At 37.8% G+C, this 279,520-nt stretch overlaps 3 protein-coding genes and 1 pseudogene across 12 annotated transcripts; 2 read left to right on the forward strand and 2 right to left on the reverse strand.

Moving 5' to 3' along the window:
- Positions 1 to 656: 656 nt before the first annotated feature.
- Positions 657 to 130,689, reverse strand: TBC1D16 (TBC1 domain family member 16). 6 transcript variants are annotated; one of them, XM_072645223.1, is made up of 13 exons: positions 130,355 to 130,689; positions 127,576 to 127,685; positions 84,473 to 84,714; positions 69,325 to 69,952; positions 14,129 to 14,326; positions 12,758 to 12,905; positions 11,483 to 11,647; positions 10,659 to 10,807; positions 9,894 to 10,028; positions 8,791 to 8,977; positions 7,037 to 7,216; positions 3,908 to 4,054; positions 657 to 2,520 (listed from the first exon to the last, which is right to left on the reverse strand). In XM_072645223.1, the coding sequence occupies exons 3-13, from the start codon at positions 84,648 to 84,650 to the stop codon at positions 2,275 to 2,277; spliced, it is 2,361 nt and encodes a 786-aa protein (XP_072501324.1). In that variant the 5' UTR covers positions 84,651 to 84,714; positions 127,576 to 127,685; positions 130,355 to 130,689; the 3' UTR covers positions 657 to 2,274. The 6 variants fall into 6 exon arrangements, with proteins under 6 accessions (XP_072501324.1, XP_072501321.1, XP_072501322.1 ...); XM_072645220.1 differs by having other exon boundaries at positions 11,483 to 11,650; XM_072645221.1 differs by having other exon boundaries at positions 11,483 to 11,650; positions 84,473 to 84,718; positions 130,355 to 130,628.
- LOC140527915 (superoxide dismutase [Cu-Zn] pseudogene) lies at positions 30,203 to 30,832 on the reverse strand (annotated as a pseudogene).
- Positions 130,690 to 132,884: 2,195 nt separating the features above from the next.
- Positions 132,885 to 235,853, forward strand: CCDC40 (coiled-coil domain 40 molecular ruler complex subunit). The gene is made up of 20 exons (XM_072645227.1): positions 132,885 to 132,952; positions 134,104 to 134,167; positions 134,766 to 135,587; positions 137,340 to 137,484; positions 151,483 to 151,628; positions 153,586 to 153,669; positions 153,747 to 153,966; positions 165,139 to 165,296; positions 165,582 to 165,704; positions 169,066 to 169,187; positions 185,615 to 185,858; positions 185,976 to 186,158; positions 187,426 to 187,671; positions 190,480 to 190,693; positions 197,533 to 197,702; positions 197,851 to 197,942; positions 199,710 to 199,830; positions 210,483 to 210,671; positions 226,991 to 227,149; positions 234,614 to 235,853. The coding sequence occupies exons 1-20, from the start codon at positions 132,924 to 132,926 to the stop codon at positions 234,860 to 234,862; spliced, it is 3,780 nt and encodes a 1,259-aa protein (XP_072501328.1). The 5' UTR covers positions 132,885 to 132,923; the 3' UTR covers positions 234,863 to 235,853.
- A 6,234-nt stretch (positions 235,854 to 242,087) lies between these two features.
- On the forward strand, positions 242,088 to 269,325 carry GAA (alpha glucosidase). Of its 5 annotated transcripts, none has more exons than XM_072645232.1 (20): positions 242,088 to 242,209; positions 245,731 to 246,333; positions 246,480 to 246,625; positions 249,472 to 249,637; positions 251,365 to 251,461; positions 252,707 to 252,826; positions 253,413 to 253,531; positions 253,696 to 253,827; positions 256,094 to 256,204; positions 257,266 to 257,379; positions 257,555 to 257,639; positions 258,288 to 258,405; positions 259,061 to 259,194; positions 262,842 to 262,993; positions 263,705 to 263,853; positions 265,122 to 265,263; positions 265,586 to 265,726; positions 266,580 to 266,744; positions 267,326 to 267,478; positions 268,380 to 269,325. In XM_072645232.1, the coding sequence occupies exons 2-20, from the start codon at positions 245,779 to 245,781 to the stop codon at positions 268,437 to 268,439; spliced, it is 2,859 nt and encodes a 952-aa protein (XP_072501333.1). In that variant the 5' UTR covers positions 242,088 to 242,209; positions 245,731 to 245,778; the 3' UTR covers positions 268,440 to 269,325. The 5 variants fall into 5 exon arrangements, with proteins under 5 accessions (XP_072501333.1, XP_072501331.1, XP_072501332.1 ...); XM_072645230.1 differs by lacking the exon at positions 242,088 to 242,209 and adding an exon at positions 242,562 to 242,671; XM_072645231.1 differs by lacking the exon at positions 242,088 to 242,209 and adding an exon at positions 242,689 to 242,754.
- The last annotated feature ends 10,195 nt before the right edge of the window (positions 269,326 to 279,520 follow it).

Here is a 279,520-nt window from a genome sequence, read left to right on the forward strand (position 1 = left end):
GAGAATGGGGTTCTGTGGTTATGGTTGTGGAGAACTTGGCAGAATTCAGAATGAATACTTTCCGTCTGGGCATACCAACAAGCCTCTTCCATCACTGGGTCACTGGTAACCTGCAGCTGCATGAAGGCAGCAGTTTGAAGGCACACGGTACCAATGCAAACAAGTGCTCCTTACGAGGGTAAGGGGAAAGAGGTGGGGAGCCAAATTACGAAGGGAGCCTTTGTGTTTCTTTGTGGGGACATAGGGAAAACCAAAATACTTGGAAGGTGATTCTGAACCAATTTCTGCATGGCCAAGAATTCTCTCTTCTCTGGAGAGTTTCTAAAGGACAATGGCAGTGGAGAAGAATGAATATGGCTGAACAGCTCGTGTTTCCATCTCCCAAACCTCCCTGAGAAGAGATTGGCAGCTAGATTTAAATCGATATTCTTTGGTGGTAACATATCCTAAGGGAATCTTCTTCCAATATAGAATTAAGACCATACGTGTGTTCTCTCTCCTACAATAGAGAAGTTCAACTGCAACCCTATCCAGACTCATATTCCCCAATGCTAATATCAAGAGACAAAGGCCTCAAGAGCTTTATCCAAAGCTGTTTTACTAATGATGATTCTAAGACAGTATGCCCAGAAAAGTTCTGGAAAGAAAACTTGAAATTTGGTTTAATTTCAGCCTTTAATCTTAAGGAGGTCCTCCTACTCCAATGGATTTTGGGTTTAAAGAAGTGTAGAGTGTGATGAAAAGGGAAGAAGCTGGTAACTTAATCTTTATTGCTGATAAATGTCTTTTTAAATGGTACAATTCAGCTTTAACCTTTCAATTCATACAACTGGGAATAGAAAAAAGGTCTTTTATTCAGAGGCTGGAATACCTGAAATGCTTGGAAAGAGGAAGATTTCAGAGGCCTAAAGCATCAGAGGAATGAAGTCTGCTTGTCCACCATTTCAAGCAGGTTTTCAGTAGAAGGGACTTGGCATTCTATCTTTTTTCAGGATGACCAAAAGGATTCTCATGGGTCATACCATTCTATCTCAATTCTAGTATGGATAGCTAACATAATCTCTTCACAGGGATAAATAGGTTGGAAGGACTTAGGTCACCCACAAGAAGTGGAGGCAGCCCTAAATACTGGCTACTTAAGTGTGACAACATGTGGCTCTTTGGAAGCCAGTATCACACAGCAGTAGCTCTCTCTAGATACTTTTGAGGAGGGCTGTCACTTCCCTTAAATGAATCTATCTTTTTTTTGATGACTCAAATATGTAGACACACACACAATCACACAAAATACTCTTACCCATTCAAATACCATTTGGCTACTGTATGTGGTGGGACTAAGCAATGAACCTGGCAGAAAACCCTTATGTAGAAAACCTGTTAGCTCCCAGAAAGAAGCCAAAGGAGATGAATCATACATTCTCCAGAAGCCTATTGCTTAGGCTCAAGAGGAGGCAGTTTCTTTCACATGTGAGGGAGTATAAAAAGCTCGTAGTATCATTGTGAAAAGCCACAAACTCCCCAAATTCTATCCTACCCTGTCCCAGTATCCCCAAATCAACTGGGCTATTTTTAGTGACAACTTTATGGCTCAGGCTGGAAGTCACTTAGGCAGTAGATTTTGGTTTCAAGAGGGAAAATTTGTGCATGATTTTGTGTGTGTGTGTGTTATGTGTGAGAGAGAGAGAGAGAGAGAAAGAGAAAAGGAGAGGAGGGAGGGAGAGAGGGAGGGAAGGGGAGGGAGGGAGAGAGGAAGGGAGAGAGAGAGAGAGAGAGAGAGAGAGAGAGAGAAGCTTGAGGATTTATCTTCAAGATTTCACCTGAGGACTGCTCTTAACCCATATGCTTTCCAACATAGAAAACTGATCTTGGTTGGCCTTCCTTACATGTCTATCTTCCTATGTTTGAAGTTCAGTTGCTAATGACTCTGGGCCAGTGATGAAGATGGAAGGAGATCATCCTGGAAAATTACTCCTTAGTTCAAACAGGCAATAAGAAGGGTCCTTCTGCTACCCTAGGAGTAAGACCCCACTCTGTCATTCTGTCACAAAACTGAATTTTCTTTGGGTTGGTGGTCACATCTTCATTCTGTTTCTCCTGGTTTCTGATGCTGCCACTAAAAAAGAAAAGTTTATTCTCCATTTTTTCAAAAGTATTTTTAGTAAACACTGCTTCTTTTCTTGTACCCTATTACCCTGTCTAATTCTGATACCCTTGAATTAGACAGTCGCCCTGAAAACATTCCTTCCAACCCCTCTCTAGCTCTAGAAACTGGCCCTATTTGCGGAAGTTGAAGACCTCTCTTGTCTTTGGGCCCTTCTTGCCTTCAATGGCAGATTTTGGAGAAGGTGCCTCCACTGTCCCACCATAGGGACAACTCTCAGATTCAGGATGGTGCCCGGTACACTCCACTGCAGGGATATAACCACTATCCCACATGCCTGTCCCACAGAGTTTACAGAGGTCATGTAGACTACATGGGATCCGAGGCAAAAGGCGAAACTGATACAGCAAACTCCTTGCCTGTAGAGAAAGAGAACAAGTGATTTAGCAACACTAAAGCAGAGAAAGTTGAGGAAACCCAGAGGACTAGGAGGATAAAGACTTCTCCATTCAATACTCATGAAACTCTTGGACTGCAAGCAATCTCTGTATGGTTGTGGATACTGGTCAGGCCTTATTTCGGGACAATGGTTCTCAGGTACAGTGCCTGTAAATGATCTACACCAAGTAGGTTTTATTATTATTAGCAATAATAATAATGGTAACCACTCATATTTATGTGGTGCTTTCAGGCTGACAAGGCGCTTTCCTAATAACAGTTCCTTGAGGCAGATGAATGTAAGTATTATGACTCCCGTTTTACAGATAAGGAAGCTGAGGCACAGAGAGACAAAGTAACTTGCCCCAGGACATAGAGCTAGTAAGGCTAATCAGCTTCTGACTCTAAGTCAGGTCTCCTAGCACCAAGAGCTCTTCCTACCATACCATGTGGTCCCTTAAATGCAGTCTTTATTTGCAATGTAAAACGATAAGTTTAAAGCTTTTTTCACTTGAGACAACTTTTCCTCAGCATTTCCTTCTCTCTCCATTCACCGCGATTTCTTCCTTTGGAGCTCTTTCTACAAGGGGTTTTTGGTACCTCTTTCCATGCTATGCCCAGGAATGTTTGCTCATCCATGCTTTCTTATGTCACTAACAGCAGCCAAGGATCCTGGCACCACTGGAAACTTCCAAAGAAAACCAAAGAAGACTGAGAAAATGGTGTCTCTATAGTGTCAGTCTGGGAGGAGGACCAAGAAGGGTATTACCTCCTTTTTTTATTTCTTTCTTAAATTTTGACAAACAAAACATTACTCCTTTGGAGTAGTAATGAGATCAGATTTATATTCGTCTTCTCCTGTCCTGTCTGCCGTTTATAACCATGATAGCGGTACAGGGCTAGCCTAGAATCAGAAGACCTAGGTTCAAATCAGCCTCAGACCTTTGCTACCTATGTGGCCAAGTCATTTATCCTGTTTGCCTCAGTTTCCTCATTTATAAAATGAGGAGAATAGTAACTTTTACTCTCCAGGGTTGTTGTAAGGATAAAATGAGTTAAGCGTAAAGCACTTATTAGCACAGTGCCTGGTACACAGTAATAGCTACGTAAATATTAACTATCAACGTTATTACTATTCTTATAATTGACTATTTTCTCCAGGACCATCTAAAGGTAACTTTCAATTATTTAAAGATCTAACAGGGATTTAACCCTATAGTGAGTAATGGAACAACCATACCAGTTGTTAGAGCCAAGCCAGAGCAGCCTTCGGGTTGATGACTGGTAAAAGCCTTCAGAGCAGAAACAAGCAAGGTTGGTAACAGGGAAGGAAGAAAATATTTTAGATAGCAATAGTTGGAGCCTCACCTTCCTGAGCACAAGCTCCCCATTCATGTGCATGGCCAGGTTTCCAAAGTGCAGAAGCATCTGGTCAGTGGCTAGCTGCTGTTCAATGACATCATCACCATAGATCACCACAATGGCGACACAGATGAAGAGATGGAAGTAGTCTGTCTACAGAGGGAAGGAAGAGAAGGCTGAAGGTGGAACTGGCGTGGCCTGAGCATGACTCGTTGTTGTTTTGTGGGTACCTTAGAGGACATCCTGGTGGCCCCAGGTTTCTGATATGATGAGCCTATGTCAGTTTCAGGTTTCTTGTAAAGAGGCCTTTATTTGGAAAGGTACTGCTGAAACAGTCCCATACCGAAGATCAAGGAATTGAAAGAAGGGATTATCAGAGGCCACCTATTCTGTTTCCCTGCTCTAACCTGACTGTACTTAACTCAAAGTCCACTATGCTCAAAAAGTTTTCCCTTATGACCAATCGAAATCTCTGGTTGCAATATAAGGTATTTTGTTCTGTCCATAATGGAAATGGAGAGCAAGCAGAGATTTAGGAAGTGAACTTTACCTGGTTTAACATTTTTTCTCAAAGGTTCCACTCTGAAAACATTTACCTAGTTTCACTGTCCTTACCTAGGCTATGGGATTATTTAGAGTCAGAAGGGACCCAAGAAGTCATCAAATTCAACCCCTAATTTTACAGATCAAGAAATTAAGGCTGCAGAGACTAAGAGATCTGCCTAAGATTGCATGGGTAGTAAATGGCAGAATAAGAATCTGAACAAGTCTTTATATTCCAGATTCAGTACTTTTCCCACACACCACACTGCCTTACAGAAAGGTCTTATTTATCATATTTGTTCCAGTTGTGTGTGAGGAAACGATCATGGCATCTTAACTATGTCACTTTTCTGCCTGAATGGATGCTTCAAGATCCCAGTTGCTTTGGTATAGACTGGTTTCCTGACCCAAAAGGGAAGATGAAAAGGACAGGAAAATCAGTATTTAGTCTCTTGCTGCTGGCAGTAAACAAGGTAGAACTGATGAGACAAAGCAAGCCAGGCAGGTCCTCAAGTCAGAGAGGTTAAGGGTCTTACAGAGCTAGTTAGTAAGTACCTGGGGCAAGATCCAAGCCCAGGTTTTCCTTGTCTAGCAGTACTCTATCCATTTACTACCTCACTGGTTATGCATGCAAATTTTTGACCAAAGTGAAGTTTCAATTTCAGCTTTGTGTCTGAGGACTCTAATCCAGTCTCCTCATTTTATAAGCTCAGAAGGTGAAGTGTTTTGTCCAAGGCAGTAACTGTCAAGGAGCCACAATTTGAACCCAGGACTGCTGACCTCAAGCAATTGCTGTTGACCCTCTCCCTGCCCTTCTTGACTACTTGACATTTTTCATCTGTCTGTTTCTTCCAAAGAGTATGGCTGATTTTGACTCAATCTGGCATACAAGAACAAGGCATAGGACTCAGGTCCACCATCTTTAATCAAAATGACAGATGATAAAGGTCTGAATGAGTAGCTCTCCTTAAATTCTTTACGGGATTTTACCAAAATTTGATAAATAGCTAGAGGTTAAAAAAAAATTCTCCTCAAGCAGCTGAGGTTAGTGAGGTGAGGTCTACAGTTCATGGAAAGTCTAGTAATGTTAGCTTAAACAAAATAAAATTCTGATGATAAATCTGATGCTGTAAAAATGCCTTTTAAAGATAAGCAAACTATTTTTGGATGCTTCACTGTTTGGGAATATCTATGTCAGCGCTCTTCTTCACTGGTGCAGAAGACTGCAAATTGACTTGACACAGAAAGAATGGATAATCCAGGCATGAAAAAAAATATAAACTCCGAACCATTAAAAAAAAATCAGAATGTGGGCAAAAAAGAGTTATTAGTACATAGCTTAAAGAAGCTATACTAAAGCGTTTTAAGTTCTTTCATAGCAGATATAATCTTTTTCTTGATATTAATAAACCTAAGAAAGAGTAATGAAACTTTTTGGGGGGGAGAGGGGGTAGTTTGGCAAATTAAAAAAAATTATCTGCAAGGCTGGCTTAATGCAGTAATTTTCAAATTTGTTGGTGTCAGGACCCTTTTACAATCTTAAAAAGTACTAAGGACCCCGCTCCCCCAAAGAGCTTTTGTTTATGTGGGTGAAATCTATCAATATTTATTGTATTAGACATGGAAATATGTTTTGCATGACTACACATGTATAACCTATATCAAATTGCTTGCCTTCTCCATTGTGAGGGAAAGGCGAGTGAAGGAGGAGGAGAATTTGGAACTCAAAATTTGAAAAAAAAATGTTAAATTTATTTTTACATGTAATTGAAGGGAGACAATAAAAATGATTTATTGTATTAGAAATTAGAACATCTTACTATTATTATAAAAAATTATATATTAAAAAAGTTTTAACCTCAGAGATTCCCTAAAAGGGTCTCAGAGACCCCCAGGGGTGACCAGAATTGCACTGAGAACCAATGACTTACTGTACGCTTCCAGAGATGCCTCAATGGGAAGCATTTTTCTTATTGAAAAAAGATATACCTAGATCTAGGATCATTGCTTCTTTTCAGATAAGCATTACTGATATTTCTTACAGAAAGATGAATTTAAAGAGACTTGTCTATCCTTTAAAATTCTCATTCTGTCCCTAATTTGGTCATTTGACCAATGTGACAAGGCCCAATAGTAAACTCTTGGGGGAATATATTAAAGAAACACTGACAACTCCAGAAAGTAGGCTGTAAATGATAAACCGGGAAAGGGTACGGAGCCTCTTTTCAGAAAGAGACCCAAACTTTGCTTCCTTCTCTACTGTCCAACAGTAGTACAGAGGATGAAAATTTGGGCTCCTGGTGGCAGTTGCAATGCTTTGCCTAAGGTCAATGCCCTATACAATGGCAGACTGTGACAAGAGTGAGCACAGCTCTAGAATATGGTAATGAGCACAATTTGCATCAATTTCAATTATTTGAAAGGCAAGAGCTGAAGTCAGACTGTGAGACTAGGGAAATCACTCCATAAGGAGTCTGACTTATGTCTTATGGGGTGAGGACAGGTAAGAAGGTGACTGTAGTTCCGAGTAACAGCATGCTGTCTGCCCCATGCACTTCAGCATGTTGTTCCAGTCTCATCTCCCATGCTCACCTGGTAGTGGGCCCAGCATGCTTCCCACATGCGCAGTGCCTCTGCATCTGGAAACTCTCGCTTAAAACACAGAAGGATCCAGCGGTGGCAGAAAAGCATCTGCAGGCCATCCTCCCCCAGAGAAACAAGGTGCTGGTAAAAACGTAGGTGGGTCAGCCGAAGCAGCTCACGAAGGTACAGCTGGAAGCAAGAGGCACCAGGATTCATCATTTCTGGCTCTATTTCTAGCTTGTTCCCAGAAGCCCCTGAGAGAATATACCAATCATACATTTACTCTCGTCTCTTATTCTTGAAATGTACTTATCCTTGAACTCATTTGTGATATGACTATCTTATTGTATATTTATATCAGTTTTCTTTGATTTTTGTATTTAGTGCATAGGCATATCTGTCTCTGTCAGTTTGCTTTTAACATCCTCTAGAGAACAGGGACTGCCTCTGTGTAATTCTCTTTGATTGGCAACTGCCCCAAATTGCCAAACTGGGGGCTTAGCAATTGTTTTCTGAAGAGAAGAAATAGCAACATTTCTGGTATAGAGTAAGCCCTCAACCACCAAAGAAGACGACATTTTAAAACACTACTGCCAATCATCTCTTTCCTCTTAAGGTAAGGATGGATCAAGCACAAGGTGGTTATCCCAATTCATTTCTGCTCTTGATCCATTATTTCAATGTCATGAATGAAGGGAGGACAGGAATCACATCTGAGTATCTGGATTCTCTTTCCCTATGTAGGATGTCAGCTAAGAGCCTCACTGTGACGCAGGACAAGACCAAGGACTATTTTAGGCGGCACTTAGTATTGAGCATGACTAGCTGTGACTGCAGATTTCAAGGACTCCTCTGTAAAACCAATCTCTAGCAAGTGACTGATTACTGGGCCTGTTGAGCAGTAAGCCACGTGCTGCCAGGGGCCCTTTTATAACCTAAGTGCGTCATACCAGATAATTGCCTGGTGAGGTGCTGGTTGTGTGAGGCACCTTGGAAACCTGACATCACCTTAGATGTGTAGGATGATGCAGGAAAATTAAAAAAAAAAATTCTCCATAGTAACACACGTAGTAAAATGTGTCCACAGATGGCAGAAGTGTCGCATTTCCATTCTGTTTCTGACAGTGCTGACTACAAGGTTGGGGAATCCACAGTGGGTGAAGAAAAGCTTGTAAAGAATGAGTCCAGTTGAATTGGGGGGGCCAGGCCAGGAGGAGAGACTGAAAGGACTCACCCCTACCCCAAACCCTGCTATACTGAATGTCAATGGCTTTCTACAAGCAGATAGCTAAGTTTAAGGAGTGGGGAAAGGAGAAGGGAGGCTACTCTATCCAGATGTGCCTAGTACTACAGCTGTTTCTAAACATGTGTAAGTATAGGAAGGAGAGAACAAGGGCTGGAGGGGTGGGGGCTGGTGTGCTATATACAAAGACCAAAAAACACTACCACTTTTGGCTGTAACAAAGAAGGACCCTTACAGGTTATTTAGTCCAATTCTCACCTGAAGCAAAAATCCTCCATATTTGTTATTACTCAATTCAGACTTTCTAGACCTAAGCTCTCATGAATCTACAGATAAATGAGACTAATCATCAGTATGGAAAGGTTACACAGTAGTTTTCCCAGTGGTCCTGATAACACAGATCTGAAGCCACACTATCAACAGGCTCATCTCTAACTAATAACAAAATGAAGCCTGGGGGAAAGAATACACATGCACGTGCACAGACACAAGACTGAGACCCTGCAATTCAGAGCCTCACCAGTTGTTTCTCCATATCCTCATCTCGGGGAGAACTGACAAAGATTGTGTTCTGCATCAAACCTACGAAGCACCAGAAGGTATCTGATTCATCTAGAACCTCAGCCAGGATGGGAGCCACCAGGTCTGACATGCCCTGGGAGTAGCCAATGGTTGGATTGTATACCGCATAGTTCAGCAAAATTCTCCTAGAGGACAATGGAATAGGTAAGAAAAACACATCAGTCAAGAGCAAGTGGTAGGCTGAGTTCAAGTATTGCCTTGTCCCCTTCCTATCCTTAACTTCTCAGAGCACCATTTCAGCAAGTGAAATGAGGAAAGAGCACAATAATTTCTAGTCTTTGATTTCAGGTACTGAGTTTTTAGGAGCTCCCTTAAATCTAAGAGACACAGGACTCATCATCTTTCTGAATTCATGGGTGTGGATATTACCCCGTTCTGCTGGATGATATGCTACTTATGTGACAAGTTATGGGTATTAGAAGCATAAGAAGAACACAGACTTGATTTCATTTTTGCTAATTATAGACCACTTGGGAAAAGGGCAGGCTGGTAGAAATTTTTATGGGCTGGTAATTTTGTCTACTTATCTGCAATGCTGAACTATAACCAAAGCAGGGTGGTCTATTGCTACATACTGATCTATGATGGAATGGGAATATCAACAACAAGACCATGCATTTGACAGATGAGGAAGGAGAGCTAGGGTAGCCAGGAACTACAATTCATGGAGAAAGCTTATAAACGGTCAATTTTCTAAGTAGAAAGCTGCTTTGTGGGAAGTTACTGATTGTCACTGTGAATTTTGGGGAAGGAGCATAGAGGGCTACTTTGACATAGTACTTTATATCTCTTAAAACCTCAACTATAATAAAGCCACCACATTAATAATTCTGCTATTTCTACAATGTTGATTTCCAAGAAAGCTACTGTGTTTGTCCTAACATCCTAGGAAGAGGTCAGCAATATTTTGTTCCACTTTCCAAATGGGGAAATCAAGGAACAAAGCAGTGATGTCACCTTTACCGAATTCTAACCCTGGGAATGAAGTCTAGGAGTCCTGGCTTTCTGTTTGGAAACGAAAGAAAGAAGGAGGTGGATTACCTCATGCTCTCCACATTTGGATTGTCCTCTCCTCGGAAGAACTGATTGCTCCGGTCTGTTCGAACCACATCTTTGTCAACAGTGAACTGCACGTGGCGCCAGAATTCTCTCTGTTCTTCTGGAGTCATTGAAAGCCTCAAAGGGAAAACCTCCATCACATTATAGCAAACATTGGGATATGCCTTTATTCCATGATTTTCCTGTCTCATTAGAAACAAGGAGCTGAGAGTTTCTCTACATCTCCAACTAAGATGATGGCAGTACCTATTAAATTCCTTTTGTGTGGAAGGAGAGGTCTGGTATTGAAGTCTCCAAGGATTATACCGTCACTATCCTGGCTGCTGTTTTATAGTAAGTTCAATGGTAGAGAGGTAATCTTACCTCTGGCAGATCACACAGCTAGACTACAAAACAAAATTCAGCTGCTCTAATTCTCAGTTAATGGTTTAAACCAATGATCCCACCCTACTCTTTAGTTGGGCTCAGAATGTCAGTATCTAGTTAAGTCTGGGGTAAAAATTCCAAAGCCTTGACATGTGAGCTAATGAGACCCGTTTTGAGTCTGAAGTGCTCAGTCTAATAACAGCACTTATTGAGCCCTATCACTCTGATTCTTAGGACATCCATTTTTGAAAGACAAACCATGGTCACAAAACATATTATCGATGCTGAATGGCACCTCAGATTGCCTTTCCAGATTATATTTTCATCTGAGGGACAAGGAAGACTGGTGGGGTGGGGGGGAGGTGAGGCCTCTCCAGGTACCTTTTCTGCTGGATCTCTGAGTATTCCCTCTTCTTCTGCGCCCTCAGTGCCTCTCGTTCCTCCGATGTGGACTCATGGCTGTAATAGCGCAGCAGGAAGGGCCAGACCTCGCCCCGGATTGACACATCAATGCCGCCGAAGAAAATGGCCTGGAGGAAGCGGCAAAAGTTGGGGAGGGGGCGATAAAAGTACAGCGGCTCAAAGAACCCCCAAATCCCCAGAGATTTGTGTTTTGGTGGCTTTGGTGAGTTCTCCTGACAACTGATGCCTTGATTCAAACCTTAGCAATTTGCACATGTTTAGAAGGGGAAAGTGCTGGTCCTCTATTCCCATACGAAACACAAACCGGGCTCATTTCAATGTCAATAACCCCCCCTGGAGCAGCTCTCCGATTAATGTGTCGTTCTCATGTCATAGCCTAATCCCTGATCTTGGAAATGCTGCAGTTCATTGCAAACTTTTCTATAAAGGCGGACACAGTATTCCCCAAACTCTCTAAGTTTTTTTTTTTTAATTTAATGGGAGTTTTCATTGCTTTATTTGGTTTGTTCACACAGATCTCATAGAGTATAAGGCAATCTGGAATGGAAAAGATGAGGGTAGTTTACCTTATGGGTGAAAGCTGGCAACCATACTCTCGGAGTGGAGAGGTCTCCAATCACTTTTTTCTCCCTTAGTTGGTGGACACCCTTGACAGAAACTAACTAAGCTGGTTTCTAGCTCATTCGTTCCTCCTACTGTTCTACCCACCCACTCCCTAACTCTACCCCACGCTGTTCTTCTTCACAAGCAGAACCAACAAACCACCATCTCTGGTTCCTTACCTTACGTAGCTTATATTCCTCTTCCACCTGCCCAGACGCATTCAAGTGGTTAAGCCAGGTGGAGACATCCAGCTTTTTGTACATATTCTCCTCTGGGTGGGTCTCTGAAGAAGGGAGCTTGGGACGTCGGATGGAGAACTGCATACAAGTCTTTTCATTGGAGACCTGCTGGACGGGAGGAAAACTGGGGAAAGATAAGCATCTCAAATACTTGGCTTTTAAAGCCAGCTTTTCCCAGGATTTACAAGCCCCTGTCTTCTGAAAAGAGAAGAGATGTCTCCTGAATGCAAACTCTTAAATGGCAAGTGTAATTAGAATCAATTAAAATAAAAATACCTTCATCTTAAAATAGTCTTCCCCTTTCTGGTTCTCTTTTCCCTCTCCCCATCCGTTTCTCTTCCCCAACCCCCTCCCACCCCATCTTCCCCACTCCCAACCCCAGCCACAAAAACTGAATTAATGCTGCTTACAGCCCACTCTGCCAGGAGTGCCTGCAATAAATTACATATGATTGGCCACATACAAAGGGATCGCTGTTAGGCGAGCAGGGGGCTGGCCTGTCAGGTTTTCTCTGAGGGCAGTCATGATCCTAGTGCAAAACTGCAGCTGACACTTAATTCAAAAATCAAAGGTTGTTCAATGTAGGGAGGAAAAAAAAGCCATGCTACTGTAATAAGGACAAACAGCAGGAGGCTCTGTGGGAAGGAAGGGAATTTTAAAGTCATCACTGTTTCTAATAAGCACATACAGTATCTTAAACAGATAATTAAAGAGCTCTTATTACATTTGTATGTAGATTGAGCAAAATATGGCAGGATGCCTTGTCAAAACAGTATTTTCAAGTGTAGAGTGTAGAATTCACAAAAAGAACTGGGTACATTTTTCAAAACCAAAGTTGCTGATGTATGAGCCACTTCACTAACATTAGCAGGGCAAAACCATTATTGTATATGTGCAATGTGTATATATGTACACATTATACGTACACATACGTTATATGTACACGTATACATGCACACACGTGTACACACACACACACACACACACACACACACACACACACACACACACACACTCTTGTACAGACCCCACAACCCACTAAAGAAATGAAAAAGGCCAGAGAAGCTGTCAGGTGATCCAGTATACCAAGACTATTGAATAAGAATATAATCCTCAAGCCCGGGGGAGAACAGCCTTCCAAAGGCTCTCTCTCTGCAGCTAGAAGATGGAGATTGCTATTGCTTTTCAAAAATCTTTGCTTCCTTGCTGGGTTACCTGGTCTTTGAGATGAGTCTCAGTACAGTGTTTCCATTGCTGAAAAACTTCTGACAGTTTATCCAGGCCACCATGGTGAAAATGGAAGATCTTGTACTGACTTTCTCGGCTAGCAACAACCAGCTGCCCACTGGTACAGGCCTCATCGCTAAAGGGCAGCAGAAAGAGGGGACAAGAAGAGACTGATGAATATGTAAACACGGGTTTTTATTTCCAAGTATAATCAGGGAGCATGGTTAACATCAGAAGCAAAAAACAGTCAGTCCCAGGGGAGTTTGGCTAGGGGGATATAGAAACAATAACCATCTTCCACTTTGCTGAAAAAGGGAAAATATTCTTATTCCATAGGATATGAAAGCTCATGCTGCTCAAGTGACAGGGTACTATTCCTCCTTCTATTCGTTCCTGAAAAACTACCAGTATCCTTTCCTCACTTAGAAATCTTAGTCTGAGGCTCCTCCTTCATTTACAAGGGGAACTGGGAAAACTGTCAGATTTACAGCATGTGGAAGGGAATCCTGCACTCAAGAAAGTGAGGAGGATACCATCAGTCCAAACAAAGCTGATCTCTAAGAGAACTTCCATTAAGCCAGAGAGAACAATTCATAGGAGGGATGCTGGAGTAGATACGCCTTCTCTAGTTTAGATGGTTTTCTGGGAGAACCTTCTGGGGAGACATACATCAGTGATTATCAGATCAATCTTCACTATCCTTAAGATGTAGCTTATTGGCTTTTGACTTTGAAAATTCATTATTAGTAAGATTGCCTGTTTATTCCAATTGCAGGGGTTCATTGGTGAGGTGTTAAGTCAGAAACCTTTGGCCACCTTGATTACTATGCAAAGAAAGAAGAACACCGCTATGTTGTTAGAAAACCATAGACTACTGCCACTCAAATGGGAGAAAAGGAACCCTGATAAAGGAAACCACAGTTCTCAGTCCCATTGTGGGAAATGAGGCTTCTAATACTATGGATTAAAATGTAATAGATAATCCTAGGGTGAAAAACCAAGATTTGACTTTAGTTTTTTATCTCCAGCAGTTTTCCAAGGTTTCCTCCTCAAAACTACAGTCCAAGGAATGCCTGATTGCCATCATTCACTAAAGGCATAAGTTAATTTTGTAGTGAAACTCAACCACATAGCAACCCTGACAATATTAGTGAAAGAGGGCAACAAACATCTGGAAATGCTGGCATCAGTATGACCAGTCAGGACCCTGAATCCAGACCACAAAACTTGAGCACATGCCATAGAGGACAGTCAGTCAACCCAAGAGCTGCAAAAAGGGCAGCTCACACCTGTTTCTGTGCAACATGGAGAAGCCTCCAGGATCTCAAGTTCTGGGAGGAAACTGAGAATCCATCTTACCTAAAGAAAAGGCGGAGAGACCTCATTTGTCCCAAGTCGACCCGAAACACCCCACAGATCTGTTCCAGGGCAAACACCTTTTGTTGTTCATCCCATTTGGAATTCTGCAATTGGCCACTGTTCTCGGGGAACTGAAGGTTGGTGTCAAGGCTGGAGGTGGAGCTGGTGGAACACGTCATGTGATTGTCACATGTCTCTCTACACATGTCAGGGGCCACATGGGGAGGAGAGAGGGGGAAATGTTAAGTCAATTCAGATCACTTCAAAATATCATAGAACCCTATTAGAGAACAGGGACCTGAGCTGAACGTTAGCTTAGTTCAGATAGAAAATACTTTAATATTGACATTTTATACAGGTTGAATTAATAATAATAATAAACCTAACAACACTGCCTTATATTTGACACAATCTGGTTCACTGGTTTAAAAAAATTTTGTTTTGGTTTACAGTTCTGGGGAACATTTTCTAGTGCGAAGAATAGTAACAACAGCAACTCCCTCTGCAGTTACATGCAGCTTTACATCCATACACTTGATTCTATGAGGCAAGTAGTTCAACTACATCCGTTTTAGAGAGGTCTCTTCTTGACTCCATCCCATCAGTCACTGTGAAGATCTGGAGACCAAAGGTCAATGCCTGAATTCTAGAGATGTGGCAGCGACAGGACAGCACAAGCCTGATCTGCTAGGGTCAGCCTAAAAGGTTTAAATCAGTTGTCCTGCCCTCCAATACTAACATAAAAGGAAAGTACTGGAAGCACTTTAACCTCCTTTACTATTTTAAATACAGAAATAAAACACTAAGCACAAGGCCAAGGGGTAAAGGTATCTCCTTTTCTCTCCATCTGACTAACTTGACCTGGGAATAAACTCCAGTGCCCCAGAGCTTAGGAATCCTAGTCCTGGATCTGATATGAAGTAAGGCCAGGGACTTCACGACTCCCTGGTTCTTTTCTCAAATTCATCATCTATAAAATGAGGAGGTTGGATTGGATGACCACTAAGTTTCCTTTTGAATATAATATACCATGAAATTGTGGTTCTGTGATACTTACATTACATTAAGTAGTTCCTGAATATACATATAACTTGAATTCTTTACAAGAACTCAAGAAAACAAAAAAGTCCAAACCTGGTCACAGAAAGACCATGGGCCCATAACATAAAATGGTGGCTCCTAAAAAGGCTGAGAGATTTGACTGTCTTCTCAAGTGAGCCCTGACTGAGCTGCACTGTGAAATTATTGTTTGCAAAACAAGGCAAGTAGCAGGTATAAAGCCAACCCCCCACTATGCCACTTTACGTGCTGTTTTATAATCTGCTTATTGAACAATGTAGGCATTCAGTTGCTGAAAAAGCACATGCTCAGCACACATAACCCAGGCTGGTCCATCTACAGGATTTCTCTCAAACTCTGGCAGGCTCAGGCTAGAGAATTATTTCCAGTGTCACCAAAGGCTTTAAGGTACTATCAGCTTCCTCATCATTATTAATAGTCACTCACTATGCTTTAAAAAGCACCTTTCCTCGGAAGAGATCCAGAGTTCCTAATCCTCTTTATTTTGTTCACCCCGAGAGGGGGGAATATATCAGTTGGATGGAAGGCAAAAAGAATTCCCTCTATCCTGTTGCGCAGGCCTGAAAGACTTTTCGTGTCAAACAAAAGGAAAGATGTGTCATCCGGAAGAAGCATAGAACAGAAATAGACTACCAACCAAGGTCACCGAATGATTCTCTATGCAGAATTTATATTTATATTTATTATATATATTTATATATATATATATATATTATATATATTTATACTTTGTTAGAACTCCAAAATTGATTCACTTAACCGTTGTTTGCTGAGCACCTGCTATGTGTAAGACTCTGGTATTCAGAGGAAAACTTTTATGAGTTAGGAGCAGAATAAAGGAAAAGTCAAGGGGAGGTGGTCTTGTGGTCTATCATGAGGTATTCTGATCTACACAGCAATTCAATCTGATTGTGATTATTATGGAGAGCTAGAAAATTTTAAGCTATGGGAAAAAAATAAACACTTCCTTTCCTCCTCCCTTTTCCATCCCCTTTTTCCTATAGGAAAAAAATTGGAGAGAAAATTGGAAATTGGAGAGAAAATGGAGTTTTTAGAACTTTTCAAACTTTTCAAAGAAAAAAACTATTTTGTTAGTGAACAATACAAAACAAAAAACTACATTAAATATAACTTCATTTAAAAAAACTATTTAACATATGAACAAGTACAACATATCTGGCCAGCAGTTACAAATACACTACTACTTGAACTGACTTAAAAGTTTTTTGTTACAAAACTATTGACTTAACTATAAGGAATTTCACATTTCAGTTTTTGCTATTTATAAAAAGTAGGTGTATTTATAAGAAATAGTCTCAAAAACAGTGGAAATTATTAAGATAATAAAACAAATAACTCTAAAAAAAACTTAATGTCTAGTAAACTGTCAAATATTCACTTTTGGAAAGAGAGGTGAAAGAAAAAATGCTTTAAATAAGTTATCTTATTTAAGTCACAGGGCCTAGAGGTCTTAGGTTCCAAATCCCTTCAATTCTAAGACCTGTATGTATCCTTGCTCTTCTCTTTGTCCTGAGATTTAGTAGGTAGGTCAATAACTTATTTCTTTTAAAAATCATTTTTACTGATACCCTGTTATTAAGTGTATTACATTCATTTAAAAATACATTCCTCCTCTTTCCCAAGTGAATGATCCCTTTGTAAGAAAGGTAAAAAAATAAAGAGAAAAAAGGTAGTTCACCAAGACCAACACAACAACCAATCAATCAAAGCATTTATTCAGTGCTTACTATATACAAAGCATTGTGCAAAACATTGAAGATACAAAAAAAATGGCACTACTTACATTAGAAAGGAAGGTAATTTGAGGAAAGGGGGGATGGGGAAGGACCTGGAGAGAAGCAAGAAATGGTCTCTATAGAAAGCGGTATTTGAACTGAATCTCAAAGGATGCCAGGAATTCTAAGAGATGGAGATGAGGAGAGAAAGCAATTCTAAGTGACAGAACAAGTTACTGGGAGATGAAAGGTTGTGTGTAAGAAAAAGCAAGCAGACCAATATGTGTGAATTGTAGAATGCTTAGAGGCAGGGAAGTGTGTAAGAAGATGAAAAAGATAGGAAGAAACCAAATTATGAATGGTTTTAAATGTCAAACGAGTTTATATTTATCCTAGAGGTAATAAGATGTGAGTAGAGTTTATTGAGGGGATGAGGAATATAACATAATCAGACCAAAAATCATTTTAGTAGTTGGGTGGAGGATAAATTGGAATAGAGAGAGATTTGAGGCAGGAAGACAAATAATGGAGAAAGGGAATACATTGGCAACTGATCAGAAGACTCAGAAACTGACTGGATATGTTGGATGAGTCAAAAAGAGGGTGCAGCTAGTGAACCTGTGTGGGGGTACCAAGGTGGGTCCAGTGAATGTAACACTGGACCTGGAGGCAGGAGGACTTGAGTTCAAATCCAGCCTCAGACACTTGACACCAGCTGTGTGACCTTGGGCAAGTCACTTAACCCCAATTTTGTTGCCTTCTCCTCTCCAAAAAGAAAAAAAAGGAAGGGAACCTAGAACTAGAAGGGAACTAGAAGGCTGGTAGTAGCCCTACCATGTTTGATTATATATAAACTATATTCTATATCCATAGCCCTTCACTTCTGAAATGAAAAGTGAGGTACTTTTTCACATCTTTTCTCCAGAACAAAGCTTGGTTATCACAATGAAAATTTGCAGGTTTGTTTTGTTTGATTTACCTTGTTAGAGTAATTGCGTAGTTTTTTCTTGATTCTACTTTTTTATGCCATCCATATATCAGAATTCTTCATATTTGCTATTTCTTATAGTACATCAATTACAGTTACAGAATCACAGAATTTGAGATTTGTAGGAGGCCTCACTGCCACCTAGTCCAAGTCCAACCCAAAGAAATCCCTGGTATAATTTGCCTGACTGTCTGCTTGATGACCTTGGAGTTCATTCTAGCTCTGGATATGTCAGATGATTGGGAAGTTTTCCCTGACATCATCACATCTAAATTTGCCTCTTTACAAATTATACCAATTGTATCACAACTTCTTATTTAGCCATTGCCCAACTGATGGACTTTGTTTCCAGTTCTTTGCTACCAGAAAAAAAGTGCTATTATAAATATTCTGGTGTATGTGGGACCTTTCTCTTTGTTATTGACCTCTCTAGGGATATAACAGGGGAATGTCTGGGCTGTGGCTCATGAACACGGACACTGACATTTTAATCACTCTCTTTGCAGTTATGGAGTAAACATTTATGTTTACTAAGGGAAAAGACAATCCCTGTCCTCCAAACTGCTTTCCAGGAAGACTGGACAAATTCACGGCTCTCCTGAAACAATATGGGTGTAAGCGTGCCCATCCTTCAACTTCTCTAACAGTTGACTATTTGCAGCTTTGGTCCTCTTTGCCAATTTGCTTAGTGTGTGGTGAAATCTTAGAATTTTATGGGTTTGCCATTCTCTCATTAGTGATCTGGAACACTCACATACTTGTTAACAATTCACAATTCTTCTTTGGAGAATAGTTTGCACATTTCCTCTGACCATTTATCTACTAGACAATGGCTTTTAGTTTATTTCTGCTAGTTGTCTATTTCTCAGATAACAAACCCTTAGAAATATTTGATATAAATTTTTTTCACTGTTGATTACTTCTTTTAAGTTAAAAAAATTAGTTTAAAATACCAGAAAAGGGCAATTCCATATATACATAAGAAAAAACTATGAATTTATTTCATACACTTTTTAAAAAGCATATTATTTTCAAAAAATTTACAAAATTTCAAAAGCAATATTTTCAAAATTCAAAATTTTTTTTTCAAAATTAAAAAATTTATACAGTTAAAAATACTTGTCTGTATTCCCTTCTGAACTTCCTTCTGTTCTTTTCTATGTATTGTAAAAAATGTTTTAGGCTCTCTTTTTTCCATCAGTACTTGATACCTATCCTTACCACCAATAAAAAGCTGGGAGGAAGTAGGGGAAAACCTTTTTTTAACAAATAAGCAATCAAGCAAAACAAATCCAAAGAGTAGTCGTCAAAAAATGTATCTCTGTACCTTAATTCCAACAAATCTCTTTGATGGTTAACATGCTTCATCAAAGTTCTTTTGGAGATATAACTGGTCATTCTCTTAACAGCTAGCATTAACAAGAGTTAAATCAAAGTTGTTTTTCTTTATAATGTTCATTCTTAATAGTTTTCCTGGTGTCTCCTCATTTCATTCTGCATCAAGTACATAATATTCGAGATTCTTTGCCATTATCTTTTAAAAGTTTTATGTTGAAATAATATTCATCCACCATTTATATACTACAGTTTGTTCAGTCACCCCTTAATTGATTGGCAGCCCCTTCCCTAAGATTCCAGCACTTAAAAAATTTTCCCCTACTTTTAATCTCTTCAGGATCAGGAAGTTTGTTTTGCTCATGACAACTCCTTGTCAGGTATTTTACTCCCTCCAACCCTCTACATTTCATCCCTGCTTGTTTCTCTGGTGAGTTTAATGTATCTCTACATCAACTCTTCTTTGCTGAAAGTAAGAAAGAAGCTCATCTGATTACTGCTCCCCTCACTCCTTCCTCTACATGCCTATACTCTTCTCATGTATGTCAATTATGAGAAATAGCAAGTTCCATCTCCCTATTTTTCTTTTTATCTTTTTTATCCCTTCTGTATTCCTTTTCCTTCCCTTTCCCCACTAGAAATACTCAATTCATCCTCAAGTTCTTTGTTTTTCTTATACAAAAGGAAGTTAAACTCAACACCTTTTGAAGACATAAAGGTTATGAAGAAGGGGTCTCTTTCCCCCCTGTTAGAATCATAGCACTAAATCATCATACATTCCCTCCAATTGCTCAAATAATGTTTTCCAGTTTTTCTGGATTTTTATTGTTTGTATTTCAAAATTTCTACTCAACTCTGATCTCTTTCATCAGAAATACTTTAAAGTCCTCTATTCTGTTAAGGATATACTCTCCCCCCCTCCATGTTTCTATGTAGGCTTATACTCAGGTCTGCAGGTTAAGTTATTCTTGGTTGTAAGCCTTTATCTTTCACATTCCTGGGACTTGTCCTTTTAAGGTTCCTTTTGGGAGGTGGTGAGTGGATTCTATTTTCACTTTGCCCTCGGTCTTCTCCCCCTCCTTCAAGCATGGGTCTCCCAATTTTGTTCAGGCTGCAAGTGCAGTAGTCACTCATGTTTTTCCCACCTGGGTTGACTCTCCCTTCTTTAGGCCCTTTTAGTAGGCTTCTGCTCTTCTGGGATCATCACACTAGAGCTGGATTTAATATGGGCACCTGTTCAGCTTTAGAACTACAGCTCAGAACTCCCAAGATCCCAACCTCAGCTTTCCCTGAAACACGAAATACAGAACAAGGTGTGTCACCTTGTTCTAAAAACCTAGACAATTTTCATTAATGATTTTTGAAATTTAGTGCCCCCTACCCCCCAAAAAATGATTTTGAAGTAGTACAATGATTCTCAGAACTACAGTGATTCTTAAATTAACATTCCTTGACCTGTTTTCCTGGTATATGAATGTATGTATATGTATATACTCAGACATATATGTATACAGTATACATACGTATACATATATATACATATACACATCTGATCTTACATTTTCTTTTTTTTTTAAAGAAATCTTTTACCTTGTTCTAGTATTTCTCACTATCTCAGGAAATCATGGATTTCTGTTCTTTAAATTCTAATTTTTAGAGAGTCCATTACCTGGGTAAGGTTTATTACTTTTCTGTTCTAAGCTATTTAATCCCCTCTCAGTCAATTAATTAATAAGAATTTATTATTATGTGCCTAGCAGATTTATTTCATTTTTATATGCCCCTCCCCCCAACCTACTCATACTACCCTGTAATCCTCTATTTTTTCCCCTATGAGTCAGGAATTACACTCTCCTTTTTAGGGATTTCTAGCTTTGTAGTAAATCTGATACTGTGTCTCCTTTGGTTTATTATTCTTCTCTCCAGCTTTAGTTCCTAAACTAGGCATTTCTTCCAGAGCCAGGTTTTGCCTCTTGCTGCACCTTTGGCTGGATACCTGCTTGGTTTTGCCCTGGATGAGTTGGGTTTCTGCGATAACCTCCTTTGAGGGTTAGGTCTCTGAATTTTTGAGGTTTTGAGCACTGGATTCTGGCCTTCTAGTGGTGTTCCAGTGTAAACCTCACTTGCACTGATTGCTGCTTTTTTAAAAGTATCATTATTTGACAGACATTCCCTGCACTAACAGAGTCTCAAATATTTATCTCAATGACTCTTTCCCAGACAGAGAAATTACTTTTTCCCAGCTTCTCAAGAACCTCTGGATTTACAACCATTCTGTCCCTCTTACTAGCCCAGGACTCCAAAGAGTCATGCAGGTTATACATGTCTACAACTGGGCTTGTTTGCCTGTACTGGCATGAGCTTTTCTGGCAGTCCCCCTTTCTATAGCTTATGGGTTGCTCCCCAACTTTTTATACAGAACAGGTATGGAAGAAGTTATTTATCACAGTTTCTCAATCATTATGTGGTCTAGTTCAAATTTCAGAGTTTTGTTGGAATAGAGCTGGCAATCATCCTGACCAACAACTTCCCTGATAATTTATTTACGTTGATTCTGTCCACACAAAAACTCTTCAATTTCATGTAATCCAAATTATACTTTTTATCACCTCTCTTCTTATTTTGATTAAAAAAAATTTTACCCCATAGCCATAAGAAAGAAAGATACATAATCTCCTATCATATCATTTTTAAAACGAAATGATCTTCAATATTCAGGTTAAATATCTGTTCTGAAGGTATCACCATATTTGGTGCAAGTTGGTGGACTAAATCTAATTTCTGTCAAGTCTGCTTTGCAGTTTTCCCCAGAAATTCTTGTCAAATTCTTGTCTTTCCTGCATAATTTATGTTTTCAGTTTTATTAAACATCAGTTTATGGAGTTAAATTATTTCTGATTCTTCCTTATCTGATTTATTACATTGATCTACTTTTTCTTTTTAACGTGTATCCCAAGTAGTTTTGATAATAACTGGCTTCAATTACTTTCTCGTCTTCAAAGAATAATTTGTAACTATACAGGCATCAAGTGTGTGTGTTCATTGGCAGATCAACTCTCAGACATATTATGAATTTTGGCATTATTCTGAATGGGGCTTCCCCTTTCTATTAATGCATTCTGGATTTTATTACTACTATATAAAAATGATAATTTTTATGAGTTTATTTTGTAGCCTGAAACTTTGGGACAGCTAATGTCCTGATTAGTTTTTTTACTGATTCCCTAGAATTGTCTAAGTAAAGCATCATATCTTCAAAAAAGAATAGTCTTGTCTCCCCTTTGCCTATCTTTACAACTTCAATTTTTTTCTCATCTTATAGCTATTGCTAAGATTTCTGGAACTATGTCAAGAGCAGGAGAAAAGCAAGGCAGTATTGCTTTTACTCCTATATTTGTTGGGAAACCTTGTCATGTTTCCCTACTGCAACACAGGTTTTCAGTTTCAGATGGAATACTTTTTGCCATCTTAAAAAAAATACTTCTATGATTATATTTTGTAGTTTTATTTTTTAAAAAGCATAAATGACTGCTATGCTTTAAAGATTAGTATTGTGATGTAAAAGAAAAAAGCATAAAGCATAGAAAACAAGAGGGGTCAAAATAAAATAGACAAACAACATTGTAACAAATGTGTTTTTGGATAAGTGATGTCTACCTTCAAAAAAAAAAAAAGCTGTACCCAATGGAATTCAAAGTTTCATATAAAATTCTCAACTTCCATTTTTCTTTGTATATGGAAATGCTATTAAGTATTGCTATTTGTTAAGTTCAGGATAAAAAAATTTTTTTAAATTCCAAGAGCAAAAGGGTGAACAATATAAAGATTTACTGGGAGGAAAAAAGGAATCAAAGAAGGGAAAGGACCTCTGTTGGGGGTAGATAGGAAGACGATAACTAATTCTTATTTTATGTCAAGGAAAATGAACATGGCACTGCAAATGACAGGAAAAAATGGCTAATAGTGAGTTGATACAAGATAATGAGAGAGAAAATTCACTTGCCTTTGATGAATTCAAGTCACTTGACCCAGATGGACTACATCATCAGGTACTGAAATTAATGGTAATGTGACAGCAACATTTGAAAAGATAATGAAAAATTAGGGAAGTACTACTAGAGATCTGAGAAGGGTAAAAATGACTCTGATTTTCAAAGAAGAGAATAGCATCACACACTATAGGTCAAGATGTGTGATTCCTAAGAAAATCCTAGAATTAACCATTAAGGAAGATGGTCAGTGAACATTTAGAAATGGAAATTCACTCCATTCTGAATTTGCTTTTCTGCCTGGTTTCAATTCCATGAACTAGATGTCCCAGTGCTTATCACAGTGCCTAGTACTTAGTAGGTGCTTGATAAATGTTTACTGGATTAAATTGTATTGGGAAAGAAGGATTACAAAAAGTCAGCATAGCTTCATCAAGAACAGATATAATCCAGAATAAACTTCTTTTTTTGATAGGCCTATTACTAAACTGGTATGAGTAAGATAGTGTAGTTTGCCCAGATTTAAGCCAAGTATTTACTAAAGAATTTTGTGCTGTTCTTGTGCATAAAATGCATAGATATGGAAGAAAATAATACAATTTGATGTATTTAGAATGGATTGACTGGTCGTATTCAAAGAGTAGTTATTATTAATGGTTCAATGTCAATAATAGTCTCTAATACAGCATTCCAGGGATCTGAGAAGGCCCTCATGCTGTTGAATATTTAAAATGTTGAATCTATGATTTGGATAAAGGAACAGATGAAATGTTCATCAAATATATAGAAGACACAAAGCTATAAGGCACAGAGTACTGGGTGACAGAATCAGGCTCCAAAAGGATTTTTATAGACTCAATCAGGGGTGGGGAACCTGCTGCCTCCAATGCCACATGTGGCCCTCTAGATCAAGTGCAGCCCTTTGACTTCAAGACAGAACAAATCCTCTTAATAAAAGGATGTACCCAAAGACCTAAAAGGTCACATGTGGCCTTAAGGCCACAGGTTTCCCACTGCGGGGCTAGATCATTGAGGTGAGTATATTAAGATGCACTAAGGGGTAAATATAAAGTTTTACACACGGAGAACTCACAACAAATAAAGAATAAAGGAAATAATTAGAAACTATTTTCCCTAATTATATAGCAAGATAACTTAAATGTATGAATATTTACTAAAATGTAAAATAACTATATTATTAAGAATAAGAAATAGAAAAAAAGAAATTAATGAAGCATAAAAGAAACTTTAGGGGGCAAAGGGAATAACAGATTTTTTTTTTCAGTTTACCATCTCTTCATTTTGAAGTTAAAAAGTATCAAATAAAATGGGCATTTCCACATATATATTAACAGAAGAACATATACATGAAAGTACAGATCTATATTGTGTAGGTTACTTTTTAAAAAACTATTTAATCAATTCAACAGGCAACTTTCAGTGCTGTTTTTTATTCTTTCTAGACTTCCTTTTGTACTTTTAAACATGCATTTTTACAATAAAAATGCTTCAATGACCCCTCTTTTATTTTTTCCTTTTCATCCTATCCATATCTTCTTTCTCCCACCTATCTTGTCCCTACTGAAAAAGAAAAACAAAGTACTAAGTACTTTTAACAAGTATGTAATGTCAAGTAAAACAAATCTCCCCAGTGTCCATGTCCAAAAAATGTATGTCATATTCTGTCTCTTGAATCCATCATCCCTTAGTAGGTGGGTAGTTTGCTTTATCATCAGTCCTCTCTAATTGTGATGGTACATTGATCTTAATATTTTCAAGTCTTTCGAAGTGGTTTTTCTTTATTATGTTGTTGCTAAAGTATAAATTGTTTTCTTGGTGCACTTCATTTTACTGTGCAGCAGTTCAATTAAGTCTTCCTAGATATCTCTGAAAATATCATTTTCATCATTTCTTATGATGCAATAATATTCCATTATTTATTATTATAACATGATTTGTTTGAGTCACTCCTTAGTTATCAATTCTTTGCTATAACAAAAAGAGCTGCTATAAATAGAGGACCAGATGACTTTACAAGTGAATTCTAGCAAACACTTTTTAAAAATTGCAATAATACATAAATTGTTTGCAAAAACTGGGAAATATAGGATCTTACTAAACTCCTTTTCTGGGCAAATATGGTCCTAATTTCTAAAGCAGAAAGAGATAAAGTAGAAAAAAGAAATACAAAGACTACTATCTCTAATGACTATCAATGCAAAAATACTGAAATTTTCACAAAGAAGTTGCAGAAACCTAAGATTATGCACTATGGGTAAGTTATATTTATACCATTAATATAAAAATGACAATATTAGGATAAATATAAATAATAGGCCACATTAATAACAAAAAATAAAAACCATATCATTACAGCAATAGAAGAAAAAAGTTACTGATAAGATATAATACTTCTTTAAGTAAAAATATTAGAAAAGAATTAATTCTTAATATGGTAAATATCATCTATCTAAAACAAAAAGCCAGCATTATCTGTAATGGAGAAATGCTAGAGATTTTTCCAGTAAAAGAAGGGAAAAAGCAAGGATGCAATTATCCTACTATTTAATATGGTTCTAGAAGTGCCAGCTATAGGAGTAAGATAAGAAAAAGAAATTGAGGGAATAAGTACAGGCAAAGAAAATGATCACTTTTGGTAGATCTGATGATTTACTTAGAAAAATTTTGTAGAATCAAACAAAAATTAGCTAACAAAGTAATAAGACATAATAAAAATTAAGCCATATAAATCATTTCTCTTTTCTCAGTAAGAAGAAAATTGAACAGGAAGAGACAGAGAGATTCCATTCAAATTAATTATTTGGAAGCCTGTCTACTAAGACACACAAGAATTGTAAAAACAGAGCTACAAAATGCTTCTTACTAAGGGAAGATACAAATGGAGAGAGATTAATTGTTCATGATTAGTCTGTACCAATATGAGAAACTTATTTGCTTATTTGGTGTCATAGTACTCAAACTATCCAAGGGTTGGTTACTTAATAGAACTGGAAAAAAAAAAATCACAACAAAATCTCAAGGGAAATAATGAAAAAAAAATGGAAATGAAAGGGGCCTAATAGTACCAGATCTCAAACAAAGCAGCAATCATCAAAAATGTTATAGGGTAAAAAAACTGAGAAGTTGATCTGTGGAACAGATTAGGTACACAAGAACCAGTAATACAGTGTAATATAGTGATATATCTAAGGACCTCTAACTATCGTCACAATTTGACAGAAACTGCAGGAAAAAGTGGAAAGCAAAGCATTCTAGGAAAAAATAGGTTGAGATCAATAGCTTACATTATATAGCACATTAAGCTTCAAATGAATAAGGAACCTAAGTGTAAAGGGTCATATAAATCAGAGTAGCAGTGGAGTTTTTTCCCCTTGTTTTAAAATCTATTTTTATTCTGAACTTAAGAAATACTCCAAAAAAAGGAACTCCAAAAATACTCCAAAAAAATTTTTCAGTTACATGGTAGAAAAGAAACAAACGGATTTTATGTGAAACTGTGGAGTACTTTTCTTATAAAATATATAATAAATAATAAAAACATAAATTTCAAAGTTGTACTGCTTGCCTATGATTCTTGCTAGCCTTCCTATTGTTCTCTAACTACAAAAAAAAAAATTCAATTACTCATCTTTCTATTCTAACCCTATCTCCTTAGGCCATCTCTTCCCTTAGGCCACTGGGGGAAATTTTATCTAGTCATAAACATTCAGTGTAAAGTAAAAAAAGAGAAAAAATTCCCTCTCAGGAGGTGGGTAGTACCCAGCATCATAAGTTTTTAGGAATCATGGTTGACCATTTCCCAGTCAGAGTTCTCAAACCTTTCAAAGTTGTTTTTCTTTTTAAGTTGTTACTGTACAAAATGTTCTCCTGGCTCTGCTCACTTCACTTTGCATCAGTTCAAATAAGTCCTAATAAGTATCTTATAAACTGCCCATTTCTTCTGCTGCAACAGTATTCTGTTACTTTTCTATACTGTAATTTATTTCTCCATTTACCAACTGATAAGCACTCCCTTAGTTTCTAGTTCTTTGCCACTACAAAAAGAGTTATTATAAACATTTTTTGAACTAGAGGTCCATTTGCTATTTATATGTGAATGGAGATACTTAAAAAGAGAAAATTAACAATGGACTGAAAAAATGTGAACATCTATAAGGGGTCTGATCTTCAATAAATCAAACCCCACATATTTATTGACTCTATATTAGTACATACAGAATAAATATAAAGAAAATCAATCCAAGGCATTTCAATACAAGGCAGTGTGTTTGGGAGGGGAGGTACTAGTAGTTGACAAAATCATAATAGATTTCATGTGGAAAGTGGCACTTGAGTTGTCATAAAGAAAGACAAGGATTCAGTGGGGCAGAAGTGAGAATGGTTAGGGTGAGGATTAAAGCATTTAGGATTAGAGAGGTTAGGATATAGGGAACAACAGCCAGTGCAAAGGCATGAAGATGAGACATGAGAGTGTCCTGTGTGAGAAACAGAGAGAGAAAGCTAGGTTGTTTAGATTACACAGAGTGTTCAGAAGGAGTAAATGTACAAAGAAGATGTTGAAGACAATGTCATGGCTACTAAAAACTAGAAGAAAAGTGGCATCTTCAACAGAAATAGGGAAGTTTAGAAGAGACGAAAATTTGGGAAAGATAACTGGTTAAGTTTTATATATACTATGTTTGAGATGTCTCTGGGACATCAAATCTGAAATGAATAATAGGCAATATGGGACTGGAGCTCAAAGTTAAGACTGAAACTGTATATATAGGTTGTCCTTTAAGTTACAGATTAAAAATGCAGTAAGATTTTTACTGCACAGAAATGGTAACTGAACCTATGAGAACTGATGAAGTTACCTGAGAAAGTAGGGGGAGAAGAGTGCCTAAGACACAATCCTGGGGAATACCTACAGTTAGGGGCATTATATGTACTATGAGACATCAAAGGAAATGGTGAAGGAATAAGTAAGGTAAGTTAAAAAAAAAAAACTCAGAGAAAACAGTACCATAAAAACCCAAAGAGAGGGTGCCTAGAAAAAGAAGTTGGTCAATAATGTCCAATGTATCAGAGGGGTCTTAAAAGGAGGCCTGAGAAACGACACATGAAGGTGAGAAATAAAAAAAACACCGGTAACTTTGGAGAACACTTTTAGTTGCATCATGAGGCTGGAAGCAAGAATGGAAAGGGTTGAGAAGACAGGATATGTAGGCAGATATTATGGATACCCTTTTCTAGGAGCATGACTGAGATATAGACAAGATGATAGTTTTAGGAGACCTAATGAAAGTTTTTTTAAAGTTAAAGGAAGACAGGTCTGTCTGAAGGTGGTAGGAAAGGAACAAGTAGGAAGAAAGAGGTTGGAGATTTGGGGAAGAGGATGTAATCTCCTGAAGAAGAGGAGGGGGGAGTGAGAAAGTACATGAGTAGTTAGCAAGTAAAATCCTTAGCAAGGAAAAAATCCATCTAATTATTAGGGGCTAGGGGAAAGGAATAGAGAGTGGGAGATAACATCAAGGAATTTTGATATGAAAAGAAGACAGCTCACTTCAAATGGACCCAGTTACCTCAGTAAAGATTTAAGGTTCTCAGCTGGAGGTGGGAGGAGAAGATGTGGGTGGCAGGAGGAAAGAAGAGATGGTTTGGAATAACTTGTATAGGGAGAAAGAATCAGAGAGGAATAAAGACTGCCTTGCTTCAATGAAAGCCCAATTGAAACTGGATAACATAAATTTAAAATTTAAAAAGTCAAGGACTGCCTTTGAGTGAGAGTGGAGGAAGTGAAGGGTGGGAATAATCTAGGGTTGAGGTTTGGCAAGAGATGAATGTCGATGGGACAAGGATGATGAGGGATTCAAGAGCAGAGAAAAGTATAGAACTGAAATGGCTAACTATAGGGTTGAGGTTAGAAAGGAAGGAAAATGAAGTCAAATTGGGGCTAATGGCCTAAGAAACTGGAGAGGGAGTAAAAGGGGCAGAATTGGAGGTTTAGATGAGGGCAAACTATAGATTTAGGAGGAGTAAGGCCAAGGGAAATATGGCACTATAGTAAGTTATGGTCAAAACAATGTAAGAGTTTCTAATTAAGGAAGCAGAATACTTACAAGTGAGATGTATTATGTGATCATCCCTATCAGAAGATGAGATAAAGTTAAGGAACAGGATTTAAGAAGTCTGTATTGTTTCTGATTCTCCCTTGTTGTCTGTTTCATTGGTCTATTTTTTTAAACCAATACCGGATAGTTTTGAAGACTGACATTTTATAAGAAAATTTAAGCCTTTCAGACAAGGATTTATAATATAATTCAAGTCTTTCAACCAAGGGTAACTTAGCCAGCAAAACTGAGTATAATCCTAGAAAAGAAAAAATGTTCTTTTAATGAGAGAACATTCATGATAAAAGATAAAAAGACCATAGGTAAGTAGAAAAACTGACATACATAGGTGTCAAGAGAAACAAAAAAAGGATAAATGAGGGAGAAATAATAAAGCACTAAACAAAGTTAAACTGTTTACATTCTTAGATGGGAAGGTGCTACAGAGTCAAAATTCTATCAAGGGGTGGGGATGGGGGTGGGGGGGTCATACAGGGAGTCTCATCAGAGGAGAGCCTAAAAGTGATTCAGTTATGTTCTGATGAGGTCAAAAGAAGAATGGAAAGGGTGGGAAGAGGAACACATTGGCAGAAGGGGAAAGGGAAAGGAGGAAAGGGAATTTTCTCACAAAAATGTGATGTGCAAGGGGGAGTTCATACAACAAGCAGGACAGTGGAGTGGGGAGAGAAGCAAGGAATATGAACCTCACTCTCCTTTAAACTGTAAAGAATACACATGTCCAAAAATAGATTAGAAACCAGGATCCAATATTATGTTCTTTTACAAGAAACACATTTGAAACAGATATACAGAGAGTCAAAATAATGGGCTAGATTAGAATTTATTTATTTTTTTGATTTAAGATTAGTGTTTAATGGTCTTGCCAAGTATGTTTCTACATGTAATCATCCACATCTTTGCGTTCCTAGGTACCTGAGCTATATCCTAGTAAAATGGTTTACTTAGCAATCCCAATTATGCCACAAGCCAGGCGAGGTCCAGCATTTCCCGTCTTTTCACTCTCTTCATTTCCCCCTTTGCCCAAGTCATCAGCTTTCTCGTGGACCACCATAGTATGGCCAATGATAGACATTGGTCCTGTAAGTTGAATTAGATTATCTTTGATATACACTTTTGCCACACCATCTTTGTCTGCAGTCACATTGCCAAGGTCTCCAACATGCCTTTCAACATCATTTGGTCCACGTTGTTTTTTGGAATGAGGATTATAGTGAGCACCTGCACTAATACATCCTTGAGAGTTATCACCAAATTCATGGACATGAAATCTATGATTTCCTTCAGCCAATCCTGTAATGTTTCCCTTGATTTCCACAGGGTCCCCAGCCTGCTTCTGTTTGAAGTGGATAGTGCCTTGGACGGGGCCGTCACCCTTCAGAACGCACACGGCCTTCAACATGGCTCATGAGCGTGGCCTTTCCACGTCTGAGATGGATGCTGGCAGAGAAGAACCAGATACCCAGAGAAGGCAGGACGAGCTGAAGAGTGAGGGGGGAAATGCCTGCTAGAGTAGAATTTAGCAGGCTTGAGTTGAAATTAAAAACGCAGAGTTAGCAATCATGCTCTCAGACAAATCAAAAGTAAAAAAAAAGTCTACTTAAAAGAGATAAACAAAAAAACCTAAATTTTTCTAAACAACATTATAGACAATGAATTGGTATAAAATCTAAACATACATGCTACATATGGCAAACCATCTAAATCCTAAAGCAAAAGTGAAATGAGCTACAGGAAGAAACAAGCAACAAAACTACAACAGATGGGGGGGGACACCCCCATTTCTTCCTTCAGAAATAGAAAACTCTAACTTAAAATATATAAGAAAGTTAAGGACCTGAAAATAAATTTAGAAAAGTTACATATGATCAGAATATAACGAATGAGAATAGAAAGAGATATACTTAATCTTGGTTGAGCGTGGTAGTCACAAAAATTGACAATGTACTGGCACATAAAAATACCTCACAAATACAGAAAATCAGAAATACTAAACGCATATTTTTCTGACCATTAATGCAATAAAATTACAATCAATAAAAGGCTTTTGAAGCATAGATTTAAAATTAATTCAAAGAACAAATTTAATAATTTCATTAAAGATAAGGACAACGAGACCACATACCCAAATCTATGGGATGCTGCCAAAGAGGTGGTTAGGGGAAAATTTAGTCGCTAAATGAATCTCTTATGTGAAAGAAGGCATAGATCAACAAATTGGGCATGCAAATTTTTTTTAAAAATCTAAATCCCAACAAATTACCCCTCCCAATTAAACACCAAAACAGAAATCCTGAAAATCAAAGGCAACATTAACAAAATTGAAAGTAAAAAACTACTTAATAAAAATAAATAAAATATGCTCAAATTAATTCCTCTTCAACTCTTCCTTTTTTTCTGTAAAGAGTGTCTGGTCCTTGCATTCATATAATTCCCATTAGTGCCTTGGTAAGTGGACTGCTAGATATTTTATACATTCTGTCTGGGTTTTATTGTTAATGTGATGAGTATCAGACCACTGGACCCACATGACTCAGGAGAAGTAAGTGAGGTTGGTGACCTTGCACAGCCCTCCCTCACTCAAATCAAACTCAACTACAAGTTATGTCATCATTTTGATGTCATGGGCCTCTTCAAGAACGAAGAACAAGCACAACCTGTTGTTAATGTACAAAAAAGCTGTGATTTTTGTGATTTTAATTTGTATCCTACTATTTACTGATGTTTTGTTTTTATTAATTTTTCATTTAACTCCCTAGGATTCCTGAAGTAAACCATCAAATAGCTATAAAAAACAACAATTTTGTCTTTTTATCTATACTTATTTGCTGGTTTTCTTGTCTTCTTGCTATAATTACAATTAAAACTATATGAAAACATTGATAACACTGGACATCCTTGCTTTAATCTCTGATCTTACTTGAATGGCCCTTAGTGGTTGGTTTTCTGTTACATATGAAATTAGTTTTTGGTTTCAGATAGATAAGCATATACCACATATTAAGGAAAGCTACATTTATTCCTATGGTTTCTATTTTTTTTTTTAAATCATAACAGGGATTGTGTTGTCAAAAGCCTATCTGTATGTTCTGATATACTCATGTGATTTTTGGTATTTTTATTAAATTTTTATGCAATCTGGTTATAGTATAAAATATTATGTTGCTGTAGCCGCTTTGCTAATATTGTATTCTCTATATATGTATCAATATTAATTAGATACATTAATCTACAACATTCCCATTTTGAGTATTCAAGACCATATTTGTCTCAGAAGTTTGTTAGGATGCCATCTTCCTATTTTTGCCAAAAAAAAACCCCCAAAACACTACCTATGCAAAAGTGGAGTTAATTATGCAAAATTGAAGCTCTGTTCTTTTTGTTGTAGATGAGTGTTTATAGAGAGTTCATGGGTAGGCCACACCAACATAATAAAAATGACAATGCTGCAAAATTAACATTTTCAATATCATACCAATCCAATTATCAAGGGGACACTTTACAGAATTTGAGAAAATTGAACAAAATTCATTTAGAAAACCAACAAGGGAAATTATGAAAGGAAGGAGACAAGGGGGGAATGATACTTCTAGATTGCATATTATATTGTAAAGCAGTCAGACCTCAAATCATATTATAAAGCAACAGTCATAAGAAAAAAAATTTGGTATTGGTTAAAAAAACCACAGAGCAATGGAACAAATTAGACAAGGGAGAATCAGAAACAAGAGAACTCAATAACTCAGTGTTTTAATAAAGTGGAAAACATAAATTACCTAGGAAACAACTCTTTATTTGATATTTTCTGGGAAAACTGGACAGCAATATGACCAATATTCCCTATACAATATTCCACAATATATAAATGGAAATGCAATCTTACTATTAAAGATCATAGTATAAAAAAATTAGGAAACAAGCAGATTATATACTTTTCACTGCTATAGACAGATGTATTTTTAACCAAACATGAGATAGAGGCAATTACTAAAGATAAAGAACTAATGACATGAAATTGAAAAGCTTTTCCATCGATAAAATTAATATATTATATATTACATGCAAATATATTATATATGAATATACTAAATAGTATAAAAATAAGAACATATACAGGAAAAGAAGGAAAGTGATCAGGATAAGAATGGGAAAAAACTTTTACGTTAAATTTGTATCCAACATATGTCAACAATTAATATGAGTAACTGCCATTTCCCAGTAGATGAGTGTTCAAAGGATGTGAATAGGTCTTTTTTTTAATGTTTATTTCTTTATTTTTAGTTTTCAACATTCATTTCCACAAAATTTTGAGTTCCAAATTTTCTCTCCATCTCTCCCCTTCCCCCACCCCAAAAAATCATGTATTCTGATTACCCCTTCCCCCAATCTGCCCTCTCTTCTATCACACCCCTCTCTTTCCTTCCCTTATCCCCATCTTCTCTCTTTTCTTGTAGGGCAAGATAGATTTCTATATCCCATTACCTGTATTTCTTATTTCCCAGCTGCATGCAAGAACAATTCTCAACATTCGTTCCTAAAACTCTCAGTTCCAACTTTTCTCCCTTCCTCCCTCCCCACCCATCCTCACTGAGAATGGCAAGCAATCCAATATATGTGTAGCTTTGCAAAAGACTTCCATTAGAGTCATGTTGTGTAAGACTATACTTTCCTCCATCTTATCCCGCCTCCCGTTAATTCTATTCTCTCTATGGCCTTATCCCTCCCCGAAATGTTTACTTCTAATTACTCCCTCTTCCCATTTGCTCTCCCTTCTATCATCCCCCAACCCCACTTATCCCCTTCTCTCCTACTTTCCTGTAGTGTAAGATAGATTTTCATACCAAATTGAGTATGCATGTTATTCCCTCCTTAAGTCAAATTTGATAAGAGTAAGCTTCACTTTTTCCCTCTCACCTCCCCCCTTTCCCCTCCATTGAAAAAGCTTTTTCTTGCCTCTTTTATGAGATAGTTTTCCCCATTCCATTTCTCCCTTTCTTCTCCCAATATATTCCTCTCTCTCTCCTTAATTTTATTTTTTTAGATATCATCCCTTCCTATTCAACTCACACTGTGCCCTCTGTCTATACATATTTGTATAATCCCTCTAACTACCCAAATACTGAGAAAAGTTTCAAGAGTTACAAATATGATCTTTCCATGTAGGAATGTAAACAGTTCAACTTTAGTAAGTCCCTTAAGATTTCTCTTTCCTGCTTACCTTTTCATCCTTCTCTTGACTCCTGTGTTTGAAAGTTAAATTTTCTATTCAGCTCTGGCCTTTTCATAAAGAATGCTTGAAAGTCCTCTATTTCATTGAATGACCACTTTTCCCCTGAAGTATTATACTCAGTTTTGCTGGGTAGGTGATTCTTGGTTTTAATCCTAATTCCTTTGACTTCTGGAATATCATATTCCAAGCACTTCGATCCCTTAATGTAGAAACTGCTAGATCTTGTGTTATCCTGATTGTATTTACACAATACTCGAATTGTTTCTTTCTGGCTGCTTATAATATTTTCTCCTTGACCTGGGAACTCTGCAATTTGGCTACAATATTCCTAGCAGTTTTTCTTTTCAAATCTCTTTTAGGAGGTGGTCGTTGGATTCTTTCAATATTTATTTTACCGTCTGGTTCTAGAATATCAGGAAAGTTTTCCTTGATAATTTCATGAAAGATGATGTCTAGGCTCTTTTTTGATCATGGCTTTCAGGTAGTCCCATAATTTTAAATTGTCTCTCCTGGATCTATTTTCCAGGTCAGTTGTTTTTCCAATGAGATATATCACATTATCTTCTATTTTTTCATTGTTTTGGTTTTGTTTCATAATTTCTTGGTTTCTCATAAAGTCATTAGCTTCCATCTGCTCTATTCTAATTTTTAAAGAACTATTTTCTTCAGTAAGCTTTTAAACCTCCTTTTCCATTTGGCTAACTCTGCTTTTTAAAGTAGTCTTCTCCTCATTGGCTTTTTCAACCTCTTTTGCCATTAGTATTAGTCTATTTTTAAGGTGTTATTTTCTTCAGCAATTTTTGGGTCTCCTTTAGCAAGCTGTTGATTGCTTTTCATGATTTTCTTGCATTGCTCTCATTTCTCTTCCCAACTTTTCTTCCATCTCTCTTACTTGATTTTCAAAATCCTTTTTGAGCTCTTCCATGGTCTGAGACCACAGTATACTTATTTTGGAGGCTTTGGATGCACAAGTCTTGACTTTTATGTCTTCCTCTAATGGTATGCACTTCCTCATCCAAATGGATGGAAGAAAATACCTGTTTACCAAGAAAGTAACCTTCTATAGTCTTATTTTTTTCCCCTTTCTGGGGCATTTTTCCAGCCAGTTACTTGACTTTTGAGTCCTTTGACAAGAGGAGGGTATACTCTAGGGACCTGTAAGTTCTCAGTTCCTCCAAGGTGGCACGATCAAGGGAGCATTTACTCCTCTCCTGGCCTATGCTCTGGTCTGAGAGCTACCACAAGCTTTTCTGCCCAGGATCTGCAAGGAGAATTCCCTCTCTAAAGCCTCCACCAGTTCGACCAGCCAGCATTCCTCCTCCTCCTCACCTGAGGGCTGCAATCCAGATCAGCAGCTCAATTCTCCCAGAGTCTTTAGGCAGAGGACTCCAAAATGGCTGCTGCTGCTGCAGTGGCTGCTACCAGCAGGGCCAGACCATGTTCCCTTCTCCCCCAGGTGAAAGGGCTTTCTCATTGACCTTTGAAGCTATCTTTGGTGTTTATGGGTTGAGCAATCTAGGAACTGCAGCTGCTGCTGGAGACTCTATCCCCTGAAGCCTGCTCCGGTCCTGTCATTGCTGTGCTGTGGGGCCAAGGCTGTGCTGCGCTGTGCTCCATGCCCAGTGTGATAGACCTTCCTTGTCGGCCTTCCAGGCTATCTTGGGTTGGAAATCTCTTTCATGTTTTGTGGCTTGTGCTGCTCTAGAATTTGTTTAGAGTCATTTTTTTACAGGTATTTTATGAGCTATGGGGGAGAGCTTTTACAGGTCTGTCCTTCTACTCCGCCCTCAAACACAAATAGCTCTTAAAAGAAGAATTGCCAAGTATTTACAATCATATGAAAAAATGCTCAAAAGTACTGATAGGAGAAATACAAACCAAAAACAACCCTGAAGTTTCACCTTATACACTGAAAATTGGCAAAGATGACACAAAATGTCAATACTCAACATAGGAGGAATTATAGGCATACCAACACACTGTTGGAGCTGTAAAATAATGTTAACATTCTGGAAAACAATTTGAATTTATGCAAATCAAGTGACTAAGATTGTACATAACCTTTGAACTAGAAATTTCATTACTGGATTAACTCTCCAAGGAAGATAATGATAAGAAGAAAGTCCTCACACACACCAAAATATTTATAGCAGCACTTTCTGTGATAACAAAGAATTGGATGAGTAGGCTGAGCTAACTTAATAAAAATGAGAATTCTACCTAAATTAATTTACTTATTCAGTGCCATACCAATCAAACTACCAGATTTTCCAGAGGTAGAAAAAATAATATCAAACTTCATCTGGAAGAACAAAAGGTCCATAATATCAAAGGAATTAATGAAAAAAAATGCTAGGGAAGGTGGCCTAGCAATACCAGATCTCAAATTATATTATAAAGCAGCAATCATCAAATCCACTTGGTACTGGCTAAGAAATGGAGGGGTAGATCAGTGGAATAGGTTAGGTACACAAGACACTAGTCAATGAACACAGCAGTCTACTGTTTGATAAACCCAAGGACCCCAGCTTTTGGGATAAGAACTCATTGTTTGACAAAAACTGCTGGGAAAACTGGAAAATAGTGTAGCAGAAACTGGGCATAGACTAATGTCTGACTCTGTATACCAGAATAAAGTCCAAATGAGTGCACGATCTGGGTATAAAGGCTGATACTATAAAACAATTAGGGGAGCAAGGAATAGTTTACTTGTGAGATTTATGGAGAATAGAAAAATTTATGACCAAACAAGAGATAGACAACATTTTGAAATGTAAAATGGATAATTTTTATTACACTATATTGAAAAGTTTTTGCACAAAGTCAATGCAACCAAGATTAGGAGGGAAGCAGAAATCTGGGAAAGAATTTTTACAACTAATGTCTGTGACAAAGACCTCATTTCTAAAATACTTAGAGGACTGAGTCAAATTTACAAGAATACAAGTCATTTCCTAATTGATAAATGGTCAAAGGATATGAACAAGTAGTTTTTCAGAGGAAAAAATTAAAGTTATCTATATAGTCATGAAAAAATGCTCTAAATCACTACTGATTAGAGAGATGCAAATCAAAACAACTGAGGTACCACATCACACCTATCAGACTGGCTAACATGATAGAACAGGAAAATGATAAATGTTGGATAAGATGTGGGAAAACTGGAACACTAATTCATTGTTGGTGGAACTGTGAGCTGATCTACTGGAGAACAATTCTGGAGAACAATTTGGAACTATGCCCAAAGTGCTATAAAAATGTGCACACCCTTTGACTCAGCAATATTGCTTCTAGGTCTGTATCCTAAAGAGATTATAAAAATTGGAAAAAGTCCCAGCTTTTTGTGGTGGCCAAAACTGGAAATTGAGGGAATGCCCATTAATTGGGGAATGAATGAAGAAGTTGTGGTATATGAATGTAATGGAATACTATTGTGCTATAAGAAATGATAAACAGGCAGACTTCAGAAAAACCTGGAAAGACATATATATGAACTAATGCTGAGTGAAATGAACAGAACCAGGATAACATTATATACAGTAACAGTCACAGGGCTGTTTCTGATAGACTTAGCCCTCCATAGCAATGCAAGGACCTAAAACATTCCCAAAGGATTCTTGTGGCAAAATACCATCCACATCCAGAGAAAGAACTATAGAATCTGAACACAGAATGAAGCAGATTACTTTTTCTTGTGTTATGTTATGTTTTTTCTCATGGTTTCTCCCATTCATTTTAATTCTTCTATTCAACATGACTAATGTGAAAATTTGTTTAATAAGAATGTATGTGTAGAACCCATATAAGATTGCATGCAGTCTTGGGGAGGGAGGGTGAGAAAAATTTTAAACTTGTGGAAGTGATTGTTGAAAACTGAAAACAAATTAATTTTTAAAAAAGTATTTGGACACACAAAAAAGTGGAAACAAAATAGATGCTCATCAATTGGAGAATGTCTAAACAAATTGTGCTGATGGAATATTATTTTACTGTAAGAGAAAAATGTACTGAATGAAATTAACACAGAAAGGCACAGAAAGTTCTATATAACTGATGCAAAGTAAAGTAAGCTGAGCCAAGAAAATATACAAAATAACTACAACAATGTAAATGGAAAGAACTATGTATCAAAAAAGCCAAACTCTCACAGTAAAATTACAAAGATTACATTGCCAGACGCTATGAAATGAGGATTTCTCCAACCCACCCTTCTGTAGTGTTCAGAGAGGGATCTACAAGTGTTACATGTTGCATAGGTTTTCCAACTTTGTTTTTAACATATCTATAAGTTGTGCTGATGTTGTTCCCTCTCAAAAATTACAACCTTATTTGTTATGTGGGAAAGCTTTCTGAAAGGGGCTAGAAGATTACTTAGAGTAACTATACAAGTGTAATAAACATAAATCAGCAATAAAAACATATAAAATAAATAAAACTGGGATAACTGCAAGAAAAAAAGTGTTTCAAGATAAACATTTTCTTCATGGTTCAGCTTTGGCTGCATTCTAAAAGTTTTTTTTTTTTAACGTTGCAGACATTAAAAGTTGTTCAACTTTATATTACAGAATATCTGGACCAGTTTCTTGCATATAATAGGTACTCAATACATTTTTGTGGTTACTTTCTCTTATCAGGGTCTTCCATGCTGGCTCAACAATAGAATGCAAGGTAGCTTGCATTGATCAGAACAGCCCTAAGAAGGGCTTTAGGAGGAAAAGATAGTAAACACAGGTTTATGTGTCCAGATATTGACAGACAGACAGATGGACAGACACACAGACACACAGACACAGTTAATCATTTAATCAGTCAGATCTTCACTATCTCGGTCAGACTGTCCCATTAAGATGGAAGAGTGTTGTATGTATGAGCAACAAATTATGGGAGAAACATCCCATGGAAATATTTTCTTATGTCGTTCTTAAAAACAAAGCCCCCCACCAAAAAAAAAATCTGTAGATATTAAAGAAACAACTCCCCTTGAAAAATGGGTCATGATAAGTAAAGTAGCTAAATCTTCTTCAAGTCACCATAACCAAGCTGGATGCTGAAAAGACTATAGGATTATATAGTTTCTAACCACTGAGTAAAAGTTTGAGAAGAAAATGGAAACAGAGATGGTGGTAGAGTGAAAGGACAAAGGGAAATCCCAATATAACTAAAACCCATGATTCCTTGCTTTAAAGAATTACTTTCCTGAAATTAAAGTTGTCTGTAGTCACATGAAAAATGTTCTAAATCACTATGGATTAGAGAAATGCAAATCAAAACAACTCTGAGGTACCACATCACACCTATCAGACTGGCTAGCATGACAAAACAGTAAAATGATAAATGTAGGAGAAGATGGGGGAAAAATGGAACACTAATGTATTGTTGGTGGAGTGGTGAAATGATCCAACCATTCTGGAGAGCAGTTTCGAACTATGACCAAAAGGCTATAAAAATGTGCATACCCTTTGACCCAGCAATACCACTTCTAGGTCAGTATCCCAAAGAAATCAAAAAAATGGGAAAAGGACACACAGGTACAAAAACATTTATAACAGCACAATGAAGGTGCCTAATAAATGCTTGCCTATTCCCTCCCCACAATAAATTTTACCAAAGTTATTTCAGCTATATCCTCCTGTTGAGAGGGCAATGCCTCAGAGGGCACTCTGGCAACTGAAGAAAATATACCATTATATTAATAACCAATTATTAATTTGTGATCCATCCTTTCTCCTATTTTTGTTGAGACACCCACTCCTGAAAAGTTCTGAAGGTCATGATCAAGTAATGTGATCACTCCTAGCCTAACAAGATACTAGCACACAAGGCATCTGTTGTTAACTAGTTTGGTATGGGTCCCACTCAAATGGGGCCCTGGCTTTTTTGTTTGTTTGTTTGTTTTGTTTACTCCATAAACAGAATCCAAATTGAGCTACTCTACATATAACCTAGAGACACTTGTACGTGCTACATCCCTTCATTAGACTCTGGGGAGGCCTAGCTCATGAAGGAGAAATAAAGTCAGAGATATTCTGATCCAGAAAGGGATTGTTTATTCAGTTTGCTGGAGACTACTGAATGTCACGATCACTCATTTCTTGGCTGACCTTTCCCCTTTGATGATGAAGTAATGGGGAAAGCCTGAGGCCTCCAGGCTCACCTCCTCACTAAATATCTACCATCAGGGTTGCCATTCACATTCACAGTCACTCTATCAGAGGCAGGAGATTTAAGATGACTTGAGACCCTGCTTTTGGTGGGTGAGGATGAGACCACTGACTAATTTATTGAGTAGTAGCTGACCTAATTAATAAATTGATTTTTAATACACAGAAACTTTATCTCTTGGATAAAGCCAGTCAGAGTTAAGAAAAAGAATGATGAGCCAGTTAGAAATACAGAACAAGATTAAAAATTTTTTTTAGTGTATTTTGGACCAGACCAGAATACAGTTATCTATCTTAATATTGTTTGGGGACAGAAAGCTTCTCAAATTTTCACTCAAAAAGTTAGCTAAGTCCATTAAGAAGGTGTTCAAATCTATAGTGCTATTTTCTTTGTTCAAAATAAGTTTTATTGATGCCTTTTGTTTTTATACCACAGTAATTTTTAGATATCTACCCCCTCTAGGAATTGCAATTTCTCCTTTTCATGCTTCTCTTGATTCTTGTATTTGAAAGTTAAATCATCTATTCAGCTCTGGTCTTTTCATCAAGAATGCTTGAAAGTCCACTATTTCAGTGAATGACCATTTTTTTCCCCTGAAGTATTATACTCAGTTTTGCTGGGTAGGTGATTCTTGGTTTTAATTCTACCTCCTTTGACCTCTGGAATATCACATTCCAAGCCCTCTGATCCCTCAGTGTAGAAGCTGCTAGATCCTTGTATTATCCTGATTGTGTTTCCACACTACTCAAAATTGTTTCTTTCTGACTGCTTGTAATATTTTCTCCTTAACTTGAGAACTCTGGAATTTAGCTATAATATTCCTAGGAGTTTTCCTTTGGGGATCTCTTTCAAGAGGCAATTGGTGGATTCTTAATATTCATTTTACCCTCTGGTTCTAAAATATCAGGGCAGTTTTCCTTGATAATTTCTTGAAAGATGATATCAAGGCTCTTTTTTTGATCATGGCTTTCAGGTAGACCAATAATTTTTAAATTGTTTCTCTTGGATCTATTTTCCAGGTCGGTTATTTTTCCAATGAGATATTTCACATTTTCTTTTATTTTTTCATTTTTTTGTTTTGTTTTATAATTTCTTGATTTTTTCATCAAGACATTAGCTTCCATCTGCTTCATTCTAATTCTGAAGGAATTATTTTCTTCAGCAAACTTTTGGACCTCCTTTTCCATTTGGCCAATTCTGTTTTTTAGGGCATTCTTCTCCTTGATGGCTTTTTGGATTGCTTTTGCCATTTAGGACAGTCTATTTTTTAAGGTGTTGCTTTCTTCATCATTTTTTGGGCTCCCTTTTAGCAAGCAGTAGACTTGTTTTTCAGTATTTTCTTGCATTATTTATTTCTCTTCCCAATTTTTCCTCTACTTCTCTTACTTGATTTTCAAAATCCTTTTTGAGCTCTTCCATGGCCTGAGACCAATTCATATTTTTCTTGAAGACTTTGGATGTAGGAGCTTTGACTTTGTTGTCTTCTTCTGGTTGTATGTTTTGATCTCAAAGTCTGATTCTATAGTCTGATTTTTGCTCATTTCTCCACCCAATTATGTGACTTTTAACTGTCAGCCTCGCGATTCCCCACCCCCCAAATCTGTGGGCCTAGAGCTCCAGAAACAGCTGCTGCTGTGGGGGCTGCCACAGGCTCCTCCACCTCCTCCACCCCTTCACTGCCCTGGGGCTAGGGCCTTACCACACTATTTTTTTCTATTGACCTTCCAAGTTATCCTCAACAACTTGGGGTTTTGAGGTTGAGAAGTCTGGAAACTGTCACAGCTTCCAGTAATTCAGTTCCTCACACCCCCCAAGGCCTGCTCAGTTCCCTTCTTGGCCAGCATGGGCCACAATGGACTGCACTCTGCTCCCAGCCTGATGTGATTGAAGCTTCCCATCAATCTTTCAAGATGTCTTGAGCTGGAGATTTGCTTCACTCTGTCATTCTGTGGGTTCTGAAGCTCCAGAATTTATTTATAGACATTTTTTTAACAGATATTTGGCTGGGTTTGGGGGGAGAGCTCAAGGAAGTCCCGCTTTTACTCCACCATCTTGGTTCTGTCCCCTGTAGTGTTATTTTCCACAAAAGCCTGAACGCTTCCTGATAAGCTGCAATAAGGCAAAGGACAGGCATCTAGACAAACTATACTATAACGGCTATCAGAGCTTTAATGGTCTTCAAAGGAGTTTTTGATTTTTAATTTTTTTAAATTAACATCAATTTTCTCTTTCCTCTCTTTAAATCCCAATGAAAAAAGACAAACAAAACCTTTGTAACAAATACGCACTATCAAGCAAAACACATTCTCACACTGGCTATATCCAAAAATATGTTTTATTCTGCACCATGAGTCCATCACCAATCTGTCAGGAGTTTAGCATCCTACTTCATCACTGGTCTTCTGGAATCATGATTGGCTAGAATTCATAAGTCAAAATGGTTTGTTTCTGCAGTGTTGTTATCATATAAATTGTTCAAGTGATTTCACTCACTTACTGTTCTGTTCCAGTTCATACAAATCTTCCCAATCCTCTGACACAGTCCCCTTCATCATTTCTTACAACATAATAGTATTCCATTACTTTTATGCATCATAGTTTGTTTAGTTATTCCCCAATCAATGGGCACCCCTCCTAGTTTCCAGTGGAATTATAAATTTGTCCAGTCATTCTGGAAAGCAATGTGATACTACTATCAGGTTTATCAAAAAAAAAGAGGAAGAATTTAAATATACAAAAATATTAATGGCTTCTTGAGGTGGTAAAGAATCAGAAAGGGAGTTTCCATCAATTGGAGAAGGGCTGACCAAGATATGGCATATGAATATGATGGAACATTATCATACTGTAAAAAAATGAAGGGGATGTTTTCAGAGAAACCTAGGAAAACTTTTCAAGAAGAAGAACTAACCAACAGCATATACTTAAATATCAATCTAAAGTTTGCAAAACACTTCACATCACTGTATCATTTAACCCTCCCAACAACCCTTTGAGTTAATTGTAATTATTATCCCCATTTTAAAGATGAGGTAATAGAGGCTGGAATGACAGAGCAATAAATAAAACTGATGCTGAGGGAAATTAAGTGAACTGCTTAGGGGAACACAGCTTTTGCTATTCAGTTTTCTTGACAAAGATATTAAAATGGTTTGCCATTCCCTCTCCAGTTCATTTTATAGATTGATGAGGAAACTGAAGCAAACAGGGCTAAGTGACTTGCCCAAGGTCACACAGCTAGTAAGTGTCTGAGGCCACATCTGAACTCAGAAGATGAGTTTTCCTGATTTCAGGCCCTGCACTCTTAGCTCCATTTAGCTAACCAGGACAACATATCTACAAAGTGTCTAAAGTAGTATTTGAGTTTAGATCTTCCTGCCTTCAAGTCCTTCAATAGAATCTGCTATTCTACTTAGGCTGCCAGTCATGACATCTAGGAGCTGTATTTAAAACATTTTCACCTGGCCTCCTAAATCAGTTTCACTGCAGCGCTGAAGCAAATCTAGTCCAGTAGTTCCCTAACTTTTTCTGTGAAGTTCCCCTAGGCAATTTTAAAACTGAATGAGTACTGCTAATAATCTGGCTAAATTTAGGCGCTTCCCTTAGGCATCTGATTAAATTCCCAGGATTCCTCAGCAGTCTTTAAACCAAAATTTCCCTTCCTCCACAATGAATAACTGGCAGTGTTTCCTTAGAATCCTACAGAATCATATAAACTCGATCTAACAGGCTGGAAAAATCCAGGATGTCAGACAAGAGGAAGGTTTTGTTTTGTTTTGGTTTTGGGGCGGGGGGAGGGGGGGGGGGCGGGGCACGGGGGAGAGGGTCAGGGTGAACAAGGAATTGAAGGAACTGGAGGTATACTATAGGGGCACATAGTAGGTGATTAATAAATATTTGTTTATTGAATAATTAAAAGAGAACCTCAGTATCTGTTCAGCCATTGGCTGAGAAGAGTAAAGATCAGATTATAAAATTTTAGAGCCAAAAGGGCTCTTATTTTAAGGATAAGAAAAATGAGAGCAGAAGTAATTTGCTTAAGGTCACACAGCTAGTGAGTCAAAGTCAAGAATAAAGAACCCAGACTTTCTGTATTTTTTAGTCTGGTGCTCTTTCCTTTACATCATGCTGCCTCAATTTTATCTTTCACCCAGCTAGAGGAATGTAAGTGCAATTCACCAATGCAAAGCACTAAGTAATTTGGGTAGATAAAAAAGATAAATTAGTAACATTCCTTACCCAGGAGGAGTCTGTTATCTAGTAGGTTCCTACCTTAAATAATTGTTAATTATGTCTTCTTTTTTCTTTCAAATATGCCCACTGTATTCTAATGACTTCTCATCAACTCCCTTTTTATCGATCATTATATTAGTTTCCTTCTTTGTCCCCAGAAATGTCTTCAGTCTCCAGGGATTGAAAGATGAAAATTAGGGGATGATTTATCATGGAATCTCAGAAGTGGAAATTATGAATTGTAACTACTATAAATGAAATTGAGGCCCAACCAGAGAGGTGAATTGACTTGTTCTGAGCAACTGGGAGAGGTAGAACCTAATACCAAGGCTTCTTGCCTTTAGGTCCAATGTTATTCCCTCTAGACTGGGCTTCTCTCATAGACAGGATATTCCCAAATACAGAAAAGGCAAGCACTGACTCAGCTTCCTACAGAAGAAGCTTGTAATCCATCTTTGTGTTCTCTCTCATTCTTCCTTACTCTTTTTACTTTCCATCTTGCTTTTCTCCTATGGCTGAGACTCTAGGTCTCACAATTGTTCAGTCTGACTGGTCACATTCCAGATTAAAAAGGTTTCTAATTCCTCCCTATACAACTAGCTTTTGGAGGTAATAAGGATACTCATCAAACCAGAAGAGACTGGTATTAGAAACCTGTCACCTCATAGACTGCTGCTGTTCCAGTGAAAGAACAGTCCTTATTTGGTAGAGACCCTAGAAACAGAAGGTATATGTGCTAGAGCAACGTTATCATGAACATACAGGGATCTGTCATTTGAAAGAAGTTAAGTACTTGCAAAATTACCTGCTTCAGAACTGTGATTAAAAGGAAAGAATTCTGATGGAAGCTGTTCTCAGCACTAGGTGAAAAAGGGACTACATTTCCAGCAAAACAATTCCAAGATCATGGTTCCAATCATGTTTTTCAAAATCCTATTTCATGCTAATATGGAAATGTTTTACATAATTGCATATGTATAACCTATATCTGATTGCTTATCATCTCAGGAAGGGTGAATGGGAAGGAGGGGATAGAATTTGAAACTCAAAACTTTAATTAAAAATGTTAAAAAATCTGGGTGGGGGGAACCCCACATCATGGCCTCCGTTGTGGATTCATTTTGCTTCACAATATTTAAAAACAAATAAACCAAAAAAAAAAAACCCCACAAAGATTCCATCACCAACGCCCTTCACACATACCTTTCTCTAAGTTTTTAAGGTTGGGAGGGTTAGGAAAAGACTGGAGATTTAGTAAAAGTGACAGCAAAAAAAAAAGAGGGTCATTGAAATATTTTTATTTTAAATTCACAGAAGAAAAGAGAATTTAATTCAAAGAAAAGTTAAGAAGGAAGCAAAGACAAGGAGAATTTTGAAAAGTAACATGGAATTTATTATATGCATTAAAAATGAAATGGTGAGTCATAGTTTCATATACAATCCTCTTTTTGTTATGCATTTGGAAACACTCTGGCATTTAAATTCAGAATTTCAAAAATTAGATTTAACAATGTTATGTCAATAAGAAAGTTAAACTTATATAGAAATATCACACCCAAGGCAGTCTTTATATCTGGGGGGAAATGTAAAAAAGTAGATGTAATAAACATTCCTGAGCCTTGAAATGATGATGCTGATTTTCACCACATATGTGTTGAGTCACTCTCTAGTTATAGAAACTAGAATACATGCTGGGGTATCACCTTTTATCTCACCCCACCAGATCCAACCCTTTGCCAAGGCCTGGGATTTCACCTTAACAACATCTCCTAAATACATTCCCTTCTCTCCTAACATAGCCACCACTCTAGTGCAGGCCATTATTACCTCATGCCTGGCTACTGCAATAGTTTGTTGATGGCTCTGCTTGCCTCAAGTCTCTCTCCACTCCAAACCAAGCTCCATTTAGCCACTAAAGTGATCTTCCTAAAGCAGAGGTCTGATCATGTTCTACTCGATAAACTCTAGGATCAAATACAAAATGCTCCCTCCTCTTTCCAATCTTTCTACCTTACTCTTCAACCCAGTGACACTGGCCTCTTGGCTGTCCACAAGACATTCCATCTCTTAGCTTAGGGAATTCTCTTTGGCTGTCTTCCATGCCTGGAATGCTTTCCCCCCTCTGCTCCTACAGACCTCCCTACCTCCCTTTAAGTTCCAAATAAAATTCCATCTTTTATAGGAAGCCTTCCCCAACACCTCAATTCTAGTGCCCTATGTTAATTATTTCCTTTTTATGCTGTTTATAGTTTGCCGTGTGTGTATTATCTCTCCCACCAGATTGTAAGCAGGGACTATCTATCTTCTGTCTCTTCAGTATCTTGGGCACTTAGCACAGTGCCCAGTACATAGTAAGTGATAAATAAATATTTAACATAATAATAATATTTATTAATAATAAATGTTTACTGATTGATACATATGGTCTCTTAAAATGTTTCCACTAGCTTAGACCAGGTCATCTCTCTAATTATCTGGAGAAAAATTCAAAAATGTCAGTAGAAGGGGTAGATATAAAAAAGTTAGGTAGTTTGATTTAGGTGGGGCCAGTCGTAAAATCGAAGCGTCTGGTTCCCCATCCCACAACTAGTTTACTTTTTGAACAGATGGCCCTCCTCACACTGAGCACCCTACTACATTTCAATCTTTTCTCCAAATACAGGATTCTTTTCCATTTGGACATCAGGTACACATTCATTCCTTTTCATCGTAAGGCTTGGAGCTATACCAAAAGACTAAATGCTTCCAAAAAAAGAAAAGGCACAGATTTCCCCAGACCTTGCACTGCCAGTTTTTCATTGATCTCCTTTTGCTTTTCAGACACAAATTTCCCATCTTGAACATCACTAAATGCTCTTTAGTGGCTAATTAACTTTCTGTGCTGAAGACCTTCTCTAACTGCACTTCTTTCACCTTCTTAGGCCTGGGCCCTCCAGGGATGTACAGCTGTCCTGGGGCATTTGTTGTGCTCACTCTTATCTCCCAGGCACAACTTCCGTTCTGACAACAGACTGCCAATCCAGGTGGAGGAGGTCAACGGGACCAAATTAGGGACTTTCATCTACTGCTTAGCTCCATTAAAACAAAAAGAGAAAAAAGGTTATGAAAAATAATTTCCCCCTTTGAACTCCACATGATAATGGGAGAGTTATATTCTTCTATACTTTGGAATAGCTGATTTATTCTCTGAAAAGCTCACACCAAAACCTGTTTATATTTTGACTGCACTAGCATCTCTCATCCATCAAACAGATAGATAATCAGAAAATAAAAGCTTTTGATTAGCACTTGCATAAATCACTGCAAATGTCAATTATTGCATGAATATCATGCTTAGAGGCAAGTGCAAAAGCACTTGCTTTGATTCCCTCCCACCTCCACTTTGAACCCAAAACTCCTTCACTAACTTCATTAAATAATCACCAGAGTTCCTGTTTATAGGACTTTTTTGCACAAAAGGTTTGTTTAGCACATTTCTTAGCTTAAATTCACTTCACAAAATTGACATACTATTTGATTATACTTTCAGAGCAGAGACTAACCTTGCTATACAAATAAATCTATTTTCAAATCAGATATCCAACAAATAGAATTCTCAAATGTGCTACCACCATCCAAGGAAATTCAAGGCCCACTGAATTCATGACATCATATATCACAAGTACAGAGTAGTGACCTTTAATCCTCAAAAAAAGTTTCATCTGCAAATAGACAACATGGACTTAGTGGGCAGCATTCATTTCCAAAGTAATCACTACTCTTCCTTCCTGCCATTCTAAAATGTGACAAAATTCAGTAGTAGCTCTGACCAGAGGAATTCAAAATAAAAATTTCTGCCAGTTCTAGGACTGCCCCATGCTACCTGAGGTTTTTTTCTTCCTGTGAAAGGTTGGGCTATAGTGTCACAAAGAATGATTGGGTAGGATGGACTTACTGATCTTGAAGATCTATATCCAAAATTTATTTCTATTGAATGGAAAAAGTCTGGTATATCTGACACCGTCACTAAAATCTGCGTACGGTTCTTTATTCAACAGAAGGTGACAAACTTTTAAGGCAACAGTGAGGCACATATGCCTACAAGTTCTATTTGTTTCTGAAGTATTTTCCAGAAGCAGAGTGCACAACTACTGTCTATTGCATCGTATCTAAGGTTTGACGAGTCATCAGCTTAACTTCTGCTGCAGCACAAGATAGTTTAATAAACAGATTAAATGTTTATAGGGACTGATCTATGGGGTTGTATACTAAAAATGCATTGTCCCTCTAGTCATTGCATTTAGGCTGCTTAATTTACCAATTTCCTTTTCTTTAGATACCTTACAGCAAACCATTCTGAAATCATTTGGCTACTAACTAGAGGTAAGGAAGTTCTCCATCGTCTTCACAAGTAACTTCATACATCTATCAGACATCTAAGACCAAGCTGGAATGCACAGGTTTTAGATGATTTTGTATCAAGAAAGAATCTGGCTTCCAAGTAATGCCCAGGCAATTCTTCCAAATCCAACTAACAGAGAAAGATGACTCTCAAGATGTCTTGTTTGAGAGGAAACAACTCACTTCTTCAATAAAGAGTTGTTTCCAAGCAATAGTGCTATACAGATAGTTCTCACTTTATATAAGTGGACCACTCCTCAGATCAATATGTAAAGTGATTTTTACATAGTGCCCTTGGACAAGGGGAAGGGAGAGAGGGAGGCAGCAGCACAGGGTTCAAGGCCACTTGGGGGTAGAGATAGAGAAGTCAGAACAAGAGGAGAGTCATGGTGGGGTTTAGAGGGTGAGAGAGAAGAGAACAGAAACAAGGAAGCTGGACACAGACAAGAGAGGACAGGCAACATAGGGGACAGACATGTGGTACCTGAACTCAGCAACATACAGGAGACAGTCATAGGTGGCCCAATACAGGCCAAAGCAGGGCAAAGGTCTTCACTCTCTTCGATAGTAGTGGTGTCTATTCTTCTGCTTTCATTTGGGGGAATATTTCTTTTTTAGGGTTTTTTGGATGTTCTTTTTTGATGGGGGGCAGGGTGGAGGGTGGGGAAGGCCACAGAGTGCCAAGCAAGGGGCAGGAAGTGACCATAGAGCACAGAACTGAAAAGTAAAGTTAACATATGTGTTTTCTGGGAATACAGATTTCTTTCAGAATTCTTTTTGTAAAGTTGAATTTGCATAATGGTGAATTTATGTAAAGCAAGTACTGTCTGAAGAATGGGCATAGATAGGGAATTCCTCTAGTTGCCAGGTAACTATTATTTTTTCAAAGAGGTAGAAAGAAACTAAGAAGTAGTAAGGAGCCTGATACAGATTTGAGTTGGTAACTATAACTAGGGACCTGGCATTGTGAGAATCCACCTGGTAGCACTATATTGGTGTTATGTAGAACTGGTACCAAAAAGCTAGAAATAAGAAGGAATGGGCTTAAGTTGCAATAGTAACTATTTCATTTATGGCTATAGAAAAATTAGGTTGGTAAAACCATAATTTACTGAAACCCACAGAATTTTCCCCCAAGAGATGTTTTGTTGTTTTATTATTTCTAAAAGGAGAGAGCTGTCTATCTAGCTTGAAATTGAACAATAATTTGAATTAAAGAAGGCCTTGGGTGCCTTGATGATTTGGAAGCCATAGTGAAGAGTCTGGTTGCCTGACATTTGAGTGTGGCTTCAAAAAGGTGAGGGGGGAGAAAGGAGGGGAAAGGGAATAGAGGTGGAACGAATGGGACAATTAAAGGTGAAGTGAAAAGGAAACTGAACATTTTCTCCTTCATAATTTTCTTCTTCTTTATATATGTAAAATATTCCCATGGGGTTTACTTCAGGGATTATTAGCAAGTATCCTTGGAATAACATTTACTCTTGGCTGACGGCCAAGAGTCCCTTATTTTAAAATCACTTTTTAAAAATTTTGAATTCCCTTCTTCAAATTTACCTTGAAACATGTCCCCTCCTACAGCAACAGTTAAATGATCTGCCCATGCTTTCCATTGCTTCACCCTCCTGATGACACTGCTTCCCTTGCGTCCTTTCTACTACTGGTTACATTTTCTCTCATACACTCTAACCTGATCATGGAGGAAAAGTGGAATACTCCTTGTTTCTCACTGCCACTGTCAGACCCTCCACGAACCATCTTCACAAAGTAACCTCTACTCTTGAATAAGGTTCACCCTATCCAAATTTATTACCTAATTTTCCTTCCTGCCTTAATGAGTTTAGCACCTGGCTCGTAATCTTTCTTTCCTCCCCATCTGCTGCTCTCATAATAGTGGTCTTCAACATATAATATTGATGTTCTAACAAATTACCCTAACTTCCCAGTTTTTCCATCTACTTAATCCCCATAACCTATTCCTCCTCACCTCAAACATACACAAAGACCATGGTCTATACATATATACACTTCATCTCAACTATACATATATTGACCATGCCAACATAATGACAAGTGGTCACTGTCATTTTCTTGAAATTCCCTTATCTGACCAAAACCTTTTATAATTCTTTTTCTATGCCTTACAAACCAAATCCTGCCCTTTGCCCTCACTATGACTTTCTTTCCCTCTACGCCTCAGTTCTTTCCCAGAACATCATCCCCTGCAAACTTTCTTCCTTCACTCTCACGACTGCTTAGTGAACCAACTCAACACTACACTATACTCCAGCCTCAACTTTCTTATTCCCTTATTTTGTTTCTGATTAAGCCTTGCCAACCCTGTATTGCTGCTATGATGTCTCTTTTGCTCCTACTTACATGCTGCTGAAAAGAGCTTTAGGAAAACACAAAACAATGTCAATTAAGCCCACTACAAATTTAAGTTTTATCAACTGGGACTTTACCGCAGCTAGGTAAACATTCTATTCCTCCTTAAATGATGTACTATCCCACTTGCTATAGTGGGTATTCCAAATTTTTCATTTTTCCTCAAGCCTTTCCTGCATTCTTCCTCTTATCCTCTCAGCTAAAGACCTCACCTCACTTCACCTCATATATGACAGAATAAACTGAGACCATTCACCAGGAGCTCCCCTATACTCATCATCTCAAACCAATCAGACATCAGTAATATTCATGACCTGCAAACCTCCTCACTACTGCTCAGTAGTCTTGTTGCCATTGTTCAACTTTAAGAAGGATATAGTTGATTTCTCAGGTTGAAAACTAAGTTCTTATATTCTAAACAAAAGAAAGGTAGAGAGAATTCTGTTTGAATGTGAGAGAAATGATTATTAATAACCAATGATTTGGGGAGATCCAGAGTTTCCTCTTTTTCTAAAGCCCTCACTTCAGAAGCTCAGTCTCTGAAGGACATTGCTGATGAGACTGAATTAACTTTTCCCTCAATCTTGTCTAGAACAATCCAACTTTATAAGGAATTTAATCTAGGGTGAAACACCAGTCCATCCCATTATGTTCTGTTTAGGCTTGGGCTGGGGATATAAATTTTTTGATTAGATTGCCCAAGGCTGGGAAGTTTAGAAGTTAATGACATAATCAATTACATTATCAGCCCCTCCTTAGAATAGGTTCAACTCTTATTGTAATATTCATTCTTCTCATTACTTATTAACCAATCAGAGTTGATTTCTACCCTCAGGTACACCCTCTTTTCCAAGGGCATATAAACTGGGAGCCCACCAAAATGAGTCACTTTTGGTACAAGAGAGACAGTCAAATGACCATTCCTTTTATTAATAAAATGATTAATTACCTAAAAACTATGTGTCTCAAACTTTTTAAACATCATAGATGATCCAATGACTTAATAAATCAATTCAATCGTAATACTTTTAACTACAAACTTTATATAATACTATAAACTATAGACTTTAGCTGGAAAAAGGAGTTTCTCAGGAAGGTTATGAAAGTAAAATATTTGCCTTTTAATCTAAGGTTATTCCTCAAGAAAAACTCAGTGACCTACTCCTTTAAATACTCATATTCTCTCTCTCTCTCTGTAATAGTTTACTTTGGCTGGGTTGTGTTTTTTGGTTTTTTTGCAGTTATAGCCATACAAAATAAAAGTCTCAACTAATTATGCTAATTACAATCAAGTCAAGTGAAATCCAAGTCCCTTGAAAGACATAAAGATTGTCTTTGTTTCTACAGTGTGGGTTCCAAGCTGTGAGTTGGGAATTTCATAAAGACTTTTCACACCCCCATCTCCCAAAAGCTTTACCAATTCCCTATATTCTGCTCAGCACTTAAGCAGTAGTCTAGTTGACCTGGACAAGGGAAAGCTCTTTCAGTCATTAAAACATTTTTTTTCCTTACAAGATGTGTTTCTGAATCTAAGAGAGAATAAATGAGATGAAAGGGAGATACTATTATTATTAAAATCAGAAGTTTCCAATTGACTGTAAACAAGGTTATAATGCCAATACCTCCTCCCTCCTTCCATCCAAAAGCATCTATGTGCGAGGCATTGTAAGGAGATACAGTGATTAAGATATGGTCCCTGACCTTAAAAAAAAGTTGACACTTATACAACTAGTTATAAAACAATGTGTAAAAGTAGAATAATAATGTTAACACACATGTGGAAAGAGAGAAAGAAAGAGAGAGAGAGAGAGAGAGAGAGTTATAATAGCTCTAAATCATTCCTTTCTTGAGTCTCAGCAGCCTGGCAAGAGTGTAGCATATACTATTTCAGATGAAGGGGAAATTATTGAGGGCTTGAGCAAGGAGGGGAAGGAACCATTTCAATGTACTTAGATCGGCAATGTGAGACAGTGAGTTGAGTGCTGGCTTTGGAGATAAGAAGACCTAGATCTGAAGCCCAGCTCTGATCCAGGCCAGCTGTGTGATCCTGGGGAAGGTACATCACCTCTCCTTCACTTTAGTCTTCATTTATGAAATGGTGATTATAATACCTCTAGTACAAACCACATGGTTGTTTTTCGGCTTAAATAAGATAATGCATGTAAAATGTTTTGCAAATCTTAAAGAGCTGAGTGTCAGCTATTATTCTACTTTCCTCTGTACAACTGGCATTTTATAATATTTAAAAATTTGCTTATGTGTAAATAGGAGGGCAAATTATAGAAGGTTAAGAGGTTAAGAAAGAAAATGTACAGATCATCTAGTTCAACCACATCATTTTATAGTTCAGGAATAAGACCTAAAGAGAATAAGTGATTTGGCCATCATGACTGGTGAGATTAACTTAAACCTGGATCTTCTGAATGCCAGTTGGATGTGCTTTTTGATGTAATGCATCGCTGATTTTGCCCAAACAGTAAATAGTTCAAAACCATTTTAAAACACCATGACTATTCACTTTGACTTGAGATAACTAGGAAAAAACAAACTAATGCTTTCTTTCTTTCTCCCATCACCTCCCATCACCTTCCAAGGTCAGTTATCCCTTTTATGCAGATAACTTCTAGTATCTAATATCAGTTTTCATGCCACACCGTGAACAAAGGACCTCCACACTGATGTTCCATCAGACATTAGCATTTCAAACTCAACATGTAGAAAATGATACTCATTACCTTCCCCACTTAACTCACTCTACGTCCAAACTTCCTGAGTTCTGCTGAGGCTACCACCATCTTTCCACTCACCAAGGCTTACCACCCTGAAGCCATCTTTATGTGCTTCCCATTTCCCTGGTCCCTCCTCCCCCAAGGTCAATCAAGTGTCAAAGTTTCTTAATTCTCTCACCACTTCCCTCACTCCCACCTCCTTCTCTCCATTCACAATGTCATCATCCTAGTTCAGGTCCTCATTACCTCTTGCATAAACTACTGCAACAGCTTCTGTTTCCAATCCATCTTCCACAGACATGTCAAAAAAATCTTCCAAAAATAATTGCCTGACCCCAGCACTCCCCTGTTAAAGAATCTTCAGTGACTTCCTACTTCCTTAAATGCCTCAGTTTGGCACTTAAAACAATCTGGCTCTAACCTTCCGGAAGAAGAGATCTTATCACTCCCTAAATTTTGTATTCTTGTCCCTCCTGCTCAGAATTTTCTTGTTCCTTACCCCAACTTGTAAAATCTCTAGTTTTCTTCAAAATGATACAGTCCTTGTCCTTAAGAAGTGTATATTCTATCAGGTGAAACAATATGTCCTCCTGTAAGGATGAGTTTCTTTGATACTTTTTCAGTCAAGTTACCCTACCGCTTAAAGTAAATCATAAGATGCTCAATCAATTAACCATAGGTCTTAGACTAAATGTGAAAAGTTTCCGAAAGCTAAAATGATGTCAGATAGGAATGCTGTTCTAAATGACTGATCTTCCCAGGGTCCAACAGAAAGGCACTGGGTTGAAATTGGAGAAATTGGAGTAAGCCTGGTGTTTCTGCTAAAGAAGAAACTATCTCTGTGAAAAGAGCGGATTCACAGCTTGAGCCATGGTCAGATCTCCTTGTCCCCACTCCATCCTGGCTAGAAAAGGACCTTGATAGTTTAGAAGGGTCAGGAAAATTGTAGACTTCCCATAGTCTCATCAACATCTAAACACCATCTGTTTGGGACATGAAAGGATGGCACTACGAGCCAAGGACAAACAGGAAGCAGATTCAACATGCTGAAAGGGAACTTTCTGAGCACCTGAAGGATGATAGAAATAGACTTCCAGTAATTAGGAGCTGTGAGTTGCCCCCTTTGCTGCACGGTGTTCTCTAATTTTGAAACTACTTTCCCCTGGACTCTGTATATACTTATGGGAAACTATGTCACAAACATGGGGGAATGTTTTTTACACACTGCTTTTACTGTACCACCTTTGTAAATACCTCTTTCTAAAAACTATTTAAGGCTGGATGACCAAATTAATCAGTTGACTCTCAACTAATAATTGGGGGAGGAGGAGGAGGAGGAGGAAAGGATGCAAAAAGAGTGCAGGGCTCAAACTAATGACAATATAGAATCACCTGTGATTCAGGTGTACCTTTAGAACCCAGAGTGGGAAAGAAAATCCTGTTCTGGGACTCATCTGTGAGAGCAGAAGTTAGGGAAAGGAAGCTCGGCACTTATATACACCAAAAGATAAAAAAACTTCACAAAGCAAAGCACATTTTAGGAGCAGCAGGGCACTAGCAGTGGACAGTAATCAGGGAAAGGACATTGCATTTGAGCTGGACTTTGAGAACAGTAGGATTTCTAAGAGGCAGAGGTGGGGAAAGAAAGCATTCCAGGTATGGGGATTAGTCTGTGAAAAGGCACAGAAATGAGAGATGGAATGTCATGTGTAAGGAATAGCAAAGAGATCCATACAGATAGACTGAGGCATTCACCTGGGGAAGTAATATGTAATAAATTTAGAAGGAGAGGGAGAGTCAAACTGTAAACTCTATTACACAATTAAAAAAAGTATTGCCACAGTAACAGAATAATCAGTTCAATCACCATTCTAAATCAGGGCTTTAGGGTTTATAAAGCAGAAAAACTTAATTTTCAAGGGTTTTGACATCAGACAAAATTAAAATCACAATATGGTGAATATTTTCATGCTAAAACCTACTCATGGTGTTCAACAGTTATCAGACCTGGTATGAAGTGGAAATTTCTTGTAAAAGGATTTTTTGTCCCTCAAAATAACCAAGAAATATATTATTATATCTTCATTTAATTTGAAGTGAATTTCCCTGATATTCCCCACACTTCAAGAACCATTCTAAGTGCATTGTTTCCCATGGACTTAAAATAGGGATATTTCTAAAGCTCAAGGTTTTATGGACATGAACCTACAGCTGTAAGAGAGTTCATGAAGAATTTTCAGATCACTAAATTCCACCCCTTAATAGCATGAGAACTTTAACTAGTTCTGTTTCTGCCCAGGGCCTGTGTGCCCCTTCTTTAGAGTAGCCTAGTGACCCTTCACCCCAGAGGCTCAACACATTGGTGGACTTGTTGTGGACACCTGACTGATTTAGCCTACTGCAGCTCAGAATCCCCAAGTTCAAGCAATTTATCAGCCTCAGTCTCTCAAGCAGAAATCTATAGTGTTTTGTAAGAGAAAAAAAAATCAGCAAGGGTCAGAGGTTCTAGGAAGTTCATTTTCTTTCAAAAAAAGAGGAAAGGGCCCACAGATTCAAAAGTATTTACAGTAGTTTTCTTTGCAATGGTAAAGAACTAGAAACTAAGGAGGTGTTGATTAACTGGGGAGCAGCGAAACAAGTTATAATACGCAAACATAATGGAATACTATGTGTCATAAGAAATCGTAAAAGAGATGGGTTCAGAGAAACCTTGGAAGACTCTTATGAACTGGTGATGTAGAGTGATGTGAGCAGACCTGGAACAACAAATACATTAAGAACACTGAGTATTGTTTTATGGAAATCACTCTCCCCCACCTGAGGGAGGACTTCAAAAAGCGGAAAGTAGATTCATTTTTTCTCCAAATGACGCCGCAAATTCATACTGACTGTTCCCATATTAATACATATGATTAATATTAATGCATGTGTTCACTGGTGGACTTAGTTAACTAACACTATAGCTCACCTCAGGTTGGGTACAATTACTAGCATTATGTGCCTTAGTCAATGTTTTCACTTTTCCTTAAGTAGGTGATTTTTGCTGCATTCCTAGAGGTTCTTATTAGATACAATTTCAAACTGGTGGTCAGGAGAACCCAGGTGCTTTCACACAAACTAGCAAGTCATACCCTCTATGAGTCTTAGAGAACACCTAGGATTTACTTACTGAGTCACTGACCCTTATTCCCTATATTCCTAAGAGTGATTTCTTTGGATCAAGGAATAGATCAGCTTTGCTCATTTTCAATACCCAGGAAGGGATATGATGTCCTTCATTCAAGCTTTTCCTATCCTTGAAATGCATTCATTCATTCAAAAGCATTTATCAAACTCTTACACTGCACCAAGAGCTAGAGATGCAAAGGTAAAAAACAGTTTCTGCCCTCAACTACGTTACATTCTAATGAGAACATAAAATGAACGCATGTAAATACACGTATGTGTGTGTATACATGTGCACACACCTGTATAAAACAAGGTGTTATGGAAAGAGAAGCAAAGGACAGGACTTGTGTATGATCTAGATTCTAGGATTTTAGTCAAGCCTAGAAGGAAGCTAGGAATTCTAAGAGATGGTATTGAGAACATTTTTGGCATGGGAATAACCTTTTTTTCTTTCTAAGGTTCAACCTGTGTCATTTCCTCTGATCCACCTAGGTTTAAGTGTTTTCTTTCTTAATTTTCCTAGATCACTTTGCTTAGATTTCTCCTTTGGTAACATCACTTCCTATCTATCTGGTATATTATACTTATCTGTAGTAATAATGTCATATCATCACTCTTTTCCCCCTTCTCAATATGTGCTTAATAAATGTTTGTGGAATTGAATTTTATACTTTAATTTATCTTCTTACTCGTAAGTTTATCTTCTGAAAATCCTTGACTTCCTTCAAGACCAGTTCAAAGACCAACATCTGCATGAGGCCTTTTCTTGGTCCTTTCAGATTCTAAAGCCTTTGCAAGTTCCTAAGGTGAGTTCCCATCTACTTTATCTTTTATTTACATCTTGTTTCTCTCACTAGAATGTAAGTTTTTTAAGTTTATGGTATTCTTTGTATCTGCAGCTTTAGTATAGTGTGTGGCAAATAGTGCTTACAAAAAATGTAGACTGACTGATTCCCTAATTCCTAGGAGAAAATGGATGAAAGTCTCAGTGTCTCTCTCTCTCTCTCTCTCTCTCTCTCTCTCTCTCTCTCTCTCTCACTCTCTCTCACTCAATAGTTGGAAAAACAATAATCTGTGGGTCATTCCTAGAGGTGATTTTTTCTGGATTTAAAACCAGGAAATGTGAGTTTACATGAATCAATAACCAATCAAAGTGATCAGTCAATGAACATGAATTTATCAAATCTCTTCTATACTTGACTGTGCTAGGTGCAAAGGATACAAAGACAAAATACTCTCTGTTCCAATCAGAGGCCCTTCCCTTTGATTAGATGGTAGAAGACTCCTCTCAGAACCTCCATTTAAGGGAGGTGCTTGGACAATCATTTCTTTATTTTCCACCAGGATGCACTCCTCTGAATTTCTCCATCTTGCCCCATGCCCCTTCAACATGCAGGCTTTTTACATATTGTTTTCCCTATTAGAAAATAAGGTCTCAAAGAACAAGTACTGTCTTCCTTTCTGTTTGAATTTCCATTCCTAGTGTTCAGCACAGTGCACAGCACATAGTGAGCACTAAATAAATGCTTGATGACTTTAGACAACAATGACTTCAATTTACATTCAATAGAAACAGACAACATATACACAAGCATATTATATACAGCATAAACAATGTAACTATGTATGCTATGTTTACATGTGTACACATGCACATATATGTATGCACATGCACACACGTAATAATGGCGGAGAGGCACTAGCAGTAAGAAAGTCCAATTAGAACTACTACAATAGTCTATTGGTGAGTGGTAATGAGAGCCTAAATTAGGTTAGTGGGATATAAGACCACACATTTCAGATGACTTAAGAGGCAAAATAGATATGTCAATTAATAAAGGGTAAAGGAGGGTTTGTAGTTGAGGTCAATTAATGACTTGAACCTATTTCTTATTTGTAAAACAAGGTTATTATAAAGAAATATTTTGCAAGTCTTAAAACACTATAGAAATGACTTTTAATTATTACAAGATGGTAGTTTTCCTCCAAAGTTCACCTTCACACATAAGGAAAGGTTTTTGCCAGACTAATAGTCTTTTGAATGAGAGAGAAATGAGAAGTTATATCCAGCTTTATAGTCTGCTTAAAGACGCCTTAGTTCCAACTTGGATAAAGGTCACTCTGTAAGGTGCAGAAGTGGCCTGGATTGGCCTACAACCTACATGTCAGAAACTGGTTTTTTTATCTCTTCATTGTGATTTCTCAGGTCCAAGCATGGATGTGCAAATAAGAGCGCACACACACATAACAAACACCCACATCCATGAACACCCACACATCCACACAGTTGCCTGGGCCTACAGAAGCTAAGTCAATTCTAGTCCAGGCTACCTTTTCTGTCTGAACTATGCCTGATCCTTTGGAAAACTTTTTCAGAACAAGATGGGTATAAACTTAGCCTCTGTGGGGAGGCATTGCTGTTCTCAATTCCCATTACTGTCACTTCTGCCACCCAGGGGCAAGAGAAGTAGTCTAAGTTTCTAAGGGGGAACAGTGACCCCAAAGCAGACAGAGATCATCACTAATCAATTTAACACTGGGCCCAGGATTTGCTAATTTATCTCCTGCTTCTAGTATTGGTTTTGTGGCTTTTGTTAAGGGAAGTGAGGTTCCCAAAATGTAATCTCTTGGAGTTCAAGATATAGCTCAAGCATCATCTTCTACATGATGCCTTCCCAAATTACTTTGCAATTAATTATTTTGCATTTATTCTGTATATACTTATTAATGTGTTTGTCTCCCAGTGAGTATGGATTGTATATTTGTATCCCCCGTCCCAGGAAAGTACCTGACATACAGTAAGTGCTCAATAAATGTTTGTTGGTTGAATCACTGATTGGCACTGCCTTTGGGAGTGTGGAATAAAAAGATGTTGGCAACCTTTTAAGTGCCAAAGACCCATGATGAATAGCTAAAAAGTCAATGAGGAAGATTGTAGCTGAGTGAATACAGAAACTGATCACATGGAATGAATATATGCCAAGCCAATGCTGCCCATTGATCCTCATTCTGTCTTTTTCTTATTCCTTTCCCCTCCAGTTTGCGTAACCTCAGCTGCCTTAAAAGTGGTCTCACTTTAATGTTAAGGTTAAAAAGGGGAAAACCTGTTTGGGAAGAAGGACAGTAAGGGATTGTATGGGTGGAAGCAAAAGCAGTACTTTTCTTTCTACAGAATCTGGACTTTGATGCTAATAGAGGGAAGATAGAAGAAGAAAGTTCAAGAGAAAGATAGAGGGAAGAGGTGGCTGACTCAGCAGGCCAGGAGCAGTCCTCAGCCTGTTCTGGGAGTAGCCTGCCATCTGCTGGGCACCCAAAGAATTGCACTGATTGAATGAAGCTCTCCATGGGCACTGATTTTTTTTTTCCTCTCCAAAGGTAACTTTCTCCACCTATCATCTTCTTCAAGATACAGAAGACAAAGTGGATAACATAGCATACATAAATCAAAGTGGAAGTGAGAATGATGCCATAAAAACTAAAAGAAACTAACTAACTTCCTCTTGCAAATAACAAAGGGCTTTTCCACCTGGGTCTAAACAAAGGCACATTATTCAACAGCTCAGGAAAACTAACAAGGAATGAACAAGTATATATGATCTTCATAACCATTATAACATAAGGCTCTCTACCAATGTGCTTCCTTGGAAAGACATTTCCAAAAGTATAAAATGCAACATCTAAAAATAATGTGACATCCAGGAAAGTCACCAAGCTCAAATTTATGGCTACCTGAAGTTGTAAAAAGGAGAGCTTCCACTCTGCTCCACCACTTCCCCTTCCCCCCCAAAAAGGAATCATGGTTAGCAGAGGGTGAAGACAAAAATAAAATCACAGCCTAAGTAATAGTTAACACACTGATCATAAGAGAGATGTGGACTTAACATAGTGTCACTTGATACCCTTTCACAGAAACTTGGAAGCCTGCCAGTCACAGAGAGCTAGCTTAACTACCAAAAATAATCTTCCCAGTATTTAAATATTTACAGAAAGCAAGACAGATCCTGATACCTTCAACTTCTACTCTGTTCCACCCCCAAACCCCTAATTCCTACGGATAGTTCTCTTAGAGCTATCACCTACTACATAGAGGACAAGTTTACTACAAGAACCAGACTACAGGAGAGCCCTTGTATTCCTGCACTTCATGAATCCTCTCTTCTCACCCTCCTTCCACCCCCACCCTGATTCCTGTAAAATATCTCTTGGTGCACCTGTTAGGACACACTATATTACTTCTAACTAACCTTTTAGAAATATTCCCCCCTATTTCTAGTCAAAGGATATGAAATGAGTTATAAAAAAAAGGATGTTAAATTACTAAATACAAGAGAAGGCAAATTAAAACAACTTCGAGTTTTCTTCTCACAATCAACAAATTGGCCAATAAAAAAAATGATAAAGGGACTGTTGCCAGGACTATGGCACACTGATACAATATTAATGGAGCTATAAATTAATACAAACATTTAGGAAAACAATTTGGAATTAAGGTGTGAAAAAAGCAACTAAATTGTTCATACTCACTCATCCATCAAAAATCATAAACCTTATATTGTATTTCTTTCAAAAACAGAACAGCCCATATTAGCAAAATATCAAGCCAGGAAGTGGACCTAACTTTGAATCTTGCCTCACTAACTAACCATGTCACTTTAGGAAAGTTATTGGAGCTCTATAAGCTTCAGTTTCCTCATCTGTAAAATGTGACAGTAGTAACAGCACCAACTCCACAGGACTGTTGTGAAAATCAAATGAGATAATATACATAAAACATTATAGAAATGTTAGCTATTATTATATTCATTACAGTATTTTTTTGTGGTGTTAAAGAACTGGAAACAATTTTGATAGATTGAGCTCTTCTCAGCAGTACAAGGATCTAAGACAATTCCAAAAGACTCGTGATGGAAAATGCTATCTACATCCACAGAAAGTACTGTGTACTCTGAATGCAAATCAAAGCATACTATTTTCTTTTTTTTCCTTTCTAGTGTTTTTACCTTTTGTTCTAATTTTTCTTTCATGACATGACTAATGTGGAAATATGTTTAATATGATTGTACATGTGTAGCCTATATTAGATTGTTTGCTGTCTTGGGGAGAGAGAAGAGAGAGAAGGAAGGAGAAAAAAACTTGGCACTCACAATCTTATAAAAGTGAATATTGAAAAATATCTTTACATGTAATTGGAAAAAAATAAAATACTATTAAGTGAAAATTAAACTGGGAATAAATTGGGTGCTTATTTAGTCCACCCTCCACTAACCTAGCAAATTGATCTTCCTAAAGTGCAGTTATGATCATGTTAATTCCCTATTCGATAAACTCCAGGGGCTCCCTGTCACTTCCAGAATCAAATATAAAATCCTGCTGATGGCAATTAAAGTCCTTCATAATCTGGCCTCCTCCTATCTTTTCAGCCTTCTTACATCTTGCCCTCCTCCCTTTCATTTAGAGATACTGGTCTCCTGGTTGTTCCTCACACAAGACGCTCCACCTCCCCACTTCACCCATTTTCACTGCTGTGAATGCTCTCTCCTTACCTGTGCCTGTTGGCTTCATTCAAAGTCCCAATTAAAATCCCATCTTTTACAAGACGCTTTTCCAAATTCCGCTTAATGCTAATGCCTTCCCTCTAACATGATCTCTGATTCATTCTGTATATATTTTGTTTGTACATAATTGCTTTCATGTTGTCTCTCCCCATTAGACAGTGAGATCCTTGAGAAGAGGGGTTGTTTTCTGGTCTTTCTTTGTATCCTTAGCACAATGCCCAGCACACAGTAAGTGCTGAAGAATAGTTGAAATGGTGTAATTAGAATAATGGAACGTTGTGCAGTACAAAATGACAAATAAGGAATTCAAAGAAACATGGAAAGATTTGTATGAGCTGACACTGAATGTAAGCAGAACTCAGGTATCAGTATATACATAATAGCTACAATAATGTAAATAAACGCATTATTAAAAGGAGGCCAAACTTTGGGCAACAGAATGATCAAATCTTAATCAAATCAAGGAATACACTCTCATGAAAGGACTGGAAACAACACAGATACCACTGAGGAATGGCAAAACAAACTGGCACCTGACTGTAAAGGAAACAGTACTGTGCTATAAGAAATAGTGAATGAGGAATACAGAGAAGCATTAAATGACTTACATAAACTCAATCGAAGTGAAACAAGAAGAATGAAGAAAACAATATACACAATTACCTCTAACAGTGAAAATGGAAAGAATAGCCACTACACAAAACAATCAAAAATGAATACTGTAAGATTCTATAAGCATGGCCCCAAAGACACCTCCCCACACTGCTTTGCATATGCAATATGCATATGCTGGATATATTTTTGATATATTGATCAGATTTGCTTATTTTTTTCTTTTAAAGATTTTTTGTTATAAGGTATGGTTGTCTAGGAGGAGGGAGACAGTTACTGGGAGAAATTTTGATGATGTAAAAATAAGGAACCCATAAAAATTTTAGGAAAAAGAAATGCTCAGAGATGGGTACTTTAGGGTCAGAATATTGCATACACTGTCAGGCAAGATCAATATATTTATTGGTTGTTTTTTGCCGGATTGTTTTTCTTTATTACAAGAGAGGCTGATTTCAATGATGGGAGTCAGGAGTATGTACCCAGAATGCCTATGATGTATAAGCAAAAAGCATCAACTAATTTTTTCTTCAAAAAGAAAACTTCCAACATTTATAAATTTCTTCTCCTATGGCGTTTACTGGTCCTGATGATTTCCTCTTGAGTGGAACATCTTTTCCTCAAAAACCATCCTGGAAACCTAAGCAGCATTTCTTCCTAAATGCAGATAGCAAGGTTTAAATTAGATCACCTCTTAGGTGCTAATTCTATCATTCTCTAGTCTTCTATAATCCTATGGTTATTCCTTTTTTTTCTCTTGACAATGAGATAGGGTGAGGAAGTGGAATGCAAGGTCATATGTGGGCACTAGGACAAAAAAAAATTGGTTTGTCCCACATGCACACAGCCACAAACTTAATCTCCCTAAAGCCTAACTCCAATTAAGTCACTATTCTCCTTAACAGCTTTCTGACTGCCTATCAAATTAAGTCTAGGTTCAGCATGGTTCTCAAGTTCTTCTTTAATATGGTCTCAACTTCTTTTTACATGATTAGCTCTCACTATTTCCCCTCCAAGTGGATTACACTCAGGTGTGTGCTGGAGCCAGCTCCAACTACCTCTCATGAGTCAAATGTTATAATTTTCAGCGTGAGCATTTACACTTCTCAGCAAATGGCATAAATCAGGGCTTGATTTATTGTTTTGCTGATTATATAGACACAAAGTAATGGAGAAAATGTTAATAATGCAGATTAGACTTAAAAATATGTCATACATATATTTTTGAGGATACAGTTATTAAATATTTGTCAGCAGACAAATATGCTTATACTCCAATCAAACTGTTACTTCTTACTGCCTCCTGAACACATCACATACCTTTTTATTTATGCCATTCCTTTGGCCTGGAATGTACCCAGACTCCACCCTAACCCCCCACTTTGTCAGAATCCTAACCATCTTCCAAAACACCTTTTAAAAAGTTGTTCCACCACCCTCCCCTGTCACCAAGTTCTTCCTGATCCCTTCCCAACTGGATACAGCCTATCCCACCAAGGAGCTTACACAGTCCTTCTTCTGTATGTTATGGCACTTGCCACACAAATAATCTCCAGAGGATCAAAGGCTTTTATTATTCTTGCTAGTATGTGGCATAGCTGTAACATCCAGGAGGCACTAAATCTGTTGAACTGATTTCTTCTCTTATATCTGCCTGTCAGAGAAAACATTTTCAAGTTCCTAAAACTTAACTTGGAAAAGACAAAAGGAAGATGCCCTTTATGGTTACTTTTCAGGAAATGCTAAGGTTAACAGAGCAGAATACTATAAAAGGGTACAGATAAATTTCAAATAAAGCACCAAAAAGACACTTCACATTTGCTTCCCTGTAACTTTCAAGAGTGATTTCATCATACGTTGGGCTGCATTACAACAGAAATGCCAAAGGTCCTGGGAGGCAGAATATGAATTCTCAGCTTCCTTTCGGCTCCCCAGGGGCCATTAAGACCAGTTTAGCAGCTCCAACACATCACTCACTTCCATGTTTCCTATAACTGCACCTGTTGTAGAGTCTGTCTAGACCCTCGTTGGACTAGTGCTATTGATAGAAGCAGGTACTGAGGGGGTGCCATGAAGATGGGATTCAAGTGTCCCATAACCTGGGTACAATTCTGGTACTACTGCTCTTGCTTCTGCCCTCCTTTTCCTCAGGACAATTCAATACAAGGCTAATTTATAGATCAGACCCTTGGGGAGGTACCTTACAAAGGTAACATGCAACAGGTTGGCAAAAGTTGCATCAAGATCCCCCAGAGGATCACCCTGGTTTATGAGTTGCAGTGGAAGAGGCTAACAGAACAGCTTCATTTTCCCTACCCTCTCATATTTATTTTATAATGGCAGAAATGAAGCTCCCAGGATTTTCCTCTATAAGCACCTGACCTTCCTGCTTTCTGGGACAGAGAAAATAATCTGTTTATTATTTCAATATCTACACAGATTAAAAAGGAGGCTAGTTGTTTTTGTTTTTTAAGGGCAACTGATATTTAAAAAGAAATAAACAATAATGCTCCTAAAGACAATCCTCCCAACATATCTGATTCAACATTGTCTCTTCAGGATTTTGTGCTTAATTAGTTTGACGCATTTGTCCTCTCAATTTTCCTAGTGCGCTTATTAATAAGAGCTTATTCCTTTCCCTTCCACTTCCCTTTATATTCTAGGTGACTTTGTTCATTAGAAAGAATCTTAAATTTTATTTAATTGGAATTTTGTATTTTATCTAGCTTTCTTGTATGCTGTTCCTTTTTGTGCACTGTTCAGCCCAGTCAGATTGGTCTTGCTGGTCCTCATATATGTCACTCCATTTCCCATGTGCTTGTATGCCTGCTCTGCACTTTCCTCACACCTACCTGTCTGAAGTCTCAGTGAATACACTGCTACCAACATGAAACGTTTCCTGTTCCTCTTAGCTTGCTGGTCCCTTCCTCGAAGGACCTTTCTCCTCCTGAGAAAACGGCCTTCCCCTAAAATCACTTTCTATTCTTCCTACGTAAGTTTCTGAACAATTTTCTGAACAATACTCAATTAAATTGGAAATTATTTCAATTCTCTCTTAAGTAAGCAGTAATGGTATTCTATATGTAGTCCTAATTATACCTTGATTGAATAGGTTTTGAGCTCAACTTAGACATTCACACACCTTGGATAGACCTTGGATATTCTGTGTTCCTCTAGAGCAAGGTCTTTCTTCTATGGCCTGTGCATGTTTTTATCAGTCACTGAAGAAACATTTATTAAGTACCTACTATATGCCAGGCATTATGCTAAGGGCTGGGAATATAAAGGCAATGGGAAAAACAACATGCAAGCAACTATGTTACAAGATACACTCACATACATATACTTGAGATATACTGGAGATAGTTAACAGAGGGAAGGCACTCATAGAATTAAGGAGGATCAGGAAAAGCTCCTTTATAGAAGGTGGGATTTTAACTAGGACTTCAAGGAAGCCAGGAGATAAGAAGGGAGGGAATTTCAAGTACAGGGGACAGCCTGTAAAAATGTCTGGAAGCAGGAGATGGAGTGTCTAGCTCAAGGAAGAGCAAAGAGGTCACTCTCACTGGACTACAGAATACAGGAAGGAGTATAAGGTATAAGAAGTATAAGAAAGTAGAAAAGTGGGCAAGGTATGAAGGGCTTCTGAACAGTAGAAGTGAGAGGGAGTCAATGGAGTTTACCAAATAGGAGGAGGGAGGGAGGGGTGGACATGGTCAGACTTCCACTTTGGGAAGATCATTTTTGCAGCTCAGTGGAGGTTGGCTTGGAACCTGTGGTATACCAACCTGCAGGCTATTGCAGTGTTCTCAGTGTGGAGTGAAAAAGGCCTGATCCAAATCAATTAATAATCCATAAAAATTTATCAAGATCACTATGTGCCAGGCACTGTTATAAGTGCTAAGGATACAAATATGAGAAAAGAAAGACAGTCCCAAGTCTCAAGAAGCTTATAATCTAATGAGGAAAACAAAAGACAAAAACTGAAAAGCCAGGAGGGGGGGAAGGAGGAGGGACCAGATTCTGGGGACATGGTGGAGAAGTCAGGCAGAGTAGTCCCAAAGTAATGGAACCAGGTGAGAATTGAATTCAAACAAACTTGGGAAGCCTTGTATGAGTCAATGTAGACTAGAACCAGGAGAACAATTAACACAATGACCATTATCATGAGGAAGAAAATAATAAGAACTCTGATCAATGCAGAAACTAGTGGTTACTTTAGATGACTAACAATAATGCAGCTGCCACTTCCTATTTGAAAAGTGATAGAATGTAGATGTGGAATGAAATATACAAGCAAAGCCAATGTTGTGATTCATTTTTGCTTAATTCTATTTCTTCATTAAATGAGTATATTCTATTAGGGTGGAGAGAAGTAGTGCAGAGCCACTAGAAAATAACAATAAATTTTTTAAAAGGGTCATCAATAAAACATTAAAAATATTCCTTTCTAAAATAGGAATGTAATTAAGGATCAAAAGTACTCTACGCAGCAATTTTGGGAGTATTTGTAGTAAACAGGCTTAATTTTCTCTATTTTGTTCCAAAATTTCTCCAATACTTAGTCTCCTCCCTCTTATCCCCAGAACATTATAGTACGTATAGTCTAGTATGTGGCACTGTCAGCATTATTAGCCTTAAAATGTTTTATGGTCAAATTCATTTGGAAAAGCCCTGATGGGGACAACGAAGGGGAACAGTGGATAGAGTACCAGGTCTACAGTCAGGAACTCTTCCTGAGTTCAGATCTGGCCTCTGGCACTTGCTAGCTGTGTGACCCTGAACAAGTCACTTATCCCTGTTTACTTCAGTTTCCTCATATGTAAAATGAGTTGGAGGAGGAAATGGCTAATCACTCTAGTATCTTTGCCAAGAAAACCCCAAATGGGGTAAAACAAGTCAGACATGACTGAAATGACTCAACAATAAAGAAAAGAGGTTGGCTCAAAAAGCTTTTCACTCAATACTACAGATTAACTGGGTTTGTGTGGCCCACAGGATAACCTGTACTTTCAGTGGAGGAAACTGGAAACTCTGCCTTGTAGCTTACTTAACATCAGCGAACATCATCATCTTAGTCATGAACACAACTCCTTCTTATTGTGTGTGCTTAATACTCCTCCCTTAACTAGGAACCTAAAGTGAACAGAATATGAGAATAGAAACCATCCTTGATGACATCAATGGTAGTCATACGTGACAAAAGGGTGAAAGAGAAGGAATAATAAGTTACTATTCCTGACAAGTAATGAACTTTTACTTCTATTAAATGTTCCAAGTCTAGGTCTCATAGGTATAATAACAATATTTTCCAAATCAAAAATCAGAACATGTGATGGAATAAAAGATTATTTTGGTCATTTGGTTTATGAGAACAACAGAACATAATATTTGAAATTGAGACTGTCCCAGAAAATCCAGGATATATGGCTGCCATATATACAACCCACCTCCAGAAAATAAAGAGTAGACTTCAAACAACTCACCTATTTTCATCATCCAGAAAAACAGAACTACTGCTCTCTGCAAGGGCTTCACTTATTGGTGAGAGGCAGAAGGGTGAAGAAAAGGCATCAGAATCAGAATCAAAAGTACTATCCCTGCTCACATCATCAGCAGAGAGCTCTAAGGAGCCTTCCTCTTCTCCAGGCTCTGGCCTCAACTCTGGTCCCTCCTCTGTACCATCCACTGACAATTCAGATCTATTTGGCTCATCCTGAGAACTGATAGTAGATAAGATTCCTGAGTCACTATGGACAGGCTGGGTAGCTTGGATGGGACTGTCTGTCCCCAAGCCTTGGGATAGCTTTTCTCCATCTTCTAATGAGGAGCTTACATGGACGGTATCTTGGAAGCTCTGGGCCACCACCAAGATGTCCTCATCCTTAGGGGTCAGAGGACATCTTTGTTCCATGGAGGAGGGCTGATGAGGCTCTCCCGAGCCCTGAGCACGACGGCCTCTTTTGCTGGGGGCCTTGCGCACCGGGGAGCTTTCAGGGGTGATGTAGCGCAGGGCCTCTTCATCTTGCCTTTGGATCCTGGAGTTAGGGACCCAAGCAAGGATAAGTGTTGTCCCCAGAAGTTCATCTTTTTCCATGTACAAACACAAATAACCTTTGAGAGAGCAAGAGCACAAATCAATATTACAGTGAGCTAGAGCAATGGAAAAAAGCATATTAGAAGACCCTTTGTATCACTACTTATGTACAGCACCATGTTAACAAGTATGCTAGCATACTACGATGTGGCTCATCATGTAAAAACAAAGTTCATAAGTGACGTATCGTCTAGCTGTGGTATTTAAAGACATGATTCAAAGTTCATATATTCTTGTAAGGCATATATAACTTGTAAGGCATCAATACCTACACATATTTTAAATAAAAACTAAAGAATGAAAAACAAAAACATGCATAATATTTCACATTCAATGACATGATAGGTGAATCATCACTATGTAGTGGGCAACCAAGAACATGTCTTTTAGACTATAGGGAAACATGCATTTTTCTAAGAAAGGAAGGTTAGAGGCAAGGGCCCTTCAAACCCTGACCACTAGCACAGCAACACGGAAGCCTGCTGAATGGGGTCATTCTACACAAATCCCATCCTATCCCTACACCTTGGGTAGGAAGAACAGATGGAGAAAATATCAGACAGCTCTTAAAAAATTTCTAAAGCTTAACTGAAAGAGTAACTTATTATTATCAGAACAGATCAGAAAAAGAACTTTACATTATTGTCATATATTAAAAAAAAACTCACAGAAGGCACTTATACCACCTGATGCTTTCTACAACCCAATGAGGCAAATAGTACAGGTATCATTATTGTTATTACAGTTTTCTAATAAGGATACTAAGACTCAAATAGGTTAAGCGACTTCATAAGTTTACATAGTATAGTAGATTTAAAGTGTTACTCTTATTTCATAAAAGAATTAAAAGTTAAAATGGGTGTCTTAGTCTGGGCATCAGTCTCTACTATTTTGAATACAAGTCTCTAAGGGAAAGGGAACATTTATTTTGAAAGGCAACTACATAGCAATAGCACACATGGGCAATTACAAATATGAACTGACACATCACAGTGCTGGAAAGGTAACATGACAGGGGGACATCACAGGATTTAGACCTCACGGGTCATCTAGTTGAACCCTCTTATTTTTTTTTAACATAAATTTTATTGATGCTTTTTGGTCATTACATCAGACATTTCCTATCCCCTTCCAGATTGAACCCTCACTTGGAACAATGAGAAACAATTAAGCAAAAATATATATAGAAACCATGTTGAAGACTAACTCTTATATCTTCTCTTAGTAGACCTCTATCTCTCTGCCACAAGGAGGAAAGCAATATTTCATTATCTCTTCTCTCACACCTTCATTGGATTTCCCATTATTCAAAGTTCAATTTCCTTTTAGTGATTTTCTTTAAATTACAGTCACAATGTATATTGTTCTCTTCTGCTAATCTCAGTCTGGATGTTTATATAAATCTCACATGTCTCTGAATTTCTCATTTTTGTCATTTCTTCCTATAATCATATTTTATTACATTCAAGCACCAGTTTTCCATTTTCTCCCAAAAGATGGACACCCACTTTGTTTCTAAGTTCTTTTCAAACAAAAAAGAATGCTGCTATGAATACTTTGGTGTATACTGGGACGTTTGTGTCTATCTTTTACTTCCTTGGAGGTATATGAAAAAGAGTGAGATCACTGTTACTTTTCTTTAAAAATCGCAAATTAAAATCCAGAGTTACATGGATTATTTAGCATTTGGCACGGATTAATAAACCAATATTAGCTTATTCCTACCTATTCTTCACCTTTAACAATTTGTAAGTGTGAAATGAAACTGCACTTGTTTAATGTATATTTATTTCTCTTCCTGTTAGTGAGTTACAGCATGTTTTCACATAGTAATTTTACCTAGTAATTTATTTTTTTGCAATTCTTCTTTTGAAAATGCTTGTATGTTCCATCTCCCTAATGGGAAATGGGTCTTGGTGTTTGTTATATAGTTGTTACTTCCCTGAATATTTTAGATATCAGAATTTCATCAGTAATATCTGATAAAAACATTTTCCACACTATACACCATTAGTTATCTAATTATCTTGACTGGCTTTATTTAAGTGAATACTTTAAAATTAGTGGCCAAAATTAACTTCCTAATTTTATGATTACCTCTATCCCTCATGTAGTTAAGAAATCTGCTCACAGCTGTTATAAATTATAGCTGCTCATTTTTGTGGTGCGACCCCTTGTATTCAGGTTATCGACTTTGATTTTATGTTACAAAATGTCAGACCATAGATGTTGGTGTAAAACTAATTTCTGCCCTTCTGCTTTCTGCTCTTGTGAAAAAGGGAGACACATTTTAGTGCCAATTCATGTTCTTACGTTACCCAAATAGCAGCAAATTATCTTTATTGCTTTTGTTTCTTATTTATTTGGTCTGCCCTGATGGTCTTTCTTTTCCTTTTTTTAACCAGAAATAAAACAGTTCTGAAGAAAATGGCTTCATAATGTTAATTTTAAGGCAGGGTAATGGTATGCCCCTTTCATTCATACATTATTTCATTATTTCTTTCTTTAAGATTCTAGACCTGGTGTTCTTCCAAATGCATAGTGACATTATTAACTGACTGGCATGGTTTATATAAAGAGAAGCAAGAGAATATACACTGTAACTATAATAAGTTAATTTAAGTAACAGTGTCATTTTTTACTATACTGGCAAGTCTTAACCACAAATAGTGACTATCCAAATGTCTGTTTCCACAGATTATTTTATATTTGCAATTACATAAATCTTCTGTATTCGTAAATTAATCATAGATATTTTGTACATTTTGTGGTTGTTTTAAATAGAATTTCTATGAGCATGTCTTTTTTATTTTTTAGTACTGCATAGAAATGCAAATAGCCTCAACTAATTTCTTAGCTGATCCTCTGGAATTTTCTAAGTGCACTATCATACAAATACAATCTACAAATAAGGAATGTGTTTCCTTTTGTATGTTTATTCCTTTGATTTTATTCTTTTAATTTTAGAACTACATGAAATAATCACACATAGGAAGGGGACCATTCTTACTTTACCCCTGTTTGAACTGGGAAACCTAATGTTTTTCCATTGGAAACAATTATGTTGTAGTTTAGTTGCTGCAGTTATGTCTAATTTTTCATTACCCCAAAGGCCTCTGCTATGGGATTTTCTTGGCAAAGATATCAGAGTGGTTTGCTACTTCCTTCTCAAGTGGAAAACTGACTTGCCCAAGGTCACCCAGCTATTAAGTTTCTGAGGCTGAATTTGAACTCAGATCTTCCTGACTCTAAGCCCAGCATTCTATCCATTGTGTATTGGTCCCCTAGTACTGGAAACAACACTAATTTTTTATTTTAAATGTTTTTGATCATATCAAGGAAGGGCCATCAATGCCCATGTATTTTAGAGTTTTTTAAAGTGAAGGCTATGCTTTTTTCTTTATTTTATTGGGAGAAACTTTATTACTTTATTTTTAAAACGTTTATTCTAAACTCACCAAATAAATGAGTATTTTCATATACAAAGTAGACAGAAAGAGAATTGCATATGAAAATGTGAATCTTAATTCAGTAGAGCCTAACTTTTTAAAAAATGTCTACAATAAATTCAACATGAAATATTCAAAGCTGTCCTGTAGTGTTTCTTTCTGAACTTTCTTCTCTTCTATGCATTAAAACATAATTCAATGATCTTTCTTCTGGGCTTTTTTTTTTTGGCCATTGCCGTTCACAAATTCCTAAGTCAGAAAAAAAATTTTTTCTAACAAAAAACCAATTGAAACAAATTCAAATGTTGTGCTTGTCTAAAAATGCATGTCTCATTCTGCATACTTTATCTTAAGTCTACTGGAATCCTACTGGTTATTGCACTGATCAGAGAGAAATCTTAAGTCTTTCAAAATTGTTTCTCTTTTTAATGTTATTCTATAAATTGTTTTCCAGGTTGTTCATTTCATTTTGCATCAGTTCATATAAATCTTCTCAAGTTTCTCTTATATCAACCCATTTCTTATGACACAATAAAATTCCATAACATTGATATACCACAATTTGTTCAGCTATTCTAAAACCGATGGGTACTTCCTCTACTTTTTCAGTTCTTTGCTATAACAAAGTATTGTAGGAAAAATTTTTGTGCACAGGGGTCTGTCTCCCATCCCTCTTTATTGAACTCTTTGGAGTATAGTAGTAGTGGGCCATTAAGTCAAAATATTTGCATAGTTTAGTAATTTTTTTCCTGGATACAGTTTCAAATTGCTTTCTAGAAAAGCTCCATCAAGAATGCCATCATGTGCCTTTCCTCCCTTAGAACTTCCAAGAACTGTCATTTTTGCTAAATTGACTGGTATGTGGTATGTCAGGTATTTTCATTTGCATTTTTCATTATCAGTGATTTGAAGCACTTTCATCACATACTTGAAAGCTATCATAACCTGTCTACTGGAAAACTGCTCTTCTTCTTATGTATTTGAATCAATTCCCTATCAAAAATCCTGATATCTTGGATGACTATTGAGCAATAAAAACTATAATCAATAGTTATTGAAGAAATGATTAAATATTAATGAGGCTAAATAATTTAATCCCAAAGAATTGTTGAAATAAAGCACAAATCCTTGAAAACAGATAATTTCATTTAAAAAGTGAAACATACCAAAATTTTTGGAATGCAAAGTAACTGTTAGTGGAAAATTTCTATCTCTAAACATTTCCATCACTCAAAAAAAGACTAAGAAAAAGAAGCTAAACAAGGGGGAAGGGTAGGGGTGACAGTTCATACCTGAACCTTACTCTCATCTGGAGTGAAGAATATGCTGACCCACAGAGCTGGGTACAAAAATACATTTCCCTCAACAAGAAAACTGGAGGGAAAAGAGAGAAGGAGAATTAAAAGGAAGGTAGAATAAGGGAGGAATTAGTCCTACTCCTAAGTAAACTAAGGACATACAAAAGTCCATACAAAAAGGACATGTTACTAAGGACATACAAAAAATATTTGTAGGGATTGTTTTTAAGTAGTAAAGAAATAGAATTAGGATGTCCAGTAACTAGGGAATATTTTATTTAAATGGATAGAATACTATTGTATTGTAAGAAATTATGAAATGGATGATTTCCAGAGAAATCTGAGATTTGTATGAGCTGATGACTGAAGTAAAGAAAATCAGGAGAACAATTAATACAGTGATTGCAATATTGTAAAGGCAAACAACCATGAAAGACTTAGGAATCCCAATTAGCATAATGGTCAACCATAATTCCAGAGGAGTAATGACAAAAAAAAAAAATACTAACCACCTTCTGTAAGAGGAAAAAAACTCAAGAAGGCAGAATAATGTGCGTGTATATGCACAGGTGCGCATGTATTCCTTTTGGACATGACTAGTGTGGAAATTTGTTTTGCTTGACTATATATAACAGGCTTTGTTTAAAAAAAAACAATGAAAAAACATTCTCAGTTTCTTTCTCATTTCTCCATTCTTAATTGGAGGATGGTAGGGAAAGGAGGTGAATGGGCAGATTTTTGCTGATTGAAAAAAATAAAACAATTAAAAAAAAAGAATGGATCACTGAATTGTGGATGCAACTAAAAAAACCTAGAAAAGCACAAATAACAAGTGAAAATAAAAAACAACACTAAATTAATAAACTAGGAGCTACTTTAAAAAAATTAAAAGATCAAACTAAATTGTCAGTGTCAAAAATGAAAAATAAAATCACAACAAATGAAAAAAAGAAATTATTAGAAATTATCCCTATTTTACAGATGGAGAAATTGGGGCAAAAAGAGGTTAATGACTTGCCCAGACCTGACTCCACAAGTCCAAGGTGCTATCTGCCTCTAATTATTTGATAAATTAGTATTAAATATATATATATATATATATACACATGATATGTACATAATAATATTAATAATCAAATAAAAGTTAAGTATTATTTTGTATACATCAAGTGCTACCTATAAGACAAAAGAGTAATAAAAAAAAAGAATTGGAAAAAAGAACCAAAGTTACAAAAGATTTAAGGCAGAGGTTCTTAACCTGGGATCCATTAACTTGATTTTTTTTTTTAATCTTGACAGTTATTGAAATAATTCAATTCTTTTGTAATGCATTTTATTTTTACTCACTTAAATACATTATCCTGAGAAGTGGTCCATACGCTTCAACAGACCAAAGGGGTTTGTGACATACACAAAAAAAGGTTAAGAATCTCTGATTTAAGGGGAACTTCAGAGAATCAGGAGTAGTAAAAACTACTATGAGTATGAGGCACTATGGACTAAACTCCCTAATACCTTACAGGTGAATCAATGTGTTTTGTGATAGGAAATAGAAGAACTGGAGGTCTTTTAATGGGATAGAGAAACAGAAAGGAACTGCCAATGCATCCCTATTAAAGAGAAAGTAATTCCTAAGAGTCTCTCCCCAAGGAGGAGGTTGTAGAAAAATGAAATGCAGTCAACATAGGGGGAAGGAACTGAGAACAAAAGCCTGGAAAAGGAGGGACTTTCTAGTTGGGGAGGGTTACCATAGAAAAGTTTGTCACTGGAGAGGAGGTATGTGCCTATAGTAGAAGCCAGTGACCAAGTGGTGAGTTTAGTCTGGAGATATTTTGGAAATTGGGAGGTTGCCTTCTCTAAGAGCTGTGCCTTCATGAGCAAGATCACTCCAAAGCTCAAGAACTTTGGTGACCAGGTCAGATAGTGGTACACTCAAAATAAATAAAGACAAAGAAAGACAACTTTGAGGATAAGTGAAGATCAGTTTGGCACTAAGCTTATTAAGTTTTGAGGTGTAATGCCAGCAGGATAACTAGAATGCAACTGGAACGGTGGGGCTGAAAGCACCAGCGAAAACTACATTTTATCTTTTGGCATGCTGTATGAAAGCTATCCATCCTTGCTACAAGTCAAATCCAGTAAGGGACCCCAGTCCACACCCCTACAAGCTAATAAAGTTAGCTGACAAATGTGAAGAAAAATAAGCAAGAATCCTTTTCTCTCTGACTGGACTATACCTATGATCCTTTAGGAACATAAGATCACCTGTATAGCCCCTACCTTTAAAACAAAACCTAGGAATGCTTGAAGAAAAGATGGCTTCTCTCTTTTCCAATAATTCAATGCACGCTGAAAACCTCCAATAAATGAAAGCTATGCTATCATTGTAAAAATCTATCTTAATCAGTATTAATGTTAAAGAGTTTCTTTTGTGCCCTCTGTAAATAATATTTAGTTCTAATACTACACTTATCAATCAACATTCTTCTAAGTATTTTGCCAACATACACATCTTTCCCATCCTTGGAAAGCTGTTTGGTAGCATTTATCCTCAAACTTCCTAATAGGTGAAACTAAGGAACAATGAGACACCAATTTAATTCAAACATTCATTAAAATAACACAATTAAAGGTTTCACTGGAATACTGTACAATCAAAGTCTCCTGACCCCTGGTTAATACTCCTAGACCTTAATTGCTATTTTCAAATAAATTTTTCAGTTGAAAATAAAGAGGAATGGCTGGTAAACAGGAAATGGTGAGGTGGGAGATTTCCAGAGAAAGAAAGAAAATAAAATTTGTGGTTACTGGTAAAGATGCTGCACAAAGTATGCATCTGAGAGAAATATACAAAATATGAGATTAGTATGGTAGCAGAGTCTCAGAAAGTAGGCCTCAGAGTACAACTGAATTGGGTTCACATTATCTGTGTGGCCAAGTTACTTAATCTTAGTGCCCCAGGCAACTTTCCAAGGACAGGTACTACACAGGTGGAAAAAATTTCTTCAACCAAGGGCTTCTTTCTAAATGAATGAAATCATAGGAACAGACAAAAACAATAAACTAGCACTGAGCCTGGCCTGTTTCAACAGAAAACCTATTAGTCTAGAAATCCTAACACCTGAATTTGAGTATTGGTTCCATGACTTGAGCTTGGGAAAGTTATTTAAATTCTATACCTTAGTTTTCTGATCTATAAAAACAGGCATAATTGTATTTGCACTATGTATTTCAGAGAGCTATTTTGAAAATCAAATGAGAATATATATATAAATGAGATTTGATTCTATTTATCTTCCACAAAAGTTTTAGGCTGCTCTTTCACTGTGACCTTGGATCCTGGAAGATTAAACTAGTGTCATCCTATCTCTGGCATGTTCTATCAATCTTAAAGTCACAGCAACAGATTTAATTCCCCCTAAATAAGAAGAGAACCTTATTAAGTAGGCTAGCCAGTAGGTGATGAATTCTTTGGAAATGATTTGCTTAAAACAAAGGACAATTTTAAACAGCCTTCAGTCCTGTGTGGCCCCTTTCTACTTCTGCCATAACAGTGGCAGAGGGGCAGAAAGGTGTCAACAGGTACTAAAAATAACTTCGGTTTTTAAACCATTTATAAACGCTTACAACTTTTATTCCACACGTGGGTTCTTTGCCTATTGGTCAATAAACTGATATACCTTTGGAAGAATTAAGACCACACCAATGTTAATATTCTTACCATAAATGAAAAACAAACAAAAACACCCTGATGGTTCAAATAGAAGGAAAGTTCATGTATCCTTCTTAAAGAGGGAAATAAAAGACCTTGCAAGAGTTAGTTTCATCATGTGTCCAAGGACAATAAGAAATAATGTTTCATTAGACCCTTGGTCCTCTAATGTTACAATGTTCATGATGAATATTAGCTTTTGACAAAAATAACTACAGCCTATGCATCAACATCTGTTTCAGAGAATGAGGCAAATAAATTGTACAAAGAACATGATAAGATCATCCAAGCTTGAAATCACAACAAAAAACCAGAATATAAAATTTTCTCAAAAACTGAGAGGAAAAAAGTATTCTGTGATTTCTTTTATGTGATAAATATAACGTTAATATGTAAACCAGTAAAGGATAAACCATAGAACAATACCATTAGTGAATATAGTTTCAAAAAATTTAAATAAAATTCTATCAAAGATACTACATCAAAGAAATTCATCACAACCAAGCTGGATTTATATATCAGGGATGCAAAGATGTTGTTCAACAATAAGAAAACAATATAATTATATTAAAAACAACAACATATATGATTTATCTGAATAGAAGCAGTAAAAGCCTCGGATTGCTTCAGCCAACAAACATTTCATTTCTTTGCCAAGTTGAAAGATACAACACCCAAAAGCAACCCTGGTTTAGGATAACAACAGATTTGTATAACATTATGGACTATAATGAAGAAGATCACTCTGTAGAAAGCAGAAAGTTGTACAGGTGAAATCAAAGTTAGATGAAGTTTACCACGAGACCCAAGCAAAATCACATCAAAAGATATAACTGGAAGCATATGGAAAATAGATTTGTCAGTATTTCTAAAAACAGTCTTTAAAGAGGTTTCTTTCTTTAAAAAAAGTGGTGTCTTTTATTATATTTACACACACACACACACACATATATAACTATTATTTATAATACAAAGAAAAAGATCAAAGCAAAAGAAGTCAAAACACCTGAGTCAGTGACCACCACTGTAAGGAAGTGATCTCATCCGTTCTTTGAAACTTACTGTTCCTTAACTTACTTAAACTTCTTTTTCCAATATGTTCTTCATGACTTCATATGTATAATTAATATCATATTGTTTACTTTCTCAAAGAGGGAGAGACAAGAAGGACAGAATGTGGAACTCAAAACAATTTTTAAGTGGTAAATTTAAAATTTTTTAAAAATAATTTTTAAAAAAAGGAATGCTATTTCCATCAGCTGAACTCAGTTGCACTGTTTGTTATTATGTATACTGTTCTTTTCATTCTGCTCATATCATACTCTGCACTAGTTCATACAAAACTCATTTCTTTGAATTCCTTCTATTTGTCATTTCTAAATGCCTAGTCCTCAGTACTATTTCCTGACACTGTCAAGATGGCTACCTGAACTGACCCTGGCTGCCCAGCTCTATCACACCTACTCCAGAAAAATCCTCAAGTTCCCACCTGACCAAAAAAGATTGTTAATCGTTACATTCTAAGAAACTATAATGATTATCTTCCCTTCCACAAAAAGGGAAAAAGGAAAGAGGAGTCCTTAAGTTAACTGAGTTCCAGGATGCAACCAGTGATGTGATACACATAGCTTGAGAAGCTCTGTGCTGGAAGCTGGAGTCAAGAAGAACATTTACAAGCTGTGTGATTCTGGGCAAATCATCTAACCTTTATATGCCTTGATTTCCCCATCGGCAGAATGGAAATAACAATACCACCTACCTCTCAGGGTAGTCGGTATAACTACATTATGAGATCAAGATCTTGTTGTTATTGTTATCATTATTACTGTTATCACCATCGCCAAGGAACTACAGTCAGGATAATATAAAACCTGGCAGCTTTTACTAAAAAATGAAAGATCTTAGAATACAATATTTCAAAATGCATAATGTGTAGGCTTAAAACTAAGAATTCTGAGGCAGCTAAGTGATATAGTAGAGTGCTGGAGATTCAGAAAGACTTGAGTTCAAATCGTACTTCAGATGCTTACTAGTTTTGTGACCCTGCTTAGTCACTAATGTCCCTGCCTCAGTTTCCTCATCTGTAAAACAATAATAATAACACCTACCTTTCCATGAGGATCAAAAGAAATAACATATATAAACCATCTATGTGCTATATCCTATTAACAATAAATCATCCTACAAAGGTATGGGGGAAAATGCAGCCTTTAAAGGAAGGGAAGACTTTCAAGCATTTACGATATAAGGAGCAAAGCTGACTATAAACCTTGAAAAGCAAACACAAGAGTGCTGGCATATTCATAGCCACCATAAAAGCTGTGACTATCACAATGGGGCTACACATACACGCGCACACGCACGTGTACACACACACACACACACACACACATACACACTGTTCCTACACTTACAAATTTTCAAACATTTTCATTTTTCTTATTATAATGATCTGAAACATGCAAAATGATCTATTTTCATGGTTGATAACAGTAAAACCACTTTTTTTGATACTCATCTTATTGCTTAGTATGTTATATTAGGAAATACTTAAACACTCAATCGATAAGCATTATTTAAGCACCCATGTACCACTAAGAAGAGTGCCAGGTGCTAGGAATATATGGCCCTCAAGAAGCTTACCATCTACCAGATAAATTTAAATATTATATAGAAATTGTTTCTCTTTTACTCAGGAACCCTGAAGGTCTTCTCCTCTCAGCTTGATTTTTTTTTTTTTTGATTAAAGGGGCCATTCCTTAAGTAACTATTTAAAGAAACCTATTCACTGGATGGGTGTATCTCACTCAAAGTGAGAATGCAACAGGACCTTAGCCTGAAAGGGCCAAGACCTCCCACTGCATCCTGGGCCACCTGCAGGCATCCTGATGAATATCATGCCATTGGACCCAGGGGGCTCAGGAGAAGAAAGTGAGGTTGGTGACCTTGCACAGCCCTTCCTCACTTAAATCAAAGTCAACTGCAAGTCATGTCATTACCTTGATGTCATGGCCCTCTTGGAGAACAAAAGACAAACACCAAGGACAAACACAACAACAACAAAAGAGCACGTACATATTTACATATAGAAAAGTAAATACTCTTATTTTTCTAGCACTTTCCTCCAAGGAAACTCTTCCCAAAAGTATCTTTCAAATACTTTTACTTCTCCATTTTACCCATTCCACTTTAAAGGGATTACTGGCTCTATTTTGTAGATGAGGAAGGAAGAAAATAAAACAAGGGGAATTATAGTGAAATCTGTACAGTGCTTTCAAATTTGCAAAGCACTTAACAAGCATCATTTGATTTGATCTTCCAAAATCACCCTGTAAGGCAGGTATTCCAAGGATTATTCTCATTTTACAGATGATGAAACTGAGGCTTAAGCTTAACCTGAGGGTCAAGAAGTTGCTCTTCTTGAGGAGGGGGAGGAGGGGAGAAAAAGAAAAGGTAGAGAGACCAATTTGAACCCTGGATCTCCTGTTTCCAAGTCCATTGCTCTTTACACTCTATTATACTGCCTCTCTAAAAGTCAGAAAGAATTTTTGATTTAGGACAGAATAGGTTGTAGAATCCTCTTCTTTTATAATTTTTAAGAAATCAGGACCACCTTCTCATCAAGATTTGAATGTGGGTGGCAGAACCAAGGTGGCGGAGTAACAGCATCGACTTTCTAAAGCACTCCCCCCAAGCCCAGCCAAATATCTATTAAAAATGACTCAACAAATTCTGGAGCTGCAGTACCCACAGAATGATGAAGTGAAGCAAATCTCTAGCCCAAGACAGCCTGGAAGGTCACCAGGAAATGTCTGTCATGCCACGTTGGCAGCAAACTGCAGTCTAGTGTGGGCCTCAACAGCACAGAGGGGAACTGAGCAGGATTTGGGGAGACTCACACCTGTGACTCTCCCTCCACCCCGACTGGAAGCAGAGGACTACCTTGACAAAGAGCTCAAAAGTCAAGTAAATGGCTGGGGAAATGAGCAAAAACCAAAAAAGAACCAGATTATAGAATCTTACTTTGGTGACAAGGAAGACCAAAACATGCAAATAGAAGACAACAAAGTCAAAGCTCCTCCATCCAAAGCCTCCAAGAAAAATATAAATTGGTTTCAGGCTATGGAATGGCTTAAAAAAGATTTTGAAAAACAAGAAAGAGAAGTAAAGCAAAAATTGGGAAGAGAAATGAGAGTGATAAAAGAAAATAATGAAAAATGAATCAACTTCTTGCTAAAGGAAACCCCAAAAAATGCTGAAGAAAATAACACTTTAAAAAATAGACTCACTCAAATGGCAAGAGATCCAAAAAGCCAATGAGGAGAAGAATACCCTAAAAAGCAGAACTGGCCATGTGGAAAAGGAGATCCAAAAGCTCACGGAAGAAAATAATTCCTTAAAGATTAGAATGGAGCAGATGGAAGCTAATGACTTTATGAAAATCAAGAAATTATAAAACAAAACCAAAGGAATGGAAAAACAGCAGACAATGTGAATCTCACTGGAAAAACAACTGACCTGGAAAATAGATCCAGGGGAAACAATTTAAAAATTATTGAACTACCTGAAAGCCATGGTCAAAAAAAAGAGCCTAGGGGTCATCTTGCAAGAAATTATCAAGGAAAACTGCTCTGATATCAAGTATTATGGAAATACAATCAGGATAATACAAGATCTAGCAGCTTCTACATTAAGGGATCAAAGGGCTTGGAATATGATATTCCAGAGGTCAAAGGAACTAGGATTAAAACCAAGAATCACCTACCCAGTAAAACTGAGTATAATACTTCAGGGGAAAAAAATGGTCATTCCACGAAATAGAGGGCTTTGTCACATAAAAGAGGCAAGGAAAAGCTTTTTCAATGGAGGGGAAGGGGAAGAGGAAGAGGTTATAAGGAAAAAGTGAACCTTACTCAGCACATTTGGCTTAAGGAGGGAATAACATGCACACTCAATTTGGTATGAAAATCTATCTTACACTACAGGAAAGTAGGGTAGAAGGGGATAAGTGAGATGTGGGGGGGATGATAGAAGGGAGGGCAGATGGGAGGAGGGGGTAATTAGAAATAAACACTTTTGAGGAGGGAGAGGGTCAAAAGAGAGAACAGAATAAATGGAGGGCAGGATAGGATAGAGGGAAATATAGTCTTTCACAACATGACTTTTATGGAAGTCTTTTGCATAACTACACATGTATAACATATATTGAATTACTTGCCTTCTCACTGGGGATAGGTGGGGAGGAAGGGAGAGAAGCTGGAAGTTTTAAAAATATGTTAAAAATTGTTTTTACATGCAATTAGGAAATAAGATATACAGGTAATGGGGTATAGAAATCTATCTTCCCCTACAAAAAAATAGAGGAGATGAAAATAAGGGAAGAGAGGGGTGTGATAGAAGGGAGGGTAGATAGGGGGAAAGGGTAATCAGAATGCACTTTGTTTTGGAGTGGGCAGAGGGGAGAGATGGGGAGAAAATTTGGAACTTAAAATCTTGTGGAAATGAATGCTGAAAACTAAAAATAAATAAATTTCTAAAAATATTTGAATGTATGTAGTCATACCCAGAGGTGGCGGGGTAGGGTTAATGATCTTGGGAGTATCTTACTGTTCTTGGATTCAATGAATCTCAGATGGGAGAATAAATGAACAGGTTAGAGAGTATATAATTATAGAACTAAAAAAGTCAAAAGAATACAGATTTTTGACTTGGAAAGGATCTCAGAGGTTATCCCTCTTGTTTTGCAGATTGGGAAACCAGGCCTAAAAAGATTTAGTAACTTGCTTAGTCATAAAGGCAATAAATAACACAGCCCAGATTAGAATCCAGGTCCACTCACTTCAAGTTCAGCACACTGTCAACTGAACTATATTACATCCTAGAGAACTAGATGATTCTTTCAACTCCTTCATTTTAGAGATGAAAAAAGAAGAGATATGACTTCTCTGAGATCATACGGCAAAGCTAGTAGAAGAGGAAGAAGGAGGACTCAAGTCTATTGAATCATAATCAATTTCTCTTCTCTAATCCAAGACTTGCACCCTCACATACAAAAACTTCTCTCTTCTACCACCTTACCTGGGTGATGCTCCCCAAGCCCTTGTAGAACCTGCAGGGGGTGGACACAGACATTGTTCTTTGAGTAGATGATCTCCCCATCCAGTACAGAGGGAGGGCCACTGCTGCCACTGGGGTTGAGGGTCAGGAGGTCAGAGGCTTTTGAGGAGGCTCGTCGAAGGAGTCGCCCCAGAGACATTGCCAGGGGAATGTTTCCATTATCCAGGAGAGCTTCAACCCAGAACGAGTGCCAAGTAAAAGATCTGCCTCAGGGAGAAGAACAGAGAACAATAAAATAAATTTCAAATATTAAAGACTTTTTTCAAAGGAAAATATTGACAGTCTTCATAATTTAGTAACTGTTCCTTATTCTCTTCAGAAACATCAGTACAAGGTTTTTAAGCCTATCTATTAAGGCTTCCATGAATCAAAGCTATATTTTTTCCTTCCCTGGATAAAAGCTAATCACAGCTGAAGGCATTTTATTTAAAGCTACAGCCCATAAAATTCCCAGGTTTCCCATTTGCTGAATTAGTCTCTCTATGAGTTATTTGTTCTTCTTCTAAACCAGCCTTACAAACAAGTTCCCCTTCTACTTTGAAACTTTTTTCCCTTGATTTCTGATACTATATTAATGTTGGTTTTTATACCTGAAAAAGTATTCTTCTCTTAATCACACAACATTCCCTTCTTCCTCCCATATCCTAGCAATAAGATCTGTCCAAAAGTAAAATGATCTACTTCATGAGACAGTGAGATCTTGCTGAGAAAGCTAAATGAACATTTGTTGGGGATGTTTTTGAAGGGGCTGCCATTTAGAAGTGGGTTGGACTAAAGGGTTGTCCCTTTCAGCTCTGAGATTATGATTATTGTAAACTGTATAAATAATCGTAAATTTTCTCCAAGCCTTAGTCTTTGGTGTTCATGTTTTTCTTTTTACTTTCTCTCAGGGGTCTCATCCATTCTCAAATATCACTTCTATAAAGCTCATTTTTTATCTTTACCTCCAGCCCAGATACCCCTCAGTTGCATCTCTCTAACTGCCTACTGAAATTTTCCCTTGTGCATATTCAGCAGTTCTACCCATCTTTCATTTCGTTAGGTTGATGGAATCATCATTCTCTTTGTTATGTGGAATCAAATTCATGAATTTCTCTTTCTCTCAATTTATGTATCTATCAAATGCAGGGATTGAACTAGACAATTGATAAATTTCATTCTGATCCTAAATCCTATGATTACTCAAACAAATTTAATTCAATACACATTTATTAAAGCACTTACTACATGAAAAAGATTAAAACTATGTTAGGTACTGAGGATACAAAGTAAAAAATGATAACTCCTCAAGGAACTTACAGGGGGTTGGGGGTTGGGGGGTGGGGATATAACACATAACACAGATAAGTATAAAACAATGTAGGAAGATTGATGGATGCAAGAGAGATTCAAAAGTATTTTAGGAAAATTTCATATGACAGAGAATACTTTTAGCTAGGGGCATTAGGGAAGGATTCAAAGATGTGTCACCTGAATCAAGGCTTAAAAAAGGTGATTCTAAAAGGTAGAAATGAGGAGAGAGTACTTTTCAGAATGGGGAAAAGAGGAGGGAATATGTATAAATGCAAAATGGGAGAAAGAATATTTAATTTAGGGAAAGTATATTTCATTTAGTTGACTGGAATATAGAATGTGTAAAGTGAAGCAATGTTAAATAAGACTGGAAAAACAATTTGGAGCTAGACTATGAAGGGTCAGGTGAGAAGTTTGCTTTTTATCCTAGAGGAAACGGAAAGCCAGTCCACATTTTTGAGCAAAGGAGTACTATTAATGATTTGGACAAGATGGGCTGGATAAAGAAGAAAGAAATTTGGAGGCTATTACAAATTGCCCAGGAGAAAGATGATGACATGAAACAAGGGTGAAAGCTGTAAGAATAGAGAGAAGATGACGTAGACATGGTATGTTTGGAGTGAAAGAAAAGCAAGTCAAAGATTTCAAATCTATATCACTGAGAAGGTGGTGATACCATCAACAGAAATAGGAAACCTGGCAGATTCACCTGGGGAGGTGTTATTTCCTAACACCCCAGTTATTATTATTCCTCCTTTCTTAAAGAAATCTGTAGCTGTCTTATAGTCTTCTTCATTCTAATCCATACTCTTTTATTCGGGGATTTAAAAGTTGATGTTTCCTCAAATATCATAGCTTCTCAACTCCCTTGATTTTCATCTTCACTCCACTTCAGTCACATAGAATGCATTCTTGATCTCATTATTAATAAACCATAAAGCATTTATTAAATGCCTATTGTGTGTCACTGAATGGATACAAAAGTACAATAACACAATTCATACTCACAAGTAATTCACATCTTTTAACTAAATTTTTCAACTAAATCAATTTTCTCTCCCTCCCACCCAGCACCAACTACTGAAAAACAAAACAAAAAACTTGTAACAAATGTGCAAAGTCAAAAAACCAAATTCCCACATTTACTAAGTCCAAAAAAATGTTTCTTTTAGAATCCATCACCTCTATGGGGAGGCAGCTAGTTGTGCAGGAAACAGAGTATAGGGCCTAGAGTAAGGAATACCTGAGTTCCAACAGCTTCAGACACTTGCTAGCTGTGTAACCTTGGGCAAGTCATTTAACCTCTTTCTACCTCAGGTCCTTCAACTGTAAAATGGGGATAGTAACAGTACCTACCTCCCAGAGTTGTTGTGAGGATCAAATAAGATAATATGTGTAAAGTACTCAATGAAGTGTCTGGTACATACTAGACATTATATAAATGTTAGCTATTATTATTAGGGAGAACCAGAAAATTGATACCATAAAAGTTCAGAGAGAAGAGAGCATCCTGGGGGAAAGTGGTCAACCTTAATTCCAATGACTGAAAAAAAAAACCCCCATCAGATTTGGTAGTTAGATAATTGGGTTGGCACAGTCAAGATGGTGGAGAAAAAGCAGGAAATTGCTTGCCTGGGCTCTCCAAAAATCTTTTTTTTAAAAAATGCCTCAAAATTAAATATGGACTAGCAAAACCTACAGAAGGGATGGGGTAAACCATTTTTCCAGTCCAAAACAACTGAAAAGGACTGCAGGAAAGGTCTATGTCACTCAGGTGAAAGGAGAGCACACAGCAGCATAGGTGTTATCTGGGAAAGCAAGCAGGAGACCCTTAGGCCCAGCACTGATCAGAAACCCAGGCTGTATTTACTGGCACAGCAAGTTAGTGGCCAGGCCCAGCAGGTCCAGTAGGTCTGGGAGCCCTGGTGCAACAAGCAAGCCATCAGTCCTGGAGGCCTCCATGTAGCAAGTGAGCATCCAGGCCCCTGGTTCCAGGAGCAAGAAGCATGAGATGGTTCCCACTGTATTCCAGGGGCAGGACACAACTTTAGAAGTCACAATATAGGCTGGAAAATGAGAAAAAAAAATAAGAAAAAAGAAAGCTCTCACTATTGAAAGCTACTATGGCAAAAGGGAAGATCAAAACACCAACTCAGAAGAGGGCAACAATATCAAACACCTACATGCAAAGCCTCAAAAAGAAATATGGATTGGTCTCAGGACCAAAAAACTCCTGGAAAAGATCAAAAAGGATATTAAAAATCAAATAAGAGAGGTAGAAGAAAAATTGGGGAAAGAAATGAGAGTTAAGCAAGACAATCATGAAAAATGAATCAACAGTTTGGAAAAGGAAACAAAAAATGGAAGATGTACAAAAGTTCATTGAAGAAAATTCCGTAAAAAGTAGAACTGGCCAAATGGAAAAGGAGATACAAAACCAAACTGAGGAAACTAATTCCTTAAAAATTAGAATTGGGCAAGTGGAAGCTAATGACTACATGAGACAAAAAGAATCAAACAAAATCAAAAGAATGAAAATATAAAAGAAAATGTGAAATATCTCATTGGAAAAACAACTGACCTGGAAAACAGATCAAGGAAAGATAAAATTTAAGAATTATTGGACTACCTGAAAGGCGTGATCAAAAAAAAAAAGAGCCTGGACAGCATCTTTCAATAAAAGTCTTTGAAAGAATTCACCAAACACCTCCTGAAAAAGATGCCAAAATAAAAACTCCCAGGAATATTATATTCAAATTCCAGAACTTGCATGTCAAAAAGAAAATACTGCAAGAAACCAGAAGGTAACATTTGAAATACTGAGGAGCCACAGTCAGGATTACACGAGATTTAGCTGCTTCTATATTAAAGGATCAGACGGCTTAGAGCATAATATTCAAGAAGACAAAGGAGCTTCGATTACAACCAAGAATCATCTGTCCAGCAAAACTGAGCATAATCCTTCAGGGGAAAGAAATAGACATTCAATGACACAGAGAGGACTTTTAAACTTTCCTGATGAAAATACTAGACTGAAATAGAAAACTCTATTTTTAAATATAAGACTCAAAAGAAGCATAAAAAAAAGCATAAACAGAAAAGAGTAAACAAGGTATTCAATAAGGTTAAATTGTTTACATCCCTACAAAGGAAGATGATACTTGTAACTAAGAATTATAACACTATTAGGGCAGTTGGAGTATACATAGAAGGTACAGGAATAAGTTGACTTTGATGGAATGATATTAAAAAAACTAAATGAGAAAGAGAATTGCACTGGGAGAAGAAGAGAAGGGAAAGGTAGAATGGGATAAATCATCTCACATGAATGGATGCAAAAGACCTATTACAGTGGAGGGGGGCAAGTGAACATTATTTTGAAACTCACTCTCATAGGGAGTAACACACACTCAATTGGATAATCTTTCTTACCATATAGGGAAGTAGGAGGGTAGAGGGAGAAGAAAAGAAGGAAGGGGGTTGATAGAAGGAAGGGCAGATTGAGGGAGGCAATGGGCAGAAGCAAAACACTGGTGGGGAAGGATAGGATGAAAAATAAAGATAGAAGCATAAACAGAGGGAAAATAGGATGGAGAGAAATACATAGTAATCATAACTGAATATGAATGGGATAAACTCACCCAATAAAACAGAAGCAGATAACAGGGTAGATTGATAACCTACAATTTTGTTTACAAGAAACACATTTGAAGCACAAAGACACACACAGAGTAAAGGTAAAAGGCTGGGGCAGAATATATTATACTTCAGCTCAAGTAAAAAAAAAGCAGGGGAGGCAATTCTGATTTCAAAGCAAAAGCAAAAATAGATCTATTTAGAGAGTTAAGGAAGGAAACTACCTCCTGCTAAAAGGTACCACAGACAATGAAGTAATATTAATATCAATGCTAAACATATATGCACTAAATGCTACAACATCCAAGTTTCTAAAGAAGTTAAATGAGTTACAGGAGGAAAGAGAAGGTAATACTATACTAGTGAGGGACCTCAACTTTCTCAAAACTGGATTAGATCTAACCACAAAATAAACAAGAAGTTAAGGAGGTGAACAGAATTTTAGAAAAGTTAGACATGATAAACCTTTAGAGAAAACTGAGTGGAGAAAGAAAGGAATATACCTTTTTCTCAGAGTTACATGGAACCTACACAAAAGTTGACTGTGTATTAGGTAGGGCATAAAAACCTCAAAATCAAATGCAGAAAGGTAAATGGATCCTTTCTAGATCATGGTGCAATAAAAATTACATTTAACAAGGGGCTATAGAAAGATAGATTAAAAATTAATTGGAAAGTAAATAATCTAATTCTAAAAAATCAGTGAGTCAAAGAACAAATCATAGAAACAATCAATAATTTCAGTAAAGAGAATAATAACAATGAGATAACATACCAAAATTTATGGGATGCAAACAAAGCAGTACTTAATGGAAATTTTATATTTCTAAATGCTTATGTGAATAAAATACAGAAAGAACAGATCAATGAATTGGCTGTGCAACTAAAAAAAACTAGGAAAAGAACAAATTAAAAATTTCCAATTAAGCATCAAACTGGAAATCCTAAAAATTAAAGGAGAGATTAATAAAACTGAAAGTAAAAAACCACTGAACCAAAAAATAAAACTAATAGATGATTTTATGGAAAAAAACAATAAAACAGATAAGCCATTAGTTAATTTGATTTTAAAAAAGAACTGTATGAAGTAACAGCAATGTTTTAAGAGTGACTTTGAGCAAATAAGTTATTTTGACCATTATAAATACCCAAATTAAGGATAAAGGACATATGAAGAAAGATATTATATGTATTCAGAGAAAAAATTAATAAACAGATCTATAAGATAATTTTATATATATCTATACATATATATTTCTCTGTATCTAATAGTAGCCCTTTAGGGGGAGGGGAGGGAAGAGAAAAAGGTACATGGTAATTTTGTTGTGCATGTGAAAGAAATAGTAAGTTGCACATAGTAGATCTGTGGTTTCATATGCAATCATTTCTTTATTATACTATGTTATGGAAATGCTTGTTTTATTCCATAAGTTAAAATAAAATGTAAAAAAAAGAAAACCATTTTACCAGTATCAAAAATGAAAAGGGTGAAATCATCACCAATGAAGAAATTAAAGCAATACGTAGAAGCTATTTTGCCCAACTGCATGTCAGTAAATATGACAAAGTGAAATGGATTAATTATTTACAAAAATATAAATTGCCTAGATTAACAGAAGAGGAAATAGAATACTTAAACTCCATTTTACAGAATACTTTACTCAATCTTAGAAAAAGAAATTGAAGATGCCATCAATGAACTCACTAAGAAAAAATTCCTAGGATCAGATAAAATCCAAGTGAATTCTACCAAACATTTAAAGAACAATTAATATAAACTGTCTGGAAAAATATGCAAAAAAAGGAAAACCAAATTTTTTTTATGATACAGATATGGTGTTTATAGCTAAACCAGGAAAAGCCAAAACAGAGAAAGGAAACTACAGATTAATTTCCCTAATGAGTATTGATGCAAAAAATGTAAATAAAATACTAGCAAGGAGATTACAGCAATATATCACAAGGCTCATGCACTGTGACTAGGTGCGATTTATATCAGGAATGCAGGGCTAGTTCAATATTAGGGAAACTATCAGCATAATAAACCATATCAATCACAATAACAAATCACATGATCATCTCAATAGATGCAGAAAAAATCCAAAATCTTTGACAAAATACAACACCCATTTCTATTAAAAACACTATGAGCATAGGAAAATATGGAGTTTTCCTTAAAATCTCATCTGGCTACAGTACTTTGGAATTTCTCCAGAACCTCATATTGGGATGATCTCATCAGTCCCATAAGATCTTATCAGCCTTAATACTGACCTCATCACTACCCTCTGCCTTTTTGATTGGAAGGGGTGGGACCATGAGCTTCAACTGCCAATGAAAAAGAGAGCCCAGCTCAAACATTCCACTTCTCACCTGGCTTTAATTTGAGACTTCTATGATTGGTTTCTCTACCATGCCCCAGCACTTAATACATTCTATCTCCTCCCCTTTTCAGCTTCCTTTTGTTTCCTCTTCCCCCATTAAATCATAAGCACCTTGAGGGCAAGGACTGTCCTTTTTTGTATCTGTTCCCCTAGTACCTGGCACATAGTAGGCATTTCATAAATGTGTATTGACTATTGACTAGAAGAACAAAAACTTTTAAAAAACTGAAAATGGTGCTCTTGTGGGGGAAAAAATAAGGAGAATAAACATTAGAACAAGAGGTGCAAAACAAACTCCCTGGAAAAAAGGGGGGAACCAAAAAAGAACCTGAGCCCAAAGATTTGAAGAAATAAGGAAAAGTACATAAAGCCCAAAAAACTGAAAAATTAGAACAAGGTGTGTATGTAGTATAAAAAAAAAAAAACAATTAACCTGGACTTTGCAGAGACAAGATGGTATAATGGCAGACAGCAATTTTTTGCCCAATTCACCAGAGACAACTCTCCTCCACAACAACCTAAGAAAAGTGTCAAAACAAATTCTGATAAGGAAAGCCAAGAAAAAGACAATGCTCCGCAGGGACTATAAGGAGGCTGAGACTTGAACACTGGGCCAGAAAAAAAGAGATCCCAGGGTACCTCTGAATCAGCGCTGAGAAGGGGCAAGGATGGGGGGAGGTGCGGCCAGCTAGCAGTTCTGTCACCCATTACACAGTTCCAAGGTGGAGAGGAGCAGTCATGAGTAAGAAAGGACCTAGCTGTGTACAGAGCAAGGAACAAGTTCCAAAAACTTAGCTAAGTGGCTTCCAGCCCAAGAGCAAAGGGGAGATACAATTCTAATGTTTAGCTCTATGCATAAGGCTACAATGAAATAACCAGGGCAGGAAACCAAAATGGAGCCAAGCAATTCAGTCGCTCTCAACCTTTCCTCCTTGATATTGTCTTCTTTCTAGGTTTTCAGAGTACCACTCTGTCCTGGTACTCCTCCTGCCTATCTGACCTCTTTCTATCTCCTCTGCTGGATCTTCCTCCAGATCACATCCTCTACATGTAGATGTCCCACAGAGTTCTGTCCTAAGGCCTCTTCTCCTCTATACTACTTCACTTAATAATACCATCAGCAGCCATAGATTTAATTACCATCTCTTTGCTGATGATTTTCAAACCTAGCTAACTGGGTAGATTTGGGTAGGGACTGTCTTTTGCCTCTTTTTGTATCCCAGCTCTTAGCATGGTGCCTAGCACATGGTAACTGTTTAATAAATTTTATTGAAATTCAGCAGACATTTCCAGTTCCTTCCTCAATGCCTTTCTCCTAAGACTACATTCCATCTTTCCTGTATATATCTTTCATTATCTCCCTCAGAATGTGAGCAATCTGAGGATAGGGAATAGTTGTAAAGCATGCTGCATAATGTCTGCACTACCTAAATGTTCAGATTGATTGATATGGTCTCTAAAAATGCCCCCACTACCCCAGACCAGGTCATTTCCCATGGAAATGATTTTCATAACCATCTGGAGAAAAATTAAACAGAGTGGTTGGGATTAAAACAGTTAAAATCAAAATAAATTCCAGCTTTGAAGTTGGATCTCTTTTATGAAAGAGAAAAAAAAGCAAAAGAAGTAGTAATCAGGCTGTTAGTAATCAGCTCTCCTCCTCAACTCCATTCCCTCAACTTTTTCCTTACTTCCTCTCCCTCTTCCTTTATCTCTGACCTGGTCCAGTTAGCCCTTCTTTAGGTAGCCTGGTATCCCATAAACCTCCTCCCTGGGGGCTCACAATTTTGGTGCCAGACTTAGAACATACACAACTAGAGTTAAACCTTACTGCAGCACAAATGATTCACCAGACTCATCCTTCCTAGTAGCAGGGTCTATAGGCATGCACAACTATTCCTGGCCATACTTTCTTTTACTCTTTTCTTTGAGATTCTTGATCTATCAGGTAAATGTTAATGGTATTTTGTCTAGTTCTATAACATAATTCCTTGGTAGTTTGATGTGGCATTAATCCATTAATTAATTTAGGTAGTACCATTTTTAGACTAGCATAGCCCAAACAGGAGCAATTAATGCTTTTAATAGAGTTTCCCTTTATTTCTGTAAAGAATGTTTTGGATTTACAGCTATATAAAAATGTGTGTTACTGGGCGAAATTCCAAATTTTTTATGCATTTTACAGTTATTTTGTGTGTTGTTTTTCCCCCCTATCACTTCCTGGTGAGTGTGGTTGGTAATATACCTAAAAGTTCATATTTCAGAATCAGAGACTTTCATATTCTGATCGTTTTGTAGGTAATATACGTAAACACTGATTTTTTTGTGCTTTTATTTTATATTATTCTACTTTATTGAATTTATTGTTTAATTAATTTTAGTAGGATTCTTTAATAATCATATCATCAGCAAAAGTGAAAACTTTATTTCTTTGCTAATGAGTATTCATTCACTCATTTTCTCTCTCTTGTTTTACTGCAATTGCTAGTATTTTTAGAACTGTATTAAATAATAGTGTTGATAACGGATACCCTTGATTTACTCCAATCCTATTAGAAAGATCTTTAGTATTTTTCCATTACAGATAATGGTTTTATTTTGGCTTTAGATAGTGTTAGATAATCCACTTATTCCTGTTTCCTAGTGTCTACAGCAGAGGCATTTAACCTTTTTTTATATCATAGGTCTGTCTGGTGATATCTATGGACCCCTTCTCATAAAAATGTTCTTAAATGCATAAAATACATAGGATTGCAAAAGGAACTAATCATGTTTAAAGATAGTTATCAAAAATTTTTTTTAAATTTTCAAGGATCCAGATGAAAAATCTCGAGTCTAGAGAAAGAGAATTTCCCTTAATGAGTGCTTTTGATGTACCCCAGTCACTGACACATTTCATCTGAAATTACCCGTTTTTTCTGATTTGTTCTTTGATACCTATGTTTATAGTCTCCATTTAAGTCTGAATTCTTTCTTCTTTGTTTGACTGCCAAACATACATTTTCCTAGAAGACTATTTTATAGAGAACTCACAAGGCAAGAGCTCACACAGAGGTCAGAAGCAGCAATTACAAAGATACTGTCAAGGTCTCTCTGAAGAACTTTGGAATCAATTGTGAGACATGAGAGATAGTGGCACAGGACAGATCTAAGAAGGCACTGTGCTCTATGAGCAATTAGAATTGCAGCAGCTCAAAAGATATGTGTGCACAAATTTATAGACATCTCCACTCCAAATGTTCACATGGATTATTTGTGCCCTACCTGTGGTAGAGCCTTCCCAGCTTGTTTGTATTCATCTGATCAGCCACAGACACACTGTACTTTGAGCTCAACATAGCAATGTCATTTTGGTACTCTTCGAGCATGAAGGACAACCAACCAGGTGATGATAATTTTTATTGCATTTTGATCAGTAAAGGATGTATTTAATAGTTCTATGTTTCTGCATTTGATGGGTTCTTATCCCTGAGCACATGATCAATTTCTGTAAAGGTGCCCTACACGGCTGAAATATGGATATTCTTTTCTCTTCCCATTCAGTCATCATCAGATATCTATAGGGTTTTTTCCCCCTAAATTCTACTCATGTTCTTAACTTTTCTGTCTTTTTGGTAGATTTTTTTTTTTTGAGTATGAAAACAGCATGAGATCCTTGACAATTGTGATTTTCCTAACTATTTCTCCTTGTACTTAGATTAATGTTTCTTTTAAGTACTTAGATGCCATGCCATTCAGTGCTTATAGATTAAATACTTATTTTTTTTTTTATGTTACCTTTAAACATAATGCAGTTTCCTTGCTTATCTGGTTTACCTGTATAGTGTTACTGTTGCCTTGTCTAAGATCATGACTGTCACCTCTATTTACTTGAAATAACCTGAGCTGTAATAAATTTTACTCCAGTCTCTCATTTTAACTTTCTGGTATGTGTCAAGCATGTTTCTTATAATAACCTATTGAAGGATTCTACTTTCTAAACCAGTCTTCTACCCTTCTCCATTTGAGCCATAATAAACATGAGGAGAATGAGTAACAGTAACTCTTCAAGTTTTCTATCAGCAGCTCTGCTTGGTTTTGAACCCCAAGAAACATCATACCTCCTTCAAGACAAACCGATCATCTGAAATCTTATCACTGACTGACTGACTGACAGTTTCTGAAAGTAAATACCTTCAACTCTCTCAACTGTCTCTCTCCTCTGACTGAAGGGCTGAAGGGTGGAGCAATAAACTCTTCCCAAAGCCTTCTTTTAGAGAACATTCTTAGAACTTGCCAGGTTCCATTTTCCAGCAACAGCAACACCAGGAGCTCTGCTTGTTTTCTACTGAACGGATAACCCATCAGTCTGGATACCCCCAGGTGGCCATACTTTTCAGCTTCCTTGTATGTGTTGTTCTCTCCCATTAGACAGTAAACTCCTTGAAGGTACATTGTCTTTCTTTTTTTATCACTTAGCACAGTGACAACCTCACAGTAGCACTTAATAAAGGTTTAATGAAACTGAAATTGAGAGAAAAGAAGAGGAAAAAAGGAGCAAGGAAGAAGACATGAGAACATTTTCATTTCTGTCTTTCTATCCCCAAGACCTGGCATATAATAGTCATTTAATGAATACGTACTGACTCATTGATTGATTTGGCACTGGTTAAAAAGAGAAAAGTTAATCAATGGGACAGATCAGGTAAACAAAGCACAGAAGGCAATACTTAACAACTGAGGTAAGGACTCCCTATTCAACAAAAATTGCCAGAAAAACTAGAAAACACTCTAACAAATAGGTTTAGATAATAGATAAATATCTCACATCCTGTTACAACAATTAGGAAGCAGATAGTTGGCTCAATGGTTAGAGCACTAGGCTAGAATCCAGAAGACCTAAGTTCAATGTAGGCCTCAGAAACTTCTAAGCTGTGTGAACCTGAACAGATCACTTAACATCTGTTTCCCTTAATCCAGTGAAGAGGGAAATGGCAAACCACTCCAGTATCTGCCAAGAAAACCCCATGGACAATATGGTCCATGGGGTCCGAAAAAGTTAATTGAACAACAACAAAATTACTACAATTAACTCCAAATAGATAAATCACCTGGATATTAAATGTCACCATAAACAACTTAAAGGAGAAGGGAAGGAGATACTTCCACAGTTATGGATGAGGGAAAAGTTCTTGACCCAATAAGACAAAGATATAATCATGAAAAATCATATCTAATTCTACACTTAGAGCTAGAAAGGATCTCCCCCATCCCATTTTATTGATGAGGAAACTGAGAGCAAAACAAACTATGACTTTCCAGGGTCACCGAGCTAGTAGGTGTTTGAGACAGTATTAAAAAACCTAAGTTTGAAACTTTTCTGACTCCAAATACTAATAACATAGCCAAATAATAGCTAAAGTTTACAATTCTGATTACGCAAAATTGAAAAGATTTCACATAAAATCAATTTTGTTAGAATTAGATGGGAGATAATTGACTAAAGGTACAGAATGAGACATATACTTTCAGACATAGCCAATGTGTTCATTTGTTTTCATAGTTAACAAGGCAGGGGCATGGTAGAATTGTAGTTAGGATTCACAACGAAAAAGAAGACAGTCAATGAAACCTAAAGGGAAGAGTAGAAGGAAGTTGAGAAAAAGACATAGACAAGCAAGCCAAGTTTGATACTACTGTGTTTGGTTTAAGATATATTAAAAAAGCAAGCTTTACGTAACTTTAGTTCAGTTTCATATATGATCTTTCAATTCTTTGTATATTGCAATGTTCATGTCTGCCAATGTTTGTTAAGCCCATAATCCAAATAAGTAAACATTAAGGTTGGATGTACCTGGTGAGTCAAACTGAGTAAAGGCCAAGGGAGTAGTATCACTGAGAAAGAATTAAAAAAAAGGTCCACAACAGAATCATGGACAGTCCATGAGACCATGATCTTTGTAATTTTTTTTTCTGTCCTTTCATTTCTTTCCATTCTGCCAGAATGCAGCAAGATACAGTGGAAAGAGGGATGGATTTGGAGTTAGAGGCCCTGAATCTGACTATCAGTTTAAATTTGCCTTTCATAAGCCATTTGACCTTTCTATGCCTGTTTCCTTATCTGTAAAATAAAGAAGACTGAAATGCTAGGGAAGGTGGCCTAGTGCTACCAGATCTCAAACTGTATTATAAACCAGCAATTATCAAAACCACTTGGTACTGGCTAAGAAACAGAAGGGTAGACAAGTGGAATATGCTAGGTACTCAAGACACTGTAGACAATGAATACAGCAATCTATTGTTTGATAAACCCAAGGACCACAGCTTCTGGGATAAGAACTCACTGTTCGACAAAAATTGCTGGGAAAACTGGATAAAAGTGTGGCGGAAACTAGGCATAGACCAATGCCTGACACCATACACAAGAATAAAATCCAAATGAGTACACGATCTAGGTATAAAGATTGATACTACAGACAAATTGGTGGAGCAAGGAATAGTGTATTTATCAGATTTATGGAGAAGGGAAGAATTTCTGACTAAAGAAGAGATAGAAAGCACTACGAAGTACAAGATGGATAATTTTGATTATATTAAACTAAAAAGGTTTTGCACAACCAAGCCCAATGCAACCAAAATTTGGAGGGATGTAGAAAACTGGGAAAGAATTTTTATAGTTAATATCAATGATAAAAGCCTCATTTCTAGAATATATAGAGAACTGAGTCAAATGTACAAAAATACAAGTCATTCCCCAATTGATAAATGGTCAAAGGATATGAACAGGCAATTTTCAGAGAAGAAATTAAAGATATCTATAATCATATGAAAACAAGCTCTAAATCACTTTTGATTAGAGAGATGCAAATCAAAACAACTCTGAGGCACCACATCATACCTATCAGATTGGCAAACATGATAGAACAGGAAGATGATAAATGTTGGAGAGGATGTGGGAGAGTTGGAACACTAATACACTGTTGTTCTAGCTGTGAGATGATCCAATCATTCTGGAAAGCAATTTGGAAGTATGCCCAAAGGGCTACAAAAATGTGCATACCCTTTGACCCAGCAATATCGCTTCTAGGACTGTATCCCCAAGAGATCATAAAAATGGGAAAGGGTCCCACATTTACAAAAATATTTATAGCAGCACTCTTTGTGGTGGCCAAAAACTGGAAATCAAGGGGATGTCCATCAATTGGGGAATGGCTGAATAAACTATGGTATATGAATGTAATGGAATACTATTGTGCTATAAGAAATGATGAACAGGAAGACTTCAGAGAGGCCTGACAAGACTTATATGATCTGATGCTGAGTAAAAGGAGAAGAATCAGGAGAACTTTGTGCACAGCAATGACCACAGTGTGTGAGAGTTTTTTCTGGTAGACTTAGAACTTCACTGCAAAGCAAAGACTTAAAAAAAATTCCCAATGGTCTTCTAAGGCAAAATGCCTTGCACATGCAGAGAAAGAACTATGGAATTCAATTGCAGAATGTAGCAAATCATTTTTTTGTGTGTGTATTACGTCTTGGTTTGTTATGTGATTTCTCTCATTCATTTTAATTCTTCTATACAGCATGACTATAATGAAAATGTATTTAATAGGAATGTATGTGTAAAACCTATACAAAATTGTACGCCATCTCGGGAAGGGAGGGGAAAATAATAATCTAAGTTATATGGTAGTTATTGTAGAACACTGAAAATAAATAAAATTTATTAAGTAATTAAAAAAAAAAATAAAGAAGACTGGCCCAGGTGACTCTGAGGATAGCCAGTGTGGCCACACACAGCTCTTTAGGGGCAAAAAGGAGATTGGAGAAAACCCAGAAGCACCAACACTGGAAGCTCTTAACTGTTGGTGTGGGGCAAAAGAACTAAGGAATGCAGTGAATGGGACAGGTCATCATTACATGACACTGTGAATGTGGGAAGCTGTGTAGCACTCCATCAAACCTGAGGGAAAGAGCACAGTACCTAGTTGGGGCTAGTACTGACCACCCAAAAGTCACTTGGGGCAGAGACCTAAGCTGGTAAAACATTAATTGCCCAGTACAGGAGGGGGCTGAGGAGACATTTTGGGATCCAGCCCTCAATGAAATCACAGTCAGAAAGGAGTGAGGAAGTAAGCGGTAAGTAAAAGAAAAATGGCTGAAGGGACCAAAGATTTCAAGAAGAAAAATACTAAAAGACATTAAATAAACAGATAAATCAACAGGAAAAACAATAACTGAAGGAAATATGGCTTCCAGATATAGTAAAGGAGTTCACACATTTAGGAATACTACAAAATAAAGGAAAATTAGTTAGCCCTTCATAAGACAGAGGAACCTGTGCAGAACATGGAACCACAACATAGTGTTTCTGAGAGGTTAAAAAGAGAAATGAAAATCCTGAGACCAGAATTTATGTCCTGAACAGCAAAAATAATGAGAACTTAAATCTACAATGACAATGAGTCTTACCAAAGAAATAAAAAAGAGAACAATAAATCAGGAATGTAAATACAGAGGACAACTTAGAAGAGAAGCAAAAAAAAGCAACATTAAAAGAAAACATTCTCACTATGCATGCAAAACACTTATCTCAACAAGATGCAGAGAGACAAAAGTAAGGATCATGGAGTTCCCAGAACTCAACTAGACAAACTTTAACACTATAATTAGGGAAATAACAAAAGAGAACTACCTAGGGCTTCTGAACATAGAAAATGAAATTCCAATTGAAAAGAATTCACAGATCACCACCAGACAAAATCTAAAAGCTACAACCTCTAAGATACATAGTAGTTAAATTTAACAATTCAATTCAGAAACAAAAAGTTCTTTAGTGAATCAAGAGAAAGACCTACAAATAAATACAAAGTACATTTTAATAACACCAGATTATTACAAACACACACACACAAAGGAGGAAGATTTTTGAGTCAATACTCACTAATTGTACCATAGGTTTTTTTTTAAGTCTCTGGTTTAGGATTTATTAGGATTTTATCTCATAAAAGAATTCTGGTAGGGTTTTTTTTTCTCAGTTTTTGAGAATAATTTGTGAAATATGTGTACTAGTTATCTTTAAAAGTTTGATAGAATTCAAATTCAGTAATAAATTCACTAAATCTTTTAAGCATCTATTGTATGCCAGGCATAGTGCTAAAAGCTGGGGAATACAAATTAGAAAGTCCCTGCCCTCAAGGAGTTTACAATCTAATCTGGGAAGAGAGCACACAAATGGAAACTGGAAGGGGTGGAGCTAAAATCTAGCAGAGTTGTAGAAGGAAAATGGTTGCTCTCCTTCCTTCTATTAGAGGACCAAAGTGACATCACCATAAATCAATTTACAATGCATGTGACTGTGACTGATCAGGCCAATACAAGCTTGGAGTACTTTATCATAGGTTAGACATGAATAGTTCATGTGAACATTTGGGGCAGATTCTCTAAGTTTACATTTCTTTTGAGCTACTTCAATTCTGCTTTGCTCATAGGGCACAGCACCTTCTCTGATCTGGGCAAAGTATGCTGGGTGTGCTGTGATCTTGGAGTGCTGTGAACCCTGAAATGCAAGGCAAAGGTACTAGTCTGCCTTGAAAAAATACGACCATTCAAGTCTTCTTTCAGACACAAGATTTATTGTATTGCTTAGAGAAGTGAGTTGGATTTTAACAATCTGCATATTTCTTAGGGACAAGATTATTTTTAATTGTGAAAAGGATTGTGGGAAGATTTAGATGGAATCAAGGAGTGGCAAATAGCTTAGGGTGATCTGTAGGTAACAAGGAAGGGGTCTAGATAGGATTAAGGGTGGGTGTGTTGTGTTGCCAAGGATGCTATTAGAAAAATAATGACATGACTTGCACTTGACTTTGTTTTGAGTGAGGGAGGGCTGTGCAGGTCACCAGTCTCACTTCTCCTCCACAGCCATCTGAATCCAGTGACCTGATATTCCTCAGGATGACTGGAGATGACCCAGGATACACTGGGAGACGTTGGGCCCTTTAGGCCAGGTCTTTGCAGGTACTCACTTAGGGTGAGGCAATGCCCTTTCACTGAATAGGCCTGTTTAAGAAGTAGCCAGGGCATATTCCCTTTAACGAGGTCAAGAAAAAGAAAGACTAAGAAAGGCAGGGGTGTCAAGTGCAAGTCATGTCATCATTTCTCTGATGGCATGGTCTTCTTCGGCAACGGAGGAACACAATCCTGTGAGTAGATGCAGCTGGCTGAATGGGGACCCAGCTAGCTGGGTAACTCAACTCTTCCTCTCCTGTCTGCCTCCACCTCCCCTTCCTTCTCCTCTCCAAAGAAAAGTAAATTTGGATGGCCAAAAGCTGCCCATTGACTTGGGTTTTACTGGCTCCTCTCCTCTCCTCTTCTTTCCTTTCCTGTCCTAAAATCTTAAACCTACAGCACTCTGAAACTGAGACTCCAGTGGGCCCCTGCCTAAGGGCTTCTGTGGACCCTCTTAGCTTTACAGTGATTATCAATAGTAACTGTTGCTGGTTCCCACCCAGTGTGATGAGTTCTCCATAACAGAGTGCTGGACTGATCACAGACTTATCTTCACCAAGCTAAATATTTTCATGCAACAAAAGCCAAGTGCCCTAAGGCAAAATAACTACCAAAAGAATTAACATCTCATCTTTTCTCTGAGCAAGAACTGTTTATTGCTGACTTGAAGGGAAAGTTGAGCCAACACATAGTTGGCAACAGTGGGGCAGAAAAGGAGTGAGAAGCTTTCAGAATTTTGACATTGCATTTGCTCATCTAGGTCAGAACACTTGCAAACATCAAGACTGGTTTGATGAAAATGACAGGAAAATTCAGAAGCTGTTAAATGCAAAAAACAAGAACTCCACAGGGTTTAATTCACAGTTCATCCATCTCTAAGGCTGCATTTAATTCCATCAAAAGTAAAGTACAAGCAAAGCTTAGAAAGATGCAGGATTCTTGGCTCTGTAAGAAGGCATATGAAATCTAGTCTTGCTCTGATAGTAACACTTCAAAGTGCTTTTATGGTGCCCTGAAGGCTATTTATGGGCTGAAGACCCATAGTATATCTCAACTACTCTGTGCTGATGGAGCCACATTGATTAGTAATAAGGACATGATCCTAGAGAGATGGGCTGAACACTTCCATAGAGTTCTCAACAGATTATAATCAATCAGTGCTGAAGCTACTGACCATTTACCTCAGAAGAAATTTGAATGCCATTAGGTTCCTTTTCTGTGGCAAAGTACCTGGTGCTGATGCTATTCCAGATGAAATTTACAAGGTGGGGGGTTCCACTGTTCATACAAATGTTGACTGAAATTTTCTGGGTTATGTGGCAAGAAGAGGTTATTCCCCAGGAGTTCAAGGACGCCTCCACCACTCATCTCTATAAAAACAAAGGGAGTAGATTGTTCTGGGACAACCACAATAGGGTAGGTCTCCCTCTTAGTCATTGCTGGTGAGATTCTTGCCAGGGTCCTCCTTGATAGACTGATCCTTCACCTGGCAAATGGTCATCTACCTGAGAGCCAGTATGGCTTTGGGAAGGGCCGAGGAAAGATCGATATGTTTGCTGCCGGACAACTCCAGGAGAAATGCAAAGAGCAGAACAGAGATCTATACACAGAGTTTGTAAATGGAAAATGGAGTGAACTAGAAGTCCAATTCTTACCTCTATAGAGGAAGGTTTTGGGAAGAGTTAAGTACCCTACTCGACAAGGTGTTGTGTATCCTAGGCTGAGTTAAACCACTGAAGATGATGAGATTAGGAGTCCTGTAAATACAACTGGACTAGGAGTTTTTTCCTTTGGTACTTCCTTTATATACATCTAGATAAATTTCTTTTTCTGAGATTGAATTATTTAAGCTATCTTTCTATTCCGATAATTTACATATTTTATACTTTCATGTTCTCAGTTTTGTTAGCATAAAAATGTGCATAATATGTTCTGATTATTCTTTTCATTTTTTCTGGTTTGCTATGATTTCACCATTATTTCCTAGTCTATTGATTTAATTTTCTGCACTTCTTTTCAATCAGATTTGCTAAGGGTTTACCAATTTTATGTTTTTCAAAGAAGAAGTTTTGGGTAATATCATTTATGTTTTTTCCTCCAATTTCTCTTTTTCCCCCCTCTCATTTTTAATACATCCCCCTTTTGTATTTATTTTAGGTTTATTTGTTGACTTTTTAATTTTAAAAAAATGTATACTCAGTTCATTAATCTTTTCCTATTTTGTTAATATGATTGCAAGGTTTTGACCAATTTTGATATGTTGCTTCGTCATTATCATTTTCCTTTAGATAGTTATTAATTGCTTTTGTGATTTGTTCTTTGACCCACTAATTAGTTAAGATTTCATTCATCTACTTTGATCTGTATCTTTTGTTTGTGGTCCCCAAACTAATTTCAGTTTTTATTGCATTATGGTCTGTACTGAATGCATGATCTATTTCTGCCTTTTTACATTTGTTTGTGCTGTTATGTAGTCAGTTTTTGTGAAAATTCCACTAGTTACAGAGAAATATGTATATTCTTTTACTGTGAAGATGTCTTTAATCTTTTAACTTTAGTTTCACCAGAAATTTATTCAGTTCCTTAGTTTCTCTTTTATTTATCTTTCTGCTAGACTTACCTAAAATGGATAGAGATATCGAAGTCTCTGTTCACTATTGTGTTCTATGTCTTCTTGAAGCTCAAATAATATGTCCTTTATGATTTTGGATGCTTAGGCATTTAGAGCATATAAATTTATTATAGATATTGATTGCTGTCTATGTTTCCTCTCAGCATAACATAATTTCCTTGTGCATCCGTTCTTTAATTTTTTGAATGTTTTTGCATTGTTTGCTAGCAGGCTGGCACCTCCTGCTTTTTTAGATTCAGTTGATGAATAGCAAATTTTTTTCTGTCCCCTCAGTTTTATGTCAGTATGTCTTTTTTTTAAATGTTTTTCTTATAAACAACAGTTTATAGGGTTTTATTTTCTTACCCAGTTGATCTCTCTTTTGTTTTATTGACATGTTTAATCCTTTCACATTTAAAGTTATGAGTTAAGTTTATATTTTCCTTCATTTGTCTCTAATATTGGGTTTTTATTCAAGTTATGATTTTTCCCCCTCTTCTACTGTAAACAGTATAGTATTCCTTTAGTTAGTTTACAGTAATTTCTTTTTTTTTTCCAGTGGCCCTGTTTCCACTGGTTCTTTTCTCCTCACTCCTGATACCCTCTTCTCGTTTGTTAACCCTTGCCTTTTAGGATTTTGCTTTTATCTACTATTCTTCCCCTTCTTTTCCTCATTCAAGTAGATTTCCACATTCTCTTCTTCCCCTTCAGCTAGTTTTTTGTATATTAGTTTTTTAAATTTCTTCTTTTTTGCTCTCCTTCACAAAAAGGAATTTTTTTCATTCTTCATTATCCATTTTCTTTTCTATTTACTCTAGACCCACATTCCCTGTGATTTATGACCCCTATAATCGTATAGTCTCTTTCTTTTCTCTGTATTTTTCATGTAATTTGAACTTCCAAAGTACACTTTTTTGGTTCTCCCTTCTTAATGCCTTTTTACCACTGCCTTGTAGGGCTTACTCTCTGGATTCTTCTTTTCCATCCTCCCTTATTCCCAGAATTGTGCCAACTATTGCAGATATCAGTGTGAGGACACTGCCCTATGGTAGTGCTCCTTCCCCACTAGTGATCTATGCCCTCTTATTGACCTTTCTACATGTGGTTGGAAATCTCCCTGTGTCCATGTTTTCCCACTCTTCCAGGTGCCAATTGCCCCCAGGGACTCCATCTCCCCCATTCTTGGATAAGTAGACTTTTTAAACATCATATCATGCCTCATTCAGTGTAAGGTCCTCATCTCCCTCACCAACCATCTCTTTTATTGCAAAGGAGCATTCATCAGTGGAACTCCCTTCTACCACCAGAGCAAGGCTCTTTTCTTTCCTTCTCTTTTCAGTCTCTTAACCTCCCCCCAACTCCCCTTCTCTTTCTAAGGCCAAAAGGTCATCTTCCCCTCATTTCTAGTCTTTGATTGGATCCTCTGCACATCACCAACTTATCTTTATTTCCCTGTTCCTTTTCCTTTCTTTAATGTACCCTCCCATGTTATAACGTCCCACAAATGAAGCATTCATTTGTAGGCAAGTCATTACCAAGTTCTGTTCATAATGCTTTGTCTGTGTCTTCACTGTTACCTTTACCAGATATCTACCTTTGCCCCTATCTCTCTGAGTATAGAAAGCTGACTCTTACTCTCTCTTGCTGCTCCGTTGCTATTGCTGTACTTGTCTGCTACATTTATTCACTCCTCTTGTATTTCTTTTGTTTGGAGTGTTCAAGAAGCAAATAATCTCTCCAGTTCTAATTTTCTGTCTAAAAGTGTTTCAAACTCTTCTTTGTTATTTGCTGGGTAGGAGACAGGGGCTGCATCCTGTGCTTCATTGCCCATTACAATGCATTATTTCATTCTTCATGTGTGTGTGTGCACGCGCATGCATTTGTAATAATCAGGTGTTATTCAAATGTACTTTGTATTTGTAGGTCTTTCTCTTGGTTCACTAAAGAACTTTTTGTTTCTGAATTGAATTGTTAAATTTAAGTACTCTGTGTCTTAGAGGTGACAGCTTTTAGATTTTGTCTGGTAGTGATCTGTGAATTTTTTTCAGTTGGAATTTAGTAAGTCTATCTTCCCATATATACTTCAAAAATAGCCATGTTCCTCTTTTATTATCTTTGCCAACCTGATAAAACTGAGGTGGGAATCTCAAAGTTGTTTTTATTTGTTGTTGTTCAGTTGTTTTCCAGTCACATCCAATTTTTCATGACCCCCATTTGGGGTTTTCCTGGCAAAACTACTGAAGTGGTTTGCCATTTTCTTCTTTAGCTCATTTTATAGATAAAGAACTGAGGCAAACAGAGTTAAATGACTTGCTCACAGTCACATGGCCCTCTGTGTCTTTGTGTCTCAGACACACATAAGTGTCTGAGGCCAGATTTGAACTCAGGAAATTGAGTCTTCTTGACCCCAGTGTGGGAAACAAGCAAGTTCTGTTCCCACAGTTCTGGGTGGTCAGGTTGTGACCTAGTACAGTAAGGCAAAGGTCAGAAACTACTGTGCAAGCCCAATGAGCTGTTTGAGGGAAAGCCTATCAGAGAGGAGAATATGAAATCACATGGCCAGGAGATGGTGGCCGGTGAGATTCAAAGTTTGGAATTCTATAACAAGCCTGCCTTATTCTGACTTTGTTGTAGTCTCCAGTACTCATGCTGGAGACCACCGTTACAAGACATGGAAAGTTTTTCCTCCTCTTGTGGGGAGTAAGAAAGTTCGGTAGTCCACATTCACAACAGGCATTGTTTTTTATTTAAGGTGAGCATGTTTCTCACTGTTGGGGGCTTGTTACACAAGTTCACTTCTAACAATTCTTGGGGGCTCGTCCGGGTTCTTTAGCTTTAGAAAGGTTAGGATGGAATCTTGCTTGTGGGGGAAGGGAGAATGCACATTGATTTTTTTCAGTGGGCCATAGACCCACAGGCCCTATCCCCGTCTTTTGACTTATAACTTCTCCGGGACTATCTGGAATTGCTGTGAACTCAGGAATGCAGTTAAAATAATGGACTGAATGGCTGGAGGCAGAGTAAGTCAGGGACCTGAGCTACGGCAAGAAAATCAGTGGCTAAGTACTGCCTTGTCTGTCACAGGATCTTAGGCACAACCAGTCCTTTGGGGATTTTCAGAGTATAAATCCTAAAATGGAGAGTGAACGCTCTTAAGATAATGGTACCTAGGAGGGGATGAATAATCCTCTGGGTATATTCCTAACCCTGTCTTCTCTGGAGAGAGAGGAGAGAGAAAGAGGGGGGAAAGAGAATTTAGATTCTGGGAAGGATTCTTTTGAAATTGGCTTGGAATCAGTCAAAGCTGAAATGAATAGTTGAATTTTGACCAGTCTAATCTAAAATTAGTTTATTTCCTAAAAAAAGAGAAACTGTATTGCTCTATCTGTTCTGTGTTTGTGAAGTGTTTTGTTAAATTGCAAATACAGCCAGCCAGAGTAGCAAGAGCTGTGGCTGGACTTTCCCTTGGAATTCTGCTGTCTCTTAATCTCCCCCTTCCTTTCCTCCCTGATTACAGCAGCCTCAGAAGAGTGAGTGGGTTGAAGAGAGAGGAAAAAAAATGCTTTACTGTTTGGCTTAATAATGGTGTTAATAGAGAGTTAGAAAACTTTTTGAAAAGAAAGATTTTTGCTCTTTGCAGATTATTCAACTTTAAAAAAATGTGGCTCTATTGATAAGTTAAATTGTTAGGCTCTTAACCTCTTAAGTTTCTTTTTAAGGAACAAGGAAGCTGGAAGAAACAGTATCTGTTTGAAGGGGAGGATATGGGTGGGATGGCGGGATGTCCATGGGCTCAGGCCATATGGACAAGGGGAAGGTTACCCCCCCCCCATATGATTTAAAGGCTGGAATGAGACTGGGAAAGCTCTTGGTCTGGTGGACCTTGGAGCAGGGAGGAGAGCTGGAAAAGGGAGTTTCAGTTCTTTAAGGAAGCAGAGTAAAAAGAGATTATGAGAAGTTATAAATAAAGTTTTCTTCTAAGTAGCAAGAGTATTTGAAAAAAAAAAAAGGAAGGTTAAAATCATTAGTGATTATAAATCCAGGTTTGATATGATTTCAAGTTAAAATCTGTCCAGAAGGAATAACAAGCAGCATCTGAAAATGCTCTTCCTATCAGGATTAAGCAGAACAAATATATTGTTATTCAGCATTTATTATTGTAAAGTGCTTAACACAAGGATGGGTATATGTTAGATGCAACATTACACAATTTGTAAATTTGGAGTTTGTAATATATAGATTGAGGTTTTAAAAGTATGTGATAGAAATTTAATAATTTGAAACTTATATTTGGTTATAAATAAGCAGTGAAAATGTTGATGTTTGCTATATAATGGTAGATTTCAGCTAGAAAGGGATTCTAGTACAGACAGTTATAGTTAAGATGTGGAGGAACTGGATAATCTGAGTAATGGGATTGAGAGACTTGGAAAGATGAATAAGTTCTGGATGGGTCAGTTTCAGATGGTTTCAGTTAAGTAGGGTGTGAGGAAGTATTTTAAGAAAAATCATGTAACTTGTTATCTCATCCACAGAGGGATTGAGGAAAGAGTCCCAGACTGAGGAGGAGTGGCCCCAGGTGGTCTGGGGGTTTCAGGGATGGTCTTGATGTGAGTGGCCATTAGTGTGGAGATTTATATACATAGAGCATAGTGATACAGAAAAGTTTATGAGCCTCTAGAGAGCCAGTTCACGTGGGGAAAGCCAAGGAGTTTTTAAGGTGAAGTTTTCTAGGCCCTTTTAGATAAATGGGACTAAAACTCTTTTGGATAATGGACAAAGGTCCTAACTTGGAATAAGGTTTTTACATGTTACAAAGACCAATTGGGTAAAAACAATTGACTGAATTAATTACTGATACTAAACCAAAGACATCTTTAGTTTGGGGAAAAGAATTTCAGTCTAAGTTTCTTAGAGGCAGGTAGCCTCTGGTAATATTTGGCACTGATGGAAAAGTTAAATGTTTCTGTTTTGATTCGAATTCATTTCATGAACATAAGTTGAAGTTAGTGTTTGAATTTATCACATGTGTAGCTCATTCTTTTAGGTTAAGCATGGTTAGAAAAGGATAGAGTAGTTTGAGAAACATGTAAAGAGCAATAACTTACGAAGATTGTTAATCAGGAACCAGAACATGTATAGAAAGGCATATAAGCTACTTAAGACGTGCATCAAAAGATGTTCCTTAGCTAATGTGAAGTTATAGTCATATCTGAAACTGATTATTGGAGCTTGCTATTTTAAGATTTTTATGGGACTATTAAATTACTGTTCTTCTGAGTTTAACTCCAAGTGTGAATAGCAAGAGAGACCGTCTGAGCCACTGATCTATGATGCCAGCAAGCCTGTGAGCTGCTATGAACTGCAAAAAGGTGATCTCATGGGAAGGTTGTCCACATTCCTAGGTGATAACGGTTGTGACCTAGCATGGACAGGTTAGAGGTCAGAAACTAATGTGCAGGCCCAAGGAGCTGTGTGAGGAAGGGCCTATCAGAGAGGAAAACATGGAGTCACATGGCCAGGGCACGGTATTGCGAGAGATCCAAAGTTAGGAAAACAGCATAAGAAACCCCATCTTTCTGCACATATTGTAGTCATCCTGTAACCTTTCTGGGGAGGCTACCCATCCATTCAGGGGGAATGGACATAAACATTAATAAAAGTTTTCCTGATTTCACAACAGGTATTGTTCTTTATTTAAGGTGAGCATGTTTCTCACAATTGGGGGCCTGTTAGATGGGCTCACTTGTAACACTCTGAACTCCATTTTTTAAAAATTTTCCTTGATACCTTTTTGTGTGTCCAGTGCATCTCTAACACCAGGTCTAGCACTCTAACTAACTGCTGCTGTACCACACCTAGCTGCCCAGGATCTCATTCATAATACTCTTATTGTTTGCTATTTGGAACATAGTTACATGTGGTTGATTTGAAAACTGCCTGTTCATATCCTTTTACTGATTATCTGTTGGGGTGGTTTTTGTACTTATCAGTTCCCTATAAATTTTGAATAGTAAGCCTTTATCAAAAAATACTTGCTTCCAAGACATTGTCTGCTAACAGCTTCTCTTCAAATTCTAACATTTTTTCTTTTGCAAACCTTTTCAATTTTACATAATCAAAATTTTCCATTTTACCTTCTATCTGGCTATCTCCAAAAATGAAATCTGCCCCAGACAGACAAAGAAATAGTAGGGACTAAAAGAACTCTGGATTTGGATATAGAAGATCTGGGTTTAGACACTGCTATTTATTACTTGGGACATATCTCTCAGGGTCATTTCCTCACCTATAAAATTAGTACGTTAAGCAAGATGATCTCTAAGGCCCTTTCTTTCAAAGTATATGATTCTAGATAGGGGGAGAGAGAAGTTCCTCAACTCCCTCCCACTTTTCACCTCAACTGCCATGGAAGAAAGATTATTTTCCTCTGTCTCATTTCTCAGAATTGTATAGACTCAAGATTACAGTTACCACAGTTACTAAGGCCATGAGAAATGAAGAGAACCACACAACTCCAGCTCCCTTCCCATCTCAACCACAGCTGGGCTTGCATGTAGGAATTTGATGCTGCTACTTGCCACTTCTAGGAGGTTACATTTCTATATAAAAAGATGTTGTTGTTCACTTGTTTTCCAGTATTATACTACTGATCCCATATGGGGTTTTCTTGGCAAAGATACTAGAGTGGTTTCCCATTTCTTTCTCCAACTCATTTTAAAGAAGAGGAAAGTGAAGCAAACAGGGTTAAGTGACTTGGCCAAGGTCATACAGCTATTCCATGTCAGAGTTTAGATTTGAACTCAGGAACATGAGTTTTCCTGACTTCATGCATGGCACTCCATCCACTGACCCACCCACATCTAGACTCTTCTAGATAAAAAGATTTAATAAGCAACCTGGGAAATAATCTGGCTGAATTTTTCAGAAATAATTCTGGGGTCACATTCTATAGTCCCCTAACAGAACAATAATATACAATTCAACTTGTAAAGTTCTTTGAAGCTCTACTGTCTAATGGCTTAAAAGAAAAATAAGTCAAACAACTGGAGGAAAGCTGTGCTTCAGTCATTCAACAAAAATGTTTACTAAATGCCTACTATATGAAAGGTACTGTGCTGTAAATAGTGTGATCCCTGTTTGGCAGATGAAGAAACATGGGTACTATAGGTGTTAATTTATGCCAGATTATTCTATTTTAAAACTCCTTATCTATATATAGTTTCTGCTTTTATACCAGGATTACAACCTTTATGAAAGTTCAATTCTCTGAGTATTTTCCTTTAATGTCAATTGTTTGCCCACTCCAGGCTAACCATTTCTTGGCTCCATTTCATGCTTCTGATCTAACCTGATACTATACTACATAGAAAATGGTGAAGGCTCTCATCAGGTTAGAACTACAGATCTGGCACCTGATTTTGAGCAGGCTAGAGGAAAAGGGACTTGGAACTTGAAGCTTATGATGAAGGGAGGAGAATCTCAAGGTTCAACTACGGTAGGAATATGCAACCTATGACATCGATGCTACTACTTTTTAATTCAAGCAATTTTAACATTCTCCCAATTCTATCGATTAAATATACTGCTTTCTTTTCTTTCCCTCTTTATTTTTACTACCTTTCCTGCCTGTACTTTAGGTCTGCCAATGATATTCAAAGGCATTGCTTAGACCTAGACTAGGGAACAAAATGGTATTAGTTTATTTAGGACATAACCTTTTCCACGAATACAAAAAACAAAACAAAACAAAACAAAGGTGTAACCATCAACTGAAAAACAGCTAAACAAATTGAGGTATATGATTATAATGGAATATTATTGAGCCATAAGAAATCATAAATATAAGAAACTTAGAGAAACATGGGAAGATCTGCATGAAAGAAAATAAGCAGAACCTGGTGAACAATTTACAATACTACAATCATATTAAAACAACACAGAAGAGTGAAATTGAATGGCTACACTGATAAATCTGATGATGAAACACACCTCAGTTCCTTTAGTAGAAAAGCAGGAGACTAAAAATGCAGAATGTATGCACTGTCAAATTTAGTCACTGAGTCTTCATTCTGTTTAAATGATTTTCCTTGTGAGGAAATGAGAGTGGTGTAAAAAATAATAATAATAATAATAAACTAAAAGAATTTTAGAGCGTTTATGTAATTTAAACTGTCCTCCATCTTGCAATTTTGAAAAGGGAGCCCTGGATCTTGCAGAAAGGATTCCCTCTCATATTGCAAATTTTCTATAAGGAAAATGATAAGAGTATGCTAATCTGGCCTTAAATGAGTAAAGGAAAGAGGGTGTGGGGAGGTGTCCTACCTGGGCCCTCTTTATTCCCATAGCATTATAAACTGGTTAGCAAAACAAAGGATAGTCGGGTACACACATCAAGATCAAAAAATGAATCAAAGAAGAGTCCTTGCTGAGAACACTGTATTCCATGTGCTATAGAGTTTACATAATGTGAACTATTATGGGTCCCTACCCTAAAATAGCATACACTGTAGAGGAAATAGAGGATGGACAAATATGTGAATGTACAAATAGTGTGTGTGTGTGTGTTTGTCCTTCGTTGCCGAAGACCATGCCATCAGAGAAATAATGACATGACTTGCACTTGACTTTGTTTTGAGTGAGGGAGGGTTGTATATACAAATACAAACAGGAGTAAGGAGCCATCTGGCCATATTACTTAACCTAAGAGACTTATAGATCTAGTTATGGTGAGTAAGAACTGTTCCCCTGCAAGAGGTAAATTTTGAGCTAATTCTGAAAGGATATACGTAATTTTGTGAACAAAAGAAGGTCATTCAATACTACGGGGCATCCCTAATAAGAGGGGAAGAGGGAAGGACCATATGAAAGAAACTAGCCAGAATGGGTGGAGCTAATTAATAAAAAATGTTGAAACCTATACTGAAGTTCATAACGATTTAAAGAACAACATGGAATATTTAAAAAGTTTTGAAAACAGTAATGTAGTTTAAGTGGTGTTACCCTATGGAAGATAAATGAAGTATGAATTGAGGATAACAAAAACAAAAGAAGATAGAGGAGGAAAGATTTCAAAAGAGATCAGGGCCTGAAATATAGAAATGACCAAATAAATTCTGCTTTGTTAAAAACAACAGACTCTCTGTAAAGCTACAAAAATGACAAGAATACACATTATACCAATATATGAAAATATGTATATGAATAAATGCTAAATGAAAAAGGAGATACTATAAATATATAAATTACAACTCTATAAAGAAAAGTAAGATTATTACCAAATGTTGGAAGAAAATGAAAATGATGTAGACAGTTCAGACTCTGATATTCATCTGAATTTGTTTTTTCTTTTAAAAGTTGCTTAAGTTCAGTTTTTTAAATGAGGACAGCCTGAACAAGACTTCATAGGGATTCCAGGGGGAAAATGTGGGTTATATAAATGAATTCATAATCATCTGTTGGATAATTACATCAAGCAGGCAAAAAAGTAATGTCAAAGATGCTGCTGCACACCAATATCCTGTTGGTGGAGCTGTGAATTAGTACAGCCATTTTGGAAACAAATTTGGAATTATGCAAATAAAAGTGGTTAAAATATTCACACTCTTTGCCTCCCCAGATTCTACTACCAGGCATTGTCTCTGATAAAAAGAAAGGTCCCTTTGACACCAAATATTTATAGCAGAACTTTTTGTGGTGGCAAAGAATTGGAAACAAAAGTGATACCCATTGGAATGGCTAAATAAATTATGGTAGATGAATGTATCACTGTGCTATAAGAAAAAGGATACAAGATAAGAAAGGAAAGAAATACGTAAACTGATACAAAGTAAAGTTAAGCAGAGACAACAAATGACTAAAAAAACATAAAGGGAAAGAATAACAACAAAGTGAAACACTGCAAAATTACAAAGAGCAAGCTTAGCTCAAAAGAAGGGATGAAAAGATAACTCCTACTTCTTTAGAGATGAAGCTGATGGACAAAGGGCTGCTGTTCACAAATGTGGAATGCTTATATATTCTCAGATTTTTTTTTTGATACTGTATTAATAGTATTTTATGATTTTTTTCCTTTTTCCTCTTTGTTTCTAAAAAAAAAAATCTGAGATGGTTCTCTGGGGGAGGGATACAGGATGAAGTTTAGGCAATATAAAAACAAAAGATATACAAAAATAATTTTTTTTAAATTACTCCAAGTAATTGAGGAAAAGAGGGAAGACAGGGACATGGGAGGATCGGGGGCCACCAACAGTGATGGAAGGGTCTGGCAAGGAATGAGTGCTAACCTGTACATTTCTGTGCTTTAGCAAGAAAAACAATAAAAACAAACAATATGGATTAGAATAATGCTCTCTCTCCCAGAAGGCAATGAATACCTCACTTGTTTTCAATATCATTTGAAAAGGACAAGGAGGATACCAGGGTACAATATGGAGAAACTAAGATCCTAAATGGGTATCCACACTTTGACAGCTTGTAGGAGCCAGAACACCCAGGTCTGAAACAAGACATTGTTCTATGGATCTGGTGAGTGATTTTTAATACATGTTCAGAAAAGTGTTTTCAAGAACTCATCTAACAGAGTAAATATCCTCTTAAGAGAGTTTACATCCTCAGAAAAGGTTCATAAGTTAGTACTTGTCAAAGGAAGCAAGATTAAGTCCTATAGCAAGAAATGTGATTCTAAGAAGAAATTAGTTATATGAAACCATAATAAGACAAGCAACTTGATGTACTTTTTAAGTACTATAACAAAGCTTTTCCTCAATCCCTAGGAAATAAGTCACATCAGTACTGTTTTATGAGTTAGTAGCTCTGTTTTAAACCAACAATAAAACTTTACTATTTTCAAAGAGAATCACAGACTATTAGAGTTAAAAGTTCTATCAGTGATCATTTAGCCTGACATCATTTTATCATTTGGCATTTAACTATATGTAATCTTATACTGTTCCATATCTCCCCAAATGAATTATAAGCTTAGTGGGTTTAATGCTTTCTTCCTACTATTAATATGACTATAACTCTGGTGTTTAGATAAAAAATTCTCAAGAAAAGACTGTATTCAAAAAACTTTTAACTTTTTACTATGCAAATGTAAGGTGACAAAGGTTTTATGAACATTTATAAGAGGAGTTGCTTCGCTCAAAAAAATATATGATTGGGGAAGATTATAAAACCGCTCAATCATAATACAAATTATAATAGGGTTATGAGATATAGAAAGGCAACCATGGTATACTGGATAACAGAATTGGCTTCAAAGTCACAAAAACCTGAGTTCAAGACCCAGGTTTGACACATACTGGCTATGTGACCCTTGGCAAGTCATTTAACGTCTTAGTGTTCCCAAATGACTCTCAAAGACTCAATGTAGCAGAACAACTTCAGATCTGTACTGGAATAGGGCATTTCCACACCACAAATTCCTTTTAACTGATGAAATCACAGATCAGGTCACTCTCACCAAAAAAATAAAGGATCTAAAAAAACACTCACTTCAGTTTAGGAAAGATAAGGGAATACATATTGGAGGAGGAGACACTTCAGCTAGGCCTTTAAGAATGGAAACTATTTTCAGTAAAATAAGGTGAGGGCATGACCAGTAACTGAATTCTTTGACATAGTTATGCCATTACCAGGTATCTACACCAAGGGAGTCAAAAAGAAATGCTCCCAAATCTACAAAAATATTTACAATAGTACTTTTTGTAATAGCCAAGAACTAGAAACAAAGTGAGTTCTCATCAACTGGTCAATGGTTGAACTAATTGTAACATGTGAATGTAATATAATATTGAGTCATAAGAAATAACATGAAGCATTAGGAGAAATTTGGGAAGGCTTATATGATCAGAAAACAAAATGAACAGAATAAGGAAAACAAATAAGGAACACAACAATGTTAAGGAAAACAATTCTGAAGGACTTCAGTTCTGATCAATGGAGGGATCAACTATAATTTCAGAAGACTAAGGCAAAGCATGCCTCCCATCTCCTGTAGCTGCAGACTACAACTGCAAAATACATGCATACATTTTCCAGACATGGTCAATGTCTTGATTTGTTTTGCTAAGCTTGTTTATTTATTACATGAGAGAGCTCTACTAGCAGTAACAAGAAGGAATTCAGCAGGAAATGACAGTGATGTTTCTTAAAGTACATCAACAAAACAGATTACCTTTCACAACTACAGACAGTGGAGAAATAGTCATAACTAAACAAGGGATAAAGAATCACACAACATAAAATGGGTAATTTTGATCCTATAAATGTTTTTAAAACTTTACATAAACAAAACCAATTAAATTAAAATTAGAAGAGTTAATTGGGGGAAAATCTTTGCAGAAAGTTTCTCTTATAAGGGTCTCATATATCCAAGAAAGGAATTGATTCAAATCTGTTTGTTACAAATTAACAAAAGTCATTTTCCAATGAAGAAATTGCAATCAAAAACATGAACAAGTAGTTTTCAAAGGAAGAAATGGAAGCTAATAAAATCTATATGAAAAAGTGCTCCAAAATCACTAATAATTAGAAAAAATGCAAATTAAAGCAAATATGAGGTTCCAATTCTTGCCCAACAGAGTAGCAAAGATGGCAAAAAAAGGAAAATTACAATTGCTAAAGAGGTCATAGGGAAACTGGCACACTAATGCATCATTTTGTAGACCTGTAAACTGGTCTACCAGATATTCCTTGGAACTGTGCCCAAAAAAGTTGCTAACCTGTGCATGCCCTTTAGACTAGTAATATCCTGGCTTACCCCTGGAGAAATCAAAGAAAGAAAAAAAGATTTATGAATACAAAAATGCTATAGCAATTTTTTTGGTTACAGTAAATAATTGGAAACAATGGGGGTGTCCATCAATTAGAGAAAGGCTGAGTTAGTTGTGCCTCCTAGTTTTTAACCCAGGGTTAAATTTCAGAGGTTCTCTTAACTTGGATAGGAAATTGTTTTCACTAATCTTTAACTAAAATTTAGCAAATCCTTAAATTATAAATGTAGAAAACAAACATCATTTTTAGATTAATTTATTTTTAGTTTTCAACATTCACTTTTGTAAGATTTTGAGTTCTAAATTTTTCTCCCTTCTTCCCTTCCCCCTTCCCCAAGACAACATGTAATCTAATATAGGCTATATATGTATAATCATATCAAACATATTTCCACATTTATTAGTCATAACAAACATCATCCTTAAGAAGAGGTCCAGAAACTTCACCAGACTGCCAAAGTAGTAGTCCATGACACAAAATAGGTTAAGAACTCCTGCTTTCCTAGATTAGAAGACTTTCAATCATTCTAGTTGAAAAAATAGAGCTGTGTAGACTCTATGAATTGCAAATATAAGAGACAAGAGACACTAAGAAAAGTAAACACATTTGAGCAATCTAAAAGAGCTAAATGATGAGCAAGTTTTTTCATCACAATTGGGAGAAGAGACCTTCAGAATCCCTTCAGAATCCCACCATCTGTAAGGTTAAAACAGGGAGCAAAGAAAGATTAAATCAGGATCTTACTCTAGGTTCGTATTGTTTTACTTGCTTTGAAAGAATAGAAGAAAGGAAAGAGTGGGAGAAAGAAAGGGAATAAACTTACTTTCTCATAACTGGAGTGCAGTAGAAGATTATGCAAACAAGAAGAACGGGCATCTCATGAAACTCACTCTCTTTAAAAAATACAAACACTTTAATGCATAAGTATATCATAGTAAAAGCAACAAGGAAATATCCAGGAAAGGGACAAGAAAGATGAGTTTAAGAGACAAGACAGAGTTGGAGAAGAAATAATCATACGCAAATATGATAAGCAATATCTACATAAAAACAAGAGCCAGTATTATCTATATTGGAGAAATAATAAAGACCTTTCCCGTAAGATCAAGGGTAATGCAAGGATTTCTCCACTACTACTTGATATAGTTCTAAAAAAGTTAGCTATTATACTAAGACAAAATAATGAAATTGTGGGAATATGCTTAAACAAAGAACAAAATTATTACTTTTTGTTGATATGATGGTTTACTTAGAGAATCTAATTGATTCAATTAAAAATCAACTGAAACAATAACGATTAAAGTAGCAGGATATAAAGCTCACAAAACCACCAGGCTTTCTGGTGGAATGATAGAGGAAAAGATAGAAAAACAGAAAAAGACCTTGAGGTGATATATGGTGGGGCTAGTTAAAGGCAAAAGTTAAAAATCTTTCCTTATAATAACTAGGGTTATTATTAGATAGAGATAAACAAATCAACACATTGCTCATTACTGAAAATGTATATCTTATTTTTCACCACTAGTTTATTACCTTTCTGTCAAAAGGTGGGAAGCATGTTCATTATCAGTCTTAAGGAGTCATGATTGGCCACTGAATTCATAAGTCTTTTAAAGCTCTTTTCCTTTAGATTTTTATTTTTTACAACTAACATAAAAAAAGTGCTCCCTTAACTCATGATAAGAGAAATGCAAATTGAAACAACTTGGAGGTTTTTACCTCACATCCATCAGATTGGCAAGAAACAAAAGAGGAAAATGGCATTTATTGGAGGGGCTGTGGGAGGAAAAGTATACTAATACTGTCTTGGTAGAGCTATAAATTGATCCAACCACTCTGGAAAGCAATTTGGAGTTATATTCAAAAAACATCACTGTTAATACCAGTAAGAGGCTTGTACTACCAAAACCATCAAAGACAGAGGGAAATGACTCATCTTTACAAAAATATTTTTAGCAACATTTTCTGTTGTAGGGAAGACCTGGAAACTAAGGGAATGCCCATCCACTAGGAGATGGCTGAACAAATTATGTCATATAAATATAAAGGAATAATACCGTATGGCAGATTCAGAAAAACTTGGAAAGCTATATATGAACAGAAGAGTAAACAGAAAGAAAACAATTTATATAATGAATAAATGACAAAGCATTCATTAAAAGCTTACAATGTGCCAAGCACTGTGTTAATGCCAAGGTTACAAGTAGAAACAAGCAAAATAAGTCTCTGCCTTCAAGAAGTTTGCATTCTAATGGGAGAAGACTACACATAAAGAAGAACCAGAAAGGGAAGGAAGATGGATAAGTAATTCCAGGAAAGATAAGAGAAAAGCAGTGTCTCTCTGTCTTTGTCTCTGCCTCAGTCTCTGTCTCTCTCTCTCCCCTCATCAGCTCCCATAGTTTAATTATCACCTCTATGCAGATAACTTCCACATCTACTCCCCCAAGTTTCAGTCCCTTATCACCAACTTTCTGTTGGCATTTCAAACAAAATGTCCTGGAGACGTCTCAACCTTTCATCTGCTCCAACTGAATTTATTCTCTTTCCAGATTAGCTCTTTCTTTCTCCAAACTTTCCTATTTCTGTTGAAGGTACCATCATATTTTTAGTGTTTCAGGTTCATAATCCAAGCATTATCCTAGCCTCCTAACTCTCCTTCCCTCTACATATTCAATCAACCACCAAATCTTACCATTGCACCTTCACCAATCTCTCCAACCACACAGCTACCCACTTAGTTCAGGTCCACATCTCCTCTCAATTAGATTATTCCAACAGTCTCATAATTGGTCTCTCTACATCAACTCTCTCACCATCTAGTCTACCTTACATAGGTACCAAAGTAATTTTCTTTAAGTACAGATCTAGCCACGTGACACACCTATTTAACCAACCCCTTGGCTTCCTATACCTCTGGACTTTAGAGTCTAAAGCATATACAACCTGGCTTCAATCTGCCTCTCCAGCCTCATTTGATATTACTCGCTTCCCACACTCCATTCAGCCACACTATTCCTTATAATCATGACTCTTTCATTTCGGTGTCTGTGTATCAAACATTCCCCAATGCAGTCGGCAATGCAGTCCCTCACTTCTGCCTCAGGGGATGTATTCAGATGTATTCAGATAAAATCAATGAAGTACCTCCACATCTCTCCACCTGCAAGTACCTTCCCTCCCAAGTAACCATAGCTACTTTGTGTGTGTATCTATATGTGTATTTATACACTTTATATTTATAGTGTATATGTATAATATATATGTACTTGTAATCCCTTCCATTAGTATGTAAGCTCACTGTAAGTAGGAATTATTTTATTATTCATATTTGTAGTCCCAGCATCTGTAACATTGTCTGGGACATAGTAGGTCCTTAATAAATACTTGTTGACTGATTGATTGAATCTTATTTTTTGTCTTTGTATATTGATATGTTTGCATTTGTTGAGTTCATAATAAAAAAGAAAATTTAATTTTCAAAAGCATAAATGCCCTGGGGAGTTAAAGGCCATGCTATTCCAGCCTAAATGTAAACAAGTTCAATATGCATTTACTGAACCATAAAATGTGCCAGCACTATACTTGGCACTGGGGATTCAAAGGCAAAAATGAAAAAGTCCTTGCCCTCAAAGAATTTATATTCTATAGATGACACACCATGTACACATATAAATTTATATAAAATAAATACACAGTGATTTGGATGGCGGAGTAGTAGGTAGCATTTGAGGTAAGCTAGGAAACTAGAGATTCTAGGAAGATTCCTGTCTAAAAATTAAGATGTAACAACCAGAAGGAATGAATGTTTTTGAGGAGGAGATTTTGAACTTGGTAAAAGTAATTGTTTTAATACCAAGTACTGCTTAGGGAAGCCAAGGCTAGAGGCGATATCACAGTGGGATATTTAAGCCAACTAGATAGTGACATAAGGGCACTTGGCATCTATAGAGAGGAAATTGGAAATGAAAAAGTGGACAACAGGAAGAGTGGGATACTGAAAGAAAAATTTCCTTCATTTATTATCTTGCCAAAAAGTGGCTCTGCTGCTAGTCTAAAATAGGTATCACCAGGAAGCAACTAATCTATGAGTTCTTAGTCATTTAAATAAAATTAATACTGATGCAATAAGGCCTATATTTCAATGTCAGTGCAAAACACTGGTTCCAAAAAATATTTACAAGAAGGTCATTTATTGTACAATTTGCCTCAAGGAATTACAATTTCTGTCCCAAGAAGGTTGAGCATTCTAGAAGTTGAGATAAACAACTTCACTCAAGCAGAAATAGCCAAAACAGTTTACCAAGTTTAAAAAAAGCCACAAAATTGAGAGAGAAATCCGTGCTCTCCACATCCCCCAAACATTCTCCTCTCTCTGGTGCCTGTGAGATATACTTACAGCTAGATTTTGGTTTAAGATACCTGGAAATTTAACCTGACACAATGTTTAAGGTGTCCTTAAGGCACTGTGCTAAGTCCTAAGGATACAAATATAAAACAAGTCAGTCATAGGATCATGAGGAAGGACAAAAATAAGTATTTATTAGACAAACTAGTGTCAAGAGACATTGTGAAGATAATAATTAACAGGTACTAACACTAATTGGTTCCAGAGTGAAGGAAAGGAAAGGGTCATAAATGACACAGAAATTTAAAGCTTAAGTAAGTTGGGGAAATGGTGAAGCGAAAGGGCAAGATTCTGGAGTTCAATTTGGGACATGATGACTGAGGTACAAGCAGGACATCTAGGGGGAAATAACCGGCAGACAGCTTAAGAAATGAGACTGGAGACTCACATGGACAAAAATATTTACAGCAGCTCTTTTTGTGGTGGCAAAGAATTGGAAACAGAGGGAATGCCCATCAATCAGGAAATGGTTGAACAAGTTGTGGTATATAAATATAATGGAATACTACTGTGTCATAAGAAATGCTGAGCAGGTTGACTTCAGAAAAACCTGGAAAGACTTATACGAACTGATGCTGAGTGAAGTGAGCAGAACCAGAAGATTGTACACAGTTACAGCCACATTAGGTGATGACTAATTTTGATAAACTTAGCTCTTCTCAGTAATGTAAGATTCTAAGACAAATCCAAAAGGCTCATGACGTAAAATGCTATCCACATCCAGAGAAAAAATTAGAGTCTGAAGCAGACCAAAGCATATTATTGGCTCTCTTTTGTTTCTTTTGGTTATAATTCTTCTTTAGTTTAATATGAATGTTTATGTAGAGCCTATATCAGATTGCATGCCACTTTGGGGAGGAGGGAGAGAGAGAGGGAAGAAATTTAAAACTCAAAAGCCTGTGAAACTGAATGCTGAAAACTAGAAACAATTTTTTTTAAATGTAAAAAATTAACAAAGAAAACATAAAATAAAAAAAAAGTTGTTCTGAGATTTCCACTGCCAGAAAAGAAATGAGACTGGCATTCTAGGGTACAGTCAAGGCTTGAGATACCAATTTGGGAGTTATCTTCATAGAGGTGAAAAATGATTGAGTATAAAGGATCAAGTATAGATTTCTCGATCTGGCATTAAAAGGTCTTTACAATTTGGCCTGTTCCTACTTTTTCACTCTTTTAATACATGAATTCTAATACATGAATCCTAGTTGTCATACTGAACTAACCTACTAGCTATTTATTTCCCATCTAGGTACCTGTGCATTAGATGTCCTTCATGATATGACCATTACTTTCTCTTCACCTCTATTTGTGGAAATCTCTGATTTTCTTCAAAATTTAGCTGAAAATACCTCTATATATGTGAAACCTTTCCTAATTCCCACAGCTACTAGTGCCCTCCCTCCCAAAATTATCTCATATTAATTTCATATACAGAAAATAAACTCCTTGAAGACAGAGACCATTTCATTTCTGTCATTGTATTCCCAGTGTTTAGCACACTGCCTAGCATGAAATATGTGCTTAATAAATAAATGTTTTTTGAATGATTTCTTGATTCACAGATTCAAGATACTTCACCACCATTTTTCTCTTCTGTACGCTTCAGTTTATCAATATCCTTCGTAAACTGTGAAATCCAGAACTGAATATATTATTTCAGATGTGGTATGACAAGGGCAAGAGAACAGTGGAAATATCAGTTCCTTATTTTTGGAAGTCATGCCTTCATTAATGCAGACCAATATCACAGCCAGTCAAGATCTTTTTGGATCCCAATTCTGTTATCCCATGTTAGCTAAACTTCCCATCTGTGCGTCATCTGTGAATCTGATGAGAATGAACTGCACGGCATAGGGCCACTCTCTAGTGGAGATGTTCTGCCAAAGTGACAATGAATCATTAGCAAATACTTTTTGAGTCTATCTCTTCTACCAGTTTTGAATCGATTTATATTATCTTCCAGTCTATATGTCTCTATCTTCTCCACAAGAATAATATAAGATACTTTATAAAATGCTTTGCTAAACTCTAGGTTAACCTGTATCTACAGCATTCTTACATTCTACTAATTTTGTAACCCTGTCAAACTGCAAGTTATCATCCACCCATTCTATCAGAGGAAGAGTTCACATGCTTGAAGTAGATACCTCCCATAACTCACCAATGGGTTTGAGAACCATTGGTTACCCTGAATCTGGTTTGGCCCATCTGCCAAAATAGTTTACTGGGGTGTAGCTACTGCCCATGCTGCAGCTTCTTGGAGGCACAGGTGAGAGTTAGGTGGAACAGGTAGACACCAAAGGTGGAGAGACCCCCCGAAAAGGGTTCAGCAGCCATCACACCAATGGTACTAGTCCTCCCCCTACACACGCAATTTCATGATGGCATGTTTGCCCAGGTTCTGGATAATGGACAATGCTCTCGTGCCTTTCCAGTCACCAATGGAGTGAAAGAGGGCTGTGTGCAACGCTCCCATGCTTTTGAGCATGATGTTTTCAGTCATGTTGACAAATGCTTTCAACGAAGATGAACATAGCATCAAGGTCAACTACCATAATGATAGTAAGTTCTTCAATTTGAAAATTGACCAAAGTGGAGAGAGTGTTGGTGCATGATTTTCTGTTTGCAGACGATTGTGCACTCCATGCAGCCTCTGAAGCTGAGATGCAACAAAGTATGAGATGCAACAAAGTATGGATCAATTCTCTGCTGCCTGTGCTAATTTTGGCCTAATAATAAATAAAACATAGGTGCTCCATCAGTCACCACCACACATCCATACATGGAACCACTGGTTACAAGAAATGGAGAAGTTTTGAATGCTGTGGATAAGTTCACTTACCTTGGTAGTGTACTTTCCAGGGACGTACACATTGACAATGAGGTTGATGCATGCATTGCCAGAGCTGGCTCAGTGTTTGGGAGACTCCAAAAAAAAGTTTGGGAGAGAAGAGATATTACACTGACTACCAAACTGCAGGTCTACAGAGCCATTGTGCTGACCTCATTGTTATATGCTTGTGAAACATGGACAGTCTACCAGCGCCATGCCAAGAAACTGAATCACTTCCACTTGAACTGTCTTAGGAAGATTCTGAGGATCATCAGGCAGGATAAGGTACCAGATACGGAAGTCCTTGCTCGAGCTGAACTGCCAAATAAGTATCTATACTATGCTTCAGAGAGCGCAACTCCATGGGCTGGCCACGTTGTTCAAATGCAAAATGTACGCATGCCAAAAAGATTATTTTATGGAGAAGTTGCATGGGGCAGGCGATCACATGGTGGCCAGAAAAAGCAACACAAGGATACTCTGAAGGTCTCTCTCAAGAACTTTGGATTTGACAGTGCAACATGGGAGAAAGGACAGAGAGAAAATAAGAGAAAGGGAGGCAGAAAACTGAAAAGGCCATTAAATTTGGCCTTATAAGGAAATAAGGTTGAAAAAGTACACTACAACCAGATAGCGGAAGGCCTTAAATGCCAGAGTAAGGAGTCTGTATTTTATCTTATAAGCAATGCCAATTTCCAAAAAAGGCAGGAAAAGTAGACCTAAGAGTATCAAAAATTGTTTTTCTATTCTAAATCCTTCTAGTAAAAAGAAAAAAACTAAGAAAGCCAAGTATACTAATATTGTGGCCTATACCTTAAAAAAGGGTAAGCCTGACACAGGAGGACAAATCACTCAATCTTCTAATAGTACAATGTTCCAGATTCTGGTCACAGTAGTTCAGCCAACAGAAACCAATTCATTGCTTCCAACCTCAGAAGCCCAAGCTATATAGAAGCAGCTAACAAATCACTCCAAGTATAATCAAACATGAGCAGTTTCATTCACACACACAAAGATTTCTTCCCTACCATAGAACATCTGCTGCCACTGAACACCTGTCCTGAAGCCACAGGGGACCCCTGACTGCCTATGGTTAAGGTCTAGGCTACCTACAATAGTATCCCTTGTAGGTAACTAATACCCATGTTTGGTTGTACTTAAGGATGATGAGGAAGTGTTTCCAAACCCCTTTCCTGTTCAGTGTTGAGTAAAAAAGACTAATCTGCAGATAACCCTATCTTGACTGATATCTTTCTCCCAACTTTCCTTTATTCAATTATCTCAGTTAAGAGAAATAAAAGAATTTATTTTCTGCACTGATTATGTTTGCAATTCAGCCAGTAGAAAATGTAACCCAAGGATAGTCAGGACTACTAGTGGTAAGAACTTTTTATAGAATTTGGAGAAGCATGTTCAACTTCTACCATATTTAAAATAACTAAGGGTTAAGGAACAACCCACAGTGAATAACCTTGGATTGTTCATACTGAAGAATGATTCCCATGGCTTCCCTACTACAGTAATTCTCAAAATGTGGTTTGAAAAGACCCTGTTGGGGACTCACAAGGTCAAAATTATTTTCATAGTAATATTAAGATGGTTTAATTTCTAATATGGTAAACTACCGATAGATGTAACACAAAGGAGGGGGGTCCTCAATAATTTCTAAGGGCATAAAGGAAGTTCAGAGACCAAAAAGTTTGAGAACCACTGCCCCACTGTAAGAGGACAACACAATTACAGGGTAACTGCTTCCCTGTACTAACTCTCAACTGGTTCATACCCTAACTCCATGGAAAACTTAAAAATATTCTAGCTGGAGGTGAATCCACCCTTTGTGCAGCCTTGAAAGCTAATATAAAAATCATATTGATGATCACCCTGAAAAATAACAAAAAATCCTCCCTAGGAAAAATATTCTGTTTAAATGGCATAATTTAACATTTGAGAAGCCAAGTCTTCTCTTAACATAATGAAAAATCTAGGTATTAATGACCAAACACGAAACCAGATTACTAAGCTTGACAGTACTGTATAGTTTATAGCTAGTAAAATAAACCAAACATATATAAATTAGCAGGAACTTAAGACAACTGGCTATGTTTCCAGTCATACAAATAAAAATAAGGGAAGTATCATCAGCAATATATTTTAATATTATTTAAATAAATGTGTATAATATACACGTATACATAAACAAAGAGATACTCAAAATTCCAACTGACTACTATTTGGAACCATGTCTTTTTCTTTCCTTATGCTATACAACAGAAACAAGTGAAGACAAGATTCAAACCACATTAGATTTCTTAGCCTTTGAGAAGCTGGGACAAAGGAACTGCTTCAAACAGAGCAGATAATTGGAAAAAGTAGTAATATTAAAGTTCAATACCAGAAATGTTCAGCAAAAAAATATAAAATAAAATAAAACAACTATCACAATCTGGGATAGGGAATGTTTTCCTATATTCTTTTCCTTTACACTTGAGAAAAATACAGGAAATCTTACCAGTTTTCTTCCCATATGTCAAATGAATTCATACCCATTAAGCTGAAGTACATCAAAAAAGTCCTACCCAATACAATGACTTCATGTTCAAGATCAAGCCTCTTATGATTTCTCCAAGGAATCATAAGAGGTAGCTACAGCTAAAGATTAATAAATAATGCTAAATATTAATCACATTGCAAGAATTATGAATTACTAAAAGTCTACTTTTCACCCTAATTCCCTTAACCTGAATGACAAATACAAGTAATAAAAAAAGTGTATGAGGCAATCCAAATCTGGAAAATCCCAACAAATCACTGCACTCAAAGACAAAGAGATTAACAAAGATTTATAGGTCTTTGGCCTCAAGGCCACATATGGCCCTCCAGGTCCTCAAGTGCAGCCCTTTGACTGAACCCAAAATTCATAGAATAAATCCCCTTAATAAAAGGATTTGTTCTGCAAAACGTAGACTCAGTCAAAAGGTTGGACCCAAAGACCTAGAAGACCACATGTGGCCTCAGGGTCGAAGGTTTCCCATCCCCGATACAAGGTAGACTAAGAAAGCTTAAATTTTATGTTTTCCCATACATCTGTATTGTTAAATCATCCATAACCCACTGAGATTAGTGAATTCTTACCAATTTATAGATGAACATTAATTGTCACAAGAACTTGTTGTAGAGGTGGAAGGTCTGATGGTCCCTGAATTTCTATATATAACTTAGCATAGCAAGCCATACTGCTTTGCCTGAAAAACAGAAACATAAAGCAAAGTGCTGGAAAGATTATCTCCTTTAATTTATGTAGGAGCAAATAAATGAACTGTTAACAAAGAAAACCCTCCAAAGTGGCTTTTAAAAGCAAAGGTCATTTAAGAACTATGTTTATTCATGTCCCGAGGTTGGTATCTAGGTTCTGTCCTGAAGTTGGTATCTAGTTTCTGCATCTAGGTAATTCACCTAAAGGTACTTAACAACCAATACAAGCCATAGACAGTCACAAATTCACCTTAGAATTAATAGTAAAAAATACTTCAAAAGCTTTCAACAAAGATCTCAATTATTAATGAACTGAATTTCAACATCAGTATGAGAGAGGACTTACAAAAACTATTCTATACAGTGGACAAAAAAAAGGCATAGGTAAAATAATTCCACATAGGTCACACCTTTAATCTGTGAGTCAGGTGGGAAAAAGGGTCGGATTCTGACTTTCTTCTTCCTCCTACATGATAACATACCCTGTTACATTCAATTTTCCAATGTCTCTTAATTCTAAGTTAGATTATTAAAAGCCTTCAAGTACAAAAGAAATTCAATCTACAGGATCAGATCATGAAAGCCCTGGCATCTAGCCCTGCTTCTCAGATGAACTTGAGGAAGGCAGTAAACATTTATCCATTAAAGGCAAACCCTTCTCTTCTTCACTAGTTTTCTAATTGCAACTCAAATCTGAATCAAATTAGTATCAGGCTAACACATGATGACAACATCTGAAAGTCTCCAGATTTATCTGGGTTCTGGAAGGGCTCCAAAATTATTTTAGGAATTTTAAATTGCTCATAAGGAGGAAAAAAACAGAAAATAACAAGAAAAAGGAGACGACTCAAATGAAGTAAAATTTCTTAAGCGGAGAGCCAAAAAAATTATATCATAGCAGAAAGCTCACCCAGTTCTAACATGAACAGGCCAACTAATGGTGAGAACAAACAACACTGAGAGGGCACAAAAAGAACAATAAAAGCAAAATTATGAAGTGAAAATAATACTTTGTAAATTCTTAAATATGTAACATAGGCTTATACAGAATATATACAGACGTGTTTTCTGCCTTTTTCCATCTGACTACATGAGGGAAAAGGGATGCTTCTAGCCAGGTATGATCTATCAATAGGAGTCCACTAATTGAATACTGAGATTTAAGAGCTGATGGCTTATGGATCTGTCAAAAGAAAAAAATTGACTTTCAGCCTCTTAGCTGAGGCTTGCCAGGTGGCAAAATATGATTCAAGAGAATAACAGAGAACTCATCCTTAAAGGAATATGTCCCCAGGACCCCGTGAATGCAAAAGATCTGAAGGTCCCATTGGAGGTTCCATCAGAACTAAATGGTGGAGGTACTAGCATCCAATGGGAGAAGCAATGACTGGAAATAGATAAGCACTGGAAAGACCACAGGAAAGAAAATCAAGCTTGCTCTATAGATCCAGCAGTGCCCAATTCCAAAGTAAAATGTAAAATGTCTAATTAGCACCATTGCACTACTGCTATATGTTCTGATGAGACAAAATATTAGTCCACTCAAACAACTGTAACAGTAGCTATAAATTATATTACTGAATCAATATAAAGTCTATTAATTCTATTAACGCTCCTTGTGATTCTTCCATAGCATTTTTTTCTCTCTGCATAGGAATAAAATATGTGCAACACGTCATTCAAAACATACATTGGGCATCTCTTTTCTTACTTTCTCCTTCTGGGGAATCCAATACACTTTTGAGCCATAACTAGGACTATAATTAGCAATTTCCACTGAGAAGCTGGGGAAAGGGGGATGATTGAACCACAGAGTGTGAGAAAAGGAAGCCTGCTATCCCCCTAATTGGAGAAAGGCTTCCCCTAGCAACCAACACATGGCTGGATAAAGAAGGGGGAGGGGCAGGTACCCCAGCCCTCGTATTCCCAGCAGCAGTAGTGCCACAAGGCTAGACAGAAATGCCTCCAACTCAGTGCATACGTTCCTATTCCTATATTCTCTATTAGTGCAGCCAAGGAAAAAGATACAGTAACTTCTTCCCTACTCGGGAAAGCCTGGAGGAAGGCTGCCTCCTTCCAAAACTAGCTTCACCCTAAGACCCAAAGAGAACCTCCTATCCCCAAACTGGCCTCCCACCCAAATTCCCTATCCTCCTCCTCCTCCCAGCACCACCTCCCCAGGGACGGCTGGCAGCAATAAGTAAGGGTCTCACACAACTCCCCACACACGGCGCTGCTCTTTTTCTGATTTCTTCCTTCCCAGAGTCCTATTCAACAGTCCAGAGACAGGGGCTCCAAACATGCCTCTGCCCGAAGTAGACTGAGTTCAAATCCAGACATTTAGAGCAGTAAGTCACTTCACCTCTCCTGTCCTCAATTCCTTCATCTGTAAAAGTAGCTTCTACCTCCAAAGGTTGTTATGAGGGTCAACTGTTCGTGAAGCGCGGCGCACACAGTAGGGACTTCAGTGCTTTCCCTTTCTTCTCCTCCTCCACCCCTGAGGCGGCCAAGGCTCCCCGGTGGCGGGCCAGTCTAGGAAGCAGCCCACCTCCCGTGCCCCACCACCTCCCGACCTGGCCCGGCGGCCTCCCATCTCCCCACTTTGGGGCGCTTTCCGTCCGTCCTCGGCCCACCCGGGGCAGCCAGAACCCAGACTCACCCAGGGCCCGGACACGCACGGAGCCGGACTCGTCTCCCTCGGCTCTCGGGTCCCGCCAGCGCAGCCGCCTCCTCCCCGAAGGACGAGGCGGGGCCGGGAGCCAGTCCGGCAGAAGCGAGTCGAGGCCCGGCCCCCCGGCCCGCCCCCTACTCGGCTGCGGTCGTTTCCAGCCGGACTCTGGACCGCCCGCCCGCAGGGCCTGCCTCCCGCGGCTGCGGCCGGCCCAACTCCCGCCCTCCCAGCTCCGGATCCGGCTCCGGATCCGGCTCCGGCTCCGGCTCCGGGAAAGGGAGAAGCGCCAGCCAGGCTGCCCCGCCCCCCCACCCGGCCTCCCACTTCCGGTCCTGTCACACTTCCTTAGCAACCGCCCTGGCAACTGAGGCGGCGGGACGGGGGACAAGGGAGAAGGCGGCCGAAGGGACCCTCGGTCCCTCGGACCCATCCCCCGCGCTTTGCTCTTCCTCCTCTTCCGGTCGCGTCTCTCCCCTTCTACCCCGGCCTTCCTAGCCCGGGGACCTCATCCCGGGTTCCTGGGACTCGGTACTTGGAGTGCTCCAGTGAGTTTGCTTCGGGGCACGATGAGGGAATGAGGAGAGGGGCGCTGACTCCCCTAGAACCCAGCACCCACCTCCACCAGATCGTAGCACTCACATTCCCCGCCTTTTCCCCGACACTTAAAAAATGAAAGAATGATTGGAGGTGGAGTGTCAATTTCCTCCCCCCACCCCCATTCACCTTAAACATGGTTGAAAACAGAATGCCACCTATTCAACTAGTCCCTTAAGAAAAAGGTTGGAAGGAGGAAGGTGACCCATTCCACGGGCGCAAAGTTGCTAGGCACGGGCAACTTGCCGATCCGATCGTGAGAGCGCAGATTCCACCTTTGTTAACCCGCCTTTTTGGTGACAAGAGTTGATAGTCAATAAGCCTTAAGAGCCTAGTGTGTGCCGGATGTGCTCGGGAAAAAGGAAAGAAGTTTATATATGATCTTGAAAGTCAGAGGGAGCTATTTGAATTTATTGAGCAAGGGGGTAAGGGTATTAAATGATCAGACCTATAATTTAGTAAGTCTGGCTAAGTGAAGGATGAATTTGTGTGGCAAAACAGGGAGACCAGTTAGATGGATGTAGTAGTAGTCCAGGCAATAAGTGACAAGGACCTATGGACCTATAAGAGAGATGTTGTTAAGGTAGAAACTACAAGATTTGGCAATAGATTGGATATGAATAAGAGTGAAGAATTGAGATTGTGAGCCTAGGTGCTTGGGAGTATGATGGTACCCTTGGCAATAATAGGGAAGTTCAGAAGAGGGGAAAGTTGGAGGGAAAGATAGTAAGCTGTATTTTGGACATGTTGAGTTTGAGATGCCTAGAGAACATCCAGGGAAATAAGAAAAAAGCCGAAGACAGAGTCTTGAGTGAGACTCCTGTAGTTATCGAGCTTAACACAGATGAAGAACTAACAAAAGAGATTCAAAAATGGGTCCACAGGGCAAGGTAGATTGTTCCTAATCCCAAGCTCCCATCTATACCAGATGATATCCAGAAAGTTGTGAGGCTACCAACTCAACCAGGTCAGTACTGGTCAGATCTGGCTAGGATACTATCCCATTTTTCCCTGTCTGCCACCTGTTCACCAATCACAATCAACAGATGGTGCTAAAAATAGATAGGCAGTATTCACTGATAACTAGAGAATGTCAAGGTCTCAGCCTAGAAGTGTATCCCAACGTAACTTTAATATAAGCAATAAATAGGACTTTCCAAAGTAGCTTTCATGGTGCCTTGACAGGAGTGTCTTATCACACATTTCGTTCCCTTTTGTCTCTTCCGATATAAGAGCTTGTGCATAAAGACAGTAACACTTATTTTCTTGAGCAGCAGTGGCATGGAAGGCTGAGTCTGGAGTCCAGATGACTGAAGTTTAAATCCATCTCAGAACCTTAATAGCTGTGTGTCCCTGGGCAAAGTTCCACTTGCTCCAGTTTCCTCGCCCGTAAAATGAGGGTAATAATATCTACTTCAAATAGTTGTTGTCTCAAATGAGATAACATTTATAAAAATCACTCAGCACAACGCCTGGCAGTAGGACAATAAAATGTAATGTAATATAATTTACATAAATAAATACTTATTTGGTAAACAGAGAAGCCCAGTCAGTACATTTCCCAAATACCATCAAATGTAACCTTTCCCCTAGCAGACCCCTACAGATCAACAAGTTTTGAGTGCTGTGAATCTAGGATCAAGATGAGTTTTTCAAAAGCTTATGGTATTACAGAAATGCTTCTCACAGGCTTCGGTCATGAGCTGTAGCTATCGATAAGTAAGTCCCCAAAGGCAAGGGTTACTGTATATCCACGGGCTCTAGAGATAGTGAAGAACAGACACGATTTCTCTTTCCAGCTGTTTCTGGCTTTGAGGTACGGAGCAAGGAGGTAAGGGTACTGGAGAGCAGACTATTCCATTTCAGGTAAAGGCAAAGGGGTGGACATAAGATCTGCTGAGTTTGGTTCCTTCCAAAGAATACTTAGCCAGCGGATGTTGATTGCGTCTCTTAGCAACGGAAGATGGCTGAGCCTGGGGAAGAAGGTCCAGGGTGAGGGGAGCTACCGGGATACTGATGGAAAATGGGGGAAGGGGCTAGCTGGGTGGAGGGATACCACCGAGAATGAGAGCAGAAAGTTCAGAGAGGGAGCCGCATCTTCCTTCTTCAGCTTTTCTTTCTTTCTTCCAGGGTATGGGCTTCACCCCTTTTGTTCCTTTCCTGTCCCTGAGGCTTCCCTTCTGTCTTCTAGCCTTTTCTTTCAGCTCCCTGTCTCTTTAACTAACTCCCTCTTACTTGCGTTTCTGTTTCTCTTGCTTCACCCCCTTAATCAATATAAGGTAAAAAGTTCCAACAGAATTTGAAATGCAGGCAGTCCTTATTTATATTAAAGCAAATAGGAAAATGATTTATTTCATGTCAGTTCAAGACATATATTTAACTCCTGTCTCCAACACTGGTTTATCTGAGAATATATTCACTAGTAAGAAGAAGGAAAAGGGAATTCTCATCTAACCTTCCTCTTGCCTGGACACTTCCCATTCCTCTCTCCCTCGTTTCCACTTCTCTCTTTTCTTCTACTATCTTTTCCCTTCCTCTTTTCTTCTCCCTTTTTTGCTCTCACTCTTTTCACCTCCATTTACCTCCCCTTTTCCCCATTCCTTCCCTTTTCTCTAAGGAAAAGGCCTTAGAGAACATTTAGTCCAACCTTTTCATTTTAAGGATGAAGAAACTAAATGCTCTTAAAAGTGGAACTGTAGTGAATCGTCTTAAAAATTATAGATTACATAAATGCATACTGGGCATAGAGAAATTCTTTCCCCCTTCTTCTTAGGCCCTACAATGCCTGAAACATCGTAGAAAAATATGACAATTCTAGCCTAGAGGTATGCCTATTCTAGCCCTTAAGGGTAGGAGAGAGATACCATTGGACTTTTTATAATGTTGCACAAGTATCTGCTGACCTAGAAAGGATGTGTGTGTGTGTGTGTGTGAGTGTGATCCCTAAATGCATAAAAAAATAGTTTAAAGAGTCTTGTCTTTTTGGTTTACTTTTGTCTGGCTTTTGTATTTTCTCAATTTTATCACACAAACAAGCATATTTAAGATGATATTTCTGGCCCTACTTTATCCAGAGACATTGCTCTTTTACTTTTCAAATCACTTATTTAAATCTGTTTGTTTAATTGCTTAACTGATACTAGGTCTGAAGCAGAAAGTGAACCAATTTCTCAAGATGTGGAAGAACAGCAAACAGAAGAGGATGGGGTAAAGTTACAGATATTTATGATTCATATAAGAAATTCAAGATAGTAAGAACTTGCTCAAGGATTTTATACATTCCTCTTGCTTTATCCATAGAATACAGATATTAATGTCTTATTCATTAGTATGCTAGGTGCCTAGTTAAGCATATATGAGAAATTCTGCCACTAGCTTTCCTAAATTATTTGAAACCAAGTCCTTTTTTTTTTTTCAAAAGAAAGAAATATAGTTACTAGAATAAACAGGTCATAAAAGGCAGCCTAGTGAATAAAAAACTGGCCTATGTGTCGAGATCCTAGGCCTTAAGTCCCAACTCTCACACTCACTTGCTGTGTAATATTGAGGAAGTCACTTAACATCAGTGTAGATCTAGAAATTATCTATCTGCTTTAGTAAGCAGGGGTTTCCTCAGCTGGAGTTTCATACCCCAAGAAAATTACAGATCTGGTTTAAAAAAAAAAAAACAGCTAGCAAATAAGCTTAAAATAGAGTTGTTTTGCTAATCCTATCATTCTTTCAATATAATTCTTTCATGAGTTAGCATAATTACTGTATTTCCTCATCATTCTGATCTGCCCCATTTTTGCTTCTGTTTATACAGCCAGTGGTCAGTGAGGACCTTGAAGAAAAAAAGCCATCCCAAAAGGAGGCCAGTGAGCCATATCCACTGGAAGAAGAATACAGCTCAACAGAGCCAAGAGAGGAACCCAGCTCAACAGAACCAATGGAGGAGCCCAGCTCAACGGAACCGATGGAGGAGCCCAGTTCAATGGAACCGATGGAGGAGCCCAGTTCAATGGAACCGATGGAGGAGCCCAGTTCAATGGAACCGATGGAGGAGCCCAGTTCAGCAGAATCAAGGGAAGAACAAAGCTCAGTAGAACTCAGAGAGGAATTCAGTTCAGCAGAACCAATGGAGGAGCCCAGTTCAGCAGAATTAAGAGGAGAGCAAAGCTCAACAGAACCAGGAGAGGAGCCCAGCTCAGCAGAACCAAGAGAGGAACCCAGCTCAGCAGAACTATTGGAGGAGCAAAGCTCAATAGAACCAGGAGATGAGCCCAGCTCAACAGAACCAAGAGAGGAGCCCAGCTCAACAGAACCAGGAGAGGAGCCCAGCTCAACAGAACTATTGGAGGAGCAAAGCTCAATAGACCCAGGAGATGAGCCCAGCTCAACAGAACCAAGAAAGGAGCCCAGCTCAACAGAACCAGGAGAGGAGCCCAGCTCAATAGAGCCAAGAGAGGAGCCCAGCTCAGCAGAACCAGGAGAGGAGCCCAACTCAATAGAACCAAGAGACGAAACCAGCTCTGCAGATACAAGAGAAGGGCCCAGTTCAACAGAACCAAGAGAAGAGACAGTCAGTTCCACAGAGCCACCTCAAATTCCAGATATTTCTGAAGCTACTACATCTTCATTTCAATTAGTGAGTGAGCCATTTGTTCCCACATTGGGTGCATCAAGGTGTTCAAGACATAATGTTGCAAAGTATTAAATATATTTTCTGTTAGAAATTATATATGAGGCCTAGGAATAAAAATCTGATATTTAAGGTTTTCAGCTCTTAGATCACACTTTCTATTTCTATTCTATTCTATTCTAAAACCAGGTAGCTTGTTATCAAAGACAGGGGATAAAGACAAGTTTGTATTTTATATATGCGATTGACAAAGGTAAAGTAGGCTTGATAGTGCATATCTATGACCTCTTTTCCTGAAGTTTGTGGATTACTTGAATTTAGGAGGCTTGAACTGCTAATTGGGTATCTACACTAAGTCTGACACCCAGGAGTCATACAAATTCTGTAAAAGAACTGTAAAGAAAAGTTATTTTCTTCACTTACTCAGTTCTCAATGCTAGAAACATAGAAAGTAGAAACAGAAAGGCAGAGCCTAATTAACACACTGTTCTACTTGACAATTTTGATCTCTTATTTTAAAGGAGACCTTTGTAATAAAATCTGAATTTCCCAAATTGCCAACTTTTACCTTGATATTTGAGTCTGAAGCCATCGCATTTTCTAGGATTTTTTAAGAATTCTATATAAGCTAGTAATACTTTATAGACAAGTTTTCTGAGAACAGTCTCTTTCCTCAGGTTTACAATTTGACAAGGGAGATAAAAGAAATATGTAATAAGTGCAAAAGTATTTTTTCTTATGTGTACAATTAAATAATAAATGCAAGGGTAGCTTTATTTTAAGGATAAATAAGGGTCTGGGGATTTGGAGGAAGGTAGTCTGGATAGTGGTTGATGTCAATCAAGGAAAATTTCTTAGAATAATCTTCTTTTTTAGTAGAATTTACCAAAAGTAAAGACAGATAAATGGCTAGTAAGAGAGATTCTGAAATACATAGCAGAAAATAAAAGTACAGAGAGGACCCAAAAAGCAATTTTGTTATTCCTTTGTTAAATTTAATATAAATACATTTCTTTTAAAAAATAAATTCTATATAAGAGACTAGAGAATTCCTAGTTTTTTATATATAATACTCTTTCTAGCTTATCTTTGTATACTGAAATGTTTTTGATGTGCTTTTTGATGATTAAGTTCAAACATTTTTTAAAATTAAATTAGAATAATAAAGGAAAAATATTCTTCCTAAGTGGCCAAAAAGTGGCTTTGAAGTAAATATCTGATCATCTGAAAGCTAAAACAGTAGGAGAGTGGTGCTGCTGAATGGATGTGGCAGAGGGAACAATAAGAGCTCACATTTCTAAAAGGTTTAGGATTTATAAAGCACTTTTCTCTTTTTTGAGGGAGGGAATGTAAGTATCATATCAATAGTTTGATATGTCAGTCAAGGACCTGTGATTTTTATCAATGTGAGAACTCCTTCCACATAACTTGGAAAATTGCATGAGGTTCTGAGAGTTAAGTGACTTATAGAGCTAGTAGAGGCAGGGTTGGATATTCCTGACTCTAAGTTTAGCATTCTTCTTACTGTAGCTTGATGTCTCTTTTGTATAAGCATTATTTTTAATTTTACAAAAGAGGAAGCTGAGACTTAGTGAGATGACATGACTTACCCATAATCATACAGCTATTAAATGTCAGCACTGATGTCAACCTGAATCTCTTCATTCAAAGTCCAAGTCTTTCCATGATAGATAGAGATGTGATAATATTTAAAGATTTCCTAAAAATCATTGGTCAGAAGATTTATTTCTATTGCAGGAAGCGACAGATGAAGATTTCCTTAAAAAATACGAAGAGGTTAACATTGAACATATACCGTTCAGTGACAGAAATTATTTTATTCCATCTTCAGGAGACAGGAGCTCTCCAGGAACACCAGAGGTACCAGACCAGGAGCAATCAGGTAACACACTGGCTAATACTAGGAGTGTCCTTTATTAACATTATGAGTGGTCAATGTTTTGAGCCTCTTAATCATATTTAAATGAAATTTAAACATATTGGGACTTCCAAGAAAATGGTGGAATGAGAGGTTACAAGGGAGCCAGACTTCCTATTATCTCTCTCAAAAGTTTAAAAAAGAAAAGAAAAGAAATTCCAGCAAGATAGCAGAGTGAGGAGCTGCAAAGAGCCTGGTTCTTTAATCCATCCTATGGGTAAATAGATAGGAAGGAAGGAAATAAGTATTTATTAAGCACATACCATGTGCCAGACACTCTGATAATGCCATATAAATATTATCTCACTTAATCCTTACAAGTCTGAGAGGTGGATATTATTATTATCCATATTTTACAGTTAAGGAAACAAAGGCAAATAGAGGTTAAGTTACTTGCCCAGGGTCACACAGCTAACAAGTATCTGTGGTCATATTTGAACTCAGGTATTCCTGACTCCAGGCTTGGTGCTCTATCCACTGTACCACCTAGCTGCTAAAAATACTCAAATAGATCTGTGATCTCATCAATTTGGCACTTCCTTAAAATGATTCAGATGCCAACCCACCTATTTTTGTGAGATTCTTATCTGAGATCTCCCAAACATTTGCCACAAGTGAGTCCTGCCAACATGTGAGAGATCTTTGCTTTTTCCCAACATTTCAAAGGTAATAGTGGAAAGCTGTCATACCTGGCTCTCACCATATAACCAGCCCATTTTTTTCTTTGTCATGCAATCTTTTGATGACATGCTTTACTTCTACTCTTCAGAACTTCTCACATTGCCACCTGCTTGCATCCACCATGCACCTTTCCATTGCCTTCTGTATGATGTTCATTTTTAATTCTTCGGAGACAATTGTGTTCCAAACTACTCTGCCATATAGCAACATCAGGAAAATGTTTAATATTAAAAAGATGGGTATTTGGTATTACAGGAACTGTGGAGTCAGTAAAAGTACATTTTAATATCATGGAAACAATCCAGCTCGCTTTCCAAGAGATGTTTTTCATCTCTTTGGTTCTTCCTAGATGGATAGGCCAACTCCTTTGAACAATTACAAACCTTTTCCAGGAGCCTCTTCAATATCTTTGGTCTTGAAGCAATTAATAAAATATCATCCACAAATAGAATTCTTTATATTCGTGTCTCCAGAATTTATCATAGTGCATGACCCATAAGTATTTAATAAACCTTATTGATTGATATACTTGATCCACTCTGACTCCCTGCGCCCCATCTTTGTGTTCTTTAGTACCATTTCTCCATAAATATGTCAGGTGCTGTGATATGTTAGGGTCTTTATTTGTGTGGTGGCCCCTTTCTCCTTAATAGAAAAGACTACTAGTTGTAAGGCTTTTACCAACCTTTTCTGTTTTTCTTCTGTTCATAGTTCTCTTTCTGTTTTTATCCTTTAATTACTTTGGGATTATTTTGCTTAGTTGGATATCTTATCAGGCTTTTTTAGATTGGTATTACCATCTACTACTTCCCTCTACTTTCTTTTGATTTGTCAGATTTTTACAGATGAGTTTATATTCTAGTCTAGTGTTGTCTTTGGTTGCCATCTCTCTCCATTTGGCAAGTAAGTTAAATGTTTGCTGACTATGGCTTTTTCTGGTTTCTTTTGGTCCCCTTCTTGTAATAGTTAATTTATATTGGTTTAACGTCAGGATGAAATTATGAGTTGATATTGACACAATTTTTTTTATCCTTTTTTATTTTGCTTAATAGATTGTTTAAATAATTTAGAGTTAGATCTTCTTAATTATACACAATATTTTTCTCATCACTGTTCTTTCTTCTTGATTATTATTAATTCTCATATTAGCTCTGATAAGTCAATGGCTTGATCATTGTGTGCTCCCTCAGGGAGGATATCAAATCTATGTCTTTTCTGTCAATTAAGGGATGGAAATGGGGACAGATTAGAAGAGGGCATCAAAATGACAGAAATTTTTCTATCTTGCCCCTACTGGACTATTACAAGAGAAAATCAAAGCAGCAAAGACTTTTTTAAAACTAAATTAACAGTTGTGCAGTAGCTCTCATTTTAATTGAGAAGAGGTTACAAATGGGATCTTATGCTTAATAATGCCAAAAAATAAGCAAAGTTGGGGAGGACCAAAAGAAGAAATTCTTTGACTTTGATCATTACAAATATTGAAAAAGCAAGGAAAAGCTGAAACAAGTCATATAAATACATACAGGGTATGCCACATATGTCGAGGGGGCACACCCAAACATACATATATGTATATGTATATGTATATGTAAAATGTGTGTATACACATATATGTATATGTATATATAAAAATAAATATTTTTTATTTGAATTCCAGGAGCCAAAATGGCTGAGTAAGCTATGTATTCTCACCTCCCCTTGTTGACCCTGAAAAAACCAGAGAATATTTCCCCAGGAAAAATTCTGGAATAGTGGAATCAACAGAAGGGGTACAGCAGTCTTTCAGCTCAGAAGGCTGGGGAGATGGGTGAAAAGAGTCCCTCTTGCTGTGGCTGCAGCCCCACCTCAGAGACCAGGAGGAGATCCTGAGACCTAGGTAGATGGAGCCCATAAGCACCAACAGCAGGACCATAGGCATGCCTTAGCACAGCCAGGGGAATTCGGCAGACACCAGTGCAGACAGGGGTTCACCAGCCACTAAGCCTACCTGTGCTCTAGCTCAGCCCTAGGGGAGGAGAATTCCTATGGCCAGACCATCCCTCCCCCACACCTCACGCTGTGAGCTTCAGTGTAACTCCAAGGAAACTAAGAAAGACTTCACCTGGCCTCAGCCTTGGCACACACCAGCCAGCTCAGCACCAGGTAAGCTATAGCATTATATAGCTTCTAGCTGAAAGAAACAGAGGCCACAACACACAAAGCCTCAAGTTCTTGGCATAGAAAACATGGGATAGAGCTCCCTGGTGCCCCAGAAGCAGAAATCTTTAATAGACAGGATAAAGGTAATCACCGTGAGCAAGAAGCAAATCAAAAAAGCAAAGACTATAGAATCTTACTATGGTAACAGAGAAGACCAAAATACAAATTCAGAAGAAAACCACACTGACAATATACCCACATCTCAAAAGAGAATATGAACTGGTCTCAAGCCCAAAAAGCATTCTTGGAAGAGCACAAGAAGGATTTTAAAAGCCAAATTAGAGAGACAGAAGAAGATTGGTCAATGATTTTAAAAATACAGTTGGCAAAATGAAGAAAGAATTCACTGAAAAGAACAGTTCTTTAAAAAGGAAAATTGGCCAAATAGATAAGGAAGCACAAAAGCTAGCTGTAGAAAACAATTTCTTAAAAATTGGAATTGGGCAAGTAGAAGCTAATGACTCTATGAGACAACCAGAATCAGTCAAACAAAATCTAAAGAATGTAAAGGGGGGCAGCTAGGTGGTGCAGTGGATAAAGCACCAGTGCAGGAGTCAGGAGGACCTGAGTTTAAATCTCACCTCAGACTTGACACTCACTAGCTGTGTGACCTTGGGCGAGTCACTGAACCCCAATTGCCTCATCCTGGGTCATCTCCAGTCATCTGATGAATATCTGGTCACTGGATTCAGATGGCTGTGGAAGAGAAGTGAGATTGGTGACCCGCACAGCCCTCCCTCACTCAAAAACAAAATCAAATGCAAGTTGTGTCATCATTTCTCTGATGGCATGGTCTTATTTGGCAATGAAGGATAAACACACACAAAGAATGAAAAAAATAGAAGAAAATGTAAAATATTTCATTGGAAAAACAACTGACCTAGAAAATAGATCCAGGAAGGAAAATCTAAGAATTATTGGTCTACTGGAAAGTCAAGATAAAAAAAAAGAGCCTGGACAATATCTTTCAAGAAATCATAAAGAAAAACTGCCCTGAGGTCCTAGATCCAGTGGGCAAAATAGTCATTGAAAGAATTCGCCAATCACCTCATGAAAGATATCCCAAATTGAAAATGCCAAGAAATATTGTGGCCAAATTCCAGAACTATCAAGTTAAGGAGAAAACACTGCAAGCAGTCATAAAAAAACAATTCAGATATAGGGGAATTACAGTTAGGATCACACAGGACCTTGCAGCTTCTACATTAAAAGATCAGAGGGATTGGAATATGATATTCCATAAAGCAAAGGAGCTTGGACTGCAACCAAGAATCAATTACCCAGCAAAACTGAGCACAATCTTTCAGGCAAAGAGATAGACATTCAATGAACTAAGGGATTTTAAGACCTTCCTGATGAAAAGGCCAGAGCTCAATAGAAAATTTGATTTTCAAATACAAGACTCAAGAAAGGCATAAAAAGCTAAATGGGGGAAAAAAACTTGTTATTCAATAAGGGCAAACTATTTACATCCCTATATGGAAGGATGATACTTGTTAATCTTGAGAATTGTATATTTATTATGACACTTAAAAGGGATATACATAGATGGAGGCAGTGGGTATAAATTAATGGTTGTGATGATAAAAAAAAATGTATTTAAATTGTGTAAAGGGATTGTATAGGAGAAGAGAAAAGGAGGAGGCAGAAAAAGGTAAATTACACCACAGGAAGAGGCACAAAAACATAGTAGAGGGAAAGAGTGGAGGGAGATGAGCATCGTTTGAACTTTATTCTCATTGGATTTGGTTCAAGGAGGGAATAGCATACTCAGTTAAGTATAGAAATCTAACTTGTCCTACAGGAAGTAGGAGGGGAAAGGAAAAAGAAAAGGGGCTTAGGTATTAAAAGGGAGGGAAGAAGTAGTAAGAAAAAAGGGAAATAAAAGGGAGGGGACTAATAGAAGAGAGGGAAGACTGAGGGAAGTGGTAGTCAAAAGTAAAACTCTATTGAAGAGGAGAAGGGAGAAATAAAAGCATAAATGGGAGGGAGGAAACAGGATTGAACGAAAGATATTAAACATAACTGTGAATGTGAATGGGATGAACTCTCCCATAAAATGGAGGCAGCCAGAAGAATGGATTAAAAATCATAATCCTACAATATGTTGTTTACAAGAAACACATTTGAAATAGGAGGATACATACAGGGTAAAGGTAAAAGGTTGGAACAGAATATATTATGCTTCCGCACAATAAAAAAAAGCAGGGGTAGCAATCCTAATCTCAGACAAAGTAAAAGCAGAAATAGATCTAATCAAAAGAGATAAGGAAGGAAACTATAACCTGCTAAAAGGCACCATAGACAATGAAATAATATCATTACTAAATATATATGCACCAAGTGGTATAGCATCCAGATTCTTGAAGGAGAAGTTAAGGGAGTTACAGGAAGAAACAGACAGCAAAACTATACTAGTGGGGGACCTCAACTTCCCCCTCTTTGAACTTGATAAATCTAACCTCAAAATAAACAAGAAAGAAGTTAAGGAGGTGAGTAGAATTCTGGATAAGGTAGATATAATAGACCTCTGGAGAAAACTGAATGGAGATACAAAGGAATATACCTTTTCTCAACAGTACATGGCACATATACAAAAACTGATCATGTACTAGGGCATAAAAACTTCACAGTCCAGTGCAGAAAAGCAAAGATAGTCAATGCATCCTTTTCAGATCATGATGCAATAAATATTATATGTAACATAGGGCCATGGAAAGATAGAACTAAAATTAATTAGAAACTAAATAATCTCTAATCCTAAAGAATGAGTGAGTCAAACAGCAAATCATAGAAACAATCAATAATTTCATTCAAGAGAATGACAATAATGAGACAACCTACCAAAACTTATAGGACACGGCGAAAGCAGTTCTTAGGAGAAGTTTTATATCATTGAATGTTTACATTAATAAAATAAAGAAAGAGGAGATCAATGAATTGGGCATGCAACAGAGAAAGCTAGAAAAGGAACAAATTGAAAATCCCCAGTTACATACCAAATGTAATGAAAACCAAAGGAGAGATTAAAAAGATTGAATTTTAGAAACTATTGAACTAATAAATAAAACTAAGGGTTGGTTTTATGAAACAACCAATCATATTGATAAATCTTTAGTCAGTTTGATTAAAAAAACAAAGAAGAAAACCAAATTACCAATATCAAAAACGAAAAGGGTGAACTCACCTCCAATGAAGAGGAAATTAAAACAATAATTAGAAATTACTTTACTCAGCTGTATGCCCATAAATTTGACAATCTAAGTGAAATGGATAAATATTTTTTAAAATATAAATTGCCCAGATTAACAGAAGAGGAATTAAAATACTTAAATAACCCCATGTCAGAAAAAGGAATTAAACAAGCCATCAATGAACTCCCTAGGAAAAATTCTCCAGGGCCAGATGGATTTACAAGTGAATTCTATCAAACATTTAAAGAACAGTTAATCTCAATACTATATAGACTATTTGGGAAAATTGATGAAGGAGTCCTACCAAATTCTTTTAAAGATACAAATGTGGTTCTGCTACCTAAACTGGGAAGAGCCAAAGCAGAGAAAGAAAATTATAGACCAATTTCCCTAATGAATGTAGATGCAAAAATTTTAAATAAGATATTAGTAAAAAGATTACAACAACTTCTCATGAGAATAATACACTATGATCAGGTAGGATTTATACTAGGAATGCAGGACTGATTCAATATTAGGAAAACTATCAGCATGACTGATAGTATCAATGACAAAACTAACATTAACTATTTGATTATCTCAATAGATGCAGAAAAGGCTTTTGATGAAATAAACACCCATTCCTATTGAAAACACTGCAGAGCATAGGAATAAATGGAGCCTTCCTTAAAATAATAATTAGTATCTACCTAAAACCATCTGCAAGCATTATATGTAATGGGGATAAGCTAGATGCATTTCCAGTAAGATCAGGGGTGAAACAAGGATGTCCATTATCACCACTGTTATTCAGTATGGTACTAGAAATGTTAGTTTTAGCAATAGAAGAAGAAAAAGAAATTGAAGGAATTAGAACAGGCAAAGAAGAAACTAAGTTATCACTCTTTGTAGACAATATGATGATAGAGAATCCTAGAGAATCAAGTCAAAACCTACTTTGGCAAAGTTACAGGATACAAAATATATCCACAAAATAAACCCACATAAATCATCTGCATTTCTATATTACTAACAAAGCCTAATAGCAAGAGATAGAAAGAGAAATTCCATTTAAAGTTACGGTAGACAATATAAACTATTTGGTAGTCTACCTGCCAAAACAAACCCAGGAACTATATGAACACAATTACAAAGCACTTTTCACACAAAGTCAGATCTAAGTAACTTGAAAAACATTAGTTGCTCATGGGTAGGCCAAGCTAATATAATAAAAATGGCAATTCTTCCTAAATTAATTTACTTCTTTAGCACCATACCAATCAAACTACCAGAAATTTATTTTCTAGAGCTAGAAAAAATAATATCAAAATTCATCTGGAAGAACAAAAGGTCCAGAAAATCAAGGTAATTAAAGAAAAGAAATGCTAGGGAAGGTGGCCTAACCATACCAGATCTCAAATTGTATTATAAAGCAACAATCATCAAAATCACTAGGTACTGGCTAAGAAATTGAGGGGGTAGATCAGTGGAATAGGTTAGGTACACAAGACACAGTACTCAATGAACATAGCAATCTACTGTTTGATAAACCCAAGGACTCCAGCTTCTGGGATAAGAACTCACTGTTTGACAAAAACTGCTGGGAAAAACTGGATATTAGTGTGGTGGAAACTGGGCATGGACCAATGCCTGCTACCATACACCAAAATAAATTCCAAATGGGTACACAATTTAAGTATAAAGGCTGATACTATGAACTAACTAGGGGAGCAAGGAATAGTTTACTTGCCAAATTTATGGAGAATGGAGAACTTTATGACCAAATAAGATATAGAGTGGAGGGCAAAATGGATAATTTTTATTACATTAAATTGAAAAGTTTTTGCACAAACCAAGCCATCACAAACAAGATTAGGAGGGAAGCAGAAAACTGGGAAAGAATTTCTGCAACTAGTATCTGTGATAAAGGCTTCATTTCTAAAATACATAGAGAACTGAGTCAAATTTACAAGAATATGAGCTGTTTCCCAATTGATAAATGATCAAATTATATGAACAGGCAGTTTTCAGAGGAAGAAATTCAAGCTATCTATAGTGATATGAAAAAATGCTCTAAATCACTATTGATTAGAGAGATGCAAATCAAAACAACTGTGAGGTATTACATCACACCTGTCAGATTGACTAACATGACAAAATAGGAAGATGATAAATGTTGGAGAAGATGTGGGAGAGTTGGAACACCATTTCATTGTTGGTGGAGCTGTGAGCTGATCCAACCATTCTGGAGAACAAGTAGGAACCATGCCCAAAGGGCTATAAAAATGTACATACCCTTTGACTCAGCAATATCACTTCTAGGGCTATATCCCAAAGAGATCACAAAAATGGGAAAAGGATCCACATGTACAAAAATATTTGTAGCAGCTCTTTTTGTGGTGGTCAAGAACTGGAAATTGAAGGAATGCCCATCAATTGGGGAATGGATGAATAAGTTGTGGAATATGAATGTAATGGAATACTATTGTGCTATAAGAAATGACAAATAGGTAGACTTCAGAAAAACCTTGAAACACTTTTATAAACTGTGATGCTGAGTGAAATGAGTAGAACCAGAACATTATACACAGTAACAGTCACAGTATTCAAGGCCTGTTTCTGATAGATTTAGCCCTTCACAGCAATGTAAGGACCTAAAATATTTCTTGATGCAAAATGCCGTCCACATTCAGGTAAAGAACTATGGAATCAGAACACAGAATGAAGCAGACTGCTTTCTCTTGTGTTGCATTTTGTTTTGTTTTGGTTTTTCTCATGGTTTCTCCCATTCATTTTAATTCTTCTATGCAACATGACAAATGTGGAAAAGTGTTTAATGAGAATGTATGGGTAGAACCCATATAAGATTGCATGCCATCTCAGGGAGTGAGGGAGAGAAAATTTAAAACTTACAGAAATAATTGTAGAAAACTGAAAATAAATTAACTAATTAAAAAAATAAATATTTTGTGCCTATTTTAAATTAAAGTTTAATTTGTAAAATTGTTTGGGTTTCTTTAGTAATGAATTTAAAATGTCCTTGTATAATTGAATTCTCAATAAATGTCCACTTATAAAAATTAAAAAATTCTCTGACCACTTTAATGAAATGTACTTTCCATGCATCTGGCAGGGAGAAAGGTGAGAGTGAGTAAGCAATAAACCTACAAAGAAAAGTAGAGGGGGAGAGAGAAAATATGTGCAAGGGAAAACTTAGACTCATTGATCCAGTGTGTTGTAGAGAGGATTATTTGGGTCTCTCTCTACCTATTGGCTTCTTCCCTACTACTTACAAATATGTACAGGTTTCCTCACATACCCATTCTGTAACTATTTTCTTTTAATAGGTGAGCTAAATCAATTAACATTCAAAGTTTAATTTGACCCTCCCATCCCACAAACTATTAGTCCATTTGAGAAAGTTTTATTAATGTGTTTACTTTTTATATTATACTTATAGATTATCTCCATATTTGTAACAATATTTGTAACATTTGTAACAAAGTAAAACTAATAATTTGTTGTTAAGTTATTTTTCAGTAGTGTCCAACTCTTCATGACCCCATTTGTGGTTTTCTTGGTAGAGATATTGGAGTAATTTGCCATGTTTTTCTCCAGCTCATTTTATAGAGTCACAGTTAGTAAGTAAGTGTCTGAAGCCAGATTTGAACTCAGGAAGATGAGTTTTTCTTTTTCCGAGCCAGTTCTCTATTCACTGTGTCATCTAGTTGCCCCAAACTAATAATATAATGATATTATCCAAAAGTGAACAAATATTCCAAATCTGTACTATTCCTTCACCTCTTTTTCACTACCTCATCTCCATTTCACAGGTTAATTACTAGGAAAATCTGTCTTTACTCATTGCCTCCACATCTCTCCTGTTACTTCTCAACCCATTCCAATCTAGCTTCCAGACCTTATCACTCAGCTGATACTGCTCTCTCCCGTGTTAATGATGATTTCCTCCTTTTTTATGTGTATTGATATCTGGTTTCTACATTACCTTTATTTACAAATATATTCCTTTTTTTCCCTTCCCTTTGAACTATTGGAACTATCCCTTATAACAAAGAATAAAAAAGAAAAAGAATATTCAGCAAAAGTTAACCAATACATTAAATCAGTTTGACAATTATATGTAAAGTTCCATGCCCTTAGTTCTCCAACTCTGAACAGAAAGGAGAAGTGTACGTTTTTCTCATCTCTTTTTTCTCCCAGGGCCATACTTGATTATTATAATCACACAGGATTCAGTTTCAGTTTTTTTTTATTTCCATTTACATTGTTGTAGTCATTGTGTTTTATTCTGATTACTTCTTTCTACATCAGTTTCTTTAAGTCTTCCTATGTTTCTCTAAATTCTTCATATTGATTATTTTTATTGCATGGTAATAATGTATTGCATTCATATACCAATTGGTTCAGCCAATCCCTCAATTAATGAGCATCTACTTTGCTTCCATTTTTCTCCACCACAAAAAGAGCTGCTATTAATATTTTGATGTAACTTCGACAGTGATCCTTAAAAGCTAAATCCAATAACCTTCTTTTAGTCCTTATTCTTCTTGATCTCTCTATAGAATTTGATACTTTTGGCTACTGTCTCCTCCTATATAATTTCTCACCCCAGGATTTCTGTAACATTGCTCTCTCTTGACGCTTCTACTTTTTTGGTCACTAGTTCCCAGTCGCCTTTGTTGGATAATCATCTTTTTCTGCCCTCTAAACAAAGGTGTTCTCCAAGGTCCTGACCTGGGCCCTTTTCTCTCTGTTCTCCCTCTCCCTTGATGATCAGTTCTTATTGTTCAGTTATCATCTTTGTGAAAGCATAATATCTGGTACATGTGCAGACACTACTGGTTTGTTAAAATGGAACCACACCCATGGAAGATGCTAGGGGGCTCTTTTTGGCAGGCTAGAGGACTGGAGCATATGTCAACATTCAGTATTGGCCAACCATTTCACTGGAAACAGCCTTTATCCACTGACGGTTTATCCAGAATTACTCATGACTTTAAAATGTCATGACGCAGCAACAACCTAAATATGTACATATATAATGAAAAGTTAAGTTAGCCTAATTAGAAAAACATATGCATTTTCTATGACTATACTGAAAACCTAACAGTAACAAAGCTTTATAAATTGTTGAAAAAGAAATCATGAGGACATAGCAAATAAATTATTGTAAAACTATTACCATTTTTTTAAACTTTACATTCTTTTTTTATCAAAATGTAAATAGGATTTTATGTATTTACTTGAGGTCCAACTCCATATTCTCTTTACTTGTATTCACTCAAAGCATTTATAGAAAAAACTTATTTTAGAAAAAAAAAGTAAACAGCTTTTCCTCAGATGAATAATGCTATTAATGAGAAGCAAAATGCCATAGTGCTGAAATTAGAGTCAGGTAAGACCTAGATTCAGATCCTGCCTGTGACACTTACTATGTGACCATAACTCAGGTATGTAATCTCTCTGAGTCTCAGTTTCCTCATCTGTAAAATGGGTTGAAATAATACCTCTTATCTATCTATCTCACATGGTTGTTATGAGGATCAAATGAGATAATATATGTAGTGTTTCGCAAACCATAAAATGCTCTACAAATGGTCAGGTTTTTATTAGCATAATCTTTTTACTATAATTACAATAGCTGCATTTATAGAATGCTTTAAGGTTTGCCAGGTGCTTTGCATGCATTAATTATCGCATTTAATCCTAGAAAAAGCCTTGTAAAGTTTGTACTATGAGTATGATTATCCCCATTGTAAGAACAGGAAATGTTTTGAACTATCTTGCTAGCTTTAGAGAACTAGGAAGAATATAATACCAGTGCATCATTTCATTCTTAAGATCATTAGCTGGAGTTAGTTAAACTTACAAAGCTGTTCCTTATTCCAACTTGACTCCTAGAGGAGACATTATTTAACTGAAGGAAAAATAGGGAAATTTTGTTTTCAGACATTGCTGATGAAAGTTGTCTTTTGTATTTATATGTAATTACTCTTACAACATTGTATGTAATAAAAACATATAGTGGTCCACAAAAAAAAAGATCACTTTGTCTTTTATGCTATTCTTGTGGGCAAAATGGAAAAATTTGGGCTAGATGAAAGTACAGGTAAGTGGATTTAGAACTGGTTAAATCAAGTACGGAAGCAAACATTTCTTAAGCACCTACTCTGTGCCAGGCACTGTGTTAGGCACTGTGGATAAAAAGAAAGACATGAAATAGTCTCTGCCTTCATGGAGCTTACATTCTAATTAGGAAGACATGCATACGTGTGCATGTGCATACACACACACACACACACACACACACACTCGTGTACTGTCTGAGGGGAAGGCATTCACATCTGTGGGATAAGGGAACCTGAAAAAGCCCTATTTAGAGAGAAGCATTTGTACTGATTCTTGAAGGAAACCAAAGATTCCAAGAGGCAGAGGTAAGGAGGGAGAGTATGCCAGTCCCAGGGTCTAGCCTGGACAAAGGAACAGAGATGGAATATGTACTGCCATATGTAAGTAGCAGCAATTCAGCCTCTGTGACAGAATAGAATAATGTATATGAAGACTGGGAAGGTAGGATGGAGTCAGGTTGTGAAGTTTTAAATGCCAAACAAAGTTTATATTTAAGAAGGAGATATTGGAGTTTATTTAAAAAGGATTTATTAACATAGTCATATCTGTACCTTAAAAGAAAAACAACTTTTGGCAGCTATATGGAGGATGGATTAGAGGTGGGAATAGACTTGAGGCAGGGAGACTCAATGACTGAATGACTGGATCCAAAAACCAATCATTAATGATTGGATATCAACTTGGAAAAAAATCTCTAATGCAGTACCCCAGGGATCTTTGTTTCACCCTGTGCTATTTATATCTGTGTCAATGATTTGGATAAATAAAAAGATAGTATGCTTATTCAGTGTGAAGACTATACAAAATTAGGAAGTACAGCTAACACACTGGATTACAGTCAGTATCCAAAAAGATCTTTACAAGCTGGAACACTGGAATGAAGCCCATTAAATAAAAGGCAACACAAGTAAATGCAATGTCTTGTACTTGGCTTTCAAAACATCAACTTCATATGAACAGTATAAGGAAGATGTGACTTGAAGGCAGTTCTCGAAAAACGTATCTAAGTGTCTTATGAGTTTTAGTGTACTGCCTATTGGATACAAGTTGACAGTCTGATATGACAACCATAAAAGCCAATGAATTCTTAGATTGCATTAACAAAGGCATCGGTGTCTGGAACTAGGGAAGTGGAAGTCCTGCTGTACTTACTGGTCTGAACAAATTTAGAATACTGTGTTCAGTTCGAGATACATTTTAGGAAAGACATTTATACGCCACAGAGCATCCAGAGGAAGCTGGCCAGGATGGTAAGAACCTCAAGATCATGCCATAAGAGACAGGTTTAAGTAAATGGGGATATTTGGCTTAATGAAAAAGGTAGCAACTTTACTTCACTGAATTTTTTGCCAAACTTTAAAATCCTAAAGATGACTTTTCTCAAATCCAAAATCAGGAGAACTGAATATTTTGTGGAAGTTGATTTGTCACATGTGAATGTAAATACATACATGAAGCACATTCTTGTCCTCCCATAATTAACTAGTAATGACCCCAGAACCACTAGTTTTGAGACAATCTTTAAAAATTGGATCATAGGATATATGGTGACAAATATGTATATGTAAAATTTATTTTATACTCTACTGCATTAGATTTCTAAGAGAACATGTTTAAATTGCCTTCACTTGATTTTTTTCCCTATCAGAAGAGCTATTAACCCATTGTTATGTTTACTTTTAAATGATTTTTCTTGCTACTCCTACCTGACATTTTTTTATTTCTTCTTTCCTCTGCCCCCTCTCAATCCCAATAGGAACTGGCGTCACAGCAGCTACTCCATTGTTGGATACTATTGGTTTCTTCAGTCCTAGAGAAGTTGAGGTGGAGCATATATCAGAGTCAGATATAAGTGAGGAGGTGGAAGAAGAAAATCAGTTGGTGGTTTTAGATCCAGACCATGTAAGAAAATCTTAAATTTTACTTTTGGTATAAATAGCTGAACATGGATTGAGAAATAACTGAGTTACTCATTGATTAGCAGCTGCATTTTAATCATATTTTCTCCCTCCACTCTACCTAGCCAACTTCTACTTCCCTGAGCATCATAGTCCAATGTACCTCTCCCTCCTCCAAATTCTCACCACACTTGTCTGTGACATTCATTTGACATTTAACATATATTGTCATATTTTGGGGGGGTGTATTTATTTAGTATTCCATTTTTCCCCAGTTATAGGTAAAAAAGCAATTTGTTTTCAAAACCTTGAGTTCCAAATTCTATTCCCTTCTTTCTCTCCACCCTCAATCACTGAGAAAGCAAGCAGTTCCATATAGGTTATACATACAAAACATATCCATAATAGTCATATTGTGAAAGAAAACATAGACAAATAATATTGCCACATATTGTAACTGTACGGTGAAGTTCTTATTTCCCTACCCCTCCTTAAGTACAAGGGCAATTTTTGATAGATTTTTTCCCATTCCTCATAATTCACAGCATGGTTGATAATTTCCAAAATGGTTAAGTATGGCTAATATGAATATATTAGATGTAAGCCAATTTGGTATATTATGGTTCTCAGGCTAATAGGGAGATATAGGGAACTGGGCAGAGTCTACCAAAGTGCCCAAAGGTAATGTGCATGTTTCCACAGCCAAATTTTACCTGATTTTTAATCTTACCTTTAACAATTTGTACCTTTTCCAAAGCGAAGATCTTTATCTCCATTAACTAATATTGGTTTTCTATGATATGGATGTGTAGTATGCCCCTCTACAGGTATCTCTCCAACTTCCACTCACATTTGTGAGCTATAAGTCCTTAGAGGATGACTGACTACTACTCTCCTCAGAGTTGTAGAGGTGCCTTATGGGGTTGAGTTTCTAATTCTGTCACTCATGAATCTGTGCCACTGTGCTTTCCACTAAGATCAGTAAGCCAAGGTCCGTGGGGAGAAGAGGTTCAATCTTAAAGTACAAAGGTAGTGAGACACATATATAGGGATTATGTTAGAAAAAGGAATAGCTCTTCTTTGTGGAGGCCCCATGGAATTCCCCTTAGGTGTAGCCTTTTGATGGACTCCAGGAATTGGTGCCTTTCTAAGGTCCATAGGTAGCATTCTCTCCACCAAAAGAGGTTACATTCCTTGAAGCTATTTTTCTCCCTTAGGTGGCTATCTTTCTGAATCTGTCTGTGTCTGTCCATATTTGTTCTTAGTGTTGCCTTCTCTATTTTCATCTGTATGTGTTGTCTGCTACTGGTCCAAAGTTTCCAGTAACATGATCAATGGGAAGAAGAGAAGAGAAACAGACAGAGATAGAGAAAAACCAAGAGATAGAATCAGAGAGCCAGAGATGAAGAAAGAGACAGAAAAAGAAACAGAAAGATAAATGACCCCAATCCACCTGCCTACCACCAGTGACTCTCAGTGACTTAGCTGGAATCCTTAGCTACAGAAGTTGGAGTCCTCTGGTGATAACTTGTTTTATCAGTTGACTCTTTCACCTCTGAACTCGGTGCTATTTTCATATATATAGGCTGAGAGATGAGTCTAATTCTTTCAGCTAATTATAAGATGTTTCTTCTGAGGGATCATCTGCCTTCATCTAATGGCTCAAAGACCTATGTTACTTTCAAATTAAGGGTTTATTCAAACTTTGTGTTGAAATTGTGGGAAAATTTCTTAATACCTTGTTTATGCCATTGATTGAGTAACTATTGGGGGGGGGGGAGTAGTGGAACCACACTCCTATGTTTTTGTTTCTGATAGTAGGAACTTAATAAATGCTTCCTTATGTATGGATTTATCAATGCACATGTGAATCATGCAGTGTTAAAAGCCAAATATGTAAAACATTCCTATTTCCTACTACTAGATTCTGGGTAATAAAAACTTGTTTTCCTTTATTTCAGCCCTTGATGAAAAGATTCCAAAATGCACTGAAAAATTATCTGGAGAAACAGATAGATAAGATGAAATTGGAGATCCGTGAGCTGGTACAGTATTAGTTTACTTGATCAACCACAAGTTTTGTTCAATGTAGGTGGCACTGACTGATTTATTTTCTGTACAGACTGTGGCTACGAAGCATGGCAAAACTCAAAGGGAGGAGCTGGGTGTACAGCTCTATGGTGTACAGCAGCATTTGGCACATCTACAAATGGAACTGGAGAACCACCATGATCAATATACTGTTCTAGAGGCTGAGAGAAGGCAGACAGAGGAAGAACTCCAAAGCACAAGGGCCCTCTACAACAAAACCATTATGGCAGCCAAGGAGGAACAAAAAAAAGGTAAACAGCAGTATCTTTTTTAACTTGCTTTTTTTTTCAATTTATTGTCTTTCATAACACAGAAGACCCACAGAAATCATGCATGCGCAATTCTCCCCAAGTATACTGAGGCGTGAAAGCGTACAACTCAAAGTATTATAGAGGAAAGTTTTATGAGGGAACCGAAGGAAGGGGACAAATATTTATTAATCATTTTGCTAAGTACTTTGTAAATATTGTTTCATTTATCCTCACAACAACCCTGGGAGGTAGGTGTTCTTGTTCCCATTTTATAGTCGAGGAAACTGAAGCAGATAGGGGTTAAAGGATTTGCCCAGGTTCACATATCTAGGAGTGTCTGAAGCTGGATTTGAACTCAGATCTTTCTCAGTTTTATCCACAATGCTACCTGGTCACCTCTAAGGTGAGAGATATCAAATAGAAGTAAAAGAATAACTAGCCATCAGTTCCCAAAGGCACATAAATTCCTGATTGGCTGGTTTGGGGGTTTTGTGTCTTTTTTTTAAACCCTCTGCTGCTCAAGGTGGGAGAAGTCACAAAGTTAGCAGCTTGTTCTCCTCTTTAATGTCTCTCTTCCTGGTTCCATGGTCTGACCACAGCTTCTCCAGGTTCTCAGATTAACCAGCAAGTTTCTATAGAATTTATTTGTCATCAACATCTTCCCAGTGTAGAACAAAAGAGAAGAACAAAAACTGTTTTTGTATATTCCTTCTTTCCTGGTGGCGAACGGTCCTTACAAGCCTTTTCCTCTTTCCCCTTCCATCACTAGACTTATATCTTGGAGAAGAGACTTTACTTTCTCCAGTGAGTTAAATAATAAAGGTACAGGGAAAGAACAATATTCCATCACTTCCTACAATAACATACAACATATTAAACATCAACCAACAAATACTCATTTTAAAACTAAATTGAACTTTCATTGCTGTCTTTTTTAATGTCACATTCATTTGTGAAAATATGCCTCCCTGCTTTACGCAAAGAGCTATCCCTTTGTAAAATGAATAAAAAAAGAAAAATATCTTCAAAATTAAGGAAACATACTTACAAAAGATCACATTAGGTATGAAAGATATAGAGAAGTGTCAGATGAGGTTCAAGGTATTTATATTCTCATTAGGGAATGAACAAATGAATGAAAAAGCAATTACTAAATATTTAATACGTACCAGGCACCATACTAAGTGCAGGGGATACAAATATGAATAAGGTGGGCATATATTCCCACAAGAGAAGATAACACCTAAAGGGGTGCCCCTAAAACAGGGGGGGTGGCAGGAGTTGTTTTCAGGAAATATAAGGCAAAAGCTCACCCATCAGAAATTGGAATGGAGTTCAGGATTCTGTGGGCAAAGGTTGAGGAGGATGGCTGGAGTGAAAACTGGTGTCATTGAAGACAAGTTTCTGCTGCCAAAATTAAAGACTTAAAGAAAGGAGAGTAGTATTAAATATAACTTAATGAGACATTATTATTTCCTGAATTGGGGCCTTAGAACCATATGAGAGAAAATTTTACCTATTTTATATTTTATAAACTTCCCAAAGCACGGTAAAAGCATTAATGCAATTCGTCTTTTCCCCATATGCAAGATATGAATTCAATAACAGTTGCTGTCACCTCAGAGCTAGGATACTGCTTATGGTCATGTTGCCATCCCTATAGCCCAGGCTCACAGGTCCCTGCTTCACTACAAGGTGGAGCTGAGAATGGTGACTAGATAATAGGTCATGCCTATTGGAAATAGAAAGGGAAGGACTGGAAAAGATGGATAATGTTCACATCCTAAATGGAAGAACCAGAGTGGAGTGAGAATCCTATCTCCTGCAGCAGTTTGGCAGGTGAAGTCTTCATGTCATATAAACAACCCCTCACTAACACACTATTCCAGAAGCAAAATATGTGGTATATAAAGCAATCACTAACAATACAAGCTTGTTAATGTTTAAGTGCTAAATGCATGGTATATGTGAATGTTGGGGGTGTAAGCTCAGTTCCATGTGGACAGTCTCGGGCGGGTAAAGGTGAGGACTTCTAAACCTTAGAGTTCTCATGAGGCCCCCCAGGGAACAGCAGGGAATTGAGGTGTGAGACCAGGCTATCTCGTGCATTTCCACCTCTTCCCGTGGGAAACGTGCTGGGAGAGAGCATCCCTGCCCTTGAGATTGGCCCGGGGTCTGAGCACACCTATTGTTGTCTAACAGGCACAGTATTCAGGTGCAAACTATGCGGCAGGAGAGCTTAAGTAGGGTCAGGAAAGCCTGAAGGCGCTCTTAGCGCTGAGGGGCCCTTAGAGGACAGAAGGCCCCTCTTCCCTCTCTCCTCTCTTCTTTCTTCTTTCTTCCCTCTCCCCTCTCTCCCACTTCCACTTCCGCTTTCATTCTCTTACTGTAAGATCTTTGCCTCCTTGGGAGATTTCTCTCTCCTCAGGAAGAGTTCCCCCTGCACATGTAACCAAGACCCTGAATAAAGCCTAACCCTTGTTCGACTCTGGAAAGTCTCTTCTCTCATACGTTTATCCGGTTTGGCCAGCCGAAGACCTCCGATAGGTAAGGTAAGACTCGGGTAGCCCTTAGGCCTCTAGGCCTGACATGTGAACAATAAATGCTCCAAGAAATCAGAGGAAGAAGAAATATACTAGTTAGGATAGGCTCCAAAGACTAAATAGGATTTGAGCTAGTGAGATTCAGGTATATTTGGAAAAGAAAAGTAATGGCCTTTCAGATGAGAGGAATGGTCTGAACAGAGGAGTGAAGATGTTTCCAAAGAACAATGAGTAGACAAGTTTGGCGTGAAGATATGGAGAGGTGGGAGGGAAAAATTTGAAAATGATGTTGTCATATATATATATATATATATATATATATATATATATATATATATATATATATATATATATATATATATATATGTCTATTTTCTATTTCCAGATAGCAGATATTATACATTTTAGTTATATTAATTAATTTTATTTATATATTATTTTCTTCTCTCTCAACTACTCAGCTTTAATAATGTATATTTTTAAAAGTATTGATGTCTTTTGTTTATTGACATCACAAGTTCCTTCCACTATCCCTTCCTCTTCCTTTATCTGAGAGCCGTCTGTGAAAGATAAAATGACTGACAAAACTAAGGTTCAGGCTTCCAAGCATATCTGTTTAGTGAGCAAATCATACCAACTGCCCAATAAATCAGAACCAGTTGCCTTCCTCACCTTTGACAATGGACCACAAATACAGGAAGAGGCATATTTTTATACATTAAAAACAATCAAATAAATTAAAAATATATTAAAAAATGAAATAAAAAAATTTTCAGTCATTTAATTAAAAGGAAGCAACCAGGATACAATAGGTAATCTGATTTCTAATGGGAGGAAAGATTGAGGACTTTCCAAGTTGAGAGAGGGAAAGCAACAGGTACAATTCTTGAATTCAGAAAAAGATTGATCAGTATGGGGCCAGTTTTTAGATAAATGAGTTGACTGAGATGTACAACTGTTTTCCTTGTATCAGTTTTTGAATCTGACTGGGTTTCTGGTCAGCAAATTGAGATCTTTAGTTAAGGATCTCTAAGCAGCAGGTAGAGGTGGTCTAGCTTTCCAGCCATGCTGGGCTAGATTCAAACAATGCATTGTAGTTTATCTTCACAATTCCCATAACTGAACAAAGTTTCCTTCAGGATAAAATTTGGACTAGGCCCATAATTGAATAGAAATGGAATTGAGACACAATTGAGACACAAGATTGAGGCAGTTTGGTTCACTCAGTTCCCACAATTAACCACTTGCTGCTCCAATTCTGTCAATTCCTTCAAATTACCCCTTTTGATTCATGGGGGAATGGGCAACCCATTCCCCCATGGATCACTTAACTATAAGCCAAATCTATAAGATTTTTCATATATTCATAATTTGAATTATATGTCAGGTTATATATCAAAATAGTTGGAGGACTTACAATGGACTAATTCTGAGAGGGAAGATTTACCTGTCACCAAGGTAACCAAGAAAACTTAAACATAAACACCATGAAACAAAAGGCGAGAGCAATACAATAACGATCATTAATATCTACTAGCATCAAATCTTCTTGTAACCTAGTAACTCATTCCCAATGTCTATTTAATCAGCACATTTTGAGTCCCAGATGTCTCATGTAGTCATCTGGTCCTGGAACATCTTCTCTTGGACATTCTGGAATAGGCTTCATTCTCAAGACAGCTCTGAAAGGGCTCTGCTTCTCTGGTTCCAAATCACTAGATAATTCTGCTAAAATCTGTCAGTAACAAAACTTAATATAATCAGTATTATATTAGTATAACTAGTATAATCTCTTAAATTTGCTTCTCCAAACCTGATATTTCAGAGAATTTCAGTTGCTGTTTCTTTACCTAAACCCTGTACCTGACATGAGAATCTTTTTTAAAAAATTCATGTGGATATAACTTGTAAAATGAATTCCTATCTTTTAAAATTATCAGACATAGTTTAAAAATAGGAAAATAATTTTACTTCCTTTACAATTATCAATACAATATAATCAATTGATTTTTAGTTCTCAACCTTCCCTTCCACAAGATTTTGAGTGCATTTTCTCTCCCACCCTCTCCTCCCCACTCCTCAAGATGTTGTGCAATCTAATATAGACATATATTTATATTCAACATATTTTGACATTAGTTATGATGTAAAGAAGAACTAGAACTAATGGGTAGGAACTATGAGAAAGAAGAAACAAAACAAAACAACAGAAGAAAAGGAGAGCAAATACTACGTTTCTGTCTGCATTCAGACTTCAAAGTTCCTTCTCTGGATGTGGATAGCATTTTCTGTTGTGGGGCTTTTGGAATTATCTTAGATCCTTGTATTTCTGAGAAGAGCTAAGTTTATCAAGGTCAATCATCCCACAATGTGGCTATTACTGTGTGCAATGTTCTCCTGGTTCTGCTCATTTCACTCAGCATCAGTTCATATAAGTCTTTCCAGGTTTTTATGAAGTTTGACTGCTCATCATTTCTTATAGAACAATAGTATTCCATTACATTCATATACTACAACTTGTTCAGCCATTCCCCAATTGATAGACATCCCTTCAATTTCCAGTTCTTTGTTGTCACAAAAAGAGCTGCTATAAATATTTTTCCTGTTTTATGATGTCTTTGGGATACAGATCTATTTACCTATGGTACCTTTTAGCAGGATGTAGTTTCCTTCCTTATCTCTTTTCATTAGAACTACCTTTGCTTTTGCTTTGTCTGAGATTAGGATTGTTATGCCTGCTTTTTTTACTTCAGCTGAAGCATAATATATTCTGCTCCAGCTTTTTACCTTTACTCTGTTTGTATCCCTCTTCAAATGTGTTTCTTGTAAACAACATATTGTAAGATTATGGTCCTTAATCCACTCTGCTATCCACTTCTGTTTTATGGGAGAGTTCATCCCATTCATATTCACAGTTATGATTACTATCTGTCTTTCTTTCCCTCCTGTTTATGCTTTTCTCTTTCCTTTCTCCCTTTCCCTCCTCACTAGAGTTTTTCTGCCTTCCTTCATCTGCCCTACTATCACTCCCCTACCTTTTCTTTGCCTTCACCCTTACTAATTCTTCCCTCCCTTCTATCCACCCCTCCCCTTTGTTTCCCTTTCCCCTCCTACTTCCTGTAAGATAAGTTAGATTTCTATACTAACTGATTATGTTATTCCTTCTCTGAACCAAATCTGATTAGAGTAATGTTCAAACAATACTCACCTCCCTTCTTTCCCTCTACTGTGATAGGTTTTTGTGCTTTTTCATGTAATTTACCTTTCTATGCTTCCTCCTTTCCTCTTCAGTATAATCCCTTTTCATCACTTCATTAGGTTTTTTTATCATCACATCAAAGTCAACCACGTCCTCTTTCTATAATAACAATATAGTTCTCAAGCTTACAAGCGTCATCTTCCCTTGGAGGAATGTAAACAGTTTGCCCTTATTAATAACATATTGTTGTTGTTTTTCCTGTTTACCTTTTTATGCCTTTCTTGAAATTTGTATTTGAAGACTGAATTTTCTGTTGAGCTCTGGTTTTTTCATTAGGAAGGTTTGGAAGTCCCTGTTTCATTGACTATCCATCTGCTCCCCTGAAAGATTATGCTGACTTTTGCTAAGTAGTTGATCCTTGGTTGTAATCCAAGCTCCTTTGCCCTATGGAATATCACATTCCTTGCCCTCCAATCTTTTTAATGTAAAAGCTACAAGGCCCTGTGTAATCCTGACTGTGGTTCCCTGATACTTAAATTGTTTCTTTCTGGATGCTTGCAGTATTTTCTCTTTGGCCTGATAATTTTAGAATTTGGCTACAATATTCCTTGGTGTTTTTAATTTGGGATCTCTTTCAGGAGGTGATTGGTGGATTCTTTCAATGACTATTTTGCCTTCTGGTTCTAGGACTTCAGGGTAGTTTTCCTTAATGATTTCCTGAAAAATGCTGTCCAGGTTCTTTTTTTCATTATGGTTTTCAGGCAGACTAATTATTTTTAAATTATCTCTCCTGCATCTATTTTCCAGGTCAGTTGTTTTACCAGTGAGGTATTTTATGTTTTCTTCTATTTTTTCTTTTTTTTGTTGTTTCTGTTTGACTGATTCTTGATATCTCATAGAGTCATTAGCTTCCACTTGCCCAATTCTAATTTTTTAACAAATTGTTTGCTTCTATTAGATTTTGTACCTCCTTTTTCATTTGGCCCATTTTACTTTTTAAGGAATTCTTCTCTTCAGTGAGTTTTTGTGCCTTCTTTTCCATTTGGTCAATTCTATTCTACAGTCAATTTTTGTCCTTCCTTTTCCAAGTTATTGACTCTCTCTTGCATACCTTTCATTTCTTTTCTCAATTTTTCTTCTGCTTCTCTTATTTGACTTTTAAAATCCTTCTTGAGCTCTTCCAAGAAGGCTTTTTGGACTTGAGAACAGGTCACGTTCCTCTTTGAGTTTTCAGATGTAGCTGTATTGACAATGTTGTTCTCCTCTGAATTTGTGCCTTGATCTTCCTTGTCCCCACAATAAGAATCTATGATCATTGTCCATTACTGCTTTCTGCTCATAGTGTTTGCCTAATTCTTGGCTTTTAGAGTTGAGCTCTCCTGCTCATGGCACTGCAGATCTCCTGCAGATGGCACTGACCCAAGCTTCTTGTGCTAGGAGCCCAGACCATGGTCATTGACTTTGTGTGATGTGGCCTCAGGTGTTGGCAACTGGAGGTTGTAGGGGTCTGGCAGCTTTCCTGGTGCTAGCTGGGATCAGCAACACTGGAGCTCTTGGGGTGGGGTGGGGAATCTGGCCCTGGGGGACACATGCTTGCCCGGGCCTTGCACTTGAATGTTTGGCTGCTGGAGGATGTCTGCCAACCTGGAGCTGTGCCTATTGGAGTTGTGCTGAATCACTGTGAGATTTGGCTGTGGGAGAACACAGAGCATATGGTGGTTTTCCAAGCTGGTGTCTACCAGTTTCCCTGCCTATGCTGAGGCACTCAGGGAAGGGTGGGGGGTGGGGGGATGTCCTGGTGTTGGCACTTGCCTGCTCTATCAACCTGGGGCTCATGACCTCCCCCTGGTGTGCTGAGGTGGGGTTTGCCAGTGGCTTGCTGAGACACCTCCCATCCTATACTTCTCTCTTTCCTCCAGAGTAAGAGAGGCCTTTCCTGTTAATCCCATAACCTTCCTGGGCTATAAGACTGCTGCACACCATCTTTCTACTGACTTAGCTGTTCCAGAGTTTTTCTTGGGGCGATATTTTTCTGGGCTTTCAGAGTTCAGTAAGGGAGGGTGAGAGCAACTATCTTCTTACTCTACCATCTTGCCTTCCAGAAGCCTAATTTACCCTTTTGAAGAGAATTATCATAATTTGACCACAAATACAGATTAAAATTGTAATTTTTTTCATACTTGCAGCCTATTATGGAAATTCAGAGATGTACCAATATCAATTTATTAATTAATAGATTTAGTATTGTACTTAAAAAACATTTCATACTCACCTGCTTTATTATGGAAATTTGCTATGAAAAAAAAAGGAGGGACATAATTTTAACAAAGTCAAGACTCATCCCCTCAAGGGTACAGACTGACTTGACATATACCATAACAGGGGAAAGATTCCCTTAGCACTGTTTGATTCTAGATACAAGTCATAACTAATTGCTACAATTATGTAGTCACAGGGTATCAAAAGCAGGACTCAGGTTTAACCAGGTGGGGAAATTTCCTGTTCAGAAAAGAAATAGTTTTACTATTGGCTTCATGACAATTCAGACAATGAAAATTCAAAACAAGAGTAATATATACCTCAGCAAAACTTCACTAACCACAACTTAGGCAAATAAATATTATTAATTTTCTCATTTCCCTTTATAGTTATATCTCATTTATCTTTTGCTTATATATTAAAACTAACTACATTCTGGGGTTTCAGTAACACAGTGAATACCTGACAATTGAGTCATATTAATATATTACATATTGAGCATATCACTTTATTAAGCAATGAATGTCAATTGCCCAATAAATTGGGACCACATCCCATATGAAAAACAGTATTTTTTAAAGACAGAAAAAAAAGAAAAAAGTCAGCATAATTGATAATTGACATTACAACAAAAAAGTCTGAAAATATGTGCCATGTATGACACTTGTGGACCTCTTACCTCCTCAAAAGGGTTGAGTCAAAGTGTCTTCTTATGCTCCTCTTTTGCAACATGCTCTCTTTTATAATTTTGCATGATTCAGTTTTGGGGGTTTTGGGGTGTCGTTGGTTTTTTTTAGTTTACATTGTTGTAGTTATGAATATATTGTTTTTCTTGGCCTTGCTTACTTCAGTCTGCATCAATTCATATAGCTTCTTTCTATTCATCATATCTGTCATTTCAAGGTAATATTCCATTATAAAAAAATTCCTTTATAGTCACATATTGCAATTTATTTAGCTATTCCCCAACTGATAGACATCTACTTTGTTTCCAGTTCTTTGCTATCATAAAAATGCTGCTAACAATATTCTGGTGTGCATGAGGACTCTCTTCTTATCAATGGCCTCCTTGGGGTATAAACTTAGTAATGGAATCTCTGGGTCAAAGGTATAGATATATTAGTCCCTTTATTTAAATAATTACAAATTGCTTTCCATAATGGTTCTAACAGTATTAAAACAATAATTTTCTATTATCTATTCTTGATTTTTGGTTAATTTTTCTATTAATTGAGTTTGTGAAAATACTAAACACAATTCCCTCTATGCACTGGACAGATGAGTAATTCAGTTGTAGAAATTAAGGATATTAGTTGTTTAAAGGAAACCTTGTCAGAAGTAATCCATCCTAAATATATTTGGAGACAAGTTTCTGATGACAAGTAATATGTCAGTTAGAAAAGTCAACCTAAAATATCAAAATAATAAATAAAATAGAAAATTATGGTATTATGAAAGTGTCAAAATGAAAGATAATATTGTAATGACTAGGTCATATAGAAGTATGGTAATCATCATGGATTCTATGAAAAGTAAAGATGGAGGATGATAATTTCAGTATTTATCTCCACTACCCAAATTAAGAGGTTTATGCTGTGATTTTGAATAATCGGTTCTCTAGAATAGAAAGGCAAATCCTCTAGTTATCATAACTTGATAGAAGTGTTCCCAAAGAATATCCAATTGCTTTGCTCCAATTCATTCTGCAATTTTCTCATTGATAATTTACTTTCTTGAGGATCTCCAACCTATCCATCCAGTTTTGTTGTATATTACTTCCCTTCACACATGCAGTGTCATAAGCTAACAAAGTTACTTGAGGCTCTCTGAGTTTATCCTGTCCTTCTATGCCTCTGTGACCATTATACCCCCTGTCTGGAATGATTTCTCTACACAAACCTTCACCTTCTGAAAACCTTCCCCTCAAGACCCAGTTCAGAATCTACCTCTTTTATGAAATCTTCTGTAATCCTTATAAATAAATGATCTCTTCTTAGCAAATCTGCACACACATTAATTTCATCTTCCCCCATCCCCATTAGATTATATACTATTCAGAGGCAGGAACTATGCCTTGTTTTATATTTATATGTAAATAAATAAATACAATATATAAAATATTTATGACTTTTTTTACAAATTATACACAATGATTTATAATTATATATGCATATATATGTATATGTGTGTGTGTACATACACACACACACATATACATAAATCAGGTATTTCAAATCCAACTTTGTCCATGCTGACCATATCTAGTCCATCCCATTCACTTTATTTTCTTGGTTCCCAAATTGTGGCTCCTTGCTTCTGGTACTAGCTTGCCCAGATAAGGCCAAAGCAAGCACCAAGAGAGCATCCTACCATACCTTAACCCATTCTTCCAGCTTAACTCCTGGTGTGTCCAGGGCCAAACAGACATTATTTGTATTTAAAAATTAATAAATTGACATTGTAGGTTGTAAATCAATCTTCTGTGATTTGGATTAGTGTCAGTACACTCTCCAGGGACTGACCCAGTGTCTTAACCCAGTTCCTGGCCCAGAATAGGCACTTAATGAATTCTTAGTGATGGATCATTTGATCATATCTGGATAAATGGATAATGACACATTTCTGAGTCTGAAACTGAGGTTGAAAGCACAACAGAGATATTAGTCCATATAGAGATATTAGTCAACTTTCTAAAATTATTATACGACCGCATCCTATTTTCTTCAAGATAAATTCACTGTAACTAATCTTACCACTTCATTTCTTTTTATATTTTCTCTTGAAAGCTGTAGATTTGCCAGCATTTCTATGAAGCAGAATGCTGCAAAATTAAAGCATTGTGTCTTTGGACATAAGAAGGAGCTCTTCTGAAACATAGGAAATCGAATGGCTTATTTCATTTTGTGGGGCTAAAATCCCACTTGGTTCTCTTTCATTAGATCATTAGATCTTTGAAGGCTTAGACTGGACTTTTGGATTTAAATAGTGAGATATTACCTCATCTCAGTGGGATTGAAGGGTCAGAGAAACCATTGTTCTTTACTTCTTGACTTAAAAATATCAGGGAAAAGGTGTGTTCTGATAAATAACATTCTCTTTCCCTCTCTCTCCCTCCCTCCCTCTCTCTCTCTCTCTCTCTCTCTCTCTGTCTTTCCCTCCCCCCCCCCCCAGTGGCTTCTCTACAGAGTGATATGGAGAACTTGACATTGCGTCTATTCTACCTGCAAAATATAGACCAGGATGTACGAGACGATATCAGTGTAATGAAACAGGTGGTAAAAAAGGCTGAAGTTGAGAAGCTGAATTCAGAGATTGAGAAGAAAAAACAGGTATTTGGCAAATTGAACATATATGTAACCGTTACTATTTCCTATATGAAATTTACTAATGAAGACTTAAGTTTGCCAATAACACGACTCCTACAGAGAAGAGCTGTTGATCTCACTGGACTGGTCTGGTTTTGAGACCAGTCTGGTTTTGATGGATTTGAGACAAACATCACATACTAGATGTTCTTTCTCACCTGGATTCTAACCTTATTCTGAATCTTAACAATCCAACGTCTCCTCTAGGACATATGTCTGTATTGTATGTCTTCTCTTCTGATTTTTCAGGACCTGTATGTAGACCGGCTCACTAGGAATGCCAACCAGTTAGAAGAGCATATTGCTTTATATGAAGCCCAATTAGCTGCCCAGTGTGAAGACACAAAAACTATAAGAAAAGCAGTGGGTGAGGTAAGAGATCATGCAGCACTTTTAGACTCTAATATGTATCTGGTCCTTATCCTGAGACAATGTGCTTCATAGAAAGAGCACTGGATTTGGACTCAGAGGTCTTAAATTGAAATCCTGGTTCTTCTACTTACTACCTCTGGGACCCTGGACCAATTGCTTAAACCTCTCTGGGCTTTGATTTCCTTCTCTGTAAAATAAAGAGATTGAATTAGATGATCTCTAAAGTCCCTTCTAGCTCTTATGCCATGAGCATGTGTTGTTTTTTTAAAATGTTTTTTATTATTAATTTATTTTAAATTGAAATACTAATAGTTAAATACACAATAAGAAAAGGAAAAGAAACATTATGAACTTAAATACAAAATAAGGAAAAAAAAGCATTGCCATCTTCACAGAGGGGATTCAAAATATGCAGCAGTAAATTTCCATTTCAAGAAAGCCTATATCATACACACTATGCATTGTGTTCAGAGCTGTTCATCTTTTCTTTGCTTCCTTGTAAGTTTTCTTTTGTTCTCTGCTGTGCACTTTTTACTGTGTTCTTTTCTCCCCCTTCCTCCTCCACTCCAGGAAGGCTACAATTAAATGTGGATATGTGTATAAATTATACACACACATACATATGCGCACATACATACATATATACACATGCAAACATATACACAGATATATACATGCATATACACAGACACATATACACTTACATACACATACATATGCTGAGATATCTATAATCATACTCCTATATATAAACATATACATTCATATTCATCTATGTAAAACCATACTCTACTTATTTGTCCTCTGTTTATCTGAGGGTAGGTAACCTCTTCCTTCAAAAGTCCAAGTCTTTCCATATTTTTCTAAGTCCACAACATATATTGTCTTCATAATTTTTTCTTCCCGATCAAATAGTAAGCTCTTATGTGGCAGGAGGTCTGTATTATTTTCTTTGCTGTCACTGCACCTAGCACAGTACTCTATGCATAATAAGAATTCAATAGATATGTGTTAACTATAGAATTACAGAATTTGTGAGTTGGAAGAGTCCTCAGTGGTCACCTCATACAACCCAGACATGAAAGGACTCTCTGCCAAAAGGTTATCCAGTTCCCACTTGAAGACTGGCAAGTAAAGGAACTCAGCCTCTCCCAAAGAGGCTCATTCCTCTTTTGGACAGCTCTAATTATTAGGAAGTTTTTCCCAAAGCAATGGGGTGGACCTTGCAAAGAGGAAAATTATGGGCCACTCAAAACAAGCCAAATTCCTCTTCCATATGACAGCCCTTCAAATACTTCAGTTCAGATATCATCCACTCACTCCCAAATCTCCTCTTCTACAAGCTAAGCATGGCCATGGCTTCAAACAATCCTCCTATGACATGGACTCAAGGGCTATCACTATCCTGCTTGCCCTCCTCTGGATGCTCTCTGGTTGATCCGAAATGAACACAGGATTCAAGAGGAGGCTCCAACAAGGGAAGAGTAGAGAATCTGCAAACTATAAGCCAGTAATCTTGACTTCAATTCCTGGGAAAATTCTAGAATGGAACAGTAAAGAGATTATTGGTGAATATCTAGATAGGTAAGGAAGGATTGCAAAAATCCAGCACAGCTCCATCAAGAAGAAGTCATGCCAGAATTACCTGATCTCCTCTTTTAGCAGTAGGTGAGGGCAAAGCTATTTATATTGTTTGCATTCATTTTAGGAAAGTTTTTGGTAAGTATCTCATACTATTCCTGTGGGGAAATGGAGAGAGGCAGAATTGATGCTAATACTATCAGATGGGTTTGGATGGTTTCAAAAATAGTTGTTAATGCAAGAATTTTTTGATGGAGGAACCCAGAGATCTGTCATGGGTCCTGTGCTGTTTTAACATTTTTATCAGTAACTTGGACAAAGGCATCAATTGCAGATTCATCTAATGCAGATAACACAAAACTTAGGGAGCAAAACACTATTTTTGCTATCTGTCTAGGTGACAGAGTCAGGATTCCAAAGTACCTTGATAGCCACAGAGTACGAGGCAGAGGAACATACTGTATTCTTAGGACATTCCATTTCTTACTGTTTAGAGGAATTTCATTATGTGTTGGGGCTCTGAGTCTACAAACACCAGAAGGGAAATGGTCCTCACTTCCTAAAAGATTTTTGTCTAATGAGGAGGAAAATAAATTTGTACAATAAGTACAAATATATAAAATTAATAAAAAGAGCATAAATACAAAGTAGCTAAATAAAAGGGAGGGAGAGAAAGTGGACATCAGTGGCTAGGGAATCAGAAAAGGGTTCATAAAGAAGATAGAGAAGTTTTCTATGAAGTAGAAGTGGAGTGCATTACAGACATGGGAGATGATCAGTGCAAAGGATGGGAGATGAAGGGTGAGCATCAGAGAGAAGATTAGTTTGGCTGGATCATAGACTGTGGAAGGGGGAAATAATGTCTGGTATGCCTGGCGCCAGGTTATGTAGGGCTTTAAGATCTAAACAAAGGTGTTTAGGTTTTATCCAAAAGGTAATATGAAGCCACTGGAGTTTATTAAGTAGAGGAATAACATGGTCAGATCTGCATTCAAGGAAAATCGCTTTGGCAGCTATGTGGAGGACAGGCTAGAGTGGTGACAGACTAGTCAGAAAGACCAATTAAAAGGCTGTGGCAATAATCTAAGCAAGAGGACCTGAACTAAGGTGGTCATGGAAGTAGATGAGAAGGGGTTAGATTTGAGAGATTTCATGGAGATAGAAATGGTAATCAAGACATGGCAACTGATTGGGTATGTGGAGAAAGAGTGAGAAGGGAAGGGACGTGTCAAAGTTACAAACCTGGGGAAAATAGTGGTGTTCTAAATAGATGTAGGGAAGTTTGGGCAAAGGTTGTAATTTGAAGGAAAGATGATGGATTCTATTTGTATCTGAGTTTGTTCTATTTGAGTTTGTGGTATCTCCAAGACAAACAGTTTAAAATATCCAATAGAAAGGTAGCGATGCCGGACTAAAGCTCAGAGGGGAGACTGGGATTGGATAGACTACCTGTGAGGCATCTGCCAAGAAATGATAATTAAGTCTGTGGGAGCTGATAAGGTCACCTAAAGAAAGTGAAGAGAGAGGAAAGAAGGGGGCCCAGATCAGAACCTTGGGCAATACCCACAGTTAGGGACCATGATAGATTTTGATGAGCCAGAAGAGGATACTGAAGAGTGGTGACACATATAGGAAGAGAAGCAGAAGAGACTGGCATATGTAAGAGTTCGGGATGGTTGTTTATTTATTTATTTATTTTTATTTTATTCTTAGGTAAAGTGAGCATCCCAACTCTATTTGTAAACTAAACTTCCTATCTTCTGATGTTATCTCTTTATAGGCCTGCACAGAAATAGATTCTATCAACTTGGAGAAAAAACAACTGTTACAGAATTGGTCAACCAGTTTGGTAGGAATGAAACACCGAGATGAAGCCTACACTGCCATCTTAGAAGCGGTCAGGTATGGGGATTGGCAACAGGCAGAGGAAGAATACACATCAATCTCTTTATACTATCTTGGTAGGGATTAGGACTAAAAAATGACAGATCTCCTCTATCAAGGTAAGGCACTCACTTCTCCATTAGCCTAGCAAAAACTCCTGTCACACTCAGGGCCAACATTGGCAGTTACTGTTCAGTCATTTTTCAGCTGTATCTGACTGTTTGGGGGTTTTCTTGGCAAAGATACTGGAGTGACTTGTCATTTCCTTCTCTAGCCTATTTTATAGATGAGGAACTGAGGCAAATAGGGTTAAGTGACTTGCCTAAGGTCACACAGCCAGTAAGTGTCCAAGGCCAGATTTGAACTAGGGAAGATGAGTCTTCCTGACTCCAGGCCTGGCATTCTTCCACTATGCCACCTAGCTGCCCTCATACTGACAGTATGATGGTAGAAAAGACACCTTAACTCTGTATCCTGTTCTGTAATTATCACAAAATGGCCTTCTCATGCTGGTGATACCTCCACCCTAGTACCTCCTCCCCCTGTTGGTGAGTTCCTCCATGGAACCTCCATTTTAGCAAATACCCATGCCAACCATGCTCACTTCTAACCCAGTTTAGCCCTTGACCCTTCAGCTTACTTTCCTCCTTGTTCTCTCCTTGCTTTACAGGTTCTGTGTACAGGTCCCACTCCACCCCTACCTTTAGGTAGGATGTAAGCTCCCTAAGGGCAAAGGCTGCCCTTGTTATTCATGCATATATTTCCAGCACTTGGTATAGTGCTTGGCACACAGAAAATGCTAAATGAATACTTTAATCTTATATAAATCTAAAAAAAAATTCTCATCTACCAAACAAAATATTAAGTAATATGGTATAACTAATTAAAACATTTTGAAGATATAAGGTACTCTGTAAATACTAATAAGAATAGGACGTAATTAAAGACCAATCTGAGGTTTCCTTATATGTATAGTCTAGTGACTAGTCAATAGAGGGTACTAACTCTTTGATTACTTCTATAATAGGATCTCCTGAGACAAATGACTGTACATATGGAAGTATTACTGGCTGTTAGGTTGGGAAGTGTGGAGCTGGACAAAGTCTTCCTAAATGCTTCTCTTTATAGGTAGAGTAGGGACAGTAATAAGGTCATCATTACTCAACAGCTTGACATACTCACTTTCCCATGGCAGTGATGTGTTAATCACTATTCATTTTTACTTCTGTCTTTTCCTCCCTTCCTGCTTCCTTCCCTCTCTCCCTCCTTCCCTCAGACTTCCTCTCTCTCTTTCTAGCTCTCTTCCTCTCATTCTGGTTGTCTCTCTGTTTCTCCCTTCCACCCATTTGTGTTTTTTTTCTACATATGCTAATTAGGTAGTTGTACAAAAATAATTATAATATGATGTAATATATTCTTATTCAGGACTATCACTTATTGTAAGAGGAAGAAATGGACAGCTGGCAGAAACACACTATGGATGCTTTCTGTCAGATTCTGGACTATAAAATATGGCCTGACCTTGCACAATTTTTCTGGGCTTAGTCTTTTCAAATTTTAAATTCTAGGTAGAATTTTGAGCCAGTATTTCTAGCTGCAGCCTTCGTCCCTGGCAGTGACGATTTCATCCCAGCTAGCGAGTCCCCACAGAGAAAATCCCTATAATTGGTTTCCAAGATTTCATTCATTCTTGAGTTCTTTAAAAGTACATACTGTGCATAATCAGCACAATGCTTTCATGCTCAAATTTCCTAGGAGGATTCAAGGAGGAAAAAAATACTCATTTGGGGGAATAAAGCTCTTCTTTTGATTTCATTTCCACCATCTGTTTGATACCTTCACATTTATTCATTCTCTTTGTTTTAATCTCTGAACTGAGAGGAATGAAAAAGCCGTATTGTTATTTCTCTTTTCTCCCCAAATCATTGAGTTTCTGATAAAGTTCTATTTGGGGATGTTTGCATTTTTTTTTTTATTTCATGGTTCCAGGGGAGCCTGCCAAAGTATACTTTCGGGGACAAATAATGTGACTATAATCAACTGACATTTGTAAGATAAAGGAACTAGGGCAAATTTTCCACAGAAAAACAGATTCTTATAGTTGGAAAGGACCTCAGGGCAGTACAGTGGTCTCCAAAATTTTTTGATTGTACTCTCCATCAGTAAAAAATTTTTGAGTACATAGCTCCCATTAGTGTATATTTGATTACTTATAAATTATTTACATGTATTATTATACTAATAATCATGTATATTATACAACAAACCAAAATGGACATTAAAAAGGATAATATAAAGATGAAATGATTTTCAAAAATACTCAGCTAAAGCCCTACCTTCTGCAAGAAGCCTTTTCTGGTCCTTCTTAATTTATTGCCTTTCCTCTGAGAATACCCCCAATTTATCCAGTATATACCTTGTTTGCACGTAGTTGTGTACATGGTGTCTTCCTTATTAGAATGTGGACTTCTTGAGAGCAAGGACTATTTTTTTCCCTTTCTTAGCTAATGCCTGAAACACAGTAAGCATTAATAAATTCTATCTTGTTGATTCACTGATAATATTTTATTTATTAATTGTACAAAAAAAGCTTTTGCTTTAAAAAGATTTATCATTAATTTTTTTTTAGTGGGAGAAACATGATTGAATACATTTCATTGTTTTTGAAAATGTTGGTATAATACTTTGTGATAGAATGATTTGAAGGTCAGTTATAAGTTCAGGTTATTTTGAGACTTGGTCTTAATAGTTGGGTATAATATATGTGATTGGGCCATGTTCTATAAAGATAGTTGGCCTGTGTGTACTATGGATAGATATCTGATTTGGAATCCGACCCATTCTGTCTTCAAAGAAAAGGGAAATAGGAAAAATCTTGAAGACAGTATCCAAAACTCATAAGAGTGAAAGATTGCAACAGACATATTGATATGCTCACCGAACCTTAAAATATCCCCAAAGTCAGCTGGACAAAATAGACTCCTGCTGCCTTGTGTGGTGTGACCCTGAGGAAGAAGACAATTCTATTTAACTGTGTCATGCTCTATAAATGAAGTAAATATTCTATGAATCGCAGTATCCATCATTGTGGAGAGTAAGAAGATGAACTATGCTGGTACTACCAGCAGTCTAGCAAAGAGTGGCAGGCAGGACCTAGGATCTTGATGGCTAAGCAATCTCTCCTTCACTCTCCTATCTCCAAGAATAGTATTGTGCTAGAACAACTTCTGTCTACTACACATCAATATCTGTAATCCAGGGATAAGAGAGGTTCAGGATGAAAGCTTTTATCCTTGGTTGTTCTCAAGGTGGGTGGTAGTAGAGGTGGTGGTGGTGATAGTAGTAGGGGTAGTAGTGGTGATGGTGGTAGAAGTGGTGGTAATCCTTAGCTTACTCTTTCCAGTTTTACTCTCTCCCATCAAGTACTAGTTAGAGAAATAAAGATCACCAATACCTCACTTACCTATTCTGTCCTTTCAAACTATATGAAGGCTAGTGAACTCTACCTTGGAGTGTTTAGTCATTAAGAGATACCATTGACCCAGTTTGTTGGTTACTGCTAGCCCAATGTATTGATCATGCTCAGAATGTCTCTCATTTTACCTTAATTTTCAAATACAACGCCTATTTTCCCACATCCCCTTCAACATTTGTCATTTTACTCTTTTGTCATCTTTTCTACTCTAACTTTGAGATGAAACCTCAAAGCTACTTTAATTTGAATGAATGAATGAAAAAATAATTTATTAAGTGTTTACTATGTACCAAATGCTGTGTTAAGCTCTGGGGCACAAAGAGAAAAGTTGGACAGTTCGCTCTCAAGGTGTGCACATTTGAATGGAGAAGATAACACATATGGAAGCTTTCAGTTACAAGTCAAATGGAAAGTTTTCACAATTCTTAGGATATAGCAGCAAATCAGATTTTAATGCCTCTTCTCTAATGTCATTTCTACTGATGAAATTATATTATTTTCTGAAGTTGAACCATTTAATAATTCCAGGGACGTTGGTGACAAGAGCATTGTTTTCTGGGCCTTCAGTAGCAATGGATGTAGCATTTTCAAAAACAGTTACCAGGTTGCATCTCCACAGGGGTTGCTGCCTAAGCTGATGACTAAGGGCACAAGGCTAGAAACATTGCAGTTCTTAAGGCTTTTAGGTTTAAGTTCCTAGACTGTTTCTATCAGAGTCTGAGGGGAGATGATGGTCAAGAAAGGAGTAGTCATTTAAATTGCCTGGCAAATGCTGCCTCTTGTCTCTCCCTCAAAGGTATCTTATTATTTTAACTAGGTTGGTTTGCCTGCCCCCTTTTCCACAAAAATTGCGTCCCCAAATAATGGCTGCAGGGTTGCATTGAAAGCAGGACTAGTGGTCTGGGTAGTGCTGGCACTCACAGGGCTCTTGTGCCTATCTGACTGTTGAGCAGCAGTTATTATTTGTAGCGATGAGGAAGGTAGGCTCCTTCCCACAATGATTCCTTCCCTCAGTGATGCCTGTGGGAGAAGGACTGGGACAGGTCTGATAGTTGAAGGGCCCTGCTATTCTCAAGAATATTGGGTTCAGGGTCATGGGCCCATTAGGGTCTGAGGGGAGATTATGGTGGCAGTGGTTTGACTTTTACTGACATATGCATTTATCTAATTATTAGTGATTTAGAGCATTTTTTTCATGTGATTGTTGATAACCTGGATTTCTTCCTTTGAAAGCTGTCTATTCATATTCTTTGACCACTTATCTACTGAGGAATTCTTCTTAGTCTTACCAATTTAAATTAGTTTCTGATAAATTTGAATGTTCCTTGTTTGCCTTAGAAATGAGAATTTTATTACAGAAATTTGCTGCAAAGATTTTTTTCCCAGTTATCTGTTTTCCTTCTAATTTTTATAATGTTAGATTTGTTTGTGCAAAAACTCATTAGTTTTACATAATCAAAATTGTCCATTTTATCTTGCATCTCTATTATGAATTCTTCCTCTATCCATGGATCCAAAAGGTAATTTCATCCTTGCTCCTCTGATTTTTTATGATGTACCTTTTAAGACATGTCATGTATCCATTTCTAGGGCAACTAGGTGGTACAGTAGATAGAACCTGAAGGCAGGAAGACTCCTCTTCCTGAGTTCAATCTGGCCTTAGACACTTACTAGCTGTATGACTCTGGGCAAGTCACTTAATCTTATTTGCCTCATTTTCCTCATCTGTAAAATGAGCTGAAGAAGGAAACAGCAAACTAACTTCTCCATTATCTTTGCCAATAAAACCCAAAAAAAGGGCATCAGAAAGAATCAGACACAACTGAAAAATAACTGAACAACAACATCCATTTGTGGCTTTTTTTGGTATATGGTGCAAGGTGTTGTTCCAAACCTAAATTAAGTAATTTGCAACTGTCATGAAAGTCCAGTGATTCTTAAATTATCCCTCCTGGACCTGCTTTCAAAGTCATTTTCTTTCAATATCATTTATCTTACATTTTTCTCAATCTTGATTTTTATTTCTAATGTTTCCTATAGTGTCATGGAATTAATGATTTCTGTTTGATCTATTGTTTACTTTCAAGGAGTCCATTACTTGGTTAAGGCTTTTCACTTCTAAACTATTTAATCTCCTTTCAATTCTTTTCTCCTGAGTTTTTAAAAAAACCTGTTTCTTTATTTCTCCCAGATATTTATGTGTTGAAATATAATTTTTTCTGCTTAGAGTTATTATGGAGTTATTTATTCCTTTTCTTTGAGGGAATCTCTCAATCTGCAATGATTTTTATATACTGGTCAATGTCTTTTTTTTGGTTTGCTCGTCTGTCCAGCCTTCGTTCCTAAACTGGGGCTTTAGCCAAGACCAGATTTCACTCATTGCTGTGCTTTTGGATAGTGTTGTAGGCCTTGCTTGGTCTTGCCCTAGATCACCAGTATTCCTCCACTGATCTCTAATCTTCTGGGGTTAGACTCCCCTGGATTCTTGCAATTCAGAGTGCTTGATCTTCAGGGTGTTCCATGGCATTTTAGGACAGAAGACTAAAGACCTTAAAACCCTTAGACTCCTGGGTTGTCCCAGTCTGAGTCTTGCTGCCATGATACCCTGCTCCCTGCAGATACCAGTGGTTTCCAGTTGCCTCCTCTATGGGGATCTCTCACCACCTCAGTGCTTTCTCAGGAAGGCTCTCCACTTTTGTTGCCTCTAAAATAAAGATTTAGCAGATAAATGTCTTTCGCTCATCTCTGGTTGTGCTGGGAAGTTGCCAACATGTTTGCCTATTTTAGTTTTGACTTTGTAGGTATCACTGGTAGCTATAGCAGAAAATAAGGAAAAGAAATTGAGGGAATAAACATAGGCAGAGAAGAAATAAAGCTTTCGCTTTTTCAAGATGAAACAAAAGTATGCTAAGAGAACCTAAGGATTCAACCCAAAATTAATCGAAATAATTACTAAACAGTATAGTTCAAGGATATAAAATAAATCTACCTACATCTTGGTGTTCTTGTATGTATTATGTAACCAGCAAAATCCATCAGGAAGAACTAGAAAGAGAAATTCCATTTGAAATAAATACAAGAAGCTATAAAAAATTGAGATTGTATCTACCATTATGTATTCAGAAACTATATGAATACAACAATAAAACAGTCTACAGAAATAAAGAGAATTTGAGAAACATTAATTGGTTATGGGTAGGTTATAATAAAAATAATACCATCTAAAGTAATTTACCTATTCAATGCTATATCAAATTAAACTCCCCAAAGAATATTTTATAGACCTAGAAAAAAATAACAGAATTCACATGGAAGAACAAGATACCCACAATCTCAAAGGTAATAATGAAAGTGGAAAGGAGGGAAGAATATTAGTACCAGATCTCTAACTATACTACAAAGCAGTACTCATTAAGACAGTTTGCTACTAATTTAAAAAAAGAAAGAAACAGAGAGGTCCATGAGTAGTATTCACTAAATTTAAAGATCACAGTTACTCATAACACAGGTGGAAATGGAATCTATTTTTCACCTCCTTTCTATATAAAAGTTTGTAGCAATGTACTATACAAAATGTAGTAAAGCTATTACAGTGCAGGCTGGTCTTTAGGCCATGTAATGAACAGCAAAGTTCATTAACTTTGCTAAACATTCATTTTTGAGAAAAAGCATGTATTTGCCACATGCTTTTTCCTGTGAGAAGACAGGTTTCCTTTATTATTTCGCATGAGCACTATACTCCATAAGAAGTAAAGAAACTTGAAATGGGTGATTCTGTTTTCTATGTGAATTGATTCAATAATATCTGTATATAAGGAGTAAAGAGCTGGCTCAGTCTTTCCTAGAATTTTTATATTTTCCTTTCTTCTTTAATACTAATAACTAAAGATAATGAAAAATCCAGAGATTTATCTTTCTACCCTATCTACAACACTTGCCTTCATGCTTAGTGATACAGTGGGCGTGATAGCCACGTACATTAACTGTAACATCAGGAGAGGCAAGGAGAACAAGGGAATTATGGTTAAAGGAAGGAGACCTCACTCTCATCTGATCACATGCCAAAAGAAGTGAGAAAGGGGCTCCAGAAGTTGGTGGTATGGATGAAGAATGCAGAAGGACAGTGGAGACTTCAGCTTAACCTGCCACCTGTAACTCCACTGTATTTGCTACAGAAAATTGCTTAAAAACCTTGGCACTGACCTTGTACAGACATAGCAGTAGTGTGCTGATAAATGTTTAACAGCTACTCTCCAAAAGGAGAAGGAAAAGTTAAACAGGATACACTTTTAAATCTAAAATGCATTCTTAATGTTTTCTCCATCACTTTCTCAAGTTTTGTCAATCAGCAAAATAATCAAGCCCTGGTTTGTAGCATTTGCTGTTTTCCAAGGTGTAAATACTCACACTGAAAATTTAACAAGGGCTCATGAGCTGGTAAGATCTCCTTCTAATACCCTCCTCTACCGTATGGGTACCTGGCAACCACAGAGATCAATTATGCTTAAGAATATCAGAGAAAAAGATAATGATAAAGATAATTTTACAATAGTGGACAAAAATATTTTAAAAATAAAAAAGAATATCAGAAAAATAGCTATTTACACAGAACCTCTAACTTCAAAGTACTTGGGTGACTGAAAATTAAATAAGAAATTATTCCAGTATAAGGACACAGAATAGTCTCTTAGGACTTCCTACAGAAAAGCAGCAGGCTCTTGTAGCTTTGGCCTGAGAAGAAGCTAAATGAATGTCTGTCTATTTTTGTTTTTCTGAAGTTTGCTTTGCTATTATCAATATTTGAGTTGCTTTTCTCTTCTTGGCCCCAGAGCTGAAAACACGGACTAAAGTTCATGTGATGGCTGTAAGGTGGAGACTTCAGAGTAGTTTTAATTCATATTTCTCTTAATTTTAGTGATTTGGAGCATTGTTTTATATGGTTAGTATTATGCATTTCTTCATTTGAGAACTGCCTATATATCTACATTTTTTAAAACTTATTAGAGAGTGGCTCTTATTCTTATTCTGATTCTTTTTGTGTCAAATCTTTAAATGTCTTGGATATCAGACCTTAATTATAGAAATTTGTCATGAAGATTTTCCCCCAGTTATTTCCCTTCTAATTCTATTTTGCTTGTGAAAAAAGCTTTTCAATTTTATGTAATTTCAATTTTCATTTTTTTCATGTTCACACTTGTCCCTCATTTAAGAACTCTTCCCCTAGCCATATAGAGTTATAGAGTTCTTTAACTGTTTTTTTAATGATAGGATCTTTTATATTTAAGTCATGTATCCATTTGGAGCAAGAGGTTGAGGAATAAGTGAGAGAACACGAAATGGCAACAGCAACTGTGGGCAACTTTTTCTAGGAGTTTGACTGAGAAAGGGTGGAGAGTTAAAGAAATAGATGCAACACAAATAAAATTTAGAAAACCAAAAAGCCAAGGTTGTTTTTTTTAAAGTATTCTACTCTGTAGCAGAAAAAAGACTAAAAAAGCTTTGGTTTTTTCCCCAAAGACTAGGTTCCAATTTGAAGCCCTGCTTTGTGTCACCAAAGAAATTAATATGGGCTCTTAGATTTTTTTTCTTTTTTAAATCCCAGGGCAGTTGGTCACACAGGTTTCTATTCTTTCCACCTGCTATTTCAATTGGAATTCAGCAAATTTGGAGTCCCCAGACTGGGGAAGAAGTTTTGTTCTTTCCCTAGCCACTAAGCAAGGACTGATTGGCCCCTCTGCTCTATAGTACACTTTGGGGGAAAAATAATCACTGGTAACCACTGTATTTTTTTCCATATAGCAAAAACACTTGTTCATTTCCCCATAAAATTCAGCTTATCTTTATCTGGAGACAAAACTCATTTATAACAATATAAAAAATAAATATACAAAGCTTAAAAAACTCCAAAAAGGTAAGTGATACTGCTTTGCCAGGGCAGGAGAGAGGGGAGGAAAGTCAAGGGTAGATAAATTCATCAATTCACAGTAATGCTCAGAAGCAGGCAGATTCAAACAAACAGCTAATTTTGTCCAATCAAATCACTCCTTAAGTGGATCAATGAGCCAAGAAAGGCTTCCACTGCTCCCGATCATAAGTCAATGTGAACCTTAATTTGCAATCAGTTTCCACCTCTAGCCGGTCTCCACGGCATCACAGAGCTCCAATTATCCTTGAACACATGATTCTGGACTCTTCAACTTCTCTTTCGACCTAGAAAAACTACATTTCCCAGCAGCCCATGGAGCTGACATGGGAATACACCATGTTTTCTTCATTCGTGTTTGTTTCAAAGATTCTACCCAGTTCTAGTTTTCTCAGGAAATTTTTCTATGCATTAGAATTATTTTCAGTTTTACATGATTAGTAATTCTTTCCCTCCCCAACAGGATGCCATTTATTAGTCTATGCACAACTGGAAAGTCAGGAAGATGCATGTGGTCACTTGGAGAATGTGGGCCGGTAGACCTCAGTATCAGTAGTGTTCAGGTTTGAAGCAATCTTCCCTTGGTCAGACCCTAGAAATGGGGCCTGTCAACTTCATGCTAAGCTTGCCAAGAAGAGTTTTGGCTACAGTCTTATCCAGCTTCTTGCAAATGTAGTGTACTCTTGTTGGGCACTTTTCCCAAGGGGTCTACAGCTCAGTCTGGGCCAGCACTTAGTTGCTGAAGGAGTTGACATGAGTTGATGAGCCAGCCCTCAGTCAGCAGGCTTTAGTGTCAGGTGATATTGGTGTACCTCATACCTCACTTTGATTTTCTCAACAGTATTTTCATTTATCACTTCTATGTCCACATCAAAATGTCCAATATTACATATTATGGTATTGATCTTTATCTAATCAAAAGGCCTGCCCAATATGTAGCCTATGCAGTCTGTTGTAGTGACATAGATTCTTCCCTCTTGGCAAATGTCATCCACAATGTTCACCTTGTAGTCTTCCATAGAGGCCTGCAATACACTGATGGGATCTAGTTCTATGATGATGACTCAGGCCCTAAAACCCCAAAGGGTCTGAACACTGCCCTTACCCACATCACAATAGCCTGACACCGTAGTCACTTTGTGTATAGTATTCTTGATGTCCTCACTGGGAAACTAAGGCAGCCATATAGATTGTCAAATTTACTCTGGAGAGAGAATCATTCACATTGATGACTGGCACCTTCAGAATGCCATTGACCTTCATCTTATATTGATTGTGAACTCCTGTAGTAGCCATCTCTTAGATGACTTTCAGGAGTTAAGGGTATTTGGTATGAACAGGATTGATGAAATTCCCCACTATCATCAAGGATCATGTTGACTGGCTTCCTGTCTTTGAAGTACAGGGTCTGCTTAATGTACGAGAGCTGCTTCTTATCTGTCTCCCTTTTCCAGGCATACACAGGAATGTCAGTTTGCGCAGTGATAGCTGCCACATGGTCCTATGTAGCTAAAACGTTATAACTGGATCATTGTATTTCAGTACTCAGGGCCACCACCATCTCGGTGAGGACTTTGGAGTCAGGCAGCCCTGAGTTAGAATCGTGCTGCATATATTTCCTAGCCATCTGACCCTACCTCTCTCTGTGCCTCCATTACTTTATCTATAAAATGGGGATAATGATAGCACCAACCTACTAGGGTTTTGTGAGGATAAAATGACATAACATATGTAAAGCATTTTGCAAACCTTAAAGTGCTATGTAAACGCTATGTATTATTCTTTGGAAGTTTCATCAAGCCCAGCATCTTTAGCGGCTTTGTAGGCAGTTTGTCAGACATGCTAAGTCACCTTTACCTAAAACGCCCCATGGCTGGGAGAGGTAAGGTCAAAGCAAGCTGTGCTGCTCCAGGCTTCTCCATTTTGTGCCAGAAAACTCTCTATCCTGGAAGATCACTTTCAGGCCTGGAATTCATATCTCAGAAGTACCTTTGGCTCCTGGGGCCCTTCCCTCTGACTGTAAGGCTCCTCCATTTAAGGAGGGTACCCAGGCCAGCCATATCTCTATTTCTCATGGAGGAATTCATTCCTTCTTATATTTCCATCATGGCCCTGCTTCTCACCCCACCCCCCAACCTTGCTTCCTTTTATGTTTTGTCTTTCTCCATTGGAATATGAACTCTTGAAGGGGAGGGCCTGCTATCCTTTATTTGTTTGTATTTATATTACCAGCTTTTAGCTTAGTACCTGACACAGTAAATGTTCTTGCTAACCAGTGGCCAAGACAGGAGGCAGGCAGCACCACAAGGAAAGGATAAGTTATTTTTGGCTATATTAAACAATTAATCAGCAAATTTTTATTAAGCACCTACTATGTGTCAGACACTGTGAAGTGCTGATACAAAGAAAAGCAAAAAGAGGCCCTGCCCTCAAGGAGCTTACATTCTAATGGGGAGGAAAACATAGATGGAAGGTAGCCTTAAAGGGAAAAAAAGTATGGGAAGAGTGTTGCACAGAACTTGTTGTTTGAGCTGAGAACTGAAGGAAACTAGAGAGTTTAAGAGATGGAGGATACAAAGAAAAACATTCTAGGCATAGGGAAAGGCATGAGAGATGGGAGATGGAGTGTCACGTACAGGAACAACAAATAGATGAACATGACTGGATTGTAGTTTGAGGAGGATAGTAACGTTTAAAAAACTTGGAAATATATGAAGGGGCCAAGTTGTGAAGAGCTTTAAAGACCGAACAAATGTCTTTATATGTGATCCTAAAGATGATACTGAGGCACTGGAGTTTACTGAACAGAAAGCATGACCTAGGCAGACCTATGCTTTAGGAAAATAACTTCGACAGCTGTATAGAAGAAAGAAGGGAAGGAAGTCAGTTAGAAAACTATTAGAATAAAGGCTGTGAGGGCCTGAGCTAGGGTGGTAACTGAGGATAGAGGAGTCATACTTTTCTAAAAGTGAAATATGGCAAGTGATTGGATATGTGGGGTGAGTGAAAGTGAGAAGTCTGTGATGGCTCCAAGATGGTGGTACTTTTGATAGGAATGTGGAAGTGAGGAAAATGGGAGGATTTGGGGGTAAGATAATTAGTTTTGTTTTGAACATTTTGACCTTGAGATGTTTCTGGGCTATCAAGTTTGAAATGACCAATAGGAAGTTTGTGATATGAACTTGGAGCTCAGTAGAGAGGCTAGGACTAGCTATATAGATTTGTGAATCAGTTACAAGCAAAACCATAGGATGTAATGGGATCACAACATGGGAAAAAGAAAAGAGGTCTGGGATACAGTCTCAAGAGATTAATTAATAGGCAAAGTATAAAGGAAGATTCAGCAAAGGAGACTGAAAATGAGCAACCATATGAGTAAGAAGAGAAACCAAAAAGAACACTTTTATGAAAACTGAGGGAAAAGAGACTTCAGGGAGACAACGCCAAACACCACAGAGAAGGCAGGAAAGAAAATTACCATTTGGTTTGGCAACTTAGAGATCTTCAGTAATTTTGGAGAGAGCTGTTTCAATTGAATGATCGATGGAGGTTGGAAGACAGGTACCAGAAGGTTTAGAGAATGAGAAAAGAATAATAGAAGAGGATGTGGAAGTACTGCACGTAGAAAGTTTTTCCCAAGGATTTAGAAGAGAAGGGAAGGAGTTATATAGGAAAATAGTTGGCAGATAGTAAGCAAGGGTTTTTTTAGGGATGGGAAAGACATGGGCATTTTTGGAGGGAGCAAGGAAGCAGGTAGTAAATATAGAGAAACTGAAGATTAGAGAGAGAAAAGACAGTAATGGAGACAGTCACTTAGAAAAGAGGAAGGCAGAGGGTAAAAGGTGAATATAAAGGGGTTGAACTTGGCAAGAAGAAGGGTTTTCTTTTCATTGGAGACTAAAGAGGAGGAGAAGACAATAAGAGATGATGTCAGAGGAATGTGAAGGTAAAAGGAGGGGAGAAGAAGGAACTGCTGTCACCGAATGCTGTCCATTGAGTAGGGAGTTGCCTTGTTGAGTAGGAATGCCTTGCTGATGAGATTAATAAATATAAATTTTCAACAGACACAATAAGCTTGGGTTTGTTTATTTTTTCCAGCTCTTTTCAGCAACAATGTATAGAAGTACTTGGCAATAGAAGTACTTGCCAAACCTTGTCATTAGCAATAGGAGCAGGGAACAAGGTATTTGAAAAGAGAGGAGAGTATAAAAGTACAACTTATTTGCCAAAGGGCTTAAATGGAGAAGGAAGGAAAGTGTAGCCAATGAGGGACTAATGGCCCCCGAAACTTCTGGGAGGTGCTTGGAGTAAAAGAGAAAAAATTAGGGGAGAGGGAACAAGATGGAAGGATAAAAGATTAAGGTCAGATAAAGGAATTTTGGAGTGAAGAACAAGAATTTACAATACTTGTGGGTAGTAGCAAGATCAAGAGGGTAAACCATAGGTCATGGATTTAATAAAGAACTAGGAAGTTGGGGCATTTGAGGAAACATCAATATGTACACTAAGTCCTATAGGATAAGGGTAAGAATTGGAGTAGAGAGAAACTAAAATAGGACTCATTGAAGAAGCAGGAAGATAACGGCCACCAGTATCTAGATGGGGTGGTAAACTTTATGAGGAGAACCTCCAAGGAGGGAAAAGCTACTGAGTTGTAACAGTAGAAGGAAAGCCTGGAGGAACCTAAAGGAACAAGTGTGTGCTAAGCCTCTATTATGTGCCAGGCACTTTGTTGTCGTTCAGTGATGTCTAACTCTTTGTGACCTCTGTTGGGTTTTCTTGGCAAATATACTGGAGTGGTTTGCCATTTTCTTTTCCAGCTCATTGTACAAGTGAGGAAATTGAGACAAACAGGGTTAAGTGACTTGCCCAGGGTCACACAGTTAGTAAGTATCTGAGGCCAGGTTTGAACTCAGGAAGATGACTCTTCCTGATTCCAGGCCTGGCACTCTATCCACTGTGCTAGCTGCCTATCCAAGCACTTTGCTAAGTGCTAATTGTCTCATAGAGGTAGCTAGTGGTATAGTGGATAGAGGTCTGGACTTGAATCAGAAAGACCTGAACTCAAATCCAGCTTCAGACACTGGGGTCAGGTAAACTGGATTTATTTGTCAAGAAGCGAGACATCAAAGAGGAGATTGGGCCCTTTTTTTTTTAGACTCTCTGCTCATTATGCCTCTATGCTAGAGTCCTGGGGAAAATCTCATAAATAAAGTTCAGTTATGGTTACTGTCTTGGGTCTCCCCTATTAATAAGGTCCATGCTATAAAAACTGTTTTAATGCAAAAATAGTAGGTATTAGGTGCAGGACAGATACTACCACCAAAAAAAATCCTTGAAGAGCAAATGAATTGTAGGTGTGCAATAGTGCATACTTAAACCATGAAACACCTTGTGGGACCACTGAATGGGTGATATGCTTTCACCTGTATCAGTGATACCTGGACAACTCACAAGTCAGTGCTTCCTGATCAGCCAGATATGGCCTTAGCATTGGCCCCTTGGCTATAAAATCTTGCTGACAGTGGTATTCTCTTCTTTCTCCTAGAAGTTATTGTGGAAATTGCCTCCTAAAGTGCTGCTAGCACCTAACTCCAGAACTCTACTGAGGCTGGAAATATCCATTTGTTAGGATCATTGTTCAGTCTCTTATATTGCAAGAAACGTAAAGCAGAAGAGATCACCAAGGATCGTAGATTTAGAGCTGGAAGCAACTGTAGAATTCAAGTCCAGTCCCCTCTCCCCCATTTTATTATATGAGGAAACTAGGAGACTAATAAGTCAGAGATGGAATTAAAGCTTCCTAACTCCAAGTCCAGTTGTCCTATCTACTAGAACATGCTGTCCTGCTGGATTTGAAGTCAAGTACCAGTTTATCTCAGAAAGCTCATGATTATAGCTTTCTAAAGCTGCTCCTAGAGAAGGGAAGGGAAGAGATATAAAGGAGAACTGATATTGTCTGTATCCCAACTAAGGAACTACCTCAAAAGAGACTAGTCCCTGTGTTGGTTCAGCATTTACATTTTGGGTATGAAGTAGAATCAAGATGATTGAGTGAAAGCTCACAACTGTCAAACTTCTCCCAAAATCTCTCCTACAAAATGACCACAGAAAACACCAAATCAAATTCTGAGCAGAAAAGGCAACAAAAAGTCTCAGTGAGTTATTTTTCCAGCACAAGGTACTTTAGGAAGACAGAAAGAGAGACTTACGGACACTGGGGTGGAGGTGGGCTGGGAGTGTGGTACAGGGCATGGTGGAAGTGGCACCGGCTATAGGCACCATGAAGGGGATGTTTTCAGGAAAAAATGGGGCAAACTTCGATGAAGTGAAGCAAACACAACTAGGAGAAAGAACCATGTACACAGTAAGAGCACTATTGTAGTGATAACCAACTATGAAAGGCTTAACAACCCTGATTAATACAATGATCCACGACAATTCTAAAGAACTTATAATGAAACATGCTGTCTACCCCCAGAGAGAACTGATAGACTCTAAAAACAGACTGAAGCATGCTTTTGTTCTGGGGGGGGTTTTAACTCTTTTTTTCCTTGCTTCTTTCACAACACGGCTGTTTGTTTTGTATGACTTCATATGTATAATGGGTATTGTATTTCTTGCCTTCTCAACAAGTAGGAAAAGGGATAGAGGGAAAGAATTTAGAACGTAAAATAAAAATTTTAAAAAAAACTCTCACCATTTATATCCTTGGGAACAAGAGATTATCAGGTTCCCTAGGGAAGGAAATACTGGTCTTGATCAGACACAGAACAGGCTAAACCTCCTGTGCTAATAAGACGGGGGTCTGGCCTATGAGTAACCCCTGAGCTTCCAGCCTAGACAAGATAGGGAGACGCAGTCTTAAAAAGTAATTATTAAAAAGCGGTGAGGGTCTTATGCTAATTGGAGGCATAGACATTTAGTCCTCTAACTAATTGCTATAAAAATGGGTTTTCTTATAGTGGGCTTCCTTCAGGTCAAGTATACATATTAAAAAATTACCTGTTTTGCCATTACTTCATTGCCTTGTCTTCCCTCCCACAGGGACTCCAAGCATCAATCCAAATCCCTAGATGGTGAAATTGAAGCTTACAAGAAATCGATCATGAAAGAGGAAGAAAGGAATGAACTCCTGGCAAACATTTTAAACCGTGCTGAGAATGATGGTAACCTTAACCAGAAGCTGATCAGCCAGTCAATGTCCAAGCATGAAGCCCTGCAAAAGGAGTTTACCACCTATACCCTCACACTGCACAGTACTGAGGAAGCCTTCACCCGAGCCTGTTCGGTATGACCCAAGGCACAGTGCAGGAATATTTGGGTGTCGAGAAATTGTTTATAAATACTTGAAAACCTACATCAGCAACATGTCTCTAACCCTTGCCTTGTCTCTCTCTCTTTCTAGGAGCGGGCAGTGTGCGCAAATGAACTGCAAACTGTCCATCAAAACATGGAAAGTGAGTTGGAGGCCAAGAAGAACAAGGAGAAGACCATCCTAGAGAAGCTACAGGATCAGAAGATGTCTGGCAAGATGACCAAATATTTCCGCCATCTAGCAACTCAGCTTCAGAAGAAAAAGACAGACATGGTGAGACGATTCTTTCCAACTAATCGGCAGCTTAGGGAGTACTCCTTTCATCTTATTCTGGAATTACAGCTTTATAAGCAAGAAGGATGGTACCATCTCCTCTGGACTCTCCTCACTAACATCCTGTCCCATTCAAAAGTGTCGTCTTATGCTTGTAATTAAAAGTGTCTAAATTCCTTCCTTCTTGCTGCATTCCACACCATGCTTCACAGGAGCATTTATTTTTTACTGTCTTTCATGTAACACATTATCTTTTGGGCCATTAGGAAGAGTCAGGGTTAAAGATTTAGTGTTTGCTACAAGGTCTCCAAAGGATCTAGACCTGAAAGCCTATATAGAGATTATCTAGTTCAATTCCCTCATTTTACAAATTGAAAAAACCGAGACCCTGTAAAGTTTAAGTTATACAGGGTGTCCCAAAAGTCTTAGTAAAGTTTTAAACTATAATAGGGCATCCCAAAATTTGTAAGTTTTTAATAGCTTAAAATTACATTGAGACTTTGGGGATACTGTACAGGTAGTAGGATTTAGTAGCAGAAGTAGGATTTAAACCTAGGTCTTTTGACTCCATGCCCCATGCACTTTCTACTGTATCATATTTCAGGCTAACATACAGGTTCATATCGTCACACCCTTTAGTTGATTTTGTCATATCTCTTTTGCTCTTCTATTTTTTATAGGATGATGTTTCCAAGTCTTAGAGTTGTAAATTAAATTCAGGTCTAACTTTAATAAAGTTGACATTGTAGTAATAAAAGTTTGGGCTTGGGATTATTGTTTTAAAACATGTATAAATCAGAGCATTCTAAAACAGGTTGATGAACCATAGACCATGGTAGTAGGGATATATTCTCCAATGTTCTCCTTATAGCCCACAATATTCTAATGGCCCACTTCACAAACTGGTATTGTAGTACTCCTTGAACAAAATGTCAACTATGATTTTTCAATTAATAGTTGCTTTATAGCAAAAGGTCTACTTAGCTGGATATAAACTGGAAGTGGTCCTTGGACTTTTGACAAATTGGGTCTTTCATGAAGCCAAATTTGCTACTCATCCTTGAAATGAACATTATAAAGGAGATGACATTGGTAAACCATATCCTGTTTATTTAGTTGGGATTTCAGTAGCTGAACATCAGATGTAAAGTGAGAAGGTATGTTTATTTACAACATTTTGCAAATAAACTTTTCAGAAGTTGTCACAGAGGAAAGTGGTAAATAGAGCAAATATAATTTTTCTAACTTATTTCTTCAAACTATTTAGGTGACACATCTTTCCAAAATTGATGGTGACATTGCACAGACTGCTCTTGATACCACAAATAGCAATATCCGAAAAAAAGGATATCAAGCCACACTCACGGAGTTGGACAAGGAAGTGGAAAAGATCAATGAGCTCATCACCAACAGTGAAAGTGAAATTGCTAGACGGACGATACTGATTGAGCGCAAGCAAGGCCTCATTAATGTGTTCAACAAGAGAGTAGATCAGATTATTTCTGAATTAGGGGTAAGAAACCATGATTCTGGTCAGGTTAGCCATGATTGGCATTTTCCTTGATATAAGCCCCAATCATTTAAGGGTCTTCTTATACACAGAAAGCAATGCAATAATGAATAAATAAATAAATAAATCAACAAATAATAAATCTTGTCCCTACCTACTTCCCTCAGGGTAAATGTCAATAAAGCATTTATTAAGTGTTTGCTATATACCAGGCAGCAACTATGTAGCACCGTGGATAGAGTGATAGGCCTAGAGACAGGAAGACTTAACTTCCTAAGTTCAAATCTGGCCTCAGACACTTACTAGCTGTGTGATCCTGGGCCAGTCACTTAATGCTATTTGCCCTCCATTTTCTCATCTGTAAAATGAGCTGAAGAAGAAAATGGCAAACCATTCCTGTATCTTTGCCAAGGAAACCCTAAATGGGATCATGAAGAGTCAGATATGACTGAAACAACTCAACAACAGCAAAATATACCAAGCACTGTGCTAGACTCCAGGGGATACAAAGTCAAAACCGAAATAGTCCTTGCCATCTATTCTATTGGGGAAAACAATATATATGCACATAAGGCATATAGAGGCAGTTAGGTGGCACAGTAGATATAGCGCTGGGCTTGAAGTCAGAAACATTTAAGTTCAAATCTAGCCTCAGACTTACTAGTTATGTGACCCTGGGCAGGTCTTCTTCAGTTTCATCAACTGTGAAATGGGAATTATAATATCAAGATTGTTGTGGGAACCAAATGAGATAAATGTGTTGCCTTAACACAGTGCCTGGCACATAGCAAGAGCTTAATAAATGCTTGCTTCCTTCCCGCTATAAGTATACATACATACAAAGTAAATCTCATCTAATTTCTTGGGGAGAGGGAGGCACTAGAAGTTGATGGGATCATATAAGGCTTCTCATAGAAAGTGGCATATGAGCAAGCACTGAAAAAAGTAGTTTTTCTAAGAAGCAAAGATGTGGAGGGAATGCATGCCAGGGACAGTCTATGCAAAGTCACAGAGATGGGAGATGGAATAGTAGCATCTGTGAGGAACTGCAAGACCAGTCTGGCTGGATCACAGGGTACGTGAAGGAGAGATAGGAAATATTCCTGGAAAGGCAGGTTGGAGCCAGGTTATGAGACCAAAGGGAGTCATAACCTGCTCTCTACTCAGAGGGATTCCTCAATAAGAGATTGAAGATAGATGATGTTTATGCGATAGAAGGTCTCAACAGCTAGAAGTGCTGCAGGCAGATAGTTTTGTGCATGTTTGGGAAACTGAGTGCTATTAAAAGATTACATCCCCACCAAATGGCCAAAAGGCTATGTGAGAAGCTTCCCAGATGAAAGCTGTTTCATGAACCTTGTCGACTTGTCCCCATGGCACTGAGTCATGTTAGGTGTTTTAATTTTTATATAGGTACCTATGGAAAAAGAGCATTCTATCATAGAGCGAACTTTGTAAACTCCCATAGTCCCTTCAGAGTGACTGAAAATACCTCTATTGCTTCATACTCAAAAGACGTCAAGGTTTCCTGGAAAATTTCAAACAAGATGTTTCTACAACAGGACTCTTACAGCTCTGGAAAGGCCAGGGAGAAACCTAAATTCTCTTTGAAATCTCTCCAGTAAAAGAGAGGAGGGAAATGATTTTTTCCTCCTTACCATCTCCCCATCAGCTAATGTAATTGCAGAATGTAATGTAATGACAAGTGATGAAGTTTTTTAAAAACAAGTCAGTAAGATGAGTTTAATGATACCTTTATGAGGTGTGAAACTTTTCTACTAGATCAATAAAGGAACAGCTGATCCGCTAACCAAACAAGCCAACCATGCCTCTGGGGGTAGTAAATAACTAGAGGCATTTCAACAGTGTGTCAGTCTAGTGTTGGGACAGTCCAATAGAGGAAAACTCCAAGTTCAGAAGTTGAGAATTCCATTTCCAAGTTGGAGTCAAACCTCTAAGAGGGAACTGGTGCTGGGAAGTTTCTTTTTCTCTCTCCATCTCCTCCTCTGTCTCATTGACTATATCGTTGGAGAGCATCCAGTTGAGATCAGAGAGACTAGACAGCACATTCAGCCAAAATTAGAGTAGCACACTAAAAACAAATAGATTCAGAAAGACAGCCACCCAAGGAAGGAGACAGTTTCAAAGAGCATGATCCCTTCTACAAGAGAAGACTTATAGACCTGAGAAAGGTCAAAAAGCATAAGGACTTGTGAAATATTCCTTTGCCCAATGTATAACTTACCTCACTATCATTGTACATTTAGGTTTGAAGTCCATTCTATCCATAAAACTGTGAGAGAGTGTGTTTGCCCCAGGGCAAATGTTTGTTATCAGCTTCTTACTATACCACCTTAGTAAATGTCTTTGCTAAAGGCTAATTGAAGTCACTGACTGGTTATTAATGGGAAGCACACTGGTAGGGCCTCAAGAGTGATAGTACTAGAAACCTATACTATCAGTATTACCTACAACCCTGAGAGGTAGAAAGCATCTGTCCTCTGGAGACCCCAAACCATGAGCATGATTTTACATTGAGGGGAGTAGCACCAGACAGGTACTGTATATACAATAAAATTTCAGGGAATATAAGTCTGGGGTTCCTGTTAGAAATATGATAAAAATATGCCAAGGTCACAGGTGTAAGTGCTACATTCATTTATCGATTTGGAGTTGCTCAGGATAAAAACACTCTATAACTCTAATGCTATACACCGTTAGGCACTCAGTTTCAAAAGCCTTTGTAACCTACCCCTTAAGGGGAAAACAAAAAGTTTTATGGACACTATCTAAATAACATTCCTTCTATAGGGGGAAGAATTAGGACCAGTTGAAGTAGAAATTAGAAGAATAAACAAGCTGATAGATGAATACAACACAACCCTCGTTCAACAACAAATGAAGTGGCTTCGACTACAGCAAGATCTAGTCAAACTGACCCACGAGAGAGAGGATCAGTTGTCCACAGTGGACATGTTTAAGAAACAGATAACAATCATGGAACAAAAGAAGCTTCGGACAGAGAGTAAGCATTATGTGTAGAACCAGATTTAACATAAGTAATTCCATATTAGAAAACTGCCTTCCATCAGCCCTGGAATCAGTGAACGTGAAGACCTCAGTAACCATGAGGTATCCCGCTTTCTCATTCAGGAAGTTGTAACTTTCATGCATCTTGCTCTCCACTTCTGATGAATGGCCCTGCCAAGTTTAACCATTATACAAGAATCCAAAGTGCTAAGGGAATGACAATACTTTTTTTGACTTCCAATTGGTTTGCTTTCTAATAAAAACTTCCTAAAGTGGAAATCCAAACAGGTTATCCTCCTATTCAATAAATTCCAGTGGTTCCCTATCACCTCCAGGATCAAATACAAAATTCTCTGCTTGGTGTTCAAGGCCTTTCGTGACCTCCTCATACCTTTCCACTCTTCTTCCACCTTACTCCCTACTGTGTACTCTTTGATCCATTGACACTCCATCTCTCAGCTCCAGGCATATCTGTCACACTTGGAATGCTCTCCATCCTCATGTCTGCCTAGTGACTTCCCTGGTTTCTTTCAAATCCCAGTTAAAATTCTATCTTCTATAGGAAGTCTTTCACAATCCCTGTTAATTCTAGTGCCTTTCCTTTGTTCATTATTGGCTATTTATATTATATATAGCTTGTTAGTATGTATTTGTTTGCATATTTTTCCTCCTGCCAGATTGTGAGCTCCTTGAGATCAGGGATTGTCTTTTGCCTCTTTTTGTATCTCTAGTGCTTAGCACAATGCCTGGCTCATGGTAGGTACTTAAAAAATGCTTATCGACTGAATGTTACTTTATTCCACAATTCTTGGAGGTTCTGCTAAGATTTCTAATGCTCATTGACTGCATTCTGTAGTAGGGAGGGCCACCCAATTCCCAAACCCCAGTGGCCACTTGATTTTCCATTTCTTTTAAAGTTCTCTATTTTGGCATTGGAGCACCTAGGTAGCATCCTTATGAGCTATGTGATCAATTTTGCAGAAGGTTAATTTTGCTCATAGATTTGGGTTAATTGAGCTCAGGAAAGACCTTAAAAGTCTTCTATTTTAAGAGTCTACATTGTTTTTTGACCAAGTCTCTGAATAAGTTATTCAGAGAGATTTTGTTAGTTTGGACAGAAATTATTCTATTGGTCTACTATTCTTATTACTGCTAAGTCAGCATCCCTGACGTGGTAACAGATACCTTGGGACTTAGCCCACAAACCATTTCCTCTCAAAATGGCAAGGAAAGCTCCTTGAGTCAGTTCCACACCCAACGTTATCTTAGATAGCCACATCTGAAATTAACCTTTAGAATATTTCACATACCATACAGGGAATCCTGTGACTCTGCAAGGAGGCATTCCTTGTTTTCTCTGGTAATTAATAATTATGAGGATGATTACCCAGACTGGGTCTAGGTGACCAGAACTGGCAAACTATTTAATGGTTCCTCAAGACTAAACACTGTGTCCTTTCACCTGGGCAAATTCCTCAAAGGTAAATAAATGGCTGAGCCCTGACTGACCAAAAAAACAAATTTTGGATTTGAAGAAGTCTGGGTAACTTGTCTGGGATCTAAATTTTGGATTCAGTATATCCAGGTAATTTGTCAAGGATCTAAAATGGTTATTACCTAGAAATAAAGAGGAGTCCATGGAAGGGTGGACTCAAAAATTGGGGCCCAGGTAGAAGAGAAAGATGAGAAGTTAGCAGTCTGAAACTGTCTCTCTTTCCCTAAAGGCACACTGGCTTGTTTCATGTATATCTCAGACATGCAGGCTGTTAAACAAATGGAATATTTATGGTTCAGGTGATTCTAAATTACAGTTTCTCCTTTGCATGCAACTTGGCTCTCCAATGTCAACTGCACTATACAATCTCAGCATGAGAAAAATACCACAGCAACATCCATGCAGTGAAACTATAAGACTTCCATTAATAGAGAGATCATTGCTGAGGGCTACTCTAGCAAATTGTGTCTGCATCTAAACTTTATTTAGAGATACAATCAATTCCTATTAAACCTAGTTATATGTGATTATATTAGAATAAACTACACCATGCAATGTTCTATAAAGAACGCCTTCCCCTTTCTAAGAAGTTTTTCTTCATATTTTCTGTTTCATAATAGTATCCCATGTATTTATACCCTTTCCTCTCCCAGAGAGCCATCCCATGTGATAAATAATATGTTCTGGAAAGGAAAAAGAGAAAAAAATCAGCACAACTTATCAATCTATTGAAAAAGCCCAAAAACATGTGCAGTGTATAATGCCTGTAGACCTTCCACTTCCACAAAGGCATTTGTTGGAGATGTCTTCTCATATCTATTCATTTCCCACTTTTTATTATAATTTTTTTACATTTACTTTTGATTCTTTCCAATTAAATTGTAGTTACTGTGTATGTTGTTTTCTTGACTGTGCTTACTTCACTCTGCATTAATTCATATAAATCTTTCCCTCACACACATCATTTCTTAGAGCACAGTAATGTTTCATTACATTCACATACTACAATTTAGCCATGCCTCAATTGATGGGTATCTACTTTGTTTTCAATTTTTGTTGTTGTTCAGTCATTTATCAGTCATGTCTGATCCTTAGTGACCTCATTTGGTGTTTTCTTGGCAAAGATACTTGTGTGGTTTGCTATTTCCTTCTCCAACTCATTTTATAGATGAGAAACTGAGGCAAAACAGGGTTAAGTGACTTGCCCAGGGTCAGACAGCTAGTGAGTGTCTGAGGACAGATTTGAACTCATGAAGATGTGTCTTCCTGACTCCAGCTATCACAAAAGTGTTGCTATAAATGATTTGGGGTCTACAGAGACTTTTTTTCTTATCAGTGACTCCCATGGGGAATAACCTCAGTCTCTGCTTCAAATTGCATAGACATTTTAGTAACTTTATTTGTATAATTCCAAATTACTTTCCGAAAGGGTTGTTCCATTTCACAGCTCCACCAACAACGTATTAGTGTACCTGTCCTTCCACAACCTCTCCAACATTGAGTATTGTCATTTGTTGTCATCCTTGCCATCCTTGTGAGATGAAGCCTCCAGTTTGTTTGGATTTGCATTTCTCTTATCATTAGTGATTTGGATACTGTTTTCATGTGGTTTTTAATACTTCACAATCCTTCTTTGGAGAATCGTTTGTTCATATACTTTTTCCATTTATCTATTGGAGAATGACTATTAGTTGTGTGTGTGTGTATGTGCGTGTGTGCAAGTGTGTAAATTTGTTACATATCTTAGATCCTAAGCCCTTATCAGAGAAATTAAATACAAATTGTCCCCCATTTAACCACTTTCCTTCATATCCTAGATGCATTTTTGTTGTGTGTGCAGAAGCTTTTCAGCCTCAAGTTCTCCCTTTTGCTTATAAACACAATATTATATTCTTTTGTTTACTTTAATCTTTTTTTAACATGCCTCTGTTTCCACTGGCTCTCTTCCTCTTGCCTCAGATCCCTTCTTCTTGTTGAATATTCTCCCTTCCTCTCCTCCCCTTGAGCTAGTCCTGCTCTTTGGTTTTTAAGTTTCCTTTTTTTGCACCCCCTTACCAAATAGGATATCTCTCATTCTAGTCATTATTCAGCTTCTTTCTGTTTACTACAGACTCTCATTCTCTGATTCATGACTCCTATAATTATCTGGTTTCTCTCTTTTCTCTATATTTTTCATGCTATCAAAGCTTCCAAGGTGTCCATTTGAGGGTCTCTCCTCTAGATGCTTTCTGTCACTCACTTGTAAAGCTTCACTCAATTCCATGGATTCCCGTTTTCCATTGTGCCTCATTTTCAGAACCATGATAATTATAATTATTAGTAATAATAATAATGAATAATAGCAGCTGATATCTATGCTAAACACTTTACAATTACAATCTCATTTGATTCTCACAGCAATCCTGAGGAAAAAGGTAATATTATTATCCCTACTTTACAGATGAGAAAATTGGGATGAATATAGGTTAAGTGACTAGCCCAAGGTCACACAGCTAGTGTCTGAGGCCAGATTTGAACTCAAATCTTTCTGGCTCTGTTCCCAGCATACTGTGCTACCTAGCACTGTCCCATGGCAGGCATGTCCCTCCAATACCAGATTCCTGATTATGTAGTTCACCACTGATCAGTACCATCTTTTGTTGACCTTTTTTCCTACATTTGCCTGGAAATCTCCTTCCTGTGTCTATGCTCCCCCCCTCCTCCAGGTGGCAGTTGACCCCAGAGGTTTCACCTCTGCCCCATCGACCAAGGACAAGTAGACTTGTAGACAAGTAGACGAGCACCAAATCCTCTGGATCTCATCTGGTATAAAGTGCTCATCTCTCTTCACTACCCACCTCTCTTTACTCATAGGAACATTCATCAATAGAACTCTCTTCTACCTCCAAAGTCAAGCCTCCTTCCTGTACCTCTTTTTTCTGTCTCTCTCCTCTCCTCCTTACCCACTACCTTGTAGACTCTTCTCTTGCTGAGACCACAAAGGTCCCCTTCTACCCATTGCTAGTCTTTGATTTGATCCCAGAGCATCACATACTACTGTCTATCCCTTTGCTCTCCTCCCTCCTTTCGTGTACCTTCCCATGTTGAACTATAGTCCCACAAAAGAAGCATTTACCTATAGGCAGGGTATTATTGCCAGATTCTGTCCATAGTACCCTCTAGCTACCTTTTCATTGTTACCTCTACCAGATTTCTGCCTTCACTTCTGTCTCCATAAGTACCTTTAGAAAGAAGTCCCTTGCTGGCCCCTCTGTTCTCCAGTCTGCTGTTTCTGCCCTTGGCCATTATATTTATTCATTCCTACATTTCTGTTGTTTGGGTTTTTTGAGAAGCAAATAATCTCTTCAGTCCTAGTTTACTTTCTAAAACTGTTTCAAAGGCTCCTTTATTATTGAGCATCCATCTTTTTTCTTGTATGTTTAAACTCAGATTTACAGGATAGGTCACCTTGGACTCTGTCATGAACTCTACTACTCTACAAATCACATTTCCATTTCTTCTTCCTTTTTCTAGTGACTGTGGAATAGTGGCATTATTCAAATGTCCTTTCTTTTATGTTTGAAGATCTGTGTTCTGATGGTTCACAGAATTTGTGGTTTCAGAATCAAATTGTTAAATTTAACCACAATAGAGTTTGCAAGGGTGGGTTTTTTTTCCCTGGAAGTGATCTGTGAATTCTTTCAATTGGGATTTCATTTTCTATGTTGAAAAGCCTCAGGCATTTATATTTCTTTCATTATAATGTTAAGGTTTTTTGTCCTGTCATATTCTTCTAGAAAACCTATGATCTTTAGGTTGTCTCTACTCATCTTGTCTTTGAGTTCAATATGTCTTTCTTGAATAGTGAGCATATTTTCTTTTAATGGTATTGTTTTTCTTGTCTTATTGCTATAGTTAGCATTTCTAACACTAAATCAAACATTAGTTCTGACAATGCTTTACATCTAATCTTATTAGAAAAACCTACAGTTTGTCCTCATGCTCATCATGCTGATCCTTGATTGTAGATGTACTCTAGTTACTATGTTAAGAAAAGTTACATTTGTTCCCATGTTTTCTAGTATTTTTTCAAACAGAAATGGGTATTTTGTCAAAAATCTTTTTTTTGCATCTATTGATATAGTCATATTAGTTATGGCCAATTATAATTATAACTTTCCTAATATTGAATCTAGCCTGCATTCCTGATTCAAAACCAACCCATTCAGAATATATAATATTTGTGATATGTTTCTGTAGCCTTGTTGCTAATATTTTATTTTAAATGTGTGTAATTAATATTTTCATTAAGGATATTGGTCTATAGTTTTATTTCTCTGCGTGACTCTCTTTGTTTTATGTATTGATTCCATATTTACATCATAAAAGGAAATTGTCAGGATCCTCTTTTTTGTGTATAATATTGGAATTGTCCTTTGGATATTTGATAGAATTCACCTGTAAAGCTATCTGATCCCAGGGTTTTAATTGGAGAATTCATTATTGACTTAATTTATTTTTCTCAGATTCAGTTGTTTATGTTTAAATTGCATATTTTAAACTGAATATTTTATGTTTTAAATACTCATCTATTTAAGTTGTAGGATTTACTGGCATACATTTAAACAAAATAATTTCAAATATTTTTATTTATTTGTTGTGAATTCTTTTTCATTTTTGATACTGATAAGTTTTTCCCTTTAAGGCAAATTAGTTAATGATTTATCTATTACACTATTTTTTTTAAAACCTAGTTTTATTTATTAATTCAAGTTTTTCAACTTCAATTTTTCATAATTTTCTTTTGATATTTATGTTTTTATAATTTATACAGTTTCCCAAGTTTTTCCATCTCATGAATCTGTTCTTTCTCTCTTTTGCTGATGAAAATCCTTAGAGATATAAATCTTCTCCCAAAGATTGTGCATCCTATAAATTTTGGTTTGTGGTTTCATTGTTGTTATTGTCTTTAATGAAACTATCCCTTCTGAAATTTTCCCAGGAATTGAAGTCAAGTCCAGTGTCCTATAGTTCCCAGACTTTGTTCTCATCCATTTCTTAAAATTGGTATATCTTGTAATGGCTCTCCTCTTTTCTATCCAGGTCAAAGGTTTGTATTTCCATTGTCACCTAGGAGGAAACATTATAGGATGGTATCCTTCCCACCAAGAAAGCAGAGATTCCATTGCTAGGAAAAACCATTAATGGTGATGAGAGTTCAAGGATCACCAAATCATCTTGCTTTGGCTTGGTTTAATTTGCGCTTCCATAGGGGTTGGATTATTTTTCTTTGTTTATTTTGTTTTGTATCAGCTTTGGACCTCTTCTGGGATTTTGCTCTTTTCTTGTTTTGTAAACAGAAAAGATTAACCAGGAGAAGAATGAGATCAAAGAGATTGAATGTCATATGAGGGACATGGACAATGACCTGAAAAAATTTAACACTTTGATCTGCAAGAACAGATGCAGCACTGAGGAGCTACAGCAGGGCAACCTGGTGACGGAGAATGAATTTGTTCGCTCACTCAAGGTACTCCAGGCTAATACCTTCTCTAGAAGGGAATGAAGGAAACTCCATCTCTCTCGCTCTAATTTGAGGAAGATGAGATCTTGGTAAAGGGCTCTGTGTTAAATTCTGCTCTGTTAAAGTAACAGTTGGCTTGGTTTCCCAACTATAGGCATCTGAGAGGGAATCCATTGAACTGCAGGAGAAGCTGGTCTATTTGAATGAAGAGAAACAGAGCCTCCTGAGTAAACTGGTAGAAGCAGAGTGAGTGTGGGGCATTTTCTTTTATCGCTTAGTTGCTAAAAATCTTCTCAGTCCTTTGCTAGAAATTTGACTTTTAAGACCAGAAATGCCCAGCTCCATTCCCTGACTCTCCATAATGTTAACTGGTAGCATTATTATTTTCCCCAACAACTTTTTGATATTGTGTTGTATTACTGTTGTTCCTTAGTACTCCATCTAACTGAACAACATAATTGAGAGCCTAATGATCTAATTAAATAATAAATCTAAGTGAAATAATTTTTAAAAATGAATGAAAGGGAAATAGCACTTCCAGCTCTCTAATTATGTTTCAAGTTAGTTATCATCAAAACTATTTGGCAGGTTTTAAAAAATAGAGAAGTAGATCAGTTGGACAGAATAGACCAGGAAGAATAAAAATAAACTCAGTAACAAAATATTTGATAAATTTTAAAATATAAATTCGGAAAAACCTCTTTTTCACAAGATTTATGAAGAAACTAGATAGCAGCCTGGTAGATACCAGTTTTATATGACATCTTCTACCCTATATTATAATAAAGAAGGAAAGAAAGGGAAAAGGATTCCTATACTGCTCATGCCCAAAAAATGTATGTCTCGTTGTGCATCTTGAGTTCATCTTCTCTCTGTCAGAGGTGAGCAGCATACTTTATTTATCATTAGTCCTCTAGAGACATGGTTGGTCATTGCATTGATCAGAGTTCTGAATCCCTCGAAGTGCTTCATCTTTACAATGTTATGATATAAATTGTTCTGGTTCTGCTCATTTCACACTGCATCAATTCATAAAAGCTTGCTAAATTTCTCTAAAACCATCCCATTCATCACTTAGTATTCTGTTACATTCATATGCCAGCCCTTCCTCAAGTGATAAGTACCCTAGTAAGTTTCCAGTTTTTTGCCACTACTAAAAGAGCTGCTGTAATTTTTTTTTTTTTTTTTTTTTTGCAGATACGACTTCATTTCTTCTTTCTTTAAGCATGGGACACAGGCCTAGTAGTTTTATTTCTGGGACAAAGGATAGCCACACTTTAGTGTCTTTTACAGCATAGTTCTAAATGGCTCTCCAGAATATCTGGACCAATTCTACGAACAGTGATTTAACATGCCAGTTTTCCCACAGCCCCCTCAACATTGCCTATCTGTCTTTTTTGTCATCTTTGCTAATCTGATGGGTATAAGATACAAACCTCAGAGTTACCTTAATTTTCATTTCTCTAATTATTAGTGTTCTGGAGCAGTTTTTTTAAAACATGGTTAATAGCATAGATTTCTTTGTTTGAAAAACTGCCTTTTCACATCCTTTGACTATTTATCAGTTGATGAATGGCCCTTATTCTTGTAAATTTTAAATAATTCCTTATATATCTTGGAAATGAAACTCTTTTTTAGAGAAACTTTCCGCAATATTTTTTATATTGCTTTATAGAATTCTTGTTTCATAACTTGTTTTGTAGAATTCTTGTTTTATTGAGTTTAGAACACAGATCATGTAGAGAATATAGAATAACTTATTTTATAGAATTCTTACTATGATACAAAAAATTTAAACATAGCTATAATTCCTCTATAGTGACAGCAGAATAATAGATACTACATTTAATTACTCCTAAGTTCTCTAATTTTAGCTCTAAAATGTCTTGGTTCTAAATTTGCAATGAGTGCTCCAAATGAAAGGCTTTAAACTCATATCCTTTGAGGTAACTGAGAGAGTACCTTTCAATTTACCTTCTTTTCTCATTCTTTTTTTCCCCCTTACTTTTCAAGACACCAGATTATGCTTTGGGAGAAAAAAATTCAACTGGCAAAAGAGATGCGAGCTGCAGTGGATTCAGAAACTGGCCAGGCTGAGATACGAACCATGAGAGCGGAGATCCATAGGATGCAGGTGAGCATGAACAGAGAGGAGGGGAAAAAATGCACAGATTGATGACTCACCACAAAACAAGGGCCAACTTATTGTCATTTTTCTCCCCAAGGCATCTACATATGTCTTTAAAAGATTTACAGCACCAAAATCTGAGCTGAGCTGAGGATGTAGTCTTCCTTTAATTATATTAAGACCACTACACCTTCATCTTAATCCCTAGCAATGTAATTCAAATAAGACTCTTCTAAGAAAAGAAATGTAGCTTACTCAAATGCAAAAAATGTGGTTTTAATTTACTTCAGACCTAATATAATTGTTTAAAGAATTTACTCACATGCAAGGACACATATTCTTTCCCTTAGAGCCTTATTTTTCTCTCTACTGTCATTTTTTCCAAGTTTATTTGCCTAAATCCTTAAGATTAGCTAGGAAGAGACAACATGAATTTGGCTATTATACTAAAGCTATCAGTCCAAAGTCTCAGTCCCTAAAATAAAAATCATGGACAAGGAAAAAAATAAATGCAAATAAAGGTGCTAGCCCTTGGAATTCTTCTAGTATTTCTTCAGGAACTTACGGTTTACTTCTATCAGAGGATGCACATAACATTGTTGTGACATTGACTTTTAGTTCCACATACCATTTGGATCCAGACAACATTGTGGAGAAAGATACAAGTACTTGACCATAGATTTGTTTTGTTTTTTAAGTATATAGCAGGACTGACTTAAAAAGAATGGTTTAATATTAGGAAAATATACAACACAGTAAATTATATAAAGGAAAAAATTAAAATAATTATATTAATAAACACAAAAAATGCTTTTGATAAATTATCTATTTGTATTTTTTTTAAAAAAAGCTAAAACATGACAGATTTTTTCTTATGTCAAAAAACAAAATTCAGAGTGAATAAAATCATATCAGCCAGGAGATTTTACTTGTTTAAACAAAGGGAAACAGTTTGGACACTGCTTCAATTCTATATAGCACAGCTTTACATTTTTATAGGTTTAAGGGGTAGAATGGATTAAACAATAGTGGAAAGATACTAGAGATATAACATTTTGCAACTTCTGTGTCATTAGCTGAGAGAATGGGAAAGGGTAGCATTGGTGGCTTCATGAGAGAAGAGGTTCAGAACAGTTGCTGAGGGGAGTATGATAGTCAATTAAGAAAGAATAAAGGGTTGTCTTGCAGTAAAGTCCCAGCTGGGATCTGATAATAGGAGTCTGTAGCAGGCTTAGCTGGTGAGATGGAATGACTTCCTCCAGCTATGTTCCCCATTGTCAGAGAAGCAGCAGAGAAGGTGGATACTGGAAACACCACAATGTTGAGAATGAGCAGATTGTAAACAACATAAAGACAAAAGAGATATGGGAAATTAGAGTTTGATAAATCCAAGATCACAAAAACACTTGGAAAGAGATCATTGGGCTATCAAAAGTATTAGGGAAATTGGATAGTGTTTGTAGAGAAACGTAGCAGCCAAAAATGAAACCAGTCTGCAATGCAGACTCAACTGTAAAGTTTTAGGGAAAGGAATGATGGAAGATTTTGAACAGTATAACCACATAAAACAGAAAGAAACAGCAGAGGGTAAAACTTGGCAAGAAATCAAATTGAGTAAAATTGTGTGTATGTGTGCATGTGCGTGTGTATGTGCGTGTGTGTGTGCATGTGTACGTGTGTGTGTGCGTGTGTGTGTAAAATTTGGGACAAAAAATACAAGTAAAAAATGACTTGGGTCCAGAGTTAAAGAGGAAGAGGAGACTGGCCAAACTGCCTTTAGGAATTTGCAAAATTGCTTTCATGACTCTAAACTTCATCCAGACACAAAGGCCTACCTTTTTTAATATCAATATTTTACTAATCTGTTAAATGGCTACCAGTCACTGAAAAGTATAGTTTCTGAAGAACTTTTAAAATATACCACAGAGGTTAACAGAGAGGTACGTAGTTGGTATGAACAAACTATCACACATTACAAACAAGGAATCATGCCAAAGGAAAGTCAGCATAAAGACTGTCATCTATGAAATAAGTGATTGCAAAAGAAGATGGGGTAATGAATGGCTGTCTTCATGATGTCAGGAGAAAGTAAGGAAGGCCCTAACCAAATTGGGTGGATATCGTGGCAAGCTTCTCGATATGGGCAAGAATCCCATAGTTTGGGCCAAAAAGGGTGGGTTGCAATCAGCAGGATTGAAGGGAATGCTCACTTCAATAGGATCACGGAATCATTTGAATATTTGAGTATCTTTCAACTATCGACCAAATACCACTTTTCAATAGTTTTTATATATTTTAGATGTAAAGGTTTTTTTTCAGATATGCTGTAAATATTGTCCCAACCTGTTTTTCTTTTTCATTACTTTTGTTATATAGAAATTTTTGTTTTCATATAGTTAATCTTGTCCCTAATAACTTATGTCTACTTATTGAATTAAAAAGTCCATCTCCTTTCCACAATCAGAATATTTTATTCCTTTCCTTCCATATTTTTATGGTTGATTTTTCTCTAAAATATTTGTCTCTCATCCAGCCAGAATTCTGTGGGAAATATGGTATAAGGCATGAGTTAATATAGTGTAGGGGGTAGAGGGCTGGTTTTGAAGCCAAGAAGACCAGAGTTCAGGTCCTGCCTCTGAACACATATTGGATATGTGACCCTGGGCAGGTAATTTAACCTTTCAATGCTCTAGACAGCTCTCTAAGACTATAACTTATAGAAAAGTGGTGACTTGTATTGGTGATTCCTTTTCCTGCCATGTTGCAAACCAACTTTCCCAAGCACTTTTGTTAAATAACAAATCCTTTCCCCAGGTTTTCTTTTCTATAGATTTATCAAACAGTAATCTTTTCTATGCCTTTGGTTGGTGATCTGGTACATTTATTCTGTTACAGTGATCTATTTCTTCATGTTTTCTCCAGAATTAGATAATTGTGATAACTACAATATAATGTGTTTTTAAGTCTGCAAGTGCAAAATCACTGTTATCAGCCTTTCTCTTCATTATGTTCATTAAGATTTTTCCTGCTTACTTTTCAGTATGAATTTTATAATGATTTTCTTTCATTCTATGAAGAAGTCACAGGATATGATAATTAGCATTACATTAAATATATAAATTAATTTGGGAAGTATTTTCATTTTTTATCACATTAAACTGACCCATCTATGAACATTGAACATCTCTCCAACTTAAAATTTAAGTCCCTTTTTATTGTGGTCATTATATACTAACCCTTCTTAACTGTAAAATAATACCTCTAAAGTCTTTTTCCTGTTTTCCTGCAACTAATTATAATTTTTAATCCTGTGTCAAATAAAAGCAGTGAGAGTGTGTTCCCTTGCTCTCTTTTTACTGTGAATAGTTTTAATGCTTCATCATTGCATTTTATGTGGTTCTTGCCTTTTTTCCATTAAGGAAAAATTCTTGAATATTTATTCTTTTTAGTGTATTTATCATTAGTGAATATTGGATTTGACCAAAGTTTTTCCCCACATCTGTTGGTTTGCCATTTTCTTCTCCAGCTCATTTTGTAGATGCGGAAATTGAGGCAAACACACAGCTAATAAGTCTCCGAGTTATATTTGAATGCCAGGCCTGGCACTCTGTTCACTGTGCCACCTAGCTGCTTCCATTGTAACCTATTTCTCTTTAAAAGTCCCTTTGGAGTATTGCTTTGTTCCTTTTTTAGGGCTTTTGGTTCAGATCTCTGTCCTTTAGTGTACAGATTCTTTTTTCTTTTTTTGAAAACTGGAACACTCATCCTACTCCCTATCTATTTGTGCCAGGCACACCAGTACCTGATAAAGTAGTTCTCTGGGCCAGACAACATAACTATCAAGGGTAACTAGGTGCTGTCTTGTGGCTATTTTTGATCTTTCATTTTCAGGGTAGAGGTCATTCTCCTTGGAAAGAAAACAGAAACAAAATAAATGAGCCACCCTGCCTCCTTCTTATCAGTGTCACCGTCCTATTCATTCAAAGCAGTGGTCTTGTCACTGAAGTGGCACAGTGCATGGAATATTTCCCTTTTCTTCCCTGGCCTAGACTCAGGAAGACCTGCATTCAAATTTGACCTCAGACACCTAACCTAACCTAACCTAACCTCTGTTTGCCTCAGTTTCCTCAACTGTAAAATGAAGATAATAACAGCACCAACCTCCCAGAGATGCTGTCAAGATCAAATAAGATAATATTTGTCAAGAACTTAGCACAGTGCTTGGCATATAGTAAGTGTTAATAAATGCTTGTTCCTTTCTCATTGTTACCTTTACAACCTGGCCCCCCCAAAAGGCTTTTACACACACACATTCATACCCCTATATATATGTGTGTGTATGTATATATATGTATGTATGTGTGTTTGCATGTATGCATGTACATCCTTTAGACATTCTATGGTTAAGCCAAACTGGTTTTCTTGTTGTTTCTCTTACATGACAATATCTACCACCTCTGTGCCTTTGCACTGGCTATCAACCTCATGCTTATAATATACTCATTCCTTACTCTTTTCTCTTTCTTATAATTTCTAGTTTCCTTCAAGACTCAGATCAAGTGTCATCTTCTACATGAAACCTCTACCAATCATCTCCCCTCCCATCTTCTATGTCTTTATCCCCACCCAAATCACCTTGTTTGTATTTTGCATGTATCTATATATGTATATGCTGTCTCACTCATTAGAATGTATGCTCCATGAGGTCAGAGTCTTTTTCATTTTTGTCTTCCTATCTCCTGTGCTTGACAAAGTAGATGGCACATAGTAGATGCATAATAAATGCTTGATTATTGCTTGTCCTGTTCTCTTACCTAATATAACTAAGGGAAAAAAATACCTTTCTGTTATTCGTAGTTTTACTTCCCAGACTCAGTTCATTTTGAGCTCTTAACACATCTAACACTACTTGTATAAACCATACAGATGTTCATCCTTTGTTATGGGCTCTTCTATTTTCTCTTTATCTTTTTTTAATCAACATTGGTTAGAAACACATTCTAGGCACAAATGAGTTCCCTGTGCATATACATTGTTTTCTTCAAACATTTTTTTTTTCTTTGTTCTAATTGTTTTCCTTTGTATCTTTGTAAGTTCATTCTTGAATGTCCCATTTATCCTGAGCTGACTTCCGCTATAGAATTTTAGTCCTATCTGAATCTTGTGAAATCTCTCTTTTCCAAAATCTAGGACCATGGCTGGTTTTCCTCGCTTCTATCACAAATCCTAGAACGCAGTGATCACTTCCATATCAGAATCTCATTATTTCCACTGCAGCACCCAATTCCTCCCTGTTAATAAGAGTAAGATCCAGTTCAGACTTACTCCTTATTGCTTGCTCCATCTTTTGAAGGATAAAAAGTATCATTGAATTGAGTCAGAAAGTAATTAGCTATTCTGCTTATTCAGAGAGCTCCAGTGCCAGAATAACTGATGTCTCTAGTTGCTACTGTATCTGTAGAAAGTGTATATTTTCCCTGATCACTTTTTCATCTATTTTCCTCTTTCTACCCAGTTAGTATAATGCAACATACCTACTCAATAAACTCTCTATTTTGTCTAAGGTCAAATGCAAACTCTTCTAGTATTGTAAATCCTTTTTAAGCTTACTCCAAACTATCCTTCCAATGATACTATACATTACTTTTCTTTATGAACTCTACCGTCGGGCCAAACTAGCCTCCTTAACATTCACACTCCAGTTCTCATCTGTGTCTTTGCATAGGTTATCTGTCCACAGCGTTTGAATGTTCTTCCTATTCCCTCTGTCTATTAGAATCCCTAGTTTTCTTTAATACTCATGAGAACTTTCCTGGTATTACCAACTGTTGACACCTTTCCCCAAAATTATCTTCTATGTATTCTGTGTTGATTATGTGTGTATATGCACATGTTATCTCTCTTTGGTAGAACGTAAATAACTTGAGGGCAAGAACTATTTTATTTAGTTGATGCTTAATACATGTTTGTTGATTGATTGCCAACATCACTTCTCTTTTTGCCTCCATTGATTTTGATCTAAATATCCTCTACCATGCTTCCCCCTCTGGTTCCTTGATTTCTTTACTTGAGTATAAACTTCTTTAATATACAATGCCTCCCCTCTTTATTTATCTTGTTCCTTTTGAGCCATATTCTATTTGTGGGTTTCATTGTAAATCTCAATAATACTCGTGAAGTCAAACTTATGCCCTTCTAACAAAAGGATCTCTCAGTTCTCTCACTCACTGCCTAAAGGACAGGCATTTGTTTTTGAAGCCACAGGTTTTATTACTTGCTTCTTTCTTGGATTTTGTCTTCTTGGATCTTCTGGAGTTTTCAGTTTCTTACCCAAAACTTCATAGATATTGGCAATACTTTTCTGTTTGTTTGTTTGTTTTTTTCTGGTACTTTCATGGATCACCAGAAGGGTGTAGTTGTAATCTGTTTGATAAGTCTTTGGAGGTTCTCTCTTGTGCCTTGGAGATATGCTCCCTTGTTATCAGGTTAGCAAATTGCTGCCTCAGTCCTTCTGAGGAGAGGGTCACCAACCACCCCTTCTTCACTTCTTCTGACTCTCCCAGGATGATCTATTTCTGGGGTTTCCATTTAATAAAACAAGAACAACTACAACCTTAGCTAACATTTATATAGTGCTTACTATGCGCCAGGGACTGGCTAATCACTTTACAATTATTATGTCATTTGACCTCACAGCAACCTAAGGTAGGTGCTATTATTATTCCCATTTTACAGAAGAGGAAACTCAGAGGTACTTCTCCAGTGTCTACGGCCAGATTTGAACTGATGTCTTTCTGAATCCTGGCCTGGTGTTCAATCATTGAACCACCTAGCTGCCCCATTTAGTGGTTTGCAATGCCCAACAATAGTCCAAGGGAACTATTTCACACTAAAAATGCTTCAATAGTATCTTAGGCAATACATAATTGCAGAATATTATGAGTATATTAAATAATTAATATATAATTAATAATAATATAATTAATATATAAATAAATTAAAACCTGGGGGTTCACAACATATTTTTGTTGTTATTATTTGTTGTTATCAAAAGGGGTTTGCTGAACAAAAAAACACTGGGAGTAAATATTTGCTAAAGGCTGCTACGTATATCATTCCTTTAGAGGATAAGTAGCTGCTTCCTCTTCAGAGCATCTAGGTCCTGATTTTTGGGGGGAAGAGCTTCAGATTTGGGGTTTTTTAATTAATTTATTTCTTTTTAGTTTTCAACATTCATTTCCACAAGATTTTGAGTTCCAAATTTTCTCCCCATCTCTCCCCTCCCCCCACCCAAGACATCATGCATTCTGATTATCCCTTCCCCCAGTCTGCCCTCCCTTCTATCACACCCCTCCCTTCCCTTATCCTCATCTCCTCTATTTTCTTGTAGGGCAAGATAGATTTCTGTATACCATTACCTGTATATCTTATATCAAAGTTGCATGAAAAAACAATTCGCAACACTCATTTTTAAAACTTTGAGTTCCAACTTCTCTCCCTTCCTCCCTCTCCACTGAGAAGGCAAGCAATTCAATATAGGTTATACATGTATAGTTATGCAAAAGACTTCCATAAAAGTCATGTTGTGAAAGACTAACTATATTTCCCTCCATCCTATCCTGCCCCCCATTTATTCTATTGTCTTTTGACCTTGTCCCTCCTCAAAAGTGTTTACTTCTAATTGCCCCCTCCTCTCATGTGCCCTCCCTTCTATCATCCCCCCACACTCCTATCCTCTTCTCTCCTACTTTCCTATAGTGTAAGATAGATTTTCATACCAAATTGAGTGTGCATGGTATTCCCTCCTTAAGCCAAATGTGATGAGAGTAAGCTTGACTTTTTCCCGCTCATCTCCCCCCTTTTTCCCTCCATTGAAAAACTTTTTCTTGCCTTTTTTATGGCAGATAATTTGCCTCATTCCATTTTCCTCTTTCTCCTCCCAATATATTCCTCTCCCACCCCTTAATGTTATTTTTTTAGATATCATCCTTTCCTATTCAACTTACCTTGTGCCCTCTGTCTATATGTATATAATCCCTCCAACTACCCAAGTTGGAGGTAGTTGGAGAAAAGTCTCAAGAATTACAAATATTATCTTTCCATGTAGGAATGTAAACAGTTCAACTTTAGTAAGTCCCTTATGATTTATTTTTCCTGTCTACCTTTTCATGCTTCTCTTGATTCTTGTGTGTGAAAGTCAAATTTTCTATTCGGCTCTGGTCTTTTCATGAAGAATGTTTGAAAGTCCTCTATTTCATTGAATAAACATTTTTTCCCTGAAGTATTATACTCAGTTTATCTGGGTAGGTGATTCTTAGTTTTAATTCTAGCTCCTTTGACTTCTGGAATATCATATTCCAAGACCTTCAGTCCCTTAATGTAGAAGCTGCTAGATTTTGTGTTATCCTGATCGTATTTTCCACAGTACTTGTTTTCTTTCTGGCTGCTTGCAACATTTTCTCCTTGACCTGGGAACTCTGAAATTTGGCTACAATATTCCTAGGAGTTTTTCTTTTGGGATTTCTTTCAGGAGGTGATGGGTAGATTCTTTCAATATTTATTTTATCCTCTGGTTCTAGAATATCAGGGCAGTTTTCCTTGATAATTTCATAAAAGATGATGTCTAGGCTCTTTTATTGATCATGGCTTTCAGGTAATCCCATAATTTTTAAATTGTCTCTCCTGGATCTATTTTTCTAGGTCAGTTGTTTTTCCAATGAGATATTTCACATTGTCTGCTATTTTTCCATTACTTTGGTTTTGCTTTAGAATTTCTTGATTTTTTCATAAAGTCATTAGCTTCCATCTGCTCCATTCTAACCTTTAAGGAATTATTTCCTCCAGTGAGCTTTTGGATCTCCTTTTCCATCTGGCCAATTCTGCTTTTTAGGGCATTGTTCTCATTGGCTTTTTGGATCTCTTTTGCTATTTGGGTTCGTCTGTTTTTTAAAGTGTTATTTTCTTCCACATTTTTTTTTGGTCTCCTTTAGCAAGCAGTTGACTTGCTTTTCATGATTTTCTTGCATCATTCTCATTTCTCTTCTCAATTTTTGCTCTACTTCTCTTACTTGATTTTCAAATTCCTTTTTGAGTTCTTCCAATTCATATTTTTTCTTGGAGGCTTTGGAAGGAGGAACTTTGACTTTGTTTTCATCCATTTGTTTGCTTTGGTCTTCCTTGTCACCAAAGTAAGATTCTATAGTCTGATTCTTTTTCTAGTTTTTGCTCATTTCCCCAGCCATTTACTTGACTTTTGAGCTCTTTGTCAAGGTAATTCTCTGCTTCCAGTGGGGGGTGCACTGTCAGCTGCTCAATCCCCCCCCCACAATCTGTTGGCCTACAGCTCCAGAAAGAGTGGCTGCTGCTGCCAGGGAGGTTCCTCTGCCCCCTCCCACCTCAGCCACCCTGGGCCTGGGGCTTGACCACTCCACTCTCTTGCACTAATTCCACAGGCCTTTTCCATTGACTTTCCAATTTGTCCTCAGTGTTTTCGGGTCCTGAAGTCTGGAAACTGCCACAGGTGTGAGAGATTCAGTCTCCCCAGGGCCTGCTCAGGTCCTGTCTGTGCTGGCATGGCCCACACTCTGCTCCCAGCTTGGCACCATAGACACTTCCCTGTGACTTTCCAGGTTGTTTTGGCCTGGAGATTTGCTTCACTCCATCATTCTGTGGGTTCTGCAGCTCTGGAATTTGTTTAGAGCCATTTTTTACAGGTACTTGGCTGGGTTTGGCAGGAGCGCTCTAAAAAGTCAGTGCTGTTACAAAAATCTTGGCTCCGCCCCAGATTTATTTTTTAGTTCTAAATGGACACTTGTCCTTTTTTTCCCCATTCCTTCCCTCCCTTCCCTCTGTGCAACATCTTTTTGTTCTCCCACTTTCTGGTAAAGGTAAAGTTTTCCCTCCTTAACTTTTTCCTCTCCCCCAATTGAAATAGCCCTTCTGTGTTTTGTTGTTGTTTTAACACTTCATTATTCTTGATCATCTGGAGTATGGAAAGATGTTCACATGCTTTTAACTCCTGTCTTAGGAGGGAAACCAGCTTATACTTGGAACCTTTTTTAGTACCAAGTGGGTCTTTTGGAGAGCTCCATCCTGTGCCTCTGGCAGAGATGGAGGAAGGAGGGACAGAATGAAGCTGAAGCATATAGCACAGAGTCCCAGTCACTTTCATCTACTGGCTATTGTCTGATTCAGAGAAGGAGGTGTGGTAGAGGTTATCGGACCCATATGACTCTGAAGGTAGCAGATAGTCTAGGGTCCTCTAATTTTCTATTTTGTGTGTGTGTGTGTTTCCATTCTGAAATCTTTCCTCATTATTCTTAATAGGGTGAAAGAAGGGGTTTGAATGATTTTTCATAATCAGAGAAGAGGTTTTAGATGAGCTGACTTCCCTGGTTTTCTTACTATTCTGCTATGTTTACTGGTTTCTCTTCATGTTATTGTTTTTTACACGTTTCATAAGCTATTCTTTAATTTCTTACATAAGAAAAAATGCACCTTGTGGTTTAATGGTATGGTTTAATACAAGGATGAACTGGAAAGTGAGAAATTCAGGCTGCTATAACCATGGAACCTGGTACCATGTATATTTTACCCGGCTCTACATCTGCATAATTATATGGTATTTGGAAATCCTAGCTGTCTCTCTTGTACCTCAGGTTAAACATGCACAACTGAAGAAGCAGCAAGAGAAAATGATCCGAGAAATGGAAGCAGCTATCAGCCACAGGGACTCCTTTGTGACTCGGGGAGAAGGTCAAAGTAAAATTGACAAGAAACTACTCACCAGAAACAATTTTCACCATCAACAAATGGAGCTTAGGAAGAAAATCAGAGAAACTCAGAAGGTAGGTAAGGAATGCAACTAAAAGAAGGGAGAAAACTTAAATAGTATTTTTATTTTATATGATATTGACTCAGTTTCTTCTGCTAAATTCCTACTGTGATGCTTCATTGTGGCATGACTTTGGGTTCTCAAAGGAAGTTCTAGCTAGTCCCACCAAGATCAAAAGGCTTTAAGTATCAGCCTGATGACAGACTGTTTTTAGTCTTAGGGAAAGCACAGCTGAGTTTGCAGAGTTTTATTTACAAGTTTGATCCCTACGCGATGGTTCATTTTGTTTTAGGTTTGGATTTTTTGTTTGTTTGTTTGTTTTTGGCTACTCAGGAATCCATCTAATAAGAAATGGAGGGGTTGTGATTTGCATCACTGAAAAGAAGGTGCACACAGATACAGTCATGTATCTTCTGAAATATTTACTCAAGATACAGTATTATTCTGAGAAGACTCATTTGCAAAAATCCTATCTATTTTGCAAAAGAAATTCTTAGGGACAAAAATGATTGTAATGGTAATAGTTAACATTTATATAGTAGTGTTTTAAGGTTTGCAAAACACCTTACATATAATCTCATTTAATTTTCACAATAGCTTGTGAGATAGTTATTATTATTACCCCCATTTTATAAATGAAAAAACTATGGCTGACAGAAGTTAATAGACTTAATCAAGGATACAGAGCTAATAAGAATCAGAGGCAGGATTTAATAAATTCAGGTGAGATCTTCCTTACTCCAAGTTCAGCACTCTGTCCACTGCACTACCTGATGGATTACTTACTCAATAAAACATTCCTCTACAACAAAAAACAATATAAAGAAAGAATAAGAAATTGGTGAAAATATCTATATTAAGTATACCAGGTTAAAAATTTTATATCTAAAATCCATAAGAAGCTATTAAAAATATTCAAAGGCAACGACAATCCCTAGTGAACAGAATTCAAAAGATATGAAGAGACAGTTTACAAAGGAGGAAACATTGTAAATAACCTCTAGAAATAATACTAAGCTTTACTAATATTCAAAGAGATCTAAATTAAAACAATTTTGATATACTACCGTATACCCTATAGATTGCCAAAAATAATTAAAAGTACTTTGCGAGGTTTGGGGGAAAGGTATTTTTATTCACTTTTGCTTTGGTTGCAAAGTGGTATAACTTTTTAAGGAAGCAATCTGGCAGGATCCAACCCCATTTGGGGTTTTCTTGGCAAAGTTACTGGAGTAGTTTTCCATTTCCTTCTCCAGTTCATTTTACAGATGAAGAAACTGAGGCAAACAGGGTTAAGTGACTTGCCCAAGGTCACACAACTACTGTCAGGAGTCTGGGGCTAGTTGTAACTCAGGTCCTCCTGACTCCAGGACTGGTGCTCTATCCACTGCGCCACCTAGAGGCCCAATATCCAATCTTTTTAGAAAACAATCTGGCAGGACGCAAGAAAAGTTACAAAAGTAATAATAGCCATGAATCCTATTGAAGCCATTAATTCTGTTGAAGTATTCCTATCCATTATTTCCATTGCTGGGAATGGTTCTTGAGAACAGATCCCAAAATTTGAAATAGTTTTAGAAAGAAATGTATTCGGTCATTTGGTAGAGGAAAGTGAGCCAATAAGGAGGTGGAACTCCCTCTTTCCAGCTCTGAAAGGTTTATATTAGGATTACATTACATTGGAATTTAGACAAGGGTGCCCAGCACAGGGACCACACAAGCTAAAACACAGAGGAATCCCAAACACAAATTTGAATGGATGCATCATAAGTCCTAGGTATGGTAAACCAAAACAAGAATGATTTGGATAAACCCAGGACCTGGAGGACACCTTGTAGTCATTTCCGCCATTCCAAGAGAGTTACTGGGGTCAGGCAACATTCTGGGTGTTGCCTTAATCACATTTAAACAGTGTGATAACTTTTCCAAACAACATAATAAATAATTTCCCCTAGAAATTACTCCTTTGGGGCTTTCCCAAGCCCAACATTCTCATATTAGTGAAAGCATAATTACAGAAACAAAAAGCTGGGTTAAAGTGTGAAAGGGAGTTCATTAAAACAACATGAATCAATGAAGTGTCTTCCTCATTATCCATCTTGTCTAAAGCTTGATATAATTCATTTAAGGAAGGGCAGGGGACACTTTAGTGACAAAGTTTTTCCAGTGTCTCATTGGGGGATCAATCTGAGTTAAGTTTCAGGAGTTGTAAGTCAAGGGACTTAAACTTATAATAGAAAACAAAGTATACTGTAACCATGAGTATCAAAAGAACCACAATCCCATGTTTCCTTCAATATCATAAAAGTTGAACGTAGTTAAGTAGAATCAAACCTTGTTGAACAGACTCTATGGGTAAACTAAGTCAGGTTACAGATTAAACTACATCACAGGGTTCATAATAGATTGATTTAAGAGAGAAAATTTTTATATCATCAAGGTAACCAAGAAAAACTAAGTGTCAGGGAAATCCTCTCATACAGTTAGTTAGGGAGCTTCAAATTTCCCTTTGCTTCTACTTGAGGAACATCAAACAGTTAACACAGTTCATAAGTCAGATTTTGGTAGAGTGAGGTTACTATAAACAGAAGACTTTCAATTAACCAAAAAATTGCAGGAGGAATGGCCTTGATCCCCAAATAATAAATAAAAAGGAATTAAGGCATATCCCTCTTCCAGGCAAACATAAAAACCATGAAATAAAAAAGCCAAGTAATACAATAATGATCATATAGATGAAATAGTATCAAGTCTCCTTGAAGGCCACTTCCAATGTCTCCTCAATCAGCACATTTCATCTTGAGTCACAGAGGTCCCCATGTGTCTGTCTGGTCCCTGGAAACATCTTCACTTGGAAATTCTGAAACAGGTCTTGTTCTCAGGGCAGCTCTGGAGGGCGCTCCTCCTAGTGGATGCGCTTCATTGATTCCAAGTCACTTGCAGAGATTCCCTGGGTAATTCTGCTAAAGTCTTGCAGGAACAAGACTCAATATAATTTTGTATGACATCTTAAATTTAGAAGTTTTGGAAATAGTTATTGGAAAATGAGTTCATGTGGTTAAAAACCATCTCAAACTTTTTAGAGCTAAGCCTATTAACAACAGAGCTATAAGAAAAACATCAGACTGCTGCTGTTATTTACTTGCCTAGTCATGTCTGGCTCCTCATGACACCACTCTGAGGTTTCCTTGGCAAAGATAATGGACTGGTTTGCCATTTCCTTCTCCAGTGGATTAAGGCAAACAGAGGTTAAGTGACTTGCCTGGAGTCAGATTAATTAAGTGTGTGACACTGGATTTGAACTAACTTCTTTGAAGTCTTCCTGACCTCAGTCCCAGGGTTCTGTCCATGAGCCACCTAGCTGCCAAACTAGAAACCTACAATTCACCTCAAAGGTTAGAGAATTTCAGGGGGTTTTTTCCTTAATAGTATTTTATTTTTTTCCAATTGCTTGTAGTTTTCAACATTCATTTTTATAAAATTTTGAGTTCCAAATTTTTCTTCTCTCTCTCCCTTCCCTCTGCCCTCCCTAAGACAGCAAGCAATCTGATATAGGTTATATATGTACAATCATGTTAAACATACTTCTATATTAGTCATATTGTGAAAGAAGAATCAGAACAAAAAGGGAAAACCACAAGAAAGAAAAAAAAACCAAAAACAAGAGAAAATTGTACGTTTCGATGTGCATTCAGACTCCATAGTTCTTCCTCTGGATGTGATTAGCATTTTCCATCGCTAGTCTTTTGGAATTATGTTGAATGCAATGATACTGCCGAGAAGAACTATGTCTGTCATTGTTAATCACCACACAAGGTTTCTGCTACTGTATACAATCTTCTCCTGGTTCTATTCACTTCATTCAGCATGAGTTTATGTAAGTCTTTCCAGGTTTTTCTGAAATCTGCCTGCTCATCACTTCTTATAGCACATATTCCATTACATTTATATACCGCAACCTGTTCAGCCATCCCTCCATTGATGGGCATCCCCTCAATTTCCCACTCTTTGCCAACAGAAAAAGAGTAGCTATAAATATTTTTGTTCATGTGAGTCCTTTTCCCTTTTTTATGGTCTCTTTCGGATACAGACCTAATAGTGATACTGTTAAATCAAAAGAATTTCAGTTTTTACATAAAACTTGTTCTTTCTATTTTCACTTGAACCCTGTACCTGTACCTGATATGGACAATGTCACTGACACATTAAAGGAAGAATCTTGAAAAGGCTGAAAAATAATGGCTACTATAAGTCTCCAGACTAACAGATATCCATTTTGCTGACTAACTCCTAAGGCAGAAATGAAATTTTGGAATGTAAGGTCTATTGTTACTAAGTTGGCTCAAAGCTGTAACTTCAATACATATTATTTATTAATGGGCACAGTTTCATAATTTTCATAACCAATGGCCAAACAATATCATATAAAACTCACTTTTTATTATAAGCAAACTTGTAAGTCACTTTGGCTGGGAGCAGTCCTAGTTTCTCATACTTAAAAATTAGAACTATATTCTGTCAACTGGGTTGATAAGATTTTATGACTGCCCAAATAGAAAGTCCCAACAACTCCACAGATAAGGGCAACTCAAGAGGTCTTTGCTACTTCCCCCCTCAAAAATTGTAAGCTATTGTTATCAATTTTAAAGCAAAGTATAGTCAATTAAATACTTAACAGTTTTCAAACATTGTGACCACATTCTTTAACAGCTCAATTCATAATCTAACAGCTCCAGATTTTAAAAAGAAGTCACTTTTCTAATGAAACAATCACTACACTCTCTGAGTATCATTTTTCAAGTTAACAGCATTTTTTTATACAATGGTTTGCCAAAATTACAATGCAAGAAAAATTAGAAGCCTAATAATAGCATTAAACAATATTATGTATTTTTAAAACATAAACTGAAACTCTTTATCAATCAAATAATATCAATTCATTTGAATGCATTTCTGAATCCTCTCATATAGAAAATCACCTTTTATCCACTTGGCTTTCTATACCAATTATATTAAAATCAGTATAGAGTGATTACACTTAATTAATATAATAATAGTTAATATTTATAAAGTACTTATCATGTGCTAGACACTGTGCTAAGCAGTTTACAACTTATTTCACTGGATCCTTAGGATGTCGGTGCCATTATTATCTTACAGATGAGGGAAATGAGGCAAACAGGTAAAGTAACTTCCTTAAAGTCACGCAGCTAATAAATTTCTGAGACCAAATCTGAACTCAGGTTTTCCTGATCCACGTAGTTTCCAACCATATTGCCTTAATGCCAGCTATTTAATGTATTTTGCATTAAGTTCTGATTTACCACAATTATACTAACAGGAGAACACATTTCACTGTAAATGAGACCACATTATAATTTGGTTTCAGGACAAATTTCAACCAAATCAAATCTGGATTTGTAATTACAAATGGCAATATTCAAAATCTCAATTTTCCCAAGGGCTATTAGCTGCTAGCAGCCCAAATTTCAGAGTCCATTGCTTTCGGTTAGCTCACTTTCAAAGATTCATAGTGATAGTTTCCTATTTCTATCCCCCTCATTTTGGAGTCCATGAGGCTCTGATGATTGGAACATGCCCTTTTAATGGTCCTTCAAGGACAGATTTTTAGTATGCATACTCATATAATTTCACACCACAAATTTATTTCTATTGTTTCCATTTAGTAAATGTTATAACTTGATAGAATATTGTCTATCTAAAATTGCTAATAGGCACTCCCCTTAAAAGTTTGACAAATCTGTCTAATCTTAGTGGAATAAGGAACCTTCTTAAACTTCCTTTCAAAACTTGCAACCTTTGATTTTCAAATCTTCCAATTCACATTAACTTTCCATCCATTGTTCTTCTATCTCTACTTACTTAAACCTTCTCTTGCAAATTTTTTTCCTTTTAGTGGATTTTGATTACAGACTGCCATCATTGAAACTAACCTTTCATTTTACACTGATCCTTCACTTCTCTTTACCTTTGCTACTTTTTTTAAGTCCATCTCATCTTATTTCCCAATCATATTCTAATCTAATATTCCACTGAATCTTTCCTGTACAGATCCCTTTTACAATACCAATTAATTGCTATACTTCCACTTTGGGAATTGAATAGTCTACTTCAATTTAGATGACTTTGCTACTAGTTTACTTTAAAAAATAAATTCTGTTGAATCAATCAAGCTTCAGTTCTGCTTATTCTCTAGTAGGTGAAGTTGCCTTCAACTAGAATAATACATCTATCCCCCTCCAGGAAGAAGAGTGTGAGGTATGTGCTGTTTACATCTTAATCCTACCTGCAAACCTCCAAAACCTCACTAAGATATAATTAGGAAATTTACAGTAAAGATATTACATTTAAGTAACAAATTTTAGTTTGGAATTAGTTTATAATGCCATACATTTGTACAAACCAGGAAAAAGGATTTCTTTCCTTTTCTTGTCTGTCTTTATCTCTACCATCTCCAACCTGGACAGAGTTGTGAAGTCAGAGAGAAAGAAAAAAATCTCCCAATATTCCTCCATATCTCCCACCAAAAGTCTAAACAAAATGTCAGAGTTAGTTCCTGATCAATATTACAGATAGCTGGGAGAGCTGTTTTAAGACTTCATTAGTTTTCCCCACCCTTTCAAGCTCCCTTTCTATGCAGTCTTACAGGAGATTTTTATGGATGAAGAGGTGTTCCCCCTTCAAAGTTCTCCCTGGTAAATGAGACCTTGTATGTCCTAGAGAACTTTCAAAGTAGAAGCCCCAATCAAAACCCACCTCACTCCTGTCAAATTCAAGTTTCCCTCATTAACCTGGGGCCATCTTAAGTGAATGAGTGTATAACTAATGCCCATGTTCACAAGGATATCTAAGTGGTTACTAGCCAGTCACTGACCAGGTATCTAGGGAAAGTTGAGGAGAAAGACAAGAATTAAAAAAAGAAAGAGAAAAAAGGAAAAAGTTCTGCCAAATGACCTCCATCCTAATTTTAACTAAATTTTTCATTTTTAACAGCTGCTTACCAAACCCTTGCATGAAGAAAGGGATTGCTCATTAGGGAGGCCTGGGCAAATTCTAACCCCACTTGAGTCTGTCCATGGGCTAAGGCCAAGTATGATCCCTTAATTTTCTGGACAGTAAGAGTTAGGGTCTGGACTGTGTCCAACCTAAATCTAAAGGGACTTACCAGTTTCTCACTCTATTTTTTGTCATCCTGTGTTGGTCAATTCTGCCCATACTCAAACCTAGAATCACAGAGGCTCAGCTTTCATGGTCTGGGAGAACCTTTGGATTTAGTTCATTTAAGTGACTAAATAAACCACCACTACCACCATTTTGTTGTTTGTGAGAACAAACCCCAAAATCTGAAATAGTTTTAGGAAGAAATTTATTAGGCCATTTGGCAGAGGGAAATGAGCCATTAAGGAGGTGTGACTCCCTCTTGTTCAGCCTCTGGAAGGTTTATATTATATGAAATTTAGGCAAGGGTGCCCAGCATAGGAAAAACATGAACCACACAAGCCAAAACAGAAAGGAACCCCAAACACAAACTTAGGTGTACCCATCACAAGTCCTGAGTGTGATAATCCAAAACCAGAATGATTTGGGCAGATCCAGGACCTGGAGAAACCCAAAATACCTCATAGCCATCTCCAGCATTCCTAGAGAGAGTCACTGTCTGATGAGATTCTGGTTGTGGACAATCTTCAGTCACATAATGTTGGATTTAAACAGTATAATAATTTTCCAAACAATATCTTAAATCATCTTTCTAACCGAATATACCCTGAACGCATTATTTTTAAGGATTATTTGTCCAAAGATATTTACAGTATTAGTATTCAGAATTGGGGGGAAAAAAACTAACTAATCTAATATCCAACAATGGAAAATAGCTAAATAAATTATGGTAGATGGAATAGCATGTAGGAACTTGGATTCAAGTTTCAGCTCTAACATTAGCTAGTTGTGGTCTTAGGCAAATCACCTTTCTGGAACTCAGTTTCCTCATCCATAAAATGAAGAGATTGAACTAGATGTTCGTTGAGATACCTCCACACCTAACATTCTATGATTCTGTAAGCGGGAGGCTCAAGGATTTGAAAATGTCCAAGGTAAACCATTCAATTGTAGTATCACAGCAAATAAAGTCAATCACTCAGTATTGTGTTCAGTACTCATATTAATAAGAAATTATACTATACACACACATTTTTGTTATATCAAACAGTTATTTGGAGGACTATCGACTGATAAAGAGATCTCTATCAATCAAGTGTCCTACTTCAACAAAAGAAGTCTAAGTCTTGATTAGTTTTTTTTAAAAAATATCCTTCTCCTTTTAAATTTTGAGTTCAAAATTCTCTCCCTCCTTCCCACACCCACTGAGAAAGTCAAGCAACATGATGTCAGTTATACTTGTGAATCATGCAAAACATATTTCCATATTAGACATATTTCAAAAAGAAGAAAGAAAATTAAGAGAGAAAATTATACTTCAGTTTGCACTCAGAGTTTACTTTCTGGAGGTGGATGGTATTTTTTAATCACAAGTCCTTTGTAATTGTCTTGGATCATTGTCTTGATCGGAGTAGCTATGCCTTTCACAGCTGATCATCATTACAACATTGCTATTACTGTGCACAATGATCTCCCACTTCTCACTTCACTTTGCATCAGTTCATACAGGTCTCATCATGTTTTTATGAAACCACCCCACTCAATCATTTCTTATAGCACAATAGTACTCCATCACAATCATATGGCACAGCTTGTTCAGCCATTTCCCAATTGATGAGTGTACCCTCAATTTCTTATTCTTTGCAACCACAAAAAGAACTGCTATAAATATTTTTGTACATATAAAACCTTTTCCTTTTTCTTTGATCTCTTTGGGATACAGACCTAGTAGTGGTATTGCTAGTTCAAAGTGTATGCACAGGTTTATAGCCCTTTCAGCATAATTCATGTATACTCTCATGGAAACACTTCCGGAAAGTTCTAGAAATTACCTCACCCTAGAGAGTTTACATTAATGTTACAGATCAAGAACAGAATGTTTCTCAAAGAGAAGGAGAAAACAAGTCAAAAATGCAATTTGTGGTGTTAGATTATAACAGTAAAGTTTCAAGGACTTCTTTGATAAGATAAAGATATTGCAAATCATGACTATTCAGTTAACAGTAGCTTTAAGAGAACAGATTTCATTTTGTCTAGTTGTCTAAAAAGAGTATCATCTGTTATCTTGCTATGCATCCCATTATTTGCACAGACACTTTCGTTTTGAGAAGAAACTAGTAGTTTTTAAAAATGTAACAGTCTAATAAATTTTGGCTAAAGTTTATATATTACTTAATTTCAATTATCTATAAATTTAAGACCATAAGATTTTGCTTCCATAATCTATGACTCTGTGCCATTTGGGTACAATAGAATCTCAAATTTCACTAGGCACTAGTTCTTTAATTTCACTGCCTGCCTCAACTCTCCCTCCACTTTAATCCATTCTCCATTCAGCCACTAAAGTGACTTTTCCCAAAATGAAGCTCTGATCATGGCATCACTACTCCATCCCACCCATCACTCAATAAACTCCAGTTTTGTATTTGCTCCAAGAGCAAATACAAAATGTTCTGTTTGGCATTCGAAATTCTTCATAACTAAGCCACCCTCCTACCTTTCTTATTCCCCTTTAGGCAGCTAGGTGGGCTTAGTGGATAGAATGTTGAGCTTGGAGTCAGGATGAACAGTTCAGATCTGACCTCAAACATGTTAGCTTTGTAATCTTGGGCAAGTCATTTTTAATGTCTCATGGCCTCAGTTTCCATACCTATACTGTTGTGCAGTCGGTTTATTCATGTCCAACTCTTTGCCACCCCATTTGGGGTTTTATTTGCAAAGATACTGGAGAGGCTTGTCATTTACTTCTCCAGCTCATTTTATAGATGAAGGATTTGAGGCATTTTTCTCTGAGGCTTTGCGAAGTTGTTGTCTTCTGTTTATGTCTTGAACTTCTCTGTCATCATAGTAGTTCTTTATGGTGGGGTTCTTTTTTTGTGCTTATTCCTCTAGCCTATTTTTTGACTTTGGACGTTATATTATAGTTGGACTCTATTTACCTCTGGGGAGGTGGTGATGTCTGGCCTGAGTCTTATTCTGACTTTCTGCTGTTTTCATAACTCAGTATGAGGGCCTGAAAGTTTTCAGTGCTTCCATACTAGTGTCATCTGGGGAGAGGTTTGTTCACTGCTAGTAAGAACTAGTTCCTGATCCAGATTTGGGTCTGTTGGGGTTGTATGGGTTGAGTTTCAGTAGACTGCTATTGGACTCATTTACTCTTAGCCTGCTGAGAGATTCTGTAGCTTCAAAGTCACTGAACTGCTTGACTCCCCTTTGGTGTTGGTTTTCCTGACCTGATTATTCTACTACAGGCATTATGTGTTGGGCTAAAGGTTAGAAATGAGTCCGTTCTACTCTTGAGCTCAGTCATACACTTAAATTTTTGGAACTTATTTCTTCCTCTGTAACAGCTAGGACCTCTGGGACATGACTGCTCCTTTCCACACTGAGTAATGGGTGACAGAGTTGCCAGCTGGCACACCTTCCTATTCTCAGTGCTGTTTCAGGAGTCCCTTGGGACCCCATTTCTTCCAGCCTTGATGTTCAGTCTTACTTTCTTTACTGTCCCTGGCTGCTAGAATGTCCCCCCAACACTACCTCTGCTATCTCTGCTGTTGCTGTGCTCCAATTCTGACCAGCACCACCTCAGCTTTTGAAGACCTCTCTGTTTTCCTAAGATGCTATGGGGCTAGAAAATGACTCATTGTGACTTTTTCTTGGCTTTCCCAATCAGAACTTGGTACAACATATTTTTTAGATTGATGTGGAAGAGGTGTGTTGGATGAGCTGGGCAAAAATGATTCCTCTCACTCCACCATCTTGACTCCTCCACCTCTCAGTAACTTTCAAATCAGTTTATCAATCTCTATAATCTCATTTCAAATCTGTCTCTCTCCTCTAGACCACTGCCAATCAAACAACAAGTATCTCTGAAGTATCTTCTATCTGCTGAGTATTGTGTTATGTGCTGTAAATACAAAGGCAAAAATGAAAATGTCACTTTCCTCTCTAGGAGTTTTTATTCTATTGAAGAAATAACTGAAAATAAAGATATAACATATGCATGTCATGCATATGTATATGTAAGGTATACAAAGTAATTTCTAGGAGAGGCACTAGTAACTAGGGTCATCAGGAAAAGTCTTACATCAGAGGTATATTTCTAAGAAAGCTAGAGATTCTAAGAGACAGAGGTGACAGCATTTGGATCATAAGAGGCAACCTGTACAAAGGGGAAGGAATAAACATTTATACAGTGCCTACTATGTGCTAGGCACTTTTCACAAATATTATCTCATTTTATCCGCACAACAACCTTGTGAGGTATGTGTTCTTATTATACCTAATTTATAATTGGGGAAACTGAGGCAGACAAAGGTTAAATGACTTGCCCAGGTTCACATAGCTGGTAAGTACCTGAGGCCAGATTTGAACTCAGGAAGATGAATCTTCCTGACTCCAGACCTGGTACTATATCTACTGTGCTACTTGGCTGCCCCCTCCTAGGTTCGTACTGAATAAAATTCATGCCTACTGAATAAAATTCCAAGTTCATCTGTCTGGCATTCCAAGTTCCTAAAGCAAACATCAATCTACCTCTTCAGGTTTCTCTCTTATTAATCCTTTCCACCTGCTCCACTTTCTACCTATTCAGTCATACTGGATAGTTCTGTCCTTTGAACACATATTGCAATCTCCCAACCCTGTTCCTTTCCCCAAGCACCTATGCCTAGAATGCACTCTCTCCTCATTCTTTAAAGTCCTTCTCAAATGCTACTTCTTTCTCCTCGATGATTTTTACTCCTTTAATGTCATATAGCCCTTTATTTAGCAAACCTCTATTGCATTTATATTATGTATTATGCCCAGTCATAAAATAAGTATTTATTAAGCACCTGTTATGGGCCAGGTACTGTGCTAAGTACTGGTGATACAGAGAAAGGAAAAAGGAAAAAAAAAAGACAGTTCTAGCTCTCAGTAGTTAACTATGCTTAAATCTCATTCTCCTCCAAGACTGAAGATTCCATGAGGGTAAGGATGGCACCCTAATAATAACAACTGACATTTATGGAGTATCCTAAGGTTTGCAAAGTACTTTATATTATTTTATTTAATCCTCATAGCAACTTTATAAAGTAATAACTAGGGGGGCGGAGCCAAGATGGCAGAGTAGAAAGACACACATACACTAGCTCTGAACCCACAGCCCATAAAATATCTGTAAAAAAGAACTCCCAACAAATTCTGGAGCAGCAGAAGCCACAGAACAACAGAGCAGATGAGATTTCTGTTCCAGAGAGCCTGAAAACCTCTCGCAAAAGGCCCTTCGCACTGCGGACCTGGAGCCGAGGCCAGCCCTTCCAAGCGGGCTTCAGGGACGGAATCTCCAGCAGCCACGCAGGTCCCTCCACCCACAGGTGACAAGGGTCGGTGAGAGGGTCTCTTTGGTGGGTCGAGAGGGGAGTGGGGTACCCCCATAACTCAGGCCCCCTTGGGAGGCAGCAGCAGAGGCGGGAGCAGACCAGGGCTCCCCAAGCAGGCAGGAGCCCAGATCCATTGTTGAAGGTCTCTGCATAAACCCCCTGAGGGAACTGAGCCCCTGAGGAGGCCCTGTCCCCACCTGAGCACCTGAACTTGATCTCACACTGAATAGCAGCCCTGCCCCTGCCAAAAGCCCTGAGGCTGGGAAGCAGCATTTGAATCTCAGACCCCAAGCACTGGCTGGGTGGATCTGGAGGCCAAGTGGGTGTGAAGAGAATATTCAGAAGTCAAGTCACTGGCTGGGAAAATGCCCAGAAAAGGGAAAAAAAATAAGACTATAGAAGGTTACTTTCTTGGTGAACAGGTATTTCCTCCTTTCCTTTCTGATGAGGAAGAACAATGCTTACCATCAGGGAAAGACACAGAAGTCAAGGCTTCTGTATCCCACACATCCAAAATAAATATACCATGGGCTCAGGCCATGGAAGAGCTCAAAAAGGATTTTGAAAATCAAGTTAGAGAGGTGGAGGAAAAACTGGGAAGAGCAATGAGAGACGTGCAAGCAAAGCATGAAAAACAAGTAAACACCCTGCTAAAGGAGACCCCAAAAAATGCTGAAGAAAATAACACCTTGAAAAATAGGCTAACTCAACTGGCAAAAGAGGTTCAAAACGCCAATGAGGAGAAGAATGCTTTCAAAAGCAGAATTAGCCAAATGGAAAAGGAGATTCAAAAGCTCACTGAAGAAAATAGTTCTTTCAAAATTAGAATGGAACAGATGGAGGCTAATGATCTTATGAGAAACCAAGAAATCACAAAACAAAACCAAAAGAATGAAAAAATGGAAGATAATGTGAAATATCTCATTGGAAAAACAACTGACCTGGAAAATAGATCCAGGAGAGACAATTTAAAAATTATGCGACTATCTGAAAGCCATGATCAAAAAAAAGAGCCTAGACATCATCTTTCATGAAATTATCAAGGAAAACTGCCCTGAGATTCTAGAACCAGAGGGCAAAATAAGTATTTAAGGAATCCACAGATCACCACCTGAAAGAGATCCAAAAAGAGAAACTCCTAGGAACATTGTGGCCAAATTCCAGAGTTCCCAGGTCAAGGAGAAAATATTGCAAGCAGCTAGAAAGAAACAATTCAAGTATTGTGGAAATACAATCAGGATAACACAAGATCTAGCAGCTTCTACATTAAGGGATCAAAGGGCATGGAACAGGATATTCCAGAAGTCAAAAGAACTAGGATTAAAACCAAGAATCACCTACCCAGCAAAACTGAGTATAATACTTCAGGGGAAAAATTGGTCTTTCAATGAAATAGAGGACTTTCAAGCATTCTTGATGAAAAGAACAGAGCTGAAAAGAAAATTTGACTTTCAAACACAAGAATCAAGAGAAGCATGAAAAGGTAAAAAGCAAAGAGAAGTCATAAGGGACTTACTAAAGTTGAACTGTTTACATTCCTACATGGAAAGACAATATTTGTAACTCTTGAAACTATTCAGTATTTGGGTACTGGGTGGGATTACACACACACACACACACATGCACACGTACACGCACACACACATAGAGACAGAGTGCACAGAGTGAATTGAAAAGGATGGGATCATATCTTAAATAATGAAATCAAGCAGTGAGAGAGAAATATATTGGGACGAGAAAGGGAGAAATGGAATGGGGCAAATTATCTCTCATAAAAGAGGTAAGCAAAAGACTTTTTAGTGGAGGGAAAAAGAGGGGAGGTGAGAGAAAAACATGAAGTTTACTCTCATCACATTCCACTAAAGGAAGGAATAAAATGCACACTCATTTTGGTATGAAAACCTATCTTACAATACAGGAAAGTGGGGGATAAGGGGATAAGCAGGGTGGGGGGGATGATAGAAGGGAGGGCATGGGGAGTAGAGTGCAATTTGAGGTTGACACTCATGGGGAGGGACAGGATCAAAAGAGAGAATAGAAGTAATGGGGGACAGGATAGGATGGAGGGAAATATAGTTAGTCTGATACAACACGACTATTATGGAAGTCATTTGCAAAACTACACAGATTTGGCCTATATTGAATTGCTTGCCTTCCAAAGGGAAGGGGTGGGGAGGGAGGGAGGAAAAGAAGTTGGAACTCAAAGTTTTAGGAACAACTGTCAAGTACTGTTCTTGCCACTAGGAAATAAGAAATACAGGTAAAGGGGTATAGAAAGTTATTTGGCCCTACAGGACAAAAAAGAAGATGGAGACAAGGGCAGAGAGGGATGATAGAAGAGAGAGCAGATTGGTGATAGGGGCAATTAGAATGCTCAGTGTTTTGGGGTGGGGGGAGGGGACAAAAGGGGAGAAAATTTGGAACCCAAAATTTTGTGAAAATGAATGTTAAAAGTTAAATAAATTAATTTAAAAAAATAAAGTAAAATAAAATAATAACTAAAGGTTATATTAGTCCCATATTAAAGTGAAGAAATTGAGTATAGAGTATATTTAACTAACTTGCCCCAAAATCACACAATTAGCATCAGAGTTAGGATTTGAGCCCAGCAAAACTCCAAGTCCAATGCTCTGTCTACTACATCACACTGTCACTCTTTTCTAATTGTATCTCCCCCATCACCTAGCACCAAGTCCTCTGAACACATGCTGAATTAATTGAAGAACATACAGTGGTTCCCTATGACAAGTCTAGACTCCTCGTAGTTTTCAAGGCCTTCCATTATCTGGCCTCACTCTACTGTCTATCCAACCCTATTTCTTATTTCTCTATAACATTACTGCATTCAAATCAATCCAGTTTTCTTGCTATTCTCTATACATGCCATATGCATTACTGCCACCATACTTTTGCCAAGACAAGCGGCATTTATATGGTGCTCTAAGGTTTGGAAAGTGCTTTCTTTGCATCCATTATCTCATCTGATCTTCACCACAATCCTAAGAAATACAGCAGGTTACTGTATAATTCCCATTTTACAGATTAGGAAACAGACTCTGAATAAAAGACTAAGTGATTTGCTCAATGTCATATAGGCAGGATTTGGCTCTCTTCGGCATGTTTTCTACTACCCTACACTGCTTCTTATTTCATTATGCTGCTTCCTACACAGGTATGTCTGACTTTCTTCATCTACCTATTCCTTAAGGTAGTGGTGTTAAACTCAAATAGAAATGGGGTTACTATACCACACATAAGGTTCCTTCTAATTTGCTTATCCCTGTTCTATTTTTTTTTATTTTTAATTTTTAAAATTTTGTTAAATATTTCCCAAGTACATTTTAATCTGGTTTGGCTATACTCAGGAAGTGTTGTGACTCAGTGCAGGTCATGTGTTTGATAACCTCTGTCTTAAGATTTATCCCAACAAGCTTTTTCCAACTACTCCAGCATACAAGGAAATATCTTTCCTTTGAGGTTTCCGTTGCATTTAGAGTTTGCCCTTTATGAAATAACATTATACTTGTTCCCTATTGTTTCATTTTTTAATTTTGTCTCCCTAGGAGAGAAAGGCTATGTTATACATCCTTTGTATCCCTCTTGGTGCCTAGAATTTTATATTCCCATCAAGTTCATCACATGCTATATCAGATATACATTATATACTTAATATTTAATATAGATAATTGATTTATTGATCAATTATTGTGTGACTTTCATATAATTGTCACGAGGTAAGAGAATATCTTTCTCCATAGTTTTCATCTCATAATTCATTTTCTTTTCATAGTTCACTGAAGACTGCAACCAAAGTATCTCTGAGATGGAAGAAAATCAAAAATGTCTAAGTGAGTCTCTTGTAGAAAAGCAGGAAAAGCTTACCAACCTACAGAAAGAATCTGACCAACTTGACATCACTATCACTAAGCTTGCAGACCTTAAGAGACAGGTAAATATAGTCTTTTGTTCAGTCAAACAGATTAACATGGGGTTAGCAGAATCCAAAACAAAGCTTGCTATGGTAAGAGTGCAAGTTCTGTACTTCATACTATTAATACTACCAGGTACTACGCTGCTATGAGTTTTTATTTGATGATAACATCTTATTAGATAGATTAGGTCCCTTCACTATGGCAATTAGAGTGAGGACCCCATGTGTGCCTTTTAAGAATTTTAAATTTAGAAGAGATTCAATCAGTTTCTCCCACTTATTTGAATTCCTACATTTGGCAGCAAAGGCTTCTCCAAATGAATAATTATGTGATAACTCAGTGCCCAGTGAGTTAGGGAAGAAAAAAGGAAAAATAATTTATAGTAAGATTTGCACTTCCAAATGCGCTGACTGAAGTCTCAGGACCAAATCTGTACCCAGACTAGGGTGATGATGTGGCAGCTTCCTAAGATGGCTTTGCAGCTTTCCCTTTCATACACATAGTATCCACTCTGAGCTCTCTCTCCCAACTTGTGCTTGCCAGTTGTGTCATCTGTGGGATGATACCACCTCATAAAACTATAGCTTATGGTCCTCATCAATAGATTTATCTTTACTCTAGTTGGCCAGAGGACACAATTAACTCAAGGGAAAGGCATTTACTAAGTGGCATACTATAGCAGCAATACAAAGCAAAGCATTTCCTTCAAAAACTGGATTTTTCTCACAAACATACATAGGTCTAGAAGCTGGAACTGAGACTCTGCTCTGTTCCTGGTATCTGAACCATACCACTGCTGCTTGCTTCTTTTAGGAAAGTTAGATACTATAGATCTCTAGATAATACTGAATGGGAGTAGAAAGGACCATATCCATTTTTAAGTTGTGTGTGGCATTTAAAAAAAACAACTGACCTTGTATTAAGGCATAAAAACCTCACAAAAATGTAGAAAAGTAGAAGTATTAAAAGCATCCTTTTTGGTTCATAATGCAACAAAAATTACATTCAGTAAAGAGTTTTTGAAGTATGGATTAAAAATTAATTGGAAACTAAGTAATCCAATCCTAAAGAATGAATGGGCCAAAGAATAAATCATAGAAATAATCAATAATTTCATTAAAGATAATGACAGTGATTTAATATGCCAAAATCTGTGGCAAAGCAATATTTAGGGGAAATTTTATATCTCTATATGCTTATGTCAAAAAAAAAGAAAAAAGATAAAGAACAGATCAACAAATTGAGCATGAAACTAAAAGAACTAGAAAAACAACAAATTTAAAATTTAATATATTTATGTATTTAAATGTATTTATTATTAAATACATTATTAAATTATTAAAATGTATTTAAATACCAAAATAGAAATCCTTAAAAATCAAAGGAAAGATTAATAAAAGCGAAAAATTATTAAATTGGACAAATAAAACTAGGAGCTGATTTTATGACAAAAATGATAAAACAGACCAACCATTGGCTAATTTAATTTTAAAAAAGAAAGAAGAATTACCAGTACCAAAAATTAAAAGGGTGAATGCATAACCAATAAAGATGAAGTTAAAACAATTATTATGAGCTATTTTGCCCAACTTCATGCCAATAAAACCATCTAAATTAAGTGGATGAATATTTATAAAAATTTAAATCATCCAGATTAGCAGAGAGGAAAAGGAATATTTAAATAACCCTAACTTAGAAAAAGAAATTGAACAAGCCACAAATGAGCTACCTAAGAAAAATTACATGTGAATTTTTACCAAACATTTGAAGAACAATTAATTCCTATATAAACTGTTTTTAAAAATAAGCAAAGAAGCAGTCCTACCAAATTCTTTTTACAACATAAATATGGTGCTGATACCTAAATCAGGCAGAGGAAAAATAGAATGAAAACTATTGGTTTCCCTAATGAATACTGATGCAGAAATTTTAAATAAAATACTAGCAAAAATATTACAGCAATATATTACAGATATCATACACTATGATCAGGTGGGATGTACACCAGGAATGCAGAGCTGATTCAATATTAGGAAAACTATAAGCATAATTGACTATATCAATAACAAAATCAACAAAAATCATATGATTGTATTAACAGATACAGAAAAAGCTTTTGATGAAATTCAACACCATTCTTACTAAGGTCACTAAAAATCATAGGAATAAATGCAGCTTTAACTCAAAAATGATAATTAGTATCTATCTACAACCAAGAACAAACATTATCTGTAATGGGGATAAACTAGAAGCCTTTCCATTAAGATTAGGGGTGAAGCAAAGATATCCATTATTATTTAATACCACATCCATTATTATTTAATACCATATTAGAATTACTATCTATTACAATAAGACAAGAAAAAGAAATTGAAAAAAATAGCATGGGCAACAAGGAAACAAAACTATCTTTTTTTGCAAATGATATGATGATATACTTAGAGAACCCTATGAAGTCAATTAAAATTCTAGTCAAAACAATTAACAACTTTAGCAAAGATGTAGGATATTAAAAAAAAATTACACAAATCATCAGCACTTCTATATATTACCAAGATAGAGAAATTTCATTTAAAATAATTGAAGAAAGTATAAAATATTTGGGAGTATACTTGCCAAGACACATACAGGTACTATATGAACACAATTACAAAATACTATTCACACAAATAAAGATCTAAACAACTGGAGAAATATTAACTGTACATGGGTAGGCCAAGCCAGTATAATAAAAATGTCAGTAGACTAACCCACATGGCAAAAGAGGTCCAAAAAGTCAATGAGGAGAAAAATGCTTTAAAAAGCAGAATGAGCCAAATGGAAAAGGATTTTCAAAAGCTCACTGAAGAAACTAGTTCTTTAAAAATCAGAATGGAGCAGATGGAAGCTAATGACTTTATGAGAAATCAAGAAATTATAAAACAAAACCAAAAGAATACAAAAATAGCAGACAATGTGAAATATCTCATTGGAAAAACAACTGACCTGGAAAATAGATCCAGGAGAGATAATTTTAAAATTATTGGTCCCTCTGAAAACTATGATCAAAAAAAGAGTCTACACATCATCTTCCAAGAAATTATCAAGGAAAACTCTCCTGATATTCTAGAACCAGAGGATAAAACAGAAATGGAAAGAATTCACTGGTCATCTCCTAAAAAAGACCCCAAAAGGAAAACTCCTAGGAATACTGTAGCCAAGTTCCAGAGTTCCCACGACAAGAAGAAAATATTACAACTGGCCAGAAAGAAACAATTGGAGTACTGTGGAAATACAATCAGGATAACACAGGATTTAGCAGCTTCTACACTAAGGGATCAAAGGGCTTGGAATACAATATTCTGGAGGTCAAAGAAGTTAGGATTAAAACCAAGAACCACCTACCCTGCAGAAATGAATATAATACTTCAGAGGAAAATGGAATTTCAGTGAAATAGAAAACTTCCAAGCATTTTTGTTGAAAAGACCAAAGCTGAATAGAAAATTTGACTTTCAAATACAAGAATCAAGGGAAACATGAAAAAGTAAACCAGAAAGAGAAGCCATAAGGAACTCACTAAAGTTGAACTGTTTACATTCCTACATGGAAAGATGATATTTGTAAGTCATGAGACCTTTTTCAGTATTAGGGTAGTTAGAGGGAATACACACACACACACACACACACACACACATATACACATAGGTGTGTATGGGTATGTATGTATGTATGTGTATATTTTATATGTATATGGGTGTATGTGTGTGTATATATACATGTACATACACACACATGGAGAGAGGACACAGGGTACACACTGAATATGAAGGGAGAATATCTAAAAAATACTATTTACTGTTGAGTGGAATGTACTAGAAGTAAGAAAGAGAGAGATGTAGAATGCAGCAAATCATCTTACATAAAAGAGGCAAGAAAGAGCTTTTACACTGGAGGAGAAGAGAGGGAGATGGAAGGGAATAAGTGAGGCTTACTCTAATGGGATCTGGTTTCAGGAGGGAATAACACACACTCAATTGGATATAGAAATATGCTTTGCCTTGCAGAAAGGCAGGAGGTGAGGGGATAGGAGAGGGAAGATACTAGAAGGGACAGCAAATTGGGGAAAGGAATAATCAGAAGCAAACACTATTATGGGGGGCAGGTCAAGGGAAAGAATGGACTAAATGGAGGGTAGGACAGGACAGAGGGAAATGTGGTTAGTCTTTTGAAACATGACTGTTTTGCATGTGTTTTACATGGCTACACATGTATAACCTGTATTGCTTACTTTCTCAATGAGGGTGAGTGGGGAGGGAAGAAGGGAGAGAATATGGAACTCAAAGCTTTAAAATGTATGTTAAATATAGTTTTTGCATGCAACTGGGAAATAAGATGTACAGGCAATGGGATATAGAAATCTATTTTTCCCTACAGGAAAAAAGAAGGGAGGGGGATAGAAGGGAGAGGAGATAGTAGGAAGGATAGAATGGAGGAAGGGATGGATGGGATGCATGCTGTCCTGGGGTGGGGGATAGGGAGAGATGGGGAGAAAATTTGGAATTCAAATTCTTGTGGAAGTGAACACTGAAACCTAAAAAAATAAATAAATTATATATTTTTTAAAAAATAATGCATAGGGAAAAAAAACTTGAATATTTAATGAAATAGAGGATTTCCAAACATTCCAGATGAAATGACCAAAGCTCCATAGGCATTATAACATTCAAAGAGTTAAGAGAAACATAAAAACAGTAAATATGAATGAATAATCATAAGGGATTTAATGAGGATGAACTGCTTAGGTTCAAATATTGAAGATGACTGAACCCTATTGTGAGAAGGGTCATAAAGGAAGTCTAGTTAGATAAGGCCTGGGGATATTTCTGTTATGTCTTGATGATCTTAAGAGAAGAATGGAAAGAGAGGAGATGACTAGGGGTGCTAGTCCTAGGGTGTTTATACTTGGAATAAAGAGAAAGGAATATTAGAATTAGAAAAGAATATTAGAAAAATTATCTCACATCATCAGTGTGTGCAACAAGACATTTATACAAACAAGTAGTAACAGGTGAGAGGAACTGACCTTTAACCTCCCTCATCTGGTTAAAGGAATAAACAAATACACAAACAGTTGGCTACAGAAATAGATGTCACTCAGGGAAATGGGAGGGAAGGCAAAGAAAATAGGGAGAATTAGAGGGAAGAGAAATAAAAGGATTAGTCCTAAGCAGAATGAACTCTAAGAATATAAAAAAGTATTTCTAGATCTTTTAGAAGAGGCAAAGAATGAGTCTTGAGGGGGTACCCATCAGTTGGGGAATGGCTGAACAAGTTAGGGTATATAAATGTGATAGAATACTATTGTGCTATAAGGAAATATGAAGGAGATGGTTTCAGAGAAACCTGAGAAGACTTGAATGAACTGATCCAGAGTAAAGTGAACAGAAAGCACCAAAAGAACATTTTACCAAGAGAACAATGACAACAACATAGTAAAGACAAACCACTTTAAAAGAATTAGCAACTCTGATCATTGTAAAGACCAGTGATGAAACAAACTACTCAGCTCTTTATAGAGAGGTGAAGGACTCAGTGCAGAATGAGGCATATTTTTTTGGACATGGCCAATGTAGAAAACTGTTTTGTTTAACTATATATGTTTGTAATGGGTTTTGTTTTCCTTTCATTATATATAGGTGGAGAGGGGAAGTGAGGATAGAAAGTGTTGATTGAAAAAAATATATGATTTTTAAGAATATTAAGTTCAGAAAAAAAAACTAATAGGCAATTTAGAGGGACTTCTCTATCATCCCAGATGCTGAGACCATTAGGATACAAATAGATACTTATCTTTGAATTATGTAATTAGAGATGGAGGGATAGATGTTCTCACGGGTTTAGGAGTTAAAAGCAAAAGAAAGAAGCAATTAGAATTATACCAATATTGGGATAATAGCCAATTAATATGGGCATGAATCTTCCCATGTTAGATAGCCAGTATCGGAAGGCCATTTATACTCACAAGTGAGTATAAAGATCCTCTGATGGCAGTGGGATTCTATATTTGAATACTAACTCAGATTATATTTGGTAGAGTTGAACAAATTTTGAATACACAAAGATCTGAACAAAAGGGGAAAAGACCTTAACTATTTATATATTTGTATCTATGTGTTCAAGTAAATAATATCAATGCTTTTTCATTCCCCAGAGTTAAGATGATACCTGCAGTTATAAAATTTTCAGGAGCAAATGTCTTCATATACAGCATAAAAAAGTTCATAGAAACTGCAAGCCAGAGACTATGGAAGTCATAGTTTAATTGGTCCTACAACACTAAAAATGCAATTTTAATTGCCTCATTTCTGGTTCCTTGTTGAAAACCTTCCCCTTGCTTTCACTTTTATCTTCTTTTTAATTTGTGTGCTTCAAGAATAAAATTTCTCCAGTCAGCAAACTGCAGTTTGTCCTCTTGGAGGAGCTGCAATATCTCTCTTCTTAGTTTCATTTGATCATTCCAACTCCCCATGGCTGGTGAAGCTTCAACTTAGTTTGAACCTAATGTTGTTGAATCTATGGTGAATCTTTAGTTCTGCCGTGCTCTGGTCCAGCTGGCTTCATTTTGTCCTAAGACCACAAAGGCACCCCTATCCTTGGTCAGCTTTCATGAAAATACATGGTCATGAAGAGAATGGGCCAAGAGACAGTCGCTAAATCACTAACGTTACTGCAAATTGATCCATGCTATTTACAAAAAATTTAAAAATACATTCTTTCCCAGTGAGTGGTGAGTAGCTATTTATCTTTATATGAAAAAAACAGTAATCACCATTATGCAGAAATCAGCTATTACCTGTTTTCCCTTCTCTTTCCTTGTTCCTTCAAATGTTAATAGATTTATGAAGATAAGGGTGAAGACTTCAAGAAATTTTTAATTTTATTGTTGTGATTCCCCCCCAACCCCCTTTGCCCTCCATATAGATTAAAACACTGGTGATCCTTGGATAGTGAGCTTCTATCACTGGACCAGAGGTGGGAGCATTTCTGGCATAGCCTTTAAGAATCCAGTTTCATCACTATATCACAATGAGACATCAATATAGTAGTAGTAAAAGGAAGTTGAAATGACCATGGAAAAAAACTTGAAAAGTCATGTTAATCTTCTCTAATATTTACAAAGAAGTGTATTTTTTATGGGCCTCTTGCTAAGTCTTGCTTCTGCCTTCTATCTTCTGCCACTTTCTTCACTCTGTGTACTGGATTTCATTGAATCAGATCTGAACCTGTGATAGGATATATTCCTCTTCTTTCATTCTACTTAAGACAATAAGACAAGACCCACTTGGTTTATTAATCTATGGGAACATTTCATTATATATCTTTGTCTAAAGACACTATTTTTCAGTGATCACCCCTTTAATTACTGAGTCCTCTCATGTTTATCATTTGCTGAGGTATTTTATTTTACTCATAGTCTAATATGTCTCTTTTCCTTTCTAAGAACTTCACAGAACTTGTAATGCTTCAGAACCGTGTGAAGTATCTCCAGGCTGCAAAGGAAGGAAAACACGTATGCCTGTTCCGATCCAAACAGTCTCTGCAGAATGAAAGGCAAAAACATGAAGCCCGAATGAACCTAATATCCAGCATTCTCGACCATGTTAAAAAAGAATATCCTCATTTCCAAGCAGCACTCCAAAAGCTCAATCAGGCAATGTCAGCCAAGCCAGAATTACGTCTGCCTTCTTAGAGGACAGGGTGGGCTACATCTCCTGAAGCCAGCATGTCACAGAGGAAATCTGTGGATTTTAACTAAATAGAACCACATTTTAACTATTTCTCTGTAAATAAAGACCACACTTGCATAGTTAGGGTATTTTAAGAAAAATGGCCAGGCTAATAGAAAAAAATTTTTTAAATACCTTTATAATATGCTGACTTTTTTTCCCATAATAAATTCTACCCCTGATCTTTAAAAAACAAAAACAAAAAACCTCTAAAAAAAGCCTTACTCAAGTAATCTATGAATTTTTCACTTCTTTGATTCCAATATATTATCCCCTGAATACAAACCAAAATGTCCAAGTTATAAAAATTAAAACAAAGGAAATCACAGTTTCCTTTGTTTGGCGAGTCCTATACTCTACATCAGAACAGTCCTAAGGAAATGTTATTTATCCTTTTGTCAGTCACCACAGATTTGAAAACCTTACAGCATGGGGGAGAAAAGAAAAACATGTCTTGACAGCAAAGATCTTTTAAAGAAATTTTATCTTTTGCTGATGCAACTTTCTTTACAATATTAGAAAGCATGGGCTTTATTAATGTTCTTGAGAATGAAGACAATGATTTTTACTCCTTGGAGGCCCATATAACAAGTCTGAGAAATCCTTTCTTCCCACAGATGGATTTCCGACAGGCTCTAAAACTATGAAGAATAAAAAAGTCCTCAGTCATATCAAGCTTATACACTAAATTATAATTAAACATATAGTGACTATTTAATGAATACAGGTGAGAACTAAAAAAATACTATACATAGTCTTTACATTAGAAATATTTGTTGTATTTTAGCACATATTCCCATTAATTGTCCCCACATCAAAAGCTATGATGTTTTTCTCTCCTTCTCCAATTTCTAATTGCCTACTACTCTGAATCCCGTGTAACACAAAAAGAAAATGCTGTAAGATATTTTTCCTTAAATCTTTTCTCAGTAAGAAAATAAAAAATTAATGTAGGATGTGTCTTTTGTTTTTGTCATTTTCAGAAGCAACCAATCAATAAGCATTTTAAAATACTTCTTGTATGCCAGGCATTATGCTAGGTACTGGGTGTATAAGAATAATAAGAATCATGATAGCATTTACATAGTACCTACTATGTGTTAGACACAGTACTAAGCACTTTACAAATATTATTTCATTTGATCCTTGTAACAACCCTAGAGGGTAGGTACAATTATTATCCCCATTTTACATTTTAGGAAACCAAGGCGGCCAGTAGTTAACTGACACAGGGTCACACAGCTAGTAAATATCTAAAGCTAGATTTGAACTCAGGTCTTCCTGAGTCCAGGCCCCAGCACTCTTATTAACTGTGCCACCTATCACAAAATTATTTCACAGAAATGAAATAGTTCCTACCCTCAATTCTATCAGTGGAGACATATACATATATAGTTTATTTCATATATGTATATACCATATACTGAGGGAAAGAGGTAAGAAATAACAGCTAAGTGATAAAGGAGGGGCTTTATATAGAAGGTGGGTTTTAAGCTGCACCTTAAAAGAAACTTAGGTTTCTAAGATGGAATGTACTGTAAGGAAGGCCAGTTTACCTTTACCACAGAATACATGAAACATTTCAGTGGGAACAGACAGGTTGAAACCAAGTTGTGAAGGACTTTAAAGGCCAAACAGAAGAGTTTTTATCTGGTCTTAGAGATGACAGGGAGCAGGGGAATGACTTGGTTAGATATTTGCTTCAGTAAAATCACTTTGGCAACAATTTAGGGGAACAATTAGAAAAGGGAGACTTGAGGCATGAAAACCAATTAGATTTTTTCCAATTAGTCCAGACAACAGATGAACCAGGAAAGAGTCTAAGGAAAGAGAAGGCAGAGGATGCAAGAGAGATTGTACAAAAAAGAATCAACATGGATCAACCAAATTTCACAACTTTGGATATGAGGAGTGGGGAAGAGTGAGGAATTGAGGAGAACTCCAGATTCATGCTGCTGGGTGACTAGGATAGAAATAGGGAAGTGTGGAAAGAGAGGTGAGTTTGAGGGAAAAAATGAGTTCTGTTTGGGTTTGAAATGTCTAGTATATCCAGTTTGAAATACTCAGTAGGATGGCCTTCTGGGGGTGGAGCCAAGATGGTGGATTAGAGAAGGAGCCAAGCTCTCCCAATACTCCCCTCCAAACAACTTTAAAATAGTGCCTCAAATAGAGTTCTAGAACAGCAAAGCCAACAAAAGGTCAGAGTGAAACATTTTTCCAGCCCAAGAAAACCTAGAAGGTCAAAGGGATCTGTGACATGGAGGTGGAGATTAGCCTAGATTCATGTAGATAAAACATCACTGATGGAATTAGGTGGTAGTGAGAGAAGCAGCATCGGGTTTGGGAACTCTCAAGCCACAGATGATAAGAGGACCAGGAAAATGGTAAGAGAGAGATTACAAGGGACCCATGTGCTAGCACTGGACATAGGAACAGATTCTGCCTGGCAACTCCATTATCTGTACTCACTTCTGGGTTACAGTTCAAGGGCAGAAAGGAGCAATTTTGGTCAAGAGGGAGTAGAAGCCCTGAGGGGCAGTATCACTTCTAGCTCCAAGGGATCAAGGACTCTGAAGAACAGTATCCTTTCTGGTCCCAAGGGAGGAAAAGCCCTAGGAAATCAGGATTCCTTCCTGGGAAAGGACCAGAGTACAGACCAAGAGAGCAGTGAACACGTCTCCTCAGATCACTACCTTAGAAGTCCAAAAACTTTCAAACCCTCATAACTTTCTCTGAAAATAGTAGTACAGAAAGAGTATGAAGCTTGAGACAGTGCTCCTCCATCCTCCTACACCAGGAACAGAGCACAATATTAGCATAAAGTTCTAAGTCAAGAAACAGGATGGGGAAATAAGCAAACACCATGAAAAGAACCTGATCATAAAAAACAACTATGGTGACAGGGAAGATCAAGACACAAATTCAGAAGACAATCAAGTCAAAACAGCTATAAGCAAAGTCTCAAAAAAACGTGAATTGGACACAAGCCCAACCAAAATTCCTGAAAGAACTAAAATTGATTTTCAAAATTAAAGAGGAAATTAAAAAAAGAAAAATTAGGTAAAGAAAATAAAGGAAGAAAATTATGAAAAGACAGCTAATAGTTTGGTAAGAGGCAAAACTATATTATTTTGATGATATTTTCTGAAGAAAATAACACCTTAAAAGCAGAATTGGTCAAATGGAAAAATAGGTACAAAAGTTCACCAAAGAATATAATTCCTTAAAAATTAGAATTAGGCAAGTGGAAGCTAATGACTCTATGAGACATCAAAAAACAATAAAACAAAGTCGAAAGTATGAAAAAAAGAAGAAAATGTGAAATATCTCACCAGAAAGACAACTGATTTGGAAAATAGGTCAAGGAGAGATAATTTACAATTAATAGATTAGCTGAAAGCCATGATCAAAGAAAGAGTATAGACATCATAGTTCAAGAAATTATTGAGGAAAACTGCCCTGATATCCTACAACCAGAGGGTAAAATAAAAACTGAAAGAATCTACCAATCACTTCCTGAAAGATACCTCAAAATGAAAACTCCCAGAAATGTTCTAGCCAAATTCTAGAGCCCCCACATCAAAAAGAAAATACTTAAGGCAGCCAGAAACCATTCAAATACCATTGGAGCCATAGTGAGGATCACACAAGATTTAGTAACTACCACTTTAAAGGAGCAGAGGGTTAGGAATATGGTATTTTGAAAGGCAAAAGATTGGGACCACAACCAAGAATAACCTACCCAGAAAAACTGAGTATGATCCTTCAAGGGAAAAAAATGGATACTTAATGAAACAGAGGAGTTTCAAGCACTACTGATGAAAAGACCAAAAGTGAATAGAAAATTTGACTTTTCAATACAAGACTCAAGAGAAACATAAAAAGGTAAGCATGAAAGAGAAACCATAAGGGACTCAATAAGGTTAAACAGTTTACCTTTCTTTTGGGGAGGATGATACATGTATCTTCTAAGAACTTTATCATTAGGACAGTTAGAAGGATTCAAAACAGAAAGAGACCTGATTATGTCAGAATGAGGCAAAAAAAATTGATTAGGTGAGGGATGATCTGGGAAAAGGGGAAAGAAGAAAAATGGAAAAATTATCTCACATAAAAGAGGTGCAAGGAAAAGCTTTTATAATAGAGGGGGAAATGGTGGGGGTTAGACAATGCTTAAACTTCACATGTAAATTGATTCAAAGAGGGAAAATATATATGAATATTCAAATGGTAATAGAAACCTATCTTACCCAATATGGAAGTAAGAGGGGAAAGGAATAAGGGAAAGGGCAGATAAAAGGGAAAGGTAGTAAAAGGCAGGGCAGATAAAAGAAGGCAGTAGTCAGAAACAAAACAGACTTTAGAGGAGGGAAAGGATAAAAAGAGAGAAAGAAGTATAAACAGAAGAAAATAAGATGGAGGGAAATGCACACTTAGCAATCATAACTATGAATGTGAATGATATGAACTCATGCGTAAAACAAAAGTGGATAGCAGAAAGGATTAGAAACTAGAAACAATATGTCATTTACAAGAGAAATACCTGAAAAAAAGACACACTTAAAATAAGGGGCTAGGGCAGAATCTATTTTTAAAAAAAGCAGGGATAGCAATCATAATCTCAGACAAAGCAAAATAAAAAATAGACCTAATTAAAAGTGATAAGCAGAGAAACTACAAGTTGCTAAAGGGAACCAAAGACAATGAGATTAAAAGTTAGTTGTAAACCAAATAATTTAATTCCAAAGAATGATTAGATTAAAGATCGAGTCATAGAAAGAATAATTTCATTTAAGAGAATGACAACGAGATAACACTACAAAATTTATGGGGTGCAGCCAAAGCAGTACCTAGGGGAAATTTTATATCTCTAAATTCATACATCAACAGAAGAAAGAGAAAGTCAATGACTTGGGTGTACAACTAAAAAACTAGAAAAAGAACATATTTAAAATTCCCAACTAGACACCAAAATGAAAATCCTGAAAAATCAAAGGAGAAATTAATAAAATTTAAAGTAAAAAAAATTGGAACTAATAAATAAAACTAGGAGCTGGTTTTATGAAAAAGCCAATAAAATAAATAAATTATTGGTTAATTTGATTTTAAAAAACAGAAAAAAGAAAATCAGAATACCAGTGTCAAAAATGAAAAGGGTGAATACACCACCAAGGAAGATGAAATTAAAGTAACTGTTAGGAGTTATTTTCCCCAATTATATGCTAGTAAAACTGACAACAAGTAAGATTGATGAATATTTTATATCAACAAACATATCAACTGCCTAGATTAACAGAAGAGGAAATAAAATACTTAAACAACCCTATCTTAGAAAAAGAAATTGAATAAGTCATCAAGCTCCCTAAGAAAAAATTCCCACAACCAGATGGATTCACAAATGAATCCTACTAAACATTTAAAGAACAATTAATACTAATACTAGTATAAGCTATTTGAAACAACAGATTAAAAAAAAAGAATCCTACAAAATCCCTTTATGATACAAATATGGTTTTGATACCTAAACCAAGGAGAACAAAAACAGAGAAACCTATAGACCAATTTCCTTAATGAATATTGATGCAAAAAATTTAAATAAAATATCAGCAAGGAGATCGCAGAAATATATTACAAAGATCATACACTATGACCAGGTGGGATTTATACTCAGAATCCAGGGTAGTTCAATATTACAAAAACTATAAGTATAGTTGATGGTATCAATAACAAGAAAAATCACATGATTTTATCAATTGATGCCGAAAAAGCCTTTGACAAAATACCACTCCTATTAAAAAACACTAGAAAGCACTAGGAATCAATAGAATCTTTTTTTAAAAATGACAAGCTGCATTTATCTAAAACCAAGAGCAGGCATTAAACTACAAAGGGGATAGATTAGAAGCCTTCCCAGTAAGATCAGGGGTGAAGCATGGATGTCCATCATCACCACTCACATTCAACATTGTACTAGCTATAGCAATGAGGCAAGAAAAAGAAATTGAAGGAATATAGGCAATGAAGAAAAAAAACGTCCCTCTTTGCTGGTGATATGATGGTACACTTAGAGAACCATAGAGTATCAACTAAAAAACTAGTGAAAACACTTAACAACTTCAGCAAAGTAGTGGGATAAACCCAAATCAATCATCAGTATTTCTACAGGCTATCCACAAAGCCCAGCAGCAAGAAATGAGAAGTGCCATTTAAAATAACTACAGAAATAATGTAACTTGGGAGTGTCTATCTGCCAAGCCACATCCTGGGACTTTATAAAAACCATGATAAAACACTTCACACAAATAAAAACATCTTGAAAAATGGAGAAATAGTCATAGGTAGGTGGAGCCAGTATAATAAAAATTATAATCCTGCTTAAGTTAATTTACTATAACTATCAAACTACCAAAGAATTATTTTATAGAGCTAGGAAAAATGATAATGATTTGTCTGTTGGTACAAAAGGTCAAGGGTATCAAGGGAGCCAGTTTTTTAGAAGTCCAGATTTCAAATTATATTACAAAGCAGCAGTAATCAGCAAAAGCATCTCCTACTGGCTAAGAAAGACAGTGGTGGATCAGTGGGATAGATCAGGTTCTCAGTAATAGCAATAGATAGCCATAATAATCAGGTGTTTAATAAACCCAAAGATACAAGCTTTTTTGGGGTTAAGAACTCAATATTTGAGAAAAATTGGTGGGAAAAGCCAGAAAGCGGTTTGGCAGATACCAGGGACTGCGCAGTATCCTAAGAGGGGAAAAAATGAATTAAATATTCAAAGTGCTTTATTTAACCCAGTAAAAGAGGCAGTGTGCCCTGTCCAGGATGGAGGCTGGCCCTCGGGCTTCAGGGTGTTCCTGAAGAGCCCAAGGTCTGCCATGGCACCCTGATGGCCCCTGGACCCAGATGGCTCAGGAGGAGAACGTGAGGCCGGTGAGCTGCACAGCCCTCCTCACTCGAAGTCCGGGGCGAGTGATGTCATCATTCCTCTGGGCGTGGTCTTCCAAGCCGGAGAAGGAACCCAGGATGCCGGCGCAAGCCTGGGCACCTCGTTTAACTTCTCTGTCCTAGACTTTTAAGTGGCGGGGAATTGCTGCTGGGTGGTCCAAGTTCCCACCCCGGGGAGAGCCCGCTACCAATAAAAGAAGAGAAGCGGACCCCGCCCCCTCACAAACACCCGCCTAGATTGGAAGGCCCTTCCCCGCCAGGCCGGGGCTTTCTGTTTCCACCGTAAGCCTTGAACTGCACGTAGAGAACCGCTGAATGTTGCTGCGCACACGCGTTCTTCGAAGTGCTACACTGGAGGCTCGGTGCGGCGCTTAGCGGCACCCACACCCCCGGTTGGGTAATCAGCCCCCGCACGCTCAGGGCTCCCAAAGCCACGCCTCTCCAGAATAACAAGGATACACCCGCCCCGCCCCGCCCCGTTATTGTGGTCCTTCTCCGCGGAGCCACGCTCCCTTAGGCAAAGCCGGAGGAGGAAGGCAACGAGTCCCGGACTAACTGAGGCAGGCTGGTCCCGACGCCCAGGCCTGCGGGCGCCAGGCCGCCCGGGAGGGGGGGGTGGGGCAGAAAGGCAGCGCTAACGGGGTGCCAGAGCGTGAGAGGCCTCCGGCCAGCCCTCCCCGCCTGCGATAGGCAGCGGAGTGGCCGGGAGACGAGCCCGGGAGCAAGCCTCCCTCCTCGCGGGGGTCGTCACTGCGCGTGACCAGACCGGAGCAGGCCGGCCATTCGTCACGTGGGTGGGGGGGAGGAGAAAGGAGAAGAGAACGGCAAGTCGGGGTCACGTGGTAGGCTTGGGCTGGAGAGGGGCGGGGCTGCCCCCGGGAGCGCTCTGGGAGACGCCTTAAGCGAGGTTAGAGGAGCGTGCGGGCGAGCTCCTGGACCCGTCAGGTTTGGAGTGCGGGCCGGGACTGCGCTGGACTTCCCTGGTGCTGCCCCGCTGCCCGCCCTCTCCCCATCCCCTGCCCTCCCGCCGCTGCCCGCTCCCTCCCCATCCCCTGCCCTCCCCCCGCTGCCCGCTCCCTCCCCATCCCCTGCCCTCCCGCCGCTGCCTTGGCTTGCGCCCCTGCCTCCTCTCTCCCCATCCCTAACCCTAACCCCAACAGCCGAAATTCCTAAAGTCAGGCTCCTGCCCCAACCTGCCTGCCGACCTCCAGCTGCCTTCCGGACCCATCGGACCGATGTCCAGTAGCTGTCCGAGACTCCCTGTGTCCCGAAACTGAGCTTTTCCCCGAGCCCCTCCCCCTTCTCACTTCCCTCTTGCCGTAGAGGGCCACGCCGTTCTCTGCCTGCACCCCGAGGCACCCGCGGTGCCCCCTGCCCCTCATCCCAGTGCAGCCTGGCACCTTTGCTGTGTCTCACCGTGAGCACCACCTCTCCTCTGACTCCGCCACCATCATACGGACTATTGCAGCAGCCCGGCAGGGCTGCCAGCCTCACGTCTCCCCTCCCCCCCCCCCCCCCCATCCATCCTCCAGTCGCCCACTAAAGTGATCTTCCTAAAGCCCAAGTCTGGCCATATTAACCCCCACCCCCAACTCGGTAACCTCAGTGACCCCTCTTTTAGCCTAGCCCCTCCTTCTTTCCCATCTTGTTATGCCTTCATCCTGCCCTGTACTCTGCCATCCAGGGACGTAGCCTACTGACTGTTCCACCAACAAGACCCTAGGTCTCTGGGCATTTTCTCTGACTGCCCCCCATGGCTGGAACTCTCTCCTTTCTCTGTTCCATTACTGACCGGCGTGGCTTCCTTTAAAATTCCGTCTTCTACAGGAAACCTTCCTCAACCCCTCTTAATTCTAGGGCCTTCCTTGTCTGTTTCCTATTTCTCTTTCACATATGTGCATATTTGGGTCCAGTAGATAGAATACAGGGTGTGGAGTCAGAAACACCTGAGTTCAAATCTGGTCTCAGTCTGTGTGACTCTGGGGGAACCATTTAACCCTGTTTGCCTCAGTTCTCTATCTGTAAAATGAGCTGGAGAAGGAAATAGCAAATCTGTCTACTGTCTTTGCCAAGAAAATCCCAAATGGGATCACAGAGTTGGACATGGCCCAACAACACACGCTAGTTTGCTTCTTGTCTTATTAGATTGTGACCTCCTTGAGGACAGAGACTGTCTTTGGCCTCTTTTTGTATCCCCTCTGCTTAGCATACTGTAGGAGTGCATATAGTAGGTGCTTCATAAATGTCCATTGACTGAAGTCCCTTCCTTACTCCAGTATGAAGCTCCAGGGACTGGTTCCCTCTTAGCTAGTCTCAGGTCATATACAGACTCCTCCATTTAATATTTAAAGTCTTCACAATCTGGCTCCAGCTTTCCTTTCCAGAGTAATTTCACATGAACTCCCACCCACATCCATAATAATCCTACTATGTATTTCAACCATTTGCTGTTCTTCATAGTAGAATTTCTGTCGACTATCTCTGTCTTTGCATCAGTGCCTGGAGTGTCCACTTTCACTGTCTTCTAGAATATGTCTTCTTCAAGATTTGGTTCTAGTGCCCTCTCCAGTCCCAGGCTTTTGCTGATCTCTCCTAATCACCCTTCAGTTCCATTGTAGTTACTCTCCTTCACATATACTAGTTCCAGGAAGGCTGGCCTTGGGGTTTCTTATATACAATATTCCATCTCCCAGCTTCAGACCCTTGTACAAGGTGTGTCCCATGCCTCGAAGGCACTCAGTCCTCTATCAAGAAAGGCTTTCTGTAGGAGATGCCTCTGAGGAGATGCCTTGAAGGAAACCAGGGATTCCAAGAGGCTGAAGTGAGACAGAAGTATACATTCTGGGCAGGGGGAACAGATAACCTGTGCAAAGGTCTAGAGACAGGGAATGGAATGTGCAGGTTGAGACCAGCAAGTTAGACTCTTGTTAGAATGCAGAGTGACTAAAAAGGAATAATTTGAAATGACTTTGAAAAAGTAGGCTGGAACCAGACTGGATGGTTTTAAATGCCAAACTGAATATATAATTCACCCTTGTGGCAGTGTAGTGCCGTGAGAAGAATTTTGAGCAGGAGAGGGACATGGTCAGATTAATGTAATACTAACCATAATAGCTAACATTTATATAGTGCTTACTATGTGCCAGGCACTGTGCTAAGAACCTTAAAATTATTATCTCATTTGATCCTCCCAACAACCCTAGGAGATAGGTGCTGTTATCCCCATTTTACAGAGGCACTTAGGTGGTACAGTGGATAGAATGCTGGGCCTGGAATCGGGAAGACTCATTATTATTGTCAGAATGCCACTTATTAAACTATATGACCAAGAATAAAATCTCTTTGGGTTTTAGCATCCTCATTTGTAAAATAGAAATTATGCGTGTCTCAGGTAACTGTTAAGCTTACATTAGGTATTTTTGCAAACGTTAAAGCCCTATATTTATGTAAAAGTTATTAAGATATATAATACATTTGTAATATAAATATTTTATGTAAATTTGAGCTATTATTATTAATTGTTTGTTGATCTTACTGGCCTCTGTCCTACAACTAAAACACCCTGTTATTCTTACTTTGACTTATTTTTCATGTTAACCTTTACTAGTCTTCCTTGTTTCCCTTACCTTGTCTTCCTTACCTTCATTCTCCTCACTTATATCTTGGCCTTTGAGCAAATCATTGTAACTGATGCCTCTATTTCTTCATTTATTCACTGTGGAAAGTCAAGACCACTAGCATCTTTGTCTAGAAGTTGATAAATGTGTTGAGATTCCAAGAAAATGTCTGTGGATCAGTAATTATTGAATCAAGCTTACTTTCCTTTGAGTTGGCCTTAGCTCCTTCATGCTATCAAATTTTCATTAATTCTCTGTCTCAACAGGCTACACAACTGCATCTAGAAATAGTCTAGCCATCTCAGGTGTAAGTCATGGCTGTGGAAGGGATTCCATGTCCCTGGCGCTTGCCATGGTTGATTCTCGGAGGCTGCGTTGCTGCCGTCTTAATGCTCACTGCTCTCCTGGGGGCTTCCTTTCTCCATGTATCAGTTGTGGTTCTCAGAGAACACAGAGACATCTCCTCAGGGCAACAGGGCACCTACAGAGCTGGCCAGGAGGCAACAGGGAAGCCCTGGGCCCGGCCCCATCAGGGTTCTCCTAGAAGCCCTGCTGAAGCTCCTTTGCAGTGTGACATCTCCCCTGATTACCGGTTTGACTGTGCTCCAGAAAAGACCCTCACTCAGGAGCAGTGTGAGGCCCGAGGCTGCTGCTATGTCCCAGTGGCTCAGCAAGGATTCTCTCAGATAGGGAAGCCGTGGTGCTTCTTCCCACCCAGTTATCCCAGCTACAAATTGAAGAACCTTACCACCACAAAGACAGGCTACACTGCCACCCTGACTCGTGCAGTGCCTACTTTCTTCCCTAAGGACATCCTAACCCTGCATTTGGAGGTCCGGATGGAGACAGAAGGCCGACTGCATTTTACAGTAGGTGGAAACTCAGATTTGAGGTAGAGTAGGTGTACTGGTTGTAATTGTTTAGGGAATGGGTTTTGGGATTAGCACTGTGCATTTGCCTGCTCATCAGTGAGTCTGTGACTTGTACTTATAGTTCTTCTTTCCTTTTCTCTTAGATAAAGGATCCTGCCAATCATCGTTATGAGGTTCCCATGGAAACCCCTAAAGTCAATAGCAAGGCTCCTTCTCAGCTCTACAATGTGGCATTTGAGAACGATCCCTTTGGTTTGGTCATATCTAGAAAATCAAATGGAATGGTGTTGTAAGTATTCATTTGTTTCTCCTTGACTGCAGACCTAGAAGTGTGAAAGGCAGTATAGTGTAGTGGATAGTGCTGGACTTTGGAACTGGGATGATAAGATTTAGAGCAAAAAGGAATCTGAAGGGTCATCTAGTCCAATGCCTCCTTTTGTAGATGAAGTCCTGAGGCCCAGAGAAGTTAAGACATGGGACTGAATCTTAGCTCAGATATTTAATAACTGTATGAACATGGGTAGCCAGGTGGCAAGTACCAGGCCTAGAGTCAAGAGGATCTGAGTTTAAATCTGGCCTCAGATACTTGTGATGGATGCGTCACCCTGGGTAAGTCACTTGACCCTGTTTGCCTCAGTTTTCTTATCTGTAAAATGAGCTGGAGAAGGAAGGAGCAAAACCATTCCAGCATCTTTGCCAGAAGACTATCCACAGGGGGTCGCAGAGTCAGACACAGTTAAATGACTAAACAGGTGACCCTGGACAGTTTCCTTAGCCTCCGAGATACTCAGTTTCTGCATTTGTAAAATGGGGATTACCAAAAGGGAAGAGAATAAACATTCTATTGTCTACTATGCACCAAGCACTGTGCTAAGCATTTTACCGATATTATCTCATTTGAGCCTCAAACAACCCTCTGGGCTAGGTGCTGTTATTATCCTCATTTTACAATTGAGGAAACTTAGGCAGACAAAGGTTAAATGTTTGGCCTAGGGTCATACAGCTGGTAAGTGAGGATGGATTTGAACTCAGGCCTTCCTGACTCCAGGCCCAGTGCTTTGTCTACAATGATATGTGGGATAATAATACTTACACTGCCTCCTTCGTAGAGTTGCTTTGATCAAAGTGTTTTGCAGACCTCTGAAACTTACATGAATGTGAGGTTCTTGTTGTCACTACTCCTCCGATGACAGCCATTGCCAGAGGTGTCAGAAGTATAAGGGTTCCCTTTAGGTGTGCCCTGGGGCCTGTAGGGGAAGCTGCCTGTTTGTCCTTTTTCTAAAAATAAGAGAAGAGTAGCCCAAGTCATAGGACACCACAAAGGACACTGGCCTCAGGGGTATGTGGCATACTTCTTTGGGGAAGCTGTTTTACTTTGCCTATATAACTGCTGGACAGGCCACATCCTTAGATTCACACCAGAAGTGTCTGAGAGTTGAAGGCATAAGTTTAAACTCATCTTCCAGAGACATGACTTCTTCCCAGTGTAACATTTGCTCTGGGATAACATGCACTCAAACTCATAGTTTGAGTCCCGAGAGGGCAACTGATACCCTTTATTTCTGAGGAGGGGAGGAAAGGGATCCTGTGAGTATGTACTGCTATTATTACAGCTTATTATTTCTGCATTGGTGGCTTTTGTATTAATAGTCAGCCAATAGACACAGCTCTTGACAAAGTTATTTATCTTAGCAAATGTCCTAATAAATTACAGAAGCTATAAAACATTCCTCCCCAGAAACCAGGGGTACACAATGCCTATGGAAAGAGAGTTGGCATAAACTTAAGAGTACTGTTGTGGTACTAAGACTCACACATGTGACCAAGGCAACTGACAGCTTTAAAATAGCAAGGTCATGATGCCTTTTCTTTGCTGGTGGAATCCTTGCAAAGCTTTCGCTAGTGCTAAATGTTTCTATGGACTGGGTTGCTCAGGTGGTCTCTCAAGATCTGCTGCATTTTACAGCGTCCCTCTCCAGCCAGGGATAGATCTCTCGCTAGCTCTCTTCTCTGCTGCCTAAAGTTGTGCTTCTCAAAGTCATTTCCAGCCTCAAATGACTGCTCTCTCTATATATATTTGGACTTCGTGTGTCTGCTTCCTCAGTCACTCCTCTATCTCCTACTATGCAACTGCTGGATGGTGTGTCCCCCTCTGAGCACATAGCTTCAATGCTAGGTTCTATGGCACTTTTTTGGGGGTTGATGGGGATGTCTGCATACAGGAGAGGCAAAAAGGCAAGAGTAGAGCAGGTATCCTTATTCTACTAAATCGGCAGTGCACGGTAAGTAAGGACAGCCACAGAAGAATATTCCTTTCCCTCTTACATACAATTAGCTGCCTATGCTCTCCCCATTCTCTTTCCCCCCTCAAGTCTGCCCAATTTGTTATTTTTTTTTTATTGACTGGTATCTTCTCACGAGATGTTTTTGTCCTGAGAATAAGCCTTGTGTCTTAGTAGGGTTCAAAAAGAATTTTGTTCATTCTTGGAATAGAATTAGATTATGGATTCTGGAGTTGAGCAGGTTTTCAAGAAGTCATTATATCCAGTTTCTTGTTTCCAGACAAAGCCAGAAGGGAGAGGAGTTGTCACCTCAGTCATTTCTCTTAAAGGTGAAAACTCTCAAAGAGCACTATCTCCTAGCTTAATAAATAGGAGTGCTTGACTCCCTGATGTCACGAGGGGAATTGACAACTAAGACAGATAGCCCAGTCTGCATAGGCTGAGGTCACTGCAGCCTTTGCGACCCCATCTAGCTTCTGCTAATCCCAGTGTCAAGAATGGTAAATGAGGCATTGTGCTTGAACAAGTGTAATTTCTTTTATCAGAGAGTTATCTGTAATTTGCTCTACTGGGAAGAATGTGACCTATCTAAAGGGTAATACAGACAAAGTGAAACAGCTTCCCAGAAAACTCTGCCACATGCCCCTGAGGCCAGAGTCCTTTGCAGTGTCCCATGACTTGGGCTACTGCTGTTCTCTTAATTGTAGGAAAAGGATAAACAGGGTGTTTCCCCCATAGACCCTTTGGGAACATTTCCCCCAGTGTATGCAGGTCACTGTCAGATTTGCTGTTTTCCTTGAGATTTTCTGTGGACCAGATGGTGTAATAGGAAATCTTGGTCTCTCCCTGGCAGACTGAATACAACCATTGCTCCCCTATTCTTTGCTGACCAGTTTCTCCAGATTACTACCTCTCTCCCCTCTCCATATATCACTGGCCTTGGGGAGCACCAGACCCCCCTAATACTCAACACCAACTGGACCAAGATCACCTTCTGGAACAGAGACATGGCACCTGAGGTAAATGGGGAGAGTCATGAAAGGAAAGATGTTTTTCTTTTCTTTTTCTTTTTTTTTCAGTTTGAACAGACATTAGGAGGGGAAGAAGAGATAGAATGCCCATTGCTCAATGACAGTAAACACTGTACTTCTCTAAACCTAAGATCACATGGGGTTTTTTTTGTTGTTTGGTTTTTTTTTTTTGTTATTCTGACTCACTATTGCCTTAAATTGAGTTTTCAGTCCCCTAAAAACTTCTACTCTCTTTTACATGAGCTATTATCTAGCCACACATTTCCCCATCCAATGTTTGTAGACCATGCTAATTCTGGTAGAATCTAAGAAGAAATTTCCACTTAGATTCTAACAGAGCGACTGGGGTCCAAAGGATAATGATGGCTTTCTCACACAGCCCTCAGAGTACACAGCTGGATGCAGTTCAAGAATACTTGATGGGAGTGACTGAGTAGAAGCAGTCCCTCTTCCTTTCACTAGAGCTGAGCATTTTTGTGTGTGTCATGGACTCCTTTGTCTGGTGAAACTTAAGACCTTTCTCGGAGGTTATCCTAGTTCTAAGTTATTCCTAAACAGGAATTGTGTCCATATTGTTTTTCACAAGTGGCCATCCATTGGTGATGGGGAACCCCAATGCCTGTTGAAGCTCTTCCATCCATTCCACTTTGGGATAGTTCTAATGGTTAGGAAGTAAGCAGGTGCCTTCTATCCCAAGATCTAATACAGTGTCTCCAACACAATAGGAATTGATTCTAAAATCTGCCTTTCTGCCAGAACAAGGTTATCTATCCCTCCTCTATCTGACAGTGCTTTGAGATACTTGCTGTATCTCCTGCCCCATCTTCTCTTACCTTGGGTCAGAAAGTTCTCACCTTGTGAACAGATCCTCGTACTGCATAGTGTCCAGTTCCCTTGCCATCCCAATCATCTTTCTCTGGATGCACCCAGTTTATCAGTTAACTTCTGAGTTGGAAAATATAACATTAAGTATTTGATTTGACACAGGAAGGAATGGAGCAACCATCTCCCACTTACTAGAAACTATACATCTATTAATGCATCTATCAATGCATCTAATTAGAGAATTTCTAGAGGAAATTCCTCTCCAATCCCGTTGTCCTTTCTTTTTCCCTTTCCAGACATTCAGAGAGTTTTGGGTGTCAGTTTGTAAGATAACTATGTATGTCATCTTACCGGGGTCTGATAATGAGCTCTTTTTCACTGCCATGTCACACTGTTGACTCATATCTGACTTGCCTTTCATCCCCCCTGAACTTGTTCATACAAATAGTTACATAGCTCTGTCTCTTGCATCCTGTACTTAGCCAAAACCTAAGTGGAAATTTCCTTTTTGGCCCTTTAATAACACTACTGGAATTTTAGAGGTGGTAGGACATCACTCATCCTTCAGAATAAGAACCAGCAGCAGTGGCCAGGAGGCAAAGCTTACATCATCACCTCCACCAAGAAGTCTTTGTTATGCACTTAGAGCAAATGAGAGACTTAGAATAAGTTCCCAGATATCAGGAGAAACTCTTTTTAACTATGATACTATGTACCCAAATCTTTGCTTTGCCGTCATTAAACAAGCACAGCCAAAATATCTCATGAAAGTATAGCTACATTTGGTGAAGTAATCACAGTCACTTTTCTAATTAGTTTAGGGGGAGGAGATAGGATTTCAGCAGAATTTGGTTAGGCAAGCACTAATACTGGCAACTTCTCTGTCCTAGCCTGAGGCCAATCTCTATGGTTCTCACCCTTTCTACCTATGCCTGGAGGATGGAGGGTTGGCCCATGGGGTCTTCCTGCTGAACAGCAATGCCATGGGTAAGTAATTGAGGACTTTTGGTAAAATCATACATTTAGAATTAGAAAGTGCTTCAGATTATTTAGTCTAGGGGTTCTTAACCTAGGGTCCACATTTTTGATTTCTGGCGAGTTTTAAGTTGGGTTTTTTTTTTTTTATATTTTGATAGCTTTTTCAATATGACTGGCTTCCTTTGTAATCTTATGTATTTTATGCATTTAAAAACATTATTCCAGGAGAGGAGTCCATAGATTTTGCCAGATTACCAAACGAATCCATGACCTAAAGGTTAAGAACTGATCCAGTTCAACCCCACTCCCCTCCATCAGTTTTACAGATGAAGAAACTAAGATCCATGTAAATGCTCAAGGTCAAATAGGCATTAAGTAGCAGAGCTGGAACTCAAACCGGGTGTCTTCCAAAACTCCATAGCCAGCACCCTTTCTATGTTACCCACAGCCTGTCTGTCTCTGGGTGGGAAAAGCTTAGAATTATATGCCTACCCATTCCTTGGGAGTGTTCCTGGTGCATTGGAGCAGGAGTTATATATCTTGGCTTCTCTTCCTAATTCTCCCTAACTCCACATCACTGTTTGTTCTTATTGGCCAGCTCATTCCCTCTTTGCCCCATTTTCTTTTATCAATTGGATATGAACCTCTCTATTCTCAGTTGTTTTGTGATGTTGAAGATCAATAAGAATATGTGTATGAAGTGCTTTGGGGCATTTATAAGAAAAGGTCTTTTGTATTTTATATATATATGTATGTATGTGTGTGTTTATATGCATACATATATACATACGTATAAACATATATGTTTATAAGAGAAGGACTTTGCTGCTCAGTATAATTCATATACTCTGTGTGGGGGATTACTTTCCACCCAGAAGTAGGAGGAATGTTCAGGGACCTCATTTGTGACATATTATTAGAAGAGGGAGTTTTGGGTGTGATGGAGACACTCAGGGACTGTCCCTGTTCTTTCCCATCCAGGAAGAGACTAAAAAATTCAGGTTATCTAACAGACCACTGAGCCAGTGAGATTCAGATCACCCTCTTGTTCTTCATTCTCTGTATTTCTGCCTTTCTTCTCAAGAGTTTTTCAGTTTTCTTCTCAAGAGAGTGAGTCCATGAGGGAGGTAATGACCATGGCCTCTGAGATACCATAAGATGAAACCTAAGCTATCAGGTGTGGAGACTCTTCTCCTCTGGGGGACTGTGGTCTCCAGGTGCTTGCTAAATCCTCAGGACTGCTTTCCTTTACAGATGTAGTATTACAGCCAAGACCTGCCCTGACTTGGAGGGCAATAGGAGGCATACTGGATTTCTACGTCTTCTTGGGACCAGAGCCAAAGAATGTGGTTCAGCAGTACTTGGAAGTTGTTGGTAGGACCTCCTCTCTAGGCTCCCTATCTGCCCCAGTCCTTTTTCATAAAAGCCCAATAGGAATAGTTATTGAGGGTCCTCCATCTTCCCCCAGCACAGATCAACATCAGAAGACTCTAGCTAGATGGGAGGTTCCAGCATCTATAAGAGGTATAACACTAGGCAGGGGTTATTTCAGTTCCTTTATTATGTTACACCCTGTGAACAGGTGAAACAGCCTGTGAAAATGGAAGGCCTTGGAATGACTGCTAGTCCTTTGACTACCACTGATCATCAAGGGCAAAGGGAAACTTTGTCTTTTGGAGGTTCATTCAGCATAACTTGAGGAGTCTATGTTGTTGTTTTCTTATTACACTTCCACCCCTTTACTTGACTTGGTGTTCTAAGGACAAGAGATGTCTCCTGTTTCCACCTCAGTTGCCTCCCCTGTGAAACGTAGACAAGGCAACAGGCTCACACAGTGTTGATATGCAGTGCAGAGTGAAAAAATTTGGAGAGGAAGTCTTCAGTCCCCTGCTCCTCTCTTCTTTCTATCTGCACCTAGCTGCCTGCCCGGAATCAGTGAAGTTTTGCTGTTGATTTGCAGGATACCCATTTATGCCACCTTACTGGGGTCTGGGCTTCCACCTGTGCCGATGGGGCTACTCCTCCACCACTGTCACCCGACAGGTGGTAAAGAATATGACATCAGCCAACTTTCCCCTAGTAAGTCCTCTTTTGGGTTCCCAGGGATGTCTTGGAGTAGAAAGAAATAATAATGAATCCATAGGGACCCCAAAGATAGGCTGATGGTAGTAGAGGTAGTAAAGGACTGGGAAGCTTTTTCACTAGCACCACCAGCAAACTGGACCACCACGGTTTTCCTGTAGGATGTCCAGTGGAATGACATAGATTATATGGATGCCAGGAGGGACTTCACTTTCAACAAGGACAACTTCTGGGACTATCCAGCCATGGTGCAGGAGTTTCATCAGAGTGGCCGGCGGTACATCATGATTGTGGTGAGTTCTGTCTCTTTTCGCCATACCTCCTCTACTCCCCCCGCTCCCAATCCCAGTGCCTCATCACACATCCTTCCTAATCATCCTCTTTAAGAAAGGGAAATGCTCAAGTTTCTAGTTTCTCTTTCTTACCATTTCATCATCACTGAGAGCCATTTATTAAACATAATAGCATAGCTCTAAAGCTGGAAATGTCCTTAGAGGTCATTTAGTCTAATCTTTTTATTTTACAGATAAGAAAATTTGAGGACGAGGGCATTTAAGTGATTTTGCTTAATGTCATCCCCTTTAATACCCAGATATTATAAAACAGAACTGGAATTCAAATTCAGGTCCCCCAAATCCAGAACTTTTCCTACTGTTGCCTGTCCTTTTAGATGTTGTATGCAACATTTCAGAGATATCTTTAGAATATTAATTCTTCAAAGGCAGAGACTATAGCTCTGTACCATGCCTAGAGATTCAGAAATCTGCAAACTCTTACAAAACTCATCTAGTTCTTCCCATGATCACAGTAACCATAAATCTGAGAATGGAGAACCACAGTAAATTTTTTAAAATGTAGTGTGGTCATGCCTCACTTTAAGCAAAAATGCCTGGTGAAAATTAGTGGTGATTATTCATTTTGTAAATTAGTTGGAAATTTTGTTATGGTATTCTTTTTCAATAGCAATCTATTCCCTGTGAACTATTTCAAGCCCTTTGACTGAAGTCAAAAAGAGTTGTACTTTGGCAACTATATACTCCAAGGAGTATACACATAATTTATACAGATTTATTAATTAATTTATTTATAATAATGTATACAAAAGTGCAAATGGTACCACTATTTCCAATGGCAAAAAACTAGAAACAACCCAAGTTCTCAACATTAGAGAAAATGGATAAACAAAGACTATGGTTTATTTTCATGATAGAATCACATGTAACTTTAAAATGTCAAGTTATACAAATTGTGTTGATACATGATAATATTAAGAGGAAAAGAACACTAATAGCATGCAGACACTAATTATGACTATTTATTAGTGCATTTTTGTTTATTAACAAAAACCAGGAAAGGGGGTCAAAGGATTATAGAATTTCAGAGTTGGAAAGGACCATAGAGGTCATCTGTTCCAATCCCTCCAGTCTTTTTCTCGACAGAGAAACAAATAGATTTTAGTGTTCTTTGGGGTACTTTCATGTGTGTAAAACTGATGCTTTTATAATTAAATTCTTTAAATATTATTCGAATTACAATATCTTGACCTTACACATAACTTTTCAGGAAGTTGTATATTGTATAAATGAAGTGTGTAGAAGCCTGTACTACAGCTTCTAATTATCTAAACTGAAGAAATCTCTGGTCACTCCAAAACCTCATGGTAGTAAATCATTTCACCCTTTTCATACCACTAAGCTTTTTCTCAGAGTGTCTCACTAGGATCAGCATGAACTCTTCTCTTTCCTCCTTTCTAATGGAGAATGGAGAAAAGGAGAAATTTTTAAGGCACTGGATAATATGGAAATTTATCGAGATACAGCCTCCAAATAGCATCACTTTCCCCTTAATTGCCCTCTTCCCCCCAGGTTACCTTCTTAGGCTGTTACTGATGCCTCAAGCACAATATGCTAGTAATAATCTTGTTGACAAGACAAGACAACAGAACTGATGATGGGTCACCCAGAGTCAAGAATCTCAACACTGGCCTGATGTCAAAGGCATTGGCTTCTGGCTCTGGCTGTTATGCTTGGAATTACCTCTGCTTCGGACCTCGGGTTTCTCATTATGATTATAGCTAATTTGCTCTCTATGGTCAGGAGGAAAAAGCAAGGTGGCTCAATGGAGAGAATGCTAGGCTTGGTGTCATAAAGACTGGGGTTCAAATCCTGTCTGTGACATTTATTATCTATGTGACTCTGAACAAGTAATTTTCAACTTCTTGTTCAGTTTTCTCATATGTAAAATGGGAATAATTGGGGTTGCTAAAAAGATCAAATGAGAAGGCTGCTTACAGCACTGTTACTAGCTCCCACTGGTGTTTGAATAAATGTGTCGTGCCTTAGATGACTACTTGAGAAGATTGGGATCTTTTAAGGACCTTGGGATGGGGAGGCACATCATGGTGTTGAGTCCCACTGAGTTCTGACTTAAGGGCTGCCATTTCAGAAGGGAGGGGAAGGGTTTGGAGAGACCGTTTCTCCAAGGAAATAACGTGAAGGCTTCTGACCATTCTCCATCACATCCATATGAAATGAACCACCCTCTTTCTGTCTCCATCAGGATCCAGCCATCAGTAGCTCTGGTCCCCCTGGGAGCTACAGACCTTATGATGAAGGCCTGAAGAGAGGAGTGTTCATCACCAATGAGACGGGGCAGCCTCTGATTGGAAAGGTGAAAGCTAGGATGGGGGCAGGAGTAGAACATGGGGATTTAAGGTCAATGGGAAGGGTGTGGTGGTATAGAAAAATGAGCAGATTTAGATGTTAATACTTATGATCACAATGATGAAGTATGGAAATCTGAGTCATAACCTGTATTTAGCAAGCAACCATGGCTCCCTAATACAGGGGATCCATTTCTTGAAGGGCACAAGTTTGGGAGAGAAAACTATTAAGTCCAGGCCCAGAGAGTGGACTTTTATCTCTGCTACACACCTGGAGGGAATAACTTGCCATCTCTAGACCCGTAGTGCCTCATTTGACGTTACTTTGTGCCTTCCTTTAAAAGAACTCTACAGAGCCCTTTAAAGATGCCAGGCTAAGCAGTCAAGTGAACTACCATGACATACACAGGGGGGCCTGCTATCACAGGTTCTTTGATCTGCTTTTCTAAAAGGAAAGCAACGTTTGAGAGGTCAACAATCACTTTAATCAAGCACATGTATCATTCAGTTAGTTCAAGGGAAAAAGTCAGCACCCTGAACTTCAGAAAAAATAGAGAAATCAAAATCAACAGATATGCTTCCGATTGTCTGACATTAGAATGTATGAGTTTAACCTTTAGTTAAAATAGTAATTAACTAACTTAGTTTTTGGAAGAAGCTTTGTGTGCCAGATGAGACTCTGGGAAGCCACTAAGCAGCCCCCCCTCCCCCCTTTGAAAACTGAGATGTTGGTGCTTCCCACTCTAGTAACTACGTATGCATATAATGGTCAGATAGTTGAATCTGTCTCTTGGTCTATGATGTATGTATTGCTATGTCAGATAATTTAATGGGCCCATTAATGGGTAGGGAAGATCTTCTTTAATCACAATAAAATAATTAACAATACAAAAACATGTACTGTTTCTAGTTTAAAAAGCTCTTGTTTCTGTACTTTACTCCTAGTAGAGACTCTTGGTTGATAAAAGCGAGATTCAGTCAGAGGTACTTGATTATACTAAAACAAAAACAGCAAAAGATCCTACTTTGCTTGCCATTATGCTCCCATTCTCTCTCCTCTGCTTTCCAGGTTTGGCCTGGGGAAACAGCTTTCCCTGATTTCACCAACCCCCATACCCAGGATTGGTGGTATGACATGGTGGAGGAGTTCCACACTCAAGTGCCCTTTGATGGCATGTGGATTGTAAGTGACCTGACTTTTTCTCCTTTTCCACCCCATTCACTGTTCTGAACTGCTAATTGTATTAGAGTTTGCATTTAACACCCTTGCTCCCCTACCCCTCACTCCTGGCCCTCCCCACTATCCCCATCCCTGGGTAGCTGTTGTGATGCTTCCTAAAGCTTTTCTGTATTTCCAGGACATGAATGAGCCATCTAACTTTGTAGCAGGCTCTGTGGAAGGTTGCCCCAACAATGATCTAGAAAACCCTCCCTATGTGCCAGGTAATCATCTTCCCTCCCTCCCCAGCTGAGGATCTTTAGGTACCCAGGCTCTGTCCATCTGACCAGTTGTTGTTATTTGGTTATTCACTGCCCTATCCAGCTGCCAACAGATTTTAACCAACATTAGATAACCTGAAAAGTTATAGAGAATAGTCTGAGTGAGGGAGGGATGGGAGGTGAAGAGCTCGGCTGGCTGAGAGCTTTAAACTGCTCACCTATAGATTGCCTTTTAATTCCTGGGTGAAGGTAATGAGGTAGTACAGCAGATAGAGCACTAGGTCTGGTGTCAGGAAAACCTGAGTTCAAATCTAGCTTCAGACACTTACTAGCTTTGTGACTCTGGGCAAGTCACTTAACCCTGTTTACCTCAGTTTCCACATCTGTCAAATGAGCTAGAGAAGGAAATGGCAAATCACTCCAGTGTCTTTGCCAAGTACACCCCATATGGGGTCACAGAGAACTGAGCATGACTGAAACAGACCAACAGCAACACTCCTAAATAGAAAGAGGACTTGGGAGCTTTTTGCCAAAACCAAAGGAGCCAGGGAGAGGTAGTTGGTGGATAGTGTCCAAAGTTGGCAAGAGTTTGGACTTGCCCCAGTTTGTGAGGTGCAGGCAGTATGGAATCCTTTAGCTTTCTCATTGCAGGTGTGATTGGAGGCACCCTCAGGGCAGCAACCATCTGTGCTTCCAGCCGTCAGTACTTCTCTTCCCACTACAATCTTCACACTCTGTATGGGCTGACTGAAGCTATTGCTTCCCATGAGTAAGTGAAACGCTGACCCCCAACCCCTCTACCACCCCCTGTGCTTCTTCCTTGTCCCTTTAATACCATAAGTATGTAGCCTAGGGTTAAGAGAAGTAGACGGTGCTGTCCACCCTTTCCCAGCTCCTCGCCTCAGGCTAGAAAGTCCCGCCTGCTGGTTCAGCTGGGTTATCACATTGGTTGGAAAAGTAATAGGTCTGTTTTTCCTTAGAAGTTGAAAATGGAACTTCCTAATCAGGCTGTGAGGTGGGGTGACTCATTGTTCTTCAAATTAACACATGTAGGAATGTTGTAGAGGAAGAATGGGTTCAGAGGTTAGACTGGATCACATCTATGATCTTGTCTATGAACTTAGATATTTCCTATATGGAAATGCCATGTAGGACACTCTTCTTCCTAGGTAGAACTAACATAATCCAAAAAATACCTTCATTCTATGTGCCACCAGTGTACCTTAGTCTGAGGTTACATTTATTTTTGTCAGGGGAGTTGTCCTGAATTTGGGAATGAATTATGGGGAAAAGATAAGGCAGGGACTCAGTCTATAACATCTAAAGTTTGGATTTCAGGTATATTGATTCATACTGAGAGTCACAGAGGGAGATCCTGGGAATAAATTGGAACCCCACTCTCAAACATGCCTTTCCCTTAACAGTGCCCTGGTGAAGATCCGGGGGAAGCGCCCCTTTGTGATATCAAGATCTACTTTTGCTGGCCATGGCCATTATGCTGGCCACTGGACTGGAGATGTGTTTAGCAGCTGGGAACAGCTGTACTATTCTGTGCCAGGTAAGAAGCCAAGGGACTTTCCTGGGGAGCTTTTATCTAATGGTTGCCATTAGACATCCCAGCCTCAGGTCTTGAGGTTGTTGTGTTTGTCCTTCATTCTCATGACATCAAGATGATGACATGACTTGCACTTGACTTTGATTTGAGTGAGGGAGGGCTGTGCAAGGTCACCAGCCTTACTTTCTTCCCCTGAGCCATCTGGGTCCAGTGGCCAGATATTCATCAGGATGACTGGAGATGGCCTGGGATGTAATGTGATTGATCTTGCTCCTAGCTCAAGCAAGGAGTTATAAAAGAAGAAGTTTACTTAGTTTAGAAGGCTTTAGTTGTCAGGCACAAGGCAAGAATATGATCCTTTGATCCCCTTGGTTCCTCCCAAGGGAAGCCACTGTGGCGGGTGAATCATAGATACAGGGAGATAAGGATCTACCAGGACCAAGGCAACCAGATTGGTGGGTGCTTTTTATATTTTGACTTGGGTTTCCAGTAACCACATCACTAGTGCCTAATGAAACAAAGAAACCTTCCTAATCTTGCCACTATTTTGGCCAGTGTGACCTCTGATCAGTAGCATCCCTTCATTCCCACATTGCAGTCCTATCTGTTCCACACCCTGGGGACTAACCCCCTTAAAAGTCTTTCTGTAATCACAGGACCAGCTGAAACTTAGGTGATGGACACAGGTGTGACTGTGGGCTACCAACAGAACAATCATGCCTCAACCCCGCGAAAGTGATCTAATTTTAGTAGAGAATGAAGGTTAGTCCAGTCTGAAAGTCAGCATGGCATAGACACTAGTGTTAGAGACAAGAAGATCTATGTTCAAATCCCACCTTGGCCACTTGATAACCGTGTAAGTCTGGGCAAGACACTGAGCCTGCTGAGCCGCATTTTCCTCATCTGTAAATTGGATACAATTACACTTGTACCTACCTCACCAGATGGGTTAGGATTACTTTGGGGTTTATAACAATAATTGGAAAGTCAGTTAATTAAATTCTTTTGTATTATATCCTGCATTTAGCAGCAGCTGCCACCTACGTGAGTGATTTTGCAATCACGTAACTGCTACACCCAGGGGAAAAAAAGAAAAAAGTCACACACAATCTATATGTCCTAATAGGTTTATTGAAGGGTATTCTTTGCAACCAGCAGAAGTTTTGGGAGGGCTAGAGCTAGAATGAGATTGCTCTGATTCCTCTGGATCTTAAATTTTCTGCCATTTCTCTGGGAAACCCAGAGTTTCTGAGGTCTCAGATGAGCTGGGAGGGAGGGTGGCTCATGGTGAGCTAAAGAAGACACATGAGCTTTCTTTTTCTACACAGAAAAGCTTCTCTCTTTGAAGCAAGCCAATGATGTTTCAGTTTTCAGTTCCCAGAGATTGTAGGGAAGTGATTGGCTAGGTGGAATGGTAAGCAAGGCTGAACAAAACTTCTGATTTTTCTTATCTCTGCCCAGGATGCAAAAAAATCATTATCTTTAGGAACTGAGGTACTACTTCAGAAAAGAAGTACTTAATTGGGATCGTTATAGGCATGAAAGATACCCACAGGTTATATAAATGTTATTCATTATTGTGACAGATTCACAGAATGTTAGATCTAGAAGAGAGATTAGAGATCTATATACCTCATTTTACAAATGAGGAAACCAAGGCCCAGAGAGATGAAATGATTTGCTCCAAGTCATATCACTGGTTAATTACTATTTTAACTAAAATTTAAACTCATACATTCTAATACATAGCCCACTATTTTGTACACTGTAATAATCATTTTGTGATGAAAACAAAGAGCTGTAATTCAAGCCTTATCAAAGTTTTCATAGAGTTTTCCAGAAGATCTAAGTAATAGAGAGCTTTGCTCTTTGCTCCAGTTCATTCCTAGAGATGAGTTTTTATAATAGAGCAAACCAAGCATGGATTATTGCTAATGCTTCTTCCAAATTGTTGCTGCCAGATGAATTCCTAGAGGGAAATGGACAAGAAATAAATCCTTTTTTCTTAGATGCTTCCTTTTTGTCTATTTCATCTCATTTTTCAGTCACAATTTTTGGCATACCAGGGCCAGGAAATTGGTGTTGCTACCTACTCTGTACCCTACTAAGCTACTCTGTCCAACTCAACAAATGTTTTTTTAATAACCATTTACTATGTAGGGGCCCCAGAGAGTGACTTCACATGGAGTGTGAACTTGGCTCCTGGTCAACTCTGGTGTCTGAGTCTGAGGCTCTGGTCCTTTAGTGAAAGGGCTAGTGTCAAGATGCATTATGGTTATGGAAGGGTGAAATAATATGTTTTCTTTCTTAGATGCTTTGATGTAGCAGCATAGACTACAGATTCCGATTCCCTGGGTACTTGGCAATATTGGAGAGTTGAGGTTTTTTTTTCTTAGTTGATTTGTTACAGGGGAGAGTACATCTCTAAACTGAGGTGCAGTGAAGGCTGGAAGCTCCAAGCCTCTCCTAGGCAGGGTAAGTGGCCTTGGTCCTTGGAAAGCAGCATTCTGCCCACCTGGCTGTTGTGTGGTAATAAACAGCCAGAGTGGTTTTGTTTTCTTAGATGGTTCAGGATATAGGGCAAAACAGATACAGCTTTCATGAGCAGCAATAGATTTCAAGGCAAGAAGGTCTTTACACCTGACGGTGACCTTCAGTGGCTGAGTCTGCTTCCCTTCCCTACCTTCCAACCAGCTGAATGACCATGCTCTGTTCTCTTCTTCTTCATCATCATCATCATCATCATCATCATCATCATCATCATTATCATCATTATCATCATTATTATCATTATTATCATTATTGTCCTGTGCTACTGCCTTATGAATTCCACCCAAAACTCCCAAGCTAACAACTGGCTCTCTCAAGTTTCATTTAATGTGGAGGTTAGGAAATAGGTAGGCAGCTGGGTGGTACCATAATGCATAGAGGACTGGGCCTGAAATCAGGAAGACTCATCTTCCTGAGTTCAAATCTGGCCTCAGGCACTTACTAGCTGTGTGACCCTGGGCAAGTCACTTAACTCTGCCTCTGTTTCCTCATCTGTAAAATGAGCTAGAGAAGGAAATAGCAAGTCACTCCAGTATCTCTCCCAAGAATATCCCAACTAGGATCATGGAGGGTCAGACTTGACTATCAACAACAAAGAAAGTATGTACTAGCAAGTCTGGGGTCATAGGTATAATCTCCAAATGGTTAGTTTCATATTTACTGTCCGTAACATCAGACTGTGAATGTACCTTTTTCTGACCACCCATCTCACAACAACATCTCGTAGTTCACAAGGGAGGCCAGTTGTGACCAAAAATAACCCTTCTTTCTTCTGTTCTACTCACTATAAGTCATCTATCTGCAAAGGATAAGTACCTTATTAGTAATTATTGGGAAGGGGCTGGGGGGATTTGGAGGGGGGGCTAGGAGGGGGGGATGGAATGTAAGAGAGAGATTGAGAGAGAAAGAGATAATACTTTGTCTCTTTTTTCAGGTCTTAATGAGGATTAGTTCATTAGATAAACATTCATTATGTGCCTACTTTCTCTAGTGGGTGGATGGGGAGGCAGTCTACTATGGATGTCCTTGGGAATGAGACAGTTCTTCTCTTGAACAACTCTAGCACGCTATCCTAAATTTTTTTTTCTTATTCCCCAAAGAGGTGCTACTCTTTAACTTGTATGGGGTACCTTTGGTGGGAGCAGACATCTGTGGCTTCTTGGGCAATACTTCAGAAGAACTATGTGTGCGATGGACCCAGCTGGGGGCCTTCTATCCCTTCATGCGGAACCACAATCACAGATATAACCAGGTAAGAAAAGTAAGAGCAGTTCGGTGGCCCAGTGGATAGAGTGATAGGCCTGGAGTCAGGAGGACTCATCTTCCCAAGTTCAAATCTGGCATCAGTATGACCCTGGGCAAGTCACTTAACCCTGGTTTGTCTTAGTTCTTCATCTGTAAAATAAGCTGGAGAAGGAAATGGTGAACTCCTCCAGTGTCTTTGCTGAGAAAATCCAAAATGGGTCATGGAGAGTAGGACCTGAGTGAGAAACAGCTGAACAACAGGAGAGCCTGGCCTGGCCTGAAAAGCTTTCATATGCTTTACTTCCTCCATATCTGCCTGAGACCTGAAAGTATAGTCTGGAGAATCCAAGAGACTTTGGGGGTTGGAAAGAAGGTTTCCCTACTTGGCTAGACTTCCATGGCTTTAGCTTCCCATGTATAGAGGAGAAATATGACTGGGTGATAGCATCTGGCAGTCTGCTTTAGCTCTGGAGGGTGGATTCTCTACTGGTGATACTCAGCTTGGAGAAGCTGGAGGAATGTGGGTGCTGAGTTCTTTGTACAAATAAGTAAACATAGCTTGGCCACCAGCTCATTCTACCTCCAGGGACTCCTAAGGCTCTTTAAGTGACTTGTCTCTGCATTCCCCCTCCATCTGAGGACTGCTCTGGGACAGAGATGTCAGTGAGACTTGGGGACAGGAGGGTTGTACCTGCTCCTTGCTGCTTCCTCCTTACAGCCCCAGGAGCCGTATGTGTTCAGTGAAGAGGCTCAGCAGGCCATGAGGAGAGCCTTGACCTTGCGCTACATGCTCCTGCCCTATCTCTATACCTTGTTCCACAAAGCCCATTCTCGTGGAGAGACTGTGGCTCGACCCCTGTTTTTGGAGTAAGTATTCCTGAGGAGGAAGGGAATAGATGGTGGGTGACCATGGTTTCAAGGCTGTCCTGCGATCAAGAGCTCTATTATCTCATTTTAGGTTTCTGACTATATCTGTTAGAGTTGATGGCCATTTTACAACAAGGCATGTTCCTGGGAACTATGTTGTAAGGTTGATCATGGCATAGCAAGTCCCTGGTGTGGATGGCTGTGTTCAGACATGAGTGGTATCACTGACAAACTACTGAATGAGCAGGTAGAGAGCATAAGATGTAATTTAGAAACATTTATTAGGCAGAATCAGTGAAACAGGAAAGCAGAACTGCTGGAAGCAAGGACTTCAATTCCTCACTCCTGTTCTAAAAATTTAGGCCACCTCCTAGAAACAGGAGATATCTTGCCCACCTTTTATACTGATAGGTGACTTTTGGGGTTTTTTGCACTACATGCATTCCCCAACATACTTCCCTGCATCAAACAGTTCTTTGTAACAAAGAAAAAGATTTTTACAAGCCCACTTGACAAAGCCACTGTACCCGACACTGCGTACACCAGTGCACCTGCTGTCCTTGTACCTCCACTAAACGGGGCCAGCTGTATTTCTTTAGACTCAATTGGTCAAGGCAAGTATAGTACAGTTACGTTTGATTATTAGTTTTGTTTATATTTGTATAGTCACGTATATTGTTTTTCTTTTCTGCATCAGTTCGTATAAGCCTTCAGGTTCCTCATTTTCATTGCTTTTTTACTTAGTTAAACATAAGGTTTTGAAACAGCCCCACCACCACCATGCCCGTACGCATTTTCCCCTTTCCTCTTGGGTGTAGCCTCAGTGCCCCAAAGTTTACCTTGGCCTGGGAGAGTTATTATCCTCTGGACCCTGGGTCTACCTCACCTTCCAGGCAGCAAAATACCATGCCACCATTTCACACCAGACCCCCAAACTTGTGAGGCCCTACTTCTGTAATCTTCCCCTTTCAATGCTTTGATTTTCCTCTAAAGGAGAGTTTAAGCTGACTTACCTCAAATTGATTTACTCTTAAACCTAGTAAGGTTTCATAGAAAAAAACCTTAGAGGAGGAGTCAAGAAATCATGTTCCACCCTGCCACTAGCAAGCCAGGCAGTTGTGGACAAGTCATTTCCCCTGTTTGAGACCCAGTTTCATCATTTGTAAAATATGGGTATCGTGCTACCAAGTGAGCAAAACCTATAGTTTCTCTGGCTCATGCAATACTTCTCTTCCTTAGTATACCAGTTGGACTTGTTGTTTTTATAGGTTTCCCTTGGACAGAAACACCTGGACACTAGACCGACAGTTCCTGTGGGGGGAAGCTGTCCTCATTACCCCAGTACTTGAAGTTGGGAAGATCGAAGTGAATGGCTACTTTCCCTCAGGCACATGGTACCCACTTTTGGAGGTGAATCTGTTACCTTTAAAAACTTTTATAGTTCCTGTGGATATTTCAGAGAGTCCCTAGCCTCTCTCACAATTCAGGAAGAGGGTTCAGATGGGAAGTCCCTTCACATTTGCCAGATGGAAATGGTGGTACCTGGAAGGATGAATTATTAGCATTTTCCTCTACTTCAGGAAAGACATTATTCCTTTGTGCCCCTCTGGACTTAGAGGCTGTGCACTTGGTCTCTCCTCATCGGCAGGGAGAGAATCAGACAGGTTCCTGATAGAGGCAGGGAGTTTGTCAGTGCTTAAACCCCTTGTTGACTTAATCTCTGTCTTCCCAGGTACCAGTGGAATCCCTTAATCCTTCATCTCCTTTTCTCCATGGCTCAGTCATCCATAGCAAAGGGCAGTGGTTCACCTTGCCTGCACCGCTAGAAGTGATCAACGTTCACCTCCGGGCTGGGTATATCCTTCCACTGCAGGTACAAAATGGATTCTAAGTAGTTGGGTCTCTTTATCGCCAGGACCACTATGAAATCCTTTTCCACCTCCACTTTGCCCAAGAAATCGGAGTAGAAATTATATTCAGCTCATGGTGTTTCCCATATTGCCTCATCCCCTGATGGTGTCGCACTCATACACTTTCCCATAACCTCAAGCTGATTTCACTGTTAGAAAGTATTATGACCAGTCCAGAGTGGGTAGACTAGACCAGAGGGCAGTTAGTCATTTGCCTGGTAGAGTGTAGGAGAACCTCTATAGTTTTGCCTTTTTCAAGGGGTGGGGGTTGAGGGGAAGAGAAGGAAGAAACCAGCAGAAACCTAAGTCCTTGTATCCTGACTTGATAGAGTCTTCCCAGCCTGCTTTGTGGGAAGTGTGGATAGGAGAGGAGAGAGAGGCAGGGGGGAAGAAAGTCTTAAGATTTAATAGAAAAAATCAGCAGTTTGTTAAGTATCTACCATCTTCCAGGCAGGCATTGTGCATATCTGATTCTGCCAGTATCTCAGAATGGAAAAGGACCTCAGAAGCTATCTAGTCTAACTCATAACTGAGGCAAGAATTTTCTCTATAATATCCAGTCTTCCCCTGAAGGTAGTTAAATAGAACCCACTGCTTTCCAAGGCATCCAGTTCTACTTTGAGGCAACTGTTAACTTGTTAGAAAAGTTGTCCTTGGATTGCTATCCTTCTACCCATTGCTGCTAGTTAGGCTTTTTGGGCTCAAGAAGTGGAGTCCCTAGTCTTGCATGTCCTGTAGGTTTCCTGTTAGTTCTTGGTGTATTGCAATGGGTCCCAGGCATCTCATGAGGCATCTCTCTCCTTTCCCTGTAACTAGGATCCTGGCCTCACCACCACAGAGTCCCGCAATAAGCCGATGACCTTGATAGTGGCCTTAACTTCAAGTGGCACGGCCCAAGGAGAGCTGTTCTGGGATGATGGGGAGAGCCTTGGTACACTGGAATGGGGTCACTATACCCAAATCATGTTCCTTGCTGACAATGTGAGTGAGTCTTTGGAACTAGGATCAGGCAGTTGCAGAAGTGCAGGCCAGGAGTTGTGACGGGGGAGAGGGGGGAGTGCTGGTCTCAAATCTAGAATGTGGAATTGATTGACCAGGTGTGATCATGTATCACTATTCTAACATAGTGACTTCAGGTGTCTGGAATTAGCTTTCTTGTTTAATAGTAGCATCAGAGAAGGTTTACCCCAAGAGGGAAATGGAACCTTATTTTCAAAGCAGTAAAATAATTAACAGTGATAGAATTCTTAGAGAGAGAGTTTGTAAAGGACTGTGGGTAGACCTATCCCTTTCTAAGAAGAAGCATCAGAACTTTGTGCTGGAACATTCTGGAGATTTGCCCCACCATCTTGATCAAGATTATACTTTACAGATCATTTCCCCTACAACAGCCAGGTGAGGTCCGAGCAAGGATTATTCCCCATGGGAGGCTAAGTGATTTCCCCATTGTCACTAGTAAGTGATAGATCTCAGATTTGAATCAGGTGTTTGACTCCATAAGTACCTGGTTACAACCACCTCCCTTAACATCAACACTTCTGTCTTCCTCTTGCCTGAAACAGAATGTCGTTCTCAATGATCTGGTACATGTGACCAGTGAGAGCACCAGCCTGAAATTGAGAAAAGTGACCGTCCTAGGGATGACCAGCACCCCACATCAGGTTGTCTCCAATGGTGTCCCAGTCTTCGACTTTTCCTACAACGCTGATACCAAGGCAAGAGAATTGAGTCCAAATAAGAATGGCAAAAAGAGTCGTTATGATGGGTTTGGTTTCCAAGGGTTGAAGAAAAGCTTATAAATATTCTCAGAGTTCCCATCAGAACATGAAGAGAGAGGATAAATGTGAAGAGAACAGGAAATGTTATCCAAAATACCTACCCTTAGAAACCCTGGCTAACCTAGGCCTGGGAAAGCTTTAAAACTCCATCAGAGGCAACCAGGAAATCTTACTGTGCAAACATTTAACTTGCATCTTTAACCCCTGGGGTGGGAAGTGAAGGAAATATGGCCTTCATATCTCAAGCCCTATTTTTAGTGAATTGCTTGCTAATCTTTCTCCTAGACTTTCTAGGAGAGTGGCGTTGATGCTGTGTAGCATTAGAAATGGTTAGCACCTTATTTTCAAAGCAGTAAAATAATTAACAATGATAGATTCTTAGAGAAAGAGGCACATTAGCATAGTGATTTGAAAGCTGACGTGGAAAATCTGGAAGACCTGGGTGGAGATTCCACTTCTGATACATACTGGCTCTGTGACCCTGGGTACTTAACCTCTTGGTGGCCCAGACAACTTGGCAACCACAGAGTGGCAGAAAAAGTGCTAATCTGAATTGGTAGAGAAAACTCATGAAGAGCCCCCCATACTTATGAAATCACAGGTCTGTTTGGGTTTTTTTTTAAGTCCCTACAAAGAGAAGTGTTATCCTTTTGAACTAATAGGTAAACTGAGGCAGTGAGGTAACCAGGAAGTTCCAAATAGCCTTATATATAGGCCCCCAATAGCTGTGTCTTCATCAAAAAGTATCTGAAGCAAAAAGGGTCTGAGCACTGTATTCTCTTAGTTGCTATGTGAGGATTCCTTGTTTCTGAGCTTAGTTGTATTCTGCTTTTTTCAGATCCTGGATATCCCTGTGTCTTTGTCGGTGGGGGAACAATTTCTCATCAGCTGGTCCTAACTAGAGGGGCCCAGGTCTGTTTAATCCTTTACTGTTGTGGAAGAAGAAGAAAATTCATAAAGAAGTCCATTTCTCTAACTGGTTCAATAGATGTACTGACTTTGGGTGTTTGTGAAGGCCAGCTTAGCTTTCATCTGATGATGATTCAGATGTCTTGCATTTTTAAAACTAGTGTTTAAAACTGGTGTTTTTCAATTAAAACTTTTACTTTTCTCTCCCTTCCCCCTCACATCTCTCTCTGAGGAAGAAAGAAGGAAAAGAAAGACCTTGTGATGAATGTGCTCAGTTAAACAAAACAAATTCCCACACTGGCCATGCCCAGTCTCTCATTCTGCATGAAGAGTCCATCATGTCTCTTTGTAGCAGTGGATAGTATTTCTCAGCATCCCTTCTCTGTGTGGATGTTTTTCTAATTGTGATGGCTTAGTATCCTGATCCTGGGTTTTACTTTTTGACACTGCCTTTGAGAGTAAAAAATCATCCACTTATAACTAAGGATCTTACCTTGCACAGACATCATTGGCTTATAACATAAACAGTTAAATCAGACGCGATGAGCAGAGAAGGCAGTGCTCTAAGATCACATGTTTTAATCTTCAAATCTGAGGTGGTACTAGAAGGTTGGCCATTACATATGCTAAAAGCTCTAAGGTGGGTGGACGTTCCTTTTGACAACCATTCTCTGGTCTTATAAAGGTCACAACAGTCATGAAATTTGGCCCCAGTGGTTATAGCTCTTCTAGCTTTTTGTTAGGCTTTGGCTCTAAACAGATGTTTGGTGTTATCCAATCCATGGAGCTCAGGGAATTCAGGCTAATTTATAGGATAATGATAATCAGTTGTCTTGAAATTCAATTGTTTCTAATAAAAGATATTTTGAATTAAATTGCTGCTGCTGTTGCTGTTTATGACTGAGAGAAGGGAAATTTTATCCTAGTGTTATTAGCTGTTTCACACCTCCTGTATGTAAGGTATACTGTTAACTGGATCCATCAATCAAAAAGTGGTAGGTCTTTTTCTAACATTTGCTCATGAAGCAAACAGTAAAAGTCCTACTGTTTGCAAGACTGCCAGGCTCTGGGGATACAAAGATAAAAAAAATAATAGGCAGTCCCTACCCTCACAGAGCTTGTCATCTGCCAAGGAAAATATGACATGCATATAGATAAACATGAAAGAGACAACTGAGACTGACTCTATCTTGGAGCAGTCTTGATAATTAGAACCAATATGACAAGTACATTTTTATGAAATCACAAAGACATTTATGAGGAAAAATGTCTTCGCACATAAAACAGATGTCACTGTTTTAGAACATAAACATAAAAAGCTACAAAATGTTATAGATCCCTTGACATTTTTACACTATTGCTTAATCCATTTCCACTTTAAACCCATAAACATGTAAAGCTTTGCCAAGTCAAATTGAAGCAGTGCTCAGAGCAATCTGGCTATTTCTCCATGTTTAAACAAGTAAAACATGTTGACTTCTGTAACTATAACTTGATCAGGTTTTTAACAAGTAGAAGAATATAGGATTATTGTTGTCATGCAGTCATGTCTAGCTCTTTGTGACCACATTTAGGGTTTTCTTGGCAAAGATACTGGAATGATTTGTCATTTCTTTCTGCCACTCATTTTGCAGATGAAAAAGCTGAGGCAAACAGGGTGAAGTGATTTGCCCAGGGTCACACAGCCAGTAAGTGACTATGGCCAGATTTGAATTCAGGAAAATGAGTTACTAGCTGCTACTACGTACTGTGCCACCTACCTGCTCACTCTAATTTTAGGGGACTTTTATATTTATAAAGAAACTCCCTCAAATTCCCTGACCTTCCAATTCTTTAGCCATCCCATAACCTACTCTTTACTTTACCTCTGCCATACATAGGAATGGATACCCTACATGTCACTGTTACCATTTTCCTAATTGGAAGCTATGAGATTCCCCTATCTGACCATAACTTCCTATCATTTCATTTCTTCTAAACCTATTCTTTTTACATAATTTTTTTAATTAGAGAGAAAAGGAAGGGGGAAGAGAGGAAGTTAACCCAACCCTTGTATCATATACGCATAGTCAAGAAAAAAAAAATTCCACATAGGTCATATCCAAAAAATATATTTCCTATTCTGCATATTAATCCATCATCTCTCAGTCGTGAAGTGAACAGTGCTCTTCATCCCAGTTCTCTGGGGTCATGGTTAACTATTTAGTTGATCAGAATTCATAAATAAATTTTTTTACCCACATCATAATCTCCAGTCCCTCTTCCCTTCAGTAATACCCTTAATTCTCTCCAATATTAATCCAGTAGTTAGCTATTTCAACTCTACATTGACCTCTTCTCTGGAAGCCCTTGCTGGATCTTCCTACTGTGACTTATTTCGTGCCAAATCTCAGCCCTGGATTATGTGTAACATCTGTCCACCTCCTTCACTCTTCATTATAAGCTACTGAATACAAAGGAAGTCACACTATGCTGACTGAGCACATTACAGATTCATTACCAACTTCTCTGGAGCCCTAATTGCCGCAAAGTACTCATTTTATTCTTCCCTTATTGATTCCCTATCTCACTTTCCACTAAAGCTATTCCAAACCTCCTCTTCCCTCGTCTCCCACACTGCCCCAAACCTCGCCAGCTGCCTCTCAGCTGAGAACCTCATCTTTTACTACACAGAAAACTGAGACCATTCAATGTGAACTCCCTTTTTTCCCATTCTCTTCATTTCAAAATTCCTTGACATCATCTTTCCAAATTCTTACTCCTTTCTCCCAGCCTGTGATGAAGAAATGGCCTTTGGCCTTGTTAAGGCTAACTCCTTCAAATATGCCCTTGGTCCCATTCATTCTTTCTCATCTTCTCCAGGAGGTTTCATAGGGTAGCACAGTGGTGCAGTTTATAAAATATCAGCCTTGAAGTCCGGATACTTCCTCTGTGTTCAAATCTGGCTTACTAGCTGTGTGGCCCTGGGTAAATCACTTAACCCAGTTTGTCTTGGTTCCTCATTTGTAAAATGATCTGAGGGAAGTGGCAAACCACTCCAGTATCTCTACCAAGAAAACCCCAAATGTGGTCATGAGGAGTCAGGACTGAAATTAGGTTCCACCCTTAGTTATTGCCTCTCTCTTTGACTTCTCCATCTTCTTGTGCCTTCCTGACTACCTTTGAACATACCCAAGTCTCCTTATTCTTAAAAACAAAAAATCTTCAGCAGACCTATCATCTCCTCAAGCCATTGTCCTACCTCATCTTTCTCCTAGCCAAATTCATAGAAAAAGCTGTCTACACTTGCTGCATCTGCTTCTTCTTGCTCCTGTTGAAATCCTGTGTCTGACCTTATCACTCACTTTCTCAGTAGTTACCAATGAGCTCTTAATTGCTAAATCTGATAGTCTTGACATATCTGCTGCATTTAATACTATTGACCACTTTCTCCTGGATACTCTTTCTCCTCTAGATTGTCCTGATACTATTCTGTCCTGGTTCTCATCATACCTGTCTGATCAGTCCTTCTCTGGCCCCTCTGCTAGTTTATCATCTAAATCATACCCCTAACTGGAGCCTTCCCCAAAGTTCTGTCCTTAAGCCCCCTTCTCTTCTTCTTCTACAAGCTCCCTTGGGATCCTCTGTATATCCAGGCCTGCATATCCCTGAGCTCCTGTCCCACATTGACTATAGCTTATTGAACATTTCAAACTAGATATTTGAGAGGCACCTCGATCTTAACCTATCCAAAACTGAACTCATTCTCTTTCCCCCTATATTTCCCCTTTGCAAAATTCCCCTATTTTTATCAACTACCATTCTTCTAGTCATAACCTTAGCATTGTCCTGGATACCTTCCTCTCCTTCACCCCACATATCTAATCCGTTGTCAAATATTGCTATTTTTCCCTTCACCATAATTCTGTCATCTGACCTCTCCCCCTCATACAGCTACCATCTTCATTCAGACCCTCATCACCTTTCACCTAGATTACTGGCAATAACCTCCTACTTCTTCTGCCTGCCTTGTGTCTCTCCCCCTCCCTGGCCCATCCTGCACACTGCTAGCAAAATAATTTTCCTCAAATACAGACCATGTGACTCCTCAGCCAACTCCAGAGGCTTCCTATAGCCTGTAGGATAGAATATAAAGTTATCTATGTAGTTTTTAAAGCCCTTCTCAAGGTGGCCCTAACCTATCTTTTCAGCCTCATTGAATATTACTCTGCTTCCCCAAATTCTTTGATTCAGCTAAACTGGCCTTCTCTCTCTTTCTCCCATAAAATACTCCATCTCCTGTCTCCATCCCTTTGCAGTGCCATCCACATGTTTAGAATGAAATATCTCCTTACTATTACCTCATAACGTTTTCTTTTTAAAATATAATCTTCAGGATGCCTTTCCTGTTTCCACCAACAACTAGTGCCCTCCTTCCCAAAAGTACTTTGTATTTAACTATTTTATAAGTAACTATATTCAGTTTACACTTACGTTATATACCTTTATTTATGTACTTGTCTCTCCCATCGTCAACTCCTTTAGAGTCATGAGGCTTTCCTTCTTTGTACTTGTATCTAGGGGTGTGCTGGTAAATGTTTAGTAACTATCTAAAAAAAATTGTGCACACAAGGCACTTTTAAGTTTAATCTTCATTATTAACACTTTCTCCATCACTTGCCGAAGTCTAGACAATCAATAAAATAATTTGCTTATTTCGAATTCACATGAAAATGAAGACATCACCCTTATGATGTGATTGGGCCTCTTCAAGAACTAAGGACAAACTACAACAACAAATCAAACCCTGATTTGTAGTGTTTACTTATTTCTGGAGTGTAGATTTTCACACTGAAATTTTTACAATCAGCTCTCTCAAGCCAGTTCAAACTAGCTCCAGTATACTTTGCTTGTATTTCCAGTGATGAGCAAAATATCTGGCACATGGAAAACACTTAATAAATGCATGTTGGTTGATTGATTATACTGTTGCCAATGAGGAGCTCTTGAATATTTAAAAAAAAGATTTCTATTAATACATTTTATATTGACAAAATAGATTCTCCCCAAGTACTGACGACTGAAAACAGTAAGGCACAATCATATAAATGATTGTAACTCATAATACACATCGCTTTCCACTTTTGTAGTTTACCCCCAGTAAAGAGAAAGATGTGAGCTTTAACTTTAGTCATTTAACACTGTCAAAGAAAAAGATTAATACTGTACTCTGCAACACAGGCACACAAGCTTGCCAGAAAACCATTTTTTTTATTGATTAATCATCTTATAATTCAAGCATTTTTCTGACTTAGAGGGAGAAATGTCCAAACCCTCATGCCCTTGGACATCTGTCTAACATACAATGGGTGTACAAGAGACTTGAGAGGATGGTCTCCCACTCTTTTCCCTAGTGAACTGCAAGGAGGCAGAGCCAAGATGGCAGAGTAGAAAGACATATATACTCTAGTGCTTCCCCTGTAGCCCACAATATACCTGTAAAAAATGACTCTCAACAACTTCTAGAGTAGCAGAAGCCACAGAATGACAGAGTGAAAGAGATTTCCAACCAAAGGTAACCTGGAAGACTGACAGGAAAGGTCTATCCTATGGGACTCTGAGGAACAGGATCAGAACAGGCCTCCGGGGCAGAATTAGGGAGGATCCCAAAACCCTCAACCCATAAGTAACAAAGAAAGCTTCAACAGTCGGTGTGGGAGGGCTTTCCCAGCTGGCAAGAGGGGAGTGGGGTCCCTCCAGCACTGGCCCCAAGCGGTGGCAGAGGTGGGGGCGCCAGCAGCAGGTGGCTACGGTGGCCGTGGAAGCAGCTTGGGTCCATTGTCTGAGTGGCTCAGCTTAAAGCCTCTGGGGGAATTGAGCAGAGGATCTGGACCTCAGCCCTCATTGGCAGCCCCACCCCCACCCAAAGACCCTGGGGGAATTGAGTGGCTTATCTCAATCTCAGCCATGAGCACAATCCTGGGGGGAAGAGGAGCACTAGGACCCTCCTCTTGACAAAGGATTCAGAAGTCAAGTAACTGGCTGGGAAAATGCCAAAAAAAAAAAAAAGGGGGGGGGAAATAAGACCATAGAAGGTTACTTTCTTGGTGAACAGGTATCTCCTTCCATCCTTTTAGATGAGGAAGAACAAGGCACACTGTCAGAGGAAGTCAAGACTTCTGCCTCCAGTACCTCCAAAATGAATATGAAATAGGCTCAGGCCATAGAAGAGTTTGAAAAGCAAATCAACAGCTTCCTAAAGGAGAACCAAAAAAAAATGCTGACGAAAATAACACCTTTAAAAATAGGCTAACTCAATTGGAAAAAGAGGTCCGAAAAGCCAATAAGGAGAAGAAGGCTTTAAAAAGCAGAATTATCCAAATGGAAAAGGGGGTTCAAAAACTCACTGAACAAAATATTATTCTTTAAAAATGAGAGTGGAGTTCAGAGAAGCTAGTGACTGTACAATAAACCTAGTGAATTGCAAGTGAGGAGGACTGTTTTGAAATGCAAGGCTGAGAAAAAACTGGCTGATTCTCCCCACCTGGCTGATGGGGCTCCCATTTCTTTTTTATTTATTTTGCCCAGTCTTAGGTGAATCAGTATTCTGAGAGAGGAGTGCCCAGACAACTAGTAAGATTTGAAGTTCCACTAAAGCCATCAGGGAGGGCATGCCAGCAACTAAACCTGACAGTAGCAGCAGCTAAGTTAGTGAGAAGCCAGTGCAACAGCTGAGTGACCTGATAGATCCAGTCTAGCTGGTTGACCCCTAGGCTAATGCCACACCCTACATGGATGCAGAGGGATAAAGGACTCCATTGCCAATGCCTTTACCACAAAGCAAACTTGGTGTGGACCGAGAAAGGAAGAAACAAACTTCCAAGGTCAGGAGTATCATGGTAACCCTCAGTTTCATGTATTCCCTACGTGTGTGCCTCACTACTATTGTGCTTTTCATTTGTACCTATTCTCCCTACGTGCACAAGGTGCACGTGTGTGCAGAAGGTCAGTGTACCCCTTGTTAGAAAAGAGTTTTGTAATTTTTCACCTTACTATACCTTCTCAACAATCACCTTTTTTGTAAAAGCTAATTGCCAACAACTGGTTAACTGATATTGGGGAACACACTGGATCAGGACTTGTTGAACAATAGCTACTACTATTCTATTAAATAAATTTAAATTAAATCTATATTTCTATTAAAACACCAGTCTCTCAGGGCTCCTCCCTAGAAGCCTAAAGGGAAAAGTAGTAATCTCCCTTCTGGGAATCTAATCTGCCAGTGCTGTTCAAACATGAAGAGTTAATCCAGAGTGGGGTGTGTGATACTTAGCTAATAACTCCACTGATTTGCTTCTTTATGTTTTATTTAGTACCATATAGAGATTTTTTAAAAATTATTTTTAGTTCCAAATTCCCTCTCTCCCTCTAGCCCCTTCCCCACCCATTGAGAATGCAAGCAACACAATACTCATTACATATACCATATAGTTTTTATAGTTACTGGTTTATAATATAATTGGAGAGCTGGTCACATAAAGTGCCCATAATTCTTATGTTTTTCTTTATTATTAGGCTTTTGTTCTTCCATGTGAATTTTATTGTTTTTTTCAATGCCATAAACTATCCTATTGGTAATTTGATTGGTATAGTGCTAACTCCATAGATTAATTTGGGTAATAATGTCATTTTTACTACATTGACACAGTATAGCCATAAACATTGAATAACTCTCCTATTATTGGAAGGCTTTCCTTTATTTTTGTGAAAATTACACGTATTGCAAACTGATGCTAAGTGAAGTGAGCAGAACCAGGAGAACATTGTACATAGTAACAACATTATTCTATGACCAACTTTGATAGACTTAGTTCTCAGCAATACAATGATTCAGGACAATTCCAAAAGATGGAAAATGCTATCCACATCCAGAGCAAAAACTATGGAGTCTGAATGCAGACAGAAGCATGCTATTTCCACTTTCTTTTTTTTTCATTTTTTCCTTTTATTCTGTTTTTCTCTTTCACAACATGAGTGCTGGGGAAATATGTTTTACATGAGTGCACATGTATAACCTGTATTAGATTGCTTACCATTTTGGGGAGGTGGAAGGGGAGGGAGAGAAAAAAATTTGGAACTCAAAATCTTATAAAAAAAATCAGTGTTGAAAATTGTCTTTACATGTAATTGGAAAAAATAAAATGTTATTGAAAAAAGAAAACTACATGTACTGGTAAGTTACCTTCCCAATAGTTATTGCATATTATATATATATAATATATATGTAAAATTATATTATATATATATATATAATTGGGCATATGAGTGATATATACCATTGCTTGTCCTTCCTTTTCAAGGAGCACCAATGATATCACAGGGTGATGTCTTAAGTTGTTTGTGAATTGGATTTGAGCAAGGCAGATTTGCCCAAATTTGTCAACCTTACTCTCTTCCAGATTCATTGAAATCCAATGGTAAGACAAAGGCAAGATGACTGCCAATGGCCCAGGATGCAGAAGATGACTGTGGTCACTTCAATGTCTTATCAAGCTCTAAGTGCTCCACAGTGCCTGCTTTAGCTGCCCTCATAGCCACTGGAACAAATTTTTCCACTGGGGAACATCTTCACATGCTTGGGGTAGACATGCCCCTAACTCACTAATCAGTTGGAAGCCCAGATTACCCTCAAGATATGTATAGAGATATGAAAGATAACTTTAGCAGGGAAGGCACTACCAGTTGGTGGAAATAAGGGAAGGCTTCCTGAAAAGTGAATTAGAGCTGAGTCTTGAAGGAAACCAGAGACTATAAAAGGTGGAGGTGATAAGGTGGAGGGAGAGTACTCCTGGCAAGAGGGGCAGCCAGTGCAAAAACTCAGAGATGGGAGATACAGCACCATGTGTATAAGGAAAAGTAAGTTGGTCAGTGTAGTGAGCATACTCTGTGACTCACTGTCCCAGAACCATGTAGGCTACATCTTCTCCTCACAGTTCTAGGTTAACCTGAGAGGTTTGTAGAGTATCTATTCTCTACTAATATGACTCAAGCCCCTAGTGGCTATATTCTCCCCCTCCCTCCCACACCTCCATTCAGTCTAAAGTGATTTTCCTAAAGTGTAGGTCTGATCAGGTCACTCCTACTTGATAAATTCCAGTGGTTCCCTATTGCCTCCAGGATCAAATATAAAATGTTCTGTTTAGCATTCAAAATCCTTTATAACCTAACCCCTTTCCTATCTTTCCAGTCTTCTTATTTGATTCAGTAACACTAAACTCCTCACATATCATGAACAAGACATTCCATCTTCCCCCACCTTTTTTGGGGGGTGGGGAGGGTTCTAAAGATCAAAGCTATTTTCATAATAAAAAAATACATTATTTTCCTTTTAAAATATACTCCTCCCTTTTCCAACTATATATCTGTATGAGGCCTGATTTTCTTCACATACATCAAACAGAACAATTGCAACAAATTGAATGCAAAAGTAAATGTGAGAATCCAGTTGTCTTCTGTTAAACCAGAAATTTTAAAGATTTGCAAAAATATGTAAAATAATGCCACTCTTCTAAGTAAATTTTGTTTTGGAAAATATATTTACATGTAATAAGTTTATTATTAATGAATTAATGAGTTATGAATATCTTAAAATTTTTGTCAAGGTTAACTTCCAATATGATAAATATCAATAGATACAACCTACATATCTCTTTGGGGTATTCTCACTAATTTTTAAGAGCATAAAAAGGTCCTGAGACCAAAAAGTTTGAGAACTACTGGACTAAGTGATTACTAATGTCCCATCCAAGACAGCTATAGGTGGTGCAGTGAATAGGATGGAGGGCCTGGAGATAGGAAGACTTGAGTTCATGCCTCAGATACTTCCTAGCTGTGTGACCCTGGTCAGGTTACTTAATTTTGTTTGCCTCAGTTCCTCCCCTGTCAAATGAGCTGGAGAAGGAAATGGCAAACCACTCCAGTATCTTTGCCAAGAAAACCTCAAATAGGATCATGAAGAGTTGGACACAATTGAAAGTGACTAAACAACAACAAAGGTCCCATCCAGGTCTAAATCCTATGACTTTCTAAGCTTTAGTTTCTTCATATAGAATATAGGGTTAATGATATTTTTCAATGTTGTTCATCCTTTATTCTCAAATAAGACCAATGACATCAGCAGGTGATGTCTTGATTTGCAAGTGAATTGGATATAAGTGAGGCAGGGCTGTGTAAAGTCATCGCCCTCACTATCTCCTCCAAAGTCATTGAGTCCAGTGGCAAGACATAGGTCAGGATGACTGGCAATGGCCTCAGATGCAGTGAGAGACTTTTAAGCTAAAGTCTTTCTTAGGTCTCAGTTTGTGTGAGATGTCACCTGTTCAGTAAATAAAGGTTAGGTAAGAATTGAGGAAAAAGGTGGCCTGTTTTGTCTCTTTAAAAAATCAGCATGAAAAAAGACCCTCAGAGTTTCTGGCCAGAATAGAAACAATTACTATTTTTCATACCTACTGGTGGATAATAGGGTAGATGTGTAAGGGTGGAGGATCCATTCTAGCATAATGCAGAAGAAAGAGAACCAGATCTGGAGAAAATTTAATTCCAGCATGGATACTGTGTGAACTTGACAAATTACTTTATGTTTTGGGGCCTCAGTTTCCTCATCTGTAAAAATTAAGGGATTGCATTAGACCTTCTAGTGCTATGATCCCATAGGACTAAAGCTGAGTTAAAAATTCAAAGAACTCTCTCCTATGTCCATCATGGAAATCAGTCATAAAAGGCCTCTGTTGTTTCCATCAAGCATTTTTTGGAGCATCTTATCAATAGCAGATTTAATCAGCTTCCTATGAAGGAAATACTGATGGTAGATAGGGATTGCCTCGCTCTAGCATATATCTATGTGGATTGGGGTCAAATTATATGGCTCCACATTCACCAACAAATGTATTAATTAGCTTTTTATTCACTTACACATTTATAAACTGACTCAGGAGTACCTCTTCTCTCGTGACTGAGAAAGCTGGGAGTTTGAATCATTTGAGTCAAGTTAAAAAATCAATTCAAATCCTACTTTCTGCAGGAGGCCTTTCC

The sequence above is a fragment of the Notamacropus eugenii genome, chromosome 2 (genome assembly GCF_028372415.1).
Source record: "Notamacropus eugenii isolate mMacEug1 chromosome 2, mMacEug1.pri_v2, whole genome shotgun sequence".
Classification (NCBI taxonomy): Eukaryota; Metazoa; Chordata; class Mammalia; order Diprotodontia; family Macropodidae; genus Notamacropus; species Notamacropus eugenii.

What these genes read in the sequence shown, in the direction of transcription:
- TBC1D16 (XM_072645220.1), bottom strand. Translation starts at nt 84,650, where the DNA reads ATGTCTCTGGGGCGACTCCTTCGACGAGCCTCCTCAAAAGCCTCTGAC. An exon ending in CATGCTGGGCCCACTACCAG is followed by an intron (nt 4,055 to 7,036) that starts GTGAGCATGGGA and finishes TTCCCTCTGTAG; the next exon opens with ACAGACTACTTCCATCTCTT. An exon ending in GGGAGCTTGTGCTCAGGAAG is followed by an intron (nt 2,521 to 3,907) that starts GTGAGGCTCCAA and finishes CTTTCTCTACAG; the next exon opens with GCAAGGAGTTTGCTGTATCA.
- CCDC40 (XM_072645227.1), top strand. Translation starts at nt 132,924, where the DNA reads ATGGCTGAGCCTGGGGAAGAAGGTCCAGG. An exon ending in AGATTGAGAAGAAAAAACAG is followed by an intron (nt 165,297 to 165,581) that starts GTATTTGGCAAA and finishes CTGATTTTTCAG; the next exon opens with GACCTGTATGTAGACCGGCT. An exon ending in TAAGAAAAGCAGTGGGTGAG is followed by an intron (nt 165,705 to 169,065) that starts GTAAGAGATCAT and finishes ATCTCTTTATAG; the next exon opens with GCCTGCACAGAAATAGATTC.
- GAA (XM_072645232.1), top strand. Translation starts at nt 245,779, where the DNA reads ATGGCTGTGGAAGGGATTCCATGTCCCTGGCGCTTGCCATGGTTGATT. An exon ending in GGCGGTACATCATGATTGTG is followed by an intron (nt 253,828 to 256,093) that starts GTGAGTTCTGTC and finishes TGTCTCCATCAG; the next exon opens with GATCCAGCCATCAGTAGCTC. An exon ending in CCTTTGATGGCATGTGGATT is followed by an intron (nt 257,380 to 257,554) that starts GTAAGTGACCTG and finishes CTGTATTTCCAG; the next exon opens with GACATGAATGAGCCATCTAA.